The 262,361-nt window shown below is 49.3% G+C and overlaps 8 protein-coding genes across 11 annotated transcripts in view; 5 read left to right on the forward strand and 3 right to left on the reverse strand.

Moving 5' to 3' along the window:
* Positions 1-1,212, forward strand: part of SPECC1 (sperm antigen with calponin homology and coiled-coil domains 1) — a 125,467-nt gene extending 124,255 nt beyond the window's left edge. For both annotated transcript variants that reach the window (XM_063295768.1, XM_063295775.1), the window contains one exon: positions 825-1,212. In XM_063295768.1, the coding sequence (XP_063151838.1) occupies positions 825-914 (90 nt within the window). In that variant the 3' untranslated portion in view covers positions 915-1,212. The remainder of the gene's footprint in view (positions 1-824) is intronic.
* A 13,587-nt stretch (positions 1,213-14,799) lies between these two features.
* On the forward strand, positions 14,800-29,642 carry ADORA2B (adenosine A2b receptor). The gene is made up of 2 exons (XM_063295986.1): positions 14,800-15,125; positions 28,934-29,642. The coding sequence occupies exons 1-2, from the start codon at positions 14,806-14,808 to the stop codon at positions 29,631-29,633; spliced, it is 1,020 nt and encodes a 339-aa protein (XP_063152056.1). The 5' UTR covers positions 14,800-14,805; the 3' UTR covers positions 29,634-29,642.
* An 820-nt stretch (positions 29,643-30,462) lies between these two features.
* On the reverse strand, positions 30,463-46,068 carry ZSWIM7 (zinc finger SWIM-type containing 7). Its single transcript, XM_063296124.1, has 6 exons — positions 45,829-46,068; positions 41,245-41,349; positions 39,256-39,277; positions 35,634-35,736; positions 33,119-33,223; positions 30,463-31,799 (listed from the first exon to the last, which is right to left on the reverse strand). The coding sequence occupies exons 2-6, from the start codon at positions 41,318-41,320 to the stop codon at positions 31,692-31,694; spliced, it is 414 nt and encodes a 137-aa protein (XP_063152194.1). The 5' UTR covers positions 41,321-41,349; positions 45,829-46,068; the 3' UTR covers positions 30,463-31,691.
* An 817-nt stretch (positions 46,069-46,885) lies between these two features.
* Positions 46,886-56,397, forward strand: TTC19 (tetratricopeptide repeat domain 19). Its single transcript, XM_063296111.1, has 9 exons — positions 46,886-47,021; positions 48,205-48,315; positions 49,670-49,708; positions 49,845-49,901; positions 50,728-50,789; positions 52,509-52,603; positions 53,355-53,509; positions 54,134-54,296; positions 56,107-56,397. The coding sequence occupies exons 2-9, from the start codon at positions 48,214-48,216 to the stop codon at positions 56,301-56,303; spliced, it is 870 nt and encodes a 289-aa protein (XP_063152181.1). The 5' UTR covers positions 46,886-47,021; positions 48,205-48,213; the 3' UTR covers positions 56,304-56,397.
* A 3,422-nt stretch (positions 56,398-59,819) lies between these two features.
* Positions 59,820-176,206, reverse strand: NCOR1 (nuclear receptor corepressor 1). 3 transcript variants are annotated; one of them, XM_063295684.1, is made up of 47 exons: positions 176,127-176,206; positions 162,835-163,009; positions 161,411-161,538; positions 160,962-161,157; positions 158,688-158,870; positions 156,828-156,941; positions 145,605-145,661; positions 144,132-144,184; positions 142,277-142,343; positions 140,741-140,913; positions 138,243-138,333; positions 134,996-135,174; positions 133,982-134,036; positions 132,588-132,689; positions 120,620-120,750; positions 117,883-118,100; positions 112,981-113,043; positions 107,493-107,632; positions 107,016-107,142; positions 103,397-103,949; positions 100,105-100,234; positions 98,603-98,792; positions 94,381-94,554; positions 94,118-94,278; positions 90,994-91,108; positions 90,612-90,713; positions 89,384-89,481; positions 88,658-88,829; positions 88,355-88,495; positions 86,723-86,806; positions 85,104-85,357; positions 83,070-83,424; positions 81,849-82,073; positions 79,733-79,939; positions 77,805-77,954; positions 76,439-76,558; positions 76,035-76,200; positions 73,724-74,235; positions 72,168-72,302; positions 71,056-71,237; positions 70,469-70,692; positions 69,179-69,316; positions 67,509-67,651; positions 65,150-65,203; positions 63,925-64,146; positions 61,586-61,768; positions 59,820-60,287 (listed from the first exon to the last, which is right to left on the reverse strand). In XM_063295684.1, the coding sequence occupies exons 2-47, from the start codon at positions 162,940-162,942 to the stop codon at positions 60,100-60,102; spliced, it is 7,563 nt and encodes a 2,520-aa protein (XP_063151754.1). In that variant the 5' UTR covers positions 162,943-163,009; positions 176,127-176,206; the 3' UTR covers positions 59,820-60,099. The 3 variants fall into 3 exon arrangements, with proteins under 3 accessions (XP_063151754.1, XP_063151737.1, XP_063151746.1); XM_063295667.1 differs by lacking the exons at positions 161,411-161,538; positions 162,835-163,009; positions 176,127-176,206 and having other exon boundaries at positions 67,509-67,654; positions 140,741-140,907; positions 160,962-161,090; XM_063295676.1 differs by lacking the exons at positions 86,723-86,806; positions 161,411-161,538; positions 162,835-163,009; positions 176,127-176,206 and having other exon boundaries at positions 67,509-67,654; positions 160,962-161,090.
* Positions 176,207-188,315: 12,109 nt separating this feature from the next.
* On the forward strand, positions 188,316-221,912 carry PIGL (phosphatidylinositol glycan anchor biosynthesis class L). Its single transcript, XM_063296040.1, has 7 exons — positions 188,316-188,628; positions 190,132-190,231; positions 206,002-206,092; positions 211,139-211,206; positions 212,990-213,021; positions 219,558-219,691; positions 221,116-221,912. The coding sequence occupies exons 1-7, from the start codon at positions 188,352-188,354 to the stop codon at positions 221,212-221,214; spliced, it is 801 nt and encodes a 266-aa protein (XP_063152110.1). The 5' UTR covers positions 188,316-188,351; the 3' UTR covers positions 221,215-221,912.
* Positions 221,567-227,435, reverse strand: CENPV (centromere protein V). Its single transcript, XM_063296099.1, has 5 exons — positions 227,111-227,435; positions 225,666-225,764; positions 225,172-225,241; positions 224,348-224,462; positions 221,567-222,469 (listed from the first exon to the last, which is right to left on the reverse strand). The coding sequence occupies exons 1-5, from the start codon at positions 227,404-227,406 to the stop codon at positions 222,345-222,347; spliced, it is 705 nt and encodes a 234-aa protein (XP_063152169.1). The 5' UTR covers positions 227,407-227,435; the 3' UTR covers positions 221,567-222,344.
* A 14,202-nt stretch (positions 227,436-241,637) lies between these two features.
* On the forward strand, positions 241,638-244,815 carry UBB (ubiquitin B). The gene is made up of 2 exons (XM_063295523.1): positions 241,638-241,719; positions 243,290-244,815. Exon 2 carries the CDS (start codon positions 243,297-243,299, stop codon positions 244,668-244,670), a length of 1,374 nt encoding a protein of 457 aa, XP_063151593.1. The 5' UTR covers positions 241,638-241,719; positions 243,290-243,296; the 3' UTR covers positions 244,671-244,815.
* The last annotated feature ends 17,546 nt before the right edge of the window (positions 244,816-262,361 follow it).

Here is a 262,361-nt window from a genome sequence, read left to right on the forward strand (position 1 = left end):
AAATGGCTGCCATGCCTGCCTTCGGCTTTTGGGCGCTCCCGGAGTGGTGGGGGAGGGCAGCTGGCACGCTTGGCAGGGCTCAGAGGAGGAATATCCAGCCTGGGCCATTGGCCAAGATCAGAATGGCTCTCATCTCACACTTGGGCCTTCGCAGAAGTGTCAGGAAGCATCAGAAGACAGGAAGGAAACACCACCAGGGAAGAGGGCTTCCGATCAGTGTTGGCAGCCCTTGATCTGCGCCAAGTGATGCGGAGGCTCAGTAAAGCCCTGTTGGGGTTCTCTTTCAGCTTTTTTTCCAATCCAGCAGTTATTTTTGCTGAACGCCCTCCATTTATTTTCAAGTTCTTTCATATTCAGCTTTCTGGCCCTTGCTCTATGTGTCTATCGATCAATCAGCGGGGCGGCCATCCTTCTGTCAGACTAAATTCTGCCTTCCTGAAGTGTTGACTTTGGCTCCCAGAATTCCCCATGGGGCTGTTCTCGCTGGGAATTCTGGGAGTTGGAAGTCCACTCATCTGGAAAGGGACCAGAGAGGGAAAGATTAGCCCATGGAGTAAAGGGAAAGGTACCAATCGGAGAGAATATTTGCAGCTCAGGGTTGAACTGTGGCGTCCTGGGTGCTCTCTGGGCCTGGTTGTTTTCTTGCAGACGTTTCGTTGCCAGGCTAGGCCACATCTTGAGCGCCCACTCCCTCTTTGCACTGAAGACGTTGCCTAGCCTGGCAACGAAACGTCTGCAGGAGAACAATAAAGGGAAAGGCTCGGCTGGGTTCCCCTCCGCTGATCCTCTGCTCCCTTCTTATCCTGTCTCCTTCCCTCCCCCAGGAGCTGAGTGCAATCATGTACACCGATCGTCCGGACTGGCAAAGCGTCATGCAGTACGTGGCCCAGATCTACAAATACTTTGAGACTTGAGGCTGGCCGAGGAGGAGGAGGAGGAGGAGGGGCCCTTGAAGAAACACCACCCAAAGCACTCAATCACTTTAGAAGAACCCCTTCCTCAGTTGATTCCCACTCAGCAAAGGATGGCCCCTGCCAGTTGCCACGGTGCGCCAGGTGGCAGGGCGGGGGCCTTCTCCGCTGGAAACATTTACAAGGGCAAAACGCCCGACCGTGCCAAAAAGACACTCGAGGCCGAGGGCCCAACCGTGGGGCACAAGGGCTCCTGCAGATCACTCAGCATCAAAACCATTCCTGCTGTCTTCTTCTCCCCCACAAAACCATGTGCCCCGGCAGGCTCCTCTTTTGCCTTGTCCCTTGTGGGTCTCCCCCAGCATGGCCTCGTCCTCATTTTGAAAAAAGTTAACGGCCACCAGGAGCTGGAAACTCTGTAGAAGCGCAGGAGCGTCCATCCCAGCCATACGGAGACCGTCTCCGAATGCCAGCCGCCAGGGCCCAAGGCCACCTCCGCGTTGGATCGGGAGTGAGTCGTGGGCACGGCTTGTGGCAGGCTCCATCCTCACCTTGAGATGATTCATTGCCCCGATCTGGAGCCCCCCCTCAGCGGTGGCCTCTCTCCCTTGGGTGCCAAGAAAATGGAGCAGGGGATCTCAGACCCAGGCAAGGCCTGGGGTCACTTTCCGGCTGTGACAAATTCTCCTTGTTGTGCAATTGTTGAGTGGAGAGAGAGGCTTTGTAGATCTTGAGTCACGGGAAGACCGGTGGGGCGGGGGGGGCAGAGGGGCAGGGGTCTGAAACCCTACGGTTGCCACATTTTTTCACCAGCCGGGCTCCTCTGCTGTCCATGGCTGCATTCCACCAGACAGAAATTCGGCTGGCTGAGCTTGTCCTTTGCAGGCCACCGGTGAAGAGATGGGCCAATGCGTTGCACGCTGAACACCTACCAAGCGTGCAACTGGTAAGAGCCCGGGAGCAATTCCAAAGATGTTGCCAAGTCCTAAAGTCCCTGTAAATTAGGAGCGGAGGAGCCCGATGCCCTCCATCCGAGAGAACAGCGGCTCAGCCAACCTTCAGCCTTGTCAACAAGCATCTGGCTGATTTACGGCCGTGTCTGGCTGAGCGCACTGCGACTGTCTGAAGGGATTGAGGTGGTTGAGTCAACCAAGGGACCCTCGGCCACTTTTCAGCACCCTTCAGGGACGGCTGTGTGACATCGTCTCAACAGGAGCCTTAGACTCGAGCCGAGGCAGAGGGTCCCGCCCGTGGCCGCCACGACCGGCGTCTCCAAATGGGTGGGACCTCGAAATAGCCGGGGACTACCAAAGGTGGTCAAAGGTGGCGCGTGGGCTGAATGTAAATGCGTGGGGTGGCTTGGGTTCTCCACTCCCTGCCAAGTAAAACATGGCAGGGGGGGCCCAGGCCATAGACAGGCACAACCCTCTGGGGGACCCCTGGAAGCTCCTGGTGATGGGATGGGGGCCTTGCCCTGTTTGTGAGGAAATGTTAATGTGGGTCCTGCCACGCCAGCCGAGATCACCTGCAGAAGGGAACAGGAGCCCAAGCGAGGGATCCTGGCCATCCCAAGAAGGTGGTCTCAGCGAGGCCTTGCAATCACTCAGCCCCCTCCCCAACACCCCTGTTGCTGGCTTGGAAGAGAGCCAAAGGAGAAGCCGTGGTTGGAAACCCTGCTGCACCCACCAAGTTGGCATCCAATCCAGCCACACAGGCAGTTCCCGAACCGAGAACGGGGGGCTCCCCTCCATTGTTGAGGGAGGATCTGTGGGGCAGGCGAGGGATCTGTGCAGCAGATCTGCAGCCAGTGGGGGGGAGGGGCTCTGCACAGTGCCCATCCTGTGCCAGGGTCCCAAACGGCTTGTAATGGATGCTGAAGATGCGCACAGCAGGCAGGACTGAAGGGCTGACTGGGCGGAGGTCCTTGGGAAACGCCACTGGCGACACCGTTGGGGGAGCCGGCTTGTCTGAAATGAGGCAGAGCAAATCCCACGGGCCGGTTCTCCGGATGGCCACCATCCTCCCAAGTGGGCAGCTGCCATAGCAAACAATGGGCATTGCAAGTCAACGGGTGCAGCAGATCCCAGGAGTGGGAAGGCTAGCTCTGTGTGGCTGGCAAATGCTCCAGGATGTTGGGTGGCAGCAGGGTGCCAATGGGGCAGGGTTGACGCAGGAGCCAGCGGGGACTCAAGGAATGTGACTTCCCTCCCAGCCTTTGCGGGGGGCTTGTGCAGGGAGAGGATTGTAAGAGATGGAGGACGCAAGAGAGAACACGGTTGAAGTTGAGAGGGTTTGAGGATGACCGTCCATGGTTGGACGTGCCAGAAAGGCAAGCTTTGGCAACTCTGGGAAAGGAAGAGCTCAGAGAAGGGTCCGGTGAGCAGAGTAGCCACCCGGAGAGAAGCAAAGGAGGGAATTTGCACATGCCCTGAGGAAGGAGGAGCATGGCCCCCCAAGAAACGCCTGTCTGGTTGGGAAAGGTAGAGCCAGAGGGGTACGGGGACTGCGAAATTGCTCCACACTCACTTTTTCCAGGAGTGTCTGGTTGAGTTTCCCTCGCTTGTCCGAAAGAACCTCAGAATGGAAGAGTCCTCCAAAGTCATCTAGTCCACCCCTCCAAAGCATTTTGGATAGATGGCTCTCCAGCCTCAGTTGGAAGATCTCCAGGGAAGGGTCTTCGCTGGCAGCCTCGGGAAATGCCGTCTTGCCTTTCACTGGATGCCTTCACTTCCCAATTGAGGCCGGCTCTTCCTGCTCCCATCTGTTGAGGACTAGAACCTTAAGAGAATGCTATAAGACAAGTGCAGGATTCACATCCCCAGGGCTGGGCTAAACTGCCTCTCTGTGGCCCCCAGATTCCCGGGGTCACCATCCTGCAGGAGGGCTCAGCCTTTGCGCTCTCTCTGCCCCTCGTTCCTAGGCCACAGCAAGCCTCATCTTGTTCTGGGCAAGTGGGAAAATCAGGGAATGTTGGTTCTTCCAAGGAGACAAGAAGAAGCCATGGTTAATTTCCAGGGTTGTAGGCGCTAAACCACGGTTACACAAGCTGGCTGGTCCTGGGAGAGCTCCCCCCCCTCCTCCTCGGTCACTAAATTTATTATTATTTCATTTATTAGATTTTTATAGCTGCCCCTCCGAAAGGCTCGGGGCGGCTATAACAATAAATAGTTATTTTTGTCTTTTCACTACTACCTCCTCCCCAGTCTGAACTTAGGGTATGTGCTGTGTGTGTGTGTGCAAAACTTTCTTCAGGGATTGTGTGGGTGTTTAGCACACCCAGATCCAGAAGTGCATCGTGACGCTGTCAAGTTGGGATACGCTCACTCCTCACAACGCATCGGGGCATCCCTGGGGGGGCAAAAAAGTCAAGATGGCGACCCCACCCTGCAATTGAAGCCCTGCGCCTTTTTTACTTGCAGTGCAGTGCAAAACGGGGCAGGGGTCCAATTGCACGGTCATGGCTGCCATCTTGACTTTTTTGACCCCCAATGGCAGACACCCCTGCATTCAGCCATAGCTTCAGGCCTCTCCATTCTCCAATGGGTCACTAGTTCGATCCCTTGTCTGCATGGTTCTCATTGGGAGACCACAGGGTATGGTCAAAAAAGTCGAGATGGTGACAAAACAGCGCAATTGAAGCTCTGCCTTTTTTGTGTGCGCAGTGATCCCGTCTCGACTTCTTTGACCACACCCTCTGGATTCCACGGGTTCCCGTGGATTTTCCCAACAAAATGCATTCAGCAGCACACCAGTCCTGCGCAAGGCGCTCCCGAACTGCTCCTGGCGCACAATGAGCCCAGAAATGTTGGCGTCCCGGGTGTTAACGGCTTTTCTGAAGCGCCACTTGATTTCTACGCTGCGGCAACAAGCCACAGAGCCACCGGGTTGATTTTCATTGTTCTTTTCTTCGTGGTTTCTGAGTTTTTCTTCCTTTGCCCCCTTAAAAAAAAAAGAACTTGCGCATGTGCCAACTTTTGCCAGATGTGCTCTCTCTCCCCCCCCCCCCCTTTTCCTCAACCGGGTTTTTCTTGACACGGGCTGGAAGTTTGCCCTCAAGTACAAATTTGCATCTCCGAGAATTTGCATCTCTGTCCAGTAAAGGATGGAAACGGCAGATTTGAACCAAGAGCACACCAGAATGTATGGACTCTGTGCGGCAAGTCTGGTCAAGCCTGGGTGGCTACAACCAAGTTTTTATTTAAAGCAAAAACACACAAGAGATTAACATTATTGAAGCAGTTAGAGCAGGGTCTGCCTAATATTTCTAATAAAGACATTTTGTTTCCAAAGCTGGCTGGGCCTGGTGCGATTGTGTGAACTTGTTCTCATTCCTCCTGCCAGGCGGCTGGTGGGCACGTGAGAGTGGACTGTAAACCCACGGGGAGTGTTGAAACCATGCTGTGGGCACACTCACCTAATGGATGCCAGTCCTCAGCCCGATACAGTTTATTCTGTCACCTGCATCCCTGGTTTTCTTTTCACTTGATGGGGTTCAAATGCCTTTTTGGGACCAAAGACAGCACCCTGTTATCTTTTTTAACATATATATATTAAAATGATTTTTTTTTAATTTAAAAGAGCCCAGAAGATGCCAGAGTGGTGCAATGGGAGGGTGGGGTGAGGGAGAGGAAAGGAGAAATCAGGAAAAAAGGGTACATGTCTCCTGCCTTTGAGACGGGGTGGTGCGTTGGGGGTATTTCTCAAAAGTCTAGGCAGGGCTGGCCAACCTGTTAGTGTTGGGGTGGGAGGCCACTAGGAGATTTTTTTTTTTTTTAATTTCTACAGCCGCCCTTCTCAGCAAGTGACTCAGAGTGGCTTACACCAATAAAAACTATAAAAACAATTTAAATTAAAACAATTAAATTACAGAATAAATATACATGGCCACCAAGCAAGCAGTGCATAGTTGTTAATATAACCAAGAAACTGGACCATTCACATGTTCGGGGCCCCAGACCCGGGCACAGACTCCCGGGCTGTAGACTGACTGAGAAATTTAAAAAAAAAAAAAAACTACCCCAAAGACAGAAACATCAAGCCCTTGCTGGCTGGGGAATTCTGGGCGTTGAAGTCCGCCCATCTTAGAGTCGCCAAGGTTGAAAAACACTGCGCTTGTGAGAAATGCATCGTTCTAGCAAGGGTTTGGCACAGCTGCCCACCCAAGCATTTGGGCTTCTCCCTCGCCCTGCTGAAATTCCCCTGCCTGGGTGGGGTCCTGGGGCCCAGAGGCAAGCGTTCCAAAATGCCATCTTCCTACTCCCTACCCCCCCTTTTTTTTGCAAGAAGGCCGCTCCATGGAAGGTGTTGCACTGCAGTGGTGCTGGTGCCCCAAGCAGGACTTGCAAGAAGATCATGCAGTTCAGAGCCCGCTTTCAACATCCAGACGGCCAGTCTTGCCCTCCCCAGAGGAATGCCATTCCACCGCAGCTCCACAATCCCATTTCCTCCAAAGCAACTCCTGCAGGACGTGGGTCACCTTTGGCGGGCCTTAGTCCCCTGGCCAGGCCCATGTGCGGTCCCTGCCCCACCGCCCCCTGAAACATCCTCTTTGGTGCCCTTGATTTAGTCCCCTTAAGAAGTGATGGCCTTCGAGGCTGGACATCAGAAATAGACCGAACTGCACAAACAGTGGTGCTTCATTGCAGGAGAAACCTCCCATAAATTTCCCCAAGCGTTTGTTCAACCTGCAGACAGACACAACATTCAGCTGAAGCAGTCGGTTTATTGCAGCATGAGCAGCAGCAGGAGATAGCCTCCAATTATAAGCAATTTGTGCTCCGATGGAAGAGAGTGTCTGATCCCCGTTACTAAATTTCTCCCAGGTAATAAACTTGCTGTGTTACATTCACGCGGTCTTTTTACAGATATTAAGCCGAGGGCAGCTTATCGGAAATAAAAGAAGGATCACCTCCTGGAATCATGTAACAGGAACTTCCAGAAACCACCAGCAGTATTGAGAGCTGTGTTAAGCACACAGAAAGCTCTTGATTAATTGCATCCTTCTTGGATCCAGGATAAACTTGTTCAAAGTGCTGGTCCCTCTCTGGGGATATTTACATCCTGCTTGCTGTTCAGCAGGATGAAGCATCCAGCCAATCTCAAAAGTGCTGAGCAAGGATCGGACCTGTTCAGTCCCTGGATGGGACGCCACCAGGAAACCCCCAGGATAGTAGGCTAGACTGGGAAGTGCAAAAAACAAAACAACCCCCCTCAAAAAAAAAATCAGAAGAAGGCAGTGGTAAGCAAAGAACTCATTGCTATCAAGAAAAAAGTCGAGCTCAGCTCGAGGCCGTCTTTTTGCAAATACCACATTACATTCCAAAGTCCATCAAATCTCAGGAATGCTGCGGGTTTATGTCTTTCTACTGTAAGCTGCCCAGAGCCACTGGGGACTGTGGGGCATGTCCCTTTGTAAAATAAATTATTTTTAAATTGAAAAATGCAGGCACTGCCCTTCACCCAGCGGCTTAGAGATATTCAATTTCAACTTTAAAAATTATGAAAGGCTTGCTTTCCAGGAAGACACCTCCCTCCAAAAAAATCTGGCTTTTAAAGACAATCATGACTACCTCTCCCAGAATGCACATCCTTCCCAAAGCCTGAAGTCTGGTACCTGGAGTTACATGCTGGCTGGGGAATTCTGGGAGTTGAAGTCCACACTTCTTAGAGTTCCCAAGGTTGAGAAACACTGATCTGCAGTATCTGTGTGGTGGTGTACCCTTCCTCCTGAGACAGATCCAGCCAAATCTTCCCTCCAGGCAGGAGACTCTGCATTATTTTATGATACGATTTATTTTATGATTTCTAGGTCCCACCCTTCTGCCAAAAGGTCACTCAGATTTAAACTCCTTTTTCTGTTTTTATTTTTCCAACAATGTTCATCGTGTTATATTTTCTGAGCACACACCATCCTTGCAATGTTTGGACATTTTTTTTAAAAGATGGTTTTCCCTTCTGAGGTGGATTTTAAGGTTTGGTTATACGTTTTGCATTTTAAAGGTTTTTGCAAAATACTGGTATCTCCCTAGGATTTCTCTGGCTGCATTTTTCTCAGCACACACCACCGGAGTTTGCTAATAGAAGGGAAGTTCAGTCCCGCTGGCCCCTTCACAGTTCAGACCTGGTCATAGGATCCCGCGATGCTCAATACCACAAAAAGCTAATTAAATGTGTTGAATTCTTAAAATTTAGCATGCCAGTCATTAATCCAGCATCACAATAACCTGATAAATGTTTTCCTTTCATTTTCCTGTGGATTGCTATAGTTTTTGCAAAATGTCACTCCTTACTTAATTACAATTTTTTTCTGGTTGAATCTGTGCAATTTGCTTATCTGTTGAGGTTTATTTTAATCTGTGGTCCTTGAGTAAACTACATTGGGCTGGGTTTCTGCCCCACACTGAAGGTGAAATCCAACCAGGATGCTAGGTGGGTATTGTTCGCTCAGCTTAGCCTGCCTTGTAGGGTTTTCTGGCAAGAAGGGTCCTTCGCTATCTTGGAGATCCAGGCAGGAGAGAGCTAAACTAATGATGATTTATTAGTGGAGCTGCAAAGCTGCAGGGCAGGACCTTTTCCTCCCGCCCTCTCACCTTCACTTTTGCAGGAAACGGGGGAAAGGAAACGAGAACATCTTTGCATCTCCTGTTGCAAACGGTCAATGAGCATGCTGCAGAGGATGTTGTTCAGAGCTAGCGCATAATGTGCCTGATCCGAGGATGCCTCTGCACTTCTCTGAACCCACCCCCTACACCTAGCAGGGACCCACATCCTCTATTTGCTTTACATGTAATAACAATAAAGAACTGGGGAAATTGGAGAACACAGCGTGGGAGGGCAAAAGTAGAAAATAGAGGCTGGGGGAATGTGCTCTGCAGCCCTTGTGAGTTGCTCCATTTGAAAGAAGAAAATTGGCCTGGATAAGCTGGTGCTCTTCCATCTCCCAACGATCCTTGTTTGCCCAGAGCAAGCACCCCATGGCCCTGCTCAGATGCTTCAGAGAAACGGTTAGCCCTGCGAGGTAGTCCAGACAAGGAGTACAACCAGAAGTACTAGCTCAATTTAATTGTAAGGTTCCATTAACAGAATCTTGCAAGACCGAAAGTATTTCTCTCCTCCTCTCCTTTTACTCTCCGGAAAACCAGGGAGGGTCCCTCCTGAAACGCTTCCCACACCTTCCCTCCTTCTGTGGGCTGAGCTATCTTTTACACGCCAGTTGTCCCGTCTGCGGCTCTCCCTCCTGTCTCCCAAGGCCATTCCCGCACACCGTAACCCAAAACCGCAGGCAGGACTTTGAAGGCAGCAGCATTCTCTGTCGTGGCTGCTCTCTTCAAAACTTGGCGTCCAGGGTAGACTGCCTTGAGACAGTGAGGTTCTGGCTCAGCCGGTTTGCTTTCCAGATGTGTTTCACTACAGTTCTGATCCTCTCCTGCTGGATCAGAGCAGCATATAAACCCCGGTAAATAAAGGAATAAAATGAACACCCACACCAAGCTGGGTTTGTGTTACATGGCCCACCACAGAGTACTGCGCTGTACTAATATTTTGAAAAGGGAGAGAAATGCCTCTTGGTTCCCAGGGCGGTTTCCAGATCCACTCCTGTTGGTGCTAAATAGTTATTTCACTCCCCATCCATGGAACTGAATGGAGCATCCGTGGTTTTCCCCTTTTATCCTTACTATCACTGGTGGGGGTGAGGGGCAGCGATGTGGCTCGGCCAGAGGAGGGGGCATTGGCCAACATAGAGGGCTGACCCCACCCAGCCATCCAGAGGAGCTGGATCACAAGTTCCATCCTCTCTGGCCAGCAGCCACACTGCCTGGGGGTGATAGAACCCACACTCAAGCCTTCAGAGCTGAAACACACCCAGCTGAGAAAATCCGATTTAACTCCCAGCCCCCCTGCCTACCATTTCTCTGAAACCAAGAAGATGCCCCAGCCATCCATGCCCACCCATCAAACTCCAGGGGGGTTGTGCAGGCAGGTCAGAGTATCGGATCCGCTGAGACAGGTTAAATCTCAGCCGGAAGGCCGGCTGGAAGCGTGCCCAGATGGCATTTCGCTGCTTTGTTAAATTGGGCCTGTTAATCTGCCTTAAATTATCCCTGTGATTATCTCACCACGACGTGCCTTACGTTACCTGTACTGCGAATCGGAAAACAAAACATTTGCAGCCACTTGCAAGAGGGATGTCACGTTACGAATGACTTCTGGCTTGGATTTATTAGGGTACAGATGCAGCGGGCCCTTTCCTCGGGCCGCGAGGCTTTCTGTCCCCCCTCGGTAGAGAGGTGATTGTACCTACCTGCTGGGCAATAGCTGGCTGGGGAATTCTGGGAGTCGAAGTCCACACGTCTTCAAGTTGCCAAGGCTGAGAAACACTGGCTCAGAGACACAACAGGCACCTTCTTTTAACCCACTTTGGCTGGGAAACAGGTAATTAAGGCTGCACACCTAATTCCTCCCGTGGTAGAACAAAGCAGGACGAACCTCATTGCAAGGGAGGTGCCCGTCCGACCTCTGTGCGAGGCTCCCTTCCAACGAGGCGGGATTTCTGGCCCGGTGATTTATGCAGGAATACACGGACCAAGCTCCACACGATGGTGCCTGCTGCCAATCTGGAGTTTTCAAAAAAGCCAACAACGGTAGCAGGTAAGGATTAAGCCATTCCCAGAAACCTCCCATTAAAGCAAAGCGGATCGCAGACAGACCAGGAGATCAACTCGGCCTAAAGCAGGTCTTAAGAGGACCGCCACCACCCTGCTTAAAATACCCAGCTTTGGAGAAAACCAAATTTGGGGAAGGGGGCCTGGATGCCTGGCCCCGACAGTCCCCAAATCCCTGCACCATCACGGCAGGGGGACTTCCTGTAATAAATGGCTGCATGGATGGAAGTGTGAACTGTTCCAGGCTTCTGCGGCTGCTGTAAATCTGATTTTCTCCAAGTGGTTCTTCGGCTGGAAGAGATCATGGGCTTTGGCGTCCCCTTGCCAGCGTGGCAGCCTGGTAAAGAAGAGCGAAGGTGCCCCAGCCCCGTCTGCATTGACATTTGCTCGGCTTTGCTCTGCACCCAGCCCCCAGGAAAGCTTCTGGGCCTTCCCGCAAAATGGAAAAGCAACCGGTTTTCTAAACGCCACCCGCTGAAAAGGGCGAGGAGGATTGGTGGGTGAGCCCCACAGGAACAGGGTGCCTGAAAAGCATTAGCCCTGCTGGCCAGGGATTATGGGAGCTGTAGTCTCGCACCGATGTGGCAAAAAAGAAGGATTGAACGCATAAACAAAGATCAGTCACAAATACCCTGGTTTAATCGCCATTGCCAATCAGATCAAATCAAACCACTTACAATGGCAACAAGAATGAGAGGCTTTAGTTCTCAAATGCACTCAAAAATGGCATTTTGGTTTTTCTTTAATTTATTTACACCCACCTTTCCACCATCTTCAGAAAGGTGATGATGATCAAGAGCTAACCAAATCCATAGCCTGGTGTTTCTCAAACTTGGCCACTTTAAGACCTGTGGACTTCAACTCCCAGAATTCCCCAGCCAGCATGCCCTGGCTGGGGAATTCTGGGAGTTGAAGTCCACAGGTCTTAAAGTGGCCAAGTTTGAGAAACACTGCTATAGCCCAATCTTAAACACACATCGGTCGAAAAAGCAGCTCACAATTCTATTGCAAGCAGACCGGCTGAGAACTACCTACTTGCCCGCTTAATCAACGGCCACATTTTACCCATGGAATCAGCTTTTTTTACCCACTTGATTTTGCACCAACTTTATGCTTTAAAAAAAAGAAGTTAATCCTTCTTTCCTTGGCAAAGGATGGATCACAGGGAAATCTGCCAAAACCCCCCCCCCCTGATATTTTTGTAGAGTCAAGAAGCTTCTTTGTCATTAATTTCAAAGCTGCCCTCAAGGGCCGATGGCTAATGCCACCGTATTCTCATTAGGGTAGCCTCGGTCCTCATCAGGCTGACCCCAGCACTGGAGAACCACCTTGCACTAGCAACTGCCCTGCCAGGGAGGAAAAGATGAAAATCACTGCAGGTGGTACACCTTGCATCCTCGATCGGGTTTTCACACACGCGTTTTTTCTGGCACAAGAAATATCTTCCACAGGTCCGTTCTTTGGATGGGGCAACAGCTACCAGCTTGAACCACAAATGCTTTGGGTGGGCAGCTGGGCCTTTTCGGATTTGACGCCCAACACATCTGGATGGCACCAGGTCGGGGAAGAAGGCTGACTCAGGGGTGGAGTAGGTGTGCATGCTCAGCCATCGAGCGCCTGCCTGCCCTGAGCAGAAGTAGAACAACTTTTGCACATAATGCACGGGTACAGTGGTGCATATTTCACCACAGGGCAACTTGGGGGCAGCTCAGTGTGAAAACGACTTGATTGCGCCAGACCGGGGGTGGATCAAAGTGCAGGTGAGTCAGTTCAAATCACGAGCGGTTGGTGCACGACCATCCCGGCCTGCAGTGAGTGTTGAAGATTATCTCTCGCTCAATTTTTGTACTTTCACGTCAGGCAGGATCAGGCCAAAGTCCAGCCAAATCCCGGATCTGTGTCACATTTCTCAACTCCAGTGTCATCCTGCAAAGCATATGGCTAATAGGCTCTCCTTGTTCCTCCTCAGGGACGAATCATTCAGTGGTACACTGCTCCTGAACACGTAGGCTCCACCTAGGTGTCATTATGATAATTAGCAGACCTCTTCATCTGCTCTTTTATGCACATTAAGATGCAATTACTTGAATCTGGAGAGCCAGTTCGGTGTCGTGGCTAAGGCACTGGGCGAGAAACTAGGAGGTGGTGAGTTCCAGTCCCGCCTTAGGCACAAAGCCAGCTGGGGGACCTGGGGCCAGTCAGTTTCTCTCAGCCCTGGAAAGGAGACAATGGCAAACCACTTCCGAAAAACTTTGTCAAGAAAACTGCAGGGACTTGTCCAGGCAGTCTCCGAGAATCGGACAAGATTGAATGGATTAAAAAAAAAAATGAATTTGAGCTTACTCTGAGCCTCCCATCCTCTGCAGACATCTTAAGATTAAGAAGGGACGAGGTTGAGGTGAAATTTGGATCTACTCTCCCTGCTTCTGGGCACAAACCTGTTAGATTTGCCATGTTATAAATATTGCTTTCAATCTAACAAATGCTTTGCGCTGTGGTTTATTGTTCTGTTCTGGAGACCAAAAGCATCATGGCTTTTAAATAAATGTAAATATTGCTCCGGGGCGATAACAGGAAACAAGAGAAACAGGGAGGAACAACAACTCCAAGGTGCAAAGGCACCCGACTCTCAGCTTCACACAGATCCAGCTGGGTGCAGGCCCAGAATGGAGTTCTATGGAGGCGGCCCTGACGGATGGGTGGAGACATTGTGCGCTGCAACACTTTGTTGCAGCTGAAAGGTAACTTATTTATCCGGTTTTTATTATTTTATTGCTTCGATTTTGTAGCTGTAGGAAGAGGCTTGGCTAATAAGCAATTTAAGCTAAATGCAGAAATGCCTGGTTGTTTTGTTTTGTTTTGTTTGAGAGAGCTGCTGGCTGCCAAGGGTTTAATCTTCTTGATTGCCCTCGAGCGACTGCAGGCGTTTGCAAACAGCGCCGGCTTTCGGGTTTCACCAGACCGTGAGGGGAGAGAAGGCGAAGCGAAGCGGCTGCCCAGCCGAGCTGGCGCGTTTCAGCGCCAAGGCCGGCCGGCCGGCCGGCTTCGGTCGTCCTCGGCCCCGTGGGCACCGCGTCGTGCGGAGGCGTGCCGGGCGGGCAGCCTCGGGTTCGGCTTGCCGGCTGCTTTACCGGCGCGGCACGAGAGGCGCGCGCGGGCAAGACCGGCTGGGTCCGCGAGCCCCGATTAAAGCTGGGGCGGGCGGGCGGGAGGCTTGGCGGCCCCCTCGCCCTCCTGGCCGCTCGGCCCGCCGACGGGGCCCGGGGCACGCAGGCACTTGCCCACCCCGCGGCCAGGCGCCGGTGGGCAGGATGGGGAGCGTGGCTTCGCGGACCGGCCCTCGACGCGCGCCGTGCTGGCGGCTCCCCGGCAGGGAAACGGCGACTCCAGGGCCGAGCCGCGGGGAGCTCTGGGCGCGCTCCCTCTGAGCATGGGCAAAGCGCACCTCCCTCCGGAACGCCGGCGCGGGCGCCTCTTCCCTTTGCCGGAGAGGAGAAAGCGGCCGGGAAGGAGCGGGGGCGGGGCGGGGCGCGGCGGGGGGTCCCCGGCGCGCGTCCGCGGCCAGGCGCTCCTGGAGAAGCTCGGCGGAGAGGGGGGTCTCCTCTCCTCCGCCAGCCCCGCGAGGTGGGCCGGGCCGGGCCGGGCCGGGTCGGGCCGGGCGGGACCGCGCCGCCGAAGCCCGGCTCCCAGACCGGCGGCGCAGCCGGGGGCCGCGTGGCACCGCCCGCCTCGCCCTGCCCTGCCCTTCCGGGCGCAGCCGCGGGGCCGGGGCGGGAGAGGCGCCCAGCAAGGCTCGGGACTTACGGGAGTGGCGCCCGCAGCCAATCGCCGCCCGGCCCGGCCCCGCCCCGCCCGCGATATAGCCGGGCCGGTGACCCCTCCGCCGCCAGAGGCGAGCGGCCGCCGCGCGGAGTGCTTGCGTCCAGCCGGCCCGGCCGTGTCCGTCCCGTCCGGTCGCGGGAAAGCGCAGCGCGCCGGCCGGGCTCCGAGGGCGGGCCACGCCGGGCGGGCACCGCTTCTGCCCCGCGCGGGGCGGCGGCGGCTGGACCAGCCCCGGGCGCGCGCGGTCGCCCCTCCGCCCGCCTCTCCGCCCCGGGCCCCGCGGCTGCGCCCCGCCGGCGTCCGGCACATGGCCCCGGGCGCGGCCCCTCCGCGGGGATGCGCGCCCCGCCGCTGAGCCCCGCGCGGGGACCTGCCTCCTCCGGCGCGCGGCGGGCGGGCGGTCCCGGGCCATGGATTGGCTGTACATCGCGCTGGAGCTGCTGATCGCGCTGCTGGCCACGCTGGGCAACGTGCTGGTCTGCTGGGCGGTGGCCCTGAACAGCACGCTCAAGACGGCCACCAACTACTTTCTGGTCTCGCTGGCCGTGGCCGACATCGCCGTGGGGCTGCTGGCCATCCCCTTCGCCGTGACCATCAGCGTGGGCCTGGAGACGGACTTCCACTGCTGCCTCTTCCTGGCCTGCTTCGTGCTGGTCCTGACCCAGAGCTCCATCTTCAGCCTGCTGGCCGTGGCCGTCGACCGCTACGTGGCCATCAAGATCCCGCTTAGGTAGGGCGGCGCAGCCGGGCTCGCTGGCGTGAGCGACGTGTCTTGGTCGGGGTTGCTTGGGGTCCCTGGCGGAGGGTGCCCACCAGTTGCTCACGGAAGGCAGGGAGGGCATGTGGTGGGTGGAGGATGGGGGTGTGGGTTTCAGGGGGTTGCCTTTCTGGGGCAGCCTGAGATCTACCCCTCCCCTCCCCCAGGGGCCGGTAATTCCCTGGGTTTGAGCCTTGTGGCTCCCAAGCTGTCCTTATCCAAAGGTCAGACCCCTTGGACTGAGTTCGATTATGCGCCATGGCAGTCGGGTTGGTAAATTCTGGTGGGAGTGAGCTACGCAGCTTCCGAGCATAATGCCTGCCCTCCTGGCTGTGGTGTTCCCCTCCCTGACCTCATCTGCCAGGAAGCTTTGAAGGCTGCTCTGGATGGCCGGCCGCCTTTCCTCTGGCCTCAGTTCTCTTGCCTGGCGAATGGGCATTGGGCGGGGTTACCGAAGGCGGTGCTGGGGAGACTAAATTGGGCCCCCAAGCAGAGTCGGGCCCCTTCCAGCAGCCTGCACTCAAGAACATGAAAGCACCACCTTCTTTTCTTCAGATTTGATGCTTGTGGTTAATAATAGACGTTGACTAATTTATGGCCAAGAGGCCCGCCCATTTCTGTTTGCTATGATTCGCAGTCCTCCTTGAGAAGATGGTGGTCCTGCTGGTTCAGGAGCAGACTATCTTAGATTACAATTTTTTCAGCTTGGCATGGATGCCAGGTTTTCCCAAGAGCCTCTGCTAGGCTTTCCTTTAGCTGAAATGAACCGGGCGGTTTTTTTTAAAGAAAACCTTCACAACATCCCTGCCAGGTAGGTTAGGCTGAGAGCGGCCTAAAGGCAATCGGTGGCTTGGTTCGCACAAAAGACTAAACCCAGGTTCATGTAGCACGCAAGACCAAACCCACCCTCGGATGGGTTCCCATGAAGGCTGACTATGTAATAGTCACTCCAGAGACTTTATAATAATGGTTTTTATTTATTCACTGTTTTTATCTCATTGTTGTATGCCGTCCAGAGTTGCCTTGTGCAAGATGGGAGGCCATACAAATGTTATCAATCAGTCAATCAATGCATTCCCACAATCTTCTGATCCACAAGTGATCCAACCTCATTTTAGGCTTAATGGGTTGTGTGAACTCAGCCTGTGAGCTTTTTCCTTCCTAAAACACGCTTCCTCCCAGCCAGTAGCAGCCCCTTGCAGATTTCCCAAGACAGTTAACTTCTGTGAAGCCAAGTCCTGGAGCAGCCCAGGAGCGTGGGATGCGTTGTGCAACAGATGTGTTCAGATCTGACGTGAGACTGCAAGCTGAGATAAACTGCCCCTGAACCTGGAGGTTTCACGGGAGCTAGTGTGGGGAGTGAGGATGAAACACAAATTCAGCTGGTGCCCTCCGAATGTGGGGGCTCAGTCAGGGTCTCTTTGAAGCCAGAATGCTTTGGGAATCTTCCCCCGAAGGGCGAATGTGAGAAGAGGGCCACCTGGCTGCCGTGTTTAATGGCTGGCTGGCTTTCTATTTTCAATCATGACACGTGTGAAAAACAGGCGTAACGTCGATTGAACTGTCACAGCTGCCATCTTGACTTTTTTTGCCGTCCCGCAGACACCCCAGATGTGATGCTCCATCCTATCCCATTCACAAACTCAAATCCTAGAGTTGAAAGGAACCCTTGAGGTCATCCAGCCCACCCCTGCCAACCAAAGACTCCAGGATGGCTGGTGGTCCAGCCTCTCCTCAAACACATCCAACGAAAGGGAGCCCCCACCTCACCAGGCTGGGGGTTCCGTTTCCCAACTGCCGTCACCCTTCACCTGGGCATGGGATGAACCCCCTTTCCAAGTCCCCACAACCCGTTGGTGCATCAACTCGCCAAAGTTAAGTTCGCTCAAGGTTTGAAGGTTTGAATCCCAGCCTGCCTGTTGGCATGGGTGGACCTCCTCGCTCTTCACCTGCGGTGTGAACACGGACCCCGGCTGTTTCCCACTGATCCTGTGAGCGCGCCTCCCCTTCTCAGGGGCTTTGACTTTCCCTGCACCCCTTTCCCAGTGTCCACAGGCGTGGCTCGTCCCTGGGATTCCTCCTCGTTGTTTGAAGTGGCCGGTTTGGGTCGACATCCCAGGCGGTCTGCCAAGAGTTTGGATGGGAATGACTCGCCCCCCTCTTATTTTTAAAAAGCAAATTTGCATGAGCGTACCAGATGCAGCAGCTGCATTTTCGGTGTCTCTGGCTAAAGGCCTGGTGCTCCCTCTGTGTTGAAATCGTCTGAATGGGCGGGGTAGCCATTCCTCTTCCTTTCTGCAAGGCACCCCTTGCTTGTCTTCTGGGGGCGGGGGTTGATCCTGGAGCACAAGTTTTCCCAAATTATTATATTGGCAGAAGAATGAACCGTTTCCTGAAGGCGAATTGCTTCGGTTTAGTCACCGTTTACGGCAATCTTTACCAACTGGGCTTTTTTTTTTTTTTTTGGCAGCTGGGACTAGAACTCCCATTATCTCCAGCCAGCTGGGGATAATGGGGGTTGCAGTCTGAAAGGAGCGGTGAGTTGTCTTTCTACCCCTGGGCTGCTAAAAAGGCTGGAAAAGAGAACTGGGTGGGTACTCACTGCCGGCAAAGTATTGTACAACTGTGGACTTCTGGAAAAGGAACAAGACGGGGCTGTGGGCATGGGATCTGTGCATTGCAAACAATTGGACTTTTGCTGAGAGGAGGGTGGCAAAATGTTGATTTAAAATATTAATTTAAACTTACCCTCCCTTGTTTCCCTGTCCCTGGGCTCTTGAGCTAAAGGGTGCCAGAAAATGACGGCCCCCTCCAATGTAATCCTGGAGGATTATGGGCTGAAAAAAAACCTGCTGGGCCTCGGCCATTGATGCTCTGGAGGGAATGGGAATATGCATGATCCTGCATCATTTCCTTATTAACTTTTTCGGGGGAGGCAGCTTGGCTGTTCTGCCATGAGATTGCATCCTTGAGTAACAGAGCCTGCCTAAGTTAAATTCAATCAAACGCCGAGGAATGGGATCACTGGCCCGGGAGCATCATCCCTGCCGTTTCTGGCTGCGAGGGCTGATGCTCCCGTCGCCCGATGGCATCGCTCTCACATGGATGGGAGAGGGGCTTTGGGGAAAGTCAAGCATCTGTTGGTCTTAGTATTATTATTATTTAGATTTGTTTTCATGGAGGGGGATGAAAGACTTCCTGAAGGTGGAGAAAGGAGGGAGAGGAAGGGAATGGAGTCTTCTGGAAGAGGGCATGGCTGGCTGGCAGGCAGGCAGGCCGGCACCCCACTGTGCGTTTTTTTAATTGCCAAAGCCGCTTCTTTCCAGTGTAAACGGGTTAGTCTGCCCGGCTGTGTCTGGGCTGTGTGTTTCTGTGAGAACATGGCCACGGATGACGCCGTGGTTAAGCTGCTGTGGGGGAGACAAGATGGGGCATGAGCTGCACCCCCTCCCTTCCCTCCCCATGACTCCCAGCCCGGTGCTGATGGTCGGAAGCGACCGAAGGGTTTCCGCCCTTAAATCGGTGTGTCTTATGGAGAGCTGATTGCTGTTTTGATAGCTACAGAAAGCCGATGTCCTAGCCTGGGGCTTGGATTTAGGCAGGAGCTTGTAGGCATTGGGCCACTCCGTCATGTGGAGCAGCCAGCGGCGACTTGTATTCCCACATCTGGAAAGCATCAGCCGGAGAAGGCCGCCTTCGGGGTATGTTTCTCAATTCTGCGCCAGAAGGGGCAGCGCTGAAGCCCTGGCTGAGCCCAGCTTAGAGAAAAAGGCTCGGTGCTGGATGTTTGGCCCCCAGGGGGTCTCTGGTCGAGTCTACAGGATGTGCTATGTGCTGGCCCTTTATGGCCTTTCCTCCCTAGCAAGGTGCAGGGAGGAAATCCAGCTGATTCCAGATGAGGCGGCAAAAGCCATGATCTGCAGTTGAGGAAATCGGGCACTGGTGTTGCTTTTCCTAAAAAAGACCCCCGTGGTTGAGGGCCTGAACCTCAGCACAGCCCGTTCTTGGAAGGGCAGGTGGTAGCCCCAGGGGAGAAGTCGCTTTCCTTCCAGGCCAGATTCCTGAAGGGACGTCTTTTGGAGGGGAGTTGCCGCCTCTGGGGCTTCTGCCAAAACGCTCCCAGGACCTGGCCGGTCGGAGCTAGTGGTATCTCACCATTGGCTGGGTTCGCACAACCCTCTAGGCTGGGCGCACGTGATGCGGAGAGGTTGGGTTCAAAGGTTGGCAACCCAGACCTCATCGTAGCAGGTTGGGTGAAACCGGCCCTGGTGTTAAATCTCACTGGTTTAGGCTTCACATGTTCTGAGCCTGCGCCCGTTCCGCTTGGCTAACCCAGGTTTAGGCTGTTGTGTGAAGCCGGCCTGTGAATTTCCGATTTTGACCATGCAGACCCTCAAATGGGCTGGCAGGGGAGCGCCTTAAAAAGCATCTGCTTGCGGGCACCCCTGGAGCTCGGGGGCTGGGAAGGAAGTGGCCCCCAAACATGGAACCAGCTGGAAGAAAGATGTTCATCTCGGAGTCCTCGCCTGTTTTCAATTTATGCGCTTCTCTTAACCCCAGTTGACATTCAAGCATCACTTTGCTGTGGAGTCCCTGGTGCTCTCTGAGCTTGGCGGTTGGCTGGCAGACGTTTCGTTGCCCGACTAGTCTGCCAGCCAACCGCCAAGCTCAGAGAGCACCAAGGACTCTGCAGTTCAGCCCTGAGCTACAGAGATTGATATGTGGGGGGAAAGCCTTTTGGGCGTGACCGATGTTTCTGATGTCATCTCGCATGTGGTACCGAGGTCAGCCGTCTCTGAGCACATCAGTTCCCTTTAGCCCTCTTGCCTAAATCTTCTCCACAGCATCCTTTTTGCAAGAAGCTGTTTCAGCTAGGAGTCGTCACATCTTCAGGCAGTGAGTTCCACCGGCTGAGCTGCCCAGGGGCTGTTTCGCCCTGCACATTTAAACCTGGTGTGGGGCCAATGAAACAAAGGAAAGGGAAGGAGGCCTGACGCATACTGGAACTGTGTAGGGTGTAATCTGATTTGCACTGTTTACTTTAAGCAGGAGTGAAACCCTCATCTCCTGATTACGGAGGACAAAGCTCAGATTAGACACTTTCCTTTGCATCGAGATCTGTCCCAGCATGTTCAGCATGACCCTGATCTGCCTAATTTGAACTGAAAATTCACTGGAAAAATGTAGGCAGAGCGAGGCTGCAGGATCCTGGAAGTCTGGACGCATCTGCCCAAACGGCAGCCCTTCCTCCCCCACTCCCTCTTTCTCTTCCCCTTCCTTCCCTTCCTCCATCCCTCTCTCTCTCTGTCTCTCTCTCTCTCATGCTGCCGAATCTTCAACCCTCACAGTAGCTTGCAATTGTGCATTAAGGTGCAGTAAATCTGCAATCTATCTGTATGATTGCTAGGAATCAAAAACGACTTCCATCCATCCATCCATCAAAAGTTTCCCCCATATACTAAAAGGAATGCGACACGCAACAGGAATAATGATTTGATATTGGACAAGTTTCGCTCCTGGAGCCTGGAAAAGAATTGGTTTTTAAAAGCTTCTGGAGGACTTTTCCAAAGAGGGCAGGTCTGAAGTGGGGCGGGTTCCTGTTCCATAATGCAGTCCCAGGAGGGAAAATAGTGCTTTATGCCCTCAGCCCCCCACTCGCCAGAATGGGGGACCACAGCTAGCATCTTCCAGGAAGACTTCCTTGGACAGCTCAAATCCTGCAGGAGGAGGTGGTTGTGCAAACACCTTGATGACCAGCCATAAAGATTTTATTGAGCCAAAACGAGAGTCCGTGAGCTTGGATGCCAAGAGAAATCGGCTAGCTTGATTGAATTAGCAGCTGTCTTCGCTTATTATTATTATTGGCCAGGAAGTTATGCTCTTATTACTCCAGCTGTTGATTCTGCGATGCCCTAAAATGGCAAATGAGTTTGTATGACTTCCCCAGCCCCCAGGAATAAAATTAACAATTTCGTTGGGGTTAGGTGGGACAGGAAAAAAAAAGAAGAGATGGTTTGTTTTTAAGAATTAGGAAGGCATCTCTTTAGCAAACGAAAGCAATGATGGGTCTCGTGCAACTTTATAAGCTAAAATAAGATTGAGGTACTGAACTTCCCTGAGATTTGAAGCCACAGGGGTCTGGTAGGAGTTGCAATGATATTACATGCACATTGGTGTCAATTGCACAATCATGCTGTGATGCATGTGATGTTGTCACAGCTCCTACAAGTTCCCTGTGGTTGATAGAGAAGCGGGAGGCTGAACAACGTGAGCAAAACCCCTAAATTATAACACTGGCAGGGGTCCCAAGCAAAGAAATCTCTCTGAGAAAGGTCTTTGCTGGGGGTGGGGTTTAGGACCCCTGCCAGTGTTATAATTCAGGGGTTTTGCTCACGCTGTTCTGGATGTTTTCATTTCCTGCTCTGAACTTTCTGGAAAAAAGAAACCTTTTTTTTTTTTAATGGAGTTATTGCATGCCCCCTAACAAGCCATGATTCATGGCTAAGAACTTTAGGTCTGTTGCATCTTGTCTGTCCTTTTAGTTGTAGAGAGATCACGCCTGAGTGGGGTGGAAGAGATCATTTTCCAGAAATTGTTCACCTCCTACGTTTTCTACTCCCGAGTCTCTGAAAGCATCCAGTCCAAAAAATGGAATATTTTATACAATTAATGTGATACCTCATGCGAGTTATGTTGGCCAGCTTTAGAGCTGTAATTGACTTTTTCCCAAAGTCTAAGGCACCATTTGGGCTGTTCTACATTTTTGGTGCTTTGCTTTCTTCTTTTTTTAATGGAAAGCACATCTCTTTCAAAATATTTTAGAAATCTGAGTTAAATCTACTGCGTATACAGCTTATTCCCTACTGAACCTATTGAAGATTGGGACCTAAAGTATGAATGGCATTTCTTAGGATAATATTTTGATTTTGATATTGGCGGCTAAGAGAAAATAATAGTTGAGATAGTTGAGATATAATGTACAATTTATTGTCTTTTTTAAAAAATGTTTTTGTTAATCCTGAAATAGATCTTGAATTGATTCCCCCTGGGTTGGACTGCAAAATCTGCAGCGGTTACACAGTGGGAGCCTGGCCCTTTCTTACAAGCTCACGCAAAAAGGAGGCTGGGTTTCCACTGTGTGAGTGTGGATGTCACCTTGCCTTTTTTGACACCCTTCCTGCAGATACGCCAGAGAGTAATTCTACTTTTCCTGATCAGTTAGACTGACTGTGGCCAGATCTGGATGATTCAACGACTGCTTATGTGCCATCAAGTCGGTGTTGACTCTTAGTGACCACGCAGGTAGATCTTCACCATGATGATCTTTCCCCAACCTGGTCCTTCAGGTCTTCCAACAGGGCCTCCATCACTGCTGACACTGAGTCCCTCCACCTTGCTGCTGATCGTCCTCTTCTTCTCTTCCCTTCCACCTTTCCCACCATTATGGAGCTGGGTCTTCACATTGATTGCTTATGTTCTATCAAATCAGTTTCCACCCTTAGCGACCACAGAGATAGACCTTCTCCAGGAGGATGTGTGTCCAGCCTAGTCCCCCAGGGGTGCCCCCATCCCCACTGTAGCAGTCCATCTACCTTCTTGTTGGTTGTCCTCTTCTTCTCCTTCCTTCCACCTTTCCCAGCATCAGAGCCTTCTCCAGGGATTTGGGTCTTCACATCATGTGCCCCAAGTAGGATCATTTGACCTGGACATTGGTGCCTTGAGTGAGAACTCTTGAGTTGATTTATTCAAAGATCCATTGGTTTGTTTTCTTGGCTCTCTGTGGTCTTCTCAGGAGTCTTCTCCCACCCCAAAGATCCAAAGCATCTATTCTCTTTCTATCCTACTTGTTCAAAGTCCACCAGATCTGAATACCACCCTTTCAAAGGGACATGGAGTGGGTTCAGAGGTCTGGAAACTGTCCAGAGAGGAACACTTTGAGAGGCTGATCACGTTTCACTTACAAGGGGGAAGACTGATGGGAGACATGAAAGCAGTCTGTAAATATCTAAAAGTCTGTTACGTGCGGGGGAGTGAACACGCTCTGTTTTGAAGCAGAGAGCAGGACAACAAACAATAGGTAGGAACTCAAAGGAAGGGATTGTGGCTGGAGGCTTTCGAATGGGAGCTGATGGCACCTGTTGGATTGATTTAGGATATTGCTGCACTAAGTAAGGGTTGAGCTAGATGACCTTAGAGATCCCACCCAGCTTGTACTTTTTTTGATTATGAGAACCCCCCCACCCTCCTTCCTGGCCATTCAGTCATTTCTTGGGATAATTGAGACCTTAAATTCCAGATAATTTGAGGCAATAAGGCAAGCCGTCTACCACCTGGCCTTTGGAAAAAATTCAGTCCAGATGACAGCGTGCAATTCCATTGATCCTTCTGGCCAAAATTCAGGGCCTCCCAAGGGTTTCTCGAGGCTGCTCCTGGCGTCAGGCACCTGCTCCGAATGTGAGGGGTCCTGCATTCAATCTGGGATCAAAAGATCAGAGCTCGGGGGCAGAAAAGATGCTTCTCTGCCTGATACCCAGGGAGCTATAGGCAGCTAACCAGGGGCCGATGGCCCAGCTGAGCATGGTGGTGCCCTGTTAGGATTTATTTCAAAGTGACTCATCAGGAAGACAATCTCGATTAAAGATGACATTTTGGTCTGATGCTCCTTAATTCAGGAGCTTGTCAGGAGTGGGGTGGGGGGGTGTTTCATCAAAGAAAGGGGTCCTAAGATTTTCCAAGTGGGAACTGACCCTGTTTCCAATGTGGCAGCAGCATATTTCTTCGCCCCCAGTTTGGGTAGAGTTTCCAACAATAATAGTTAAAATGACAACAATAACCTTTCCAAATGTTGTGGGTTTTTTTTTTTCTCCCTTGAAAGTTTGCATTTGTTGCAAGTTCACAGTCAGGGTTACAAGTGCAGGCAGAACAAAACCACGCTCATACCCACTCACAAAGAGTCAAGTCATATTTTCCAAAATCTGTCCCTCCTCTCCCTACCACTCCAGATGAGCTGTATAAACAGCTCCAAATTTCTGAATGTTATTGAAAAAAAAAGTTGTTTGGATATAGCAGGAGAGATGGGCTTGGGATGAAAAACAAGCATGAAAAACATTACGTACTGCTACTGTTTCTTTTTAAAATATTCAAAACATGGAGGAGATCCCACCCATTAGATCTGCGCTTCTGGATTTGGTTTCAGCTGTCGCCGTCCTTAAGCTTTTCTGTTTTAATTTGTGAATTTATAGTGCCCTTCCTGTATGTAGGGATAGAAATGCAAGGTAAGAAATCAGAAATCAACCCAGGATGCTGAATTGGGCGCAGCTCAGCCGCTGAACTAGTTCCACAGGATGCTTTGATGGGAAAGGAGAAGGTGGCAAAGGAGAGGACATCAGGAAGCAGGATCCCAAATTTAGCAGGGGCAATTTCAGATGAAGAGCAGTCGACCTCAAGATGGCAAGAGAATGCTGTGGAAATGGGTTTGGGAAGACTATTCTGGCTGCAATTGTGGGAAACCTTATTCTCCCCTTTTTTTTTCCTTCTATGAATGAAATCTAACAAACAAAAATAAACGCGGTACAACAGTAACGATGCCATAAAAAACAGGATATGTAACAGGGATAAGAATGAGCTAAAAGTGAAAAAAGGAAAAAGGAGCTAGATCAGTCCTTTAACATATTATTAAACCAAGGCCAGAAGCAAACACCAAACTCCTCCTTTTATTTAGGTATGTATTTAATTTGTACGCTGTCCAACTCTCAGGGACTCTGGGCAGCTCACAAGTAAAAATGTTAAATAAAGAAACAATAAGAAACAAAAAGTCTCATTTCTACAGTGTGAAGATGCCCTGAAAATTGGCATTGAAGACACCTGTTGAATATCTGCCATGGCATTTGGGGTGTTCCTTCCTTCCTTTAATCCCTTTGCTGGTTTGGCAGAATATGTTAAAGCCAAAACAACCACACTTAGTGTGTTACACACTAAACCACAGACATCAATCCTAACCCAGTCTGTTGGGGGGCTGGTCAAGAAGGTCAAGACAGCAGCTGCAGCCATGTGACTGCATAGCTGCAGCTGCCATCTTGACTTTTTTGACCCCCAGTGCTTGGGACTCAGGTAAAAAATAAGCAAGCTTGGGATAGCCAGGTCTGTACTTGACCTGGCTAAGAGTTTGGGGCAAGACAGTCACATGTGAGTGATTCATGGGAAGACCCAACGTGTTGGAACCCTCTGCAGATCTTCCATTCCCCGTTTGCCGGCGAGGAACGTCTGCAGTTTCTTGGAGAACTGGCATGGAGCAGGGGTTGGGTTAGATGACCTCAGAGGCCCCTTCCAGCTGTATGACATTATTACTCTAAGAAGCTGAGGTGTTGACAGGAGCGTTAAGGAGAAGAGGAAATGTCTGGGTTTCCCTGGCCCACTGTCTGGGAACGAGGGGCGCCCGTGTTCTGACCCAACTTCGCCCTCCGGGTTCTTGCTGGTAGGGCTGAACAAAAGCTTGTGAAAAAGAGGCCTCCCTCAGACATGCATTATTCAGGGGCAGTGTCTGCAAACAGCCAGAGGAGGGTCGAGGCACATTTGCGCATTAATGGCAGAATCAATAATTGATCAATTAATTGATGCCAAGACAAATGAGATAAAAGAGCCAAAGAAGGCCTCTTTGGGGTATTAATAATTTATGAGCGTGTATAAAGTGCTTGGGGAAAGTTTTGTTTTGGGAGGAGCAACTGCACTTGCGTTCTGCCCACAGGAAAAGAGATGAAAAGAATAAGGAAAGGGGGGGTATCTTTGTCTCCCCAACGCCAGCTGTCTCCTCAGTCACCAAATTCCTGGGAATTAGCCGTGTTCCCAGATGGTCCAAGTGATCCACGTGCATCATTTCCTTTCTGGGCTTCACCCAGCCCTGTCTTGCATGTGTCGGATTCTTCTCATAGACCCCTCATGTGCCATTCCCTCCAAAGCGACTGACTACAAACGCCCAAATCTGTCTTGCCACATCCCGGAAACCTGCTTTTCCTGCAAATGTGGCTTCCATTTTTCTGCCTCCTGCTCAGGATGCTTGAGAATTTCTGCTGCGTTTCCCGGGGAGGGTTTTTGAGATTCCAGATCGCTGGAGCCCGTGCAGAACCTTAATGGCTGGTATGGCTGCTGTTTTATTTTGTGCATCTTTCCGTCTGCTGAATTCTCTTTGGGAGAAATTTCCTTCGTTAAGTCTTCTTTTGGGATCCAAAGGTGGGAAGCCAGGGAGTCTGCAAACCGCAGGACAGATGATAGTACAGGTAGTCCTCGACTTACGACCATTCGTTTAGCAACTGTTTGACATTATGACGGTGCTGGAAAAAGTGACTTACGGCTGGTCCTCGCACTTATGACTGTTGCAGTGTCTCTGCGGTCACATGATCAAAATTTGGGCACTTCAAAACTGGCATGTATGCACGACAGTTGCAGCGTCCCAGGGCCATGTGGCCACCATTTGCGACCTTCCCAGCCAGCTTTCGACAAGCACAGTCAATGGGGAAAGCCAGATTCGCTTAACGACCACATGATTAACTTAACGACCGTGGCAAAAAAGGTCATAAAATCAGGCGTGACTCACTTAACAGCCGCCTCACTTAGCAACAGAAGTTCCATCCCAATTATGGTTGTAAGTTGAGGACTACCTGTACAGTACCACCCCCACCCCCAGCAACTTCATAATGCAAGAAATGCAGGAACCCCCATTACTGAGAGAAAATGAGAAAGCCAGTCAATTCACTGAAAATTTAACCAGTGCAGCAAAATGGGTCTGCATCGCGCCAGAACTGCAGAAATGCCCCTGCAGTGATCACTTCTTGTAATGCAGAGCCTCTCTCTCCTTTCCAGCTGCCGTGAATGCAAACTTCAAAATGCGAGGATGCACCTCTTTCATACGACATCGGTGGTGTTTTTCCTAGTCAGGGCCAGTCGGCAACGATTTGATCGGTGTGGCTGGAAAATATTACTCTAAATTGAGCACATGCTTTCAGCTGGGCTGCGGAGGTTTTACAAAGTGGGCCTGACGTTGGCGGATTTGCTCAGGTCCTGCAAAGCTCACGGTGGACCTCTGGACAGTTTAGGTTCTCCGGTGGCTTAATGCAAGCTAGGAGACCCCCCCACCCCCTTGCAAGCAAATAAGGACCATGCCCTTACTGAGGGGCAAGGTGGGAAGGTAACAGGAAGCACCGAGTGAGAGAACGGGACCGTAAATTTTTCTTTCCAACTGCTCTCTGCGTTTGGCCCGGCTGCTTGCAACTTCGCCAGAGCGGCAGGGGCCGGTTCCCATGGAAGTTTGGGGGCAGGGAGGAAGCACGCTGCTGTTTTCAAATGCGGAGGGTGAGCTCAGCAGAGATGCTACGGGAAGAAGCCAAGAAGGGAGCCCAAAACGATCCTCCTCCCCTCTCCCCCACCCTCCAGGGAAGTGTTTGTAATGCAGCAGCTGCTTTTTTTCAGCTGCTGCTGCGGGAGCCCCCCCCTCCCCCCTCCCCCCCCTCAGGCACTTTACAGCACAAGGGTTGTTTGACAAAATCTGGGAGCTTGTACGGCAGCTGGGCAGTTGCATCCTTCTCTGGGAGACCCCGTTCTGTCCTTATTCCCCACCCCACCCCGCCGATCAGGCAGTCTTTGTGGCACTGCAAATGGCCTTTTTAATTTCTCTCTCCCCAAAGTTGTTTTTCACTCTAATGATATTTTGCTGGCTGGGCTCCATCCATAGTTGAAACAACGGATTCCTTTTGTTTTTTTAAGTTGCACTGAGTTGTGGCTCCATGGAAGCGCACGGGACTCCCTACCGACACATGCTAAGCCTCCGCCTCAAAAATTGAGCCATCTTGAGGGGGTGCTGACTCGGCAGACAGTACTCCTTTTTCTGCACCCGTGCCCATCCGGAGAGCAGACGCTCAGGCGCGCAACCAGCTCAAATCTGAAATGTCCTACGATGCGGGTTCAGACCCCTATCGGGTTCGGCCATTTGTTAAATGATTCGGGGCCAAATCCTCTCTGAGCCATGCCTACCTCGCAGGGATATTGGGAGGGAGAATTGCACAGGCCAAATCGCAGCTCTGGAAGGTCAAGCGGGATAGGAACATCAGCAGCCCCATCGCAGAGCAGGGATCCAGCATCCCATTCTTGGTCTGGCACATCTAAACCTTCGGTATTTGTGGAATTTCTGGGAGGGGAAGTGCCGTGCAGTTCAAACCCCTCCATCCTGCTGGTGCTGTCCCACTTCCTGCTGTTTCTCACATCCCCTTGTCGGTCTTGTCCGGCATCCAAGCGTGTCCTGTAGGTTTAGTTCCTCTTTTCTCGTGGCGGGAAACAAGCAGAAGAGAGTGTGAAGGTTGAACAGGTTGGCGGAAACCACTGCCTCTTGCAGGAGCCAACTGTTCCAGGCTAAAAATGGGTTGTGGGGCAACGCCTTGGGAATTTGGGGGGGCAGGGGGGAGGAATCTTCAGAGATGCTCAGTTGCCTGGATCCTCCAGGCTGAGGGGGGCTTTGAGGTGTGCAAAGGTTGGAGAAATGCTCAGGAGTTTGGACAGATCCACAGGACCAGCGTTTCTCAACCTCAGCAACTTTCAGATGTGTGGGCGTCAACTCCCAGAATTCCCCAGCCAGCCATGGAGGGAAGACCCCAAGGGGGCGTGCCCTCCATGTGGCCGGCTCCTTGCACACTCTCATACCTTCCCCTGCAACTGCTTAGCAATCCTACCCTGAGGGACCAAGGTGGGCTTGCTCCCCCTTCTGTGGATCTCACCCTGCTTGTCCCTTGTTGCAGGTACAAGAGCCTCGTGACGGGCAAGCGAGCCCGGGGGCTCATCGCGGTCCTCTGGATCCTCTCGTTCGGCATCGGCCTGACGCCACTGATGGGTTGGAACAGCTGGAAGGCGGGCAAGAACTGCGCCAACAAGACGGGGACCCCCGACGGGGGGAGGCGGGCCTACTGCCGGGTGGAATGCCTCTTTGAGAACGTGGTGCCCATGAGTTACATGGTCTACTTCAATTTCTTTGGCTGCGTCCTCCTCCCCCTCCTCATCATGCTGGGCATCTACGTCAAGATCTTCACAGTGGCCTGCAAACAGCTGCGGCAGATAGAGCTGGTGGGGAACTGCCGGGCGACCCTGCAGAGGGAGGTCAGCGCGGCCAAGTCCCTGGCCATCATCGTGGGCCTCTTTGCCCTCTGCTGGTTGCCCCTCCACATCCTCAACTGCCTCAACCTGTTTTACCCGGGGTTCACCGACAGCAGGCCCCCCTGGATCATGAACTTGACCATCATCCTGTCCCACACCAACTCGGTGGTCAATCCCGTCATTTACGCCTATCGCATCCAGGACTTCCGGTACACCTTCCGGAAGATCCTGTCCCGCTACGTCTTCTGCAAGGCCGAGGACTTCCCCAAGCACCCCAAAGGGAGCAAGGGAGGCGGCAGCCGCCACCTGGCCAGCAACCACCTTAGCGCTTCTCCCACCTGCGGTTGAGGCCGCCCCGGCGGCCAGGAGGACCTTTTCTCTCCCCTGCAAACCGGGGGAGAACCTGTGGCGGGGCACCACCGCTCGATGGGGAACAGCTGCCCGGGATTTTGCATATAAGTTCCTGCATTGCGCAGGGGTGTTTGAGCAAGGAGCCCTCAGTTTTGTTTTGCACAGAATGGTGTTGCTGGACTTCAGCAGCTTTAAGCGGGGTGGACTTCAATTCCCAGAATTCCCCAGCCAGCCATGCAGGCTGGCTGGGGAATTCTGGGAATTGAAGTCCACCCCGCTTAAAGCTGCTGAGGTTGAGCAGTGCCGCTGTGGAATAAAGGGCCTCTCGGCGAGTTCGGAAGTGAACCGCCCTCCTGTTGCCTGAGCCCTTTGTATGGAACGTGAGATTTAATTTACATTTAATTACTTTTAATTCTTGCCTCCGTTACAAGGGCAGGTGTTCAACCTGTGCTGCTGTTTTGGTCTGTGTGTGTGGGGGGGGAAGTATCATTTGTTAAATGTCTTGTTGTCCTTCCTTGCTCCCAAAAGTAAAGTATGGGGCAATGGAGTCGACATTTAATATATGTGATAATTTGGTGTTTTCTATGAAGCTATTACTCTCCCCTCAACCCTTTTTAGAATTAATTTAAGTTTGTCATCAGTTGTTTGATGCTGCTGGTATTCTCATATGGGAAATCATTTTTAAGTAGGCCAGTTATGGTAAAACGGATGTGTTTTTTATTGAAATATTGTGAGTGCAATGGACATAGTTAAGGGGAACTTTTTTTACTCTTAACTAACTTATTGGTTTAAATTGGCAAAGGGGAAGCCTGATTTAAACAATTTCTTTTCTTTTTTTAATAAAATACTTGCCAAAGCAAAACTTTGCTTCCCAATTTACCTGCGTCATTTTCATGCTCACAGACAGATGCCTGAAACTTTTTTGCTGTAGTAAATTTTTAGAGTTTGCCTTTCCTAACCTGATGTCCTGTATTTTGGACTACAACTCCCATCATTTCCATCAAAGATGACCAGTGATGAGCTCAAGGTAATCCACCAGACCTCATGCCATACAGGTAGTCCTCACTTAATGACCACAATTGGGACCAGAATTTTGGCTGGTAAGTGAATTGGTCATTAAACAAATCCAACTTGATCTTACGACCTTTTTGTGGTGGTCGCTAAGTTAATCACATTTCCTCATTGATTCTGCTCACCAGAAGCTGGCTGGGAAGGTTGAAGATGGTGATCCCATGACCACGGGATGCTGAGACAGTCATAAATGCTGTGGCAGTCGTAAATGTGAGGACTGCTTGCAAGTCGTTTTCCCCAGCACTGCTGTATGCCTGAACTGTCACTAAATGAATGGTTGTTAAGCAAGGACTACCTGTGCAGGCAGGGGAATTAGAAATGCAGTTAACAGCCTTGTCCAAGGGCAGGGGCAGAGTGGGCAAAAAAATTGTAACAGAGACCACAACTGCAATTGAAGCCCCACCTATTTTTTTTTACATGCCATGCATGTGTGATGTGCGTAACGAATGGGTGGGGCTTTGATCATGCAGCTGCGGGTGCCATCTGACCTTTTTTTGAACCTCCCTGCAGATGCCCCTGCTTGGCACTAAGCACCCAGGCTCTTCCTACTTTCATCATCTTGGATTTATTATGGTCAGAGCAAAAAGGACATCAAGAAAAAAGAAAGCAGGGTTTTTTTTCCAGCAGCTGAACGCTAAATCTCTGGCTCCCCCCTTTCCTCCTGCAGGCCCCTCTCTCTGCTATTTCAGCAAGGTTTGCGAACGGCATGGGGCCCAGCCTTGGTGACGTTCCAGGTTCCCACTGCCTGCCGGTAGAATTTGTACCCCACTGTCCCCAACAGGGTTGCTCCCATTACGCCGATTAGGAAATGAGATTTGCGTGGTCCGAGTTGCATAAAACTTCGCCGGAGCTGGGACCTCCGAACTGGGGCTTGGGGGTGGTGGAGAGAAGAGGCATTTGTTTGCCAGCCCAGCCCGACTGGGACTCAAGGTGGCGGCTCATGTTTCCTCACCGCCCGGCCTCTTCCGCCATCTCCTCCTGCCTTCATTTCTCTTCGGGGAGCAGCATGGCGGTCAGCTGCTGGTTGGAGATATTTTGCTCCTGGCAGGCCCCGACAGCTCGGCTCAGATACACGGCGAGTAAGTGCTTACACTACCAAAAAACAAAACGAAACAGAGAGGCCGTGTTAGCTGCATGGCGTGAAAGCTGCCCAGTTGGCACAGGAGGAGAAAACTCATCTCTCCAGTTTCCAGTTACCGTGACTTCAGCAAAAAGTCAGGAGGAGTCCGGCCTCCCCTTCTCTAACTAACACATTTTATTCCAAGGCAGAAGCTTTTGCGTTCACAAACTTCTGCCTTGGAATAAAATGTGTTAGTTAGAAAAGGGGCGGCCGGACTCCTCCTGACTTTTTGCCCCCGTAAACCAACACAGCCCTCCTCCTAGAACTTCGGAAGATGCCCAAGAATCGGTTCACCCACCCTGCTATTTTTCAGCTGGGGGGCCCAGGACGGAGCGTGGGAATCTCTGCCTGCAAGTGGCTACCCCCTCTGGCCCCTTTGGAGAGACCCTGCCCTGCCGGTCCCCGCTGTTTCACGCGCACAGGATGTGCTCCAGACTTCACTGTCTTTAGAGGAAATTTCAGGGGGGCTTCGCTCGACCACAATAAACACAACCCCCTTTGATTTCCTAGGGGAGTCCTGTAAGCCTCATTCCCATCAGATTTCTCATACTTAAGCCCTCTTCACCATCCCGCCCAGCCCGCGCTCGCAGGCCCTGCCCTGCCTAAGGACACGGGGTGAGGTTGGTCCTCAGAACCGGGAGGTTTTGACTTTTGACCTGGTTGTCCCCTGACAGTGTCTAGAAGGCAGAAGGCCTGGTCCGCATCTTCTCCCTCTAGCCAGGTGGCCCTAGCAGGGCCCTCTCCAGTAGACTCAGGACAGAAAGCCCCTTAGAAGCTACCTCTTCCACCTCACACTGCGCCCTCCCTCTCTCTCGCCTGCCCTGTTTTTGGCCCATCGAAGTCAACAGCCCAGAACGGCAGGAAGCGCAAGCAGAGACCCTTCGTGCCATGGCTTGGAGGGAAGCCCTGCCAATCATCCGCTTCTTTCGTAGACAGCCCTACATGGAAAAGCTGTGGCAACCCCTTTCCCCTCAGGCCTGGAATGGCCTTTCTCGTCCTGGGGGTGGGGGTGGCGGGGGGGTGGCGGAAATGAACTAAGATCTTCCCTATGCAAAATAGCTTTTCCCCCAGGTAACCAGACCCCACTTCCCCAGCTCTCCAGGACGTCATCTGCTTTCAACACAACTGTTTCCTCCCTTGCAAAAACTGGGCAAAAGACACACAGTGGGGAGAGTGAGTCACTGGCCACCATCGCCTATAGAAGCACATTGCTTCCCTAGCAAGCCCCTGCCTGCCGCCCCCACAGCCAGCCTCCTCCCTGGCAAAGGCCCTCCCCTTCCTGCAAACTCACCACAAGGCTATCTCTTTTCCGCAAAACCGAGAATGCAAAAGCTGGGCAACTGCAGAAGTGGCACGAGGAATAACAAGTGTAGAGTTTGCCCGAGCTGCCAGCCACCTGTGGGTGAAGGAAAATGCATTAATTCTAAAAAGTTTTTTTAAAACATCGGTTCAATCAGGGTTTTTTTAAAAATGGAAGATACACTTCTCTTAGCACAGTAACCTGGTTAATATTATAGGGTGCGTACACACGTTCCTTTATCTAGTTCCCCCCCAACCTGGCAGCCTCGAAGTGTGTTAGACTACAACTCCCATAATTCCCAGGAGAGCAGGTGGGGAGATCCTGCCCTAAGATGGATTTGGGCAGCATGCGCTGGTACCTTGAAAAAATAAATAACTAATAAACCAGGATTCCTCCCACCGTGGATAAATGGCATTCTGGCCTCAAATCAACATGATGGAACGGTCTGATCAATGCCACAGTTGAGGCAATATGCAAAGAAATACACTGCGTTTAGTGGGAAATACATGAATTAGCCCCTTTTTCATTGACTTAAAAGGCTCATGATTCACGTGAATCCGACTTTTTTCTGCCAAAGGAGGAGGGAAGGAGAGGAGCAAAATTATACGCCGCTTGCTGGAGATATAACAGGAGATTCACGGTGGAGAGAAAAAAGGGGGAACAGTTCAAATCTCCATCAGCCACAAAGCTTGCTAGATGCATGTCAGCAGCTGAGGTATTTCCACCCAAACCACCTCAAGGCGCAGGGCTGAAAATAATCCTGCCAACGGGCAGCGATCCACCAGCACTGCCCTCTGTGAGGGGGTGGCTGGGGTGGGGGAATAAATGCCCCCCAAAACAGATGCCTGGAAAACGGCATTCGCAGCCCCGGAATCCTACCCCCGGGGCCGCGGACCCGGTGGCTTCATTTTTTAAAAAGGATTTCCGACAACAGAAACGAGGAGGAATACATATTGACGGAAGCCGTGTCATCTCTTTGGAATTTGGAACCACCTGGGAAGAAAGCCGCCGCTTTGCTAGAACTGGGCACATATATTTTCTTATCTCTGGAGAGACAGGAGAATCCCAGACTGGGTACTGTATCTCTGCCTGCAACATGGCAACTTAGGAAGAAAAGGCCTGGTGACCCCAGCCCCCTTTACGCCAGTGGGGCCCTTCTCAAGCACATGTAGGGGCAGAGTCTTGGTTAGCTGCTGCCCAGACAGAGCCGCCAGCAGAAGGCCCGGCTGGTAATCGGAGACCGGCAGACCCCGTCCTCAAGTCTGTGTTTCCCGTCTCGTCTGCCGTGAAACGAATCCAGCCCTCTTGCCTCTGCGCTTCTCTTTGAGAGCGACAGCCAATATTTCAGCCTGGCAGATTTAATCCACTTATTTCTGCCCTGGGGCGGGCTGCCACAAACACAAGAGGTAATTAAGATGAAAGTCATCTTCAAAAACAAAGTGGAATAAAGGAGATAAATGGACAGAAGCAAAGCGGCAGACTAAAGAAGCCGGGGTGTGTGTGTGTGTTGGGGGGCACAGCTGCCAGGCTTGAAAGAGGAATGTTGCCCTCCCCCCACAAGCAGGGGGGAATGGAGTGGGTTCCCCATCCTTTGAACCACACGGATTTCTCCAGCAGAGCGAACAAGGCTGGGCCTCAGATACAAAAAATGGCTTTTTTTTGTCTGGGAGATTCATCGGCTCTGGTGGCAATCTACTCCTGCCAACAGGGGCATCTTGACTGGGGATGATGGAGGTTGCAGTCAAAAGCCACAGGAGAATTCGCTGATCCTGAACCTTGGACTGGCAGAGGCCCGGTGCTGCTTCCCCGCATCGTGCGGCAAGGGTGGAACAGCTGCCCGTCTGTTCCTGGAGCCACAGAGAATGGCCTTGCACCTGAGACTCCTTTCGCCTCGAGAATCTTCTCCAGACCAAACTATTCAAAACTCTTTCGATTCTCTCTTCTAGGGGTTGGTCTCTAGCTCCTGCCTCTAGGATGCCTCACGAAGCCGTCTATTGGGGGTCTTCCCACAGAGGTGGGAATGAATTCTAAAATGAGAGGCCAACCCTCTCTCTGCCCCAAGACTCTTGAGGACTAGAATCTTAAGAGAAGTTTTTAAGGCAGATTCAGGATTTGCTTTCCCAGGGCTGGGCGATTTGTTCTGCTTTTGTTTGTTTTGCTAGTTCTTATTAGCAGGAAATTGCTCTTAATATCTAACCCAGTGTTTCTCAACCTTGGCAACTTTAAGATGTGTGGACTTCAACTCCCAGAATCCCCCAGCCAGCAAAGCTGTTGAAGAGTTGAAGTCCACACGTCTTAAAGTTGCCAAGGTTGAGAAACAGATCTAACCAACTGCTGGCCAGTACCTCCTGCAAAAATCCCAGAAGTGGATCCTTCTTTTCCAGACTCAAAGCTTCCACATCATAAACTGCTACCAGATTCCTTCTGGTGTTTTGCTCCAAGGAAGTGCATGTTCATGTTCGTTGGTGGGGCTGGGGGGGGGTAGGGGTAGGGGAAGGGGCTGTACCTGGTATACCATCCTCCCGCTTGGAGACACCAACCGTGTGACCGACTGGCGATCCACCAAGTCCAGGGCAGGGACAACTGGCGCTCCGAAGACGAACCTCAGCCTAGGAAGAAGGGAGTGTGAAAAGGTCTAAAGTCCCCCTCCCCGCTGAACCAACTCCTCCTGTTCTGAAGATGCCTTTAAAACTTGGGGCAACCCTTCTTCAAAATGGACGTTCAGTATTTTTTATTTTTTAAGACAGTAGATAGAAGAAAAGGTTTCGGGGCCAGAGGGGAGCCTGGAGTTTTTTTTTTTTTATCTGCCTCCAGCAATGAATGAAGCCATCATCATCCCTGCTCCCTCGAGCAATCGTAGGGTTGCACAAGAGGGAAGTTATAAGCTCCCCAGGCAGAAAGACAGAGCAGAAGAAATCACAGTAATGTATTTAATTCATTTGATGGGCGTTATTCCCAGCCTCTTCTCCTGGGGTTCAAGCAGTCTGATGTGGGAGTCTCCTTTTAATCTCGATCCACTCCCACAAATACGGAGGTACGTCAGATTGGGAGCGTGTGATTACCCCACTGCATTTCCTTAATCGGGAGCCCATGAGTATGGTGTGGCAAGCAAGGTAGTGTGGCAAACAAAATTGACCCTAAAGAACTTACAGTAGCGCAGAGGAAGGAACAGGAAGGAAAGCAGGCTTGAGCTCAGCCGCTTTCCTGGTCACATGCAATGAGTAACCGCTTCGGCCAGGAAACCAGAGAGGGAAATGTGGAAGTTGGTCTGCTGCTCCTTGGGGCTTCTGTTTTCCTATCAAGCAAGGCCAGAGCAGGTGTCTGGCGGGCAAGGGACTTCGCCGGAATTGCTGGCTTGAGACGCGCTACGGCTTGGCAAAGTTGGGAAAACTGCCCATCACAGAACACCTGACTTGCTAGGGATGCCACTCCTTTGCGGCGTTGGTTCCACTTAGTAAGAGGATGCAACGAGTGAGCGTAACGGGTTAGGAAGCTTAGCCATTCTTTTAGGCTCGCAGGTTGCGTCAGCTTGGGACCGGACAGGAGGTATCGCGGCGTGCAAGGTGTGACTGGCAAGCCGCATCGAACGTGCCATGCTGCAGCGCTAAAAGCTGAAATGGAGGCGGCAGCCATGGGCAGCAATGGGGCCTGTTTAAAAACAGCATCCGATTTTCTATTCCAGGAAGGGGAGATCTAATTCCATCCCGGCCTCCAGGACAGGACTCAGAGGATTTGAAATGCGGAAAAGAACAGCTGACCCTAATCTGGACATCAGACCTGCTCAAGGCCTGGCAGATGGACCTGACCTCGAGAGCAGAGGAAGGTTAGCAGATAATCCTTTCCGTGGAGCAAGGGGACAGGAGACTGATGCGCAACGGCTGATTTTAAAAAGCGGCAGGATCCCTGGCCATCCTGAACGATGGCGCTTACGAAGCCAGGATCTGCTCCTTCGCCCTCTCCTTTCCAGCTGCGCTCCTGAAAAGGCCTTTTGTCTTTGCATCACCAGGAAGTTGGAACAGATGCTGGGAGGGAAACAGACCGGGGAGACGTGGGGAATGGAAGGAGGATGGACCATATGCTGGCTCTGGGGTCTGAGCTGCCTTTCAGCACATCAGCTAGCCTCCTATTTGGGCAAGCGGTGACAGGCGGGAGTGAGAACCATGCAGGCCCTTGACGCAGGTCTCTCTCTGCTTGGGAGGTGCCCATTCCCTGGGAATCCTCAAATCTTTCCCCCGCCCCACCAATCTTAATACAGCCTTTCCACCATGAGGTTTTGTCCCAAACTGCAGAAAACCGGGCACAGAATTTTACAGGAGCGTTAATCACCAGCTGCAAAAAGCAGCCTGCCCATTTTTAAAAATGAAAACAAACCTTTCCGATCGATAGCCCATGCCTTACTGACAAAGACTTTCCAAGTGGTTGAAAATAAAAAGACTCGGTGTTCTTTTTTAAAATGTAAAATATTCTGAAAGTATTGGCTACATGAGGACTAGAAACTTTATTTTTATTTAGGGAAGGCCGAACAACAACCAGCAGACAGCTGCTCAAGCGCTTGGTGTGCCTACATAATGTTATACTCAAAGGTGATGCCTGAAACTTTTTTTGCCCTCGGTGGCTTGGAACGGTAGGCAGTCCTCGGCAAGCAATTTCACATACGTATCTGCAGGGCATGGTCAAAAAAGTCAAGATGGTGGCCACGATGGTGCAATTGAAGCTCAACGGGTGGAGCTGCAATGCACACCGGTGTGGAGGCCATATTGACTTTTTTGGCCACACCCTGCAGGCGCCCCCCGTTTGTGTAATTAAGTTACGCAAGAAGAGATCTACAAGGAAGGAAATGGGGAGTCGGATCCACCAAGTAAAGCGATTCCTTGATGCACACCTTAAAACCCACATGCAGCTAATGTGCCAACCACAGACACTTCCCTGTTACGTGGGCCTTTGCAGCTAACTCTCGAAAAACGACATCCGAAGGGCTGAGAGCTGGCACGGCCGTTGCAAAAGCCGCGTGCAATGACCGAAGGCCGCCGTCCCTGAAGCAAACGCTGCCGAACGCAGCGGGGGCTTACTTCTGAGCAAACAAAAGGTTTAACTGCCTGGTAACACTGCCCCGTTGCAGCCCCACCTTCGCTTTCAAACCCTGGCTGCAGTTCTCGTGCAGAAGCCCACAATGGAGAGCAGCAGAATTTTTTTACCAGAATACAAACACAAGGCTCTGAATTAGGAGCCGCCCCAGCGCTGGGCCCTTCCTCTGGCCGGAAACACCTGCTCAAGCCCATCCCAGCCCACTTGTGCCTCTTTTCGGTGGCTGTTTGCAAAGCGATGGGGAGCTGCAACGGGAGGAGGAGGAGGGTGACAGAGGAAAAGAGAGAACATCAGGGCTGCGGGAATGCTGGACCAAGGGGGACTGTCACCTCTCCAGGGCTGATGATAAAATTTGGGCTGCCATAGCCAAAAGAGGCTGTTCTCTCGGCCAACTGTCACCCCCTTTCTGCAAAACGGGGTAATAACCATGGCTACTTCCCAGCCTTACTGCTCTTAATCAGAGTCCAGGAGGCAGCGGCAGGCTGTGAGAAATTTAGTCTGTCCAAGAAAACTCCAAAATTATGATCTGTCCTGCCTTGCCAAAGTTACTGCTCCCTCCAGATCAGCTTCCCCCCAAAACTTTCTCCTTTTGGCATCAGATGCAACTGGAGGGGGCAGGGATGAGCATCCCGTCACGTAGCTCTGGTTCTTAAATGGCCACCTTCTCTCAAAGGCGACTAGGTCATTCCCCCTTTTATTAGTTTATTCATTACACTTCCTTCCCGTTGCAGGCGTGCAGCATCCCCAGCTCCCAAAGGAATTGTGAGGCTTCAGGCTTCTTCTGTCTCAAAGGGCCAGCTGGGCAGACAAGCAGTGGGACCGTTTCAGACAGAAGGAAATTCTTCGCCTTCCGCAGTCAAAACCCAAACTGTGACGGGCTCAAGATGGAAGCACGCCTGCGGTTTTCCTTTAGGAGAGAAACGCGGCCTTCTGGGGCTCTTGGGAAAGCACTATAAGAGGGTGTTTTGTGTTTAGATGCTGGTCCTCATTTCAAAGCAAAAAGAGGGTGGATTAAAAAAAATAAAAGCAGTGAAAGTACTCACGCCAGGAGCTGGTCATCTGAAACTGGAAAAAAAAAGAAAAGAAAGAAAGCAATGTTAATTTCTGACCAAGGTCCTAGGCAGAGGTATCGTTTACAAGGTGGATCCTAATTGACTAAAATAGTGTTTCTCAACCTTGCAACTTGAAGATGTCTGGACTTCAACTCCCAGAATTCCCCAGCCAGCAGAAGTTGACAAGCAGACAGCACTGATTTGGATGGATTGACCTGTTCTGAAGGAGTTTTCTGGGTTCTTAGGGGCAGCTTAAGGCAAGCTATGTCATGGTTGGCTGGGGAATTCTGGGAGTTGAAGTCCACATGTCTTCAAGTTGCCAAGGTTGGGAAACACTGGACTAGAATAATCCAGACAATTTGAGTAAGTTGGCAAGCAACTTTGAAATCACACCGGTAAAATGAAGAAAGCTTCATTGGAAGGAAATCAGTTTTCTCACGAAAGGAACGAGCAACACTCTGTTCCTGAAAGCTATTTGAGAGTCATTTGGGGATTCTGCAGCCATTCACATCACTTGGCACTTGAATAGGCCACCCCGTGGCAGCCCTGATTAAAAAACAAAAACAAAAAACCCCAACTGGATTCCCTACAGCAGAGGAGAGCAACCGCAAGTCCTCCCCCAGGGCCCTGAGATTACATGGCTGAATTTCTGGAATCTGATTCCCCCATTCTTTGCCTTGAAAAATTTGGGCACACCACCCCAAAATCTGCAAAACGGGGCTGCTGAAATGGACAAGTGACTGCTGCAAAGTTCCAGAGTTGGGGGAGTGTTTGAGGGATTTAAGGGTGGCAGTAAGAGTGGGATGTCTAAGGAGCCACTCACTCCCATTCCTACTCCTTGCTTCCTCCTGAGTGCCCCCCCCCACAAAAAACAAGCAAACAAGGGGCTGAAAGAGGCCACCCAGCCCACCTGCCCTTGAGAGAGGCGTGAGATTTGAATACCGCGTGTATTCTTAGCTGGGATATGGCCCTCGTTCTGCCACAGAATTATTACTATCCTTAATATACTGTTTACAACAGATGTGGGCTAGGGAAGTGGCTTTCATTGGCCAGCTGATTGAAGAAGAGGATTTGCCTTTCGTATAACTTATGAACATCCAGAGCCAGAAAGTGCACTTGGTTTGTCCAGCCAAGGCATCTCTCAGAAGGTCAGTGCTACCTTGGCAGATTCCAAAAAGCTAAACCGAGTCTGGTTTGGTGAGTGCTTGGAGGTGAGGCCACTAGGTGATGCCACAGCTGTAGACTTGACTGGCAGGTCCAAAGACCCCCCCCAAGATGGTGGCAAACCCCTTCCAGATAGTTGCTGAAAAACCAGCATGTTGAGATGTGTCCAGCTCTGTCAAGGTCAGCTTGGAGACATTTCTCTCACTCATCAAGAACGGTAGTTTGATTTCAGCCCATTTTCTTTTCAATCCGTTCCGTCGTGTCCGATTCTCAGACGCTGCCTGGACAAGGCCCCTGCAGTTTCCTTCGCAGGATTTTCAGAAATGCTTTGCCCTTGCCTCTTTCCTAGGGCTGAGAGAGACTGACTGGCCCGAGGTCACCCAGCTGGCTTCGTGCCCAAGGCAGGACCAGAACTCACCGCCTCCCAGTTTCTAGCCTGATGCCTTCACCACGATGCCAAACGGGCTCTTTCAGCCCATTAGTTTTACTAATAAACCCGCCGGTTCAACAGGAACCACAGAGGATAAAGTACAGACACTTGGAGCACAGAATTTATTCTCTGAGGCTTATTGAAATAGTTTCCTAATCCATCATACAGAGCATAATATGTCCTCCTTGTCTGTTGAAAGCAGCAGCCAAGAGAAAAATCATTTGCGCCACTATGACCCTCTTACAGAGAATGATCCCACTTTCCCTAAAGCTTTGGCACTCTCTGCTGGTCACCAGCAGGGATTTTAAGTGTTCCCTTGTGGCTCTGTTTTACAGCCAGCTTCCAAAGGGACACCAGGGGGGAGTGGATAGATCTCAACCACATACCCTGGGAGGTCTCACGGAAAGCTCTCTGTATCTCCTGCAGCAATTCTTCTGCTACAGCAGGCAGGGCAGCATCCATCTCGAGAGCAGGGCATGGGTCTCTTTCCCCTGGCAGGGGAAAAAAAAAAGCACGGGATTGTAATGAAGGAAATAAGAAACCATTTATTTTAACTGAGCAAGAGAGACAGAGACAGAAAATCCCTCACCACCTATTTGTCCTTAATGAATCTCATGTTTTGTTTCTTTTTCATTAAAAGGGAAGAATTTTCAGACATCCTCCAAGTGCTGAGAGCATTTCTGGAACACCAAGAACCTCCCTTGTTTATTAAGTGTCATCCTTATTCCACAGCCTCTAAGGCCAGGTGGTTTTAATAATAATGATGATGATAGTAAGAATAAAAATTCCTCACCCCCATGAACCAGACATGGCCTGCAGATCAACTCTGCCTTCTCATTATCTGGGCCACAATGAAAAAAGATTAACAGGAAGGGACAACGTGCAGAGTCTGGTCTTGCAGGTTTTCTCCCTAATAGAGGGAGGAGGTGAAATCACTTTGGGAGCTGAAACCGATTTGACTGGGAGCCTAAACCCCGATACCTTTTGTCAGTTTCTGGCTGCTTGTTTTTGTCCACCAGATGACCTAAGTACTTTCAAAAGTGGAGAGGCGGCGATGTGAATCACCTGCTAAATATCTACATGCAGGGCTGTTGTTAAGAGCTGGGACAATGAGGAGGAGGCAAGGTAGAAATGGAGTAAAGTGATTCATTACAGATGCAGTCCACAGATGATCCACCTAATTATAGGTTCATAAAAATTGATCTTTTAATTACCGTATTTAGCTAAAAGGAAGACAGCCATGCATTTACGATAATCTTCAACCCCCAAAGCAAAGATTAAAAAGCAAAACTTTGCCTGCCCTTCTCCTGTCCTCTCAGCAAAATCCAAAATAACCCTCCCATTTGAGAGAGGGAGGGAGAGAGGCACCTAATCTTTATATATCATGTCATTATGTCAAACTAGGCTGGTTGCGAGAGAGTGTGAAACTGTCAAGAGTTCCTACGATTCCTCCCAAGGCAGATGCACCTCAAAATGTATGTGCTTCAACCCACATGAGTCTGGGTGGGCCCTGTTAATTTTCTTGTGAATGCCTCCCCTTGGGAGCCAGCTATTAAACTGCTGTTTTCTGGGACAACTTTGAGTGAACAAGGAAGGAAGCAAGGAGAGAAGAGGAAACAGGGAAAGGGGAAGGGAGGGAGGGGAGGAAAGGGAAGAGAATGTAAGAGGGGAGATTGGGCATCTGGCAGCACCTCATCACCAAACTCATTCCTAGGATTTTAGGAAGGGGCCAGGTATCAGCATCACCCACTTGTCTCCTCCCTCCCTCTCTCCCTCCCTTCCTGAAAAAATCCATTAAGGCAAAGAGAGAGTAACGCATAACGCCCAAAACATCCAAAGTTAATGCGGTTTTGCCTGTCTGCTCCTTAAAAAAAAAAAGGAAAGGGGAAGGGGGAAGGGGGAAGGGGAAGGGGAAGGGGAAGAGATCCAGTGCTTTGGTCAACTGCTGCCACCCCACTATCTGTCCCCCAAGAGAGAGGTCTTGATTATTTAAAGATGTTGCATGCTTGGCAAATGGACAGCTGTAATTCTGGCAGCAGCAGAAGCCGGAGATCCTGGGAGTGTGACCTCTGGGGATATTAATAATTGGGATGCACAGACAGAAGCCTGGCGCGAGCCTCCGTTTTCTTCTCCTACCAGCCAGCAAAACAGAGGCAGAGACGTATCCCTCAAAAACCATCAAGTTCTTGGAACAAACAAAAAATGCCCCTCAGGGGAGGCGACAAAATGGGGGACAATCTTTTCAAGACGAGGCAGGGAATAAATGACTTTTCTCATTGGGAGTTCTTTTTGCACTGGGTGTTTTGAGTTCAGGCCGAAGAAAAAAAGCTCTGAGATTGGCATCTGGCTAAAGAAACGGAAGCGAAATGATTATGTTAAGATGCAATCCTTTCGGTGTTGGTCTGAGAGTCACAACTGGCAGCACCTGGCTAAGCAGGGTGGGGATGAACTAGATGTGGACGGGAGACCACAAGGAAATCCTGGGACTATAAACTAGACTGGGGAGTTTAAAACAAAACACAGAGAAAGGCAGTGACAAATCACCTGTTGTTATTGCCAAGAAAATGGTATGTCCACAAAGTCACCAAGAGTTGAGCTCAACTCAAAGACTTTTTAAGGATGGTGAAATCATGAAACTCTTTTTCTAAGTATTACATCATATTAGACCAGTGTTTTTCAAACTCAGCAACTTTAAGAGGTGTGGATGTCAACTCCCAGAATTCCAGCATGCTGGCTGGGGAATTCTGGGAATTGACGTCCATGCATCTTATAAGCTGCCGAGTTGGGAAAACACTATATTAGACCAACTAACTGATAATAATCTATACAAGGGGCAAAAAAGGCCTAAAGAAAAAGGTAATTATGTTAATTGTGATTAACAACATTGTGATGGGTTGGATTATTTATTTATAACCCGCCTCTCCTCTACAATGGCTGCATCATCCAATCCATTAACCCTTCCTTGGTTTAACAGGGTTGCCTGGTTCAGATAACTACAGTAATGTTGGGTTCCTGTAATGCACTGAAGCCGAGACTTTTTAGCCTTTCAGCAAAAATTAGGAGCCCAAATTACTCACTGGTTTCGGCCAAGGAGACGCCCCTGCACTAAGCCATGTTTGGTTTACTTGGGTATTTGTGGAGTGAGGGGAGAGGAAGTTTGTGATCCCCCCAAATCATGACAGTGTTGCATTTAAAACTCAGCCCCCCAAGTTTGGTGTGGAGCTGATAAAAAAACCTTGGTCCCTGAATCTGGGAGAGAGACTAAATTTGCAAAGTGGCTTTTTCCACCCCTCCCGACTGCAAGAATCATGAGAACTTCAGGCAAAGAGAAAAGCATTTATTAAGGGGGGGCAGTCTTTTTATAGAGTACAGAAACAAATGATACATACATTCAGTATGTGTGATGCATCAGAAAGCAACAAACCAAACAATAAAAGACATTCATTAGACATGAGAATTAAACAATAGAAAATGTTGATCCTAGACAACATTCCACAAATGGCAAATTTATGGGTTTCGTCAAGTTTGTATCTTTCTTATACTTGCAACTGGATTCCAGGACTTCCAGAATACACTCCCTATTGTTTAGGTCAGTGTTTCTCAACCTTGGCAACTGTAGATGTGTAGAGTTCAACTCCCAGAATTCCCTAGCCAGCCCTGCTGGCTAGGGAATTCTGGGAGTTGAAGTTCACCCTCTTGCCATGCTAAAATGCTAATATCACCTTTATTAAAAAGCTAATAATTAAGCTTAAAATTCCAGGTAACAACCTCATCATGTAAAGGACCAAATGATGTTGTTTGCATCACTGGTGCAATGATGCCATGGTGTGTGTGAAATCATCGTGGCTCCTACATTTGCTTGAAACTGGTCTCTTGAATAAAGCAGAATTAGCCAAGTCTGCACGACTTGGAGTGGTGCAGCATATTATTTAATTTATTTATTTAATTTATTTATCAAATTTTTATCACCACCCATCTTCCCCCACAGGGAGGCACTCTGGGCAGTTTACAACAAAACAACATTTAAAATTCAATGTCTATATAAATACAATTATAAATATATAAATATAAATAGACAATAAAATATAATACGTAATAAATTATTACACTAATAAAATATTAGTTTAATAATAATAATAATAATAATGTGGTGTAATAAGGCCTCTAGGCTCAGTCCCCATAATCCCCTGCCAGCACTACATATATAAGTATTAAAAAAAGGGAACTAGACACTCCACCATTCTTATAATAAAAGGAGTGGCAGCAGCAGCCTCGAAAGTTTTGGCCTTTAATGACTCCAAAGGACAGTTTCTATTTTTACTATTTTGCTAACTCAAAAAGGAAGCCTTAAAGGCCCAAAGTGAGTCCATCCATCCACTAGCGTTTATACCCTGTAACCTTGTAGAGCAGTGTTTCCCAACTTTGGCAATTTAAAGATATCTGGACTTCAACTCCCAGAATTCCCCAGCCAGCAACTCCCAGAATTCCCCAGTCAGCTGGGGAATTCTGGGAGTTGCTGGCTGGGGAATTCTGGGAGTTGAAGTCCAGATATCTTTAAGTTGCCACGGTTGGGAAATACTGTTGTAGAACATGCAAGTTCCAAACGTGGAGATGGAAAGCAGCAGCGCCGACGTCAAGCGCGCGCGGGCGAAGTTAAAGGCATGTGACGCTCAATACGGCATATTCTGCGCATGTGCACAGTAGAATGAACCAAGAGATAGAAAAGAGTTAGAGTGAACTTCCAATATCTGAGGGCGCGACAACCAAGTTTCCGATATTTGGGAAGTAATTACTAAGCCTGCTTCTCTCTCAGACAGATAAATATGATCAGCCACAGCTAGCATTTTAATAGTTTTTGATATGCAGCGTTCAAACGTCCCGGAAGACCTCGATCCACAACCACTCTAAGGAAGTAGTCTATGGATTCGGCGCGGAACTCACGTGGCCGAACGTCCCCTGTTTTCGCTTACCTCTCCGATCACGTGCCGAGGGAGCGACGTCGCCGTCGTTGTCAAGGTCACCCTTCTTCTCCTCCTCTTCTTAAAGGGCCATGTCTCTCTTGCTGCGGCTGCCTCAGCGAGGCCTCGTCACGGCCGCCGTGGCGACTAGACACCGCCTGACGCAAGCGAGGCCCCGGCCGGGCAGAAACGGAGGCCACTGCCGAGGGACGCCCCGCCGAGCGGCAGCGGGAGGAGCGGTCACCGTTGGCAGCGGCCTTAGCCTATGGGGTAAAGGGGGTGTGTCTAGTTTCCACCGATGGGCGGGGGCTATCACCAAGGTGGGCGTGGTTTCGCTTTGTGGGCGGGGCCTCGCGGGCATAAGAGGAATGGCGGTCTTAACGTGCTTTGAATTAATTATTGCGACTGAGGCTTATAGTGTTTCTATTAATTATTATTCCATTAAATTATTAATTAAGACAACAGCACCCTGAAAAGGAATCCGTGTGTCAGAAAAGAAGCCACAGGCTTGCAAGTTCTGGTTCTAAAAAAAAAAGTCAGTTTTCTCCCAGCTGCCTTTGACTTCCACTCCCATTATCCCCAGCCAACATGGACTGTGGCTCATGGGCGTTGAGTACCAATACCTCTGGAAGCCCTAGGTGGAGAGAGGCTGCTTTAAAGACAGGCAAGATCTATATTGGTTTTTTTAAAAAAAAAATCTAGATCAGTGTTTTTCAAATTTGGCAACTTTAAGATGGGTGGACTTCAGCTCCCAGAATTCCCCAGCCAGCAGTTGAAGTCCACCCATCTTAAAGCAGGCTGGCTGGGGAATTCTGGGAGCTGAAGTCCACCCAGCTTAAAGTTGCTAAGTTTGAAAAACACTGTTCTAGATAAAGTGTAAAATAATCTCTGTTTTAACCTTGGCAGCCTTTCTGAATTTCTTACATTGCAGCCGGCCGTGGGGAGGGCGGTTACTGATAATGGTTGGAAGCCACTGGCAGAAAGGAGGGCCCCCCAAGGAAGCTCCGCCGTTGCCCGCTTGTCTCTGCCTCAAGGGGGCAAACCGGGACCTGCCTCTCTTATCCCAACCTCTGCTGCTTTGCTGGCTTCCAGCCTTCTTCCTTTTCTCTGAAGAAGCTGCGAAGAAAGACGAGGGGGGCACAGAGGAAGGGCAGGCAAAGGCAGACGCCGAGGACGCCATCATTCTTTTGCTGAAGAAAGCCAAGGTGAGCAGAGACCCCCCGGAAGGGGAGTCGGCCCACTGGAACGTCCTCTTTGCCTCCCCCCACCTCCCAAGCAAAAGGGGTGGAGAACGAAAGCAGCTGCTGCCCCCCAGCATCGGGCTGTTTCCCGCCTTGGAGAGATTGCATGCTAAGGATTGCCTTCTCACCATCCCTGGCGCCAGGGGTGTCCGCAGAGCACGGTCAAGAATGGCAAGGTGGTGTGGCCGCTCCCTTGAGCTTTATGCCCATGCGTTGCAGACCCCCCTGCTGGGGCTCTTCAGCTGGGGGAGCCAGGGTTCGAGGCTTCAGCCGGCTCCCTGCATTCAAGGAGGGCGTCCCAGCGAGTTCTGAGGCTCTCCCGGGTTTTGGCTCCCCTGCTGTGAAGGTGGCTGGGTGTGCTGCCTCTCTTTTTTTACCCCGCTACTGTTGACTGCAAATTACACACCTGGTGTGCACGACATGAACACCCAGGGTCTTTTACTTGCTGATTTGGCATTCAGAGTTCTTCCTCGGGTGCATGTGAGAATACAGGTAGTTCTCACTTAATGACCATTCATTTAGTGACAGTTCATTGAGTGATAGACTCTCCTTATACAGGTAGACCTTGCTTAACAACTGCCCCATTTAGTGACCGTTTGAAGCTACGACGGCACTGAAAAAGTAACTTTGTGACTGATCCTCGCACTTACGACTGTCACAGCTTCCTGGGGTCACATGATCACCATTTGAGCACTTCACAGTGGACTCCCAACAATGGCGAAGCTGGAAGTGAAATTGCAAGTTGTGGTTAAGCGATGTCTCCCTTAAGAACTGTTTTGCTTAGTTGTGGTTGTTAAGCGAGGACTACCTGTACAATAGTCTAATGTAAGAAGCTGCATCAGGATAATCAGGTGCTCTTTGGGGCAGCCCTTCCCCCATTTGCAAGGTGATCCTTGGGGAGACAGGGACTGAGGCTGGAGCGCTGCGGCTGAACGCGGCTGCTCTTTCCGGCGGCGCCCGTGAATCCCTGGCTTTGCTTGGCCACCTCCTTTCCCCTGTTAAGCAGCACTCAGCAATACACGCCCTGTGGAGTATGGTACAGTTGTGTTTCAAATCTCCTGGAGTTACCAGGCAGCCTCGGCTAATTTAATCCGGCTTTTCCTCCCTCCCTTCCTTCCATCCATCCACCCATCTCTCCCACTGCAAGCTCAACATCATGAAGGGAGAACTGGAAGAAGTGGAGCGCCTCCTGCACGAGGCTGCCCGGCTCTCTCAGCAATCGGACAACAAAGCGGCAATTATTTACACGTACGATATGGTGAGTCCGGCAGTCCTTTCGGACCCTGCAGATCCTCCCGGGGATGCTTCCTCAGAAGCCCTTCTCCCCTCGTGGTTCTTCTCTGGAGTCCCTCCAGAAAAGGCCCTCGCTGAGTCCAGATGCCTCCAGATGGCCTCCTTTCGCCTAGACTGAGTTGCAGTTTTGTCTGATTGTCCAGATTTTAGTGTGTCTTTGGCAATATTCCAGTTAGGACTTCAACCTAGCTAGGGGTGAAGAAATTGCAACCCATTGGGTCATGCCTGCTACCAGCGGCAGCCTGTCGTCCTTTTCTGCCTGGGCTGCAAATGATGTTTCTGAAGGCACTCGCGTGTGTTTCGGTGAGTTTATTTACAAGGGACGCAGTTGTAAGGATCAGAGCTGGCCACACCCTTCCCCATCAGGGATGCTGGAGCTGAAGTCCAGCAGTTCTGATTGGCCTAGTGTTAGGGCAGGCCTTCTGAGAAGAAACAGCATCTCTTACTTTGTATGTCAGCAGGAATGGATTACAGGTAGTCCTCGCTTAACAACCATTCAATTAGCGACGGTTCGGACTTCTGAGTGCACTAAAACCTGACTTACAACTGGTCCTCGCACTTACGACTGTCACAGTGGCCCCGCAGTCACCTGATTGCGATTCAGGCATTTGGTAGCCGGTTCACATTAAGATCGTCGCAGCATCCCACAGTCACGGGATCGCCATTTTCAACCTTCCCGGCTGGCTTCTGGCAAGCAAAATCAATGGGGAACCACGTGATTCACTTAACAACCCCGTGGTTTGCTTAACGACCACCACAAAAATGATCATAAAGTCAAGTTGGATTCACTTAACAACCGCATCACTTAGCGACCAAAATTCCAGTCCCAATTGTGGTCATTAACATACTTGTTTCGAAGGAGTGCTTGTTAGCTGCAGTTTCTAACATGAATTTAACGAGTTGATCTCGGCAGCTGTACATCTCAGTCACTTGGTGTTCCTCTCCGTTGTCCCCAGGCAGACCATCCTTTCCTCTCCCACCTCCTTGATTTTTCCCTTTTAGGACCCAGCATCAGTAGTTCAGCCTTCTCCTCTTCTTTTTTTTTTTTAAACCAAAAAGCATGTTTCTAGTCCTTATGGTTTCTTATGCTGGGTTAGCCCACACAGTGGCCCACCAGATGACCTCAGGAAGCTCGCCAGCAGGGAAGGAGTACAGTGGCAGCCTCTAGTTTGCGGGCCCCAGCAGTTGGCATTCAGAAATGCATCGGTAGCGACCAGCGCTGGAAGAAAATGAAAGCTGCTGGTCGCTACCGATGCATTTCTGCGAGAGGGCGGCCAGAGAGAGTAAGTGACACAGCCCTTTTCCTTGGTACGTTCCAGATGGCGAACTTGGCCTTCATGAGAGGGGAGCTGGAGCATGTAAGTACATGTTAGGAGACCCACCGCTGCTCTTGGGCGTGGGACGGGGACCAGGGAGACCCCCCTTTCCAGAACCTCCTGCGGTGAGCTCCAGGCACGTCGGCTCCAAGCCTCCTTTTCCGCCTTCTCATTTCAGGCTGAAAAGCTCTTCAAAGCCACGATGAGCTACCTGCTTGCCGGGGACATGAAGCAAGTAAGTGTTTTTCTTTGCCGGGAGCCTCATCGGGGCAGTCCCAGTTGTTTTGGGTATCCCACATCCGTGTTTCTCAGCCTTGGCCACTTCAAGGGGTGTGGACTTCAACTCCCAGAATTCCCCAGCCAACTCTGGGAGTTGGTCCACACCGCTTGAAGTGGCCAAGGCTGAGAAACACTGTCCTATATCTAGAAAGGGGGGATCATGCTACTACTTGGTGCTTGGAAGCAGCAGGAGATCTGGGGGTCCCCGGGAGGAAGGAGCAGGGCAGCAGCTCGGCTCAGCTCGGCTCACAGCGGCCTTTCAAGAAGATCCAAGCTCTCCTGGTGGCCCCGAGCGGTGGGGTAGCTCTCCCCTTTCCCCAATCACGTTGGGACTGGAGAGTCTGCAATTCGACTGTGGGCAGCTCCAGTTAAGCATGACAAATATTCCAAGGGGGGTGGACTTCTGGGGTTGAACAGAGGGGCACCCCCCAGAAGGAGAGGCAAAATCACGGAGTTGGGAGGGCGGGTGGGCAGAGGGATGGGACCCCCAGGCTCTCTGAGGGATAGCAGGAGACCCTCCAGCGGGGGACCACCCTCATAGCTGAAATATCGGGTCCTTCTGCAGTTGGGAGAATGGAAGGGGGGAGGAGGAGGAGGAGGGGGTTTCAGCTCATGGTTTTTTCAGCTAGTGAATAAAGCTTCTTCCAGACTTCAAAAAGTGGGGAATGGTGTTTTCTAAGGGTTTTGTTTGTTCGTTTTGCAGTGGGTGGGGGGCATCAAGCACGCTTCCAGTAGCTAGCTTATGCCTTACAAATCCCCCACCTTTTCCCCCTATCCCCCAGGATGACAACGCTATCCTTCAGATGTCCCTGAAGCTGGCCAGCATCTATGCTGCTCAAAATCAGTAAGTCTGGAAGCAGAACAGGGTGATGAATGCCCAGTCCAGATGGTTTACTCTCCGAGGCTTCAGTAGGTCTTCCTGGCCCTTCCAAGTATCTCATTGCGTTCTTGAGATCTAGTAACCTGCCTTAAAAGCAAATAAATACTGAGAGTTCTAGGAAATGGAATTGCATGCTTAAAACAGCTTGCTTAGGTTCACCTGTGCTACAGCTGCCTTCCCCCTCCCTGGTGCACTTCATCTGTGTGTTGAGACTGCCAGCTCCCAGAATCCCATGACAGCCCCTGCCCCCAAGACTTCTGCACATATTCCCACCTTTCTTTCGGCTTGTTCGTAGATTAGGAGAATCCTCTCCCACTCTAACTAGATTTCGGATACAGGTAGTCCTCACTTAACAATTGGGACTGGAATTTTGGTTGCTAAGTGATGAGGTTGTTAAGCGAATCTGACTCGACTTTACGACCATTTTTGTGGCAGTCATTAAGCAAATCACATGGGCATTTAGCAGATCATGTGATCATTAAGCAAATCGCATGGCTCCCCATTCATTTTGCTTGCTGGAAGCCAGCTGGGAAGGTTGAAAATGGTGGTAACATGACTGTGGGATGCTGCGACAGTTGTAAGTGCGAGGACTGGTCAGAAGTCGGGGTTTTAGTGCTGTTGTAAGTCTGAACTGTTGCTAAATGAATGGTCATTAAGTGAGGACTGCCTGTATTTTCAAATGGATCAAATTAATTTGGGCAATTTACTCCTTAAAGGGACATGGGGGAGCAGGTTGTTAATGGACTGTCCCCTGAGCTGATCAACCTGGGCCACATCACCATTTTCAGAGGCTCTCCAGTGCCTCCCTTCCAACAAGGCAAGGGGGCCTTTTCAGTGGTGGCCCCCTAACTTTGGAATGCTTTCCTTGGAGTGTTTTCATGGTCAGCAACATTTCTGTTTAATTCTCCAGGGCTTTTCTATATCAATGTTTTAAACTTTTTCTGTTTAGGATTGCTCAATTTACAAGTTATAGCTGTAGGACATGAGCCCTCTTCCTGAGAGCCTTTTTTTAGAGCGTTTGAGACGCTGCCCTTGGTCTCGTGGGCTGACTTGGCTTGGTTGAAGATGATTAACCCATTCTGCATTGAATTACCACAGAGGTTTTACTCAATCATCTACTCCAGATATTGTGCACATTGTGGTGAATTGTGGTGGGAATAAATAAGTAAACGCCCTGTGATGCGGCGGGATCGGAAGGTTGCAGAGCAAGAAACTTTTTTTTTTCTTTTTAAGCCGATGCTCAACTGAGAAGCGATGGTGGGAAATAAGACCTTTTGCCTCTTAACGTTTGGAATTTATGCAATAATTATAGAATGCGTGTGTACATGTACACACAGACACACACATTTTATAATTATGGCATCAATGTATATGTAGTCTATTTTATGTAGAGATATATTTATCTGTATCTATCATCTCTCATCTATCTACAGTATCATCTATCTCTCATCTCTATCCTCCATCACCTTTATCCTCCATCATCTCTATCCATCATCTCTATCATCCACCATCTCTATCATCTCATCTCTTATCTCTTATCATCTCTATCTATCATCATCATCTCTCTCTCTAGAGAGGGAGATAAAAGATATTTGAAAAAAAACCACATCTCTTTAGTTATAAAACTTGAACCCCCAAAGGAATCTTGAATAAAACTTTCCCTATTTTATTTTGGTTGGGCAGGGACAAACTAGCCCTGGCTGGCTATCAGTTCTGCATCCTGACGCTGGAGGAGAAGATTGCCAAGCAGAAGGAGCAGCCCGCGGACACCTTGCCAGGTGCAGGGCGCTGTGGGGCACTCAGACCCGCTTGCCTTCAGCCTGACACTCTTGAGTATTTGCTGATTTGGCTTGAGGTTGGGGTGGACCTTCTGGGGATTACCCTTAATGGTATTAGTGGCGGGGGGGGGGGGGGGGGGAGAGTGGCCCGAGGGCCGGGGGGAGGGAGGGAGGGGGAGAGACGGGCTGTGTGAACGGAGACAGGGCTTTCCATTCTTTGGGGGCGATCAGACTCCTTTCAACAAAAGCGTAGGCCCGCTCCAGATAGCCTCCTCCGAGCGGTCTCCTCACATCACAAAAAAACAGGTTTCAGGGCTGAGTATGTCTCTGGGGCTGCAGGTTGCCCACCCCACTCCCCCCTTTCAGGGCCTTTCTCAATCCATGTCACAGCAGCAAAACCATTTAAAACCATTTAAAATCCAACCGCGTCCGCATTGCCGGTGTGATTCTCATGGGCTTAAGCTTTTTTTTTTCTGTTCGATCCCACCTTTTTGAGGAGTTCCCCTATGGAGCAGGGGATTCAGCCACTCTTGCCCTGCTGGGCCAGCTAGATTTGACAGACTGAGGTGGCTCGGGGCCCCCCCTTGGCCATCTTGACTGAAGGCACCGAGGAACCCCCAACCGGGTACCCTCCAAACGTGCTGGACTTCGCGTGGGGCCACCTGGGCGCGGAGGGGCCGGGGGGAGGGCACTAGGCCTAATCCAGGCCGGGCCTGGGCTTGCGTCACGCTCCCTTCCCCTCTTGCTCCAGAGGAAGAGAGGGTCAACACCCACCTTCTGCTCGCAATGAGCTTTGACTCCTACGGCCGCTACCTGCTGGCACACAGTCAGGCGGCGCTGGCCCAGACGATGTACGAACGCGCCCTGCAGATCGCGGTGGAGGTTAATGGGGAGACGCACCCCCAGGTGAGCGCTGGGGGATCCGGGGGCTCGCAGGGTTCAGGGCGGGGGTGGGGGTTCGTTTGGCCTGGAATTCAACTTCCGGGCGGGCGTGTGTGCAGAAGGCGTTCCGTTCTTGCCTTTCCAGACAGAAAAGCAGCAGCAGCGAGGATGGTTTCCTCTCCCTTTTCTAGAGAGAGGCCAGCTTGGCGTCAGGGCAAAGGCGCTGCACTGGAAACCGGGCGGCTGGGTGCCACAGCCCTCTCTTTGGCACCGAAGGCGCCTGGGGGCTTTGGGCCCTTTGTTCTCTCTCGGGCCAGCCCACCTTGCAGGGTGGTGGTGGGGAAGATGGCGGGGCGGGATGGACATCTAATAAAATACATAAACGGCATGGCTAAGGCTGGACGGGCTCCTTCGCCTCAAGAAGCCTGGCCTTTTTCTGTTTCCTGAGCTGGCCTGGTAGAGAAGCGGGGGTCTCCCGTGACCACCTGTGCCACTCTCCCGCTGATCGAGAGCGGTGATGGGCAACCCCCTCACTAAGCCGCCTTCGGTGCTGCTTTCAACCCAGAATTGTCCCGTTCAGGAAACGGCTTTGGAGCTCCTTTGCTTACTGTTTTCCTTCCGGCCTGGTTTTCCTTCCTCCTGGCCCAGACCGTGGTGGTGATGAGCGACTTGGCAACGGCTTTGGACTCTCAAGGGCGCTACGACGAAGCCTACGCCCACGTGAGCCGGGCAGCAGAACTGGCCCAGCAGACCAAGCACCCGGATGCCCACGTGATCTCGAGTAACCTGGCTGGAATCCTGATACATAAAGGTAGAGGTGGCGGGGCAGGGAGGGGGACGCGGGGGGAACCGCACCCACCGAGCCACCCTCAGGAAAGCCCATGAGGATGCAGACAGACTGCCAAGACTCGTCCTTGCCACGTTCCCCCTTGGCATTTTATGCGGGGTACAGAGGCGTGTTCGTCAGGCCTATCAAGTGGAGAGAGTAGCTGCCAGCAGTTGGCATCTTGTTGTGCCCATGAGCCACACTTAATGTTATTGGGGAGTAGAGCAGAGGTGGCCATGTGGCCAAGGTTTGACTTCTTTCACTGTGAAATGTTTACAGGTAGTCCTCACTTAACAACATTCATTTAGTGATGGTTTGGACTTAACAACAGTGCTGACTTACAACCAATCCTCACACTTATGACCGTTGCAGCATACCCGCAGTCACGTGATCACGATTTGGGTGCTTGGCAACCAGTTTGCCTTTACAACTGTCACAGCATCCCGCGGTCGTGAGATCACCATTTTCGACCTTCCCAGCCAGCTTCCGGCAAGCAAAATCAATGGGGAACTGTGTGATTTGCTTAATGACCACATGATCCGCTTAATGACTGGTGCAAAAAAGGTCATAAAATCAGGTTAGATTTGCTTAATGACTGCTTCGCTTAGCAACTGAAATTCCAGTCCCAATTGTGGTCATTAAGTGAGGACTACCTGTACTTTGCCCAGCTGAGCAAAAACCACTAGCTGATTTTGTCTGATCTGGGGGGGTGGGACACTAAGCAGGGTTGAGCATCCAACATCCTTGGATGGGCCACCACCAGGAAATCCCAGAGTGGCTGGGAAGAGTGGAAAGTCAAAAAAACTCCCTGGGAGAAGGCGGTAGCGAACCGCTTGTGTGTGGTTGCCATGAAAACTGCAGACACGTGTCCAAGAGGCTACCAGGAGTCAAGGCGACAAGGGGAATGCAGGGAACTTTCCAAGAGATAAAATATGCCCTTCTGGGCTCTCACATGTAAACCCCGCCCCCATGTTGCTTGAGGGAGGGAGGGAGGGAGTCATCATGAAGTTGGAAGGGGCCAGTGAAGCCATCAAGCCCACCCCCTTCTCAGTCCAGAAATCCAGGTGAAATAATTCCGGGCAGATGGCTGTCTGGCCTGCGCTGGGATGCCTTCAGCGAATGGGAGCCCGCTGCTGCTCTGGGTCCCTGACCTCGAGGTGGAACCCGTGTTCCTGTAGCCCAAATCCCTTTTTGTGTCCTGCCCTCCGAACAAGGAGAGAATCCATCTTTTTCTCCGTACGGTCCGTCTGTTTACCTCCACCAATTTAGCTTAGGGATATACGCAGCTAAAATACCTGCCTACCCCTCTCCTGTTCATCCTGGCCTGTAGTTCCTGCTCCATCTTCTCCTGCCCGTTTCTCAATGTAAGTTTTTCCCTGGCTTGGAGAGGGGGGTCTTTTGGGGGGGATTGGTGTCCCCAAATCAATCTTGACTCCCTGGACAAGTCCCTGCATTTTTCTCGGTGACATTTTTGGAAGCGGTTTGCCCTTGTCGTCTCTTTCCTGGGGCTGGGAGGGAGGGACTGGCCCAAAGTCACCCAGCTGGCTTTGTGCCTAAGGCAGGATTAGAACTCGCATCTCCTGGTTTCTAGCCTGGTGCCTTTAACCCAGTGTTTCCCAAGGCTGGCCACTTTAAGATGGGTGGACTTCAACTCCCAGCAGGGCTGGCTGGGGAATTCTGGGAGTTGAAGTCCACCCATCTTAAAGTGGCCAGCCTTGGGAAACACTGCTTTAACCACTACACCAAATGGTCTCTCTCAGCCTCTTACTTTTTTCCCCTATTTCCACAAATGCAGGAGATTATTCACAGGCCAGGCAAGTGTTCAAAGCCGCCCTGGAACAGGCTGAGAAGTCTGGGGACGGCTTCTCCGTCAGATACATCGAGAAGGAACTGGCTCAGCTGGCCAAGAGGAAGAGGACGCAATCGAAAGCGAGTGCCAACGTGCAGGGGGTGGACGCGGGCAAGGCTGGCGCAGAAGGGGAGAGGGACTGACAGCGGCCGTTTCCTGCAGTTGCCTTGTCAGAACTGCAAGACGCTCTTCTTTCCGGCTGCAAGGGCGATGCACTGCGGACCGCGCGGGGCGGCCCACGAGCTGCACCATGCCCAAGAGAAAGGGGAAGGGCACGCATGGGACCCCAGCAGAGCTGGAGTGCAAAGTGTGAGAAGGGTGAACCTGGGTTCTAGAGCCCTTGGACTCCAGGGGAAAGCCCCAGTTTGGATCTCCGCCCCAAATAAAATAGGTATCTGCAGCTTAAGCCACAAAGCTCTCTTTATTTCCCACCCATCCGAGTGGCACTGATCGAGGCCTGCGAAAGGGCACCTGGCTGGTGCTAACTAGGACGAAACCTGCGGTAGGCAGAAAAGATAGGCAGGGACCGCCGGGGGAGAGGTTCGCCTGTGAATTCTTCCCTCCCTTTGCTGCCCAGAAGCTCCAATGCTGATCTCGGGAACTGGTCACTCCTGTGCGCGTTCCAGGCACCACTCAGCAGCAAATCACAGTTTGCAGAAAGAGGATCCAGGCTCGATCCCTGGGGTGGATGTATCCGAGAAGGGGGTCAAAGCTTGAGAGAGCAGCTGCGGCTGTGGGATCGAAGCCCTGCCCTGTGCATGATGCAAGGGAAAGGTCTGGGGCCAGGTCTGGGATGGTCTCCAAGCACAAAAATCCTGTAATGGCCCTGCTGGTGAGCAGACCACTCTTCCCAAACCTCCAGATGCTTAGAACTCTTTAAGGTAGTGTTTCTCAACCTCGGCGCCTTTAAGATGTGTGGACTTCAACTCCCAGAATCCCCTAGCCAGCATCGCTGGCTGGGGGATTCTGGGAGTTGAAGTCCACACATCTTAAAGGCGCCAAGGTTGAGAAACACTGCTTTAATGTGCAATTACCGTGCCTTTTTCTGCTGCCCATGAGAAAGGCAGGGCCTGGCCACACAGGGAAGAAACTTAAGATTTACTCAAGAGGCCCCCTTGCTTATTCTGGGCACAGCCATGATGGAATGGAACCCATCTTCCTTCTGCCCACACTGGCTTGCGGATTTCAAAGCCCCCCTTTCCAGCCTCCTCCCCTTTCCGCTCCCCTGAGAAAAGACGGGCTGCAGGAAGCACCACAAACCTCCCTTTTTTTTTATTTGATTGGTCTGAATCGTAGAAGTCACCATTTTACTCAAGGCATGGGCATCAACAGAACAGGAAGATACGGCAACACTCAGGACGCCTCGCCTCCCCTCCCCAAAATATTAAAATCTGCGGAACATACCAGGGTGGAAAACAGCAGGGATTGGAAATCGACAGAAAGCAGAATTAAGCCTTCCACCTCCCAAACCAGGACACGTTACCGGAGACACAGCGACCGACATTTTGCGGCGCAGAGCAGGCTGTTGAAAAACAACCACATGGCCTTCCCTGGAATCTTACGGAAAAATTCCACTGTGGTCTTGGGTGATGTTTTCCTACCAGGCTTCGCAAGGTCTGCAGTCTCCTGAATTTCACAGGAACAAAACCTCGTCCGCTGAGCAGCGACGGGAGAGTTTGCAAACGACAGGTTTGCAAGGAAAAGCAAGCACGCTTTTGCCTTCTGGCCTATGCAGGGGGCCGGAAAGAAGTCCCGTTGCCCATCTGCTGGCGTCTGGCCGTACCTTTTGTCTGCAGCGCCTTTCGAGGTCCCATTAACGGGGAAGCTGTTCAAGAGGGAACACAAGCTCTGCGTCCCATTTTTTCCCCCTACAGGACTGAAATCCTCAATGCTACTAACCAGGTACAGAGCCCAGTGGAATCTATGGAGGTTGTTCTTTTTTTCTTTTTTCTTTTTGTCCAGCCCTGGATGAAGGCTGGAAAGCATTTCTTACACAGGCAACACCGTATTGGGATGAAATGACAAACACCGGTGCAGTTGCTAAAAAGGAAGTGAATTCACAGCTTTGTATAACTCAAGGCAACTCCCCTCAACTCGGGAGGCGACTACAACTCCCATCCGCACAGCCGTGGGGGTGGGGATAAGGTTCCTGGTGGGCCCCAGACTGTGGGAGGCTGTGATTCCCTTTGCAGCTTTTCTTGTTTGAGCAAGAAGTCCCTAAGCCAATGTTTCCCAACCTCAACAGTATTTAAGAAGTGTGGACTTCGACCCCCAGAATTCCCTAGCCAGCATGCATGCTGGCTAGGGAATTCTGGGAGTTGAAGTCCACTCCTCTTAAAAGTTGCTGAGGTTGGGAGACACTGCCCTAAAAATTTGACACTGCTATCCCATGATGACGGATCACCGGAGGGCAATTTGAGCCTTTTCTCGTGGGGTGGGGGGAGGACAAGGAGCACATACAGCTTAGATTTATCCTTAAATTCAGCTTTTTTTGTTTGTTTGTTTGTTTAGATTCTCCAAAGACTGACCCGGTCCAAGATGCTAACGCTTTAACAAAGCTTTTCGCTGTTACACTAAATGGTTTCAAACAGAACATACTTGTAGCCTCAAATGCACGCCAGAGCCCACCCGTGTGGTGGTCACAGTGTCGTTTCAACCAAAAAGCAACAAAAATGTGGGAAATTCTCTTGGTGAGGCAAACCAAACTGGCGAAGCGAGAGCCACATTTGACAGAACCCGAAGCTTGTTTTTCCGGGAAGAAATGTTAGCAGTGATGCAGAGCCTTCTGTCCAAGGAATTACTTGGCATGGCTGCCGCTGAAGACCAAAAGCTGATTTCAAGTCAGCAAATAAGGTCCAAAGCAGGGGACGCTCTGGGAGAAAGACAGGAGGGGAGACGATAATCTATTGGCGGGGGAGTTGAAAAAGCAACTCAGTTGGGGCTGAGATCAAAGAGCAGGTGGGAGAAAGAGACCTCACCATTATAGATATATCCCCATGCAGTGGCATCTTCAGTTTTGCCAAACAAAACCCACTGTACTGGGGGGAAAAAAAGTTACAGCATGGCATAATCATTAAAAAGATCTCGTTATTCCAGCAGACCAGAGACTTAAAATATACAGAATTCATGAAGGGGTCAGTTTCAGAATAAAAATGCTTTCCACAAGGTTTTTAACAACCACAGAAAGGGGGCAAAGTGTTTAGAGTTGGGGGCGAAGCGCTGGAGAGCAAGAAGCAGGGTGCTACGTGCAGACAGACGGAGGGGAGGGAGGACGGCACAAACGGGCTGAGCATAATCGTCCCCTGAAAGGGAGGGGAGATGCACAAAGGTCTCTCTTTCTCCCCCCCCCCCATTTCTACAGGCAGATGCAAAAGATGCGTCCTCTTGGTTGTCCCGCAAAGGTTAGGCAGAGTCTAACTCTTGAGACAAGGCCTTTAAAAATATATATATAAAGTGACCCCAAAAGTTTACAACAATGATTTGAACACCAGAAATTCTAGCAAGGCGGGGGGGGGGGCAGAGGGGAAACACACGTCGAAAAAGTTACTCTATTTACATAAGAATGATTTTTTTTTTTCCTTTTCTTAGAGACATTATGTTACGGCTCTCTTTACAAATAAGGATGTTGCTCAGGAATACATCCTCTCTCTCTCTCTCTCTCTCTCTTTTTTTAAAAAAACCTCTTTACATATTTATCTTCAGGACGCTGACTCCCCTTGCAGCTCGCGCAGAAAGGAATCCTCCTCCGAGCGGATTGCTCCAATAAACAGATTCCTGCAACTTCTTCATCTCCCGAAAGCCCCCTTTGACAGTCTCTGGTGACTTGCTGCATTTAAAAAAGGCAGCGACACCCTAAACCCAACTGGCTTCCAACTTCCCTGCTGAATTAATGTCTGTCTGTCTGTCTGTCTGTCTGAAGAAAGCATGCCCTTTCCCGTTTCAGTCGTCGCTGTCCGAAAGAGTCTCGTACTGGGCGGAGAGCAGGGGCGCGGGCTCACGCTCCCACGTCCTGCTGGGCTGATGCGCCGCGGCCTGGCTGGCCGTCGGGGGGGCGCAGGCCATCGAGGTGGGGGGCGTGCTGCTCAGCATCCGCATCGTCAGTGGGTTGTACGGGAACTGCGTCGATCCTGGCGGGAGGCAGGGAGGGAAAGAGGAAAGGGACAGCGTTGAAAAGGCTCCCGTCCTCCCATCCCAGGCCGCAACGGGGCAGCCTGTAACGCCTCTTCCGCCGGAAGCTGGCCGAACCCAAGGCCGAACGAACTGGGCTTAGGACGTGCAAAGACCGGTGGTGGCAGGGCGCAGGATGCCAACGGGCTTTCTTCCCCCCTTTGAGACGGAAGGAGACTGCTGTCCTTGCACCCTACTTCTACTCTGCTTCCAGCCAGGGTTGCTGCCTGCATGGGACAGGGGTTGCCCCCGCTTACCCCTCAGTCCATTTCACCCTCTCCCCACTGCAAGAAGGGCCCTCCAGAGAGCATGCAATTCACCAGGCAATGTGGAGTGCTCTCCCCAAAGGGAAATCTCCCCCGACTTTGCGAAAGACCCGTGTTTGGTCTTCCACAAGATCAAGGTTCCCCCGACTGTACCGCCCGCCTGCCGAACCAGGAAAGGCCGCAGAGATGCTGAGCCCGCTGGTCGGAGGGGAAGGGACCTTCTGGGGGTCCAGACGGTTGCCAACTTCCGAAGACAATTTCCCTAGAGTGTCCGTGGGGGTTTCCTTCTGATTTCCCAGGGGAAATGCAACTTTTAAAGGAAGAACTTCGGGATGAGATGGAGACTGTAATGAGGACGCATCCTTGGGGAAAGAAGGAGGTCCCTGAGCTGGGGCAAGGAGAATGTGTGAATGAGCTCACAGTCTTCACTGTTATCCATTCAAACGCTTCTACGACAGTTCTCTGGGTGATGCCCTAGTTCAGCGTTTCTCAGCCTTGGCAACTTTAAGACGGGTGGACTTCAACTCCATGCTAGCTGGGGAATTCTGGGAGTTGAAGTCCACCCGTCTTAAAGTTGCCAAAGCTGAGAAACACTGCTGCGTTTTCTTTTAATCCATTCAATCGTGTCCGATTCTCGGAGACTGCCTGGACAAGTCCCTGCAGTTTTCTTGGCAAGGTTTTTCAGAAGGGGTTTGCCATTGCCTCCTTCCCAGGGCTGAAAGAAAGTGACTGGCCCAAGGTCACCCAGCTGGCTTTGTGCCCAAGGCAGGACTAGAACTCACATTCTCCCGGTTTCTAGCCCGGTGCCTTAACCACTAAACCAAACTGGCTCTCTATTTAATAGTCATTTTGTTCTGAAGATGGTATTCTTGTAATGTTAAGATGACCCAGCAAAGCCTCTTTAAAAATAGGGTTCTAAAAACCTGCACCACCCACTTTGGGCTGCCCACGCTCACACAGACACACACCAGACTTGTGACGGCTCAGCTCACCTGTCGAGGAGGGCCGGTCTTCCCATGACCATGCCGGGGTCTGCCGGTGATAGTCCCCTTCCGAATGCACCGAGGAGACCGAGGAAGGCCGCTCCGTTCCCAGGTAGCCTTGACCAGGAATCGGGGACTTGGACTTCCTGCTGCCGGATTTGCCCATCAGCTTCTGCTTGCTGACTCCCCCACCTAGAAAAGGAGGTGGAATCGAGCAGCGTTAATCTGTGGAACTTGCTGCCTCAAGACAGGGTGACGGTTGTGAACTTGGATTTCTTTGAGCGGTGAGATTGGGATGTTCGTGGAATCTGGAGTATGTTGGCCTCCAAATACCAGATGCAGGAGAACAGTGGTGGGAAAGCATCTCCTGCTTCTGGGCATCCCAGAGGCATCTGGCTGGCCCCTGGGAGAAACAGATGCTGGATTAACAGGAGCCTTGGCCAGTCCTGTGAGGCGGCTCCTCAGCTCTCCGCTGGGCTTTCATTCTAGGTGTACAGATGGGTCGGGTCGTAGCAAAGGAGGGAACAAAGGCATCAGGTCACCCAAGAGACGGGAACTTGGGAGTCCAGGGAGGTAGGCTTTGGGAGTCCCTTGAACGCAGGCTCCTCTTAGTAAACCAGGCATAGGTTTACCCGCCAGGGAAACTCAAGGGAGGCCCTTTGGACCAAGGGCTATCTCGGCTGAAGGGCCCTCAAGGGGGAAACTGGGTACATGCTGGAGAAAAAAGTAACGCATGTATTTGGCAAATATCCTTTTAATTTAATTTTATTTATTTATAAATTTATTCACCGCCCATCTCTGCCTCTCTAACACAGTGTTTTTCAATCTTGGGCACTTGAAGGTGTGTGGACTTCAACTCCCAGGATTCCTCAGCCAGCCTTGCTTGCTTTTCAAACTTGGCCAAGTTTGAAAAACACTGGTCTAAGCCAATGTGAAATATGAATGACAAATTGCTAGCCAGATGTCTGTGCTTGACTGCATCTAATTATCTGATATTACACAGTAATGATCAGCCACATCTTTTCAGCAGTATATTACAGGTGGTCCTCGACTTACGACCATTTTGTTTAATGACAGTCTGAAGTTAAAACAGTCTCAGAATGGGTGCTTTTCAGCCTGTAAAGCACTTCCAAGCATTACAAAATGTCACACACACACACACCCATGGTCACATGATGGCATTTCGGGCGCTTGGCAACCAGCTCACATTTATGACCAGTTGCAGTGTCCTATGGTCATGTGACCGCGCTGTGTGACTTTTTTGCCATTTTCTGGCAAAAAACACCCATTGGGGAAGCTGGATTTGCTTAACAACCCTGGTGATTTGCTTAACAACTGCCATGAAAATGGTCATAAAATCAGGTCCAATCACATGGTGACTCGACTTACAACCACAATGACTTATGAGGGGAATTCCAGTCCCAATTGTAATAGTAAGTTGAGGACTACCGGTGTTTACTACAGCAGGTCCCCGGTGTAAGAACGTCACTCTAGTTAAGAACGGACTGCCATAAAGACTAGTATATCAAAAATTCAAGTTAAGTACAATGTTTCAGATTAAATACACAATACTACTTTGTGTATTATTGTGTTTAAGATGTTTTAGTGTATTTGGAAGTGTTTCTTGAGTGTTTTTTATGCACAGAAAGGTAAAATATATACTACATACTAAGACAAACATTTGACTAACTGATGCTAAAAAACTGTTCCGACTTATGTACAAATTCGACTTAAGGACGGACTTAGGAATGGGACTCGTTCTTAAACCGGGGACCTGCTGTAATAACATTGTTTTGTCTGTTTAAATGTACTGGTTCTTATGACCCATGTTCAAAACAGTAATGGCTTTGTTCTTTCTTAGGGACTTCCTGGCCCACCACGTACTTTAGCACACCCACATGGTTTGCTATTATCCCACATGGTAGGAAGATCCAAGCCATCTGTGCATCCTTCTACACACCAAACAGGGTACGCTTTCTTGCTGCAATCTGCCTTCCCAATTTTGGGGAACTGGTGTGTGTGTGTGTGTGTGTGTGTGTGTGTGTGTGGAGAGAAATGCACCTCTTTTTTGTAGGACTTCTGTATCCGCGCAGACCAGCTGAATTCAGAAGCCACCAAGCCAAGCGCTACCAACAGACTTCTCCCTTCTCATCAGAAGCCATTCTGCAAGTTTTTAAGGACTGCAATTTGACCCCCATGAAAACACAGCAGGAAAGATAAGGCTGAATCTGCTAGGGGGGAATGATGGGAATTGTAGTCTGAGACCATGGAGGAACCCAGGTGGCGGGAGACTCATTTCAGCACCATCTTTACCCCAAAAGGACCCAAGCTGGACCTGAAATGCTCACCTGGATTGGGAGATGGGTTGGCTTCCTCCCTCCGGGTTTCGCTGTTTGCTGGCAATGAGGCGCTGGAGCCACTGGGCACCAGCCCCATGGGCTGTGCCATGACCAGACCGTGGTCCTCCCCTTTGTCATCAAAACTGCCCATCAGGGCTTTACGGATGATGTCCTCCAGACCCAGGTTGCTGGCAGGATCGGCTAAGGAAGGGCCTCTGGCACTCACCGCACCTGGGAGGAAGAGGGGGAAAGGTGAATCTAGGGGAAAGAGGGGCATGGGGGTGGGGGTGTGGGACTCAGGGAAACGTGGCAGCAGGAGGGCTCTTCAGCCGGAGAGAGAGAGAGGGCCAAAAGGGGAACACGTCTACCGAGAAGCTCCGAGGCTTTTGCCAGGTATCTCTGCAACAGTCGCCAAAAAAAGTCCATCAGCCATGGAAGCAACTGGCATTACAGGAGCAGAACTGTGGGGTTCTATCATGCACAGGAGAGCGTTAGTTTATTCATATCACATTTATATAGCCGCCCGCCGCAACAAAAAGTGGCCCTGGGCACCACACGGCCGTGAATTAAAAACAATATATAAAAACCGTCCCGAGCTGTTTGTTTCTTACTGGGAAAAAAACCCCCAGAAGTTAAGGAGTTCAAAAACCACATCCAAATATAACAGTCAGGAAACGTAATTCATGAAAACCTGTGAGTCTCTTATCAATAACAGCAACTAGGCAACCCGTGACCTGCCGGGTCATCGTTTCCTTACCAGATTCCTCAACGCCTTCAACAGTGGCAGAGATCCTGATGTGCTGGAAAAGTTCTTAAGGATTCAGGGAGATGCTCGGAGACGTACCTGCCTTGAAAGTAGCCCAGGCTGAACCGCACAGCCCAGTCAAACGGCAGGAGCAGACCACAGGACGGGTCTTATGACACGTTGCATTACGTCATAAAGTGTTTTAGGGCAATTTTTATGTCATAAAACGTTTTACAAAATCTGCCAAATTCCTATTCCACGGGAGTCGTGGGTCCCGGGTTTTGGATGCGCTCTGTAACTTAGCCCAGTTGAGGCACCTGGGTTCAAAAATGGTTGCGTGGCTGGCTGGGGGATTCTGGGAGTTGAAGTCCACACGTCTTAAAACAGCCAAGGCTGAGAAACTCTGCTCTAGACGTTCAAAGAGGGCGGTTTCCGGAGAGGGAGATGCTGCTGGGCCGTGAAACACGCGCTCGCTGCTGGAACCCTTACCTGAGGTCGTGACTGCTGGCAAGTTAAATATTTCTGTCCCAGGTTGAGCAGCTGCTGTTGGCAAAGAGAGGTGGAAGAGACAAGTGTTACCTTCAACACTCCTTTTTTTTCTAAATGGGATTGATTGATTGATTTTCTATCCTGCCTTTGTTATTTTCATAAATAACTCGAAGCGGTGAACATACCTAATACTCCTTCCTCCTCCTGTTTTCCCCACAACAACAACCCTGTGAGGTGGGTTGGGCTGAGAGAGAGGGGCTGGCCCAGGGTCACCCAGCCGGCTTTCATGCCTAAGGCGGGACTAGAACTCTCCCACCACGCCTGATTGGCTCTTGGGCTGAGAGAGAGGGGCTGGCCCAGGGTCACCCAGCCGGCTTTCAGGCCTAAGGCGGGACTAGAACTCTCATACCACACCTGATTGGCTCGTGGGCTGAGAGAGAGGGACTGGCCCAGGGTCACCCAGCCGGCTTTCGTGCCTAAGGCGGGACTAGAACTCTCCCACCACGCCTGATTGGCTCTTGGGCTGAGAGAGAGGGACTGGCCCAGGGTCACCCAGCCAGCTTTCAGGCCTAAGGCGGGACTAGAACTCTCATACCACACCTGATTGGCTCTTGGGCTGAGAGAGAGGGGCTGGCCCAGGATCACCCAGCCGGCTTTCAGGCCTAAGGCGGGACTAGAACTCTCATACCACACCTGATTGGCTCGTGGGCTGAGAGAGAGAGGAGCTGGCCCAGGGTCACCCAGCCGGCTTTCAGGCCTAAGGCGGGACTAGAACTCTCTTACCACGCCTGATTGGCTCGTGGGCTGAGAGAGAGGGACTGGCCCAGGGTCACCCAGCCGGCTTTCAGGCCTAAGGCGGGACTAGAACTCTCCCACCACGCCTGATTGGCTCTTGGGCTGAGAGAGAGGGACTGGCCCAGGGTCACCCAGCTGGCTTTCGTGCCTAAGGCGGGACTAGAACTCTCCTACCACGCCTGATTGGCTCGTGGGCTGAGAGAGAGGGACTGGCCCAGGGTCACCCAGCCGGCTTTCAGGCCTAAGGCGGGACTAGAACTCTCATACCACACCTGATTGGCTCTTGGGCTGAGAGAGAGGGGCTGGCCCAGGATCACCCAGCCGGCTTTCAGGCCTAAGGCGGGACTAGAACTCTCATACCACACCTGATTGGCTCGTGGGCTGAGAGAGAGAGGAGCTGGCCCAGGGTCACCCAGCCGGCTTTCAGGCCTAAGGCGGGACTAGAACTCTCTTACCACGCCTGATTGGCTCGTGGGCTGAGAGAGAGGGACTGGCCCAGGATCACCCAGCCGGCTTTCAGGCCTAAGGCGGGACTAGAACTCTCTTACCACGCCTGATTGGCTCTTGGGCTGAGCGGGAGAGACTGGCCCAGGGTCACCCAGCCGGCTTTCAGGCCTAAGGCAGGACTAGAACTCACGGCCTCCTGGTTGCTAGCCTGTTGCCTTCACCACTAGACCTCACAGCCCCTCTGCCAGCCTGAGCAACCTCAAATCTTTAACCACCACAAAGAGAGTAGATGAAAATACATGAAGTTTGCAAGACTGAAGGGGAACATAAGGACTTTGGAATCAACACTGACAAATTCTTTGGGGGAGAGGGGTCAGACAAATTTTCACATTCTCAGTTGGCTGATTTCTAACTAATAGTTCAGAATCACCCCCTGGAAGTCCTGCCTTCTTGAAGAGGAGGAGCCCGGGTGCCACACACACAGACACAAGACATCCCTCGCCCCCCCCCCAGGAAAGTCAGCTGGTAAGGAAAAAAAGGCAACTCATGCAGAGAGGCGCCAGGGAGGCCGTTCAACTGGGGAGTAATACAAGTAGTCCTCAACTTACAACCATTCGTTTAACAACGGTCCAAAATTACAACAGCCTTGAAATGGGTGCTTTATAGCCTGTAAAGCATTTCCGAGCATCACAAAATGTCACACACCCACCCCGCAGTCACATGATCACATTTTGGGCACTTGGCAACTGGCTTGCATTTACAATTGGTTGCAGCGTCCCACGGTCACATGATCACGTTTTGCAACTTTTTTGCCATTTTCCAGCAAAAAACGCCCATCAGGGAAGCTGGATTCGCTTAATGACTGCTGTGATCTGCTTAACGACCACCGTAAAAATGGTCGTAAATTGGATCTGGTCGCATGGTGACTCAACTTACGACCGCAACAAAAATTCTGGTCCCACTTGTGGTGGTAAGTCGAGGACTACCTGTAGAGGGAATGTAGGATTTTAACAAATGCATCAATTCTCGTGGCAGTTTCTCTGCAGCCCTACTCACATCTACCTCTGTAAAGGCAAGGGGGAAAAAAGAATGAAAACCCAAGGAGAAACAGCCGCACCCATTTCGGAGTCACTTCCACTGCATGAGTTCAGTTTGCGGAATATCTCCTGTTTCTTGGACTTCACCATCGGCGAGGTGTTCTCAAGTTTGGTGAAGAAGGAAGGCAGGTACGTTATGCTGCCTGGAGAGCGGGAGTCCGTCCTGCTGGGACAGGAGAGAATTAAACGCACGCTGAGCCAGGGGGAGAGCGCGCGCAGCCACGTTCCGCCTTTGCTTTCAAAATTCTTGTTTTTCAGAAACGACATCGAGCTACTTTTCCAACAAAGAAAGAAAGGTATTCAGTGTAGGACTCTATTTTTTTCTTTAAAAAAGTAAAGTCTCCTTTGTCAGATATATACAGGCGGTCCTCACTTAATGACCATTCGTTTAGTGATGGTTCAGACTTAAGAAGGTGCTGAAAAAAGCGATTTGCAACTGGTGCTCGCGCTTATGACCGCCGCAGCATCCCCACGGTCACGTGATCACAATTTGGGCACTTGGCAACCGGTTCGCATTTATGACCGTCGCAGTGTCCCGTGGTCACACGATCGCCATTTTTGACCATCCCGGCTGGCTTCTGGCAAGCAACATCAATGGGGAACCCCGTGATTCCCTTAATAACCACGGGTTCACTTAACCTGTGGCGATTCGCTTAACAACCGCAGCAAAAATAGTCGTAAAACCAGGTCAGTTTAGCTTAATGACTGCTTTGCTTAGCAACTGAAATTCTGGTCCCAATTGTGGTTGTTAAGTGAGGACTACCTGTAGACACATCCCTGTAGTTTTCTTTGCATCAGTGCAGAAGTGCAAAACACCTTCCTGGATTTTTTTTCTTCTACTTTCCCTCTCTAGCTCAGAGCTCTGGGATTCCCCAAAGATCTCCTGTCCAAGGGCTTCATATGTAAATACTAGTATTTTGAAAAACTAATTGTTATTTAACTATCAAAGAATCCCAGGGCTACAGACTACGCTTGGAAGTTTAAAAATATGGTATTTTTTAAAACCAACGCTGGAATCCGAAGAGAAGTATCTGTGAATGGAGCAGAGGGGCCGATTCCTGTCTACCTGCAGTCTGGAAGATCCCCTGATTTGGGGGCTGCAAGAATGGGAGAGAGAGAAGTGCGCCTGCATAACATCGAATTCCACCCTAATCCTTCTAGCACCTAACTTTAGCAGCAACATTTCTAACTTAGCCATCGTGATCAAACTGTCAACAACTCCCAATGACTTAGAAGAAAAATAGAAAGGGGGCAGGGGCGCGATATGAGTCCCCTTTTCGGGAGAGATGGGCGGTGATAGAAATTCGAACAAACCAACAAACCAACCAATAAATAAAATATGGTTCTAAGGGACAGGACTGGTGAAAGATCAGGACGAGCAGCTACAGTTTGTGCCCCCTTCCAGAACTCCTGCCCCTGACGGGAGACACAACCAAACCCTGCTCAGGATTTGTCCCTGGCTGCCCAGTTTCTCAAGCTGCCGAAACCTCTTGGATGACAAAGGCTGGCACAACAGGGAGGATCAGTTTGGGCCACATCTGTCCAGCTGAGGGAGAAATGAACCTCTGGATCTTTTCCCTCAGCTGCAGGATCTAGGGCTGCGCGTGCCCATTCCAAGCACCTTCTTGGCAACATCCCCGTGGAGCACGCAAGCTGGCCCAGAAACCCTTTCGCAACCCAGCTCGGGTACCTCTGTTCCGAAGGCTCTGATCTTTGGGACAGCATCAGGAAGTTGTCCTGCTTCTCGTGTGCCGCCGGAGGCTGGGGTGGGGAGATCGGCTCGTACGACTCCGAGGAAACGTGGCTTCTCTCGGGAGACTTCCCAAGCCTTGAGGTTGCAGCACAACAAAACAGACACTTTACCTACAATGCAAGTTTCACTGGGGCACAGCCCAACCACAAGGAAAACGATCAGTCAAGCAAAGGCCAAAAGTAAGAATTATACTATAAAATCAACACCTATCAGGAAACACAATGCCCATAGAAATAACACTTAGGCAGGCAGAAAATCCTACGCCTGACATTCTGACGCCTGACTGTACTAGGAGGATTTATAGCAAGTTAGCCCTCCCATGAAATGTTGTCAGCCTCCACTCTCACCATCTACTCCCAAGCACTTCCACCAACTGGTTAGGATTATTAAACAGGCAAGTTTTCAGATCTCTCTTAAACGCATCCCCAGATGGATGGGGCCAGAGTAGAGAAGGAAGAGAAATCCAGAATTGAGGGTCCAGAATTGAAACGCACAGAAGCCGAACAAGAGAGCGCGATGTAGGTGGCCCCCAACCCCGTCCCCCTCTCAAGGTTCTTTAAATGGCTGAGGGAGGGGGGGGGCTGGAATCAAGGAAAGGGCAGATTTTGGGTGGAAAAGGCCATGGGCAGTCATCCTTTGGTCAGAATGCAGGTCTGGCCCTAAATTCTAGAAGGGAGGGAGGGAAGGAGGGAGAGAGGGGAAACCGAAAGATGAGAAAAGGGAGGGAGGGAGGGAAGGAATAGGAAACTGGAAGATGAGAGAAAGAAGGAAGAAAGGAAGGAAAGAAAGAGATGATGGAGGGAGGGAGAAGGAGGGAGGGAAGAAGAGAATAGGAAGCCCAAGATTCATTCATTCATTCATTCATTCATTCATTCATTCATTCATTCATTCATTCATTCATTCTATCTATCTATCTATCTATCTATCTATCTATCTATCTATCTATCTATCTATCTATCTATCTATCTATCTATCTAATTTATCCCCGCCCATCTCCTCCTGTTGGAGGACTCTGGGCGGTTTACAACAATCGATTAAAACCATCACAATAAATACAAAAAGTAAAATACAGTAAAAAATAATATAAATAGAAATAAAAAATAAAGATGAGAAAAAGAAGGAAGGAATGAAAGAGAGAGACAAGGGAGGAAGGAAGGAAGAAGAGAATAGGAAACAGAAAGATGAGAGAAAGAAGGAAAGAGAGAGATGAAGGAAGGAAAAGGTTACCTTCCCCTGCTTTTGTCAGAGATTATTTCGGGGGACATTCGGGACCCCGGACGCTGGTGGGGAGAGGCCTGCACCTGGATTTCAGGGCTGTAGCGGTTCGAAGCCTTGACCCGGTTTGTCGGAGCGACGGACGTCAGCGCAGAGCTCTGGAACGTGCTGGTGGGAGTCGGCAGGGACGGCTGGGTGGAGGCTTGGCTACGCGCAAAGTCCTGCGTGATGATTTGCTGGGGCCAGGAAGGAGCAGAACCAAGCCAAAAGGGGGGAAAGAAAAAAAGTCACCCGTGAGTCAGCCGGCCTCTGTCTGCAGAGCAATTTGGATGCTTTACAAATACCGAGATCACCAAAGAGCCCTTCCAAATGGGGGCGCTTCCCAAACGTCAGAGCAACTGGCTTGGAACACCTGCAAATCTGCAAAGGGTCCCACTTTTTACCCTGAACTGCCCTCCCTCCACATGTCCCAGCAGGTATGGCAGGAGGAAGGCTGGGTTTCAGAGAAGGTCCCCCAGATGCTCTATTTTGCAGGGTGCCCAGAGAGGTTCAGCCCCTCCCAGGACCAAACCCAGGGAGGCCCCGAAGTGCAAACTCACACAGATGTGGTCGGCCAGGGTGATCAGGCGGTGGGTCTGGGGCACGGGCCCCATCCCTTTGCCCTGGGCAGGCGGGGGCGCTGGCTGTGGCGGCGGCTGGGACGGCTGCTGCTGGGGCGAAGGCGAATCTTGCGGTGGTCTGTAAGGGTGACCGAGCCCCTCGTACTGCCGGCTGCAGTCTCCTGTGTCCCCGGGGGGGGCGGGGGGGAGAGATTTGCATGAGGTGCAGGTGGCACAAGAAACGTTTTAGTCGGACCCAGTGCCCCCCAAACGGCACTGGGAAGGGCAGGGCCAGACCAAGGGCAATTCATCCCCTTCTTCAAACAAGCAACTCGATGGGACACGCTGCTCTTTCCCTGCTTAGCGTCCTGCAGAGGGGTTAGGATCACAATTCCCAGAATTCTCGGCCAGAAAACAAGCTGGGTTTTCCAGGAGTTGCAGTCTCGGGCCGTTTGGAAGGCACCAAGATGGATCAGACCCACAAGCAAGGCTGGTAGGTAACAGCCTCGCTTTCCAAAATTAGTCAATCTCATTGGAAGATCGCCCTTCCCCAAGCTACTGGTAGTCCTCGTTTAACGACCATTCGTTTAGTGACAGTTCGGATTTACAACAGTGCCGAAAAACCGACTTACAACTGGTTCTTGCACTTATGACTGCCACAGCACCCCCGTGGTCACATGATCACAATTCGGGCACTTGGCAACCGGCTTGCATTTACAACCGTCACAGAGTCCCACAGTCACATGATCACCATTTCCCACCCTCCCGGCTGGCTTCCAGCAAGCAAAATCAATGGGGAACTATGTGATTCGTTTAACGACCATGTGGTTCGCTTAACGGCTAAAGTGATCTGTTTAGTGACCACCGCGAAAAATTTCATAAAATCGGTTCGGATTCGCTTAATGACCTCTTCGCTTAGCAACTGAAATTCTGATCCCAATTGTGGTCGTTAGGCAAGGACCACCTGTAGTATCCTCCAGCTTCGTCATCCCTTGAGAGGGAACCAGGTAGGAGACAGGTCTTGGAATCAGGTTGGTCTCAACCTTAGACAAATCCGGGCAGCCCAATTTTATGTTCAAAAAAGCTAAGTTTCCCATCCTAGGAAAGCTTACTTTCTCCTTGATTCACTTTGGGTGGCTCCTGCTGGTAAGAGGGCATCTTTTCCTGAGAGGGGACAGGCGAGTTAGCGGGGCTGATCACCTCGATTGCGTCTCTAGATGGTTCGTATCGGTGGGAAGAGGAGGACACTGCGGAGGAAAAGGAGGATGGGAAGACGTGGCCTCTGCGGTAACTGAGAAGGATGTTTAGAAAGTCTGCAGCATTTTACAACATTATTCCAGAGTAGAGACTGTCCTTTCCCTAACACGGTGCTTCTCAATCTTGGGAACTTTTAAGGTGTGCGGACTTCAACTCCCAGAATTCCCCAGCCAGCATGGTCTAGTCCCACCTTAGGCACGAAAACCGGCTGGGTGACTTCAGGCCAGTCCCTCTCTTCCAACCCAGCTCACCTCACACAAGTGTTGCTGTGGGGAAAAGACCCCCCCCGAATTGTGGAAAATAAAGGTGCAACCCAAGTCCAACAATATATACACAAAAGCCAGCTTGCACGTTCACACGCCTCATTGTGAGGTTCAGAAAAGGGCTGCGTGATGAACGTCGGATCAGAAACAAGGAGAGAGCGAGGGAGGTGGGGACAGCTTCCTTGGGTATGCTAATGCCCGTTATCAGCTGAAAGAGCTCTGAGCCAGCTCTCTCTTCCTCTAGGGGCCAGGGCACAGATTTCAATCCCAGGAAGACAGATCCTGGCTGGAAGTCTGGAAAAAACTTCCTGAAAGTAAGAGCAGTTGGACAGGGGAACCCTGATGCCAAAAGGGGGTGGGCTCCCCTTTGCTGGGGGTGTTCGAGCAGCTCCTGGAAAGGCGCTGTCCAAAAGAGCTTTAATCTGGATTATAGCGCTGAGCAAGGCTTCCAACTCTGCAGCTATAGAGTGTAAGGAGGTCGATGTTGATGGAAATAGGCAAGAACCAGGCCCCTGGGCAAAAGGGGCTGAATCCAGAATGAAGTAACATTTGGAAGCGGCTCAGGCAGACACCTCCCTGATTCACATGAGTATAAGAAGGGGCAAGAGGCCCAGCACAATCAAATTTGCAAGATTCTGTTATCAGAGCCAACCTCAATAAAAGTAGTTTTAGCCTTCCACTGGGGTTGATTTCCTGCTCTGGTCTACCTCGTAGGGCTGAAAAGACCCCCTTCCCACTTTATGTTGCTATTCAGTTAACCCCTCTACAGCTGAAGTCTGCATTTCTCAACCTCAGGAACTTTAAGCCAGATGGACTTCAACTCCCAGAATTCCCCAGCCAGCATGCCGGCTGGGGAATTCTGGGAGTTGGAAGTCCATAAGGCTGAAAAGTTGCCGAGGCTGAGAAACACGGGCTTAGGCTGATGGTCTGGTTCACAAATCTGCTAATGCAAAGGCTGGGTTTCCTACCACACCCCGCATCGCAGAGGCCCGATCCCATTTTGGCCCAGTCCAGCATGCTGTGTGAGCTCAGCTACGGATCAGAGAAAACAAGCCGTGCCGCCATCGGTTACTCAACCCCCAAACTGCCCCACCGACCGACAACCCGGCTGGAAAAGCCTCCTGGCCTGACGGCAGAAAGCGACGTACGGTTGCTGGAGGAATCCGAGCTCTGAGAGCCGCGATCGCGGGCATCCTTGTCGGAGGCGATCTGCCGCGTGATGATCACGTCGATGAAGTTGGCCGCCGTGATGGTGGTCTTCCCACGGGTGCGCAGCTCCTCCTCGTACTTGGAGATGGAGGGCGGCTCTTTGTCCTTCCCGGCCTCGGAATAGATGGCCGAAGGCGGCGGGTTCTGGGATTTGCTGCTTGAAAAGGTCACCGACGTCGACGAGGTGTAGGGGCCCGGGGGGCCCCTCTTCTCCCCCTCCAGCACCTTCTGCTCCATTTGCTGCTGCTGCTGCTGCTCGCTCACCACGGACCGGCGCCCCAGGTTCTCCTCCATCCGCCCCCCGTCGTGTTTGCCCTCCTTGGACTTGGCCACTTCCATCTGCGGGGCGGACGCGGCGGCATCCACGAGAGCGGCCAGAGCATCGGCCGCGGTGCTGTAGCGTGAAGCCGGCAGCCCTTGGGTGATGGAGGGAGCGCCGGGGGGCAGCTGCCTGTTGGGGAAAGAGAAGAGGATCGAGAGAGAGGAAGGAGACAACGACATTTCCAGGATTATACTGTCTCACGTATCTGGCGTTTCTGTAGCTGTGCGGACGGGACCCTGAGCCAGCGGCCGAGAGGGCCTTGTATCAGCTCAGCTGGGACACCAATGAGGTCCCTTCCTGGGGCGAAAAATGCATCCCCTGGAAAGACCCAGGGCTGTAACAGGGAACTCATCTACATGGATCCTGTCTTTGAGGCTGGTCCAGAAGCATCAAGCAGTACAGAACTCAGCACCCAAGTTCTTCTCCAGGAGAACTCAAAGACGGTATTACTTTTGTGAGGAAAGCAGGCTGGCTTCCAGATTTTATTTTATTTTTTTCAGGTAAGGTACAGAATGCTGGTTAGGATCTTTAAAGCTCTGTGTAAAATGGAAGAGCAATAAAGATGGTGAATGGATGGGAGGCTAAATCCGATGGAGAACGGTTAAAAGACCTGGGTCTGTTTAGCCTAAGGAAGAGAAGGCGGAGGGGAGACAGGATGGCAATCTTCCAGTCCTTGAAGGGCTGGTCCAGAGAAGAGGATGTGGATTTATTTTTTGTAGCATGCGAGAGTAAGACAAGAATCAGCGGGTGGGAGGTTAACAGGGAGATCCAAACCTGAAATAAGGAGGGATTTGCTGGTTGTGAGTGCTATTAAGCCGTGGGACAGCCTGCCTCCTGGAGTCATGGGGGCACCATCACTGGAGGGTTTCAAGAAAAGGTTGGACAGCCATTTATTTGGGATGGTCTGAGGATTCCTGCCCTGGGCAGGGGGTTGAAGACCTCCAAGGTTCCTTCCAACCCCAGGCATTCCATTATTCTGCTTGAGCTAACAACATCATCTACCGCAATGGTTATCAACATGGCAACTTCCAGATGTTTGGACTTCAACCTTCTGAACAGCTGCTCCACTATCCCTATGAAGTTGAGGGACCAAAGTATTTCATCAGCTTTTTTGAAAAAAGGCCTTTGAAATGCAAATTCTTTAGACAGGATATTAATTATTCCAATTTTCATTTTAGTATCTCTGGTTTTAAAGCTGTTTTTACATTATTACTGAAAACTACTGAGAGGTTTCTCAGGAAGGAAAGGAAGGGAAGGAGGGAGGAAGGAAGGAAGAAAGGAAGGGAGGGAGGGAGGGAGGGAGTTTCCATCAAGTCACTTTGGGAATTGAAGAGCAGAGGAAAGCAGTTGAAGTAAATCAATGAACAAGCCAGCCAACATTGTAGGTCACAGGGAGAATCTTTCCTTTGAAGGATCAAGAATGTTCTTGAGAGCCATTCCAAATCCTCCTCTTCCTGAGCTAAGGATGGCTAAAATCACAGAAGGAATGCAACTGCATGTCTACCCAAGTACACTAAATCTCTCCAATTGGTGGAAGCTTTCACTGAAACCTTGCTTCTGGTGGGCACTGGCCCAAGGGCTCAGGATCACTATGACGATTTGTCTAAAGCAGCAACTCCAGCCATTGTTTTAAGCCCCACTGACTTCTGGATTCAACCCATCCCATCCCTCCAGGGCTCCTCTGGGTGCCAGGCCGGAGACCTGAGCTGAGCAACGTCTCCGTTAGTGGCTGCCCCCCTGGCCCTGGGCAGCCTAGGACCTTTCCCACCACGGCATCAGAGAACCAAGGGTAGGTTCCTCCACCTTCTGAAAGCCAACCAGATGTTCTCCGTTAAGGAGCTCCGGCCCAACCCCTTCAGGGGGTCCCAGAAACGTGGCCTGTTGCAAGGGAGACATCAGCAACCCAGACAGAAGACAAGAAGTCATACATGATGCGCAGCTGGGCAGCGGGGTCCAGAGGGGTGATGACGCTCGTCCCGTTGGAGCCCTGGAAAATGCTGGGCCGCTGCTGGAGGATGTTCTCCTGGTTCCGGACCGACGGCGATGGGGAGCGGACGTAGCCGTGGCTGCCGGGCCTCCCGGGCTGCTCGGTGCCTTGGGAACGTGCGGGGAAACTGAGTCAGTGGCTGGGAAAGGAGGGGTCTGACGGTCACCCATTGCCTCCCAAAGGTTACAGCAGGTTTTCACCACCCGGTACCCTCCGGGTTAATTGAACTACAACTCCCATCAGCCCTGGCAGCGTGGTCCAATTACGGTGGCCAATTCTGCCTGCAGATTCTCTTCTGCTGCTGAAAGGAGGTGACCGTGCCAAAAGAGGCCACAGGAGGCTTACCTGGGCGAAGGTAGAGGTCCGTGGGAGTGGACGAGATTCTCTCCCGGTCTCGCTCTCGCTCTTTCTCCCTCTCCCTCTCCACGTTGGCCACCACGGAGGCCGGCAGGTGGGAAGGGTGCCCTGGTAAGCAGAGCAGAGGAGGGGCTCTTGAGAAACAAGCAGACGGCTTACCCGCTGGTACAGCTAGTCCTCGACTTACGACCACAATTGGGACCGGAATTTCCATTGTAAATTGTTGTGGTCGTTAAGTCGAGCCACATGCAACCGGACCTGACCGTACGACTGTTTTACAGAGGCTGTTAAGTCAATCACAGTGGCCGCTAAGTGGATCCAGCTTCCCCAATGGGCGTTTTTTGCCAGGAAACAGCAAAAAAGTCGCAAAATGTGATCACGTGACCACCAAACTCTGAACCGGTCATAAACACGAGCCAGTTGCCAAGGGCCCGAAATGCAATCACATGACAGGGGGTGGGGTTGCAACGTTTTGTGACATTTGGAAGTGCTTTACAGGCTGTAAAGCACCCATTCTGCGGTCGCCCGTAACTTCAGACCATTGTTAAACGAATGGTCGTAAGTTGAGGACTACCTGTAACAGAAGAGACGCGTCAGTCATTTTTACAAATAGGGGCCGCGGTGGCTCAGTGGTTAAGACACTGAGTCAGAGGACCATTAAGGTCAGCAGCTCAGCAGTTCAAAACCTGAGAGTGTGAGCCACGTGAGGGCAGGCCCCACGGCAGAAAAGGCGCATCTCCTGGTCCCCACCAGCCGACATTCCTTGTCTGACGGGACCCAACCAAGCCCATTGTGCCGGACCAGATTGGACGGGTAGAAACAAGTGGGAGGAGACGGTCCCTCGGGTAACCTGGCCCCACACACCACTAATTTTTCATTATTGTTATCATTAATACTGTTATTAATCAGGGCTGTTTCATTCTGCCTGTTTTTAATTGTTTTTAATTAATATTAGATTCTGTAGCCCATCCAGAGTTTGCTGGAATGGGTGGCTATAATACATGCATGCGTACACACATATATACATACAGTTATTTAGTTATTCGTTCAATTTATATGGCTGCCCATATCAGATTCACGACTCTGGATGGCTAACAGTTAAAAAGACTGTAAGACAGTGTTTCTCGACCTTGGCAACTTTAAGCTGTGTGGACTTCAACTCCCAGAATTCCCCAGCCAGCATGGCTGGCTGCGGAATTCTGGGAGTTGAAGTCCACACAGCTTAAAGTTGCCAAGGTCGAGAAACACTGCCATATGATAACACATAACATGCCCCCCCGCCCCAAAGCCCCTTGGCCGCGTGGGATCTGAAGCCGGGCACATCCATCGTTCAATGCCGCCTGCCGACTCTTACCCGGAGACATGGAGGGAGGGTTGTAAGGCCTGGTCGGGAATGCCAGCTGAGTCCCAGGAATGTACGTGATTCTCTCCATTGGGGGCGTGCTTGGCCCTCCGGGGTGTGGCACCAAGATGGTAGGAGCCATGCTGTTCAGGTCGATGATGCCTTGTTAGAAGAGGAAGGAAGAAAAGCTAAGGCGGGAAGGCCAAAAGGAAAATAAGTAAGAAAGCCGACACAGACAGATCTACTCGGGGACCCAATCCTGCTGCCCCCGCACTTGCAAGCTCTCTGGAGCCGTCTTCCTTGACCCGGCATCGCCCCCAGCTATGTAGTACTACAACACTCATCACTCCAAGCCATCGAGTCTGTCATTACGAACGAGGACAGTAAGACAGATGGGATCCTGACGGTTTGGGGTCTCCATATCATGTCCCCTCGAATGAATGGCTTTGCTTCTCACCTTGAGAGAATCCAGAGCTCTCAAGGGTGGTCACTGGGGGGAGGCCAGCAAGAAGGCAGGGTGGTTAGGAGGAAGAGCCTTACAAAACTAAACTTAATCCTGTAATGGTATGTGGGAATGACCGTGCAATACAGGGGGAGGGGCCACAGCCAGGGGGAGGGGCCGTGGCAAGCCTCTTGGAAGGGACCTTGATATCAGCCTTGTGAGGTAGTCCAGACAGGAAGCACACCCAGATGAACTAATTCTACAGGTAGCCCTCGACTTATGACCATTTGTTTAGTGACTGAGGTTACGACAGCGCTGAAAAGGTGACTTGTGACCAGTCCTTGCACTTACGACCGTCGCAGCGTCCCTGCGGTCACGTGGGCAAAATTTGGGCACTTGGCAAACGGCATGTATTTACAATGTATTTTTGGGGGGGTGGGGGGAAGCAGTTGTTTGTGTGGACTCCCAGTTGGTAATAGTACCAGGTACTTGGGTGCTTCAATGAATCAGTTCTCAGCCCCGATCTGTCAAGTCTAATCATTGGCAGATAATAGTTGGCAGGCATGGGGAGGCAGGGTTGAGGGGGCTGAGGGGGCAAGTGAACATGAGGAGTCTGTGTTGGACAATCCGGTGGACTTCTCCAGATTTAGTTATTTAATAAATGTATATTAAAGGCAAAACTGAAGTACTTTGGCCACATAATGAGAAGACAGGACACCCTGGAGAAGATGCTGATGCTGGGGAGAGTGGAGGGCAAAAGGAAGAGGGGCTGACCAGGGGCAAGGTGGGTGGATGATATTCTAGAGGTGACGGACTCGTCCCTGGGGGAGCTGGGGGTGGTGACGACCGGCAGGAAGCTCTGGCGTGGGCTGGTCCACGAAGTCACGAAAAGTCGGAAGCGACTGAGCGAATAAACAACAACAACAAAATATAGCCACCCATCTACCTAACAACATTCTGGGCGAGATACGGGACTAAAAACATAACCAAACTCTATAAATCCATATAAAAGAAAACAGGGTCGAGGCCCCTAAAAAACCATGTTTGCAGCGTCGCAACAAAAGCACGGCCGCACCAGAGCTCCATCAACACTCTGGCTCCAATGTCTGGGGGAAGGAGGACTAGGCCCTCACAGCCTTCTGGAAGACCCACAGTATTGGGGCTGATTGTATCTCGGGGGGAGGCTGTTCCACAAGACGGGCACCATGGCAGAGAAGGCACACTTCTCGGGGCCCACCAGGTGACGGTGCTTCGCCAAGGGAACCTGGAGCATGCCTCCTCTACCAGATCTTATGGGATGGGCAGAAACCACTGGGATAGGCGGTCCCGTAAATAACCCTTTGAGAGCACCCTCTGAGATGGTCCCTGTCCTGGGGGAAAAAAGGTCCCTGCTGACAACGGACATCTGAGACAGAATTCCAGCAAGGGCCTTAACGGCACAGCCCTAGCTGGACTGCACTGGCTTCTCGAAAGCTGATCCTGAGCCACGGAGACCTACCTCTGGCTCCTGCGTAGGGAAGAGCCAAGGTCTGCTCTCGCGGGGACAGCCCCCGGGCAATGTCAGGGCGCAGGTTGACTTGCATCTGCTGGGAGGTGATGTAGTCGTTGAGGATGGTCTGCCGCGTGTTCTCCATGGCGTAGAGCTGGTATTGGCTGGGGTAGCCAGGAGTGGGCGAGAGTTGCCGTTGGAACATGTAGGCAGTCGCTGGGAGAGGGGAGGAAGAAAGAGGTCTGAAGGTGGAAACGCCATCTCTCTCAGCCTCATCTACCATGCCGGATTGTCATCAAACAAAAATGGAACAAAAATTAGAGCAGTGCTTCTCGACCTTGGCCGCTTTAAGATGGGTGGACTTCCACTCCCAGAATTCCCCAGCCAGCTTTGGCGGCCAAGGTCGAGAAACACTGAATTAGAGGAACAGAAAATGAATCCCCTCTTGGATTTTCTATTTATTTATTGCATTTTATAATAATTGTAATGTGTCTGGTTTTATGAGAGTTTAACGTTTATGATCGTAGTTTGATCTTATGGTAAACTGCCCAGAGTCCCTCTTTTGGGGGAGATGAGCGGTAATTGAATTTGAATAATAAATAAATAAAATAAAATAAATAAATCTGCCTCTGCCTCCTCTTCTCCGTCTTAGTATCTTTTCCAGTTCTGCTCACAAGATTCTACCCTTACAGGGGCCAGGCGGGGAACCCCCTCTCCTCTCAGGACCTTGCCTTGCTGGGTTCTCACTTCAACAAAAGCAGAAAAAGGTTTTAATCCTTGCAAGCTGCCCGGAGTCACTGTGTGAGAGTTGGGCGGCCGTATAAACCTGCTTAGTAAATAAATGAATACATAAATGAAATAAAAAGGTGCTTGCAGAAAACTTTGCAGCCCCCTCTAGGGGAGGGGGAGCAAGGGAGAATCTGGACAGACCAAAGGAAGTTGTGGTTGTTCTTTTTACACAACGTGCAATTCAGCTTTGGAATTCGCTACCCCGAGATGCGGTGCTGGGCTGGCTTCAAAGAAGGGTTGGAGCAATTCATGGAAGTCCTGGGGATCCAGGGCTGTTAGTGGGGCTGCTGTGAAGACCCTCTGCTGGGAGACCGGTGGGCTTCCCGGTGCAGTTGGGGGGCCCCCGGGCGAAGAGGCTCTGGAGGAGACGGGCCAGGGGCCCCATCCAGCAGGGTATGGCTTATATTCTTATGGAAGCCAAGCAGAGCTGAAAGAAGATGCTTCGGTGGCCACCTGTGGCTGATGCAAGGACGAGAGGGCCAACACTGCTAAGATGCGCTACAGCTCTGTGGCTCGCACACCTGTCTCTGTCTAAATGGTCAAATCTTGTTAGAGTCTCATCTCAGTATCTTCGGGCAATCTCAGGATTTTAACTTTTCCACAAATAAACAAACAGAAGAGGGTAGTTTCTGGAAGCATCTGGCTGGCCAGGGTTAAATACAGGTAGCCCTTGTTTAGTGACTGCCTCATTTAGCAACCGTTTGCAGTTACGACGGTGGTGAAAAAGTAACTTTGTAACCAATCCTCACATAGATGGGTGGTGGCAAAATTTGAAAATTAAATGAAATTTGAAAATTAAATTAAATTTGAAAATTAAATTAAATTAATAAATTAAATTAAATTACAACCTTCACAAGTCTGTAAAGCAAAGGAAAGCTGTTGTAAGATCGTAAGCACAGGTGCGGTTTCACTTAGCAACCGCTTCACTTGATGACTGAGCTTCTGGTCCCAATTGTGGTCACTAAACAAGGACACCCTGTATGGTAGTCTACTCTCAAGGGTGCGATTCCACCCTCTTGGAATTTTTGGCAACTGGTTCTGCTGACGGGTGAAGGGCCAGCGGGGATCCTCCTTAGCAGAGAAACCAACGTGGGTCAAAACCGATGCGCTCTAAAGCACTATTCCTCAACTTTCTCTGGATGTGTTTGGCCTCCATTGCTCAGCATGGCCTTTGCCCATGCTGACTCAGATCTCTGAGGGTTGTAGAAACTCCCAGAAACCTAAAGGGGACATGGGTGGGTGAGGAAGGCTGCTGAAAGGCAGGGAGAAAAATTCCACCCCCCGAACATGCTCCGCAAAATGTTTTTGACTGTAGAAAAGCAAACACTGTACATACTGGGATCCAAAGCTCTGTGGAACTGCATGGCTGGGTCCAGGTGAGGAGAAAGATGGCTCCTGTAAACCTCTGGAGCAGCCCCTCGGTGGTGGGGGTCAAATGGGCTGTGAGTCACAACAGGATCCACCCCTGGGACCGGAGACTTGGCGGGGACGCTCTCTCTCTGCGTTGGCGTCAACGTGGATTTCCTCTCGTGATTCAGGGGCTTTCCTGAACAAAGGCTCCCTGCAAAGGAGACCCAGGTTCAGGTTAAGAGTGGGCTTAGAGTTGTGGGAACGCAAGCGGCTTCTACACCCTGCTCTTGCCGCTCCAAAACCAAGGTCGACCGTAACTGCCGAAAAATGTTGGCTTAGTTTCCTGCTGGTTTGAGGCAGAAGGTTTCTCCATACATCCTAAGAACTGGCCTCACAAAAAAAGAGAGACCCCTCTCCCAAAGTAATAGAGCAGAGTTGCTCAACCGGGGCAACTTGAAGATGTCTGGACTTCAGCTCCCAGAATTCCCCAGCCAGCCATGCCTGTGACACGTGGAGGCAGGTTCACACTTCACAGCCCGATAAACCAGCTGCTGTTGGGCTCACACAACGTGAACCGAAAGAAGGGCATTACATTTTTGTTTACTGCAGCGTTGGAGCCCTACTAGGAAGGCCAACCGGACAGGGCTCTTTTGCGGCAACGACTGAGAGATTTGGGTTCAAACCCCCTTCGGCCAGGAAGCTCAGGATGATGCTGAGATGAGTCACCATCTTCCGGAGCCTAACCTATCGCACAGCATGACCATAACAATGTAGCGGGAGAAGCACGTGCACCCGTTTTGAAATACCTAAGAAAATATGAATATGACTAGTTAAAGCAGTGTTTCTCAACCGGGGCAACTTGAAGATGGGTGGACTTCAACTCCCAGAATTCCCCAGCCAGCCATGTTGGCTGGGGAATTCTGGGAGTTGAAGTCCACCCATCTTCAAGTTGGGTGGACTTCGCCCAACTTGGGGTTTTGGCTGTAGAAAAACAAAAACTGTACTGTACATTCCCCAACTGGGGAATTCTGGGAGTTGACGTCCACCCATTCTCAAGTTGCCACGGCTGAGAAACACTGAGTTAAAGGCTGCCTTAGATTCACAGAGTCACAGCTGGTCAGTGGTCAATATTGACTGGTCAACTGATCCATTTCCCCCTTGTCCCGCTGATGGTAACAGGGGCAGTGAAGCCCCCACGGCAACGTACCTTCAGCTGCCCGGTTCATCATGGGAGAACTTCTGGACATGGTCTGGTAGCTCACAGGCGTCCTCCTCGCGTTGGCGTCCTCGTAGATCCCGGGACTCACTTGGGACTTTGGAGCCTCGTGCAGCGTGGACCGCAGGACCGAGGGCCCCGAGCTGACCACTGAGGTGTGTCGAGAACGTATTTCCCCCGGCTTGGGGTCTTCGTGCTTCCCTCGCTCTGCCACCTTCACGTTCTCAGGCACCATCTCCATGGGCGGCATTCCCCGCGACAGCTTGCTTGGGCCGGTGATCAAGGACTTGACGTTGTGCTTGATGGCCGACTGGCAAGAGCTGCTTTCGTACTTGATGGGCGTGCCCTGGAGCGAGGAGGAGAACGTGGCAGGTGGCAGTGAAACCCCGCCCAGTCTTTGAGAGCAGGTGAAATAAGTTTCTGCATGCGGCCAGGCAGGTGCTAGGGGCCAGAGGGCCAGCCAGAGAGAGGGCATGCTACGGACCCCGTTGGTAAGGGAATTCCACCTGGCAGGATCCAGGAGGTGGGCCTTCTCTGCAGTGGTGCCCGCCCTCTGGAGCATCCTGACCCGGAGGTGAGGCAGGCCCCATCGCTCCTGGCCTTCCGGAGGAATCTGAAGACCCGGCTCTGCCACCTCACCTGGGTGGGAAGGGCAGTATTTCTTCCTGGGGGTAGCTGGCGCCATAGAGCCTTCCCTAATGAATGAGATCCTTCACCACTTGGATTTCTATCTATTTTATTCTCTATTTATATTGGTTGTTTTATTGTAATTTATGTTTTTAATTGTTCATTTTATTGTAAACCACCCAGAGTCCCCCTTTTGGGGGGAGATGGGCTGTGATAGAAATTTGAAAATAAATTAAAAAATAAGTAAAAATAAAATCAACCCAGGAGTCACCTTAAAAAGGGACCTGAGCTTCTGGGACAAAGTCTTCAAGAACTGGGTGTGAGCTGTTAAGCCTGCGGGGGCCGCTGTATAGCCTCCCACCTCTTTTCTAATTCTCCCAGGTTGTTCAGACAACATCTGGCACTTATACAGGCAGTCCTTGTTTAACAGCCATTCGTTTAGTAACGGTTCGGGCTTACAATGGTGCTGGAAAAAAAATGACTTATGACTGGTCCTCACACTTATGACCATCGCAGCATCCCCTTGGTCACATGATCACGATTTGGGTGCTTGGCAACCGGCTCACATTTATGACAGTTGCAGCATCCTGTGGTCATGCGATCGCCATTTTCCACCTCCCCAGTTGGCTTCTGGCACGCAAAATCAGTGGGGAACTGCATGATTTGCTTAACAACCGCGTGGTTCACTTAATGCCTGCAGTGATTCACTTAATGACTGCCGCAAAAAAAGGTAAAATTGGGTCAGATTCGCTTAATGACCGCTTCGCTTAGCAACTGAAATTCCAGTCCCAAATGTGGTCATTAAGCGTGGAGTAGCTGTATTTTGTTTACACAGGCTTCAAGGCATGGAAAGAAAACACGTTCTTTTTTAGAAGACAACAGCTGTCTGTTTCTTTCTGCTTTGGTCAGACCCCCACTTTGGGCGCAGTGTCCAATTCTGGGCAGCACAGTTTAAGGAGGATTCAGAGAAGACCAGCAAGGGAAACCAGGGACCTAGCAACAAAGTCCTAGGAGAAGAGGTGAAAGAGCTGGAGATGGTCCCTCTTGAAAAAAGAAGTTGGAAGTGGGGGATGAGGTGTCCCTCTGCAAATCCTGGAAGGGAAGTTTTTTCTTTTTTTCGAGTACAGGAATAATGGATTTAAGAAAGAGGTTAGAAAAACATTAGAAATGTTAGGAAAAGACTTCCTAAAAGAACAGCCGGACAACGGAACCAACGGCCCAGAGAGGAGACGGGCATCTCCTGTTGGGTGTGTTAGAGAACGGACAGCCGCCGGTCTGCGATGCTTTACTTGGGGGGTTTGCCCTGAGTAGGGGTGAGGCCCTGTGACCTCAACACCCTCTTCCAGCTCTAAAATTCTAGGCTTTGACCTTTCCCCAAAGGCGCCAATGTTTGCTCACCTGAGAGATGGAGCCCTCGATGATGGGCCGGACATTAGGGACCATTTCAGGGGTCTTCTGGCTTTCTTGGTTCAACAGGTCCTGCCGGGGGATTTCATGGATGGAGCGCCCCATCTCCTTGATAGTGGTGACCCCATCGTAGGGCTTGCCCTTGGTGATGGCCCCCTCAAAAGTCCGCATGGGAGGAGACTCCCTCTTGATCTTCGGATACTTGAGTCCTATTTCGTAGTTCTCGGCCGTAGCCCGTGGGGTGCCTTGGTGGGAAGTAGAGAATCAGAGGATTAATGGAGCTCTCGCAACTGGCCGGACACGTGTCAAGGACTCCACACAGGTCACTTGTTCAGTCTGGCCTGCTTTCTTTCATTTTGGTTTCATGGAAACGGTAAGGACAGCCACTCTGGCCTACATTTCAGCTCTGGGGACGGGAGGTCCATACTGGTGCACACTGGAGCACTTCTTCCGGTACAAATAGCTGAAGACAGACCCCAGTCCGGATTGGAATTAAAGCAGACAGACAGAGGTCAGTAATGTCTGAAACTCCACACTACAGGTAGTCCTCGACTTATGACCACAATTGGGACCAGAACTTCTGTCGCTAAGCAAGGCGCTTAAGTGAGTCATGCCCGATTTTACAACCTTTTTTGCTGCGGCCATTAAGTGAATCACTGTGGCTGTTAAGTGAATCACGTGGCTGTTAAGTGAATGCAGCTTAACCCATTGACTTTGCTTGTCAGAAGCCAGCTGGGGAGGTCGCAAATGGCAATCATTTGACCCTGGGACACTGCAACCGTCATAAATATATGTCAGTTGCCAAGCGCCTGAATTCTGCTCACATGACCGTAGGGGTACTGTGATGGTCGTAAGTGTGAGGACTGGTCATCACCTTTTTCGGTGCCGTTGTAACTTTGGTCACTAAATGAATGGCTGTAAGTCGAGGACTATCTGTAGTAGGACTTAATTTTAAGAAAAGTGAGCAACCTCATGAGAACCCACATCTCACAATATTTTAATAAGATGGCTAACACCTCAGATTTTGAAACTGTTTTTTATTTTTGGCCTGCGTCAGCTGACAGATTGCACAACGTTCCCCAAAGGTTGGAGACTCTCGGGGTAAAGAAGTCAAACCCCTCAGACCTCATCTGTTGGATCTAAAATTAAGTTAGGTCTCCTGTGCTTATCATTCTTTTTTTTTATCTTTTAAAGTGAAAAGCAAGTAACAGGTTTAAGAAGAGAGGCAGGCCGCCGTAGCAGCCGACATTTTTATTCACGGGAAGCAAACCCACCATGCCACAGCCCTCGCCCTCCACGCACTGGTTTTCGTTTATGTAGCTGTAAAAAAGACAAGCTGTTTGGTTCGTAATGTTCAGCAGGAGCTCTGGCAAAAGAACTTGCTGTTCCCTTGCTATTTCGGGCGAAGATTTTTTTTTAAAGAGGGAATACAAATGGGACAATTTTAGAAATTGCTCTTTTCCAGCATAATTTTGGTTATTGCAAACTCACCATTTAAGATGACAAGTCTCCCAAAGGACTCTGTGGGCATTTCCTGGTACACAGTTAGGAGAGAAGAGGGGGAAAAAATAACGGTGCGTGTGTGTGTGTGGAATTGATCTTTTCCCTACCTTGCATTATTGAGCCCGACAGCACGGTCCTCTCCTTCATATCGGAGTGGGGACTGCCCTGCGGCACAGCCCGGCAGATTAACCCTAAAGGACAGAAGGGAAGCTCCTGAAGACAGAGCTCTCTGTGTTTCAATTGCACCTATGATACTTTTTGCATTTTAACAAGTCTCCAGGGAAGAAAACACAGTACAGGCAGTCCTCAACTTATGACCATTCGTCTAGTGATTGTTCGAAGTCACAACAGCACTGAAAAAAGGGACTTACAACCGGTCCTCGCACTTACGACCATCGCAACATCCCTGCGGTCATGTGATCAAAATTCAGGCACTTGGCGACTGGCTCGCACTTACGACAGTCGCAGGGTCCCAGGGTCACGTGATTGCCATTTGCAACCTTCCCAGCTGGCTTCCGACAAGCAAAGTCAATGGGGGAAGCCGGATTCGCTTAAGGCCTGCATGGTTCGCTTAACAACCATGGTAAAAAAGGTCATAAAACTGGGCACGACTTGCTTAACAACCACCTCACTTAGTGACGGAAGTGTGGGTCCCAATTGTGGTCATAAGTCGAGGGCTACCTGTACATCTACACCTATCCTGCGAAGAGCCTTTGAAAGCTCGCTTCATCTTGAACCATCAGTAAACTTTCAGCCACAAAGGCTGGCCAGCCAAGATATTTCCCCAGAGCAGCCACTAACCTTGGGGGTGTGACTGGATTCTGGGATGCCCTGCAAGGCACAGGTCAAACAGGAATGCGGGAAACTTCCATGGACGGAGCCTAGATCAGCCCAGCTGGCATTGGCTTGGCCACCCCAGGAGGAGGCAACCTTGGCGTCTCCCAGATGGGTTGGACTTGGACTCTCTCTGCCTCCAGAGCCAGATCGACAAGGGATTGTGGGATTTGTAGTTTAAAATACCAGGAAGGCAACGTATGGACTACTTTTGGTCAACCCTGACTGCCACCATCGTTCCAGGGTCTGAGGCAGTGAGGGTTTTCCCCCTAACAGGAGATACCAAGACCACAGGCCAGACTTCTTGCACTCACGTAGGTAGTTTTCCAGTCCATATTTCTCTGCATAATCTAAGGGCTCCCTAGAATTTACTTATGATGGCCACGGAAGATGGGTTTTCAGCCATTTCTGAAAGTACAATACTTTCCAGAACACAATTTGGAATTCGGCACTTTAGAAGACCAGTCGAATAGGACATCTCTCTCTCACACACGTTAACTATTCAGAATGACAAAGGTTCTCTCAAAGATCCCCCAACCTGGTGTCTTCAGATGCGCTGGATTTCAAGTCCTGTCCTTCCAGCTAGCCTGGCTGATGGTCCTCCTAAGACCAAACTTTTGCACCTCTAAACTGTTACATACTCTTTCAGACAGCCACTGAAGAACTGTCTCCTGAAAAGCTGACATTCATCCCCTAAAGGCAACGGGTGGAAACTTTTTTTGGCAATACTGTAGGGTTCCCAACCCATCACAAAAAATCAGCCCGAATCTCATGATATTCCAGTCCTTTTTTTTTTTTAAGCTGCCTTTTTAGTTTGGGCTTTCTGGGAACACTATCTGGGGGGCTGTGTCCCCAACTCCCTGCCTGAAGAGACAAAAGAACAGAAACCCGCCAGCCGTGCTTACCTTCCAAGGGTGCCGAGACAGGAGATTCTCTCATTGACATTCCCTGCTTGATATTTCCTTCCATGGCTTCGTAGGTCCTCTTCAGGCCCATGTCGTGGGCGGTCCTGGGGCTCCGGGTTCCCTCCCGGACATTCTTAATGGCTGTTGAGAGACAGCAAGAGCGCCCGATGGAAAGAGCTTGCTTCGATTTGCCTCGGCAGGACGGCCCGGTGAAAATGGAGATAATCTTCCTTGCCCGGATTTGGGGGTTGATCTCACCCAAGTAGCCCGTGGGGGGGTTGAGCCTCCAAGCTCAGGACTCACCGTCGTAGGTGATGATGTGCCCGCTCTTGCCCTCGTAAATGACGTGGCCTTTGGCGGCTCCGGACTCCTCCCGGCCTTTCTCCGGGCTGCTGTCCTCGGTGGCCAGCCGGGTGATCGTTCCCTTTAGCAATACGTCAGCTGCAATCCCAGGCTGCGGCAGGGCCGGTGTTCCCTGCGGCGGAAACATGTTTTATGAAGCCTCCTTTAAAGGACTAATTGGGGGGGTGGGCATCGGTCCCTGAGGAAGTGCACTGAATCGGAGAGTAGGGTCTCAAGGGGATTCGTGCCACTTGCGTGATGACATCATAACACAAATGACATAAGATACAGTGGAAATCTGGCCCTCTGTGTGCAAATTCTGTGGCTTCCAAGGCTGGTAAAATGAAGTTGCCCTGTACAGGCAGTCCTCGCTTAACAACCGTTCATTTAGCAACTGTCCGGAGTTACAACAGCGCTGAAAAAGACTTATGACCGTTACTGAACTTATGACCGTCACAGTGTCCCCGTGGTCGCGATTTGGGCGCTTGGTAACCATCACACATTTATGATGGTCGCAGCATCCTGCGGTCACATGATCAAATCACAAATCAGCATGAGAAAGATGGAGCAGAATCCCTTCCTCTTTCTGCTGATAAACAGACACGTGCTCCAGAGAGCACAATCCAGGAAATCACCAAAGATGCTGAGCATCGGCATCAGAGCCCAGATGACACCAGGTGAGAATACCTGAGTGATGGAGCCTCGCAAGGCTGGCATCGCTTCCATGGAAACTTTGCTGGCGGGAGTCCCTCGGGTGATGCTCCCTTCCTGGATGGTGGCCGTACCTGGTGGGAAGCAGGAGAGAGAACGATGGTGACAAGGTACCTGCTGATGCAATGCAACCAGGTATGATTACACAGAAGCCAAGCACCGCCCCATTTCAGATCCTTCCTCTTTCTGAGGGACACAGCCTGCACAAAGAAAATGGTGCAGAGTGGACAGAGACGAAGAGATGCCCAGGAACTTACAGGAGGTGGAAGGACCCTGGGCATAATGACCGTTTTTAAAATGACAGCATAGGAAAACAGAACAAGGTTCACGTGTTTTCACATAGGCAAGGAGACACCATCGGAATTAATTTTAAAAATCATTAGCAAATCATCAGATAAATTTAAACTTAAGCCCGGGCAAAGCTGCCTTCCTGTCTCAGCTAACCTCAATACTGGGCTACTGTAATGTGCTCTAGGTCGGATGCCGAGATACCTAATCCAGAAAAGTCCACAAGTACAAAACTCAGCAAGCAGGATGGTCCCTGGGAGGACTTGGGAGACCATTGTCATTCCTGTTCTGCAGGAATCACACTGGCCCCCACTTTGTTTCTGGGCACAATATTAAGTACAGGCTATTATGATCTTAAAGCCTGACCTGGCTTGGGAGAGACGCTTTTTCTGTAACATCCTTTCCCAACCGGATGGCTGGACCTTAATTCCCAGAATTCTCAGCAGTGGCCATGCTGGCTGGAGAAGTTTGGCAGTCAACGTCCAGCCACCTTGCTCAGGAAGGTGAAAGCTGCTCTGTCGGATTTCTCCCCACCTTCCCCTGAGGCCATCTGAGTAAGTTGTCTTACAAGGTCATTTTACAAACCACTTAACGGTGGAGCCTTCCCTATAGCTGGCCGGAATCTCCCCACGGGATGGGATCTGCTTTGAACAGGGTTTTAATTGCTGAAGATTTTTGTTCAATTTTAATATACCCAGTTTTAATCTGGCTTTACAGTACTACTGTAACCTGCCAAGGGATACTGGGCAGTCCATGGTGATAAAATTATTTGAAATTGGGTCCCCGAAGGAAGGCCAAGGCATGATTGAATTCTGTGGAGGCAGAGCTGAAAAACTGGGGAGCAGGATGTATTTAAAGACCAGCTAATACAGTCTCAAGGACGCAGATCTGCTTGTTTAATTCGAGCTTTGCTTACCTCGAACGACTCCCTCGTGCTGAGCTCTTACCAACAGGCCTTCGGGCTGCGAATTCTGGCTCCGGGGAGAAAACTCTTCTTGCTTGATGTAAGGCAGGGAAGCTTCAGACAAGGCAAGGAGGAATGTTTAGGGAACACACAGCCCACTCCAAACCACTGCATCTCACACAGCCTCAGAGCAGCCAAGCATACCCGTGTCGGGTCTCGGCTAAGGGTCCGTTTTCCAAAACCCTGGGAACACAGCCCTGCCTGGAAACCACCTCTGAACCATCACCCACGCCGAGCCTGGCCTTTGAAGGCCAAGGAGTGTACCGGCCCCTGCTTTCTGCACAGCTGCATAGCAGCAAAGGCGGTGCCCATCCTCACATCCTCAATTATTTACCTGACTTGGAATCCTGCTGCCTCGGCAGGCCCAGAGAAATGGAGCCTCCAGATGGCTTGGCTGGTTCCTGGCTGTAAGAACTCTGACCGTGGGACAGGTAAGTGCCCGGTGTTCCCTACAAGTGGGAGGAAAGGACATTTTGGGAGGCAGTATAATTAGGTGAGAGTACAAGCCGAAGCTGGGATGAATGAGCCTGCAACGCTGGTGGTGGGTCGACAGAGAAGCCCCACGGATGGGTGGCCTACGGGAAGGGCTGCAAGTGACGCCCTACAAGCACACGTGTGACGCTCTTCGTTTCCGTCAACATGCGTGTGGGCGGCTGGTTGCATGGGCTGGGAATTCTGCTGCTTGAAATCCAGCTTCTCCTGAAGACACTGATTTGGGTACAGGCCATATATATTAAGAGCAATCCGGATTCTCCAAACGCTGGCTCTTCTGCAGCCAGGATGGCATCTGCCACACACAGACAGCCCAGGGGAAGTCCAAGGTTTTCTGGAGGAAAAGCCTACTCAGAGGGGGGGAAGCTGTTTCCAAGAAGAGCCAAAGAGGAATACAGGTAGTCCCCGCTTAACGACCATTCGTTTAACGATGGCCCAAAGTTACAACAGCCTTGGAACAAGCACTTATGACAGGTGCAAACCACCCCTGTGGTCACATGATCGCAATTCGGGCACTTGGCAACCAGCTCGCATTTACTATCAGTTGCAGCATCCTGCAGTCGTGTGATCGTGATTTGTGACCATTTTTGCCAGTTTCCAGCAAAAAAGTGCATTGGGGAAGCAAGATTCACTTAACGACCACAGTGATTTGCTTAATGACCTGTGATTTGCTTGACAACTGTCATAAAAATGGTCATAAAATCAGGTCTGGTCACATGGTGACTCACTTAATGAGTGCACTGCTTAACAACCAATTTTCCGGTCCCTATTGTGGTTGTTAAGTGAGGACTACCTGTAAGCATATTCAGGAGCCACAGAGTGGTGAAAGCCATGAGCAAAACAGGAAAAGAGAAACAGAATCTGACCCAACTGCCACTGTGGTACTTTCCAGCTGCGTTTGCACAACCCACTAAATCAGGTTTAGAGAGAGACAACTGCTATGTTCTCCTATCAGGAAATGCCCAAAAAGTGAGCCACAGGGGAGGGCAACCAGCAGCCCCTGGCACCCTGAGACTCCATGGGCAAAATTCAGCTGTAAAATAGCCCAATTCAGGGTTACAATTTTCGTCACGAGTTTGACTAAATTAGCCCAAACCCCTGAAATTGCAATTTAGGGCCCAATTTCAGCCTATTGCATAGGGGGGGACGGGTGGTAAAGGGCTCACTGTCACTCATGCCCTCCCGTCTGGACCACTGCGATGCGCTCTACGTGGGGCTGCCCTTGAAGGGCATTCAGAAGCCTCACCTCGTGCAGAATGCGCAGCACAGGTAATGGCGCTGGTTATTCGGCGCATGTAACACCTCTACTCTATGAGCTGCACTGCATGTGTTTCCGGGCACAACTCAAGGTGCTGGTTGGCACCTCTGAAGCCCTTCGTGGCATGGGGCCGGGTTACTTGAGGGACCGCCTCTCCCCAGCTGTTTCTACCCATCCGATCCGGTCAGGCAGGATGGGAGCGCTCCGGGTCCCACTGGCTAAGGAATGCCAGTCAGTGGGGCCTAGAAGACTCGCCTTTCCTGCTGTAGCACCCGCCCTATGGAACATCCTCCCTCCGGAGATCAGGATGGCCCGACCCTGCCGGCTTGCCGTCAGTCCGTACAGACCTAGCTCTGCGCGGGAGACTGTTCTTATATAAGATTCCTGCTGCAAGGCTATTATAGGAGCAAAAACGGGATGACTCTGAAATACCCACAGTGGAGGAATGGCTGGCGAAGATGGCAAAATTAACTTGTTTGCTTAGAGAAAGATCAACTGCGACATTTATTAGTGACAGGAAACCCCTTATTTTCTTTTTTTTTTTGGCTGGAAAAAAATGAAAAAATGAACTTGTGATTTTTGGATTTGATGATTAGAAAGGGCAGATTATGGAAAGAAGGATATTATGATGTAACCTTAGAGAGAGAGGGTAAAATATAAATATCACTTATAACTGCTCCGCTGTAACTTTTTCTTTTGTTTGTCTTTCATTTCTACTTCTCTCTTTTTCTTTTTCCACTTACTTTTTACTTATCTTTCTTCTTCTTACTTTCAACTTAAAAGGTGTACTGCTTTTGTTCTGTTAAAAACCACTTTAATAAAAATTATATATATAAAAAAATCCTAGCTCTGTCCCTGGGCCTGAGGCCCCAAGTGTGTGCAGGGACCAGTTTCTTGACTATATTAGTGATGATGATGTATGATTTATTCTCAGGCGCTATGTATTTTAATTTTTGTATTATTGTAATAGTTTTTGTTTTATTTTTGATTTTGTTCGCCGCCCAGAGTCACTTGTTTTGATGGGGGCCACATAAATTGAATTAAGAGAGATAATGGAAGCAGGTCTTTTTTGGGGGGTAAAACCTTCCAAATCCCGCTAAACAGCCTAAAATTGGACCCCAAAATGTTAATCTGGGGATGTTGTACAGGCGTGTGGGAAGCTTTAAGCACAGGAACGAAAGCCGTCTGCTTTCTAGAAACCTCCTGTCCCCCGCAACAAAATCAGGTAAACACCCCAAAGGGATAACACATCATCAGAGGCCACCTCTGATTCTTCGGAAGGTGAGGTCAGGAAGCTGAGCGGTGGCCTTCAGCTTCCCAAATACTGCTGCCCAACCGTGGCATAAGCACTGGCCTAGGGCATCCCACAATGCGCTGACCCACAACTACCCACCCCATTTTAGCCAGACTTCACGTGTCGTGTGGACCTGGCCAATCTAGACAAGGAGCAAAACATGCAGAGTTGGAACCACCACAGACGGTGTCCCCTCACGGAGCTTGTAGGTTCTCCGTCTCTGGAAGCTTTTAAGAAGAGCCCTCTTGGGGATGGTTGAGTTGGTTGTCCTGTCCATGGCAAAGGGTTAGACTAGACCAGTGTTTCTCAACCTTGGCAACTTTAAGATGGGTGGACGTCAACTCTCAGAATTCCTTCCATCCTCCCTTGAGCGTCTGTCCTGGGGTAGACCTACTGACACCAATAAAACCTTACTTGTGAAATGGAGCCTCCCATGATGAAGGACGGTTTCTCTGAAGGCACCACCGTCTTGGAGGACGGAATCAGAGGCGGGGGCGGCCTCGTTGGCCGTGTCGGTGGGGGCCGGACCCCTTCAGGGAGATTCGCGATGACTTGATGGGGAGCTGGCTGGAGGACTTGGGAGAGGGGAAAGCAGACACAGAATAAGTCGTGAGTCCCCGGCCACTGCCGCTGCGACACAGAAGCAGGCAAGCGAAGTGGGTGGGTGCGAGCATTACCTGGCGGGACGCTGTAGCGGGTGGCGTTCATGTCCGGCTGTGGAGAAGCCTTGTTCATCTCCCGTGGAGAGAGGCGATAGGGGGAGCCTGACCTGGCCACTGCGTTTTGCATCTGGGCTTCCTGATCCATGGCACGCTTTACTTCAGCGTAAGGCATATAGGCAACTGTCTTTGCTGTGGAGAGGAATGGCACAGCGTTGGTTGAGCGAGGGGAAGCGCACGGAAAGAGAACCAGGGTGTTGGGATGTCAGCAGGTCACTGATGGACCAGAAGTTTGGGGTTATGTGACTGCACAACGCATCACTGCGGCATGAAATGAGGACAGCAGAGATTCACTATGCAGGACCCATCTCTTAACTCCTAACCGTGGTGAAATGTACGTGGAGCCTCCGTATTCAGAGACGATACACATTTGTGTAGCAGGAATACAGAAGATAAACTCTTTAAAAAAAATCAGAGAATTTTGCTGCAAAATTTGGGGAAGCATGGATTGGAAGACTACGTTTCCATTCATGTCTTGATCTGAAAGCACCAGGTAAGGGAAATTCGCATTATAACATGGATCGTAGCTTATTTCTCCATCTACCCTAGTGTTTTTCAAGCTTGGCAGCTTTAAGATGTGCAACGCTGGGGAATTCTGGGAGTTGAAGTCCGCACAGCTTAGAGTTGCCAAGGTGGAGGAACCCTGCCCTACAAGATCTACTTGCAAGGCCAACACAAATGTAACGTGCATTCTTTCTCTCTCGTTTTCCCTCTCCCGCACAGATACACACACACACACAGACACGCAAACAAGTACAACATACAAACATACAAGTACACTTATTAAATAGTTCCATGCTATTCTGCAGCTTCCATAACAAGGAAGACCAGGTTGAGCAGGAGTCTAAATATCCAGTGTCAGAAACGAGAAGTAAAATCAATTCTAAACCCACCAACAGCTACGGTCCCGTGTCGTTTTTGTAAAAGGAAGGAAGAGGCTGCCAACCCGCCCCTCAGCCAGCCCCCTCACTTCCCGCTCTGTTGCAAAAGGGGAGGGTGGGGGAGAATTAACCCACAAGCCCAAGCCCTTTCTGGGCCCTTCACTTTGGCCACGGGCCCAAGGACACCAGGCAGCCCGCGCCCACCTGCCAAGAGGGAAGCGGCAAAGGCTGACACAGGACTTGGGTGGGCGGGCACGCTGGCAGTAGTGGGGTCTGCTTAACGGGCATGGCTCCTTGAGTTAACAGGACGGGCAGGGGCCTGGTGGGATGGGGCAGGCTGTCTTCAGCAAAACCGAAGGGAGATAAAAGGCAGCTGCCGTTTCAAGAAGGTGGCCCTGTTCCTCCTCGTCAGCTGGGCCCTCAAGGATCAGGACTGGCAGCCACTGAAGATATTTAAATCGGCAGCCATCCCCACATCCAGTGGCAGAGAGTTCCGCAGTTTAACCATATTTTGTGTAAAAGGCTCCTTCCTTTTATTGCTTTCGACTCTTCCTGCCTTTTATTCCAATGAATGACCTTGGGCTGTGAGCACGCAAAAATCTCTCTATCAGATAGCTTGCAGCATGTACTCATTTCACAGGTTCTAGAGGTAGTCCTCGCTTAACAATCATTCGTTTAGTGACAGTTCGAACTTACGATGGTGCTGAAAAAGACAACTTGCAACCAGTCCTCACTCAACCAATATTTTTATCTATACTATTAATAATCTGTAATTTTCTAATGTGTTTTATATATTTATTGTTTTATTGAGGATTTTGTTGTAAACCACCCAGAGTCCCTCCAGTGGGAGGAGATGGGCAGTGACAAATTTGATAAAGAAATAAACCATCGCAGCGGCCACGTGATCGCAATTTGGGCGCTTGGCAACCAGTTGGCATTTACAGCCATCGCAGCATCCCACGGTCACGTGATCCCCATTTTCGACCGTCCCGGCCGGCTTCTGGCAAGCAAAATCAATGGGGAACCGCGTGATTTGCTTAATGACCACGTGTTTCACTTAATGCCCGCAGCGATTCACTTAACAACTGCCGCAAAAAAGGTTGTAAAATCGGGTCAGATTTGCTTAATGACCACTTTGCTTAGCAACTGAAATTCTGGTCCCAACTGTGGTTGTTCAGCAAGGACTACCTGTATCAAGTCTGTCACCTTCTCTACCTATCTCGCTACACTTGGCAGGGGGATTCCAAGGATAAAACAAGGGGGTGGGGGTGTTGCTGTACAGACAAGCCTAGTGGTTCGGGGCAGGGCAGTTCCAGCTAGAAGCGAAATACTCAGGCAGCATTTGATGAGAAGGTCTGATTCATACTGGTTTATACTACACTCGGATTTTGTTAGTGTTCACTTCTGCTGTCCTTAGTGGATAAGCACACGCCAAATAAAAATGCTGCACACCTCAATTCTCCAACACATTACACAGAAATGGTGGTTTCTCTGCTGTCTTCAGAGCATTACCACTTGCTTGCAAGTGTTAGATCAACCAAAACCGGCTTTCTCTTTAGGTGACGATCTGGGTTTAAGCCAACAGATTAGCGTGTTTACTTCAAAAGGAAGTGACCCTGAATTAAGGCGATCCCCCACAAAAGAACAGCAGAGAGAAAAGAAAAGGTACAAAGCAACAGAAATCCTTCGTAATGGCCAGCCCACTACGTTTCATAAACGCCTGTACTGCTGCTGCATTTAATGATAAGTGCACAGTAAACAAAGCTACTCCCACTAATAATAAAATTCTAATTTACAGGCAAAAATGTGCTAAATGGGCAAAGAGAAAGGAGGGTGCCCCAGACTTACGCTGGGCGAGGAGGACACCTCTGCAGCAGCTCAGATGCCCGGCTCCAAACATGGTTTACGTGCCATGCTGGCATGGAGCAAGCCCCTGCACCAGGTGGCCCCCTTGCCCAGTTCTCTTCCTATTTTTAGAACAGCTTCTCGCTGTTCTCCCTGCTTTTGGCCACTGCACAACACCTGCTGGGCTTCGCTGGCACGTGCCCTCGGCATCCACATTTTTCCACGCTGCACCGGGAGACTGAAACTTCTGGCACGCCGCTCGAGCGGCATCAAACAACTGGGGCGGCTGCAAATCACAGCTCACGCTGGGTCCCCATCTCGCCTCAGAGGTGTGGCCGGTGCCTGGCCCAAGACCCAGCCGTGGGAAGGAAGCCCGTGGCACAAACTGGCTGGACCGAATGTTCCTGAGATCCCCCCACCTCCACAAAATCTCTCCTGTCTGCCCTTTCCCTCCTTCGTGGGGAGGGACAGAGCGGACGCTTTACAGAACCTCGCCATCAAAGCCATCTTCCCAATCTCTCCCCCCATCCAGACATTCAAGGTCCTTCCCTGGTTCCCCAAACACACCTCCGTATCTTCTTGACACATAAGAAAAAGTCTGCATCTTCTTCCCTTAGGAAGGAACGTTCGGATCCCAAGTTGAGCATCCTTGGGTTTCTCTAAGTCAGTGTTTCTCAACCATGGCCACTTTAAGAAGTGTGGGGAATTCAGCCAGCATGGGGAATTCTGGGAGTTGAAGTCCACACTTCTTAAAGTGGCCAAGGTTGAGAAACACTGACTTAGGTCCTCTGCTTCAATGAAAACAACTACAGAACTTGATTCCTAGAGCTGGAAAGCCCCTCAGCTCTTTCAACTTCCTCCTGAAAGTCTGTCTCACTCAGCCTATCTCCTTGATCAAGCCCAACTGAACCAAGCATCATCAGAGATCCCCAGTTCAATGCCCAGCACTTTCAATTCAGGGAGGATTACACAACCCACCACCTCTAAGCAGATTTTCATTCACCTCCTCACACCTTTCAGAGAAGCCACAAAGCTAGTGTGCTGAGCCTCTGATGGGTGTAATGCACGTATTTTTCCAAATTCTCCATGCAAAATAATAATGGGGGGGGGGAGTTAAAAAATTCATGCGCCACTCCATCAGCATGATCACCATCTAGGCAGGTGTTTCTCAACCTTGGCCACTTTAATGTGTGTGGACTTCAACTCCCAGAGTTCCCCAGCCAGCCATGCTGGCTGGGGAATTCTGGGAGTTGAAGTCCACACACCTTAAAGTGGCCAAGGTTGAGAAACACTGCTTTAGGCTAAGGACATAGCTGTTTTTTTATAAGCATCCCACCCCTGAATTAATAATGGATCCCGCAGCAGGAGACGGGAGACTGTTCCTGCTCGGGGACGCAGCCAGGGTCAGCCTAAAGCAGCTCCCCACAATGCCATGCTGGAGTTCCGTCACCTACCATCCCACTCGACATTTGGGCTCTTGGAAGAACCGCAGGGGCTGGACGACCTGCGGAAATCCACCTCCACCTGCTCTTGCCGCTGCCGCTGCTGCTCCTCGAGCACGCTGGACTTGTGCATGGCCTTGATGTGCTGGTGGAGGAGCGTGTAGCCGCTGGTGGGGAAGCCCGGCATCATGGGCAGTCGTTCCTGGATTAGGGCAGGGTGCGAATGCAATCAGTAAACGCTTAAGGATTTATTTTCACATTTCTATCGCCACCCATCTCTCCCAAAAAGGCCCTAACCCTAAGTATAAATAAATTAGTAAGATGCAAGGTGAAACAGTCCTGCCAACACAGCTGGGGTGGTGCGGAGAAGAGTGGGGACACCCCCAGCCTTGCCTGCCCCAGCGCCCTTCCCAGGTGCCAGCGTTACAAATCCCCATCTTCCCCAGCCACTGGGCAGAACCAGTGGGGAGAAGGCGCTCCCCACCACATCCAGCTCCTATGAAAGGTCCCTCAGGGTTTTCACTCTGCTCCTCCGGTCTCTCCTTCTGCTGGGCTACTCCCTGAGAGGCCTCCTCTTCTCCACGTCTGGCTTATTTGTTTCTTCCAGTGGCCATGACGGCTGGGGAACTCAGCCTGGGTGCGGTCCAAAAGCAGGGCTGGGCTCAACCCCGACACGTTATGTGTGGGGCCTGAAAAGTTCAATCCCAGCATGGTGGAACGTGAGGGGGACCTTGGAAGACGGGGGTGGGTGGGGGGAGAGATGCCGCCTAGGGAACGATCAGATCAACGAGAAGGGAGCCCGCAGCAAAGTAACGGCCAGAGAAAGAAACTTAGAAAGGGCCTGCCCTAGCTACTCAGGCGGTAAATAGGGAGGGTGGGAGAATTGTACTTCCAGACTTGCAAGATCCTGTTCATGTAGCCTTACAATAAAGTAGAATTAGCTCATCTGGTCTGTTTCCTGTCTGGTTTACCTGAGAGGGCTGGCATCAATCTTGCAAGTCTGAAAGTACAAATCTCCCACCCTCCCTATTTACCACTCGAGTAGTTTATTTTAATTTATTTTTATTTTTTCAATTTATATAGCCGCCCATCTCAAACCAGTGAATCTGTTAGGGCGTGTCCTTCCTAAGTTTCTTTCTCTGCTGTGGGCTCCTTTCCTCTGATCCAATCATTCCCTGGGCGGCACCTCTTCTCCCCATCTTTCAAGGTCACCCTCACATTCTGTCATACCCAGCGTTTGATCCCGAAATGCTGACTATACTCTCAGGCCAGGATTTCTCAATGTTGGCAACTTTAAGATGGGTGGACTTCAACTCCCAGAATTCCTCAGCCAGCATGGGTTGAAGTCCACCCATCTTAAAGCAGGCTGGCTGTGGAATTCTGGGAGTTGAAGTCCACCCATCTTAAAGTTGCCAAGGTTGGGAAAGAGTGCCTGAGGCAACACCTCTGGGTTTAAATCCTTTCCAGGCTGACGAGAAAGGAGAGAATACGTTCCAAGCCTGTCCAGAACATACCATTGGTGGTATGATGGCTGCCCGGTGCTGAAGCTGCTGGAGATCCATTGGCCCCTGTTTAATTGCAGATGATAATAGCAGTGGTCCGGTGGGATTTAACAGGGAAGGCTTTGCATCCATTGTAAAGATCCTGGAGGAGGAAAGACACACTCAGAAATATTCCATAGAGAGGAAAGGTCAACTAAAAGACAGACATAAAACTCAGTGGTCGACATTGCATTACATCAAATGAACTCACCAGTAGATACTAGGGAAAAGAGGGCATGCCAGGAATTCAGAGAAGATTAATATTCATATTTATGAAGTTCTGAGGTTGGAAGGGAACAGTTCAGTTCTCTGCCCAGGGAAAACACATGATAAACGAGGCAAGTGCAGCTGTCTTCCCTAACTTGGTCCCCACCAAGTAAATTGGCTTCCTGGTAGTTTCCATCCTTCTGAAAATGCAGGGTCCAAAGCTGTATTTGATCCAATGGCATGGACTAAAGTAGAACCTTTGCCTCCCACTTTCTTCAAACCCTTTTCAGCAGCTGCCCTGCACTGCTGAGTCCCAATCAGGTTATGATCAGTTTACTTACCCTCGACCCTTTCCTCGGGCAATGCTGCCAAGCCAGGTCTCTGAATTGCTCCTGATTTGAAATCAGTCAGCCAGATTGGCAGATTGTAGGCAGAAACTGATTTCAAAAAGGCAAAGGGACAAGCGGTCCAAGTGCCAAAGGAAGTCTTGTGTCTAAATGTTATTTTGAGGCAGGACCAGAATATTTCCCTAAATCGGGGAAATTGAGGAAAATTCCTAAGCAGCCTGTTTCATCATTCTGGGAGCTGCAATCATAGCACTAATCGAAAGTCTTGGGTTGGAGGGGAACACCTTTCTTAACAGCTGACCAACTCCGTTCTGGTTGGGAGCTATGGGAGTTGTAGTCCCAGACATATGGAGGGCCAGCAAGCTAGCAGGAAGTTGTCTGAGCTGAAGGATCTTGCCGTCTAGGTCACCCTCTTCTATCATTTATTTGTTATGGAAATTATTCTTGAAACGCTACATCTACTAAACGCTTTCAGACAGTGTTGGCACAGAGGGACCCTTCTCAGGAAAGGCCTCGGTCCAAAATGTAAGAAATCAGCTCAGTGCAGGAACAACCCAGGTCTTTAAAACTTAACGATGTAATGAATGGGGATCTGTAATTTCTAAAGGGAGCAGACTGACCTACATCAACAAGCATCAGCAATGATCCCTTAAAAAAGAAAAAAAAAATTAAAAATCTACAGGTAGTCCTCAGTTAATAGCCAGGTCAGATTCGCTTAATGACCACTTCACTTAGCAACCAAAATTCTGGTCCCAATTATGGTCATTAAGTGAGGAGTACCTGTAGCAGGACCACACTGACAGCAGGACTGCATCAACAGCCCTCTTCAAGGACCACTCGTGACCATGGTACTGCAACCAGGGTCAACACAGCAGGCATTTTCACCAAGCATCTGCACCTCAAAGTGGTCAATATTTGCAAATGGGCCAAGAAAGGAGGCGGCGGCTAGGAGATCCCCCCCGGGCATCCTCTGTTTTTTTTAAAAAACATGCATTTTGTGGGTCATGGAGTACACAACCGCACGTGCAAGCCGTCCCAGCGACACTGATCTCTCTGTTCTGGACAACTGAATGCAAACGGAGTGTGGCTCAGATCTTCCCAGGCAAGGGATCCTCCCCTTGCCGAGATAGAGAGTCGGTTCTTTGGAAGACCCTCTTCCAAAACACACACACACAGACACACAATTAAAAAAAGGTGGGGGGAAACTCAGTAACTCGATAGCTCTGACATTTAGCACCCGCTCCAGGGCAAGCCCAACTGTGACCGTCCATGGACCGCCTCCAAGGCCAGAGGAAACTTTCCATTACACGCCGTCCTCTTCGCACACTGCTGTTGCCACAGAACGTTTTCAAGCAAACAAGGGGAGGGGAATGAAAATGGGACAGGCAGATGGCCGCTCGTGCGTCCTACCAGGCCGGGGTGGTAAACGCATGCCGAGAATCTGGAGGATGGCCCCTGCAGGAGAACCCTTCGCATTGGACCCGAGCAACTTCTGCTCCATGACTCAGCCAGCCGCGCAGCTGAGTGGCCAGGCGGAAGGCGGCCAGGCGACTCTGCCCCAGCTTTGCCAGCTCGCTCAGTGCCATGTGGAGTGGGGGGGAGGTGGGCCCTTCCGTTTCTGAGTTCATTTATATGGCCAGTTAAACCAACATCCGGGGGAACTCACGGCTCCTTCTAAGGCGCCACCAGGAAGGGGGGCAGGTCTGGCTGCCCAGTCTAATGACTGGATTAGCTCCTGAGGCCACAGGCGTGGGATGCTTGGGGAAGCGATGATGTCACTGGAGGGGGCGTGGCCTATTCTTCATTCCTTGCTGCGGGGGGGTGTTGTTATTTATTTAATGAATTTCTATGGCTGCCCAACTCACACACAGTGACTCTGGGCGGCCCAAAAAATTAAAATGCACAATGTAAAAACCCAACACCAGCAAAGTCAGAGGGAAACGCGATCCTTGAACTTTATATTTAAAGGACCGCATCTCCCTCTGACTTTTGCTCACAAATGCAACAGGAAAAATGGCACCGGAAATGGTGTTTTTATGGAATGTGGCGTCCTGGGTGCCCTCTGAGCTTGGCGGGCTGCTTGCAGACGTTTCATTCCCCAACTGGGTAACATCGTCAGTGCATTACAGGCAGTCCTCGCTTAAGAACCATTTATTTAGTGATGGTTCGGACTTACGATGGTGCTGAAAAACCCAACTTGTGGCTGGTCCTCACACCTACGACCACTGTAGCATCCCCAGAGTCCCGTGATCACTATTTGGGCACTTGGCAACTGGTTCACATTTATGACCGTTGCAGTGTCCCGTGGTCCCGTGATCACCATTTTCAACCTTCCCAGCTGGCTTCTGCCAAGCAAAGTCAACGGGGAACTGCATGATTCGCTTAACAACCACCTGGTTTGCTTAACGCCCACAGTGATTCGCTTAATGACCACTGCAAAAAGGTCATAAAATTGGGTCAGATTTGCTTAGCGACCGAAATTCCAGTCCCAATTGTGGTCGTTAAGCAAGGACTACCTGTATCTAGTCCGATAATGAAACGTCTGCCAGCCAACCACCAAGCACCAAGGACTTTGCCGTTCAACCCTGAGCTGCAGAGATGCTCTTCTACTGGATTGTAGGGAATTTCAGGGGTGGAGTGGCCATCCCTAAGTCAGAAGACAGGTCGGTGGGTCTTCTGGAGTGGAGCGGGAGGAGAATCGTGGATCTCACCTCTGCCTCTCAGGTTCTCCATCCACCTCTTCATCGGCACTGCAAGTGGCGCTGGAATCGTCCGAGCCGGGCTCCATCCTCTGGGCACCGGCAGGGTGGCTCAAGCCAAAGTCCGCCCCCTCTGGCTCCAGCTTCTCTTTCGGCACATCCTCCTCCCTCTCCCTGACCTCGTTTTCCACCTTCACTTGGATGTCTCCAGGCGGCTTGGTGTCGACCTCCACGGGCTCCGCTTTGGCGCTGGCAGCAAGGTTGAGGACGGGCTTGGTGTCGGCCAGCGAGATCCTGCTCTCCGTCTCCATGAGCTCCTCCGCTTCGGACTTGGCCTCCTCCTTCACCCGCAGCTCGCCGATGTCGCTCTCGGCCGGCCTGGTGCTCCGGGCGGCCGAGGGAGGGGAGGCGCTGGGGGATGGCTTAAGGGCAGGGTCCTGCTCGGTGACCACATCGGCGGGGATCCGGGAAGAGCTGCTCTCCAGAGGGGCGTCCTCCAAAGGTCTGGCGGCCTCTGCCGGAGAAGGAGACGGCGCACTTTCCGTATCGGAGCTGTTTTCGGCACCTGGAAAGGCAACGAAGTGGAGCATCAGCACGGGAAAGGGAATTAAGGAGCGTCACCTGGATGATGAACCACTAATCCTTAGCACGGTGTTTCTCAACCTTAGCCACTGAAGATGGGTGGACTTCAACTCCCAGAATTCCCCAGCCAGCAAGGCTGGCTGGGGAATTCTGGGAGATGAAGTCCACCCATCTTCGAGCAGCCAAGGTTGAGAAACACTGCCTTAGCAGCTCAAGACACACAAGGATAGACCGAACGCCTCCAAGACCTCCTCTTCCTGGGGGTGAAGGATTCCAAACATCTGCAGCTGTCTCAGACCTGGTTCTGCTGCTGCCGTTCTGGCTAAGCCCCTCCAGGATTCTGACTCAGATGCTTTTACGATTCTACCTCCTTTGCACTCCACCTTCGCTTCGATTTAGAACTTGCCTGCTTGAATCAGCCCCCTCTGCCAAAGTCCTAGCCCTTGGAACTTCCTGAAGATGCCTCTCAGCATCCTTGCTTCCCCTGGATCCCTAATTTGCTACCTCCCATCCTCCAGCTGCAGCATCCGACCTCGCTTTCCAGCCTCCCACCCCTTGAAGACAGCTGCAGCCCTTTTCCTTACAAGCCATGGAAAGCAGAGGCTTCTCTGACCTCTGTTGCTTCCTCCAAGCTGTAAATTCTTTCAGCGCCTCCCCCTTGGACACCCCTCCCTGGTGAAACAGCCAAAGGAAGCTGCTGTCAAAGGTGGGCAATGTGGCTGTTGGAACCATCACTTCAACTTGGATTGTCAAGGCAGAAAAAGATCAGCCGACTCTGACTCTCTTCCAATTGTTGAATTGGAGTGAGTGAATCCTCACTCAATGACCACAAATGGGACCAGCATTTTGGTTGCTAAGCGAAGCAGTCACTAAGTGAGTCTGACCCGATTTTACGACCCTTTTTGCAGTGGGCATTAAGCAGTTTTTGCTTTCAGAAATACGGCCATGCAATGATGCTGCCAGGAGAGAGCACGGTTAAATAAAATGCCCAGGTATCTAAAATGCTCGACTTATGTTATCATGTGATCTTGAATTCTCCAGCTACGCCAACATTTCAGTCTTATTGTAGGTTTCCTTAGCAATTCTTGACTAGCGCCTCAAGTCTACTGCCTTTCACCGAGTTTTTATTGGTTTTTATTTTATGGTTCAGATGGGGATTGTGTGATTTTTACGGGGTGGTTGTTACAATATGGGCGGCTATATAAAAATAAATAAAATAAGTAAGTCGGTGTTTCAGACCCAGTCTTGTACATGAAAAAAGAACAGCATAATCTGCATATAACAAAGCACAAGTTTTCCTTTTGCTTAACAATGGGCAGTGGCCATCAGTGTGAAGTAATGTGGTCTCCAGATCACTGACACAGATATTGAATACTGTGGGAAGGTAAGCAGCTTTGATCTATATTCACAATAGGCTGCTCCTGCGCCATAAATATTGATTTGAAATATTTTTCCCAGATCTTAGATGGCACAGAATCTGGGACTGAGGAAGCAGTGAAAGCTCTGGAAATTACATTCCAAAAGATTTTAGGGTCTTTCTACAGAGATACGTGTATTAAAAACGGCCAGGAATCTCTGCTTTCTGTTTTTTTTATGGCATATTAGTGCTTTAGTATTTCTTCAGTTCATAATAATTTGAGGGGGGCTGCTGTAAATTAGACTTTCTGTAGGCTAGATATACAGCTGAGTACCACTTCCAGCTGGTTTGATGCAGATTGTGCCGCTATTAAGAAGAAATTTAATAGCGGCACAATCTGCATCAAACCAGCTGGAAGTGGTACTCAGCTGAGTATTTCTTTTATCTGAGGCTGTGGATGCTCCAGATTCTAAGGTTTAATTGCTTTAATTTAATTGATTAAATTACTTAGAATGTTAAAGGCATTTATTTTTTTCTGTAACCTCCCCGTCTTCATGACCTAAAATTTAAAGCTAGAGTAGAGTTTAAAACTGTAGCCAAGTAATTATTTAAGTGTTCTGCCCAAGTAATCCTCCATTTATAAATATCTTCATGAAGAACATCAGAAGAATAATGTTGGATCAGAAGAACATCCTTATCATTGGTTAGCAAAACTTAATTTTATAGGTGGAGGGTCGCTGTCTGATTTCAAGCTGACATTAAGTAATCTAACCAAGGGAAAGGAATTCAACTGTTGAATTAGCTTGGAAGTACATGATTCAGCTTGAAAAAATTGGTTTGGTTCTGAAAGCAGATTTGTTTTAGAATCTGCTCCTAATCAAATCTGTGAATCAGTTTTGCAGAGCCTTGATAGATCCCTCATTCACCCAGTTTTTATACTCCGCTACCTGTTTTCAAAAGTAAGAGACTGTAAATCCTTTTCTCATCATACAGGTAGTCCTCACTTAACAACCACAATTGGGACTGGAGTTTCAGTTGCTAAGCAAAGCGGTCATTAAGCGAGCCTGACCTGATTTTTCGACTTTTGCGGTGGCCGTTAAGTGAATCACTGCAGGTGTTAAGCAAACCACATGGCCATTAAGTGAGTCACGTGGTTCCCCATTGATTTTGCTTGCCAGAAGCCAGCTGGGAAGGTCAAAAATGGCGATCATGTGATCGTGGGATGCTGCAACGGTCATAAAGTAAACCGGTTGCCAAGCACCCAAACCATGATCATATGACTGCAGGGATGCTGCAAAGGTCGTAAGTGTGAGGACCAGTCGAAAGTCGGTTTTTCAGCACCGCTGTAAGTCCAAACCATCACTAAACGAATGGTTATTAAGCGAGGACTACCTGTACTGGAAAAATAGAGGGATGCTTCAACTGTGGAATTTGGCGTATAACAGGGTTTCATTTCTTTTAAACTACGGGAGACACAGAAGTTCCTTAAAATGTATGAAAACCCAGGAAGGACGGCTGTAATTTGGACCTCCCTGTCTCTTGTCCTGCTCGACCAGGCCAACCAAGTTGCCGACCCTCCCCTTAAAATTTATCCATCGCCAAGGCTTTCCAAGGCCACCGAGCACACTTACAAAGCAGGCCGCTCTGCCCGGAGGCCCAGTGTCTGAACCCACTCCTCCTTTCGGGACCCACCTTCGCTGTCTTCAGGATTCTCTTCCTCATTGGAGGCCTCGATGTCCTCATCCTCCTGCGCGGAGACGGTAGACGCCACGCTCTCGCACTGGGAAACTTCCCGCTCCTCCCGTGGCCTTCGAGATGACTAGAAAGGGAGGGAGGCCATGACGCTTCTGACTGCACCCACTGCTTCAGCCTGGGGGCCAGCTTGGGCTGCCTGACTCCACCAGTATCTTAAACCAGGGTTCCTCAACCTTGGCGACTCTAAGCTGTGTGGACTTCAACTCCCAGAATTCCCCAGCCAGCAAAGCTTAAACAGCAGCCTGGGGGTCTTCCGTGGGTGTTGGGACGACAATGCCCAGGATTCTCGGCGTGGGAAGCCCCCTCTGGATGACGATGGCTGAAAGAGCTCCAGCACCTCTTCTTCCAGGCAGCCCTTCCTCCCCCCCGACTCACACACCACACCTGCCTGCCCCACGCCCAGGCCCTGCTCACCTTTTGCTTGTACTGCTGGAGAAGGCTGTCAAGGTTGTGCCTCCGTTTGTAGTTGAAGTAGAAGTTCTTGCACTGGGCCTCGCTCTTTGTCCCCACCATCTTGGCGATGGCCGCCCAGTTGCGCCCGTGTTCCACCAGCCCTGCCGAAACAGAAGCCCAGCCAGGTGAGCCCTCGCTGCTGCTTCCCCGAAAGGCCTTCAGGGAGAACCGGCCTGTTCCTGGGGGAGGCTGTTGCTGCTTCCACGGCATTTATAATTTTGTAACTTTATAAAACCAGACCAGAGGTGATACTCCCACCCTCGTAACCCAGTCGCTTACGATTCATGTGGCTATGCTCTGAAAGCAGCACGCGGGATGGCTTGCTATGCAAGGGAGGAGCTCTTGAGGCCATCCATCCCAACCCGCTGCTCAGGGCAGGAATCCTAATCAAAGCATCCACGATGGATGGCTGCCAGCCTCTGCTTGGACACATCTAGCACAGGAAAGCCACTTCCCAGGGTCAACAGTTCCGTTGTCCAACTATTTTGACTCGAAAGACGGTTTTAAACATTCCACCGGAATACTTGAATCCAGTGTTTGGCATCCTATAGGTAAAGACTGCTATTGGGTATCCCTCTTAATGTTAAAACATACTCCGGTACTGAGTTACCGCGTGAGAAAAAAATGAGGGGTGCACCAGGTAACCTGACTTCAGCTCCTAAGATGAAAGTAGGTTATAAATGCAGGAATGGACTGGGTGATTTCTATGTTTGCTTCCAACTCTATTATTTGCTTGGGCGAGATGGGCGGTAAAGAAATGTGAGGAATGGATAAATAAATCATCCTACGCAATGCATAAATATACCCATGCGTGAAAGAAGTTGGAATGCGGCCAAAAAGTTAAATTTCATTTATATTTATTTCAGTGTCTTTCAAACACGGCAAGTTTAAGACCTGTGGGCTTCAACTCCCAGAATTCCCCAGGCAGCATGCTGGCTGGGGAATTCTGAGAATTGAAGCCCACAGGTCTTAAACTTGCCGTGTTTGAAAGACACTGGACTATATGATACACACTGATTTATTCATCAGTTTAGAAGCTATCAGACTCTCAACAACTCTAGGCAGTTTATAGCTTAAAAAGTAAGAACAATAGGTTAAAAGAAAAAGAATCCATAACCAGCCCGACGACAGTCTAATCAACAAAAAAACCATCCAACAGGGCTCAGTCACCGCCTTGCCCAAGGCCTGGGACAACAACCTGGTCTTCAGTAGCTTCTGAACAACACCAGGGTGGGGGCTCTCTGGATCCCTGGGGGAGATCATTCCAGAGGGCAGGAGCTGCAATAGAGAAGGCCCACACCCTGGGTCCCAAGGATGGCACTAATTGACTGACGTGACCCGGAGTGTGCCAACTCGTCCCAGCTGGGCAGAAACCATAGGAGATAGGCAATTAGGTTATCACCTTCAAAGCCCTACATGGCATGGGTCCAGGTTACCCGAGGGATCGTCTCACCCCCATTACATCGACCCATCCCACCCGGTCAGGCAGGGAGGGCATGCTGCGGACCCTGTCCATGAAGGAACATCTATTGGCAGGACCCAGGAGGAGAGCCTCCTCTGCCATGACCCCTGCCCTGTGGAACGCTCTTCCCCCAGAGGTGAGGCAGCTCCCCCCAGCCTTCCGGAAGGGGGCGCGGACCTCCCTCTGCCATCTCGCATGGGGCATGAGGAGGGACAATCGACACTGGGGCTGGTTGGCACCCCAAAGATGCTCCCGTAGATCAAGAACTTTTTAACATCTACACCTGGGACTATATTATTTATTTAAGAATGGTTTCATTGTATTTTTAACTAGCATTTATTCTTGTTTTTATTGTAAACCACCCAGAGTCGCTCTGTGATGAGATAGGTGGTGACTAAGTTTGAAAAATAAAGAAATTACACCCTATGCCACGCAGGGCTTTATAAGTGATCACCAGCGCCTTGAATTGCACCTGGAAGCCACTGGCACGGCTCACGGAGCGGTGGCATCACATGGGCATCACAAGGCATGTCCAATGCTGCCTTCGACAAACAAGGAAGCACAGCTAACAGATCTCTATGCCTGCCTTGCGCACCCTGAGCATGGAGACGTGCAGTTGAAGGCAAAGCCTCTCTTCTTAGCTGAGATCGCCAGATATCCTCAGCTGTAATTTCCATCCCTCTGTTGGCTTGAGGCTGGTCTAGGGGAAGCTACAAGCCTGGAAAGCCCATCGGATTCCCAACAGCGGTGGGTTATTTTGGAGAGTTGCAAAAATTGAACAAGGTGGGGTGGAGAAAAATGCTTTCCCCCCAGCCTCTGAGGGAAACAAGCGTGCTGATAGCACAAGGGAAAAGTCAACCTATTTATTGATTTATTATACGGATGTAGAGGGCCGCCCATCTTTATCAATTAACAAGCATAAATTCAGACGCCTACATATAAAAGTATAGAAAAGCAAAAACAAAAAAGGACATCAGGTAAAAAAATAAAACTCCACCATCAGCACAGGGGAAGCACACAAACTGGGCCCCACCAATATCCTGACGCTAAAGCCCAGTGTTTCTCAACCTTGGCAACTTGAAGAGGTGTGGACTTCAACTCCCAGAATTCCCCAGCCAGCAAAGCCTCTTCAAGTTGCCAAGGTTGAGAAACACTGCTCTACATTGATATTAGATGGTTTCTGGGTTACTTTGAGATGGGGGACTTCAGGGCTTTGAACCCCAAGCAAAAAAGGGGCTTTGAAGGACAGGCAGGCTGGCTGGGGAATTCTGGGAGCTGGAGTCCACGCCTCTTCAAGTTGCATGGTTGAGAAACGCTGCTAAAGCCTGCGGGATTTTTACTGCATCGTATGAACTTATGCTAGATTGACCCGTTTTTCAAAAGGACGCTCCCGTCAAGACAGCCTGCAGGAGGAGGAGAACATCTTGCCACCAAGGCGAAGGGAATAAAGAAAGAGGACTTGTGGAAGGCAGATGAATCAGAAAGGCAAGCAAGGGATCTTTCTGCTCTTTGGAAAATCCCGGGAGATTTGAGGAACCAGGAGGGAGGAAATTTCTCCGGAAAGCTCTCCACTGGCACGGCCCTCCTTCCATCTCGAGCCGGGCCTTCCCGTTTCCAGCGAGACGTGGAGCTGAACTCTCCCCAGGTCATCCCACGTCAGTGCCAAGAATTGTTTAAACCCAGCCCTCCTGACCCCGCAGCACCAAGGGCTTATCTGCTGGATCGCTGCGGTCTCCCCAGCTGACTTAACCTAATTCTCCCTGGGCCAGAGAGCTGCTGGTCTTCCCTTGCCTCCCGCCCCACCAGAGAGGAAAACAGTGGCGCTGGACAACAAGCTTCAACAACAGATACAAGAAGGCCCGGGCATCTTTCAGAGGGCCCCCGTGGCCATTTTTATCCCCTTGGCCAGCCACAGCAGCGCCAGCCCAGCCCAGCCCAGAGTAAGAACTAAACGGGTCCAACTGAGAAACAAGGAAGGAAATTTCTGCAGACTCCGGGGAACGCGGGGCCACGAGGAGAAGCCAAGCACGTGGGAGAGACCCCCAAACATCGCACAAATGCAAAACAAGCCAGCTGTCCGATGTTACTCAGGCACTGGAACATTGGGAGACCTGGCTGGAGTGGAAGAAAAGAGAAAAAGGGGGAACGCACAGCCTCTTTCAGGGCCACGAACCAGAAGCGGCCTCTCCCGACAGGCAGACTTCAGAAAGGTTGGCACTGCAACTTTTAGGGATCCCAGACAGGGTGAGGAAGTTGGGCTTCAAGGCTTGCGGAAGGAGGCGAGATCACTGGCTGAAAACTGGGATGGAAACCCTGCTCTGGTTTGGAAGAAGAATTTCAGTTTTATTGCAGGACCCGCTTGTCTAGAGAACAATGCCTTCTACCGCTTTGAAAACCGGTCATTGCAGGGAGAGGGGAGGTCTCACCCCACACGCTGACATATCCCACAGTACATCAACACGGAGGCTCACAGATAGAAAAGATGTGATATTATCAACTTATCAGCTACACCGACACTGATATGCACAGGACCCAGAGGAAGAAGCTGTTTTTCCAAGTGAGCCTTGAAGCTGAGCAAAACCAGATTTGGAAGAAAGCAACCCGCATTCCCCCCACCCCACCCCCCCAAAAAAGGCATGCTCTGGGAATTGAGCTCTTATTCCTTTCTGCTTTCCAGCAAGCTCAGAATATAAATCTTGGTATAAGAATATGAATCTGATCTTGGTTTGGACACAAAGGAAAAAGGGGCAAGCAAGTCACCAGCAGAAAAAGGATTCAACAAGGGAAAATAAATAAATAAAGGCGGAGGGGGGAGGGGGGAGAGAGAGTGAAATTGATGGCCTCGCCGGCAATGAGTCATAAGCAAAGAAAAAAAACTCAAAGTAGCTGGAACAGTTTTTATACATTTTTGGTTGTCTGGGCAACAGGAATCTGCTCCCTGGAAGTCCTGAGAAGATCCAGTTGTGCAGATCAAACACACATAATACGTTTGCAGCGTTTACATTTCCTGAAAGCTGAAAACCAGTTTCAAATGTGGTTATAGCCCCACATTTCGGTCGACCTGGGAGGGTCGCTTAGCCAGAACCAATTGCTCAACTCACCCCAGCGTGTTTTGTGATGAGACGCCTCAAACTAAGAGGATAGATATTTCCCTACATAAGCTGGTCCACCTTTGGCAAGGGGGTGCCTGTGAGGAACAAGGAAAGGAGGAGGGCTTTTCCTGGCCACAGTCCAGCGGGCACATCAAGCAGCTTTTCCAGAAGTGGGATAATGGGCTGCATAGCTTGGAATCAAAGTGCACCAGGACCACATTTCACCCAGCTGATCAGCCCACGTCAGCACTAGCCCAGGGCAAGAGCAGGGCGCCATTCAGAGGCTGTGTGACGGCCCTCCCTGGGCGATCGCTCCCCACCCCACTGGAGTTGCCTTCAAACCCCATGCTTTTGTAAAATTAAAAAGTCCTGTCTTGCTGGACAGGCCTTGCTTCTTTAAAGAACCCCCCAAATCCCATTTGTAGGAGACTACAGAGCGAAAGGAAGAATCTCATTTGCTCGGGGGATTATTTAAAAGTTACCTCCAGAAGGAAGAGAAGATGCAGCTACAGATGGTTCAAATCAACGTGAGTGGGTTGCGTGTCGGGAGACGAGGCCTTGAAGCCCAGAGAGACCCCATTTCTGCATGCAAAGGGCCTTGGCTCAACCCAGGGACCTCTAATTAGGCTTGACAAGACCTCCCACATGAGTCAGGCTGACCTAGTTGGGACCGGCAGCCGAGCCCACCGGGAGACCGTTCTCGGCACTGCTAGATCCCAGGAACGCTGCAGAAACACGCTTGACTCTCCAGGAAAGTCTGTCCAAAACATTTATCACATGCCCTCCTCCAATTCCAAAAAGGTTTTTTTTTAAAAAACAAAACAAAACAAAACAGACTGACACAAGCAAAGAGCAAAGAAGGAAGAAAAAGGGTTTTCTTCCTGCTTCATTTTACCTTTCTTTGCAACTTCCATCTCTTCTTCTGTCCAGCGAGAGGTCTCCACCGGCTCCGCGGAAGCTGAAACAAGGCGGAGGAAAGAAAGAGAGAGAGAGAGAGAGGGAGAGAGAGGGAGAGAGGAGAACCGGTCAGATGGTGAAAAGGGCCAGGACTTGTGCTTTCCGCATAATCTATTAATCTGTTTACAGGAAGGCCTGCTCAGGCCGCTTGGGAACGATGCCCACTGACAGCGGGAGGGCGTCAGTTCTTATTACATCAAAAAAAAAAAACAAGAGCGAAAGGAGGAGAGAGGGAGAGAGGTCCCCTTCGTGCACGGGCGGGCATGAGCTCATGCAAGGCAGGGCCATCGGGAGATGCTGTGTGGAAGATCTATCGTCGCTTCGCCAAAGGGCCCACACTTCGGCCGGAGAAAGTTCTCCGGCGCCTGTCCCATTTCTTTCCTGGGGAGAAACGCCCCACCTGCCACGGCGGAGCTGGACACACAGCGGAGATTGAAACTAAACAGGCAAAAAGCACGCCGCAAGGTGGTTAATCCCGCTGGGCCCGGATGTTACCTCGGAGTGGATTCCTCTCTCCGTCCCCCGGATTTGTGATTTCTGGGAAAGGCAGAACCCAGATCTGGGTGCAGGCATGGAAGGATGTCAGGTTGCAGCAGTATAGTTGTTTTGTTTTGTTTTGTTTTACGGAAGCTAAAAACACCCACCAAGCTGGAGGACAAATTTGTCTCTTATGTAACCGGCATCAGGTCCGACCCCATCTTTTATGACTCTTTCTCAAATCGGATGCCTCAAAAATGCCTCCAGCTGAGTCAGTGGAGCCTCTCTGGGGCAGCAAATGAACGGGAATCCCTCGTCCCCTGCCTTTGCTCACCCATCGAACCTGCTCCCTCCAAACTGGATTATTTAAGATCTGTCGGTCATTAATTGCTCATCCCTCATTGGTAATCAATCAATCAATCACATCTCTGACTTAACTCAAAAAATGGGGGAAGTCTAGGCGTGTCACTGCCCACCGAGGACCAAGACCAACGAGAGGAGGACAGCTCAGGGGCACACTTCTGCAAATCGGTGAGGTTTGCTTTACAAATAAAACATCAAGTTTCTAGTCCCTACCGCCTTCTCTAAAAAGTAACATGGGCAGGAAGTAGAAGTAGCGAGTTGGCCCAAGATGCAGGTGGGGAAGGGGTTGCTTTTGCACAAAAGGGGAACCTTTTCTGGACTACGAGCTCCAGTCACTTGCAAGTGGTGTCTTGGAGGTCACATCCAGCAATCAGGCAGGGGAAAAACAGCCACAGAAAGAAAAAAGGGGGGGGAAATGAAACCCAAACCACCCCAAATTAAATACTCCATTAGTCACTTGTTTCATTGAAAGGACAGGGAACCAGAGTCCAACCCTGCTCCTTGGCACATGACAAGACTGTTTTTAAATTTAGCATCCAGAGAACTGACTCGGTGGGGTGGGAGAAGCCAGCCTAAATTTACACAAGCCGATCAGAGAAAGTAAGCTGCTGGCTACGTTCGCAAAATTCACCGAGCCCCCACTTTACCAAATTAACCAAACTGGGTTCCCACACAACCCACCGAACCCCGAACAAGCCAACCCCATTTTCGCCTAACGTGTTGCCAGACCCAGCCAGAGCCTGCTGGATGTTTTCCCCTTCTGGCATTGATTCTGGGAGATGGTGAGAATGTGGCTTCTCTCATAACCCCTGACGTCCGATGGCAAGGAACGGGTGGGCTCCAGGCAACCCCACGGGGTTGGGAGAGGGCAGAGGCTTATAAGCTCTGGGCCGCTTCCAGGCTGGGCTTGAAAGACAGCGAAAATCCTGCCAGCGAGAACGTCTCCCCTCTGACGCCGCAAGCCAACGGCGGAGAACTTTGTCCTAGTTTGGGCTGGACCCCCCGCCCGTCAGTCAGAGCTCCAGCAACATCTGCCAGCAGGAACATAAGGAGCGTGTGCTGCGCCCCACTCCCCACCACTGCCCTAGATTTCCATTTCTCCTCTTCCCCTCACTCTAAAAATCCCACAGTTCCTGTTAATCACGGAGTACATTCAGTAACTGCACTGGTTTCACTTAAGTTTATTTTATTTATTTTATTTTATTTATTTTCTATCCTGCCTTTATTATTTTTATAAGTAACTCAAGGTGGCAAACGTATCTAATACTCCTTCCTCCTCCTGTTTTCCCCACAACAACCCTGTGAGGTGGGTTGGGCTGAGAGAGAGGGACCGGCCCACAGTCACCCAGCCGGCTTTCATGCCTGAGGCAGGACTAGAACTCACCACCTCCTGGTTTCTAGCCCGTTGCCTTAACCACTGGACTAAATTGGCTCGATAAACAATAGTTTACTGTTGATGCTTTTTTTTTACATTTACCTACTGTAAATGCTTTTTAAAAATATTTTTAACAGATATTCTGCATTTCTGCAAATCCTGAAGATCCCTTGAGTACAGGTAGTTCTCGACTTACAACCATTCGCTTAGTGACCATCCAAAGTTATGATGGTGCTGGGAAAAGTGACTTGCAACCGGTCCTCGCACTTACGACCATTGCAGCGTTCACCCCGTCATGTGATCAAAATTCGGGCACTTGGCAACTGGCATGTATTTATGACGGATACAGCGTCCTGGGGTCACGTGATCGCCATTTCTGACCTTTCCAGCCAGCTTGTGACGGGCAAAATCAGTGGGCAGCCACATAATTCACTCCACAACCACGTGATTCACTTAATGACCATGGTGATTCGCCTAACTACTGCTGCAAAAAATGTCATAAAATTGGGTGCGGTCATGTGATGCCTCATGACCTCACCTCAAAGCATCACTTAACAACAAATTTTCTGGTCCCTATTGTGGTCATAAGTCGAGGACTACCTATATGGCTTACAGTTCCCATTTTGCCAAAGACCCTGAGTGGGTCCCAATTCTATTCACACTTGCTATCCCAGTCTGTCCTTAACCAAACATCCCAGTCTGTCCTTAACTTGAGGAAGTTGTGATTTAGAGGCAGGCGATTTTTGGCAGAAGGAATGGAAGAGGGAGGCCTAGAGGTCGGGGGATTTTCTGACCCTCTTTCTCCTTTCCTTTGGGATTTTTGCATGTATAAATTTTTTTTTCTAGGAATGTAAAGCCTATCGAAGAGGGCTTTTTTTGTTTGTTTCCTGCTGCAAATCAGCAGGAAATATCCCTGCCAGTGTTTGGCATTTCACCGCCAAAATTTATTTGCATTGGGAATCACAAAAAGGGGGTCAGGGGCCAAATTTGCCTGTAGGTCATGGATTGCCCAGTTTCATACTGTGGCTGAAAAAAGCAATGCTTTATTTCCTAAGAAGCTGTTGGTGGGCAATGGATGTTTGAGAATTGTTACTTTTGTTCCTTTTTGAGCACCAAATTAGAAAAATAACTGCATGGATGGAGTGATTCAGCAGTGATTTATTTCTCAGGCAGCCGTTTTCAGACTTGGGGCTGGTAAAGGACAAGCAATTCATTCAGCTACCATCTGTGTGATGTTTCAGAAGATAAACTAACCTCCTTCGTGCATTTCTTTTATATGCTTCTTATTTTTAGAACAGGACAGCCAGTCCTCACAGGTGAAAATTTAGACACAATTGTATGGAAATCCTTTGGCTTTCACCAAAAGAAAAGATGGGAGGAGGGAGGGGAGGGGAGGGGAGGGGAGGGACAAAACAAATAACCAAGACGGGGCAATCTGTGTCCTAAAATTACAGTTTTCTTTGTTGCTATTTGAACATCTGTAAGCGGTTCTGCCTTCTTCGGTTGATGTTAACATCACACGGTTAATGTTAATTTCAGGCTGGATTAATCGTGCTTACAAGAAGCGGGGGGGCACAACTCAGGGGAAAGTAACTGCTTGGGAGAAGGAAGATTCTGATCTCTGCTGCCACCTGCTAAAAGGATCAGGCAGCAAAGGAGGAAGAACACCAAAGGCGACAATTACAGACGCTGGACCAGGTGGGCTACAGACTCTCAAGCGGGAGCTTGGTAATACATGGTCTCCCCGCAGCTCCCTCCCAACCGGAACGCGCGTCAGCACCACGGCATGCGAAACGTTACGATGTACAGTGAACATCGCAACGACGGACATGACAGCTACGAGTCCTTCCTCAGCCCCCCAAAGGACTCAGCCCTTAGTTGCATGCATAAGCCTACTTATGTTCTTTTTGCTGTTCCTCAGAGAAGGGATAGGCTTGTTTCAGTAAAGGCTGAGCTCAAACTTCTTGGGAGGGGCGGGGTGCGAGAGCTGCAGAGGATGGGACCATAATGCAAAGTCGGTGGGGCCACATCCCACCTGGAGAGGAGTAGAATTTCACTTTCTTTTTTGGGTCTCAGAAGATTGGGTGGTTTTTTTGTTTGTTTGTTTTACAACTGTGCCACATCTGTTTTAAGGCAGATATGATAGACTTCCCATACTCTGCCTCAAATTTGGGAGGGAACAGAATTCTTGATTTTTAGTAATCGCAGTGGGAATGGGAGATGGGACCCTCAGAAAGGAGGCTCTTGGGGGCTGCTTAATGCCTCTGGGCAACGGGAAATTCTGCAACCCATTGGGGAGGCACCAGAGTGGGAAACTTTTAAAAGCTCCAGCGAGGCCAAAAAAAGGGATCCCTGTCGCCTCCCTACCTGGGTCAGCGTTCTGGTTTTCCCAATCCCAATGAATCTTCAGCCAGGAGCAGGTGCCTCTGCAGCACCCGCCAATCAAGAGGAAACTGGGGTGTCCTGCTGCTTTCAAACCCCAAGCTGCTCGGCCCCACGGGCATGAGAAGTCAATCAAGGATCCCGGAAGGCAGGAGCCGGGCTGGCAGAACAAGCAGGGACAGCCCGAGATGGGCCACGGACCGTTTCCAGGCCCAGGGCCGCCTTTCTGTCGCCCTGACTTACATGGCTCTGGCGGGGGAGGCAGCGGAGGTGGGGGCTCTTCAGCCGCAGCGGCCGCAGCGGCGTTGGCCGCCGCCGCCTCGTTCGTCATCGACCGGGTGATCCGGCCTTTCCGACGGCCTTGGCTGTTGGCGGTCTTCCGCCCCCTTGGCACTGTGGGCTCCCGTTCCTCAGGCTCCTCAAGCTGCACTTCGACCTTCTCCTTCTCTTTGATATTTTCCCTGAGGGGAGACAGAGAAAGTCAAGGGTGGCCGGGAAGGGGTGGCCGGGACGGAGGGACGGCTTCGGTCCCAAAGGGCAAGAGCCACGAAGGCCGTCACGCTACCCCTCTCTTCCGGCAAGTCACAGCTATCTTTGGAAATAACAAGGCTCAGAGAGCATCAGGGACTCCACGGGGCACCCCTGCCCAGCAAAGGATTCTAGGTGCTTGGAAGTCACTTTGACCTCAAGACAGAATGGGAGTAGCCAACCCAAGTCACTTAAGAAGTCTTAAAAAGCTGCTTGTCATGCTGGAAACAACTGTGGGCGGGATATCCTGGGCTGCAAGCTCGGCCAAACCACCTGCAGCGCATTACGCTTTCTCGGTGTTGCTGTTTCTCCCACTGCTCCTAGATGGGGGTTCCCAGCACACCAGCAAATGGCCTTCAAACAGTTTAGCTCCTGGCCATGACCCTAAGGCAGCCTCCTCCGTTCAGCTTCCAGCAACAGGCTCTCGAAACAAGAGAGGCCCCAACAGCGTCCAGGTGAGCCTAACCTGGCATTTCCCAGGGGTGTCTGGCACAGAGCAGAAGGTGGCATCCTGATCCATCTAGAGGGTGCCAGGTTGGAGAAAGCCTGGGCTTAAACTTTCTTTGGGGACTGTAGCACGTGCTCCACCTCAGTCCGGATTTGGGAACCAGTGGGGCTGAACTGGACGGGAGGCCGTTCGGGTTGAAAAGCAGTCTGGGAAGTTGAAGGAACCCCGAAGAGCCCAGCGATAAAGCACAGCATGAATGTGCCCATGAAGAGATGGGGAGTTAAGCCTGGATCGCAGGAGACTTTTATCTTTTGTTTTTAAAAAGTTGCATACCACCCCCAGTTCAAAAAGTCCCGAAGTAATTGTAAAAGCATAAGGACAAAAGCAGAACTGAAACGTCTATTAGAAATAATTATGGAAGTCAAGGGCCAGGGGAAATGAACACAAAAAAAACACATTTCTGAAAGAGTCTGACAGACAGCGGGTGCTTCCAAAGCAGATTTATCACTGCAGAAATATCTGCAATCTGCAGGGCGGCCGGTGGGAAGGGGAAGGACCATGGGGCCCCTCCCCGAGAGGCAAAGTCTATTTTCCTGCATTCTTTAATTGACGCCTGCCTGGCCAACCACTCGCAAAAGTGGGAAGAGCTGGCATTCTGGAGTTTCATATTCACCCAAGCAGCGAAGGGCGGGAGCATCACAGCTTTTCAGTCAGTGAGAGAAAAGCTCTCTTTGGGTACCCAGGACAGAATTATACGCCCTCTGAGCATCTTCAGATGCAAAAACGGAGTCGAACTGAAATGCACCAACGTGCTTACATTCTGGCAGGGCCGCCCCAGTGTTGGAAGGGAATGAACTACACCTTCCGCACAAGGCCAAAATATGTAAAAACAAACCAAAAAAAAAAAAAAGGCAATTTATACAGCTGGTGGGCTTTTGTCCACTTCACCGGTGTTCAGCCATTTTTTCTTCTTTTCTGTTCAATTGTGTCTGATTCTCGGAGATTGCTGGACAAGTTCCTGCGGTTCTCTTGGCAAGGTTTTTCAGAAGTGGTTTGCTGTTGCCTCCTTCCCAGGGCTGTTCAGTTTAGTAGTTTAGTTTAGCAGTTCAGCCATCACCGTTTCGCTTTCATGAAGTCTTGTGTTATGAACAGAAGAGAGTCTCTGGAGCTCAGGGTCTGACTGTGGCGTCCTTGGTGCTCTCTGAGCTTGGCTGGCTGGCTTCTGAAGATGTCGCCTAGTCGCGCGATGGAACGTCTGCCAGCCAACCCCCAAGCTCAGACAGCACCAAGGTCTCCAAAGGATTTCACGTGGTGGGGAGAACTGTCTCTCAGGAGGAAGAGCCCCCGCGTAGCTGTGCTTGCTGACAGGGACCTCCAGCCGCCCCCCTTTGGAACGGGACTCCTTTCCTTTCGGGGCCGAATAAAACAGAAACTTTCTCGGCAAGCAGATAATGAATTCAGGTTGCTTTCTGCACGCATGGCCACATCCTGCTCACGGACAACTCTCACCTACGGCCTTAAAGGGGGAGGTAAACGCAACTATGGACGTTATTTAAGGCTTTCTGGACACAGAGAAAGGTCCAACAGAAGAGAATCGAAACTTTCAACAGAAGACGATCTCTGCAGCTCAGGGCTGAACGGTGGAGTCCTTGGTGCTCTCTGAGCTTGGCGGTTGGCTGGCAGACGTTTCGTTGCCCGACCAGGCCACCTCACAATGTTTTATGGTCTTACCTCCACGGCTTTGATTCGATTCCTCGTTAGAATATGTTATTGTAAACCGCCCAGAGTCCCCCTTTCAGGAGAGACGGGCGGTGATAGGCATTTGAAATATAAACAAACAAACAAATAAATAATGTACCATCCCAGTAATCAGCTAGGATTCTTTAAAAGACCTTTTATAGAAAACATTTTCTTGCGAACACTGAGCAAATACTAAAGACGCACGTGGACAGGCACCCCCCGCACCCCACCCCTGGGAGCTAAAAAAACACACAGTGGGCTTACTTGGACTCGTCTTTTTCATCTTTTTCCTCCTCATCTCTTTTTTCCTCCTCCTTTTTCTCAGTTTTCTCTGCCTTCTCCTCCTCTATTTTTTCTTCGACTTTTTCTTCTTGAGAAGGACGTGTGATTTGTTGCTGAAATGGAAGCCATTTGAATTACACACGGTGGCGGGCATCAGGGGAATATAGGGTCTGGGCTGGGAGGGAGATCAAAAGCTTAGAAACGGGAAATAGTTTAAGGAGGGGGGGGGAAAGCAGGGGGGAGGCTGCCCAGAAAAGGCTCCAACAAGAGGTGGACTTGCAGGTTAGGGTTAGAAACACGTGTACAAATCCCCAGAGCCTTTAGGGAATGCAGAAAGTGCGTGACGGTTTACAAAACTCTATTCACTTAGTCCCATTCATCCCCATAAATAACCGAGCCGGTGGAGCTTTCCGTTCCAGGGCTACGCTAAATGAAAAACCGGCTTCGACTGATAAGAGAAGACGCTGTGACTGGATTTGTTTCTACGTGGAAACCACGTCCAGACTTATTGATTTATTTATTTATATTTCAAATTTAGTCACCGCCCATCTCGCTCACAGAGCGACTCCGGGCGGTTCACAGTAAAACAAGAATAAATGCTAACTAAAATACAATAAAACAGTGTTCTTAAATAAGTAAGATATTCCAAGGTATGGATGGTAAATAAGTTCTTGATCTACGGGAGCATCTTCAGGGTGCCAACCAGCCCCAGGGTTGGTTATCCCCCCTCCCGCCCCACGCGAGACGGCAGAGCCAGGACTTTGCCCCCTTCCGGAAGGCCGGGGGGGCCCACCTCTCCTCTGGGGGAAGCGTGTCCCACAGGGCGGGGGCCACAGCAGAGAAGGCCCTCCTCGGCCCGGCCAACTGACAGTCTCTCACGGACGTGGTCCATAATGTGCCCTCCCTGCCTGACCGGGTGGGACGGGTCGATGTTATGGTGGCGAGATGGCCCCACGCCACGTAGGGCTTTGGAGGTGATGACCAACACCTCGGACTGGACCCGGAAGCAGACTGGCACCCAGTGCAGCTCCCGCAGCAAAGGTGGTACGTGTGCCCTCCTTGGGGCACCCAAAATTGCTCACGTGGCCGCATTTTGCTTGGGTTGTTCATTAAAGTTTGGTTTAGAGTGAGAGATTAAGGTACTATATATTTATCTTCATATCTGTGCTGGAGAAGACCGGAAGTCACTTCCTTTGTACTTCTAAGTATTTCTGCACTTTTTTAGCTTGTCTTTTTTCCTTTAGTTCTTTCCTCAGGCTTTTCTGTACTTTGTATTTTATCTGTATTTTGAAACTCTAATAAAGTTCTGTTCACACAAAAAAAAGGAGGAGGAAAAACTGGCTTCTGAATTTCATGGGAAAAAAAAGGTTATCATCTGCAAAGTGATAGGTGCCAAGTCTGCCAACAAGGCACATCCTCAGCACACCTCACTCCAAAACAGCAGGTGAAAGTTACAGATCAAAAGTGACTGAAACCCCTCGACGTTCTCACTGAACCTTGGGAAGCCCTGAGATTCTCAAGAAAAGAATAAAATCCTTATTTTAAAAAAAAAAAAAAGGGAAAGACACTCCACACTTGTGCTAAACTACAATTCCCATGCAAGTAGTCCTTGATTAATGACAATGGGTACCAGAATTTCAGTTGCTAAGCAAAGTGGTCATTAAGCGAATCTGACCCGATTTTACGACTTTTTGCGGCAGTCATTAAGCAAATCACTGCAGTCATTAAGCGAACCACGTGGTTGTTAAGCGAATCACACAGTTCCCCACTGATTTTGTTTGCTGGAAGCCACCTGGGGAGGTCGAAAATGCCAATGAAGTGACCACAGGACACTGCGATGGTTGTAAATGTGAACCAGATGCCAAGCACCCAAATCGTGATCGTGAGACGGGGACCCGCCGTGACGGTCGTAAGCGCGAGTGCTGGCTGTAAGTCGTCTTTTTCAGCACCCTTTTAAGTCTGAACTGTCACTAACAAAATGGTTGTTAAGCGAGGACTATCTGTAGTGCTCTGGGGAAAGGCTGCAACGTACCAAAAGCCCCTAGGACAAGTTCTTCCTTTGTAGGGCGCCTGCAGCATTCCTGAAAATTCAGCTGCGTTCAAGGGCTTTGCACAAGAGGTGCCACGTGGAGGAATCATGGGGCCTTTCTGACAACTCCTGGAAGTAGGGGCCGCAAAACTTTTTCGAGTCCGAAGCTTTCCGGCATCGAAACGCTGCCCCGCTAGCTCGAATAACTGCTGCAGCGCTGAGAGGTGCTGACCCGATTCTGCTGGAGGACTTCCAACGCTGTGCTGAGGATTCTGGGAGTGTCCCAAGTTCAAAACAGCCCGTTCTGGAACAGGATTGTTATGAGCTCAGGACACTCAAAGTCAGGGTATGATTCAGTTATTCTGAACGGGAAACGGGAGGTTATTAGCTCACTTCCAGTGGAACCTTTTACCTTCACGCACACCCTTTCAAGAAACACACTGCACCTGGTTTTTTCAAATTCCTGTCCCACACACCCACAGGATGGGCTCCAGAACTCCTCCTGCAGACAGTGACATCTGATGGGTCCTCCTCGGTGATGGGGCCTGCCCTTGGGAATGCTCTCCCCTGACCCCACCCCACCCAGATCCAGAGGACCCTGACTTTGTTAGCCTGCAGGAAAACTTAAAACCAGGACGATGGGTGAACTTGTCTTCTGGAGGGAGGGGGCAGGATTGGTGAGTCCCTGCTATTCATTGTTTGATGGTTTGGGTTATGGATTTGGGGAGACGATCTTTTGTTGATGGTGTATTCCCCCGCCCCATATTGGTGGTGGTGGGGGTATTTGACATATGCTGTTTGAAGTCACGATTGTGTGAGTTGGGAAGCCATAAAAATCTTCCAAATAATTAAACAAATGAATAAATAATTCCTGGACCACGCGGGCCACTTGCCATTCAAAAACCAGGCCTGGCCTCAGGCCAAGGAGCAGGTCCAGACTGGCTGTTGTCCCAGGCCATGCTAATGTGCCTTTCAACCTCTATACGCGGGTGGATGACATCTATCCAACCCATCCTCAACACGGCTTTGGGGAGGAAGGCAATGTTGACGGATGCACTTGGCCCAATGACTCTGTGGCAGACTGGAGGGCCCCGTGGCCGTGCCCGCTGGTCTCTCTGGAGGCAGGATGCTGCGGGATGTGATCGGAAGGCCACGCTGCCAGACTTGTGGGATTCCCACTGAAAGTTATCACTGCCCATTAGAGACATATGATGCTGTCCTAAATGAGTCTTTGCTTTGATCCTGAAAGTATGTCCTGAGTTCCTTATTTATTTATTTGTCATATTTATTACCACCCATCTCACCCACTCGGGGGACCGTGGGCGGTTTACAATAAAACTGTATAGTTCCTTGAACCCAATTAGCTCTCAGGCGCCCTTGCCCCCCTCCATCAGGAGCTCAGCATGGGCGGTGTGTAGAAGGCCGACTCAACCACACAACTTCCTTCTGCTTCTTCCAGGAAATGTGTGCACTCCAGTGTTTGAATTACTGCTCCCAGAGTTCATAGCAGGCCAGCTGGGAATTCTGGGCACTGCAGTCCAGCCTGTCCAGATGGTCCCCAACTAGGGAAAGGCGGGCTGCACCTGTTGGATTCCAACCAGAAAGACCCACAAAGGACACCTCAGTCCAGTCCCCGTCTCTCACCCAAAGTCACTTCACTCAGGTAGAAAGAGGAAAAGAAAAAAAGGAAAAAGAAAGAGAGAAAAATAAAGGGGCAACCAGTATTTGAAAGAAAGCTGGGAGGTAAAATAAAATCCATCCGTTGGTCATCAAAACCAATGTTTACTTGTTAAGAAATTAAGTACTTCTGTTCCTGAGCCAAACTCCAACTTTTTTCCTGAAACACACACACACACACACACACACACTCCTGCATGACAGCCTGTTACTCGATGTCAGCTGTTACAAGTCTAAAATACCCATGTAATATTTAGATTAATAGGTTGGAAAGCAGAGCTGGGAGGGGGCAGCTGGATTGTATTTCTGGCCAGGAAGCCCTCAGCAAATGTCCTTGCCTACTCGATTTATTTAGAAGAACCAAAGGGCTTGCCAACTCAAATAATCACATGTTGCTTCCAGATGGGCCAGAGAACATGTGTGTGTGTGTGTGTGTGTGTGTGTCTGTGTGTGTGTGTGTGTGTGAGTGAGAGAGAGAGAGAGAGAGAATTAGAATGTGTATGTGGAGGGTGGAGTCGTCTGGAAGGAGGAAAGAGTGTTTACTGCATTGAAGAGATAAGTTACGAGCCACAGTTCACCCTGGAAGACTAGAAAAGGGTGCAAGAAAAGTTTTGCAGGCCCAGAACAGAAATTCAAGGATTTCAGTTTCTAGACAGGTGTCTCTAAGATGCAGCAGTTGCCTCCTTGAGAGTAGCACCAGGGTGTGTGTCTGTGTCCCGAGGAACAAAATCTCCCAGGAACCCTTCCTATGCAAGGATGCGCGGGACCATCTGCCCATGTTATTCAGGGGGTGCGTGCGTGTGTAAAGGGGTGGCATCTGTGACTTTCATCATCCCAGAGTACTACAAAGCAGCCTTACACACGAGGGTTGGGGGGAAAAGGGTGGAAAGAAAGGGTCCTCTGCAAGTAGGATATACCTTTTAAAAGCAGGGTTTTTTTCTTTAACAATTTTTTTTCTTGCGTACCCAAAGAAACTGACTGTGTCTAATGTCCGAAAAGCCCTTTCTGTTCACCAACTGATGCCTTTATGATGAAAAACCCAGTAGCCACAACACAGACACACAGGGAGGAAAACACCAGGATTTTTTTCCCCTTGACGTGTGAAAAGGCACTTCCGGAAACACGCAAGAGACCTACATTGAAGCACCCTGTGCCCGAAGGCTGCCCTTACCTAGTTATCCCGAGAATTTCTTTAGTAAGATGCTGAGCGTGGCAGTGTTTGAAAAAAATGCAGGGGACATTCATCCCCCTTGCCCTTCTCCCCCAGGGCGTGTCGCGGGCAGGACGTCTGGGATGCAAAGAGTTAAATCTGCCAAGCAAAGAGGGGGCCACGGAGCCCAGTTAGGCTCAACCAATGACACAGGTCCAAAGTGGGATTCTCGCTCTCTCGCCCGCTTTCAAAAATAAGCTCTGAGCTCGTTATTCATTGATCCAGTGAACCGAACACGCAAATCCAAGTAGGATCCCCCCCGCAAAGAAGCAAACAAACCGAAAACACAAACCTTCCATTGGCTGAAGCCTTCTCGGATCGACGTACCTGAACGCTCATCGGCTGCTTAAAAGCTATCCACGGCCGGGAGGGGGTGATTGGAAACAGTCACAAGGGAAGGCAAAGTTTGGGGCTCCGACGGACAAGGCGACGGGGGAGGGAGATGCCCCCCTCCCAAGCCTCGTAGGAGGAAAGGACCACCTGACCCAGCCGAGCCGCGATTCCGGGGGGGGTGGGAAGGGGGGGAAAGGGGAAAAAAAACGACGGTGTCTTCCCGGCCACTTTAATCTTCCCAGTGAAGGGAGAAGGTCCCTCTCGCATGAGAGCATCTAATCCCGCCCGGGGTTACCCAAGGTGATGCCCCGCTGAGCGAGGGCTTGATTGGCTGTCACAGACTCGGCGTGTTTTTCTGTCTAGTCAGATGCCCCAGCCATGCCACCTGCCGCTGCTGTGATTCATGGGCGCTGACCAAATGGAGAGCACCCCCCCAGCCACCTCCCCGCAGGGAAACCGTCGACTCCGAGCTCCCTTTTTGATCCCCCAGTTGCAATGCTGCAAGCTGGGACTCCATCATCATCACCATAATAATAATAATTATTATTATTATTATTATATATATATATATATATATGTATGTATGTATGTGTATGTGTGTGTGTGTGTGTATATATATATATATATATATATATATAATTTCAGTACAGCCCGAGACAAGCTGAAGTCCAGGCGGAGCTGGGCTTGAGTCGGGGGCCTTCCAGATGGGTGGCACCACATCTGTGGCCAACGGGGCCCATTGCAGGGAGCAACAGGCGCCAGGGTGGGACCTGTCCTAACAGCCAGGAACCACGCTGAGACGAGGAGTAGGTCTCTAGTGTTTATTACTGCTACGTAAGACAGAAAATCCTAACAAACTGAAGAAGCGTGGGAAAAACCCAGACAGATAAACCCCAAAAATCAAGGCGGGTCTGATCTGTGTCTCTCTGAATGGCTGCTTAATTCCTCAGGACTACGCAGGCGTTTTCCCCCCTGGACTGGGGCCCCCTCCTGCTCGCCATCAGTACTCAAGACAGGACCCATCTGAGGGATGACGGGGTGCGGAAGGTTGCCCTAACCCCAGCCTTGGAGCTGTGCTGCTAGCAGAAGGAAGGCCTTTTCCTTCTGTTCATTCATTTGAACGCTGGACCAGTTTCTGCCCTCATCCCACCCCCCAGAACCCCCGGGGTTCTCTTCGTCTGTGCACGGCAAAGGAGAGGCACCAGCTCATTCCACTAGACCAGTCTTTCTCAACCTTGCACTAGGCCCCTGAGACCCACAGTCAGCGGTGTGCAAAGCGTTCGGAATCCGAAACGCCCCATTTCGGGTTCAAGAACACTGTTCCGGCCTTCCTGAAAGCGTTCCGACAGTGTTGTGGCCATTCCCCAATTGCTCTAAACGAGCAACAGCCCAGCTCAGCGTAAGATTGTTTCAAACTCAGAAAGCTTCCCAAGAGTTGGAAGACTTTGGGAATGAGGTCAGAATAACCCAATTTTGTTCCTAGACCAGCGGTTCTGCGCTCAACAGATCAGCAGTTCCGTTTTTACAACGGTTTGCTTTTAGTCCGAGCTCTTTAACTAACAGGCAAGCTTACAAGCGGAAGAATTCCAGATTTGTTCCCATGCCAGAAAGAAATGGAGTTCCTGGTTTTTCCAGATAAACAACCTACAGCATTCCAGATATCACAGCACACATTTCCAAGCCGGCGCCTCCGTAAAACTTTGAACTCCAAACCCCAAAATCCCCAGCCAGCAAGCTGGCCAATGCTTGAAATACTACGAGACCGTTGCAGCACTTCCCATCCAAAACAGCAATGTTTCAATCTGTCGTTCCACAATTCCTCACACCTTGTGACGGTGCGTGGGTAAAGAAGCACTGGCTCATTCCCTTAGCAGGTAAATGGGGCGGGGGGGAGGGAATTCCTCGGTCTTTCTAGACCAGTGTTTTTCTCCCTTGGCCACTTTAAGCTGTGTGGACTTCAACTCCCAGGGTTCCCTAGCCAGCATGGCTGGCTGGGGAATTCTGGGACTTGAAGTCCACACAACTTAAAGTGGCCATGTAAAGGCTGCCTATCTTAAAACACTCTCAGACTCACAAGCAAGAGCTTAATAAAATCTGGTTTATTTAAGAATAGTATGCAGGTTCACAAAGAAAGCTGAGAATGGGAAAAGCGCGCCAAATGCAAACTAAAAACCCCTCGGTGCAAACGAGATCCCTCCCCCCGTAGAACCTTCCCAGGCTCACAATCCCAGGTGCTCCTAACGGCTCCTGACGGTGCGGTGGAAAAGGCTTTGAGCCGAGCACATAACCCAAACACATTCCATTGAAACGAACGTAGATACAGAGCTTGGCACAAGGTTTCCCAGCAGCTCCCTCCCAACAGCAACGCGCGTCAGCGCCAAGGCATGTGAAACGTTACGATGTATAGTGCACATTGAAACAGCGAACATGACAGGCCAAGGGTGAAAAACACTGGTCTACATATATAGGGATGTCACCTCCAGAACTTTTTTTGGTGCTCAAAGAGTGCCAGGTTGAAGAAACACATCACATCATTTACAACCTTTTGGTCCCCAACCTTTCCTTCTGCCCACAGCCTCTAGACAAGACTGAAACAGTCTTAAGATAATGCTGACAGTAACAATAAGGACCACTGGCATACTGTATTAAAAAGTACAGATTTGTTGGGTGCTTTTTAGTGCTAATCAACTGAAAAAGCGACATTTTTGCATTCAAGGACCAGCAACCAAAACACGGAAAGGTAAATCCAGCTGAAACAACGAATAACAGATGCCTTTCAAGTTAAAATGTGACCCTCGGTAATTACGGTTGGTCACTGTTAATGAACCAGCTAAAGTTTTACTGGAACTCATCAAAGTCCGGTGCTCTAGCCATCCAGAGGCCACTAGGCTTTTGATGAGTTACAGTAAAACTTTAGCTGGTTAATTAACAATGACGAACCATAACGTTCTAAGTCCTGGGGAGCAAGATAATATTCAGAAGCAGCTCAGGCAGACAGCATTCTGATTCACTAAGGCAGTGTTCCTCAACCTTGGCAGCTTCAAGGAGGGTGGACTTCAACTCCCAGAATTCCCCAGCCAGCCTGGCTGGCTAGGGAATTCTGGGAGTTGAAGTCCACCCTCCTTGAAGCTGCCAAGGTTGAGGAACACTGCAGTAGGTTATAAGAGGAGGGATGGTGAAGCACCATCAGACTTGCAATATCCTGTTCTTATAAAGGCAGTCTCAGCAACAGCTTTGCAATCTTCCCGTGGAGTGGATCTTCTGCTCTGGTCTACCAAGTGGAGCTGACACTCGTGGCGAATGTGAAATCGCCTCCTGGCAGGGAAACCCAGGCATTGTTGGGGACAACCGCTGGTCCTCACCCGGCACAATTTTATCCGCACAGCCGATACAGCAAGATATAGATTTAGGACGACGGCAGCGTTTGGCCAACTGCCAGCAAAAGCCTTCACACCCCTTACAGCAGCCCTGTTCTCCAGATCCACAAGCTCCCCGAGCGAAAAGGAACCAGGAGACCTTCCAGCCCAGTTCCTTTCCAATAAAACCAGACAAGGGATGTGGTGGGGACCAACGGAAGCAGCACACACACCGACAAGGAGACACACACGAAAACAGAGGGAGCAAGGAGGCTGACAACCCTAAGTCCCAAAGCCAGAAGAGCCGTTTTTCAGGACTCTGACTTGATGCCATCTTCCTTCCTCCAGAATATTGTTCTATTTATTTACGTACGCCCTTAAAATACTTTTGCTACCTTTTCCAATCAACAGAAGTAGTGTATTTATTTATTTATTTTATTTAATATATTTTCTATCCCGCCTTTATTATTTTTATAAATAATTCAAGGCAGCGAACATCCCTAATATTCCTTCCTCCTCCTATTTTCCCCACCACAACAACCCTAATTGGCTCTTGGGCTGAGAGAGAGGGACTGGCCCACAGACGGCTTTCGTGCCTAAGGCGGGACCAGAACTCTCCTACCGTGCCTGATTGGCTCTTGGGCTGAGAGAGAGGGACTGGCCCAAGGTCACCCAGCCGGCTTTCGTGCCTAAGGTGGGACTAGAACTCTCCTACCGTGCCTGATTGGCTCTTGGGCTGAGAGAGAGCAACTGGCCCAAGGCCACCCAGCCGGCTTTCAGGCCTAAGGCGGGACTAGAACTCTCCTACCACGCCTGATTGGTTCTTGGGCTGAGAGAAGGGACTGGCCCAAGGTCACCCAGCCGGCTTTCATGCCTAAGGCGGGACTAGAACTCTCATACCACGCCTGATTGGCTCTTGGGCTGAGAGAGAGGGACTGGCCCAGGGTCACCCAGCCGGCTTTCAGGCCTAAGGCGGGACTAGAACTCTCCTACCACGCCTGATTGGCTCTTGGGCTGAGAGAAGGGACTGCCCCAAGGTCACCCAGCTGGCTTTCAGGCCTAAGGCGGGACTAGAACTCTCTTACCACACCTGATTGGCTCTTAGGCTGAGAGAAGGGACTGGCCCAAGGTCACCCAGCCGGCTTTCAGGCCTAAGGCGGGACTAGAACTCTCAGTCTCCTGGTTTCTAGCCCAGAACCTTAACCACATGTTTCTATACATAGAACTTGTAAGGCCACTTGACTGATAATTTAGGATTGTGTTGGCATGTATCAATAAATACCAAAAAAATCAAGACCCAATCATAGAACACCAGTATAACAAACCATGGCTGTCTGCACATAGGTGAGGCTGGAAATAATACTCCCTCACCCAACTCAATTACCATCCTGGCCCAATGCATGGAAGAAGAGCCAGGCCTTCTTGGCTCTACAAAGCCTAGTAGGGTAGGGGGCACCTTTGCCTGGGGTGTGGGTTTGTTCTAAAGGGTAGGTGTGGCAACATAGAAGGCACCTCCTGTTAAAGTCTCATAAGATGACACTCCCTCAGACAGGGGACCTGGAGGATGCCCACCCTATATGAGCAACTGGGATGGGTAGGCATAACCGAAGATGGACGATCCTGCAGTTAGCCAGCCCTTGCCATGTTGTAATGGTATGTGGGAAAGGCCTTGGGAGACCAGGCGAGGACAAGCTGCCTAGGGAACGGCCAGGTAAGAGACTTCATAGCCCGAAGCTGCACGATGGGTGGAGAAAGAGCCTCAGAAGGGACCCTTCCTGGTTTCTTGGGCTGTAAAGGAGACGGCGGGAGGATTGTACTTTCCGACTTGCAAGAATCTTGTAATGGTGTGTGGGAAAGACCTTGGGAGATGGGGCAAAGAGATGCTGCCCAGGGAATGGTCTGATAAGAGAGGGCATGGCCCACAGCTGCATAATTGGTGGACAAAGAGGCCCAGAAGGGACCCTCCCTAGCTTCTCGAGCTGTAAAGGAGACAGGGAGAGATGTACTTTCAGACTTGCCAGATTCTGTCAATGTAGCTTTCCAATAAAGTAGAATTAGCTCATCTGGTTGTGCTTCCTGCCTGGCCTACCTGGTAAGGCTGACACCTGTGAGCTTCATTACCAGCTCCTTGCATTGCACCAGAAGCCTACCAACAGCCAATACAGCAGCTCCTGGAATTACATGGGCTTACCAGGGCACGCCCCTTACTACCTACACGGGGCATTCTGGACCAGTGGCAGCTTCCAGATGGTCTTTAAGGGCAGCCCCACACAGAACTCACTGCAGAGGTCCAACTGGGAGGTGACCAAGGCATGAATGACTTTGCACAGGGCCTCTTTATCCAGAAATGGCTGCAGGAAAGGCCCTCTTGGTCACAGCTGCTACCTGCTCAAGCAGAGGTCAGGAGGACCCCCAAATTGCACAAAGTTCTGAATAGGGGAGGGCAACTCCACGCAGAGCCAAAGGCGGAAAATCCCTAGATCTGGATCCTGGAGGGTCCAAAACACACACAGACGCTGGGTCTTGCCTAGGTAAAGCGGAAGCCTGTTTTTCTCCATCCCAACCCACACCTCAACTGGAATGGAGGAATTGACTTAATATTTTCTGCCAAGAAGTCCTCCTGCTTTGGAGGAAGTAAGTGACTGAAAAGGGTGGGAGAGATCAAAAACGCAGAGCCTGCCAACGTCAGCTAGTGTTCCTTTCGATTAAAATAGCTATTCCCCCCGCCACAGGGCAAATAGAAAGAAGGATTTCTGCAGCCCAGGAGTCCTGCTGTAAATCGCTTTTTCCCCAGCTGTAACATCCAAATGTATCTTCTTTCCACCAAAAAAACAGGCCAGTCAATTTGGGGTTTGTTTGTGCTAAACCATGGCCTGCCCGAAACAGGCTGAAAGAACTCAGTCGCTCTCTGAGTGAGATGGGCAGTGAATAAATGTTATATCTATCTGTCTGTCTGTCTATCTATCTTCCAAAACACAATGTTTTGCTTTAAATGCAAAACAACAGCAACAACAACAACTAGGAAAAAGGGAACTGCAAGAGGTATGTCAGCCTATTGTGCTGAAACCCGATCAGCAATATAGAGAAGTGAAGCTATTTTGCAACAGGGGGGAGATGGGCAGTGATAAAAAAATTGATAAATAAAAATAAAATAAACAGGCCTCTAGTTTTAATCCAAAGCCAAAACCCTTCACTGAAGGTGTCAGAAAACAAGGGGAAAATAATGGCTTGAACAGCAATCTGCGAAACTTGGCATTTAAAGGGGAGTCCAAAAGGAAGACTAATTAAAAATACCTTTCTTCATCGTAAGAATACCAGGGACTAAAAACGTGAAAAGCAACGCACCTGGTTCCTTCCCCGCCGCTTGCCATAGTTCCGCCGCACCAGGGCCTTGTAGTTTTCGTTCTTCTTGGTCAAGTAATAATACAAGACGCAGTCTGGAACATTCTGAAAAGGGAAATGGTGTGCCTGTTTTTGACAGAAGCATGCAGCAACCGTGATGCGGAGTAATGGATTGAGAGACAGCACGGCCATTTCCAATTGGCTGTTAGGAAAAATCTCCTAGCGCTAAGAGCAGTTGGAATCACTGGGCCAAATACTTACTTACTTACTGATTAAAGAAATGTATATGGCCGCCCAACTCATGGTGATTCCAAGCGGCTTACAGGTAGTCCTCGCTTAATGACCATTCGTTTAGTGATGGTTCGGACTTATGACAGTGATGAAAAAATGACTTATGACCTGTCCTCACACTTACAACTGTTATGGCATCACCCCGGTCACATGATCACAATTTGGGCACTTGGCAACTAGTTCGCATTTATCACTGTTGCAGCGTCCCATGGTGACATGATCACCATTTTCAACCTTCCCAGCCAGTTTCTGGCAAGCAAAATCAACGGAGAACTGCAGGATCCGCTTAATGACCATGATTCGCTTAATTACCACCACAAAAGTCGTAAAATTGGGTCGGATTCACTTAATGACTGCTTTGCTTAGCAACCAAAATTCTGGTCCCAATTGTGGCAGTTAAGTAAGGACTACCTGTACAGAAATAAAACCCCAAATACAAAACCCAATACACTTACACACATGGCAACAATACATTCAAAGGAACCACCTGACGGACTCTGCATCAACCTGGGAGCCCCCAGCCCACTGGCAAAACCCACATCTTCAGGGCCTTTCGGAAGGGTATTAAGATGGGGGCCAGTCTTATCTCCGTTGGGAAGATGCTCCGCAGGGAGGAGCCAAATGCATCGGCTCTGCCCTCCCAGCGGAAACCGAAAGTCCTGCAAAGCCACGCCCATTTATCTGAAATGTCCATGCCCCCTTCAAATCCTCTCCCTGCCCACCCAGCTCTTGGTGCCAAAATCGGGTTCCCCTGCTGTGGTTTGACGAACAAAGGAAAGCCTGCGTGTCAGGCTAAACCACGGTGTCTTTTAATCCTCCCTTGAGGGACAAGCCACAGAGGGCCAAGTGACCCATCACGCAAAGCCATCAGTTGTGGCTGACAAAGCCGGAGGGCCGGTTTCAGGGATGGTTCAATGCCCCAAGCGAGGCACCCGCATCACGGCAGCGTGGGAACTCAGCCGCTGGGTGCCCTTCTGCTCAGCTCCCTGGCATGAGCCGGGAGACCCTTCTGTGGTATAAACCCAAGCAAAACCCAGAGAAGAACATGGCCGCGCTCAGCAGCTTATGGACCTGTGGTCTGCCATGCACACGAAGCACCGTCTCACCTTTCTTTCTAAATAGGAAGCGATGAGGCCAAAGTTCTTAGGATGCTGGACAAACCTGTATAAATACACAGAAAGCAGCCGGGCTTAACCACCTGCCTGATTGACAGACAGGCCTTCCTCTTCTCCCTTGATGACCAGGCCTGGCCTGGCTCTGTGCTACCTCTGCAACCTGCATAAGCCTAGTGAAAACATGAAACGGAGATACGCAAAATATCCAAAGCCACACCCTGGACTCCTCCTGGCACCAGCCAGGCCATCTCCTGGAGATCTTTGTGGCCATCTAACCTAGAAACCAACAGCCTGTGTTATTTCTTTTTTTTAAAGCACAGAGGAGCATTTCAAGGGATAATGAAATGTGGCCCCAGAATTATCCTTTTTTACGGAGGAAGATCACCTCTCTGCCTTGGATAGCAGCAGCCTAGGGGACCGACTTCACCTGAAGGGACCTTCGGATGATCAGAAGGCTTCCTGAGATTTTAAGTTCAGATTTTAAGTTAGGCTTAAAGCTTGCAAACTCAGCTGCCAGCTTGACATTCAAGGAGACTATCTCTGGCCACGGAGGTCCCACTTGGAGAGGTCTCAATCTCCAGTGTCCAAACTTCACCACAGCTCTTGACCGAGCCACTCTCCCTCCTCCAACCGATTATCCTCCTCCTGGACTTCCTGCATCTCTCTGGGGTTCAGGCAAGGAAGCTGCTGCACCTGAAGATGCCAGGGTTCAACCCGGGGCCTTCCACAAGCAGGATGCGTGTTCTCCAGCGGCCCATGCACGAGAACCCACCTTATCCTGAGTTAGTCCACTAGCTCTCCTAGGCAGAGGCTCTCAAGGATTCATAAGGAGATGGGTCTTTCCCATCACCTGCACCTGGGCCCTTTCCATTTTTTAAAAAAGGAAACACTTAATATCCGCCCACACGGCAGATGCTCTACCTGAGAGCACAGAGGCCGTGCAAGACTCGAGTTGCGCAACAGCTACTTCTCCCCAGAAAAGCAAATAAAGGGGAAAAAAATTACTTTTCTTTAAAGATCTCCTTCTCGTGATCGGTCCAGACATTCATGAACTGCCGATCCTTGTACACCTTCATGGGATCCTCCATCAGCCCGTTCATGTTGATAAACTTCACGCGCCTCTGTTCTGCATCGAACATCATGGGAGGAATGACCGAGAGTTGGCGCATTTGTTTCTCATTATTCTAGAAGTGCAGGGGCAAAGGGGGGAGAAGGGAGGAGAGACACACGTGGGCTGTTAGCACATCATTTCTGCCTCCGCTGAATGGCCCTACATCAGCCAACACCTTCTAAGAGTGGTGCTCATGGCTAACCAGCCAAAGGGCTCCCCAAAGCTGGGATCCTGTGGGGAAGAGCTTCTTCCCTGGGTCCCAAACCACTTCTGCAGCAGTGGGGCAGTGGCCGCCTCCCACAAACAGCTCCACTCTGCTGCAAAAACGGGAAGGATTTTGCCAAGTCTTTAAACATTCACATTGGGCCAAGAAAACAGGTTGTGCTAAACAAGGCATGGGACCAGCTGCAAAAACCCAAACAAACTCAAGGCTCTGGAGAGTGATGTCGGATAATGGATAGGAAACCAGACTTTCAGGATGCAGTTACACACGCACGCATGCACGCACAGGCTCATTAAACCACGAGGTTTACCGGGTCAGCCTCAGCCAATCCACCGCCTTGCCCTTGGCTGAAATTACCCCACAGGATTGTCTTGAAGGCAAACGCCTGCCCCCGACATTCTACCTTTGCTTCCCTGGGGGACCGATGCGGAACAAATGGGGCGAAGGGACTTAAAGAGAGAGAGTTAAAAGAGGACAGACGCCCACCCCATAAAAATAATCTGCTCTGTGGTCAGGCCTCACATTGGAATGATGCTGGGGGGGAAAGGTCCTCTGAGCACAAGCAGGGCGCTTCTGTGTCACTGATAAAAAACATGTCACAATGAGGAGAGGAAGAGGAAGAGGAAGAGGAAGGTTCCCCCCCCCCCCAGCAAAAGCTCCTGCCACTGGGAGCTCAGGCAGAGGTGGTAGAGGGAAGTCCACGTCACTCTCTTCTCTTTATGAAGCTTGTAATTAAAACCAAAAACCAGGAATGGCTCTTACTGCAGAGATAAAGGGCCCATGGCGCTCTGGAGACAGGATTCCCAACACAGCGATCCTGGCATCTATGTGCCTGCCGATCCTTCCCTTGATGCCTGCCAGACCCTCTGCCCCACTTTCAACACTTCTTTAAACATCCTGTTTTAATTCTAAACCAAATGAAAAAGGAAGTTCCCATGCTGAAAACTTCAGCCTCCTCCTTGTTTCCCAGGATGCCATTTTGTAAATGGACAAATCCCGCCAGGTTGCCACATTTTCTTGGAACGCCTCCCACAGGCTGTCAAGATGCCCTTGTGCCCGCCGATCCCAACAGGCTGTTTTGTGACGCTTGGAAGTGCTTTACAGGCCATAAAGCACCCATTCCGAGGCCGTCATAACTTCGGACCATCGTTAAACAAACGGTCGTAAGTTGAGGACTACCTGTATTTCAGTATGAACGGGCACGATTCCACCCACTACTACATTAACCTGCTGACTGGGAGCTAGTATCTGCTGACTTCCAAAAGCCTCTGCTATCTACAGCACCCCACTCAAGAGGTTTTTCTGAAAGCACAGCTTTTTCAAAGAGGGATTTCAGTGTGCCTTTCCTGCCCAGATCTCCTTTAACCTCGGATCAGTGTACAATTAGAATGGAAGGGAGTTAACAGTGAAAAGCACCTTTCTCCCCAGTCCTCCCCTTCCTTCTACTTGGAGAGGCCAAAAGGCAACATGGCTCAGGAGCCTTCCCCTGATAAGGTGAAGTCAGCTGCTTATGTTTTCACACATCCATCTCTCCCTTTCATCCCTCTGCATGAAGCATCCCACCCTGAGACCCGCGGTAAGGCCCTCAGATCAGGTGCACTTCCATTTCACCCGAGTATTTCGGCCAACTCTGCTATCGCCCATGATATAATTTATTTTATTTCTTTAATTAAATAAATTTATGTCACCGCCCATCTCCCCCAACGGGGGACTCTGGGCGGTTTACAATAAAATAATACTAAAAACATATCCACCTAATTTACCATTAGAAATATAAATAGAAAATAAATATATAAGCCTTTTGAAAGCTCTAGGAGAGTGTTTCTCAACCTTGGCCACTTGAAGACGTGTGGACCTCAACTCCCAGAATTCCCCAGCCAGCAAGGCTGGCTGGGGAATTCTGGGAGTTGAAGTCCACACGTCTTCAAGAGGCCATGGTTGAAGAACACTGGTCTAGGATGAGCTTCTTTAACAGGGTGCCCTTGCGAGGGTCACCTGTGGCAGGAATTATGAATGAAAAATTGAAAGGGCACAAGATGGAGAAAGGTGGATGTCTTTCTCTCTCTCCTATATGGAAATGAGGAGGGAGCCGCATTTAGAAGTTTTCAGCAGGAATGTGGGGTGGGGTGGGGTGGGGTGGGGGTGGGGGTGGGGGCGGGAGCTCAGATCGGAAGAAGCTAGATGCTCTTGCAATTAGGAACAACCTTTCAGAGGGACTACTCTGGACCTTGGGGGGAGATGGCAGCTGTCAGATTTCGTTTCGGAGTAATAGTAAAATGAGCCATTCCAGGGGGGAGGGGAGGGGAGGGGGATGGCAGAGAACCCTGGTCATTTCTGTTTAAAAGAAGAGGAAGAGGAGAAGGTGGGACACCAAGTGCCAGTATCCCAGGCCACAGAGCAGCCAATAGTCATCTTGCGCCTTTCCTCCCAACTCATAAAAAATGCCCCCACCTTGAATAACCCGGGCCTAGCATTACAGGAGAGCCAGTTTATTTTTAGTTTATCCCTCCTTTATTATTTTTACAAATAACTCAAGGTGGGGAGCATCCCTAATACTCCTTCCTCCTCCTATTTTCCCCACAACAGCAACCCTGTGAGGTGGGGGTCGGGGTGAGAGGGAGGGACTGGCCCAAGGTCACCCAGCCGGCTTTCGTGCCCAAGGCGGGACTAGAACTCACCGACTCCCAGTTTCTAGCCTGGGGCCTTAACCACTAGACCAAACAGACTCTCTGTTAGTCTACGGTGACCTTTTCCAAATACCAGACCCCTGATTTTTTGCTGAGCCTAGCAATGACTCACCACTTAAAAAAAAAAAAAAACCTTTCGTAAATACCTAGTATTGGTCTATACAGGGAAGTGTTCCACCCTCCCCTCCCCAAATCATCAGGAGGAATTTGGCCCAACAACCCCGCTCTCACCTCCTGCTCTGAGAGCCCGTCGATAATCTCCGAGATTTCGTGTTCGCTCCGAGCGATGGTCGCCGAAAGGCCGGTCCCTCTTTGACCAACCCTGGAGGTGCAACAAGGAAAGAAGTCTTTGATTAGAGGAGGACTAGGAGAATGGAAGAAGACCCCTGTGGCTGGGTCGGGCCGAGAGCTGGTAACAGGTCTGTGTCATGAGTGAGGATGGCGAGCAGGAAGGGGCTCCCATCCAGGCTGTCAAGCGCATGCGTAGCCCTGAGGAATTAGGTGGCCATTCTAAGAGGCACCGATCGGGCCCGCCTTAGTCTTTGGGGTTTATCTGTCTGGGTTTTTCCCACGCTTCTTCAGTTTGTTAGGATTCTCTGTTATGTAGCAGCAATAAAACACTAGAGACCTACTCCTTGTCTCAGCGTGGTTCCTGGCTGTTAGGACATCAATCCTAACAAACTCCTACTCCCATCGAAAGAGGGAGGAGCAAAGAATTTAAAGGGGAGACATTTGGAAATGTCTTCAGAAAACCAAGAATTTCGGCTCGCCATCCTCACTCGTGACAGTCTGGCCCCTCAGAGCAGCCTACCAGATTTATCCAGGCAGCCTGAAGCTGAGGACGGGAGGCCATCAGCCTTGACCCCTGGGGCCACCGGCAGCTGCATTTCAGGTGGTCATACACAGGGACCACAACTTGCGGCCAGTGGGAATCCAGTCCTGGATCTCATTCCATCAGTGCCTCTGGTGGTCACACGTTTGGGGGTGGCTAGTGCCCTAGCGCGCTCGTTCGCCCACAAGGGCCAGGTTAGAGCATCCGCCAGTGGATTTTATTATGTATATTTATTAGTTATTCGTAATTGCATTTTATATAGTGTATTTTTATATATTATAGTCATATTATATATCTATTGTTTTACTGATTACTTTGTTGTAAACGGGCCAGAGTCCCTCTGGTGGGAGGAGATGGGCAGTGAAAAATTTGATAAATACATAATAATTATCATCATTATTAAAATTTATACTGCCCAACTCCCAGCGACTCTGGGCAGTATCATCTTTCCACTGCCAATTCAGCAAAGAAAGAGATCAGCTTCCCTCACCTGGCACAGCCGTATCAGGGCTGGTGGGAGTTTTCCTCCAACGTGTAGGGGGACTGCAAATTACTGAAGGGTGAGCTTCCTGCACATGGTTCCATCTTCCCCAAACAGGAGCTCTAAAGATTTGGTCCAGCCATGGAAAAGACCCTGTCCCTGAATTCACGGTAACCTCATTGGTCCTTCCGAGACCAAAACCAGTTTGTCTTCAAGCCCAAAGAACGGCCACCAGACGGCTCGACAGAACAGAGCTTTGAAGCAGTGCTAAATGACTTTTAGGCAACAAGAATGTAGTGAAGAATGTAAGGTAAACAGGTGAAGGTTTCCCTCGACATGAAGTCCAGCCGTGTCCGACTCTAGGGGGCGGTGCTCATCTCCGTTTCAAAGCTGAAGAGCCGGCGTTTGTCCGAAGACACTTCCCTGGTCATGTGGCTGGCATGACTACACGGAACGCCGTTACCTTCCCGCCAAAGCGGTACCTATTAATCGACTCACATTTGCATGTTTTCGGAATGTAAACCAAAACATTATTCCCAGCGCAAAAGAGGACAACTGAACACTATTTTGGAAACACGGAACCAGTAAAAAGAGGATGGGGAAGGGCTGTCAAAAAAGTCAAGATGACAGCCTCAACTGCACAACGAAGCCCCACTCCATTTTCACACACATCACCACATGCTCCTAATGGGGTAGAATGGAGTCTCCAGAGGAAGCCTGGTTCATGTGCTAAACAGGAGCAAGTGGACCTCAAGCTGGCTAACCATTTATAACGCACAAAATTCCCATCAGTGAAATCACTTGCTGCCATGTGTTACAGGGAGAAACAGGAACCATCCAGAGTCCTAAAAAGGCATCTTGCTCCATCGTTGCCAGCAGCGAAGCAAAAGAAACATCCTCAGGAGAATTTCAAGAACAGGGAATTCCTCCCCCCCACCACTGACTCAGCAACACTTATTTTATTTAATAAATGTAGATGTGACTCTGGGTGGCGTCCAACCAACACTTAAAACGATATCCCAGCTGTTAAAAAAGGCTTAAAACTATAAATAAAAGCAAGATTGTGGGAGAAGAGCATTCACCTAAACAATATAACCATCAATTATGGTTATATTGATGGTTCAACATAACCATCGCGCAGGTGCCCCACGGGATCCCCAAGGGCCGCTGGAAAAGCCACGTTTTCAGGGCTTTCCAAAAGGCCAACAGGGACGGGGCTACCCTCACCTCAGGAGGATGATGCTCCGGAGGCCAGCAGCCACAGCAGAAAAGCCACGCCGCCTGGGTCCCATCAGAAGGAGCTCTTTAGCAGGCGGGACCTGCGACATGCCCCTCCTGCTGGATCTGGTGGGACGGGTAGATGTGATGGGGAAGAGGCGGTCCCTCAAACAGCCTGGTCCCCTGGTCCTACCTTACCTTTGAAACCGCTCCTGCTGTTCCCGCTGCTTCCGGATCTCAGGGAACTGCTTCTCGTAATATTCCCGTGTTTTGCTTTCCTTGGCCTTCCTGCGGGGGTTATTCTCAATCCGGTCCACCTTCTTCTCCCATGCTTCCATTAGTTGGTCGTAGCGCTGGCAGATCTTCTGCTCCTGGTTATTTCCCAAGGACCAGAGAGAGAGAGAGAGAGAGAGAAAGAAAGAAGGCTCAGGGGGTATAAACTCCCACCAGATTCAACACAACAATACAAACGGAAAGATGGAAGATTCTCGGCAACTTCTGAGAGGGACCAAAGCTTAGTGGTGGTGTGCCTGCTTTCCTCTGCATGCAGAAGACCATAGGTACAATCTTTGGCACCTCCAGATAGAAGAGGGATGGGGACCCATGGCCCACTAACCCTTTTCTACAATATTGGTATGTCCCCAGGTTCTCAGCTTTGAGACACATCAACCCTTTACAAGTAAAATGAATACGTGAAGCCTTCAGAAGGCGCCCATTTAACTTCTTCTGAAGACACCAACAAGTGTAAAAGAGTGGGCTATGAAGGTGGGGCACTAACAGAAGACCGAAGGTATGGAGAAGGCTCTTCGGTTGGAGACCCCAGAGACATGGGGTCAATGAGAACTCAAAATATTGACTGCAGTGGACACAGCAAGCAACACACAAGACTGCGCTTCCCAGACTGCTGAGCTTCTAACAAGGCTACTCAGGACTCTTGGTCCATCTTCTCAAGACAAGGGTAAGATGGAAGTCACCGTGTGTGAATTGGGTGGCCTTATAAATTTACCAGTGTACCTTTACAGGAGCTTTGTGGATTACAACCCACTTCATTTGTGAGATCTGCAGAAGCTCCCTTATTAAATCAGTTCATTCACAGTTAATCCTCCGAAAACTGTTCAAATTTTGAAAGTTCCCTACATTCCCTACATCTATTTATCAATCAATCATCCATGCAACGTTCATTGCTTGCTCTTTTCCTCTCTCCAGACAACAACAAAAACCTCTTAAGTATGCAAGCATTCTGGTTTTCTGCTCTTGAACTGTATTTTTTACAAGCTAGCTCTCATGTTTCCATTTTTGTTTTGTTTTTTTAACAGAGGGAGAAACATTCCTGTGCCCACATCCCATGCACAGCTTCAAGTATCAGGTGTCTTCTACTGAAAGGACCACTAAAATCTGGAGGGCTGGAAAGAGCATCCCAGAACGAGGGCAGTCAGGTGGTCAGGGAACCCAGAGAGCCCAAACTAATTTGCTCATCTACCTTAGCCTTCCCCAGATGCCATGACAGCTGGGAATTGAGGGTGCTGAAGCCCAAGACATCCGGAGGGCAGCAGGCTGGAGAAGACAGACCTAGACCAGAAACCAGCACTGTTTGCTCTGATTTACAGCAGCTCTGCCCACGATGGGGGCATATTTTGCTGGGTTTCTGGGACGTGTGCAGGGGCAAGAGGAGCGACCGCTTGCGCTTCCGTGATTGGCTGGCAATCCATGAGAAGTTACAAAACACAGCCATACCCTTTGCTTCCTGGCATGATTCCGTCTCTTGAAAAACAAGATGAGCTTTTTCCTCATAACTTGGTTCCTAAAAAGAAAGGGGGAAGACATGAGAGGTGAGACAAGGTTTCATCTGTTCTTTTTCTCTCTGCTTTTGACAAATTTCACATCAGAAGCCTTATCCTTCACTTGCAAGCAGTGGCACATTCTATTTTGGTACATGTGCTTTCATACCAAAAAAAAAAAAAAAAAAGACAAGCTGTGCTAATAAAAGTGTTCAGAAGGTTAGAGAGCACCAGGAAGGAGTTACAAGCAGTTAAAATCCTGCCTGCCAAAAGACTATTAATAATTAATCCCCCGTCCTTGGCATCAGCATTGCAGAGAAATAGTTCATATCCCTGAAAATGCTACTGATATAAACCCTAATTTAGGCATGCGAACCACAAGAAAAAAAAAATCTCACCGTGGAACAGCCAGAACGCACCCAAAACATGGGTGCCCCATGCTCAATGCATCTGACTTGGGTTGAAGGCCTCTACAGGAAGACTGTTCCATAAAAACACAAAAACTACCCCCCTGGATCAGACCTGTCTGTCCAGCACAAAAGCAGCTGGCCAGATGTCTGGGGAGGGTAGAACTAGGAACGCATGAAGACTATTCACTCCCAGACACTGGGCGTTCTTGAGGCAGAATGCAACTTTATAGGAAGTTTCTGGGGAGACCTCTCCTTTCTGAATCAAACGCTTTGCTTTTTAATTCAAATGCCACCCTGCAGCGTTGAATTTCATCAGGTGCTTGCGCCCTGCGTAAGAACAACTTCCTTTTCTCTGGCCTCTCAACTCACCTGCCCACTCAACAGACAATTCCTTGAAATCCATTCTTAAAAGAGTTATCCGGGTTTTTTCTCAAGCTGATTCTCCCGTTTCAAAGAGTGACTGCCTCACCATCACCGTGCAAAATTGTGCTACCCTTCTCAGGCTACGCCCAGTTCCTTGGAGGCTCACTGGGATGGGCATCATTGGGTATGCCAAAAAAGTTATTTATGGAAATCCATTGATGTTACTGATCGATATCAGTAACATAGCAAGTCTGTCCTGGTTTTACCTTGATCGGATGATCTTTTTGTATGATGGGGAATTATATTCCAGCATTACAGATGGCCAGGGACAGTGTCAGCAAGAGATTTTTTTTTTAATCCATGCAATCATATCCTACTCTCAGAGACCGCCTGGAAAAGTCCCCGCAGTTTTCTTGGCAAGGTTTTTCGGAGGTTTTGCCAAAAGGCTTTGCCATTGCCTCCTTCCTAGGGCTGAGAGAGAGTGGCTGGCCCAAGGTCACCCAGCTGGCTTCGTGCCCAAGGTGGGACCAGAACTCACCATCTCCCGGTTTCTAGCCTGGTGCCTTAACCACGACACCAAACTGGCTCTCAAGACATAATTAAACTAAGGCTCAGCTGGAGGAAGTTGGAGTGTACGTAAAGCCCTTCCCACCTGCCAGGAATCTTCATCTTTATTACAGTAATTAACCAACGCAAAGCAAATCATCTCTAACCATAGAGCTGTAGCCCGGCAGGATCAAAATGGATAAAAAATGGTACATATAATGTTAGCTAAAAAGAGTATAAGGAAGAAAAAACATTAGGACAAACAAGTCATAATAATAATAATAATAATAATATAAACTAAAAACAAAATTAAAAAATTGAGATAGATGCCATTAAACAGTAAAACTGAAAAGGATTTAAGCTTCTGAGCAACCCTGCAAGAATATAATAACTGAAAGGGTAAGTGTGAAACAAGGCACACATTCCATCTCCAGAAATGAGATCTTTCCCATCAAGATTTGGAGGAAACATTATACAGAGCAAGGCTCTTACGTTTTGATGTTTTCATGGTACACTTTTGTGTCTGAAGGCTGGTTGTAAAGAGGCTGCAGGAAAAGAGGAAGATATTTAGCTGTATTTATGTCTGAAGTAAGCTGAGTCAGCACCCGCCTCTCTCGCCTCACAGGAAACATGCTCGTGATCTGCCCACAAGGAGAGTTTTGCCCGTTTCTTGGCATATGCGCAGGATTTCCAATGTGTTGGAAAGAATGCGCATACCTTACGTACAAGTCGAACACAGAGGGTGGGATCAGTGGCAGGCCTTTTTCACAGCAGCCCCCACACACTGCCCTTTCTCCTTGCAATTTACAAGGCAGCAAAAACCAAATTCTTCCAATGTGCTTTGACCCCAGTGGGTTGAGAGTACTCACCTTGGGATATGTATGTTTTGTAGCTTTAATACTGTGATTATCGGTGTTTTTTGTTTTGTCCCTGCTTTGTTGTTCACTGCCCAAAGTCTTAAAAGAGCAGGCAAGGTCCAAATACAGGTAGTCCTCAAATTACGACCACAATTGGACCGGAACTTCCATCACTAAGTGAGGCAGTTGTTAAGCGAGTCACACCCAATTTTATGACCTTTTTTGCCATGGTCATTAAGGGAACCCGGCCTCTCCATTGACTTTGTCGGAAGCCAGCTGGGAAGGTTGCAAATGTCAATCATTTGACCCCAGAAAGCTGCAACCGTCGCAAGTGCAAGCCAGTTGCCAAGTGACCAAATGTTGATCACGTGACTGCAGGGACGCTGCGACGGTCGTAAGTCTGAGGACCGGTCGGAAGTAACTTTCTTCAGCACTGTCATAACTTCGAACAGTCGCTAATGAATGGTTGTAAGTCGAGGACTACTTGTACATACTACTGACTTCTGTGGCTCATCTTTCTACTCACACAGTTGATCAATAATCCAGAAGGAGCAGACCTGAAGCAAGAGTCGTTTTACCTGCAGCCCAGTCCACTTTTGTGTTCCTCCGCGCACAGCCCAGTTTCCCCCCAAAGTTCAACAGCACACGGAGGGGAGGAGGGAAAAGCGAAGGACTCTGATTCCTCTCTCCCAACATTCCCCTCCCTTGCTCGGATGGGCGTGGCTAAACCAACCAGAAATATACTCATTATTCTCGCAGGCTAGGGCTGCTGACCAGAAACTCCAGACAATGTCCCAAGCTTCATTATTTCTGTACATTCAGCTCCTTCCAGGATTGGAAGGAAAGAAACAAGAGGCAAAAAGACAGAGAGGTGAGAAATGCCGTATTTCCAAAATGCACCGTTCTCAGCTGAAAAGCGACTTGCAAGCAGCCGGTGCAAACTCTTTATTTTTATGATCGTCCCCTGTGAGCAGGCAAACCAGGGCAACCCAAGCAAGGTGGTGAGGCCAGAGACCTTTGACTCCCTTACTGCTTTCCAGGAAAGTTCACAGCCCAAAAGGAAGATAAAAGCAAACAAGACCATAAGAAGAAAAAGGAGGACACTCACCAGCTCCACCTTGGGGCCCAGCCCTTCGAAAATCTTATGAGCTTCCTCTGCTTTCTTCTGCAAGGGAAGATTTTTTAAAAAGACTGTTTATCCAGAAGATCAGATGAGTGCTTGTAAAGTCTCAGCAATTCAATGGAGAATATTCTTTTAGATCAGGGCTTCTCCACCAGGGCTCCCTGGCACCCTCACGAGAGGCCACTAGGGGTTCCCCGGGAAATCACAATTTATTTAAAAAACTATTTCAAATTCAGGCAACTTCCCATTAAAGAGGTAAGTTTCATTCTTTATTTTCAGTTTAAGAACACATAGGCCTAACGAATATAGTAATTTTGCAACTTCCAGCTTATATTTGAGCCTGGCTGTGCAGGTGGACCCTGAGGCCTGGAAAATATTTCAAGGGTTCCTCCAGGGTCAGAAGGTTGAGAAAGGCTGTTTTAGCTTTTGGGAACGGCTGGCTGGGGAATTCTGGGAGTTGAAGTCCCCACACCTTAAAGCTGTCATCCTCTCCACTGAATGCTCTAAGAGCAGGGGGAAGTATTTCATGCATTATTTGGATGGGGGAAGAAATAAAGATTTTGCCTGCCCCGCCCCCCATTTTTATTCCACTGGAGACTCTGTCTTTTCATCTGCCTCACCTCCACCTTCAAGATGCAACACTTTTTTCAGTGGCCTCCAGTTTCTACTGTAAACCAAAGTTGGAGGGAGAGAAGAGACAGCTCATGCATGGAAGACCACGGAATTGTTGGCAAACCGCATCAGGACGCAACGGTGTTGTCTGGTCTCTAAATTGCTCCAGGGCCTGAACTTTAAGTCCCTGCATGTCCAGCCAAACTATTCCTTCCCCCAAATCACCTGAGCTTTCGAACGAGCTAAACGACCCAGGCTGACCTCTCTTTCCACTCTGGCCACGCTGCTCTCCAGCAGAACTGCCCTCTTGCACAATGCCCAAGCACAGATCGCACGGTACATCCCCGCGGCGGGGAGACAGAAAGGTCACAATCCGTTCTGTGTACCTTTGATGTCGCCACAAGAGCCTTGTGAAAGCCGGGCGGCATAAACCGGTCACCAAAGAAAAAATTCCCCATCGATAAAGGCTAAGCCCACTCTCTCTGGTCGAGGGTTCTCTCCCTGTTTTGCTTCCAAACCCCTCAAGCTGGGCTGGTGGAGAATTCTGGGAACTGGAGTCTGTGAGTGTTTTGGGAAGCCAGCAGGCTGGTCCCATCAGGATCCCAGAGGTGGGCAGAGGGCTGGGGCCTTAGAAAGCTCCAGAGCCCTGGGCACCCTCTGCCTATGTCTAGCAAATGGAGGATCGGGCCCACCACCCTCCAGAACGCCAACCCGCAGAGAGCCAGTTACCTGTCTACTCCAGAGCCCGGCTCCAAGGCAAGCCCAGGGGTGCTCATCAGGGTGAGCACCTGAGTAGGCTGAAACGGCAGGGCCCTGAGCCTGGCAGGAGAAGGAAGAGCAGAGCTGGTGGCCCTGCTGCCAGGGAACGTGAGGCAGACTCCGCCCTTCACAACTTCTCCAGCCGGTTGTGGGTTCTTCTGAAACCACAATCCATCAGACTGACCCAGACTCAAGGCAGACACGGAGCACTGCAAGCGGAGACGGTTGGTTTCTTTTGAATCTCCCTGAAGGGGCTGGAGAAGACTGTTTATTTTACAAAAAGGGAGCTACATATTGAGGATGTCTTCAATGATTATGTAAACAAACATACTGCTGCCAGCATTCTCTCTATATCCATGCCCTATTCCTACTGTCCTTATCTAGCTGTCCTAATATCCTACTCCTACATCGATGCTCTTAGTGGTAAACTTATATTCTGTTATTTTCTCTTTTTTCTATACTCTCTGTGTCTACAGTAACCATATGCCACATTACTCCATTCTTTCTCTCTACCATATATTTCCCGTTGGTAGCCACTGTCTGTCTTTGATACCCAACTCTGTATTTCGTTAGTTCTGGTCTTCATATGCGCCTGTTGCTATTTTCTATACTCTTCTACAGAGTTCGGCCCATCTTATCTCACTGTGGGCGTCCTTCCACACAGCCAAGCAGATTCAGCACGTTGAGGGGGGCGGGCTGTCAGCAACTGTTCCTTGTGACAAGCAGGAGAGCCAATTATTTCAGCCCAGGGTGCGCCTGGTCAGGGTGCCAGAAAGCCATGGTCCCAGGCCAGGGGTTGATCCTTACGATTTGTTTAAGGCCCCTGTTTCGTCTCCTTGAGTTTGTGGTTTATTAGATTATTTTAGTCCGGGCTGTCTGTCTGATGTTTAGCTGTTTTTATGGTTTTTTTCTAATTTTGTACGCCGCCCAGAGTCCAACAGAGTTGGGCGGCCAATACGTTCGAACAAACAAAGAAACAAAACAACCAGCCGGGAGTTGGGCGGGCAATACATTTAAGAGTCCCCCTTTCTCGGAGGAGAGGGGTGGTAACAGACGTTTGAAGAATGAAGAAATAAATAAATAAAATTAAATAGATAAATAACAACAACCAGCCAGGTCGTTGGGCAGGACACTCTGTCCTAACAGCCAGGAACCACGCTGAGACGAGGAGTAGGTCTCTAGTGCTTTATTACTGCTACATAAGACAGAAAATCCTAACAAACTGAAGAAGCGTGGGAAAAACCCAGACAGATCAACCCCAAAAGTCAAGGCGGGTCTGGTCTGTGTCTCTCTGAATGGCTGCTTAATTCCTCAGGACTACGCAGGCGTTTTCCCCCCTGGATCGGGGCCCCCTCCTGCTCGCCGTCAGTGCTCATGACACACTCCATGGCTAGTGCTTGGCTTTCATCACTCTCCGAGTCCATTCAGAGCCCGGCTGTGGCCAGGCCACAAATAAGGGAAGAGTTCACGGGTCAAAGAGGAACAGCCAATCTTCAAATCACAGTCGCAGAGAAAACCGTTCCTAAGCAGAACTGCTCCCTAACCTGCAAGGGCAGCCACCGTCGTTCTGGGTTTAGGGCAGGGTTCCTCAACCTTGGCAACTCTAAGCTGTGCGGACTTCAACTCCCAGAATTCCCCAGCCAGCCACGCTGGGAGCTGAAGTCCCCAGGTCTTAAAGTGGCCATGGTTGAGAAACACTGATCTAAAAAGTCTTTGAACTCTGGCAGCCTGTACCGATAAAAACTCCTGGTCAGTTTTGCAAAGCTGGCTGGGGAATTCTGGGTGTTGAAGTCCGCACAGCTTAGAGTTGCCAAGGTCGAGGAACCCTGGTTTGGGGCATTCCTCGAGCTGTGCCCAGGGAGATGCAGGCCCCCCCGCTCGCCCTCCCCGCCAGTGTTTCCCACCACCTCAAAATGGCTCAGCCAAGATTGTGCAGCCATTGAACACGCTCGAGCCTGCACTGGGGTGTTCAGCAGTCTTTCCCCCCCTTTTAGAAGTTTTTTTCCTCTTGTTCTCCTCCCACCTCCATTTTTCCACCAGCCACAGGCTACCAGCGCAGAGCAGCCATTCCCATCCTGAATGAGCTGGACTGCAACTATCATCGTCCACAGCCAGCATGCTCATTGCTGGAAGGCACCCAGGCTGAGGAGAGTGGGGCAGATATAGGAAAGTAAAGCTTCCTCATTCAGTCACTGGATGTGTGAAGACCATTTGCTGGGGAAAACTACAGAGGAGACTTACTGCCTTCACAGTACAGGGAGTCCTCGACTTACGACCATTCGTTTAACGACAGTCTGAAGTTACGGCAGCTTCAGAATGGAAGCTTGACAGCCTGTAAAGCACTTCCGAGGGTCACAAAACGTTGCACCTCCCCCCACAGTCACATGACTGCATTTCGGGCACTTGGCAACCGGCTTGTATGTATGACCAGATCGGTCACACGATCACGTTTTGCAACATTTTTTTGCTATTTCCCAGCAAAAAGCGCCCGTTGGGAAAGCTGGATTCACTTAACAACCGCAGCAATTCGCTTGACGGCCACCATAAAAATGGTCATAAAATTGGGTCCAGTCACATGGCAACCTGACTTATGACCACAACAACTTGAGATGGAAATTCTGGTCCCAACTGTGGTCGTAAGTTGAGGACTACCGGTATACGGGGAGGAGCAACCCCTGTTTCGGGCACCTTTCTGCATATTAGAAAACACTACTAAGCAGCTCTGGCCAATACAACCGGGGCAGTATGCCCTCTGCTAAATAATTTGCCTTTTATTAACAGTGCTCATCAGCCCCAGGCTGGGGGTAGCTTTGCCCACTGCCCTGGAATTTCCACGGTCTTGTGGCATTTGCCATTTCACAGATTAAGCACCCAGAACCCAACGACACATGGAGAACCCCAAGACAGGCCGGAGGCTGGCATTACGATCTCCTCCCGAGCACAAGCTGGGCACCAGCTCCTGCAGAAAGAGCTGTAATTTGAGCCAAGGAGGCCACGTGTGAACAGCCTGCCACGCGAAAAGATACAGGCTGGGTCCCCCCCGCCCTGCCACGGCACAGCAGTCTCAACCAGCATCTGCTGGTTAACCCCTCCAACGGCTGGGCTGACCCATCTGGGTTCTCAACTGGAACGGGCAGGTCCCCAAGCCAGAGCCAAGCCACACATTGCAACGTGTAAATCAAGCCAGGGTTACAGCAACCCAATTTAACGGGGGAAAGCTCGCTTTTGCTAGGACAGCTGGACCAGTCTGAGGCTCAGCAACGCTGCAGCGAAGCTGACCCACAAGGGCGAAAGAGGGCTCGGAGCTTGTGGGGCGGCCCTGCTAGATGGCAGCCCCTGGCTGTTCTCAGAAGCTAAGCAGGGTCTGCTTGGGCAGGAGCTGGACAAGAGACCACCTGGGACGCCGTTCCGAGCCGCGGGCTAGACTGGGGAAGCCAAAAAAACATCCCAGACGAAGGCGGAAATGACTTTTGTAACTCTACCAAGAAAACTGTGAATACAGTCCCGAGGAGCTGAGTTCGACGCAAGGGCGTATTTGGTTTGCTTTGATCACAGGGTAACGCTGCCAACATTTTTTTCCATCCCTCGCTTACACGTCCCTCGTGTTAACTGTTTGTAGATAGGGAAACAGAGCCATTTCGGTTTCCACCCCCCACCCCCCTCCCACCCTGATATATCGCTCGGCTTGGTGTCCAGGGGATCTGCTTTTACCCTCTGCAGACAACCGGGGAGCCTCGGGATAAAGGAAGACACATGTTTGGAATTGGGCAAAAGTTTACACACCCCAGAAGCTTGTTTACGTTCAGCCACTCCAGGTTCAGTGTTCTCTCTGGATCGGTCTTCCCCAGCATCGCCGCCTCCTGATGGGCTGGGACAGCAGCCCCTGAAATTCTCAACCTGCAGGGCGGCTGGGAATTCTGGGTGCTGCAGTCCCAAATCTATGTATCTGGGGGATGCCAGGTTGGGGAAGGCTGGGCTAGGAGAGGCCCCTCTAACTTGCGGGAAGCAGCCGAGGTAGCGCCAGATTAGCTGGCAACGTTTCACCACTCATGACCTCCAGAAGAGTCAAACTTCCTGCTCGCCACAGCAAGAACCTGGCAGCATCTCCACCAGGATCCAACCCTCCTCCCTGGATGGTGCTGTGATAGGACATTTGCCCTTATTTGGGACCCTTTGCCCCTACATGGAACTACAAAAGAACTATACAGGTAGTCTTCGCTTAACGGCCATTCGTTTAGCAACTGCTCAAAGTTACGACGATGCCGGAAAAGTGACTTGTGACTGGTCCTCGTGCTTACGACTGTCAGTGTCTCCGTAGTCACATGATCAAAATTTGGGCACTTGGCAACCAGCAAGTATTTACAGCAGTTGCAGCTTCCTGGGGTCACATGATTGCCATTTGCAACCTTCCCAGACAGCTTCCGACAAGCAGAATCAATGGGGAAATCATGTGACTCACTTAATGACCACATGGTTCACTTAACAACTGTGGTGATTCAAAAAATGTTGTAAAATTGGGTGCAGTCATGTGATGCCTCACTTAACAACTGCACCGCTTAACCACTGATTTTTAATGGATGTTAAGTGAGGACTACCTGTATTGAACTTTGAAGGGTTTTCCTACGGGCTACTCAACAGAGCAAGGAACTCATTACACCCACATGCACAGTTCTTCTAACTAGAAGGTAAAGTTGTGACTTGCTGTGATGGTCGCAAGAGGCAAGATTACTGCAACTGTCACTATACAGGGCTGGTCTTGAAGCTGCAGCCACGACAGAAACCGGCCATTACGCTGCTCTTCAGAACAGCTTCTGGAAATCTGACCGCATTGCTTCTTCCAGGAAGTGCCACAGTTTCCCCCAAAACTTGTAAGTTGTAGCGACAGGTTAGTGATGTCTCAAGTCTGAGGATGAGCTGAAGAAGGCCCAGGACTGGAAGGAGCACCTCAAGCGATAATGCAAAAGGGGACCTTCCTCGTTGTGATCCTGCAGATCAGTGTTTCTCAACCGTGGCAACTTTAAGATGTGTGGACTTCAAGTCCCAGAATTCCCCAGCCAGCTATGCTGGCTGGGGAATTCTGGGACTTGAAGTCCACACATCTTAAAGTTGCCACGGTTGAGAAACACTGCTGCGGCTCTAGAATGCCTTTCTTTGGCTTTATGTTGCCACCAGATTAAACCCCACCACACAGTCAAGCCCCTGCACTTACAGGTTGGTGTTCACAAGTAGAGGGCAGAGGGAATGGCCTGGAAGGACAGGAGGAAGAGCTGCTACCAAGAGAACGGTCAGATAAAAGGGGCCTGAGCCGGGGCCAAAAATGCAATGTGGGTAAACGTCCCAGATAAGCCCCTCCCTAGTTCTCCCAAAGATAAAGGTGGGGGGGGGAGCACATCCAGACTCGCAAGGTTCTGTTACTATAGCCTTATATTAAAAGTCGTATTCGCAGCCATAATTTTGGTTTCCTAGTCTGGTCCCTTCAGCAAAGGATCGTTACCTTGTCGTGGTGCTGGAGCTTGAGCACCTCAATGATGCCATGAGCTAAACCGTGAAGGGCCACCCAAGACGGGAAGGTCATGACAGAGAGGTCAGACTAAATGCGATCCCTGGGGAAGGTAATGGCAACCCACCCCAGTATTCTTGCCGTGAAAACTAAATGGATCACTACAACCAGAGATATGTCGGTATACCATCGGAAGATGAGACCCCCAGGTGGGAAGATGGTCAAAATGCTACTGGGGAGGAACAGAGGATGAGCTCAACTAGCCCCAGACGTGATGACGCAGCTAGCTCAAAGCCGAAAGGACGGCTAGCGGCCGACGGTGCTGGTGGTGAACGGCGAATCCGATGTTCTAAGGATCAACACAGCATTGGAACCTGGAATGTAAGATCTATGAGCCAGGGCAAATTGGATGTGGTTATTGGTGAGATGTCAAGATTAAAGATAGACATTCTGGGCGTCAGTGAACTGAAATGGACTGGAATGGGCCACTTCACATCAAATGACCACCAGATCTACTACTGCGGACAAGAGGACCACAGAAGAAATGGAGTAGCCTTCATAATTAATAGTAAAGTGGCTAAAGCAGTGCTTGGATACAACCCAAAAAATGACAGAATGATCTCAATTCGAATTCAGGGCAAGCCATCTAACATCACAGTGATCCAAATATACGCCCCAACCACAAATGCTGAAGAAGCTGAAGTAGAGCAGTTCTATGAGGATCTGCAGCACCTACTGGACAACACGCCTAAAAGAGATGTTATTTTCATCACAGGAGACTGGAATGCTAAGGTGGGCAGTCAAAGGACACCTGGAATGACAGGTAAGCATGACCTGGGAGAACAAAATGGAGCAGGACACAGGCTGATAGGATTTTGCCAAGACAATTCACTCTGCATAACAAACACTCTCTTCCAACAACCTAAGAGACGGCTTTATACCAGATGGACAACACCGAAATCAGATTGACTACATCCTTTGCAGCCAAAGGTGGAGGACATCTGTACAGTCGGTAAAAACAAGACCTGGAGCTGACTGTAGTTCCGATCACGAACTTCTTCTTGCACAATTTAGGATCAGACTAAAGAGATTAGGGAAGACCCACAGATCAGCTAGATATGAGCTCACTAATATTCCTAAGGAATATGCAGTGGAGGTGAAGAATAGATTTAAGGGACTGGACTTAGTAGATAGGGTCCCGGAAGAACTCTGGACAGAAGTTGGCAGCACTGTTCAGGAGGCGGCAACAAAATACATCCCAAAGAAAGAGAAAACCAAGAAGGCAAAATGGCTGTCTGCTGAGACACTAGAAGTAGCCCAAGAAAGAAGGAAAGCAAAAGGCAACAGTGATAGGGGGAGATATGCCCAATTAAATGCAAAATTCCAGAGGTTAGCCAGAAGAGATAAGGAATTATTTTTAAACAAGCAATGCGCGGAAGTGGAAGAAGACAATAGAATAGGAAGGACAAGAGACCTCTTCCAGAAAATTAGAAACATTGGAGGTAAATTCCAGGCAAAAATGGGTATGATCAAAAACAAAGATGGCAAGGACCTAACAGAAGAAGAAGAGATCAAGAAAAGGTGGCAAGAATATACAGAAAACCTGTATAGGAAGGATAACAATATCGGGGATAGCTTTGACAGTGTGGTCGGTGAGCTAGAGCCAGACATCCTGAAGAGTGAGGTTGAATGGGCCTTAAGAAGCATTGCTAATAACAAGGCAGCAGGAGACGACGGCATCCCAGCTGAACTGTTCAAAATCTTGCGAGATGATGCTGTCAAGGTAATGCATGCTATATGCCAGCAAATTTGGAAAACACAAGAATGGCCATCAGACTGGAAAAAATCAACTTATATCCCCATACCAAAAAAAGGGAACACTAAAGAATCTTCAAACTATCGAACAGTGGCACTCATTTCACATGCCAGTAAGGTAATGCTCAAGATCCTGCAAGGTAGACTTCAGCAGTTCATGGAGCGAGAATTGCCAGACGTACAAGCTGGGTTTAGAAAAGGCAGAGGAACTAGAGACCAAATTGCCAATATCCGATGGATAATGGAAAAAGCCAGGGAGTTTCAGAAAAACATCTATTTCTGTTTTATTGACTATTCCAAAGCCTTTGACTGTGTGGACCATAACAAATTGTGGCAAGTTCTTAGTGGTATGGGGATACCAAGTCATCTTGTATGCCTCCTGAAGAATCTGTATAACGACCAAGTAGCAACAGTAAGAACAGACCATGGAACAACGGACTGGTTTAAGATTGGGAAAGGAGTACGGCAGGGCTGTATACTCTCACCCTACCTATTCAACTTGTATGCAGAACACATCATGCGACAAGCTGGCCTTGAGGAATCCAAGGCTGGAGTTAAAATCTCTGGAAGAAACATTAACAATCTCAGATATGCAGATGATACCACTTTGATGGCTGAAAGTGAAGAGGAACTGAGGAGCCTTATGATGAAGGTGAAAGAAGAAAGTGCAAAAGCTGGTTTGCAGCTAAACCTCAAAAAAACCAAGATTATGGCAACCAGCTTGATTGATAACTGGCAAATAGAGGGAGAAAATGTAGAAGCAGTGAAAGACTTTGTATTCCTAGGTGCAAAGATTACTGCAGATGCTGACTGCAGTCAGGAAATCAGAAGACGCTTAATCCTTGGAAGAAGAGCAATGACAAATCTCGATAAAATAGTTAAGAGCAGAGACATCACACTGACAACAAAGGCCCGCATAGTTAAAGCAATGGTGTTCCCTGTAGTAACATATGGCTGCGAGAGCTGGACCATAAGGAAGGCTGAGCGAAGGAAGATCGATGCTTTTGAACTGTGGTGTTGGAGGAAAATTCTGAGAGTGCCTCGGACTGCAAGAAGATCCAACCAGTCCATCCTCCAGGAAATAAAGCCAGACTGCTCACTTGAGGGAATGATATTAAAGGCAAAACTGAAATACTTTGGCCACATCATGAGAAGACAGGACACCCTGGAGAAGATGCTGATGCTAGGGAGAGTGGAAGGCAAAAGGAAGAGGGGCCGACCAAGGGCAAGATGGATGGATGATGTTCTAGAGGTGACGGACTCGTCCCTGGGGGAGCTGGGGGTGTTGACGACCGACAGGAAGCTCTGGCGTGGGCTAGTCCATGAAGTCACGAAGAGTCGGAAGCGACTAAACGAATAAACAACAAAGTCTGGTCCACCTGGAATGGCTGACACACGTCTTATTGCAGCTTTTAGTGCTTCTGATGGCAACAAAGGACTGCGGATTACAGAAATCTGAAGCTGGTTTGCTTCACAGGCTCTACCCCACCCTGAAGTATAACTTAAAAACGCAAAGGCGGCCTCGTTGCCCAAACCATGGAGCTAAGGCAGCAGGGGAGGAAGCCACCCCCAGCTTCCAGGTGGTGAGTCAAAGAATGCGGCCGTAATCCTAAACAAAGATAATTTAACAACAGGACTCATTTCCAAGTTAAATGGTACTGAATTAGGGTTTGAATCATGCTCTGAATTATGGGAGAGGGGAGGAGGAACCCCGTCATCATTTTGGGCTGGCCAAAGAGCGGCCTGCTTTGCAACCATGAGGGCTAGACACTTCAAAGCGGCAGTTTATAGCACTCCGAACACACACACCGCTCAGAGTGAAAGTTGGAGGAAAGACCGTACACCGATGCAAGGCATTCCAAAGCCCACCATGGTGCCCTAGCGCAGCACAAGAATCCATGCCAGACCAGCCCCCTGCTTAAAAGGCAGGGCACGCGCAGCCACCTCTCTCCCCCCTAGCCTGCCAATTAGCAACTGACACCACCAGCATTTTTTTTACTTTCACTTTGGAAAGCAAAGGGGTGGGGGAGCATCCCGCATCTGTGGCACATGGAGAGGAGATTGACTCCCAACTTCCTTGGTCAATTAAATCAGATTTTGTTTCTGCTCACGGACTCCAAAGATGTTCCCACGTACTGGGGCAGTCACGCCAGCCATAAGCCCAACTTGTTCTGGGCTGGGCCCCTCTAGGGTTCAAATCGGCCTTCCCCGTGCCTGGATCCCCCAGGCTGCAACTCCATTAGCTGCCCCCCGAAAGCGGCGAAGAATCCCACCCTCCCTGCCAGGGCCACCCACCAGAAAAGTCGGCACATCCCTAACCAACAGCTCCAGTAACTCCGAGAGCTTGAGAGAGGCTGGAAAAAGGAGGAAGGCCTGTTGTGTTGGCAGACCCCTAGCCCAGTCAGACATCCTCCATCCAGGGCAGGTCTCTCCCATGCAAGCGACCCCCCCCCCCGAAGCCTCAGCACTGCGTGGGCTGGCGGACAGTCTGCATCAGGAAGGGAGAAGGGAGAAAGCATTACCCGATTCTCATCGTAGATAATCTGGACGATGCTGCGATGCTTCTGCTCCACCGGAGGAGGGGAGACGGGCTTCTCCGGTTCAGGCGGTTTCGCTGCTTCCTCCTCCAACTGTTGCTAAGAGACAAGAGGGAGGGAGGGACGTCAGTCACCCGGAGCATGAGTCAGAGATAACACGAACATCTGGATCAACCAGATGTCGGCCAGGAACAAGAGGGATCTCAGAATGACCGGCTTTGCTGGTCCCAAGCAGAGCAGGATCTCTGTTGGCATGTCAGAAGGGACGAGGCAGATCCACAGACACTAGGAATTTTACTACACTGGCAATCTTGAGTGGATGTCTGCTGGGAGGGCGGGGGGTGGGGTTGTTCCAACTGAGAGCCTGTTGCTGCAGATACTGAATAAAATCCCAGGCTCACCTAGGATAACTTAGCAGTTGCCTCTCACCGTATCGAGGCGTTTAACCACCCGGTCCAGGATCGTTTCCTCTGAAAAGCATGGGTTTGGGCCAAGGGGCTCTGCAGGAAGGGGTCAAAAAAAGGCAAGATGGCAACGGGAGGCACGCCATCGAAGCCCCACCAGCTTTTGTCGCGGCAGATTTTGACTGGATGCTGTCGACCATCTTGACTTTTCTGACCCCTCCTGCGGATACCACTGTTTCAGGCAGAGACAGGCCTTTCAGCTCAACCGCTCCCTGATCCTTTCAGTCAATGAGCAAAACTGATCTTATTTTAACCATCTTATCCGCCATCAGTAGGCAGAAAGATTAGAGGTCAAGCACAGTAAAATCCCAGGGTGGGTTTTAGCCTGCGTGATTCTGCACTCATGGAGCGCTCCTGTAAAATGATTACACTCACTTCTCCTTCGCTGAAGATGCTGGAAACTAAACTTGGAAACTTCAGGGTGCCACTTTTGCCCACCGCCTCCTAGGAGCTGTGAGATTTGGACCCGGAGGTCTAGCGGGCACCAACTTTCTACTGCTTCTCCCACCAGGACCCTGGTGCCACCTTTCCAGGTAGATCCAAACACCTTAGTCCAGAACACTTCACTAGGCAGCTGATCCAGGACACGATCTACGCACCTGCTGGGCGTGGGAATAAGCTAGGCCCCCACTTGGCCAACGGACTGGACTTCTGCCTACGGACACGCTTGACAAAATTTTTGGTCTCCTGGGCACAAAGGAGTACAAACCGCCCAAGTCTGGTAACCTCAGCCTAAGATCTTGAGATATTTCAGGAGAAACCTCTGAGACAACTGCAACGTTTCAAGGGTTATTACTTGACTTCTGGAGTGGAGTGGGGTGGCCTGGTGGCCTGGACTCACTACTGCAGCATTGCCGATTGATGGTCTGCCAGGCCTCCCGTGCCAGAAGCAGGATGTTCCACAGCCAGAACTCCAAAATAACCACCCAGAGTCCCCCTTTTTGGGGGGAAATGGGCGGTAATAGAAATTTGAAAAATAAACAAACAAACAAAAACGTTCCATCCCCCTTTGGACTACGCCAGGCCCGTTTTCTGCAGAACATCACAAGCCACTTCCAGTTCTGGGGATTAACCTCCATAAAACTGCCAGGCAACCGCCGGCCTTCCAGAGTTCTGCAGAACATTCTGTTTCTGGAAGAGGAGATTTTGCACATAACACACCTTCCACCGATGTTAGTTCTAGCCAGACTGCTGGCTTGGCCAGTCTCTGCTGCCTCAGCCGGTTCCTTCATCCCCAGATACATCAGCCCGGCTTCCGGCTACCCCTTCATCCCCTTTAGCAGCCACAAGAGCTAAACTGGAGCATTCTGTCCGCTCGGCTACTCATTTCTCCTTTCCAAAAGACCGGCCAGCAATACTAATGCTCTCCCCAACGGCTGACCTGCTTTTTCCTCAGCTTGAGGATCTGCTGTTCCACTTTGGCGATCTCCCGGTCCACCCGATCCATGCTCTGGATCAGCTCTTCCTTCGACAGCTTGGACGGAGAAGCATTCTGATCCTCCCCGCACGGCTGGCTCGACATCGGCGACGGAGGGCCTTCATGCTTGCCTCCGAAAACCGGCTCCTGCCGTTTTAAAAGCGAAAGGAGGGGACGGAAGGAGGGAGGGGGGAATTAGGCACTCAAGCTGTAAACGGTTGTTTGCAAAAAGGCATAGGTGGGTTCAACAGCCCAGAGATGAATGTTCGGGTTTTTGTTTTGTTTTCTAACTGTGGATGGAGTCTTAGCCCAGGATGGAGGAGATCCAGGTTCTGAACCACAGCAAGCCATACATCATATTGAGAAACCTTGGGTTCATTATTGTCTCTTGGTCTAGTGCAGTGGGTCTCAACTCAGCAACTTTAAGATTGCTGGCTGGGGAATTCTGGGAGTTGGAGTCCACCCATCTTAAAGTGGCCAAGGTTGAGAAACACTGGTGTAGCATGGGCTCTTGTGAGTTAGAGCAGGTGGTGAGAACCACGACACAGCCTTGAATTCTGCATAATCCAGGTGAATTATAAAAAACGGAGAGACAAAAAAAAATACAGATTGAGGTGTTGTAAAAGAAAGCTACGAACTATCCTACTTCGGACACATTGTGCAAGTCTCTGGAGAAGATTCTGATGCTGAGAAAGGTGGCAGGAAAGGGCAGAGGACTGGTAGCAAGGTGGGTGAACTCGGTTACAGCGCTGATGGGGGCACCGATGGGAGACCTGAAGGAGCAGGTTGGGGACGGATCGTCAGGGAGAAAATGTGGCCGTGCGGTCGTTCGGAGTCAACAGCAACTTGATGGCGCATCATTAACCAAAAGGAAACACCTTGGGGAGTGAGGCACAGGCCTGCCAACATCACTGCTCCGAGCGCAGGATAACCAGCCCAGCTGCTCTTCAAAGGAATTAGGCCTTGTTTGCTCTGTCAAGAACAGCTGAAGGTTTGCGGGACCACCCTGAGATATTGCAAGACCCCCAATATGGGGCTCTGGATGCGTCCTGAGATTCCACCTCTGATGCCTGCAGGGACAGCTCTATTGTTATGATGCCCCTCCGTGGCTCGCTCCCAGCGCCCAGAGGGCTGGTTCACCGCAAGCAGCCACAGGAACAGATAAGAGCAGGAAGCAGGCCAAGCGGGCCGGCCAGGCGTTCAGCTCGCTTCCGAAGGTGAGCCAGGATGTCAATAAAGGAGAAAAGCCAGTCCCGCCAGCCTCTCAACCTTTGCTCCACTCAGAAAACACAAGTTAAACATTAGTCACCGGCTAGGACATTTAAACTTGGCCTGAACTCAGCCTCTGATCAGCCAGTAAATACTAAACAATGGGGTAGCCTTCTGCCGTCTCCGATCCAGGGGCCCCCTGCTCCCAGAATTTGCAGAAATGTTTGTTTTGGCCAGGGAATTCTGGGAGTTGAAGGCCACATGTAAAAAGGACAGGTAGTCCTCGCTTAATAAGCATTTGTTTAGTGATGGTGTCCTGACTCCCAGGAAACACTCTGAGACAGGGAACTGGTCTCTAATGTTTTATTGCTAATACATAACAGGAATCCTAACAAACTGAACAAGCGTGGGAAAAACCCAGCCATATAAACCCCACAGGTTAAGGCGGTCCCAATCTGTGCCTCTTGGAATGGCTCACCAATTCCTCAGTGCTACGCATGCGCTTAACAGTCTGGAAGGGAGCCCCCTGCTCGCCATCCTTACTCATGACAGATGGTTCGGACTTACAGCGCTGCTAAAAAGACCAACTTGTGACCGGTCCTCACACTTATGACCATTGCAGCGTCCCCTGCAGTCATGTGATCACAATTTGGGTGCTTGGTAACCAGTTCGCATTTATGACCACTGCAGTGTCCCGTGGTCACATGGTCACCATTTTTGACCTTCCCGGCTGGCTTCTCGCAAGCAAAATCAATGGGGAACCACGTGGTTTGCTTAATGACCATGTGGTTCGCTTAACACGGTGAATCGCTTAATGACTGCCGCAAAAAAGGTCGTAAAATTGGGTTGGATTCACTTAATGACTGCTTCGCTTAGCAACTGAAATTCCAGTCCCACTTGTGGTTGTTAAGTGAGGACTACCCGTAGGTGGAGCTTCGTTCACGCCACCGCAGCCACCATCTTGACTTTCTTTTTATCACAGCCTGCAGATGCTCCCGAGAAGCGCAAACCCACAAGGGTCAGCTTTACCTTCTTTAGGTCAGACGATCGCAGCCCCTCCTGGAGCTGGTGGGCCAAGGGCAGGACGGCAGCAGCGCTGACCCGCTGGTAATGAGGATCAGAAACTTGGTCCAGGCGCGGCCTCTTGGAATCCAGCGAGTCATGGTCACTTTGCGAAGGGCCAGGGTGGAACTGTGACTCGTACCCAGACCTCCTCTCCTGCGGCCTGGCGGAGGATGAGGGGGGAAGCGGGAGAGTGATGAAGCAGAGAAGCCTGACGCGGAAAAAGCAGCAGAGCTGCCCCCCAGTTGGAGGTCTCCACGTACCAGCCCCAAAAAAGTTAAACAGAAAGGTGGAACTAAGATGGGTCACCCAATGACCAATTCCCGCCCACAGCTTTACAAGAACTCACTCAGACCTCCTTTGAAGGGCTGCCTCAGAAAATTAAAAATCTTCACGGAGGAGACGCAAGCGCTTACCGGTCCGAGCCAGGGTGAAATTCGGACAGCAAAGAGGGGCGCCGACGGAGCTGCTGCTGCTGCTGCAAAAGCTGGGTGCCCTGGCTGACTTCCAGGTGCGAAGTGCGGAAGTCAGGGACCGCAAACTCCTGCGGAGGAAAGGAATTGGGGTTGGGGGGGCACTTTGTCAAGATGGACAGAATGAGAAGACCGTCTGTGTGTGGGCCCAGGCTACCCGAGGACCTCCGAGAACATCTGGAGGCCCTGCCCAGCCAGGAGTCTTCTAATGAACGGGGGAGATCATGCCTATGTTCCACCGGGGTTAGGGTTCCTATGTTGCTTATTCCGTTCGTTACTTATATTCACACCATCTTCCTGTTTGCATAAACACTGAAGGTGGCAGGCGCTAACGAAAGAAGGCAAAGCAACACACGACAGCCAGAACTCTACAATTAAAACTATTTTTTTTAAAAAACCCAATTAACAGTTAAGCGAGTGACAAAGGGTATGCATGTCTGCCATTTTCCTACATACTGGGAAAGCAGGGCCCTTTCCTGGGGGGAGAACTCCAGAGCCTGGGAAGCCAAACAAGGGATGGCTTCTTTTGCGCATCAGACAGCCGAGCTTCTGAGCTCAGGGTCACCTTCCGAAGGGCCTCTGGATGATCTTGGTAATTAGCCGGGTTCATATTTTCACTTTTTTTTTTTGAGTGACTCCTTAATCTGGGCCCGTGGTCTATTTCATCATCAACCAGAGCAGACAAAACATCTCCAAGCACTGCTATAAAACCCCACCGTTTTGATGGCCGAAACTTGGATTCAAGTGGCTGAAATCTCAGGAGATTGATGAAAACTTCCAGTATTTGGCAATCTCTTCCAAGAATCCCAAATTCTCACAAAATCTCAAACAGAAGCTTGCAGCAAAACGGCTCCTCCCTGATTTGATTTCACTGACAGCTGTCATGAGTATCCGTTGGGCAGAAAGGGGATATCCACATCGGAAAACTGAACAGTGGGTCAATGTCTCCAACTCATTTCAAATAATAGCTGTCTTAGCCTATGCCTGGCCATAATTCAATTCTTTGCTGCAACCCCAACATCTCTTTGAGGGCCTCTGGCTGTGAAAGATCTTTTCCCCATCATCTGCCATTTATTATTATTATTATTATTATTATTATTATTATTTTAAGGGAGGTAAGGGGATCTTCTGCTGGTCAAGTGGGGGGCCTTCTTCCCCAGCCATGGCCCCTCTAAACTGCTTATTATTCAATCTGACTGGCACATAGATCTTTCTTCAAATGGTCAGCTTCGCCCATGCTGACATTTCTGGCCACTGCCCTACCCCAGAGAAGAAGCAAAGCCTGGCTTGTGTATGTAGAAGCCTGGGATCCCAGAGGGGGCCCTGCAGGATTACCCAGAATCCCCATGGGGCCTGCTGCTACTTGCCTGCTGGTGCCGGCCACTGGGAAACGTATACTGGACTGAATGTGCCGGGTAACGGCTCTGTTCGGTGCTGAACGCTCCTTGGTTGGGAGGGTAGCTTGAGCTTGACATCCTGGAAGGAGTTTTCGCAAAGCCGGGTGATCAAGACGTCTGGGCGAGCGTGTTTCCAGGAAATGGCCTAGAAAGAACCAGATGACCATTAGGAAGCCACAAGATCCAGGGCAGTGCTTTACAACACAACGGTGATGGGCAGTGGACGCTGGCGGGTCAGTGTTATCTGCTGTCTTCAGCAAACTCTGGAACTTAGACTGCATGGTGCCCGTGCTCCGTGGGGCTTTGCCCATCTGCCAACACGGGAGACTGCCCTGTACAAGAACCGGGTCCACCAACCCTTGTCTCCTCTGCCAACCAACCACTCTCCTGGACTGTAAGCAGAGAGCGATCTTTCCCACCTGATCCTCTGGAAAGGGGATGCCAAGGGTTCAGCGGAGGACCTTCTCCATGCAAGGGTCTGCTGCTAAGCTACCTTTCCACCAGGCGGGGAGCAGAACCAGACGGAGAGGCAGACATTGCCCTCAGCTCTACCCTGATGGCTTCCAAACGATGTGTCAAGGAGCAGTAGGTTCAAACCAGCCGGAAGGAGGGCCTCTTCCACACCTGTGGTGGCACCCTCTCAGGGAGAGGGGAAGGAGGGTCAACAGGAATTGAGGTTGTTTCTAATTAGCAGCGGACAATCTGTGGCTTGCCGTGTTTTGGAGCACAAATGCTACCACACTGACCATTGATCACGCTGGTTGGGTTTTACAGGAAATGCAAGCAAAATTTGGGAGGAGAAGGTGTTCTGGGGCCTGCCCTGAGGTTTGGAGAAAGAGCGCCCCAGTTGGCAGGACATACGCCAGGAGGCCCACAACAAAGACACCGGGTTTCAGTAAAACAACAACGCTGCCAAAAAATGGGAGAGCAATCTTCCCTACTGGCATATAAAATGCTTTGAATTCGAAAGGTTTATATACTGGCATATAAAATGCTTTGAATTCGAAAGGTTTCAAGTTCAAAATCCTGTTTTTCAGTTCAAAACAGCTGCTCTGATCATGTGTCCTGAGTACGAAACCATTTCATTTCAAGCTCAAAACACCTGTTTCAAATTCAGAGTACTCCCAGTAAGCCTGGAACCCCCTTTTAAACAGGGGAGGAAAAAACCCTACTCAAAATTCAAAATGTTTTGCACACCCTACTGGTGGGCCAGCCAGCTGTGTTGCTAAGCAAAACCTCCCAATGCTGTGATTCTACCCCAACTTTAGTTTCCTTCACCAACACAACGCTGTTTTTGTGCTACCCAACCCCCAGCCATTGAATCGGAGAGGAAGAGGAGCATTTAAATATTAAAAGCAACCACAGCCACATTGGTCCATGAAACTACCAAATCCATAGCTGTGTAGCATCATCATCAGGATCAAACAAAAGGAATGTGTAAACTTCCAAGTTGCGCAGAATTCCTCCTTCGGCAAGAGGTTAATCCAGAAAAATGTTTGAGTGGTAATTGTTATTTCTGTTACTGTTTTAGTAAGTAATAGTTAGGACTTTCGGCTTGTACAGTTGAGCGTTGCTGGGCCATTAGTCTGAGTGTTTTTTTGTGATAGGTGAGACTGTGATTGGATATGTGGACCTAATTTATTTGACTTATATGGCCTGGGAGGGCAGAAGGAAGGGTGGGAGGGAGGGAGCTGAGAGGGCAGGCAGAAAAATCAGGGTGGTGACGGGCAGAGGAAGCTACGGCCCGAAATATGGGGCAGCCCATGCTTGGGGACATTGGGCCCACCCTAAGGGCCTGGCTACAAATCCTTGATGGTCTTGGGCTCCAGAAGTTGGTTTTGAACACCAGGTCGATGTGCAATATGGCTGCCCTTATTCATGATCTTATCATAGATGAGGTTGCCAGTCGCTAAACGAATGGTCGTAAATCGAGGACTACCTGTACTCAGCAGCTTATACTGGCCCCTGTACTATTTTGGTTCATCCTAACAGAAGCACTACAACTACTGATTTGGACTGAGAGAGAACACATTTAAATATGTTTTAAAACAGGAAGTTGGATTTCTTTTAAAAACATGCAAACTGAAACAGCAATGATAGGTAAAACGTGCAGGAATGCCATGGATTGAAAGGAAACAGATACGGGCGCCCAGAGCAGGCATAGATCTGGCCTGAAAGGTCTGAAACATGGCAAAACCCAGGGAAATTAGATTTCCCACTCCTCTCAATCTCAGGTTCAAAACTCAACAGCAGAGGATAAGGCAAAGACCAGCATTACACTGTCATGCGGCCACAAAACATACCTAGTCATACCCAGGCAAGTGAGATAAAATTTAGGTTGCAAGAGGGGTGTGCGAAGTGTTATTCCTTCAGAGTTCTTGTGGTTCTACCACCATTTTTGTAACATTCCTGAGGTCCCAAAGTATTCTAAAAGGAGATTCAAAGACCGTTCAGTGAGGAGGAACAAGACACGATAGGTGGGCTGGTTGGAGAACTGGCGCAAAGGGGTTCCGCGCATGAGCTCCACACTTTTCAGCTCTCTAGCTGAAGGCAGAGACTTTGCAGCCTCTATGAACATTCATTGTTCATATTCCAACCTTTTCAGGATTTAAGTCCCAGAAGGATAATGCAATAATGCGCTTAGGAGAAAAACAAACCCTGTAAAAAAGACAAGGGAAGCACACCCAGGGCTCTTCGATGCCTCAGGGGACCACCATCCGAGAGCCAGCGATAGGTTCAGCTCTCGAAGCACATGGCCAGGAGCATGCCAATCTAACCCTGCACAACATTATTCACCGGAGCTGAAAATGCTGAGAAAAAATGCAGTGCAGTTGCAGAACTCAGGGAGGCTTGCAAGTCAACAGATGAGCAACCAATTTGCTGAGTAGCTGGGAGAATGCAAAAATAAAAAATAAAAAAGAGGCAACTTCTTTATTGAAGCTTACCCAGACATATACCCTCCAAACAATCTGGATACAGGTAGTCCTCACTTAATGACCATTTGTTTAGTTCAGACTTACAGCAATGCTGAAAAAACCAACTTACAACTGGCGCTCACACTTACAACCGTCGCAGTGTCCCTGCAGTCATAGGATCACAATTTGGGTGCTTGGAAACCGGTTCGCATTTGTGACCATCACAGCATCCCATGGTCACGTGATTGCCATTTTCAACCTTCCCAGCTGGCTTCTGGCAAGCAAAATCAATGGCGAACTGCATGATTCGCTTAACAACCACGTGGTTTGCTTAACGACTGTGGTGATTCGCTTAACGGCCACTGCAAAAAGGTTGTAAAATTGGGTCAGGTTTGCTTAATAATCGCTTCACTTAGCAGCCAAAATTCTGGTCTCAATTGTAGTCATTAAGCAAGGACTACCAGTAATGCTTTCCATCATTGTGACTGGCTACCGGGCTGTAGGGAGCACCGTCAGAGCCCTCCTGATGGGGTTTGCTTAGATAAGCCTTTGCCACCACATAAGTGGTGGGTCTTGCAACCTGTCCCTTCTGTGCTACCGTGTCATTTGGAAATATTACTGTTTTAAACTCGCTGTTAACTTGTCCCAAGTTCAAAAGGCGACTCAGAAATCTAAGAAATAAAACACAGAGAAAGAACATCCAAGACTCGGGGGGGACGGGGAGAAGAAACACAGCTTGTGTCGAGATGAGCGGCAGGAGCTAAGTGCTGAAACCCGGTTACTGAAGCCTGGAAAGGTCTCTCTAGCTTGGAGGGGTCAAGGTGAGAGAGCCACAAATTCTATAGCAGCAGAGAAACGGCAACTACTGAGCCCTGGACATGTAATGCATTTCTAAACAACGTTGCCTGTCATTTAAAAAAGAGCAAAACCAATTTTAAATTGTTAATATTCGTGCTAGTATTTAAACCTGCATGCCACCCAACCCTCAGTGACTCTGGGCAGCTCGCAAGAACCAAACCAAGAAATTATAATAGAGGTTAAAGATGCTTGGACACTTGGCTTTAGCTTCTGGGAAAGCACCAGACTCCCGATGGGGAAGGGGCCCTGTAACTTTCAGGAGCCTGCAGAGGGTTGCACAACGGGGCACGGTTGTGCTGCAACCACCGCAGGAATCAACCACCACCCACTGTAAAACCTGTCTAGCCTCTTATAATTGTGGGGATTACTACTTTCCAACATCAGCCAATTAACACTAATGAAGTAGGCAGCAGAAAATCCCAGAGAAAGATGAGCGAGGCTGATAGTGTCCATGCCCAAGAGAAACAGTTAAAAGAAAGCCCAGGTGGGATTTTTAGAAGCATCGCTAAGTGCTAAACGCTACTGAGAACTTAATATTTAGTAATACCAAAGAGAGAGCCAGTTTGGTGTCGTGGTTAAAGCACCGGGCTAGAACCCCCAAGGCTGTGAGTTCTACTCCTGCCTTGGGCACAAAGCCAGCTGGGTGACCTGGGGCCAGCCACTCTCTCTCAGCCCCAGGAAGGAGCCAATGGCAAACCCCTTCTGAAAAACCTGCCAAGAAAACTGCATGGACTTGTCCAGGCAGTCTCTGAGAATCAGACACAGTTGAACAGACTGGAAAAAAAAAAAAACAAAGGAAGAAAAATGACAGTAAAATAAAGGAATATTGCTAAACCCGTGTCCCCAACCCCAGCTCTCCTGCCTTCCAGGGGACCAAGAAGAATTCCCCAAGGCTGTTGATGATGGCTTCAAGGTAAAACTCCTTGCAAAGGGTGAGGGTAGGAAGCGTGGACCCAGATTATTTCCCTCAAGGTGCGTCAGCTTCCTCTCGCATCCCCACAATGAGCCTTGGTTGGAAGCCCTGCGAAGGGTCCGTTCTCCAGCGGGGAGAGGGTGCAAGAGATGCCCACTTGACCCAACCAGCCATGTATTTCAAAAATAGCACTGCTTGCATTTGAGAGCGTTTCAACTGAGGTCGACAGCAACCTCCCAGAACACAAATCTCCCTCTGCTGCCACAAACAGCTGTTTGCGACTGTCACTCTTCACCAGGAACTGAGCTCCAAGTCAGCCTGGTTGTGCTGGGGGGTGGGGGGAGAAGAGGGGCAGATCCACCAGGCCTCCTCTTGTAGAGTGACGGACATGGGCTCAATGAGATTCAAAGGGGACCCCGACTTAGCTGAGCCCTCTGGAGCAATGAAAAGCAAAACTGACCAGGAGCTTTTATCGGTACAGGCTGCCAAAGTTCAAAGACTTTTTAGATCAGTGTTTCTCAACCACGGCCACTTTAAGACCTGGGGACTTCAACTCCCAGAATTCTGGGAGTTGAAGTCCCCAGGTCTTAAAGTGGCCAAGGTTGAGAAACACTGCTTTAGACAGCACAGATGTACAGTAGTTTGCCTTAAGCCGCCCCAGGAACCCAGAAAACTCCTTTAGAACAGGTCAATCTATCCAGATCAGTGTTATCTATCTGTCAACTTCTGCTGGCTGGGGAACTCTGGGAGGTGAAGTCCACGCATCTTCAAAGTTGACAAGTTTGAAGAACGCTGATCTGGAGGAGCACTCCCTCCTTTGGCAGGCAGAGCTGTAAAGCAGGGGCACCCAGCTTCTTGCGAAGTCAGACCTGCAAGGGCACTCTCCTGGAATGGTCTGGGCCAGGACAAAGAAAGGGGGGAGATTCCCACAAAAACCACATTTGAATTCGTTTTAACTGAAACTTTTTTTGAAATGCAGCTACTAGAACAGAATTCAGAAGAGCACAGCTTGTGCCCGCCACCCCAACAATTATTGGAGGGCTAGCAAGGGGAATTTTTTCTTCCCAGGTCTTTGGGTAGAGACAGAGCAAAAGCTGTCTCCCCAAAGTCCCCTACCACTTGCTTGCCTGGAAGATCTGAAGACGTTCGATTGCCTGTAAGGCCAGAAACAGCCAGCAGTCTTTTTTATAGGGCACCCTTGGGAGTGGTGCAAACTATACCCAGGTGTAATTTAAAAGCAGCAGATTGGGGTGGATTATCCACACCTGTATTTCCCCTCCTTGGTCCTCAGTGCCAGGACAGTGGAAATGAGACCTTATCCTTCGGCTGGGCTGGGCTGGGCTGGGCTGAGCTTCTGGCTTCCCCATTCCAACCAGCAACATCACAAAAACGCTATGTTGAGGTGAGTTTCCCTCTCAAACACGCTTTCAAGGGCTCCTTTAGTAAACAAAGCAGCCTGTCCTCAGGTTAGAACACAATTCTTAAACCAGATTTGCAACTACCTGGGTACTTTCCATGGGCCGGGACAATGGGCCATGCTAACCCGCCTTTGCAAATCATCGGGGTCGGGAAAGTTGGCGGTGGTCTTGCAAGGGGGGAGAGCGCCAAGGAACAAGCAGTACCTGGCTCTCTTGAGAACTGAATCAGGGTGGGAGAGAAGATGGCAGCTGGCGGGGTGTAATGGACCATGAATTACAACCATGAAGTTCCTGGTTAAAGGACCCCTCAGCCATGAGCATTTGCAGGGTGACCAGTCTCCCCAGACAGGGACTCACCCCTGCCAGAACTATACTGAATAATGAGTGGGGGACCTGTCACTAACGGCCCCAGTTCCTATGCTGGAGTTTCTAGCCCGGCTGGAACAGGAGCCTTTTGACACTCTAAGGCAGTGTTTTTCAAACTTGGCAACTTTAAGATGCGTGGACTTCAACTCCCAGCAAGGCTGGCGGGGGAATTCTGGGAGTTGAAGTCCACACACCTTACAGCTGCCACGGTTGAAAAAAACACTGCTCTAAGGCAATTCTTCCTCAAAGTCGCAGTTCCACTGTGTAGAGTTGTAAAAAGGTCACAAGAGCTACTGAACAGCACTTATAACATCAGCACTGACGCATGACAAGCCTTCTACCTCATTTTCTAGATTTTATGGCTCCTCTCATCTTCCCATGCTACGCCGCCACAGTACTGGAGAATCCATAAATGGTTCGTTTAAACTAATAAGAATACAGGAAGATATCTTGCACAAGGTCTTACTAACGTCCCGTACCAGAGCATCATTTCAAATATCTTTTAACCAGAAATGCTGGGAGCTTGCTCAAGAACGTTTATAAGCAATGCTTGTTTAACCTAAGCCACCTAGAATCTATTGAACAAGAGGCTCATATTTGTACATACAAATAAATAAATACAGGCGGTCCTTGCTTAATAAATGCAGTACAAAAAATAAATACAACTGGGACTGGCAACTCCACTGCTAAGCACTGCAGTCACTAAGCGGAAAATCGCATGACTGCAACGGACTTACGTCACTTCCCGTTCGGTTGTTAAGCGAATCGCAGCAGTCATTAAACAAGACATCACGTGACAGCAACTTGAGGTTTTACTTCCGTGTTTGTTTGTTTATTTTTATTTACATCCTGCCTTTATTATTTTTATAAATAGCTCAGGGCGGCGGACATACCCAATGCTCCTTCCTCCTCCTATTTTCCCCTCAACAACAACCCTGTGAGTTGAGTTGGTTCTGAGAGAGAGGGACTGGCCCAAGGTCTTTCCTTTCAGGGATGCTTCTGAAAAAGACACAGTTATGGTGCCGGCACCAATTGTTTTTCAAGAGGCTCCGCGATTATTGAACGAAAGAATTGCCTCTTTGAGGGAGGGAACTGGCTTCTCCTTCTCCAGACAGCTACCTTCTTAATTGACATCAATAAGCATATAAATTAAAGAATCAAAAATCCAGTGTACAGGTTGGAGATGATGAAACAGCATGCTGGCTGGTGAATTCTGGGAGGTGAAGTCCACCCATCTTAAAGTTGCCAAGGTTGAGAAACACTGCTATAGAGAACGAGGGAATGATAAAGCCCCCCTGACGAGTTTATTCTTTTTGCTGTTTCAACAGCATCAGAAGATGTTTGCCGTCAGCATGAAGGGCTATTTAAATAGGGATTCAGCGTCCTACTTATCTGAAAGTAACAGAACTTGCAAGGACTTACACCTGAATATGCAAAGCAACGCTCCCGTGGTTTGGCTTCCGTCCTCGCGTTTTGCATCCTGCAAGGGAAACAAGGTGAGCTTGGCCAAAGATTAGAGGCAGCTCCACGTAGGAGTTCGATTCTGATTAATTCTCAGAAACGAGGGAGCAGCCATTATTAATTGCCTTCCTTGTCTCAGCAGATCTGGGAGGGGGCAGGGAGAGCCCAGGGTGCAATCTGAAACCGTGGAACGGAGACCAGTTCAAATGTCTGCAGCCCAGTCCTACATTTCATTAGAACTGTAACTAAATGCAGCCTCATGGCTGGATTGTCAGCTCCATTCTCTTGTTCCACACCCTTCTTTATTTGTATTATTACTATTTTTTTTATCCCAGTATTTGGCTCTGACTATCTGATAAAGAACTCCAGCAAAGTTGAACCTCTGCATGCTATTTTGGGGTCTTAAACTTAGGTCTCTTCTTGATAGAGGCAGCGTACAACCAACCAATAAATAAATGGACTGCCTTAACATGGCATTTACTAAATTTGTGGTCCCTAATTACTTCCTATTTCCCAGACAGCGAAAAGAAAGGTGCGACTGCTTAGCAACGAGAGTACAGCTTTGAAATGGTCTCACTACTACTGTATATATTTGCAATAGATTTGCTTCACATTCATACTTTTGAGGCTGATCATATCCTTAAAAGTCTGCTGACCAAAAATTGCTCAGCGCTTCCATGTAAAGAGAGCCAGTTTAGTCTAGTGGTTAAGGCAACAGGCTAGAAACCAGGAGACTGTGAGTTCTAGTCCCGCCTGAGGCACGAAAGCCGGCTGGGAGACCTTGGGCCAGTCCCTCTCTCTCAGCCCAGCCCACCTCACAGGGTGGTTGTTGTGGTGGGGAAAATAGGAGGAGGAAGGAGTATTAGGCATGTTCGCTGCCTTGAGTTATTTATAAAAATAATAAAGGCGGGATAGAAAATAAATAATAAATGAAGTCATTTTCATAAGCCACCTTGAAAAAGGCTGGCATAAAAATATTTCATATATTCTTCTGTATGTTGAGCAGGACAGCTATACATGCTATGCATTTTATGTTATTAAGATAGCAAAAACAATAAATTTGGTTAGAAAGTGTATTTGCGTATTTTTCAACTTTTTCAGGCTTTTAGAGAACGGTTCTTTTCCCTCAAGTTCATTCACAACAGTGTCTGCAAAGAGAACATAAAGCCAAAGCATGCTCAGCATACACTAGAATAGAGATTACTGACAATAACCCCAAACTTTTCAAAGACTCCACAAGGCTTCATCTACATCATTTGAACAAACTCCACAACAATTTGCCAGCTGTACTTAAAATAATGACAGGTGCAATTTCAAGATATCCACATATATGTACCCACACAGGCGTCTCAAAGCAGTTTATCCTAAAAAATTTCACAACAACATGGGAGGTTAGCATTATCCCCATTTTGCAGACTGCAAGGCTGAGGCCAGACGCTTGCAGTGTCTCTAAAGCCACCTAAGAAAAAAGGATACATTTAAAGCTTTGTTTTCTACCAGTTTTCCAGCAAAGGCCTCCCCATCAATGATAAACTGATTTTTAACTGCACAGGGCAGGGCTGGACCTGGGACTCCAAAGCAGAGTTCTGTGCTCCAAACCAAATTTGCCTCTCACCACCAAGTTGCACTGGCTCAGGTTAATAAAACATAACTTGTACTCTCAAATGCTGATACGAAGATCAAATTTACCAAAGCAAGAAGAGATTTGTGAATCACTGAAACTTAAGAGACAATAATAGATATAGAGCAAAAAGCTATTTTTTTCCTAGATAAATAAGATACGGGCAGGCAGACCGTAATTTTCCTCAAACACGCGTGAGACGTTTATCAGCAGCCACAACTGGGGAGGGGGGCAGCGGCTTCCTTACAGACAAGGCGTCATCCCAGCACAGTCTGACAACAAAACCGGCTTCACTAACGCCAGGGTTACTCAACCTGGAAGAGGCCGAGTGCTTACAAAAGCCGCTCGTGAAGAAGCGAATTCAGCTCCGGCAATACGGGCACTTTGATGTGGGCAGCCAGCTACCCAACAACGGGGAAGGAGTGTGCTTTCCGAGCGACCATTCGGGAGGACTTGCAAGGTTCAAAGAACCGAGGCCGCCTCCAGACACGTACATGGTAAGCCCATAAAGTCGAGGAAGATGGGTGCCTGGGGCTTCCCCTTGTCGGACCCCGCCCATCTCTTTCCTGTCCCTCCCAGGCATCGTGGCCTGCTCTGGATCTTATTTACAGACTATATGTAATGTTGCCTCTTCTGTGTAATAGTGCCAAGCGCTAAACCAGTTTCCCCCACCCCAACCTAGTGCCTTTCATATGTACTGGATTATAACCCCCATCACTCTCAACTGCACCCTGGCTAGGATTGAATTATATCTCCTATCTCAACTCTGGCAATCCTATTTGGAGGCTGCCCCACTCTGAAAGTTAATGTTACACATGGGTCAGTCCAGGCCCAGCATTTTACCATGCAGCAGTCCAAGCATTCCAATTAAAGCACAAACTGTTGCTGCCCTAATCAGACACAATTGACTCCCACCCACCTAAAAGGCTTTAATTCTGCCCTAGGTGCTCTATAAACACAGCCACAGCCTGGCTGCGGCAGAGGAAAATGTTCACTGCTTTATAGCCCAGCCTCTCTTTCTGTAACAGCAGTGCAATTTTTCACTGATGTTTGGCTTAAAAATCAAGGAAAAGGGGGCCAGTGAGCATGGGATGGACCCCGTAACAAGCATTAAATTACATTCACATCTTAGAGTGAAAAAAAAAATGGGTTGGAAATCCTGGCTCTAGCCCACCAGCAACATCCTGGTATCACCACCTGACCCGCTGTGTGCCCTGAAGATTGAAAAAAATATTTCAATTTTTAAAAAATGCCTTCCCCCATGAGCCACAAGAAAGGACATCTGCCCAGCGTTCGGCTGCACTCCTTCCTTTCATGCTGTTTAAGCCCAACCAGACTAGAATAAGCTTCCTCAACATGGGGTCCTCCAGATGTTGGTCAGCTTAGACCAGGGTTTCTCAACCAGGGTTCCATGGACCCCTAGGGTTCTGCGAGAGGTCACTAAGGGCTCCCTGGGAGATCATGATTTATTTAAAACATTATTTCCAATTCGGGCAACTTCACATTCAAGAGGTAAGTTTCATTCTTTATTTTCAGTTAAAGAACACCATTATTGCATCTATAGGGGCCTACCCATGAGAAGAATGTACTAACTTTGTAACTTCTGGCCTCTATTTGAGCCTGGATGTGCAGGGGTTCCCCGAGGCCTGAACAATATTTCAAGGGTTCCTCCAGGGTTAAAAGGTTGAGAAAGGCTGGCTTAGAATATACGTACCCCAAATGCAACCTACATAAATAAGAGTTGTTTCATGTGCTCCCTCGAAACACAGAACATTCCTGATGACACATCCTCAATTTTCTCCCTTCCTCCAAGCACATAAGCAACGCAGGAGCACTCTTAAGATGCTGGCACCCATAAGCACTGCTGCACCTCTGGGGCCCAAGGGGAAGAAGGGGTCCATCTTCGTAGCGCCCCTCTGAGAAGCTTCTTATCCCAACACCCCGTTAGCAAGTGTTCAGTGGGATTTCAGGAATAAAGCAGCACAGTTCCCCATCATGTATTTGTCCTCTCTGAGCCCTAATCCACCACTTCCACTGGAAGGAATCCACTTCTCCTGGAGTTACACAACCTCCGACAAGTCTACTGTCTCCTGGCCTTCCACCCCGCCCACACGCCTGCTCTTCTCCCCCAGCCTTCATTCACGACCTTGGCCGGCCATCCCCACCTCCAAATCTGCCCCATCTTCAGCATTCCCCTGGCGAGCAGAGCTCAGCTTTCCTAACCCTCGTGAGCTTGAATGGGACATGGAAGGAGAAGGCAGGGAGGGAACGCGGGCTGCCTTGAGCCTCTTGGAAAGAGCAGGAAAAAGAGAAATGTAAAAGAAGTGGTACATACACTTAAAAAAAAGACAAGAAAGGAATCCTTTCCCCCATCAGTGCATGACTCCCCCTCCTCTTTTGGTTCCCAAGAATCAGCTCATTCCCCATCTTCTGCTTTCCCACTTTGCTTGCTGGATTTATATCCTGCTTTTTCATTCCAAGCGGTATATGCAGCACCCCCTCTGCCTGTTTCCCTCCCCATGAACCCTGTGGGGCAGATTCTGGACCCCTCCGTGGTTGAGAGGGACTTGAAGCTCTTCCCCTCCCAGTACAGCACCTTCCCCACTACCCCTCGCTGACCCTCGAGCTGAGAGGGAGGGGCTGGCCCAAAGTCCCCCAGGGAGCTGCTGAGGCTAAAGGGGGAATAAAGCTCAGATCCCCCTGCGCCTAGACCAGCCCATTGCAATATTCACTCCTCCTTCGGCAAATCTAATTCAGCCTGTCAGTCTAAACCAGTGCTTCTCAACCTTTGCTACTTGAAGATGTATGGGCTTCAACTCCCAGAATTCCCCAGCCAGCATTAGCTGATCTAAACACTTGCCGTTAAGACTCTAAGCTCCATCATCCCCAGCAAGCACGGCCGATGGGCAAGGCAGGCTGAGGCTGTGCAGCGCAGACGCACAAGAGAGCGGGTGCCAGGAGCAGACGCCGGGGCTGCCATCTGATACCACAGGCTGGAGAACGCGGCTGGCCGGGGATGATGGGAGCCGTAGCTGGTGACGTGTTCAGGCGGGGATGGGGGTTTGGGGGTGGAGGAGTGTCCCACCCGCGGAGGGCACAGGGCTGGAAAGCACGCTGGCGGGGACGATGGGGGCTGTCTCCAAACTACCCAAGGAGAAGGTAGGAGCGGGGGTTGGGGACGATGGGACCTGGCACCCCGACGCGCGTGGGCGGCCCAGGAATGGCGTGGCCCCGTAGCGACAGCCACTGAAGCAGCGGGGGAATCGGGCAGGGGAGCGGGGCTGCGACGCTGGGGATGATGGGAACTGCTACACCAACGCAGGAGCAGAGCCCAGGGCGGGGGAGTCCTGCTGTCCGGGAACGGCCGGACGGCGCTGGATGCTCGGCGGGTGAAGCGGCGCTAACGAAAGCGGAGAGCACCGGGCTGGACGGAGGGGCAGGGGACGATGGGAGGTGTGATCCCGGCGCACGTGGAGAGAACCACGCTGGCGGGGCAGCGGCGGGAGCCGGAGCCCGGCGCCTCCGCAGGGCTCGCCGGGGCGCCTCGAGCGGCCGGCCCGCCCGCCGCCCTCCCGCCGCCCCGATCTGTCAGATCACCGCCCCCCCGCCCCGGCTTCGCCGCCCGCTCTTCCGCCCCGGCTCCCTCCCCGGCCCCGCGCGAGGCCGGAAGTGCCCCGCCCCGGAGGGAGCCGCGCCGCGCCGCGCCTCACCTCATCCCGCGACTCCGCGGTGGCGGCGGCAGCAGCAGCGAGACCTCCTCCTCCGCCGCCGCCGCCATCTTGGCTCCCCCTGCCTCCGATCCCCCTCCCTCCGGCTTCCGCGAGGCTCCGCCCCCTCCCCCTCGCCCACCGCGAAACGGGTCCTGGCAGCACCACCACCGCCCCTTGACTCACCTGAGCCCTCAGCGCGGGAACGCCAGAAATAACCCCGTCCGTCCACCCGCCAAGCTCGCCGTGTCTTTTGCTTCTTCGGAGCAGGAAGGCAGACATTCAAGTCCCCAGGAAGCCGGGTAACCGACTCTGCGTAGGGGCATTCACTACACCCCTTCCATGACCCTGGAGCAGCACTTAGAGAACTCTACGGTGGGGACGCTGAGGATGGGAGAGTCCGATACTCGCCCTGGCCAATCGGGATGCAAGGGCGGAGGGGCGTGGCCCCGAGCAACCAGCCAATGGGAGGGAACAATTGAGGCGACCTCCGGGTGAATGCGATAAGGGGGCCTGTAGGGACGTTGTGGACTATAGACTTACGAAAAAGATAGAGACACACGAAAATATTGTACACGCGATTTTTCAGAAAACGTGCTTTCTCAAAAATCGCCCTATTTTCCAACTCATGCGAGTCCTAAATTAAAGAATCTTAGTATTTGTTTTTAAAAAAGGGCGCCTGCTATTATATTCAACTACCTCTGCAGTGAAAATAAACGGGTACTCTTTAAAAGTAATTTTAAAAATCCTCTTCGCTGCACAGGCGGCTAGAGCCAAGAGTATTCTTTCTGAAAAGTATTGCAACTCTCGCCTAACCTCTTTACACATATGGAGGCTCTCGCTTCTATTCCCTAGGGAAAAAAACAAAACAATGGCTTCCACTGTAAACTTGGCATCCATATCCCAGCAAGGGAGGAGCCCGTTTAATTTTCTAAATCTGTGGGCCGGATAGTTCCTGCTGTTGGACGTCCCGCCCAATCACAGGGCAGGACGGAAAAGCGGCCCTCCCCAACTCCATTCGAGGGCGGGAAATCAGCTGTCCTTCAACCAATGGGAATATAGTATCCAGCCTGAAGTTAATTAACAAATCAAGATGAGGAAAGGGGAAGGGGCGAAGCCTCCTGGAATTAAGTGGAGGGTTTTTAATTTGCCCATAATTGGAATTCACCGAAACCACTTTTGTAAAACGTTAATTAAATGGGTTGGTTGGGGTCAGAAACTGCAAATAACTTTGGCTTAAGCCCTGACCATATTGGCAAGTTAACAGACAAGATGTTGTTGTTTAATCGTTTAGTCGCTTCCGACTCTTCGTGACTTCGTGGACCAGCCCACGCCAGAGCTTCCTGTCGGTCGTCGCCACCCCCAGCTCCCCCAGGGATGAGTCCGTCACCTCCAGAATATCATTCATCCACCTTGCCCTTGGTCGGCCCCTCTTCCTTTTGCCCTCCACTCTCCCTAGCATCAGCACCTTCTCCAGGGTGTCCTGTCTTCTCATTATGTGGCTAAAGTATTTCAGTTTTGCCTTTAGTATCATTCCCTCAAGTGAGCAGTCTGGCTTTATTTCCTGGAGGATGGACTGGTTTGATCTTCTGGCAGTCCGAGGCACTCCCAGAATTTTCCTCCAACACCACAGTTCCAAAGCATCCATCTTCCTTCGCTCAGCCTTCCTTATGGTCCAGCTCTCACAGCCATATGTTACTACGGGGAACACCATTGCTTTAACTATGCGGACCTTTGTGGTCAGTGTGATGTCTCTGCTCTTAACTATTTTATCGAGATTTGTCATTGCTCTTCTCCCAAGGATTAAGCGTCTTCTGATTTCCTGACTACAGTCGGCATCTGCAGTAATCTTCGCACCAAGAAATACAAAGTCTTTCACTGCTTCTACATTTTCTCCCTCTATTTGCCAGTTGTCCATCAAGCTGGTTGCCAAAATCTTGGTTTTTTTCAGGTTTAGCTGCAAGCCAGCTTTTGCACTTTCTTCTTTCACCTTCGTCATAAGGCTCCTCAGTTCCTCTTCGCTTTCAGCCATCAAAGTGGTATCATCTGCATATCTGAGATTGTTAATGTTTCTTCCAGCGATTTTAACTCCAGCCTTGGATTCCTCAAGCTCAGCATGTCGCATGATGTGTTCTGCGTACAAGTTGAATAGGTAGGGTGAGAGTAGACAGCCCTGCCGTACTCCTTTCCCATCTTAAACCAGTCCGTTGTTCCGTGGTCTGTTCTTACTGTTGCTACTTGGTCGTTATACAGATTCTTCAGGAGGCAGACAAGATGACTTGGTATTCCCATACCACTAAGAACTTGCCACAATTTGTTATGGTCCACACAGTCAAAGGCTTTAGAATAGTCAATAAAACAGAAATAGATGTTTTTCTGAAACTCCCTGGCTTTTTCCATTATCCAGCGGATATTGGCAATTTGGTCCCTAGTTCCTCTGCCTTTTCTAAACCCAGCTTGTCCATCTGGCAATTCTCGCTCCATGAACTGCTGAAGTCTCCCTTGCAGGATCTTGAGCATTACCTTACTGGCATGTGAAATGAGTGCCACTGTTCGATAGTTTGAACATTCTTTAGTGTTTCCCTTTTTTGGTATGGGGATATAAGTTGATTTTTTCCAGTCTGATGGCCATTCTTGTGTTTTCCAAATTTGCTGGTATATAGCATGCATTACCTCGACAGCATCATCTTGCAAGATTTTGAACAGTTCAGCTGGGATGCCGTCATCTCCTGCTGCCTTGTTATTAGCAATGCTTCTTAAGGCCCACTCAACCTCACTCTTCAGGATGTCTGGCTCTAGCTCACTGACCACACCGTCAAAGCTATCCCCGATACTGTTATCCTTCCTATACAGGTCTTCCGTATATTCTTGCCACCTTTTCTTGATCTCTTCTTCTTCTGTTAGGTCCTTGCCATCTTTGTTTTAGATCATACCCATTTTGGCCTGGAATTTACCTCCGATGGTTCTAATTTTCTGGAAGAGGTCTCTTGTCCTTCCTATTCTATTGTCTTCTTCCACTTCCGCGCATTGCTTGTTTAAAAATAATTCCTTATCTCTTCTGGCTAACCTCTGGAATTTTGCATTTAATTGGGCATATCTCCCCCTATCACTGTTGCCTTTTGCTTTCCTTCTTTCTTGGGCTACTTCTAGTGTCTCAGCAGACAGCCATTTTGCCTTCTTGGTTTTCTCTTTCTTTGGGATGTATTTCATTGCCGCCTCCTGAACAATGTTGCTGACTTCTGTCCATAGTTTTTCCGGGACCCTATCTACTAAGTCCAGTCCCTTAAATCGATTCTTCACCTCCACTGCATATTCCTTAGGAATATTAGTGAGCTCATATCTAGCTGATCTGTGGGTCTTCCCTAATCTCTTTAGTCTGATCCTAATTTGTGCAAGAAGAAGTTCGTGATCGGAACTACAGTCAGCTCCAGGTCTTGTTTTTACCGACTGTATAGATGTCCGCCACCTTTGGCTGCAAAGGATGTAGTCAATCTGATTTCGGTGTTGTCCATCTGGTGAAGTCCATGTATAAAGCCGTCTCTTAGGTTGTTGGAAGAGAGTGTTTGTTATGCAGAGTGAGTTGTCTTGGCAAAATCCTATCAGCCTATGTCCTGCTTTGTTTTGTTCTCCCAGGCCATGCTTACCTGTAATTCCAGGTGTCATTTGACTGCCCACCTTAGCATTCCAGACTCCCGTGATGAAAATAACATCTCTTTTAGGCGTGTTGTCCAGCAGGTGCTGCAGATCCTCATAGAACTGCTCTACTTCAGCTTCTTCAGCCTCTGTGGTTGGGGCGTATATTTGGATCGCTGTGATGTTAGATGGCTTGCCCTGAATTCGAATTGAGATCATTCTATCGTTTTTTGGATTGTATCCGAGCACTGCTTTAGCCACTTTACTATGAATTATGAAGGCTACTCCATTTCTTCTGTGGTCCTCTTGTCCACAGTAGTAGATGGTGGTCATCTGATGTGAAGTGGCCCATTCCAGTCCATTTCAGTTCACTGACGCCCAAAATGTCTATCTTTAATCTTGACATCTCACCAATAACCACATCCAATTTGCCCTGGCTCATAGATCTTACATTCCAGGTTCCAATGGTGTGTTGATCCTTAGAACATCGGATTCGCCATTCACCACCAGCACCGTCGGCCGCTAGCCGTCCTTTCGGCTTTGAGCTAGCTGCGTCATCACGTCTGGGGCTAGTTGAACTCATCCTCGGTACCTCCCCAGTAGCATTTTGACCATCTTCTGACCTGGGGGTCTCATCTTCTGATGGCATACCGACATATCTCTGGTTGTGCTGATCCATTTAGTTTCCACGGCAAGAATATTGGGGTGGGTTGCCATTACCTTCCCCAGGGATCGCATTTAGTCTGACCTCTCTGTCATGACCTTCCCGTCTTGGGTGGCCCTTCACGGTTTAGCTCATGGCATCATTGAGGTGCTCAAGCTCCAGCACCACAGCAAGGTAACGATCCTTTGCTGAAGAACACACAAGATAGTGATCCACAAATCACACCACTCTGCAGCTGAACCAACTGTGATTGGCTGGGCATACATCACGCATTCAGACCAAAATGAGTGGGTTTATACCGGACGGGAAGCCAAAATAAACACATCATGGGATAGCTTTACAGACTTTGCAAACTCAGCCTAATAATAATAATAATAATAATAATAATAATAATAAATAAAATAAGAGCTGGGGTGGTTCAGAATTTGTTTTAGTCTTAGTTTTAATGGGATTTTATTAAAATTTTATATTATATTTATTCTGTATTGTAAACCACCCAGAGTCCCTCTGGTCGGAGGAGATGGGCAGGGACAAATTTGATAGATAGATAGATAGATAGATAGATAGATAGATAGATAGATAGTAATAATAGTAGGTTCATGCTTTATCTGATTAGCCATGATTTGAAGTTACCACTGGTTGATTCTGCAGAATATGCAAAGCCATAAACATTTTATTTGTTTATTTTTATTTATTTATCTAATTTATCCCCACCCATCTCCTCCTGTCGGGGCCTCTGGGCGGTTTACAACAAGTGATTAAAACCATCAGAATAATACAAAAAATAAAATACAGTAAAATACTATAAATAGAAGTAAAAAATAAAGAATAAAAAATCCAAGCGATGAAACATCTAAAACAGTCCAAGTGTGGAAGGAGTGGTCTATAGCAACCATCCCCATGTAGCTCTATTCCCCTCTCCACCCCAAGCAAAGCGGCAGAGCCAGGTCTTCAGACTCCTCCAAAAGGCCAGGAGCGATGGGGCCAATCTCACCTCTGGGGGCAGCATGTTCCACAGGGCGGGAGCTACTGCGGAGAAGGCCCGCTTCCTGGACCCCGCCAGATGAAATTCTCTTGCAGACGGGGTCCGCAGCATGCCCGCTCTGGTGGGACGGGTTGATGTAATGGGGAAGAGGCGGTCCCTCAGGTAACCTGGCCCCATGCCATGTAGGGCTTTAAAGGTGATAACCAACACCTTGAATTGGACCCGGAAGCAAACTGGTACCCAATGCAGCTTGTTCAGCAGTGGTGTTACATGTGCCCTTCTGGGGGCACTAAAAACAGCTCGCGCGGCCGCATTCTGGACCAGCTGAAGCTTCCGGATACTTTTCAAGGGTAGCCCCATGTAGAGCGCATTGCAATAGTCTATCTGAGAGATAACAAAGGCATGAGTGACTGTTCGAAGGGCCTCCTGGTCCAGGAAGGGGTGCAACTGGTGTACAGCACGTAGCTGCACAAAGGCTCTCCTGGCCACGGCTACCACCTGCTCTTCGAGGAGGAGCCCTGAGTCCAGGAGGACCCCCAAGTTACGCACCGGGTCTGTCTGGGGCAGTGCCACCCCATCGAGAACTAAAGATGGCAAATTCCTGGGAACCGAGGGGCCATTAACCATAAACATTCCTCTACCAACTCAGGGTACAAGCAACATACAAGCTGGAATGTGAAACTGCAGCTTGACATGGGTTACAAATTCCAGGTTCTAAAAATCCCCCAAAGTTGTGAGAACACAGCTTATTATGTTTTCAGAATACAATAATATTCTGTTACAGCAGTTCTCAAAATGTAGTCTGGGGAATCCAGGAGGTCCCCAAGACCCGTTCAGGGGATCCACAAAATCAAATAATTTTTTTATACATTTCCCAGTTTTAACAATACAATAAATATGGATAGATATAACCCACATAAACCAAAGCTCTTTGGGGTCCTCAATCTTTTTTAAGAATGTAAAGGGGTCCTGAGACCAAAATGTTTGAGAACAGCTGTTCTCATAGATTGATCTATTCAAAAATCCATTTTAATCTCACCTGCCAGTATTTTTTTTTAAGGCCACAACTGCAACCTAATTTGGATGTTAATTTTTTAAAAAAATGTTTGTAGCATTTCACTGCAGGCATGAAGCTACTTGCTTGTGAGTAACTCCCACTGGGTTCATCTGGGTTCTTTGCAGGCCTGTAGGTGCTCCATCCAAATGCATGTGGTTGAGGCTGAATTATCAGTTGATATTACTCATATACTTGCATTGAACAACACAAATGGTTGAAATGTCATTGTAGAAAAGCCTCACCACTTTTCCTTCCCAATTGTATGAAGAAAATAACTGAAGATTCATAGCCTTCAATAAGCATCTAGAGTCAGATTTCCCACCCCTGTAAACAACTATCACAAAGTAAAATTGATGTTTAATTATCAGGACTGTACATTTTAAAAATCCATTCTGAATAATACTTCTAGCCCTTAATTTTTTATTTTTAAGCATAGAGAACCAGAAATGGCAGAAAGAATTATTTGGGTTACTTATATCAACACATACAAATCTCTAGAGAAATGCTAATTTGTGTAAAAAAGAGACACATCCCAGATCAGCAATTTTGCATGCTGCAAGGAAGATTTACACCTTTACCCACCTGACTATGCCCTGCAGGAGAGGCACGCTTCTCATCTCATCTATTAAAGAATGCCATCTCAGAGGAGCCAGGATCCTTGCCTTTTCGGCTATGGCACCTGCGTTCTGGAATACTTACCACCTGAGATCAGATCGGCCCCAACCCTGCCGGCCTTCCACAAAGTGTGAAAAACCTGGTTATTTGCCCAGGCATGGGAGTTGTGAAGTGAGTGAGGCCCAGGTGGGTTAATATTACATTATAGTGCTTTTTATCTCAGCTGTCATTTTCGGTTTGAATTAGATGTTTTAAGGTTTGCTAAGCTGGTTTCCATTTAAAGTTTATTCACCTCCCACAGCCACTGGGCCTAGAGGGGCAGCTATATAAATCAAAATTAATAAATTTATTAAAATAAGATTAAGTTTTTTTTTTATTTTGACACTTGCAGGTAAAAAGAATGTGAATATCCTAACCTAAAAGCTCAAAAAATGAAGATACAAACATAAGCATCACTCCTTGAAATGGCCTTTGCTGTTAACCATGTCATCTTAACCCCAAACAATGCTATTTTGAGCTTCCAGGCCCCAAATCACAGATTGTTCAGATGACAACATGAGCTGCAAAGTTTGGTTAAAGGGCTGCGCACACAAGGAAAATACAGTAGTCACTTTTTTTTTTTAACTCAGAACGTCATGCAAACACAACCAAAGATTCAGGACATAAAATATATACCAGAGTTTCTCGACCAGGATTTCGTGGAACCCTGGGATTCTGTGAGAGGTCACTAGGGGTTCCCTGGAAGATCATGATTTATTTAAAAAATTATTTCAAATTTGGGCAACTTCATATTAAAGAGGTAAGTTCCATTCTTTTAGTTTAAGAACACTGTTAGTGCATTTAGACAGGCCTATCCATGAAGTGAATATAATAGTTTTGTAACTTCTGGCCTGTATTTGAGCCTGAATGTGCAGGGGTTCCCCAAAGCTTGAAAACTATTTCAAGGGTTGCTCCAGGATCAAAAGGTTGAGAAAGGCTGATATATACAGTGCATGAAACATATACCACACTTCTTCAGCATTCTGCAGCAGAAGGACATAAGGTGAGAATGGAATCAACTCCATTCAGTCCCTCCTCTCTCTGCTCTGCATCCAATTCACCATTATTTAAGATTATCTTGGGGCCAGGTTATTTGAAGGACTGCCTTTTCCCAGTTATATCTCCCCAACGCACCAGATTGGGGAGGCAGGGTATGTTATGGGTCCCCCCCATGAAGGAGATCCATCTAGTGGGACCAAGAAGAAGGGCCTCCTCGAGGGCGGCTCCCTCCCTGTGGAGCATCATCCCTGCAGAGATAAGATGGACCCTCACCTTAATACTCTTCCAAAAGGCCCTGAAGACTAGGCTGACCATACGTCCCATTTTGAACTGGACAGTCCCTTTTTTTAACATTTCCAGACCGTCCTGTCATTTTAATGTAAATGTCCATTTTGTCCCGTTTTCTTAAAAACCTCACTTAAAAATGTGAAAGTTCCCGTGAACCTGTCAGAAGGCAGTCTGACTGAGTGGAAGGAGGGGGAGCTCAGCAGAAACGGTCAGGAAAACAGCCGCAGAGCTCAACCCAGCGGGAAACCTAAAAAGAAAAAAACAGGATCAGCTGATAGGCAGTGATCAGAGGGCGAGCCGATTGGCTCCTGCCTTGAAACGGCAGGAAGAAAAGAATGTAAAAGCACAGCCAGAGGAGGAATGGCTTGTCAGGGACAACCGTTCACTAGACCAGACCAGCCTTGCCTCTTGCAAGCAAAGGAATCTGAAGATACCCAGCCCGAGAAAACCGGAGAAGTTCCTGCCTGCCGATCCAGCCCGTCGCCCGGCCCTGCCCCGTTTTGCCATCCAATGTCCCGTTTTTGTCTCAAGGAAATATGAGCAGCCTACTGAAGACACAGTTTTGCCAGCAGGCCTGGGGATCCCAGGTTGATGTGGAGCCCATCAGGTGGTTCCTTCGAATGTATTGTTGCCGTGTGTGTGTGTGTGTGTGTGTGTGTGTGTGTGTGTAAGTGTATTGGGTTTTGTATTTGGGGTTTTATTTCTGTAAGCCACCCAGTGACTGGGTTGGGCAGCCATATAAATCTCTTTAATAAATAAATAATAAATTAGTGTTTAAAACTTGGCATTCACTTTTTTATCCTCCCCAGCCTCTTTTTTCTTCCTGGCTATCATCCTTCCCCCCCCCCCCGACCTTTGGTTATAATCCTCAAACTTTTCTTTCTCAACGATTTGAGATCTATTCTAGAAGCACTTTCGGCTAGGGTGACCAGATATGGTATCTGAACAGGAAAAGGAGGACATGGACAATTGGAAAGGAGGACAAAAGCGGGGGAAGAGGACACATTAACTTTCATATTTGTATTTACATTCATTGGACAGGATTACAAGGAAGTAAAAAGGCACACAGTGGGGAATACAGATGGAAAGCAATGCACTGGCTGTTGGCCTAGCAAGCTTAGCTGCCAACCTCAGCATGTAACTGATTAAGGCAGCATTTCTCAACCATGGCAACTTGAAGGTGTGTGGACTTCAACTCCCAGAATTCCCCAGCTAGTGCTGGCTAGGGAATTCTGGGAGTTGAAGTCCACACACCTTCAAGTTAACACTGGATTAAGGTCTTGTCAATTTCAGGCAGCAGCCCAAGAGGGAGGGTACTAATCAACTAATTAAGATCACAGAGCTGAGCTTGTTAACCTGTGGTTAACACTTATTAGAGAAGCTGCTCAGGAAGAGAAACTCAGAAAGCTGGTCAATATTTGATTTTACGACTATGCCTGCCCCATGTCCTTCTTTTGTCAGATGTCTGGTAACCCTACTTTAGACTGACCAGCAGCATGTAAAAATGCTTCAAATAATTATATTATATTATATTATATTATATTATATTATATTATATTTATTGAATTTATACACACCCATCTCACTATAGAAGTGACTCTGGGTGGCTTATGTTTAAACAGATAAACAGCTATATCTCTAGCAAGCAAGCGGGAAAGAGCTTCAAAAGCATTTGGGGCTTTTAGATAGGTTTCCAATGGGAATAGTTTGGACTCTGTAAAATTCTGTGAGTAAGGCAGGATGATTGCAAAATAAGGACCTTTTCCTAAATTAATCACAAATGGAGAATTCCCTTCCTAGCACAGAACAGAAATCTCAGTGCCAAAATCCTTAATTCCTCTTCCCATTTGTTTGCAAGCCAGGCAGACAATTTGGCTCCAGAAAACACCATCCTGTAAATTCAAGGTCAGTCATGCATTCATTATATGAACTTTGGAAGTTTACCAGGGAGTGAGGTCGATCCTGTACATACTTAATACAAAATAAATCTTTGTAGGGTTTTAAATACATACATACATACATAGGATTGGGTGGTCAATTATTATTTAAAAAGTAATAATGCCCCACTGACTTAAAGGGCTTGATGAAAAGGCAAGCATAACACTTCTGGAAAAATCTCTAAATCACAGCTGCATTCCTAATAAGATGTTAATTAAGTTTGAATAATAAATAAAATAATGTTTACTTGAAAGGGGATGCTGTTAAAATCAACGGGCCTTCATTCTAAGTAAGCATACTTAAGACCAGACGGCAAAATACCTTTCCATTTGTGTTGAATAAATCCAGATGTCCTCTCCCGAAGAAGAATGTGAGAGTCTGTCAATGCTTAAACTGAAAAGATTAAAAGACTTTGAAAAATGCAGCAGCTTGCAGGTGCTATAAGGTATATATACGTAGAATACGTCAAATACATAGAATCCTAGTGAGAGTTAGATCTTGGAGATTATATAGTCCAGTGCTGGCTGGGGAATTCCAGGAGTTGAAGTCCACGCATCTTAAAGTTGCTAAGGTCAAGAAACACTGCTCTAAGAAATTCATCCACAGCTGGGAGAGAAGATGGTACAAAGGCAATCTGTTTCCTTATCCGTGGTTTGAATAAGTCCCAATGGTCATGTATTCCTACAGCGTTTATATTGACAAGCCACAATGAGGCTTACACAACATATGGAGCCACAGCAGAGAAACCACACTTTGCCATAACATTGTGGCATAAGGGTGTAATGCTTTTAAGGAGAGTTGTTAAATCAGCATATGCCTGTTGGGTGCCCCAAAAAAACTAATTTAGAGGGCCTTTTCTGCCATGGCCCCCATTTAATGAAACCTCATTTCACCTGAGATTAGGTTAGCCCCAACCCTGCCGGCCTTTGGTAAGGCACTAAAAACTTGGTTTTGTGCCCGGACCTTCGACAGTGTGATAGAGCCTGTCTCTTGGCTTTGTTGATGGTTATTTATGAAGCTCAGCTGCTTTTTTTTTTATATTAGGTATTTAATTCTTTTTATCTATTTTATTGCAAGCCACCCAGAGTCACTTATCTGAGATGGGTGGCTATATAAAACAAACAAACAATTTTATGTACAGTATATTGAGCATACACCATTCTCTGGAGTGCTTACTGTTGTTTTGTGTTCTGGTGGTGGATTTGGTTGCCCTCTGGAGTGACTATGGACCTTGGATCAAAGATAGAGCCATGGGGCAGTGCCAGGCCAGCAAATGTTACTAATATGATAGATGAACCTAGACAAGGGTCTTATTCCGGTATAAACAGAGCTTTACTCCTGAGCTAACTGTAAGCCCTTAAAAACTTTTGTATATGCATGTCATTTCACTTATGCAGCTGGATTTGGAATCCTGCCCCCATTCCCATCTAACCTACAGGGGGTTCCAAGGATCTTTTGCTATCTCCAGTAAATGCATGTTCCTGAATATATTTGCAATTTATCCATTGTTAACTTAAATAATTTATCCGGTTTTCTGGATTCAGCAACACCCAGAAACTAAGCAATGATTTGCAAAGGCGGTCACACACTAGAAGAGAGTCAAATATGGTTTAGTGTCTCCGGGGAGTTTCGTCATGTGTTTTCCTTCTGCGAATGGATTGGAGGGAAGCAAGACTGAGATAGGCAAAGGATGCGGGATGCTCCACTTGGGCTGCTGGTCCAGGAACAGAAGGCAGAGTCACTCTCTGGCAATACACAGGGGAGAGACCCAAAGGCATTCAGATGAAAAGATGGGCTGGGTGTCGTCCTAGATTAGGCAGCCTCTTGGTTTCCTGCAACGGTTTTACAGACCAGCCAACGGAGCCACCAGCTTGGGAAATACCAACCCCTCTTCTTTCTCTCATCCTCTGTAAAAGAATGGAAGCCGGAACCGTACTTCGCGGTGCAAGTTTCTAGCCGTACTTTCTTTGTACTTCCGGGTATATTTTTTTCCCCCTTTCCCGCGTTACGATGGCGGCGATGGCCCTGTTTCTTTTTCTTGTTTTTTTCCTATGGTTGCTTTCTTGTTGGTGGTTGCAGCGCTACCGCGGGCTGAGGAAGTGGCGGCGTCGAGACCGTCTGACGCTTTTCACCGATGGACCAGAGGCGTCAGCGTCGTGGCGACGGGACGTTCAGGCCAAACGCGTGCTGTTCGTGACGGCGCACCCTGATGACGAAGCGATGTTCTTCGCCCCCACCATCCTCGCCTTGAAATCAGCCAGTCTGTGGCTGCTCTGCGGGTCCACAGGTGAGAGAGGGGGAAGAGGGCGCTGCGGAGTTGCCTAGCAACCGCGGCCTCGGAACGCCCACCTCACGTAGATGGCGTCGCTGCGCGCGCGGGCTGAACAATCTCACGCCATTGCCGTATCTAGCGCACAGAGGCCGGAGTCGGTCTGACGTCATCTCGTCGACCTGAGGGCTTTCCAAAGAGCTCCGCCCACCTCTAGGTTGTACTATGGAAGCTAGTAAAGGTCCGCCACTGAGTGTGACGTCACTGGCGCCCTTGCCGCGCCTCCTGAGCCTCAGTTTGCCCCATCTACAAAATGGGCATAATAACCAAACAGAAGTTGGTTCATTGAGAGGCTTACAGCCTGAAAAGGCACGATGCAAAAGGAAAAAGGAGCATGTGGGGAAAAGAAAACAAAAGTCCCCAATAATCTGGTCATTAGTCTGTCCCAACAGCCGGTGTCATACAATAATGCTGGACTAGGACTGGGGAAATCCAGGTTTCCCCCCCTCCCCTGTGGAAACTCAGTGTGTAACCTTGGGCTAGTCTTTCTCTAACTCTTGCTGGCTGGGGAATTCTGGGAGTTGGAGTCCACACATCTTAAAGTTGCTGAGGTTGAGAAGCACTGCTAGAGCTTTTGAAAAAGATTGGGAAGACCTGCTCTGGATTTCTGAAAAACAGAGTACATCTCTACTCTTGGTTATAGGACCCCTTTTCTTCTGGGTGATCCCCCAAGAAAATTCAGCTCCTTTAAAAGCTGCCTTGCCTTTAATGAATGGATTTCCTAAAGGCCTGGCGGGTTTCGTGGGGCTCCCCCAGAACCCTGAAAAAAAAGACTCTTTTAACCGATAATGGTTATCTCCCATCTGAGTTGAGTACTAACCAGTGTTGTGTAGCTTTTTCAAAATCAGCCAGATTTTCTTGGAGCTGCCCCTGCTGTAATCACAGAATTTATTCTCCTACCTCCTTTCAGCTACCACTGTGTTGTTCTCGTCTTATTCTATTCTGTTGTTTCGGTTGGTTGGTTGGTTGGTTGGTTGGTTGGTTGGTTGGTTGGACTAGGCTGCTCTGGACTCACCCAGCTAGCCTTCTGAGATTTATTCAGCTCTTTATTAAGCATAAACCTCTGCCACTGCATTCAGAACAACTTACAGCTTACATGGCAGCTTACATGGGAAAAAATCTTTATAAAACATAGCCAGTAGACCAGTGTTTCTCAGCCTTGGCAACTTTAAGATGTGTGGACTTCAACTCCCAGAATTACCCAGCCAGCCCACTGGCTGGGGAATTCTGGGACTTGGAGTCCACTCATCTTAAAGTTGCCAAGGCTGAGAAACACTGCAGTAGACAAATGAAAACACATCAGGTTTTAAACTTTTCCAGATTCTATTACTTTGACACTTATAATGTTATCCATTAACTCTTCTGAGTCTTCGGTGGCTTTCATTTTTCCCAGGGGAAACTGTCTGTGCCATTTTAAATGGAGGCAGGAGAAATGACTGCTGTATCGTTTATCATTCACAGGGAATTATTATCAGCAGGGAGATATTCGTAAAGAGGAGCTCGTAGAGAGCTGTAAAGTGCTGGGGATCCCTCCTTCCAATGTGACCGTCCTGGACCACAGGTAATTTGCTAGACTTAAAAGTAGTGCTGTTGGGTGGTGGAAAAGGGGCTGTCTAGTCATAGAATCCTAGAGCTGAAAGACCTAAGAGGTCATCAAGTCCAACCCCCTGCATGCTGCAGGATTCACCACACCGTCCCCAATAGACGACTGACCATCCAGCCTTTGTTTGAAAATCTCCAGTGAAGAGGAAAGAAACTCCTCCCTGCAGTGGCCTGGTCCACCGATTGACAACTCTTCCTGTCCAGAAGTTCTTCCTAATTTCTCGTCTGTATCTACACCCTTGAAATTTTATCCCGTGAGTTCTAGTCTTATTCTCAAGTCCAAACCCTTCAGCCCTTCAGGCTCTTGAAGACAGCTGTTGTGTCCCCTCTCAACCTTTTCTGTTGCCCCCCTTGACTCACTGCCAGATGACTGCCATTTAAAATTTGACATGAGTAGCCCCGATGATGTGGTCTTGTGGGAATTGCCAGCTGGCTAGCCGTCACAAGGATGGCTCTGACGCTTGTCCAGTGGAGAATAATCTACAAATCTAGCTGGTCACAGTTTGCCCGTTTTGCCCGGAGCCAAACCAAGGAGTATTTGGATTGTTCACGGGGAGTTCCAGATTTGGCTTAATGGATTGTACGAAGACACATTACATGTGCCAAAAGAGCTTTCTCTGAGGGATACGTTCCAGGTGAGCTTGCAGAAGAGTTAGTTTTAGCATCTTTCTGGCAGGACCATCTTGGACGGTTGTGGAAAACTTTAAGGCTGTTGGTAACTTCTAAGGAAATTGCCCATCCCATTAGATCAGGCAGGGAAGGCCCGTTACGGGTTCCATCTGCCAGGGATTTGCATTTAGTGGGTCCCAGGCCTGGGAGTCTTTGGGAACGGGAAACATTCTCAGATGGCTCCACTGCAGTTGATGTTCTTGCTCTCCCCGTGGGGCTGGCGTATTTTTTATAGTGATTTTATCATTTGGTAGTAATTTTTTAAACAATCGTTTTATTTTTTTATAATGATGGTTCTTATTGATTCATTGTTTTTAATCTCAATGTTGTACGCTGCCCAGAGTCGCCTTGTGTGAGACGGGCAGCCGTATGAATGTGAACGACAAATAGATAAATAAATTCGAATTCTTTGGCTCGGCAGATGGGTGCATTGCTTAGCTTCGTATTCAGGGCTGAGACCAAAAGCATCACACCCAAGCAGGCTTCATTCACAAAGGCTGTCCTGCCACTTACGCTGTTGTGGTGCTCTCAGTCCTGTTACTCAACACCGTAACCCTAAATCTTCAATCCTTCCTCTGTCATCTCTTTTCTATTTAGATTTGTACCCCTCTTTGCATTATCCTGCACTTTGCAGTACTGATGGGAGAACTGGGGCTTTGTAATGCTAACATGAAAAGGGAGGATGCTTCAGAGCTCCCGTGTAGCTGCAGAGAAAGCTGAGGCCGAGTGCAGCGGGGGGGTGGGGGGTTATGAGCAGTGGGGATTTCATCCTAGAGAAGCTGAGCTGACTCAGGCCCCAGCCATCAAGGGCCTGAAAGGGAATTCCCTCCATGCAATATGGTATTTTACCCAGGCATGAATCCACACGCATTATTTATTTTATTTTTATTTATTTATCAAATTTGTCACCGCCCATCTCCTCCGAATGGAGGGACTCTGGATGGTTTACAGCATAAAACAATAACTATACAATAAAATTCCAATATAAAATATAGACTAAAACAATTTTAAAAACTACCAAATATAATAAAATCCCGATGGCTATAGTCTCATTCAATCCTTGCATAGGAGGGGCACTTCAAGGCACTAGCCAACCCCAGGCATGACTCTTCTCCTCCCTGCCCCAAACCCGATGGCAGAGCCAGGTCTTCAATTCCCTCTGGAAGACTAGGAGCGATGGGGCTAATCTCACCTCCGGGAGCAAGGTGTTCCAAAGGGCGGGGGCTACTGCAGAGAAGGCCCACCTCCTGGACCCCGCCAGATGGAGTTCTCTTGCAGACGGGGTCCGCAGCATGCCCTCTCTACACGATCGGGTGGGACGGGCTGATGAAGCGGGGAAGAGGCGGTCCCTCAGGTAACCTGGTCCCATGCCATGTAGGGCTTTAAAGGTGATAGCCAACACCTTGGACCTGGAAACAAACTGGTATCCAGTGCAATCCAGTGCAAACTGGTATCCATTATAGGTAGTCCTCGACTTACGACCGCAATTGGGACCAGCAGTCCTAAATCGTTGCAGTCTAAGTTGAGTCACCACATGACTGGACCTGATTTTACCATCATTTTACGGTGGCCATTAAGTGAATCTTGGGTTGTTAAGCAAATCACTGCCATTGTTAAGTGAATCCAGCTTCCCTGATGGACATTTTTTGCTGTTTTTTGCAAGAAACTGGCAAAAAAGATGGCAAATCGCAATCACAGGATGCTGCAACCAGTTGTAAATGTGAGCCAGTGGCCAAGTGCCCCATTTGCAATATTGTGACTGTGGGGGTGGTACGATGGTTGTAAGTGCGAGTACAGGTCATAAAGTACTTTTCCCAAGGCTGTCATACCTTTGAACCGTCGTTAAACGAATAAGTCGAGGACTACCTGTAAACCAATGGCGTATCTCCTAGATCTCCAGAAATGCTCTTTCCTTCCTGTAGTTCAGAATCTTCTTTGCCCAGCTTTGGAGCCAACACCTCTATCCATGAGTTTCTATTACTGAAGTGTCCAAAAGTGGCAGGCCAAGCCTCAAGGTCCTCCTTGTCCAGCCACACGGATCCCAGAACTGAAGGAAGTTCCCTTCTTGCCTCCTCTAGGGACCCCGCTGAGGCTGTTTCTGCTCCAAACAGTATCCCACTGTTGCCCCAAAGATCAGCAAATGGAGGGAAGCAGGTGTGGGGCGTAATGGCTCCATCACGTGCTGCAGAAGTGCTGAGGCACCCCTGATGACCCCTGGGGGAAAACACACCCTGGAGATCTGACAGCTCTTTGAGGGAGGCTAGGTCAGGAAACGGGCACAGTGGGGATGCCAGAAATGCTGCTGCCTGTTGTGGGGTCTACAGACAGGATCTTGAAGGCCTAGCCCAAACCTTCCCTGCCCCCCTTTGAAGGACCATCAAGGCTGTTCCAAGCCTCTTTCTCATACGGGGCTGAGCAACCCTTTCTTCCCTCCCTCCTCCTCCTCAAGGCCAGAGCTAAATTCTTTTGCAGGACTAGTCAGGATGCTAGAAGCAAGTTCTGACCATGGGGCTCTCCCGTCATGCCTGAAACCTCAGCCCAAGTCCTTTGCTCCTCATCCCCGCCAACTACACCTGTCTCCTGAGCTCTTATTGCGGTGTTTCCCTTCAATACGCAGGCCGGCTCTTGTTATTTGACCATCACTGTCTACTATGGGTTCTGACCTCGGTGAGCTAAGCCGTATCTCCTCCTCTTGGTGACTCTGAACCTGCTCCTGCCCGTTGCAGTGAGCCCACGTGTCTAAGGACCTGCGGAGGACTCGGTGGAGGTTGGGGATGAAGGATGGGCTGTTCTGAACATCTGCAGGCGAGAGAGAGTCCACCACAGTTGTGCAATCTGCATGGGGCAAGAGGCAGCAGTGACTTATCATCTGGGGAGGATGTGGCCCCAGTGAACCTGCTGACTTCCCTCTTTGTCTCGCTGTCCCCTTGACCTTCCTCTTCTGATACGCCAAGGCACAAATGGGGGAGAGCATGCTTTGTGCCTGTGGGCTTCAGTGGAGGTTGAAAGTGAAGGCTTCCCTACCTGTCAGCCTTCCCAGGTGGACCAGACAGGAAACACGGCCAGATGAGCTAATTCTACTTTACTGTTAAAGCTACATTGACAGAATCTGGCAAGTCTGAAAGTACAATCCTCCCCCACCCGTCTCCTTTACAGCCCGAGAAACCAGGGAGGGTCCCTCCTGAGCCTCTTGCCCTGTTCACTATCCAGCTGCAGGCTCTGCCCTCTCTTATCTGACTGTTCCCTTGGCAGCATCTCCTCGCCCATCTCCCAAGGTCTTTCCCACATACCATTACTGTACACTCCCTGGCCACACTGTAATTCGTATTACAGAATCTTGCATACTGTAACATGCAAGGATCTAAGTTCTGTTTCTTTTTCAGTCTCCTTGCTTCCTTGCCTCCTTCCTTGGTTCCTTCCTTTCTTCCTTGGTGTCATGTTTGACATCCCGGCACTTTTCTTGGCAAGATTTCAGCAGTGGTTTGCCCTTGCCTCCTCCTTCCTAGGACTGAGAGAGGGAATGGCCCAAGGTCACCCAGCTGTGCTTAAGGAAGGACTAGAACTCTCAATCTCCTGGTTTCTAGGCTGGTGCCATTAACTGCTACACCAAACTGGCTCCCTTATTTATCTTAGTAGACTCTATCTTTCCACCAAGAAAGTGGGCTCAGGTAGCATATGTTGGGAATTCCAAGTTCCAGATTTAGCTATCTTACTTCTAACTCTGTCCTAGGCTCATTATGATTCTTTTGCTTTATTTTAGAAACGGAGGGAGAGGGAGATAGAAATAGAGCTGAATGAACAGAGTATTTTTTAACAGAGCACAGAGATTAAACAATGAGGCGTCCCTAGCCATAAATCAGAAGGAATCTCATGGCACCTTTGCGGCTAACAAATTTGATTCGAAGGTAGAAGCTTTTGTGAGTTGTCGCTCACTTCATCAGATGCAATGCAGTGGCTAGACTGACGTAGAATTTAAATAATATTGTGTTGTTATCTTGCTACTATAGTTTGTCCGGTTTATTGACCTTTGGAAACAAGGGCTCCTGATGGTCGCAGAAGGACTCTGATAACTCCTTTACCGATTCGGGAAAGCTGATGCCTTTGAATGAAATTTAGTAATAAGGAAAAGTACTACCAGGCTCCCAATTGTCAGCTACTGTGGACTAACACAGCTCTCTCCCTAGCCATAAATTCGCACTCTTAGCAGCCGCAGTGACGTACGAGGGGAAAAGTCTGAGGAAGCAAGAAGGAAGCCAACGCCAGGCAACCCTGCTCTTTCTAGGGCTGATTGATGGATCTCTCCTTTGCTAGCAATTCCTCCAGCACGTGTTTAGCTGTTTAATGTCAGTATGCAGTTCAGCTAAGACAAATTAATTCCCTGTTCCAGGCACTGGGGTAACTGGCATCTACAGCTTATTTATATTTAAATACATTTTAAACAGATTGCCCTGCTCCCTGTGTTCTGGCTTCTCTCTCTTGATCCTTTGCCTCCACCCACTAACGAAGGGTTAAAATCCACAAAGACACGCTTCACGCTCTTAGCCCTTTTCTTCAACCTGGCCTCTTCCAAATGTAACAGGCACCGAGTCCCACTGCTTCTGGAGAGCACCGAAAGCTGCTCCGTCCTTCCTTATTTGACCCTCAAGGATTCGCACGGCTGCCCAGCTCAGCCACAGTGATTCTGGACAGCTTACAGAAAATTCAGCAGAACCTAACAGAAAGAATACAAAACCACAATGCATTGTTTTAAAAATTATTTTTTTTAAAATATTTATTTTTTTATTTATTTATTTATTTATTTATTTGAAGGACTCATACGGCTGACTGTTTTGGACATCGCAGCTCTGGGGGGGCTCACAAAACCTCCCCGAACAGTAAAACCAACAGACACAAAACAAAAGAAAAAAGCGAATTTCAGCACCCCCAACCAACACTCCCCAGTCAATCCACAGTTGCATTCCTTGGTCTCCAGCCTCACCTTATCCCAACACCTGATGGGATGATGATGATGATGATGATGATTTTTTTTAATCGTATGGCATAGCAGTTTTGGTGTTCATGCTGCTTTTTTTTTCTTGCTGGGAAATCCTTGTGAGGTCCAGCAGCCAGATGTGTGGACTATTTAGCCGTGACAAGTGACGTTGCCCGGGGTGCACCACGAGGAGGCTGGTCTGCATTGCACCGAGTTGGGCTGAGAGAGAGGGACTGGCCCAGGGTCACCCAGCCGGCTTTCGTGCCTAAGGCGGGACTAGAACTCTCCTACCACGCCTGATTGGCTCTTGGGCTGAGAGAGAGGGACTGGCCCAGGGTCACCCAGCTGGCTTTCGTGCCTAAGGCGGGACTAGAACTCTCCTACCACGCCTGATTGGCTCTTGGGCTGAGAGAGAGGGACTGGCCCAAGGTCACCCAGCTGGCTTTCGTGCCTAAGGCGGGACTAGAACTCACAGACTCCTGGTTTCTAGCCCAGCACCTTAACCGCTAGACCAAACTGGCTCTCATGTTGATGATGATGATAATGATGATGATGATGCTTACATGCCATCAAGTCGGTGTCAACTCCTAGCGGCCGCATAGATAGATTTTCTCCCTGACGATCTGTCCACAGCCTGGTCTTCCAGCCACGCCCCCATTGCCACTGAGTCCATCCCCCTTGCTGCTGGTCGTCCTTCTCTTTCCTTCCACCTTTCCCAGGATCAGAGCCTTCTCCAGAGAGTTGGGTCTTCACTGCTTGTGTCTGAAGTAGGATAATTTGAGCCTGGTCATTGGTGCCTTGAGTGAGGAGTCTGCGTTGATTTGTTCAATGATCAGTTTGTTTTCTTGGCTGTCCATGGTCATCTCAATCATCTTCTCCAACACCAGAGTTCAAAACCATCAATACTCTTCCTATCCTGCTTCTTCAAAGTCCAACTTTCACTTCATAGAGAGTCACAGGAAATACCATTCTGATCTCTGTAGGCAGAGACACATCCTGGCCTCTGACTGTCTTCTCCAGGCCTTCATGGCTGCTCCATCGAGTGCTCGTCTGCGGCGTATTTCTTGACCGCTGTTTCCTTGACTGTTGATGGCTGATCCCAAAAGGCAGAAGCTCCCCACCACTTCGATATCCTCACTGCCAGTTCTAAGGCTGGTTGTTGTACCTGTTGTCATTAGTTTGGTCTAGACAATAATAAAATAATAAAGCAGCTGCCCCCACCGAAACGACACCACCATCCAATCAGGTCTCCAACCCATCCTCACGCCAAAGGCGCAGGGAAAGAGCTGGCTGGGTTGGGGGACAATGGTATGTTGGGAGGAAGGGGGCAGATATTCTTGGGAGAAGGTGGTTGTGCAAGTAACCCAGTCTGTGCCACTCCTGTGCCACTCAGGGCTTCAAAGTTGATAACTGGCACCTTGAATTGCCCTCAGAAGCCAACTGGGAGCAAGTGCAACTTGCAGAGTATTGACAAAACAGCCACTTCTCCTTTTTGTGCGTTTGTGCAAAATAGGGTGAAACTGCGAAAGAGTTTCTGAGGAAACATTTGAAGGATCTGGCTGGGGAGGGAAAGGGCTGGGAGTGGTGGGGAAGAAACTTTCAAAAGAGGAAGCCCTGGTGAACGTTTGTCCCAGTTGACCCACGAAAACCTAAACAAATAGTGCTGACTCAATTTGTGTGGCCAGAAGCGTTCATTGCCCCGTGAGGTTACAGTTAAGGTAGCAGAAGGGTTAAACTTCCCAGAATTTGAGCAACTTTCCTTTTGTGCAAGTCCAGCTGCAGCTGAGCCTGGCCCAAGGCCGGGTTTATGAGTAGCTTGGTCACAAAATAGTTTAGTCCCCAACTTCTCCTGTTTGAACCTAGGATCTTAGACACGGGGCTGCAAGAGAGCTGGGATTGCCAGTACTGTATTTTTGTTCTGACTTGTTAAGCTACCCTGACGGGTCCATGTGTCTCATTCGCGTGGTGGCCTGGGGCGAGCGGAGATTCCCTCCAAGCGATCAGCAAGGTGTCTTCCTGAACTGGACGAGAGTTGGCTCTCCTCCTCCTCAGATGGCTGAAGCAGTGCCTGTCTGATCAGATTGTCGCAGGTATCGCTTTCATTTCGCCTCACAAAACTTTCAGAGGCAGAAAGCTTGAGCTGTACTCATATACGAATTGGCGAGGCAGCCAATGAGGTTGAATGGGTGGCTTTATGCCCTTGTGAGATTGGTGGTCTCTGACGCGGTTTGAATGGCATCCTTAACTTGTCAAGGGAGTCTGCACGGTGTTCAGATGCTCGAACCCAGTGGGTGTGCATGGAAGGAATAAATGTTAGTCCCAAGTAGGGTGCAAACTAATCCCCCCACACACACAATTAACAATGGTGGTGTAGAAAAGGGTTATGGAGATTTAACACTCTCTCAGCTGCCTCAGTAGGGACAAGTCCTAGAGAAGCCTATAAAAGCAGGGCTTCTCTAGGCATTCCATCTCTATCTCCATATGATTGAAGTGCCATAGAAGTATTTGTGATAGACAGATAGACAGACAGGCAGACAGACAGACTAACTGATGGATGATAGAGATAGATGATAGATAGATAGATAGATAGATAGATAGATAGATAGATAGATAGATAGATAGATAGATAGATAGATAGATAGATGATAGATAGATAGATAGATAGATAATAGATTGATGGACTGACGGATTGACGGATTGACTGACTGACTAATGGATGATTGATGGATTGTAGCCAGCTAGCTAGACCCCTGTTAAAACAGGTCACCTCACATTCTACCCCCCCACCCCCTGCACATTTGCAGGGGTGGGAGTGGGACCAGGGACCGTAAAGGAGGAGTGTGGGTAAATGTCTTGCCTTCCCCCACAGTGGCATTAATTGAACTTCTGCCAACATCTTTAAAATTTGTTATTTTTTTAAACCAGGGCAAAAAAAAGAGAGAGAAGGAAGTGACAGCCTCTTCTGCAGCAGCTGGACCGTTGCTGGAAACAGCTGTTCCCTGGTTGACCGGGTCATGGGTGACTCTGCACTATGGGTGCCCAGGGCAGGGGGGTGCAGGGGGGGAGTTAACCGAGGTGCAGCTGACTCAGTCGGCCTTCAGTAGAACAGAGCCTCTGCCTCGTTGCCCCCCCTTCTGGCTCGATTGTGCCTATCCGCTGTCTTTTTTCATCTCGGCAACAGCAGGGTTTCCTTTCATTCATGGTCCCTCTTGCCCAGAGCAGTTTGGCACCACTGCTCTTTTGCTTGGTTTATATCCTGCATTTTTTCCAGCACTTCCAAGAGGGTCTCAGTCAGTACACAGCCGCCCCTCCATTGTCACCTCCTGACAAGCCATTGAGGTGACTTAGGATGAGGGACAGCTCCTGGTCTGAAGGCAGACAGTGATCTTTGTGGTCAAGTGGGGGGCTTGAGGGTCAGACTTCACCATCCATCCATCCATCCATCCATCCATCCATCCATCCATCCATCCATCCATCCATTGCAGCCTTTCTCAACCTTTTGACCCTGGAGGAACCCTTGAATTATCTTTCAGGCCTCAGGGAACCCCTGCACAGCCAGGCTCAAATAGAGGCCAGAAGTTGCAAAATGATTATATTCGCTTCATGGGTAGGCCTGTATAGATGCATTCACAGTGCTCTTAAACTGAAATTAAAGAATGAAACTTGCCTCTTTAATGTGAAGTTTGAAATAATGTTTTAAATAAATCAAGATCTCCCAGGGAACCCCGAGTGAGCTCTTGCGGAACCCGAGGGTTCCATGGAACCTGGTTGAGAAACCCTGGTTGAGAAACCCCTGTCATATCTATTTATCATCTGTATATCTATCTACCTTGTTGTTGTTTATTCGTTTAGTTGCTTCCGACTCTTCGTGACTTCATGGACCAGCCCACGCCAGAGCGTCCTGTCGGTCGTCAACACCCCCAGCTCCCCCAGGGACGAGTCCGTCACCTCTAGAATGTCATCCGTCCACCTTGCCCTTGGTCGGCCCCTCTTTTGCCCTCCACTCTCCCTAGCATCAGCATCTTCTCCAGGGTGTCCTGTCTTCTCATTATGTGGCCAAAGTACTTCAGTTTTGCCTTTAATATCATTCCCTCAAGTGAGCAGTCTGGCTTTATTTCCTGGAGGATGGACTGGTTTGATCTTCTGGCAGTCCAAGGCACTCTCAGGATTTTCCTCCAACACCACAGTTCAAAAGCATCGATCTTCCTTTGCTCAGCCTTCCTTATGGTCCAGCTCTTGCAGCCATATGTTACTATGAGGAACACCGTTGCTTTAACTATGCAGACCTTTGTGGTCAGTGTGATGTCTCTGCTCTATCTAATCTCTGCTGAGAAGCCATCTGTCATTGATGCCCAGCTCTCACATGACCCACATCGTTCGGCAGAGAGATCAGGCATCCTTCCCGCCAGGTCAAAAAAGGAGGCTGAGATCCAGCAGGTGTCTGTGGTGGGAAGTCCACAATGTCTTTTATTGAACAATACATTAAGGCCAAACTCGTTGTCTTGGGCAACAGGGAGATGCCAGCATTTAAGGTGAGATCTACCTGCCACTGTTCTTTCTCTTTTGAAATTATGGGCACCTCTGAGCAAGTTGAAGATCAGTTGAGAAAAATCCGTTCCTTGACATTGTCTCCTCCGGCTTCTCTTCCTTCTTCTGCCTCTTTTTACACCCTCTTTCTGGAGGATGTGCCTCTGATTTGTGATCCCAGCAATGGAAGAAGGGCAAGCTGGAGTGGACCTGGGGGTGGCGTGGGGAGGAGGGTGCAGCTACCATCTTGACTTTTTTGGCCCTACCCTGCAGAATACCCTGGGGAGCTTTAATTTGAATTCTTGCACTAAACAGGGGGGGCAGTTGGTCTAGGGGACCTCAAGGGGACCCTCCAACTCTGTGATTCTAGGATTCTAAATGAGGCACAAATGACCAGGCTCAAATGATCATATTTTGGACCCTAACTCTCTGGAGAAGTCTACCAGGCTGGACAAAGTGGAAGAAAAGATAAGAAGAGGACCTCCAGCAGCAAGGTAGATGGACTTGATTTTGATGATGATGGGTACAGCTTTGGAAGGCCTGAAGGACCAGGCTGGAGGCAGATCGTCCTGGATGAGGCCTATCTCTGTGGTCACTAAGAGTTGGCACTGACCTGATAGCACACAAACAGCTTATGTATTTGGTCTTCTCCAGCCTAGTACCTTTCAGATGTCTTTCCAACCTTCTTCAGAAGTTAGGTCAAACCTGAGTTGACATACCCCTGGAGCAGATTTCCACCCCCTTTGGAAACGGGGCAGAGATAGGAACATATTTGAACTTCAGTGTGTTCTTGCATGCTCTGATTGGTCCCAATAAGGAGAGGGAATGACAGCTGCCTCTCCATCTTTCAGCCTGGGTCCGTGCTAGCTGTCAGTATGGAATTTTTCCCAATTTTCCTGGCTTCAGAACTTTATGGGACTTGATCCACGTTAGTTCCGAAAGAAGTAAAGATAACATGAATTGTATTGTAGGACAAGTTAGAGATACTGCTGGGAGACAAACAAGGTGCACCCCTTGGAACTGCTCCCAGGAATGTGTGAAAACTCATGTCATCCTTAATGAAGCCTTTATTTCAGCGTTGGCAACCTGAGCTCCCAGCTACCCAGCTGGTGCCAAGTTAACCCAGTACACACCAGATATTTCACAAGCTCCTGAGCTGGCTGGGCTGCATTGTTAGAAAGGGCGCCGTGAACTTTGCAGTCCTTCGCACAGAGAAAGCCTCTCTGGGCCACGTTTGGGCTGGGAAGCTAGCCACCGAGGCCAAGGAGTCAGCTATCTCCAGCCCCTTGAGTTGAACTTGGCTGTTCCACAGAACAAGCCAACTAAGGATTTTTGCAGTTCTCCTCTGATATTCGGATGGGAAGGGCAGTCGGCCATGCTCCAGATGGTGCCACTGAATCTGAGATGGCAGGAACGATGGGCACCCCATTTCCTGAATGCTGTAGTTGTGCCAGTTGGGTCTGATCTGGTCTGAACATGTAAGAAGTTTGTTGTTTATTCGTTTAGTCGCTTCCGACTCTTCGTGACTTCATGGACCAGCCCACGCCAGAGCTTCCTGTCGGTCGTCAACACCCCCAGCTCCCCCAGGGATGAGTCCGTCACCTCCAGAATATCATTCATCCACCTTGCCCTTGGTCGGCCCCTCTTCCTTTTGCCCTCCACTCTCCCCAGCATCAGCAGCTTCTCCAGGGTGTCCTGTCTTCTCATGATGTGGCCAAAGTATTTTAGTTTGGCCTTTAATACCGTTCCCTCAAGTGAGCAGTCTGGCTTGATTTCCTGGAGGATGGACTGGTTTGATCTCCTTGCAGTCCAAGGCACTCTCAGGATTTTCCTCCAACACCACAGTTCCAAAGCATCGATCTTCCTTCGCTCAGCCTTCCTTATGGTCCAGCTCTCGCAGCCATATGTTACTACGGGGAACACCATTGCTTTAACTATGCGGACCTTTGTTGTCAGTGTGATGTCTCTGCTCTTGACTATTTTATCGAGATTTGTCATTGCTCTTCTCCCAAGGATTAAGCATCTTCTGATTTCCTGACTGCAGTCAGCATCTGCAGTAATCTTCGCACCTAGGAATACAAAGTATTTCACTGCTTCTACATTTTCTCCCTCTATTTGCCAGTTATCAATCAAGCTGGTTGCCATAATCTTGGTTTTTTTGAGATTTAGCTGCAAGCCAGCTTTTGCACTTTCTTCTTTCACCTTCATCATAAGGCTCCTCAGTTCCTCTTCGCTTTCAGCCATCGAAGTGGTATCATCTGCATATCTGAGATTGTAAATGTTTCCCCCAGCGATTTTAACTCCAGCCTTGGATTCCTCAAGCCCAGCATGTCGCATGATGTGTTCTGCGTACAAGTTGAATAGGTAGGGTGAGAGTATACAGCCCTGCCATACTCCTTTCCCAATCTTAAACCAGTCCGTTGTTCCGTGGTCTGTTATTACCGTTGCTACTTGGTCGTTATACAGATTCTTCAGGAGGCAGACAAGATGACTTGGTATCCCCATACCACTAAGAACTTGCCACAATTTGTTATGGTCCACACAGTCAAAGGCTTTAGAAGAGTCAACAAAACAGAAATAGATGTTTTTCTGAAACTCCCTGGCTTTTTCCATTATCCAGCGGATATTGGCAATTTGGTCTCTAGTTCCTCTGCCTTTTCTAAACCCGGCTTGTACATCTGGCAATTCTCGCTCCATGAACTGCTGAAGTCTCCCTTGCAGGATCTTGAGCATTACCTTACTGTCACGTGAAATGAGTGCCACTGTTCGATCGTTTGAAGATTCTTTAGTGTTCCCCTTTTTTGGTATGGGGATATAAGTTGATTTTTTCCAGTCTGATGGCCATTCTTGTGTTTTCCAAATTTGCTGGCATATAGCATGCATTACCCTGACAGGATCATCTTGCAAGATTTTGAACAGTTCAGCTGGGATGCCGTCGTCTCCTGCTGCCTTCTTATTAGCAATGCTTCTTAAGGCCCACTCAACCTCACTCTTCAGGATGTCTGGCTCTAGCTCACTGACCACACCGTCAAAGCTATCCCCGATATTGTTATCCTTCCTATACAGGTCTTCTGTATATTCTTGCCACCTTTTCTTGATCTCTTCTTCTTCTGTTAGGTCCTTGCCATCTTTGTTTTTGATCATACCCATTTTGGCCTGGAATTTACCTCCGATGGTTCTAATTTTCTGGAAGAGGTCTCTTGTCCTTCCTATTCTATTGTCTTCTTCCACTTCCGCGCATTGCTTGTTTAAAAATAATTCCTTATCTCTTCTGGCTAACCTCTGGAATTTTGCATTTAATTGGGCATATCTCCCCCTATCACTGTTGCCTTTTGCTTTCCTTCTTTCTTGGGCTACTTCTAGTGTCTCAGCAGACAGCCACTTTGCCTTCTTGGTTTTCTCTTTCTTTGGGATGTATTTTGTTGCCGCCTCCTGAACAATGCTGTGAACTTCTGTCCATAGTTCTTCCGGGACCCTATCTACTAAGTCCAGTCCCTTAAATCTATTCTTCACCTGCACTGCATATTCCTCAGGAATACTAGTGAGCTCATATCTAGCTTATCTGTGGGTCTTCCCTAATCTCTTGAGTCTGATCCTAAATTGTGCAATAAGAAGTTCATGATCTGAACTACAGTCAGCTCCAGGCCTTGTTTTTACCGACTGTATAGATGTCCGCCACCTTTGGCTGCAAAGGATGTAGTCAGTCTGATTTCGGTGTTGTCCATCTGGGGAAGTCCATGTATAAAGCCGTCTCTTAGGTTGTTGGAAGAGAGTGTTTGTTATGCAGAGTGAGTTGTCTTGGCAAAATCCTATCAGCCTACGTCCTGCTTCATTTTGTTCTCCCAGGCCATGCTTACCTGTAATTCCAGGTGTCATTTGACTGCCCACCTTAGCATTCCAGTCTCCCATGATGAAAATAACATCTTTTAGGCGTGTTGTCCAGTAGGTGCTGCAGATCCTCATAGAACTGCTCTACTTCAGCTTCTTCAGCATTTGTGGTTGGGGCGTATATTTGGATCACTGTGATGTTCGATGGCTTGCCCTGAATTCGAATTGAGATCATTCTATCGTTTTTTGGGTTGTATCCAAGCACTGCTTTAGCCACTTGACTATTAATTATGAAGGCTACTCCATTTCTTCTGTGGTCCTCTTGTCCACAGTAGTAGATCTGGTGGTCATCTGATGTGAAGTGGCCCATTCCAGTCCATTTCAGTTCACTGAAAAAAACAAAAACAAGTTATTCACCACCATGATCTTCATTGTCAAAAATAAAATAGAGAATACATTTCATAATTTATATAGTGTCATTTTACAAAAAAAAAAATGTTTTAGCCCCTTTCAAAATCATAGGCACTTAGAAAAAGCATTTGCCCCTTCTGGTTGTGTTTTGTGAATGACTGGATAAAACGTTTGCACCCGATTAACCCAGTTTTCAGCACAGCGGGCGACTTGAGGCTGCCTTTTTGCGTGCTCTCTCTCTGTAAGCTTCTGGCGTTCATTTTGGCTCCTTGGTCACACTGTTGAGCTGAGAGGGATTTATTTGATCCTCTGCCTCCTGCTCTTGTTTCCACTGAACTCGAGTGACCTTCACCCATGCGGGCAACTGAAAGCTGCCCTGCTGCCCAGCAAAAAACATTGGCATGAAAGAGAGTCTGCCGGCTTTGCTTTTGATCCAGGGTCTGAGACCGCACATCAGCAGGATTTGGGGCTGTCAAAATGACACACTGTTATTCTGCCAAGGTCCAGTGGCCCCTGCTTGATTTCAAGAGATTTGTAGGCTGTTGTCACAAGGAACATCCCAGCCCCTAAACCAGTGTTTCTCAACCTTGGCAGCCTCCAACTCCCAGAATTCCCCAGCCAGAGGGGTGCTCCCTCTGGCAGACTAGGTCTTAAGTGGAGAGCGTGTTTCGCTCCTGGGACTGAAGCAGGGGCTGGGCTGGTGGGTGTGCAAAAGGGCCAGGATAAGAGATCCAGCTTTGCTCACGTTCTGTGAAGTTATCTGGAGCTGTAATGGTGTGTGGGAAAGACCTTGGGAGACTGGGTGAAGAGATGGTGCCAAGGAAATGGTCAGATAAGAGGGGGCATAGCCCGCAGCTGCACAATGGGTGGAGAAAGAGGCTCAGAAGGGACCCTCCCTAGTTTCTCAGGCTGTAAAGGAAATGGTGGGAGAATTGTATTTTCAGACTTGCAAGAATCTTGTAATGGTATGTGGGAAAGACCTTGAGAGATGGGGCAAAGAGATGCTGCCCAGGGAATGGTCTGATAAGAGAGGGCATGGCCCACAGCTGCATAATTGGTGGACAAAGAGGCTCAGAAGGGACCCTCCCTAGCTTCTCGAGCTGTAAAGGAAATGGTGGGAGAATTGTACTTTCAGACCTGCAAGATTCTGTCAATGTAGCTTTACAATAAAGTAGAATTAGCTCATCTGGTTGTGCTTCCTATCTGGTTTACCCCGCGAGGCTGACACTGATTGATTGATTGATTGATTGATTGATTGATTGATTGATTGATTCATTCATTCATTCATTCATTCATTCATTCATTCTCTCCTTCCTTCCTAGGAAACTTCCAGACCATCCGTCCGCTGAATGGGACGTTCCTCTGCTTGCGGAGTTGATCCTCTCACATATCAAAACCTATCGGATCAACTTGGTAATGCAATATTTTAAATATTTATTTCCTTTCAGGGATGCTTCTGAAAAAGACACAGTTATGGTGCCGGCACCAATTGTTTTTCAAGAGGCTCCGCGATTATTGAACGAAAGAATTGCCTCTTTGAGGGAGGGAACTGGCTTCTCCTTCTCCAGACAGCTACCTTCTTAATTGACATCAATAAGCATATAAATTAAAGAATCAAAAATCCAGTGTACAGGTTGGAGATGATGAAACAGCATGCTGGCTGGTGAATTCTGGGAGGTGAAGCCCCACACCTATTAAAGTTGCCAGGCTTATAGCCCTATTAAATGATATTGCGAGGGATAAACAGGGCATCCGCTCTACAAGTCGTCCTCGTTTAGTGATCACAGTTGGGACTGGCCACTCAGTCATTAAGTGGAGGGTCGCTAAGTGAAACCATGGCTGTGCTTATGATCTTCCTTCGGCTTGGCTTGGCTTTACAACCTGCAAAAATAAAAAATGCGAGGCTTGGTTGCAGTGTTACTTTTTCATCGCTGTTGTAACTGCAGACGGTCGCTAAACAAGACAATTGCTAAATGAGGACTACCTGTGCTGTTTTTGTTTCCAGGCCCGGTTCTAGACACATGCCTTCATTTAAACTTTAAACAGTTTGGGGTCCAAGATCCTGGGAGGACATGTGGCTCTCTGCAAACTTTTGTCCATCCCCTACCATCCTCAGAAGAAGCTTAGCTGTTTCGAACATCCCAGGATGACGGGGTGGCAGGAGCTCAAAGCAGGGCCGTCTTAGTGGTGGTGGCACCTGGGCTCCAGAGAGACCACCTTGTTCCTCTCCCCAGTTTCTCCATATGGAATATTTTACTTTGACTGGCATATTATGGCTTTTTTAAAAAAAAAAACACTATTATTTATGAATACTGGACACTAGTAAGACAAACCTCTTTTCCTTAATTCTTTCCTTTGATCGTATTTCTTTTCTATAGGCTGTATTTGAGTTTTGTCTTTAAAAAAAAACACAACCCTTCTGTGCGTGGCCCTCAAGGAGAAATTCAATGTGATTGTTGCAAGGGAAAATATGAGGAGGGAGCGTTATGTATGTGGCCTTTAGCCCCCAAAGGAGAAGTGGGATATACATCTAGCAAATAAATGCATAAAGTGGGGAGGGATGCATAAGCTGGCCAGGCCAGTGAGAATGTTTTTGCTTTTGTGATTAGGTGGCAGCATTAGCGTGGCTGCTACCACCAGCCCCAGGTGTTCCCTGGCTGCTGTTGCACCTCCCCAAAGTCTTCCAGCTTCTGTTCATGGCCACTGGGGTGCACAGGTGCACAAGGCCCACTTGTCCCCATCGGTACCTGGGGCTGGAGGTGTTCACTCCACGATGCTTGGTTGAAAAAACAGGTGCAAAAGTTGGCCCCTGCAGGGTGCTTTGTGAGTGCAACTGAGGAGCTGGGCCGGTGGACTTGATAACCGGGTTCAGGCACCTGCATTGACGAAACGCGTTAGCGCAACGGGTTAAATTGCTGCAATTTATTAGCACATGAAACGCACGTAAAAAACACCACGGAGCATCCATCTCGACTGCAGAGACCCCTGATGGGTCAGGTGAAGCCAAAATAGAGGGTGGAAGGGTGAGGCTGCTGTGTGACAAGTTGCACAGACAAAGTCCCTCTTTTTCTTGCACCTCTTTGCCCCCAGCTCAGCAGCAGCAAGAAGAGAGAGAATCAGAATCCTGGGGTCGGAAGGGACCTTAGAGGTCTTCCAGTCCAACCCCCTGCCCAGGGCAGGAACCCTCAGGCTGTTCTGGACAAATGGATGATCGGCCAGAGAAAAGGAAGCCGCTCGATGCCCCCTCCCCTCACCAGCCTTTTTGCCCTTCCTCCACGGTCTTTTCACACATCTTCTCGGCAGGCCTGGAACTTGGAGGCAAAACTCAGGCCTGGCCTTTGAAACTCAGCACATGGCTGAGTTTCGGCCAAGCTCTACCCCAGATCCTGCAAACCGGGGAGGCGTTGGGAGGCTGAGGAGTTAGGAAACACAGGGAATTTATTTTCTGCCTGGAATATTTACGCAGCAACCTCCAGCTCTCCGAGGGCGGAGAGGGAGGGCTGTCGGGGCACGATCCAATTAAAACATCTCTTGGCAGAGGCTGGCTTTGCCCTGGCCCCAAATGAACCGTATTGTTCAGCGCTCCCTATATTGCTGACGTGTTTGGGCAACTGGGATTCCTCCTGCGCTGCCAAACCGCCACACTAAGGCACACCAAAGTTGTAAAATCCTGGAAACTTTTTATGTTTGTCAAGACCTCCTGAGATGGCCTGAAAAAGTTTGTTGTACGTGAGTTCAGCCATCTCTTGTTCAGTGGTGCAGTTCGAGTCCCGTTTTTCCCAAAGGGTCATTTGAGGTTGGCCGCTGAGTGTCCTGGGAAGTCGAAACGCTCTGAGGTTGCCGTACTTTGTCCTTCTTTTGAGCCCTGATGTCAAACTTAGATGCGTTAGTTCTTTTGCGTGACTTTGGATGACTATCAGCTGTCTGATGCAAGGCTTCTCGACCTCAGCAACTTTAAGATGTGTGGACTTCAACGCCCAGAATCCCCCAGCTTGCTAAAGGGAGGCTGTTTGGTGTAGTGGTTAATGGCACTGGGTTGGAAACCAGGAGACGGTGAGTTCTGCTTTGGGCACCAAGCCAGCGGGGTGGCCTTGGGCCAGTCCCTCTCTCTCAGCCCTAGATGAAGAAGGCCAGGGCAAACCACTTCCAAAAAGTGGGTTGAGGTTGGCTGCCCCTTGGGTATTCACAGCATCATCTGATGACCATATTAAAGGAAGCAGTCAGCCTTACCGGGCGGACCAGACAGGAAACACAACCAGATGAGCTAATTCTACTTTATTGTAAGGCTACAGCGACAGAGTCTGGCAAGTCTGAAAGTACAATTCCCCCCACCGTCTCCTTTACAGCCCGAGAAACCAGGGAGGGTCCCTTCTGAGCCTCTTTCTCCACCCATTATGCAGCTGCGGGCTATGCTGTCTGTTATCTGACCGTTCCCTAGACCGTTCCCATTCACCCCGTCTTTCCCATTACAGAAGCACTCCCTTCTTTATTATCCATTTTTTAGATTTTGACCTAGGTTTTCCTCCAGCTCACCTTCTTCCTTTTTAATCCCCACAACAACCCTGTGAGGTAGGCTGGAGGGGGCACAAAGACCCCCAGGCCATTCCTATGGCTGAAAGTGAAGTCCAACCATCCCCGCCCTGCACCTTTTGCACTAGGAACCCCCAATGAAACCTCTGGTCGTTGCTTGCTGTGGCTGCAAGAATGGGTCAACACAGAGAGCCCCCCAAGATCAGGCTCTGGAGGAACAGAGGACTGGGGTGGCTGCCCCTCACGTACCCCGTGGGTGGCGCAAGGAGTTTAGCTGCTCTCCAAATGTGTGCGAGGGGGAGGGAAAGCTTCAGAAGACCTTTTTCCTTGCTTTTGCTCCACCTTGGTGCAAGCAGGCTGCAAAGGGTTCAGCCGCTGTTACTCATCAACTGAGAAGTAGAACCGGATCAGCAAGAAACCAGGGGGTGTTTTCTCCCTCCTGCCCCACAGAGCAGAGAAGAGGGCAGCGCCCCAAGACGCCATCAGGGGAGGTGCAACGCCCAGACCTCTGGAGGAGGCCCCAGAAGCCCATTTCAGAAGGATTTGCACCAGGGGTGACTGCGGGAAGGGGCCAAAAAAGTCAAAATCTCTTTTTTTTCTAATATGCCTAAATAACAACACATAACAATTCAGGGGAGACCTTAGTATTAAGTATGAAGATAGAAACCTTCATTGTATAACAAAATAATTTAATGCACTTTGCAGCTGTTTATCAATGCTGCACTCAGCTTCAGATGTCCAATTTAAGCAACCTTATGTTTATTAACATTAACAATTCAGAAAGCAGAGTTAATATCAATATAAACTTTTTTTCTCTTATCTCTAATGGTTTAAGTTACCTAAATCATCATACAGGTAGTTCTCACTTAACAACCATTCATTTAGTGATGGTTTGGATTTACAACAGTGCTGGAAGAACTGACTTACGACTGGTCCTCACACTTACGACTATTGCAGCATCCCCAGAGTCACGTGATTGCGATTTGGGTACTTGGCAGCTGGTTTGCATTTATGACCATCACAGCATCCTGTGGTCACATGATCTCCATTTTCAACCTTCCTGGCCAGCTTCTGGCAAGCAAAATCAATGGGGAACCATGTGATTCACTTAACAACCACATGGTTTGCTTAATGCCTGCAGAGATTCATTTTATGACCGCCACAAAAAATTGGGTCGGATTCGCTTAATGACTGGTTCGCTTAGCAACCAAAATTCTGGTCCCAATTGTGGTTGTTAAGTGAGGACTACCTGTAGTGTTGATAGTCTCTGGTTAATACTCTATAAATACCACTGTGCCCAAATAATATAATATAGTACTTGCGTCTTATAATGCAATAAAACAATATTAAAAAAAAAAGAGTCAAGATGGTGGCTGCAACCATGTGATCAAAGCCCTTCCCCTTTTGACATGCAATGTGTATAAAAAAGGGTGGGGCTTCGATTGTAGGGTTGCAGCCACCATCTTGACTTTTTTGACCCCCCGACACCCTGGGTTTTTTTTAGGGACAGCTTACTATATACTGCTACCCACTGAGGAGGTGGCTGCATTTTCCTGCCATTTTTCCATTTTTGCATGTTGGGACCAGACCCGGGGTCAGACAAGGTCAATTTGGCAAAACGAACCTGGAAGAAATGATGGGTCTCAGCCCCAGACCATCTCCTGCCCCAGTGCCCGTTCCTCCTGGGGTGCCCCCTTCTGACAAGTCGTTTTTTTTGTTTTGCTTGCTGCTTTTTTAGTATTTCAAGGCTGGGCTCCGTGCCTGAAGCAGCATCTCTTATCCTGTGGGAACAGAAATCTCTGGAAGCGGCTCTCGATTCATTCTGTGCCCTAGAAATCTCCATCCTGTCTTTCTGTGATGGGTGGAGGGCAGCTACCCCCTGCCCGGGTAAAAATCGCACAATCGCTTTTTGTGGTTCTTCCCCTCCAGGTTGTGACATTCGATGCAAGAGGAGCGAGCGGGCACCGGAACCACCGATCGGTTTACGCCGCCGTCAGGTACGGTCTGCATCCCGTCCAGGAAAGGAAGGTCGTGCCTCCCATCGGTTGTCCTGGGCTGGGGAACCGGCGGCCAGGTGCACTTTAAAAAAAACACGGCAAGAGTTGTATTAGAAAATGTTTGCATCCTGCCCGCACAAGGGAATCCTGGGCTGGAATTTTTGAAAAGAGGTAGCAGGAAACAGACGCACACTGTAGCCTAGCCTTACAAATTGGCAGAGGACTAAGAAAGTGCCTCGACTGGAAATTCCCAGATCCATCTGCAGGCACAATGTGTTGTTCATGCTTTGCCCTGTTCCCTTGGATTTGCCCTGTTGCTTTCCAAGAGGTTGAGTATGTGTTAGACGAGCAATTCCCAGAATTCCCCAGCTAACCCACTCAAGGAATTCTGGGAGTTGCAGTTCCCAGAGTTGCATCTGAAGATGGGCAGTCGTGCAAAATAAATAAATACACTTATCTCAATGGCACCAAGTTGAAGAGGCTGTGCTCTGCTCCAGAGATCTGGTCATGGAAGATCTTCAGAACTAGGAAGTTCCTTCTCCAAGTCCGTCTTCATGCTGCAAGTCCATCTTGCAAATTCGTACACGTTGGGACTTCTGGCGCTCAGAATTCCTAGCCCTCACAGTTATAGGGTCAAGATTTATTTCTTAGATGGCTAGCCTGGGGGCTATATATCCAAGATGATTTTCAGAGCCATGTTCTGGGCTGACAGAATGAGACCAGGCTGCTCCAAAGTTACCCAGGGAGCTGCTTTAGCTGCGCATGGACTTGAATTCAGACCTCCCCAATCCTGATCCAGCGCCTTGACTGCTAGTCCACCCCTTCTGTAAGCTGTCACGTTTCTGAAGGCTGCTTCTGTTGAGCCCTTGGCACAGGATGCAAGGCCCTGTCTCTTACCCACCCACCCGCACCTCTACCATCTTAGACAGATTATAGAGGATAAAAAGTGAATTATAATTTGATGTCAACGGGAAAGCCACACGCTCTTTATCCCTGTTCCCCAAAATTCAGTTGGTCGCGGGCAGCTGTGGCCACCTCTCTCTCTCTCTCTCTCTCTCACACACACACACACACCGTTGAGCTTCAGGGACATACCACTCCCCTAACCACTCGACTTGTCTCGATAATAATGCTACTTTGCACATCTCATGCCACACCTAAGGAGGTGGGTAACTTTGGGGGCACCCCATCTGCGCAGCATGCAGGCATTGTGTAACCGGAGGGCTTGGCAAGGAAAAAAACCTGTTTTGAAGAGGCGGCTGCCCCCTACAGGCCTCTCAGAGCAGCGAGGAGGCGCAGCGTGGGTTAACCAGCCAAAATGTTTTCCTTTTTCCCCACTGCACACTATTCTATCAGGAAGGCACAACAGGATTTCTACTGTTCAGCTTTCCCCTTGCTGCCCAGTTACGGGCAGTGGGAGTTGGAGCTCAGTCATTCCTTGTCTAACCCTCCCACCTGGTGGATGTGCCTGCTCTTTTGGTCCCCTCCAGGGCCAGACGCAGTGGCTGCCCATGCAGGACCAGCAGAGGAGGGCAGCACCCCACAGGGCTGTGCGCCTCCTCCCAAACTGTTGGGAGAAACTTTCTCCTAATGTTTAGCCTAAATCTGCTCCCTTGCAGTTGGATCAGATCCAGGGCCCACGGATGGTGTAGTATGGCCTGCAGGTTAAAAGCTTGCAAGTTAATGAGAGCACTTTTGACCAAATACACCTGTTGAACCACTGGGGTGAGGGGGGCAGCCCCGTAACACTTCTCCTTACCTCTGTCCTGTTTGCTCTTTACAGGTCCCTGCACTCAGAGAGGAAGGCTCTGGAAGGTGGGTGTGCTAATGAGTGAGCAAGGGGCCTCCTTTTCTGCTTCTTTACGTGCACCTGAAAACATTGCTTCACCAGCTGCTTTCTTGTTCATAAAAATATTTTATTAACAAAGCCGTTCGGTTAACAGGGAGAAGCCGTAAATGAAGCCATTAATCTCTAGCGCTCAGACAGACGTTTCTATTTCTCTTGCCAAAAACGTGGGCCAGAAATGGGGAAAAAAAAATAGATGAAGCAAAGAGCATTTACCTTTGAAATACTTACGTATGTCCAGGGATAAGAAGGAACATGGTAGCATTTTTTCAGGCAAACACGTTTTATTCCAAGGCAGAAGCTTTCGTGGGTTGTGGCCTCAAAGCTTCATTCAAAGCTTCTGCCTTGGAATAAAATGTGTTCGCCTGAAAAAATGCTACCACGCTTCTCCTGATTTTTGCCTACCATAAACTAAACACAGCCCCCTGCCTGCAATAGCTTTCCAGTGGAAGATGCTATTCTTTTGCTATTAAATATGCTATCCAAAATCATTCCAGTGAGGCCTTCGGAAAGTTGTGCAGACGCCAGCAATCTCCGCTGTTCTTTTACAAAGATCAGGCATGTCTGAATCCATAGTATGTCCCCTGATGTTGGCCAGTCAGTTTTCCCTGGAAAGTTCACCCCCATCTTTATGTTATAATGGAGCATGATACACTTATCTTCATCTTTCACTTCCTCCTGGTTAGGTCTGCTTGAAAAAGAGGGTGCGTTGACTACTTCAGACGATATTTGAGAAGTGCAACCCACTTTTCTAGGGTGATTGACCAAGATAATGGAGCAGAAGGTCTACGTAGGGGGCAGAATATTTGTGAAGATGAACAAAAGGTCTTCTTGAGATGTCTGGAGGACAGTTGACTGCCTCTTCTTGGAAAGAGGAACTAACGGATACAGGAAGATGGAAAAAATCATCAATAGGTCCTACTAAGTCAGGCCAGTAGGACCTATTGACCTATTTCAATCTTCTTTATTTAATAGTGGTAGATGGGGTTGACCTATTCATTGACCTATTTCAACCTTCTACATTCAATGGTGGTTAGATGGGGTTTTAAGGTGGTAAAGTAGCTTTCCCTGCAGCCACACAGGTATTGGAATAGATTCCTGTGAATGGAGAACCTCCTCTTTTAACTTTTTTAAAGCCCACTTCCCCATCTGGCTTCCCCTCCAGAGATCCATGTCCCTTTTTAGCTGGATATTCCTCCAAACCAGTGTTTCTCAACCTTGGCAACTGGAAGATGTGTGGACTTCAACTCCCAGAATTCCCCAGCCAGCATGGGGAATTCTGGGAATTGAAGTCCACACATCTTCCAGTTGCCAAGGTTGAGAGACACTGCTCTAAACATCGCTCTGCTCTGGCCTCTCCCTGCCACCCACAGCATCTGATGCCTCTTCAATCACAACACCTCTTCCCTGACCCACAGTCACCCCAGGAACACCCAACTCGCTGCTTAGGCTAAGCCGTCCCAAATATAGCTGCCATTCCTGGTGTGTCTTCTTTTGATCTGGCAGGCCAGAATAGTTATCGTATTAAAAGGGGATTTCGGCAAAGGGCTGGTGATGTCAAGGCTTGTGGAGGAGGGGAGCCGAAAGGGCACATCTGTCTGCAGCAGCCCCCTGCCACCTTGTCTGTGAAACGGGGAGATTTTGCAATGCCCAAGGCTGGCCTTGGGCACAGAAAAATCAGACATTCCGTGGCCTCTTTCCTTTCCCCTCCCAAAGTGGGGACAGCCAATGCTCTAATTCTCCCTCTCCTTTTCCAGTTCCAGTCCTTCTCGCTCACCCTGAAAGCCAACTTACAAACAAGCGAAGGGGAGCTTTGCTCCAAAGTATAGGATTGGGAAAAACACAGAGATCTCGCACTTCTACCTCAGTGGGGTGAATGTAGGGCAGCGTCTCCTATCTGGCACCTCTGGGTACGTTGATTATGGTGCCCGTCACAGCCGAGAGTCTGAGATATTTGAAGGGCACCCTGTTGGGAAAGGCAAATTTAGGTTAGTCGCTGCTGTGTGTCCTGACACGGGCAAGGTAAGACAAGTGGGTCAGCCAGAATTCACATGTTGCCCTAAAGCAGCTTGTGGTTGGTTTGGCTCTGATTTAGCGTAATAGGTGTTTGCAGCTGTTGCTGCTTGTAAAACCATGGCTTGTGGACAGCCTTATATGGGAACCCAGCGTAATGGGGTGTTAGAATGACCTTGGGAGACAGGAGGAAGAGCCACAGACTGGATAACCGGTGCATAAAAGGAATCTCAGCCCACAGAAGGAAAAGGGGTATGGAAGCATGTCAGAAGGGACCCTCCCTAGTTTTCGGGAGAGTAACAGGGAGGGGGGAAGCGCTTTCAGACTTGCAAGATTCTGTTACTGGAACCTTACAATAAAGGTAGTGTTAGTACTCAGTTTTGGTTTCCTGTCTGGACTACCTCGAAGGGCTGGCATCAATCTTGCAAGTTTGAATGCGCCTCCCCCCTCCTTGTCCCTGCTTTCATCCTCAAGGGAACTAGGGAGGGTCCAGTCTGAGTCGTTTTCTCAAATTCCATTCCTCCTCTGGACTCAGATTTTGTTTATCTGGCGGTTGCACTGTCTGCGGCTCTTCCTCCTGTCTCCGAAGGTTATCCTTACACCCAGCCAACTGTTTATCCAGTGAAACGTGATTAAACCAGCCATGGCTGGATGTAATGTGTGAGCCCAGCCAGAGTGGTTGCACAAAGCGGAGAACATTCTGAACTGGGCAAAATAGCAGCCTCCTGTAACTTGGTGCCCATAGAAATCTTGGGGTTGCAGGAATCCACTAATCCACTCCCAAGTGGCCACCCATGTCCGAAAGAGAATCCCCCGTTGTTCTAGGCAGGCGATTCCACTATTTAGCAGCTCTCACCATCAGGAAATTCATCCTGAGAATCAGCTGGAAGCTCATTTCTTTTTACTTCAACCCGTTCCCCTTGCTCTACCCCCTGGATCAACAGAGGAGAGGTCCACCCTCTTCCACGTAAAAAACGTTCAGCTATTTGGAGACAGCTTTCGTATCTCCTGTTACCGTTGCAAACTAAACAGACCCTTGCCCTGTTCCTGATACTGCTTGGTTTCCAGTCCTCTTACCAGTCTGGAAACTCCCCCTGCGCCAGCTCCAGATTACCCTTTCCAAGGGTTTCCAAGGGTTTCCAAGGGTTTCCAAGGACATGCCCCAACCCAGACACAGTTCTGCAAGAGCAGCCTAATTAATGATGTTTTCAAGCCTTCGTCTCAGTGGCACGGCTACTAAACTGAACCTGGGCTGTGCGGCTTATGGGGGTGCCCGCAGGGCATGGTGAAAAGAGTCAAGATGGGGGTGCGATGGAGCGATTGGAACGACGGCCTGATGTGCAATCGCTCCATTGCACCCCCCATCTTGACTGTTTGACCACGCCCTGCGGACATCCCTGTTGGCCCCACTAGGTGGACCAGATCAAGAAATCAACTCCATAGGAAGGCTAAAGCTACTTTCCTTGAGGATGGCTGCACAACAGAAGTGTGCAGGTCAGATTGTGCTGGACCCCCTTCCCCTTCTTATACTCCAGCAAATTGGGGAGGTGTCTGCCTGAGCCACTTCCAAATGTTGTCTGGATCTTCTGGACTTAAAAAACATTTCACCCCTTGTTGCCTTGGCAGTGGTGCTTGCCTATGTCCATCAAGGCCATCTTCCCTTGACTGCTTCATTCTGTGAAGGAAATGTAAACAATTAGAGCTACAGCTGAACCTCCCTCAGAGGTCACCTAGTCCACCCCCTCTCTATAAAGAAAAAAGCAACAAAGGCCATCCAATTTCAGCCTAACTATCTCACATCTGCCTTCCAACCCACTGTTAAATAATCATCTTTAGCCAAATCCAGGTTGAGGACAGTACCTCCTGGAGGAAGTCCACCTAGGTGGTTGCTAAGAACCAGCACTGACTTGAGGCACCTAGTTGATCACGTAGTCAAAATCCATTTCCCTGGTGTACCCACCCCTTTGAGGTTGTCCTCTGAAGCCAAAGACAGCTTCTATTCTATCTTCTGCCTGGCACCCCTTCAGAGCTGCAAAGGCTGTCATCTTCTCTGGAGGCAGCGGACTCATTTATTATTTATTTATTATTCCAATTTATATCACCGCCCATCTCCCCCTAAAAAGGGGGACTCTGGGCAGTTTCGATTGTCCTTGTCAGACGCGCACCTCCAAACCCCTTCTCTGCACAAGCTCCAGGCTGCAGGTCCAGACATTAGGAATAACATGGAGACGGGAGGAAGTCCAGCCCCTTCAAGGCAGGAATTCCCTGCAAATACTGAGAGGTCTCCCTGGGAGGGGGGAAATGCTTCTCTTCCCCTTTTTAGAAACAGTGCAAGCTTGCAAGGAAAGAAAGAGGAAAGGAAGGCCTGTTTGAAAGTCAGCATCCTGGGTGAGATGGTGCCATCTGTTGGCTTTTCCGCTGAGGACGTGGACTGCGTTACGGCAATTTTCCAGTGCCCGCCTGTCTCTCTGTTGGCTTTCTGCCACAGGGCAAAGTCCCTCCTTCTCAGCGAGGCTTTGTTACTGCTTGAGATAAAATTTTTGCTGGAACATTTGTCTCTTAGCTGCTTGTATTTCAACCATGTTAGGCTTACCCTTCAGCAGGGCTTGACTTCTGAGAGGAAGTAGGGCTGCTGTTAATTATTTGGTTTTCTGCTCAGAACATCCTGCGTGGAGAGGTGGATGCAAATGTTGTATTCACACCCTACACACAGTCACTCTCAAAGTAGGAATCAAGATAGAATATTGGATGGATGGATGGATGGATGGATGGATGGATGGATGGTGCTGCAGTCAAGTTGGAGCTGATGATGAGCAATCACACAGACAGATTTTCTCTGTGATGGTCTGTCCCTAACCTGGTCCTTCAGCTCTCCCAATGGCGCACCCATCGCCACCGTCACTGAGTCCCTCCATCTTGCTGCTGGTCGTCCTCTTCTTCTCTTTCCTTCCACCTTTCCCATGATTATGGACTTCTCCAGAGAGCCTTAGGGGTCTTTGCAAAATGTGTCCAAAGCAGGATAGTTTGAGCCTGGTGATTTGTGCCTTGAGGGAGAACCCTGGGTTGATGTGTTTGATGATCCATCGGTTTGTTTCCTTGGCTGTCCATGGTCTTCTCAGGAGTCTTCTCCAACCCCAAAGTCCAAAAGCATCAATGCTCTTCTTCTCTTCCTTCTTCAAACTCCAACTGTCACTTCCCTAAAGTGTCACAGGGAATATCGTTGCTTGCACGATTCTGATCTTTGTAGATATAAACCAGAGTTTCTCAGCCTTGGCAACTTTAAGATGGGTGGACTTCAGCTCCCAGAATCCCCCACCCAGCAAAGATGGGTGGACTTCAACTCCCAGAATCCCCCACCCAGCAAAGATGGGTGGACTTCAACTCCCAGAACTCCCCAGCTGGCTCACAGCATCTGAACAAGCTGTACAGTAAAACATAACACTCAGCTAGTAATACTGTTAGTAATCAGTACTTGAGGTGGTAAAACAAGCTGCTTCTCCAGGATTAGACCTTTGCTTTCCATACACGCTGAGCCTCCGATTCCCAGTCCTTCCAGCCCAGAGCCTCATGGGCAGGAAATGAGGTGGTCATACTCTGTTAAGTATGGAGGCCTGCAAGTCGAACACATGCGGAGAACACCACCTTTGAGAAGGTTTCTGAATGCATGTACCCGGGGAAAAGTGCAACTGATTATAGGGTTTCTGTGTTTTGCCCGGTGCTGCTGCTGGTGATTTTTAAATATGTTTTGGGGTTTTTTTTTGCTTTCTGTGGTCTTTATAAAAAAAATTGGCGTAGCAAGTAGCTTGTTAGTTATCATGCTGACATTAAAGATGTAGGAAAAGCGTAAAATTTCCAGTGAACAAATTTTATTGAAAGGCATCAGCTTTTCAGCAACAGTTATCATTGGAAAAGATGCTACCGGACTCCTTCTGATATTTGTAACGTCATTAGGCACCCTTGTTCCAAAAGGACGATAAGGTGAACAAAACGTAGTAAGAGAAAAAAAAAACCCACCCCAAAATATAAGAAAATATACCCAACAAAATGTAATGTAAATCCTATACCAGTCTAGCCACTTAATTGTAACCGGTGAAGTGCAGCTCGCCAAAGCTGGTGCCTTTTCATAAAACCTGTTTGTCAGAAAAGGGGCTGCCAGATTCCTTCTGATTTTTGGCTCAGTTGCACTAACACGGCTCTCCTACAGCCTCTAAAAGTGCGGGATGTTAATTCTTAGAAAGATACAGAAATCTTTTCATTAGCTCAGAGTAGACTTGCCTTGGAGCGCACAACAGAACCCCGCTGGATTAATATTTAGCCATGAATAAACATGTCTCCTACATCTAACCTGAAGTGGTAACCCTGGGCCAATTTCACCTTAGAAATCTCACTGGGCCAAGTGGGACTTGCTTTATAACTCGTTTCTCATTGTCTTCTCGGTGAGAAGACAAAGGTGTGTGTTGGATTTCCCCTGCTGTTCCTGTTTCTCACCCAGGCTGTCAGTTCCTTATCCTTGAGACAGTGAATGTTTTCCGGAAATATATGTCCCTCTTGGATGCCCCCCTCAGCTGCTACACAAACCAGGATGTCCTCTTTATATTGACGGAAAAAGAAACAGAACTGGCCAAGGTAAGAGCATCCCATGACATCTTCATTCCAATCCAGGAACATCCCCAGCAACTGGCTTCCACATGCAGGATGATTTGGAGGGCCAGGCTCAGCCTGTTTTAGTGCTGTAGGCTTTCACAGCCCACCACTGTTGAGCAGTGTTGAGATTCTGGGTTTAGCAACTGAGGTCTAGGCAGCAGATTTTGCTGGCAACTGTGGCTGGCATCTTCAGACGCCCTTGCCTCTGAAGATGCCAGCCACAGTTGCCAGCAAAACATCAGGAAATCTGCTGTCTAGACCAGTGTTTCTCAAGCTTGGCAACTTGAGGGTGTGTGGACTTCAACTCCCAGAATGGCTGGGGAATTCTGGGAGTTGAAGTCCACACATCTTCAGCTGCCAAAGTTGAGAAACACTGGTCTAGACCATGGTCGCTAATCCCCAAAGCTCAACACTGCCCAGCCTTTTTTAGGCTTGTGCTGAGCAAAGGCCCTTCACCCATCCTCACTTCAACCTTCTCTGCAAACCCTTGTTTGCCATGGGAGGAGGAAAACGAATGCCCAAGCAAAGTGTGCTGGCCAGCATCTGCATCTGGCCCAGCGAACCCAAACAGCAGAGGCTCAGTGTTCTAAATTGGCAGCTGGTGTGACTGTCTGCACAGGGATCCCCGGTGACGTGAGGTTGACTCAGATCCCAAAATCTGCTTTGTTTTATTTTTAAAACATATTCAGGAGAGGAGGGGAGTAACGAAACAAGCCATAAAGCAAGAAACTTGAGGTGATTGACCACGCATAGCCTCCAGAGCAAAGTCCCTCCATCCGGTGGCTGGAGAATTCCAGCCAGCAAGTAAAAAACTGATCGAAGTTTTTGTCTATCCAGGTCGTCACTTCCCCCTCTGCAGGAGGGGATCTCCCCAATCCTGTGCAGATACTCCACCCCCAGGCTAGTCATCCATCCAGAGGAGCAGATGCTCTGCCCGGAAGCCCCTTCCCCAATAGGAAAGGACAGTGTCTTCCACCAAGTTCCTTCCACCATGCCCAGTTTTGCTCTTGTCCTCTTGCCAGAGTTTCAGGATCAGCCCTTTCTTAGAGATGGCAGGAACTGACTCTGCTCCTTCTGCCCCGTAATGGAGCCCTGGGCCTTCAGACAGGCTTTCTGGAGTGGGAAAGCTTAGTCTGGCCTGGGGGTCCTCTGACCTCTGGGGAAACATCAAGACCCTACTTGCTTGCCAATCCCAGCAAGAAAACAACTATTCTGCTCTTAAGTTCTCACCGTAAGTCAAGTCACCCTTCAGGCGTGCCATTCGCTGAATTGGGGCGGGGGGGCTCTTGACGTACCCCTCAACTCAGCCACAATGACCTGTGGTTTCTCCGCCTCATCCAAAGCACCACCCCCTTGGGGTTCTCCTTGCGTACAAGGCCGGAGTCTGATGGCGTCTCTCTTTCCAGAGGGCGATGCAGTGCCACCACAGCCAACTCCTCTGGTTCCGCCGCCTGTATGTGATGTTCTCACGCTACATGGTGATCAATTCGCTGCTTTTCCTCTAACGGGGAAGAGATTTCAGATGAACTGGTGACACACACAGAGAGGGAGGAAGACTCGGCTCCCCGGGGCCCGGCCGCATGGGAAAATGGAACGGGACGTGCTCCGGACGGACCGGCCTTCTGCGTGGGAAGCCGTGCCCAGCCCGCTGCCAACGCGGCGTTCTTCCACAAGGCGTCACAAATTTCTCCTTCCAGCTGCCACTTACGATGTTCTTGTTGTGGCGATGGGCACGCAAGAAACCACTGGGGAGCGCCCCTCGACTCCTTCAACTTGGGCACGAGTGCAGTGTGTATTGTGCAGAAGGATGGGGGACGACACCCCTCCTTCGAAGGTATTGAAATACAGGACCAATGCTTTAAAAATATGTTTTTTTATTTTTTCCAAAACGAGTCAAGAGTTTCCTCAAAAGTGAGAAGTGTCCTTTGGGACAAGGCAACTCAAGGACTGCATTCATACCGAACCCTAAACCTGATTACTGAATTAATCCACATTTCTCAATTCACACAGTACACAAAGACATTCCCCCCGGCCCTCCAAGACAAACCAAGCTTCTTACGCTGTGCGGATCCAGGCACTAGGTCTGCAGCTGACCGAGTTAAGCCCGTCCTAAAAATAGGCTTCTAGAGCAGCTATTCTAAGCACCGTGATGGAGCAGCGCCTCCTCCGAAGGAAACGGACCTGCCAAAAAACGTGTTCCTTTCTTTTTTTTTTTTAAAAAAAAATGGAAATCATCTCCAAATCCCCAGGCTGTCTTGCCAAGGCAAGGCTCCTGGCTAGATGGAACCCAAGGCTGAAAATAGGACACCTCAAAGGAATTTCTCCTCTGGATCTTTGCACATTAGCAAGCACTTCAGTGTATTTTTGGGGCCTCACAGTGTTTTAATCTTTTTTTCCCCCTAAATGCTCCTTTTCTCAGTATAAGAAAGCTGCAATTCTCTTTGGGGGGAGGGTGCAGGATTGAGATAATCCTGTTTCTATACAGCTAGCCTATCGATGGGGAAAATGGGCAGTTAACTGTGGAGAAGTTCACCAAAATGGCACGGTTCTGTTTCCTAAATGAATCCAGGGTTAAGGGGAGGGGAGGGGAGAAGAGAGGACCCACTGAGTGTCTGTGTTTCCAGAACAGGGAAGGTCACGGTTTCGACATATTCCTGATGGTGGGATGGGCCTTCACCGCTTTCTCCCACTCTTTGCCATTAATGGGCTCCACTGTGATCTTGGTGATGGTCCCCTCGTCCAGGCAGTGCGGAGCGATTCCTGCAAAGAGACAGACAGCCGTAGCAGAGGAGGCAGGGCCGTCCTCTCCCCTGCACAAGGGTGCTCCCTCTGGCAGACTAGGTCTTAAGTGGAGAGCATGTTTCGCTCCTGGGATTGAAGCAGGCGCTGGGCTGGTGGGTGTGCAGAAGGGCCAGGATAAGAGATCCAGCTTTGCTCACGTTCTGTGAAGTTATCTGGAGCTGTAATGGTGTGTGGGAAAGACCTTGGGAGACTGGGTGAAGAGATGGTGCCAAAGAAATGGTCAGATAAGAGGGGGCATAGCCCGCAGCTGCATAATGGGTGGAGAAAGAGGCTCAGAAGGGACCCTCCCTAGTTTCTCAGGCTGTAAAGGAAATGGCGGGAGAATTGTACTTTCAGACCTGCAAGATTCTGTCAATGTAGCTTTACAATAAAGTAGAATTAGCTCATCTGGTTGTGCTACCTGTCTGGTTTACCCTGAGATGCCGACAGGAGCAGGGATGTTGGAAATGGGAGGGAGGGGGGAGCACTGAAACGTTTTCCTTCCACCCCATAGCTGTCCCCCAGAGTGCTGATGTCCTGCTGCTCTTCCCAGCAGGACATGAGCAATTGCTTTTGCAGCATTAAAAAAAAAAAAAGGTGAAATTCTGGGATGGTTCAATGGCAAAAACTGTTGCTGAAGTTCACTACACCCACAGATTGCTCTCCTAGAATACTTTGTTCAGTACCGGAATTCTGAAATTTCAGAAGGCTGCAAATGGCAATTTAATATTCGCCTGGAACAGCCTTTTTTCACTCTTGCATTCCGAAGAGAGAGATCTTTGACCCAAAGATGTGCAGAGGTGGAGATGCACCTGCATGTGTAACACACACAGACAGACACACTCCCTCATGACAACCCCGAGCCTAAAAAAGGTAAGGCACTGCTAAACTTGTGGCAGATAATGTCCAAATAAATGCTCTCTGGGGACAATTCTTTTGCACACCTGATCTGAAAGGGCCTGTTATTAAAGGTTTCACTGCCCGAGGCATCTTATTTCATTGTTACAAAACAAAAGACTAGTAAAAGGTGGGATCACCAAGGGCTATGGCATGGGGGAACCCTTTTGGAGTGATGATAGATAACAGCAGGCTAAGAAAAGTTCAGGGACCAAACAGGAAGGGGCGAGTTGCACGAGACAAGCTGAGATCCAAATACAGGCAGTCCTCACTTAACGATCACATTTGGGAGCGGAATTTTGGTTGCTAAGCAAAGTGGTCATTAAGTGAATCCGACCTGATTTCACCACCTCTTTGTGGCAGCCATTAAGCAAATCACCACAGGCATTAAGCGAACCACGTGGTCGTTAAGTGAATCACATGGTTCCCCGTTGATTTTGCATGCCAGAAGCCAGTCGGGAAGGTCGAAAATGGCAGTGACATGACCACGGGACGCTGCGACCGTCATAAATGCAAGGTTGCCAAGCGCCCAAATCGTGATCACGTGACTGCAGAGATGCTGTGGCAGTTGTGTGAAGACCAGTCGTAAGTTGGGTTTTTCAGCACCATTGTAAATCTGAACTGTCACTAAACAAATGGTGGTTAAGTCAGGACTACCTGTACACTCTTCATGATTTATCCATGGAATGAACAGGGTGTGGCTACAGGGTGTCTTTTCTTTGTCCGTTTTTTGCAATAAAACACTTTTAACAGGTACGAAATATGTGAGTGCCACGTTGCAATTCTGCAAAAATGGAATAGCTCTCACAGAATGTGGCTCTCACATCTGCCACAGCCTGAGAAAACTGAAGTGGAGAATAACTGGGGGTGTAGAAAGATTACGGATTCATTTCTGAGACGGAAGAGCAGCATTAGAGACACCTGACATCTGCCCACCCTTTGCCCCACATCATATCTTACCGTAGCCATCTGGATTGGAACGGGGGGTGTAAAAGCTCTGGACGCCGCACGTCTTGCAAAAAGTGTGCTGGGCACAGTGAGTGTTGAAGGTATACGTGGAGAGACTGTCAGCACCCTTGAGGGCAAGAAGACACATTATGCGGGTGTTTGGGGAAAAAGCTTCAAGAATTTTATGAGCGTCTTTACTGTGATTCTGGAGGATCTGTGCAATAGTGGGAGTATCTACCTATGGATGTGTCGGGTTCTCCATCTCCGGAGGTTTTTAAGAGGCTGGGCAGTCACCCTCCCTCCAGGATGGTTGAATTAAGTTTGCCTACACCTTGCAGGGAATTGGATTGGGATGGGGTTTTTCAACCTTGGCAACTTTAAGAAGTGTGGACTTCAACTCCCAGAATTCTGGGAGTTGAAGTCCACACATCTTAAAGTTGCCAAGTTTGGGAAACACTCAACTAGATGATCCTCATGGTTCCTTCAACTCTACAATTCTACGTTTCCAAACGAGATTGTATACATGGGCTCAGAAGATGGTATGTATAAATATGTGCCATGAAAGCTGCGGCAGGTTCGGATCCCGCCAGGGATGCCTGGATCCTGTCCCTTGCAATCTGATTCTCAGTAGATCCACCAGTAATGCTAACAGACCCTTTTCCCGTGCTGAGCCAGTGTAAGGTCCCCGAGTGTGGATCCCAACTAAACCTTTTGGTGAGCTGGTAAACAGGGTGGTGGTCTCTCCAGAAAGCCTCAGGTTTTCCAGCCCTCCAAAGGGAAACGGGGGAATAACCCTACCACGCTTTAGTCGACACCCCTACCCAGCCCCTTCTTACCTTCAGCAGCTTGAAGTGTGAGGCAGGCACAATGAAATGCCTGTTCTGCTTCTTAACGCAGATGCTGCAGCTGGAGGAGGGAAGGGGGAGAAGAGGAAGACATGTGAATTGGGAAGGACTCTCTCAACCAGATGCTTCGACCACAAGGGGAAGCCTGCAAGTGAAAAAAAAAGGGAGTCTGGTGGCCCCTTTTTCCACCTCACCAATTTTATTCAAAGGCAGAAGCGTTTGAGAGCTTTCGGAAAAAGGGGCTACCAGGCGCCTCCTGATTTTTGGCGAGCACAGACTAACACAGTGTTCCTCCCACAGGAGAAAGAAAAAAGAAAATGCTGGCCAGGGGCCTTCTTTGCATTCCATTTCACAACTCCCTAATTTCACCCTGGATGTAACCCCACAGCGGGAACCTCTGGAAAGACTCTGCTGGCCCAAACCGCTGTGAATCAACCTGCTTTTTTGCAGCCTCCTCAAGGGGCCGAGCATCTGCTGATACTTACTTGCAGTCAAAGACGTGGAGGTTATCGGAGGCCCAGACCTCAAACCGGACAGCCCCGCAGTGGCAGCCTCCCGTGTGTTTCACCAGCCCTTGGTACTCGCTGCAGAGAGAGAGATCCGTTACTGATTGTGGTTGGAGCCGATGAGTTCCAGTGACTACCTGGGGGCTTTGGTGAAAAGAACGCGGCCTGCTCTGGGACTGCTTTGGCTCCTGCAACCAATAATCCCGTTTCCTAATGGCAGAGGCACTCCAGAATTCAGGGAATTCTGGGAGCTGAAGTCCACACATCTGAAAGTTGCCAGGGTTGAGAAACACTGCACTACAGGTAGTCCTTGATTAACGACCACAATTGAGACTGGAATTTCGGTTGCTAAGCGAAGCAGTCATTAGGCGAATCCAACCCAATTTTACGACCTTTTTTGTGGTGGCCGTTAAGTGAATCACCATGGTCATTAAGCGAGCTGCATGGATGTTAAGCAAACCACGCGGTTCCCCGTTGATTTTGCTTGCCAGAAGCCAGTCGGGAAGGTTGAAAATGGCAATCACGCGACCACGGGATGTGGCAATGGTCATAAATGCAAACCCGTTGCCTAGCACCCAAATCGTGATCACGTGACCACAGGGACCACAGGGACGCTGCGGCGGTCGTGAGCACTGGTTGTAAGTTGTTTTTTTTGGCACCGTCGTAAGTCTGAACCATCACTAAACAAATGATCATTAAGTGAGGACAACCTGTAGTGTATGTGGACTCAAGCTGCTCATGGACCAGAATACAACCACTAGTGGTTGGAAGAATGGAATTAGGGAGAATTAGCGTTTTGCCCTGGAGCCACGGTTCCTCCTTGCACACAAGACAGCCCTTTCTCTCCAGCTCCCTGTCTTCTTGGCACAGCCCTCCAGGGCAGCGTCTCCCAGGTGCCCGGGCCTTCCCCTCCTCTGGTCCCCAGGGAGCAGGGCTGGTGGCTGCCCCGAGGGCATCCAGGCCAGGGGCCTCTTCCCGACCTCCAGAGGTTGCCAGCTGAGCCCAGGGCAGCGAGACCCACCGTGCGGGCTCCTCCGGGGCCAAGAGACGGGGACACCGTCTGGGGCTCTGGAGGCGGAGGGAGGCCGCCCGGTCCAGGGAAGCCCCCTCGCTCAGAGAGCCCCAGGCGCTGCTCCGGCGCGGGGGCGACGTTTCCTCCCCGAGGGTCCCTCTCGGGCAAAGCCTGCTGGCGGGCTGCTGCATTCGCCTCCGGGGGCCGCCCGGCTGTCCCTTCCCCGGGCCCTCTTGCTCCCCGGGGGGGCCCGCCAGCGGCGACGGGGCGGGGGGCCCCCGGCCGGCCCCCCTCCCGAGCGCCGAGAGCCCAGGCCAGCCGGGCGTCCGAGGCGCTTCCCCGGGCCGCTCCCGCAGCGGGGCGCGGGACGGGGGGCGGGGGCGTGGCCGGGCCCGCGCCCGCCGCTACTCACAAGGCGTCCAGCAGGAGCTTCGCCGCCTCCTCGCAGCTCACCCGCTGCCGCCGCTGGAACTGCAGCCAGCGCTCCCGCTGCGCGCCCAGCGCCAGCGCCAGGGCCGGCCCGCCCGGCTCGCCCCCCGCCGCCGCCGCCGCCGCCGGGCCCTGCGCCTTGGGCGGCTTCCTGGGCGGCGCCCGGGCCGCGCTCGGCGAGCCCCGCTCCCGGGCAGCGGGCGCCGGCGGCGTCCTCCGGCGGCCCGAGGGGGCCTTGGGCGCCGCCGACTCCGCCGGGGACCGCCGCGCCTTCCCCATCCTGCTCGCCGCTCCTGCTGCGCTGCCGGGCCGGCCGCTGGAGGGCGGGCCAGCCCCGCGCCCGGCGGAGGAAGCCCCGCGCGGCCGGGGAAGGCGAGGCGGGGCCGGGCCGGGCCGGGGCGCCGCGGACGGGGTCTCTCGGAAGGGAGGGAGGCGCGGAGGAGCCCCCGGAAAGCTCCGTCGGGGCCTCGCAAGGGCGGGGGGGCGCGGCTGGGCTCCCACCCGGCGCCCCCCGCGCACCATCCGCCGCGGCGGCCTCCCCGCGGGAGACCGAGCCAGTTCGGAGTGGCTTTCCTCGGGCTTGCGAACTAGAGGCAGCCCCGGCCGGTCTTGGCGTGATCGCAGCGGCTAACCAGAATTGGCCCTCGGACGGGAGGCCACCAGGAGCAGCCGGGGCTGCAGTAGGCCAGAGTGGGCAGCTGAAAAGCCATTCCCGAAGCAGGGGAGGAGAGACCGCTTTTGCGCTGTTCCGGAGTCTGGGGGAGCCTCTCTCCACCTGCCCACAGTACAGAGGGTGGTGGGCTAGGGGAAGGTCTCCATTGCTTGCTTGCATTGCCCCCACCCCCAGCCCCATCTTCCACAGCACGAAACAAAACGGGGGACTAGGATGAGCTTGGCCTGATAGAGCAGGGCTGCGCTTGGGCCCTTGTGAAAGGGGGCACAAAATGACAAAAGAAAAGGTGCAGCCCAGGCAGAGGCAAGCGGGTGGCCAGAGACCACATTCCACAGCAGGCCGTCTCAGGGGACGGCTGGTCCACCCAAGCTCTGACCGGCTCCTGGAGCTGAGCTTGACCCAGTGGGATGCGCAACTGTTCTCGTCCACACGGATGACTTTTTCTTACTCCGCATCTGCGCTCGCTCACCTCGAAGGGGAACCCAGCGATGATGAGGGAAGGAGGGATGATTCTAACAAGATTTATCCGAGGGCATCTGGGTACAGCATGTTTAGCTGGTTACCAAATTAACCCAGTTCTGGCTTGGTATAATAGGTTCTGCTCAAACCCAGTGGGATTTGCTTGCATAGGACACAGAAAGGTGAACCGAGGTTAAAACTAAACCAAGCTTAGCAAAGTTATGCATGCTTAGCCCCTCAGCCTTCGGCATGTTGCATGAACACAGCCCCTGTGAGGACATTTGGGGTGGGGAGCAGGGCAGGGATCTGACCAAAAGGCCAACCACAGAACCAGCCCAGTGCCAAAGCTTCCAGAAAGGGCCAGGCCCAGCCCTCAAGGTTCCCCACGCACAAGAAGAGGCAGGGAGGCCTCTGGGTGCACCAATGGGCCCGACAGCCTCAGGGTCTTGCCTTCGGCTCATCCCCGGCCCACAGCTTAAATTCATCTTTGACTCTTCCAGTTTTAAAGCTGAGCTGTCCCTCCCCTCCTAGCGCCAATCCGGCCCTGGGTGTGATCTGGCATGCTTCATTGGCAACATGTTCATAGCACACCCAAGTGGGGTCTGCCCGTTCCTGTTGGCCAGCCAAGGCTGCTGTGGGCACATCCCCCCTCGCCTCCAGTCACCTCCAGTCACCGGGCACCAGCTGGAGAAGAGGTTGGACGCTTGGCTTCTGACCAGCCCTTTCTAAAGAGCCTTATAAATGCAGAGTCCCTCTTTTGGGGGAGATGGGCGGTAGCAAAATTTGAATAATAAATACAAATAAAATTGTGCTTCTGTACAGAAGTCCATTTAAACTGGGAGTCAGGTTCCGCCAGGAGCCTGCTGTGTTTCTTTCAGCCGTGATGTGTTTTTGGCCATTTCTGCTGTCAAGGAATGTCTCATGGCCACACTTTATGCCTAATGACCTCTTGCAAAACCCTGGTTGAGAAACCCTGACTTGGGCTATGTCTGGGGGCTGCTAGCCTTGGCCACTCACTGCCAACAGGGCCATTCCTTTTAACACCAGTTGAAGACAGTCCTCCTGCTCCATTTCATATCCGCCTCCATGCCTATAAACCAGGGTTCCTCAACCTTGGCAACTCTGAGCTGTGCGGACTTCAACTCCCAGAATTCCCCAGCCAGCTTTTCTGGGAGTTGCAGTCCACACAGCTTAGAGTTGCCAAGGTTGAGGAACCCTGCTGTAAACTATCCGCTGGGCTTCTTTTTCCTAAATGCGTGTAGCATGATTTCAAAAGAGTCTCACAACAGCCTCACTTGCAACAAGGTTATAAGTCGAGCAGAGCTTGGTCCAACCAGCCACATATTCAGCCTCTAAATCAGGCCTGCCGGACTTGTAGTGGGGAAGGGGCCGCACGGATAAATTAAAAATAATTGTGGGCCACAAAGAATAGCTGGCGTGCCAATCAGCTGTTCAGTGGCTAACGGCCAGTGATGAAGCTGGTGGTGTTGATGAAGCTTGGAGGCACTCAGCAGTGTGCCTTTCAGGACAGCAACGACAGTTGGGAGCAATGGATTTATTGGGTTTTTTAAAAACCACATGATAAGGCTGCCCACGGTTTGCATGTTGTGCAGGCCTGCTCCGAACTAAAGCCGAACCAGTGATGTGGTTATTAGATCTCATGAGCATAAGATCGTTGGAAGAGCCCAACATCTCCACACACTGTGTCAGATACCTCCGATCAAAAGGTGGTGGTTCACATCAAGGCCGGTCAGCGGAGATACACCAGCAACACCACCTGGATGGGAAGGGGGGTGACGTACTTTTGTGGGAAAGGAAGGCAATCAAGGGAATGTAGTTTTAAATGTATGTTTTAGCGGGAATTCTCCATTCGCAGCTTTACCTCTGTCCTAGTCATTTCACTTCATTAAACAGTTAAAGGATCCCAGTCTCCTGACTGTTGTGTGAATGCTTGAATGGTCTAGTGCTGACATAGTGACTAACTGGTAAGTTGACCAGCTCAAGCTGCATGGTCAGGATTCCCATCATCAGCAGGTGCTAGGCAGACTTCCAAAAACTGGTCAGTAAGCCCACCTCCAGAATTACTAACCTCCTTGAAAAAAGAAGATTAACTAGGTCACTTCCTGCTTGAAGTTTCATGTTCTATAAACAGCAGGAGTGATTCAGTCATAAACTACAGGTGATGTGTGCCAATTTTTTAGGTAGAGAATCATTACACACACTTGCAAAGCACACTTCTTGTGCTGCATTTAATGTGCATTTAACGTGGGATGAGATCGTGTAATGGGAACTGGGTTTCATGATCCCCAAAACGGAAAAGGTAAAGATGCCCTTGAGTCACACTCAGCTCCTGAGGACATGGTCACATGAACAGGAAATCATAATTAAATCTCTGAGCTGCTCTTCCTGTTACAGTAAAAACAGATTTCCTTGAGGTCTGGAAGCCCCAGAATTGATTTTAATAGCAGAGCAAAGCCATGGCAGTCAAATGACACCTGGAATTACAGGTAAGCATGGCCTGGGAGAACAAAATGGAGCAGGACATAGGCTGATAGAATTTTGCCAAGACAACTCACTCTGCATAACAAACACTCTCTTCCAACAACCTAAGAGATGGCTTTATACATGGACTTCCCCAGATGGACAACACCGAAATCAGATTGACTACATCCTTTGCAGCCAAAGGTGGCGGACATCTGTACAGTCGGTAAAAACAAGGCCTGGAGCTGACTGTAGTTCCGATCACGAACTACTTCTTGCACAATTTAGGATCAGACTAAAGAGATTAGGGAAGACCCACAGATCAGCTAGATATGAGCTCACTAATATTCCTAAGGAATATGCAGTGGAGGTGAAGAATCGATTTAAGGGACTGGACTTAGTAGATAGGGTCCCGGAAGAACTCTGGACAGAAGTTGGCAGCATTGTTCAGGAGGCGGCAACAATACATCCCAAAGAAAGAGAAAACCAAGAAGGCAAAATGGCTGTCTGCTGAGACACTAGAAGTAGCCCAAGAAAGAAGGAAAGCAAAAGGCAACAGTGATAGGGGGAGATATGCCCAATGAAATGCAAAATTCCAGAGGTTAGCCAGAAGAGATAAGGAATTATTTTTAAACAAGCAATGTGCGGAAGTGGAAGAAGACAATAGAATAGGAAGGACAAGAGACCTCTTCCAGAAAATTAGAAACATTGGAGGTAAATTCCAGGCCAAAATGGGTATGATCAAAAACAAAGATGGCAAGGACCTAACAGAAGAAGAAGAGATCAAGAAAAAGTGGCAAGAATATACAGAAGACCTGTATAGGAAGGATAACAATATCGGGGATAGCTTTGACGGCGTGGTCAGTGAGCTAGAGCCAGACATCCTGAAGAGTGAGGTTGAATGGGCCTTAAGAAGCATTGCTAATAACAAGGCAGCAGGAGACGACGGCATCCCAGCTGAACTGTTCAAAATCTTGCAAGATGATGCTGTCGAGGTAATGCATGCTATATGCCAGCAAATTTGGAAAACACAAGAATGGCCATCAGATTGGAAAAAATCAACTTATATCCCCATACCAAAAAAGGGAAACACGAAAGAATGTTCAAACTATCGAACAGTGGCACTCATTTCACATGCCAGCAAGGTAATGCTCAAGATCCTGCAAGGGAGACTTCAGCAGTTCATGGAGCGAGAATTGCCAGATGGACAAGCTGGGTTTAGAAAAGGCAGAGGAACTAGGGACCAAATTGCCAATATCCGCTGGATAATGGAAAAAGCCAGGGAGTTTCAGAAAAACATCTATTTCTGTTTTATTGACTATTCTAAAGCCTTTGACTGTGTGGACCAGAACAAATTGTGGCAAGTTCTTAGTGGTACGGGGATACCAACTCATCTTGTATGCCTCCTGAAGACTCTGTATAACGACCAAGTAGCAACAGTAAGAACAGACCACGGAACAACGGACTGGTTTAAGATTGGGAAAGGAGTACGGCAGGGCTGTCTACTCTCACCCTACCTATTCAACTTGTATGCAGAACACATCATGCGACAAGCTGGGCTTGAGGAATCCAAGGCTGGAGTTAAAATCGCTGGAAGAAGCATTAACAATCTCAGATATGCAGATGATACCACTCTGATGGCTGAAAGCGAAGAGGAACTGAGGAGCCTTATGATGAAGGTGAAAGAAGAAAGTGCAAAAGCTGGCTTGCAGCTAAACCTCAAAAAACCAAGATTATGGCAACCAGCTTGATGGATAACTGGCAAATAGAGGGAGAAAACGTAGAGGCAGTGAAAGACTTTATATTTCTAGGTGCAAAGATTACTGCAGATGCTGACTGCAGTCAGGAAATCAGAAGATGTTTAACCCTTGGTTAAATCTCGATAAAATAGTCAAGAGCAGAGACATCACACTGACAACAAAGGTCCGCATAGTTAAAGCAATGGTGTTCCCCGTAGTAACATATGGCTGCGAGAGCTGGACCATAAGGAAGGCTGAGAGAAGGAAGATCGATGCTTTTGAACTGTGGTGTTGGAGGAAAATTCTGAGAGTGCCTTGGACTGCAAGGAGATCAAACCAGTCCATCCTCCAGGAAATCAAGCCAGACTGCTCACTTGAGGGGATGATACTAAAGGCAAAACTGAAATACTTTGGCCACATCATGAGAAGACAGGACACCCTGGAGAAGGTGCTGATGCTGGGGAGAGTGGAGGGCAAAAGGAAGAGGGGCCGACCAAGGGCAAGGTGGATGGATGATATTCTAGAGGTGACGGACTCGTCCCTGGGGGAGCTGGGGGTGTTGATGACTGACAGGAAACTCTGGCGTGGGCTGGTCCATGAAGTCACGAAGAGTCGGAAGCGACTGAGCGAATCAACAACAAGGCCATGGCAATAGCAGTAGAACCAATGAGCGTGACAGGACATTTTATGCTTTAATGTTCAATAGGGTTGGAGTGGGGCAGAACGGTATACTAAAGAGCAATAAAGTGATTGCAATCAAAACCAAAGCATGCATAACAAGGATTATGGGAGAAAGCTGGCAGGATCTAAAGCAAACTGTCCATTCTGGTACACGATAGGCATGTTGGATTACAAGGTCCATAGTTACAAGTTCCTCTGTTCCTTATATAGCCTGCTGGTGTTTTTTAAATACTCAGTAAATCCATTGTTCCCAAACGTCATTGCTGACCTGAAAGACACACTGCTGCGTGCCTCCAAGCTTCATCAACGCCACCAGCTTCATCGCTGGCCAGATGATTTCAGCTGTGAATCATCCCTTCTCCAAACTGCCAACTTTTTTCCTCTTCAAACTTTTTTTCTCTCTTGCCAACAAGGAGATTAATTTCTTAATGGCTCCACGTAATTGAGCGCGATGACCTACTTCTGTTCTCCAGCTGAGCATCTTTGTACAGTATGTGATTTGTGTGAAAACATCAGCAGAGCTAATTGGAATTTTTCTTCAGGAAAGGAAGGCAGAAACTGAAGCAAAGCAGCTCCTCAGTCGGAAGGTGAACGATGAGTTGCAAAAACAACCAGAGGGTTTTCTTGCTTGCACACTTAACTAGGTCTCCTTGTATAATACCCTTAAGCTTGGTTAGTATTTACCTTATATTTTTGTTTTTTGTTTTGGGGGGTTAGTGTGTTAGGGGAGTTCAGCCTGTTCGAATCTTAAATTAACCTATCCATTGTGCAAATCTGAAGAAATGTATGCGCAAGCCTTACTGGATCAAACCAAAGAGTCAATAAATACTCCAAGACTGTTTCCACTCATCTGTTGCTAGGAAGCCCAGAAACAAGGGGTTTTAATGGACAGTAGAAAAACAATCGGATACCCAGGAGGGAGGGTGCAGAGAGAGAATAAACTAGGAATTGCGACCTGCTTTCCAAAGACCCAGGGACGTTCAAAGTTCCCTCATAGCTTAGTTCAAAGTTCCCTTATAGCTTATGATGCAGGACTTCAAAATACATTTCTTCTTCCTCCACCCTCCAGCCTTGCTATCTTAACAGGAATGTTTCTGTGATCATGAGTCAGCAGTACAAAGTTTCTGGGAAGCCTGCCTGTTTTGTGATTCAGACAGAGGAACTGCAAAGGATACCTGTGCAACCAACTGCTTCCTGCCTGTGTCAGCTGCTTTTAAATCAGCTTCTGCAAGAACCCACCCACCACTTGTGCAACCCGCACTTATTTAGGTGAAAAGTTGCTCCCCAGTAGAAGTATCTGTCTCAAAATCAGTCACGCTCTGGTAACTAACTATAGAAGCCAGGAGGTTTGTTGACACTGATCTGTTCAACTCTCTGCTTAGCTTTTATTTTAAACCAAAGGCATCTTGCGACACACTTCTGGGAACATATTAGTCTACCGCCATTGGAGAGCCATCTGCCAATCTCCGTCTCATGGCTGTATTGGAGAAACAGTTGATCCAGAAGGAGAGGTCTTGTCATGAGTACTGATGGCGAGCAGGAGGGGGCCCCTATCCAGGGGGGGAAACGCATGCGTAGTACTGAGGAATTAAGCAGCCATTCAAAGAGACACAGATCAGACCCGCCCTAACTTTCGGGGTTTATCTGTCTGGGTTTTCCCACGCTTCTTCAGTTTGTTAGGATTCTGTTTAATGTAGCAGTAATAAACATTAGAGACCTACTCCTTGTCTCAGCGTGATTTCTGACTGTTAGGACAGGTCTTTTCATATTGACCTTTCTTAACGGGCCTTCCAGGAAGAATATTTAAATCTCGTATGAGAGTTTTAGACCCTAAGAAATCCTGAAGAAATTCTGATTGGCTCCAATCCAGTATTAAGCTTCTTAAAAGCAGGCAACATGAACAAAGGATTACCTGTTGGAGGGAGGAGGGAGGGAGAGGACTGAGAAAGGATTTTCAGAAAGCTACAGTTTCCAGGATATGTAGCAACGTAAGGGCCAAGTTTGCTTTAAATTTCTTGGTGTGAAACTCAAATCAAAGAACTAATTGCTCCCAAAACACACACACAGGGTATTTTAAAGACTTGAAGTTGAGCTATCCAGTTTCCAGGTTTAGCAGAAACATTCAGTATACCATGTGCTGAACTCTGTGAAGCTAGGATGTTGGTCTATCCTCACTTGATAAATTGGCCCTCTAATCCACTTAAAGTATATGTTCAGATTAATATTGTGGTTTAGGATGAATTCCATTTAAAAAGCAAGTTCTCAAATGTGATCTCTTTCTGCTTGATCTCACTGAATCCAACTCCATTTTTTTCCAGAATCTTCTACATTTTGCTTTTTAAAATTAGTACTGTAGACATTTCAACCGGTGATTCATTCTGACCTGTCCAAAGGGACTTTGTCTGGGCATGTCCAGCTCCCAGCTGTCATTTCCAGACCGTTAGATCATCTCAACTCACTTTCCATCAGAATTTCACAGCGCTGTGAGGTTTGCCAAAGTAGCAGGGGCAAAAGAGAGAACCATTTGCAACTCGGTTCTAAAAATTAAGCAGGGCTGCTTGCACTTGTTGAGGTTTGAAGAATTACAATAAATAAATCACCAACCAACAGTAATATTTTCCGAGAATAAGACATTTACAAAAGCATTATTGGGCACAGAAATGCACATTCCAGGCCAAAGGCTAAAACAGTGGTTTATGCTAAAAAGGTTTCCAAAAATGTATCCAGTCTAATTCTCATAGAGAGTGATGGTCTCCGTTTTATCCTTTTTCAACAGGCCAAGAGAGACACGTACAGATGTGGTGAAAAGTATTGGTACCCCTCCACTTGTCTGCAAAGAACCCCAGGAAGGAGCCCATCAAACCTAAGACAACTGGAACAGTTTGTGCAAGAGGAGTGGGGCAAATTGCCAGCTGAGAAGTGTAGAAGTCTTGTTCAGAATGACAGATGCAGTTATTGCCTCAAAAGGGCATACTACAAAAGGTTAAGTTAGGGGTACCAATGATTATCTCCAGGGCGCTTTATTGCTTACGAGAGTATGTCAAATCATACATCAAAAGCAAAGGCTCTGCTCTATGGACTATGGAATGAAAAATGGTGGATGCCATTTACTTGTGTCAGTTTCAGCTTATTTCAATGGCAAATTGGGATTCTTTGGGAAAAAGTGGAGGAGTACCAATACTTTTGGCTGCGTCCATACTTTGGGGAAACAACCTCCCATCCCCACTTGTAGCAAAAATGACTAGTTTTGTGTGGGAATAGAAGGAAACCAGCAATTTCCTATGCACTGGTTAACTCTTTCTTAGGAGACTGCATGGAAATGTTTTGGTGCAACCAAAGCAAGCATCTTCTGTAGTGCTGTACAGGTCTCTGCACAATCTCTCTTTTGTAAATACATGGAACCTTCTTTCCATACAGTAGGTTTTTTCACCCTGTTGCCAGGTGACCTGTTTTTTTTTTAAACCTCAAGCTGAGTTCCTGACTGACTTCAATTCTTCTGGGGACTCTAAACGCACCAACGTGATCAAGCTGGTCATAAGATTGGGATGTATGTTTGCTTGCCCAGCAACGTTCCTGGCAGCAACTGTTTGTCGGCCACTTAGTCATCCAGAATTATCAGGATAGCACAGAAATGTGTTTTAAAGGGGTTGCGGAACTAACCACAATTTTCCCATCTTTGCAACACAAAAATGCCCCTATACGGAGGTGATCAAACAATGCATTTACAACCCCACAGATTATTGCCAAACATTATGCATGGTTTTTATTGACACAGAATTCTTCTGATAGGTGGGTAGAAATGGTTTCAAAGGTACTGCAGTCTGTAAGAGTAGAAAGGTATGGAGACGGGTAGGGAATATGTTAGTGCAAACCAATCTTAGTTGTTTCTTTTATCTCATCTCCGGCCTTTCATTTCTTTGGCTGTTTCTTATCTTTTTCTGCACTCTGCGTATCCCAAAAGGAAAAGACACAAGGGATACCCTTTCTCAGAACTGTGCCCACCTGGGCCTTGCACCAGCTGAGGCACCAAGAGAGGAGGGGGCTGTTGCTATCCCCAGATCCCTGAAGGTTCTCAGAGGCTCTGCTCCGCAGATAACTGGATGTGAGTCCTGTGGTTACAGTTGGGCTCCAGGGAACAGCTGAGATTGCTGCTGGTATACTGCCCTCCCTGCTGCCCAGCGGCATCCCTGCCTGGGCTGCTGGATGCCATTGCCAGGCTGGTAACAGAGTCCCCGAGGCTACTGGTACTTGGGGATTTCAGTTTGCTACCCAGTGGCGTTGAGTCTGGGGAGGCTTAGGAGTTTGTGGCCTCCAGGTAACCGTGGACCTGCCCCAAGTCATAGATGACCTGACGCATACCAGCGGCTGCACATTAGATCTGGTTTGTGTCTCGGGGCAGTCGCGATATGATCTGATGGTGGAGGACATTAACATCAGTCTGTTGCCAGGGACAGATCGCTCTCCGATTACCTTTAGAGACGTCGGTGCCACCCTCCCTTGTTGGAAGACGGAGCCTGTTCAATCGGCCTGACTCAGGCACTTGATGGATCCTATGGGGTTCCAGACAGGGCCTGGAGTTCTCCCTGAGGATCTGGTGGGTGGCTTGACCAAGACCTTGGTCACCACCTGGAACTGGTGGGTGGCAGGGGCCTTGGACATCATCACCCCAATGCAGCCTCTCCCTGTGCACCATCCCAGGGCACAAATTGGTTTCCTGAGTAGCTCCAGGAGATGAAGCACCAGAAGGAAGACTCGTTGCGAAACTGATCGGATACGGGTAAGAGCGCATATTATGCATTGCCTCGTGGTGATAAGGGTGGTGAAACATCAATATTTCTCCACCTTTATTGTGTCTGTTGCTAACTGACCAGTGGCCCTCTTTACAGTGATCTGGTCCCTAGGTAGGGACAGGACACAGGACCACCTGCAGGGCCGCTGTGGGGAATATTCTGCCTTTTTGGTGGATAAAGTCACTCAGATTTGTGCCGAGTTGGCTCTGACTGGGTCGGGGTGCCAGAGGCAAGGTCTTGTGTGATCTGGGTTGAGTTTGAGGTGACTCTTGAGGAAGTGGACAGCATCCTTTCTGCCATTGGTTCAGCTACCTGTTTGTGGGATCCAAGCCCCTCTTGGATTAAGGCAGCCAGGGTGCGGCCTGTAGTTGGGTCCATGTGGTGGCGTCAGCCTCCCTGAGCGAGGCGGTGGTGCCTTCTGCCTTGGAGGAGGCTGTTGAGTGCCCCAGGCATTCCACAACCAGCAGGCGTTTACTGCCGTCCCAGCGTCACAATCACCATTTGGATGCTTCACAGCTGTCTTCTGACAAGCAGAGTCAATTGAGAAGCCAGCAGTAAAATTGCAAGTTGCGGTCACATGATGTCTTGCTTAATGACCACAGGTGATTTGCTTAACAACCACAGCAGAAGTGAGGTCATAAACCCATTGCAGTCATGTGATGTCTTGCTTAATGTCCGTGTTACTTAGTGATGGAGTTGCTGGTTCCAGTTGAGGTTGTTAAGCAAGGACTACATGTATTGTGATCCAGACTGCCTTTGTGTTATTTCCCTTACTGTTATTTTTATTTATGTCATTGTATTTATATTTAGTTTTATACTGTGAGCAGCCCAGAGTTGCTTTGGAGACAGACGGTGCCAAAATAAAATTTAAAAATGTGTAAAAATATTTTGAATGGGTGGTTCCTGAATTATTAAAGAGATTGCCCAACTAGTCTGCTTTCTTTAACAGTTTCTCTGTAGTTAGAAAAATATAAAAGCAGTGAGAAAGCTTGGGAGGTTTCCAAAGGGGAGATAATTATCTGCATTCACAGAAGGCCAATGAAATCTCCCCTAAAGGAGTTTCCACAAAACCATCCTATTCAGCTTGTGCAAATGATTACAGATTCAGCTTTATCACAAAAGGGTCTCTGAAACAGTTTGGGACAGAAAATACAATCTGTCCACCACATACTGTATGGAAGCCAAATGGTTAGATCTGTACAACAGCTCAGCTGTTACAGTCCTTTTTGTAGGCTTGTAAAACATGCTGAATCACAAACCATGGGCTGGATTTACACAACACAGTAAACTAAAAAGAAAATGGCCAAGATTAAAACAAATTAAGATGATCTTGTTATGCCATGGGCATCTATGGGGGAGGGAGGCAAGTGAAGTTGTGCACAGTTGTGCAAATGACAAAAACTATGTAATTTGCATGGGTCATGAACAGATAATCAAATTCCCATTCTTTGTACTGTGACATCAAGACACCTTCACAGCTTGGACCTGCTGCCTATATATTATGCATCCAGTTTTAACAGGCCTGGTTAAGCACATTATCTGAACACAAACAGCGCCTATAGCTGAAAACAACTCCATAATCCACACTGAGCATATCGTTATAAGGTTAGGACCCCCAACTATGCTGGGTTTCTGCATACACTAACTCAAAATATCTTCTGCTTGGTTTTGGTTAGCACTTTGTACAAAACCAGCAATTATGGTTCATAAATGATGGTCTGCAATTCATAAATGACGATTTGTAGCTTAACAGGTTGCATGGATCCCAGTCAGTTGAGCTTTGTTCAGGAAACTACAGCAAAGCAAACCAGTGTTGTACAAGCAGAGACCGAGGTTCAAAAGCATCCATGGTCACCTGCAGGAGACAAATGATGTCACAGGAGTTGTGATGTCATGGGGTAAACAATGCAACTTGTGTTCTTGTGCTACGAGCAAAACCATGCCATGACGCAAATATCATTTTGACATTGTCATGGCTTTTACTGGACGCCTAGGATTGTGGCTATGCTCGCTCACCATGCCAAACCGTGGCTTCCTAATCCATCCTTAAATAAAACAAAGCCCTTCTCAGTTACTCCAATCCTCTTCCTTCGTACTTTATGTGCACCACAGACACGTTTTGGAGGATTTCTCCTTTGGGGTTCCTCTTAGAGAAGGCTGTATAATAAAGAAGATGCCCAGGCCCTTCTGTAGCAAATTTCAGTCCATCAATGAAATCTTTCGTACAGTCATAAACCAGCATAACAGCAAACTTCAGATAGTCTTCTGTGAGGTGATTCTACTTATACATTGAAAAAAGAAAAAGAAACCAGCCAGAGTTATGCAACCCAGTTTTGTTCCCCACTCTTTTCCTCAGGCAGGGGGATGAATTTTCCTGCGAGATCTGAGGAGGAAACTCTTGCAGCCAACAGCATAAACAAAAGATTAGATTTCAGATGCCCATTTCACCTCTTGAAAAGTAATAAAACCCTCCAAGAAGCAAAACAAGCCTGGCTCTCTGACTTCCTGATTCCTGGAGGAGAGGCAAAAACAGGATTTTCCAGGAACAGGACTAGGGAGGTGGAGGAAAACAACTTTTCTCTGTTGCCTTCCATCTGTTTTTTGAAACCAAATCTGGGTGATAACAAGGCTCCCTCCTTTCAAAAGTATTTATCACATGAGGGCATTGGCGTCCTAGACAAAAGGCCATTTGGGTTTATTCTTGCATTTCATCTTCCTTTTTTTTTCTTTCCTTCCTTCCTTTCCTTTTCCTGTTTTTCTACATTTATGCCTTGTTAAAATATGTGGTTTTGGTGACCAAAAAAAGGAACCTGAAGTAGGAAAACAAACAAAAGAAAATCACGTTTGGACTCAAAGCAGTCAAACTTCCTCTTCAGGAAAAAAGTGACAGGAGAGGGGAAAGACACCCCGGACTAAAAATATGCTGAGTTCTAACACAGAAAAACCATTTTCATATACTTTTCTTTTTTCTTATCCTTTTTCACTCTCGATGTGGACATCAGTGATTAGCTCCCTCAGAGACACTTTCCCGCCCTTTGCCCCCCCTAAGAATCCCTCAAAACAGCCGCACCCCCACCCCATCGCCCGAGTTGGCTCTTCTACGCATGCGCAAGAGGGCCGCCTTCCTTCCTGCCCTTTCTCGAAATCTTCTTCTCTGAGACGGAGGGCCTTAGCAACAAGAATGACCTCACTCCGCACCAATCAGAGGCGGGCTTCTCTGGGGTATTTCCCCCCTCCCTCCCAGGCGCAGATTTCCCGATCCTTCCAGAGCTTTCCTATCCATTGCATCTTGCGGGAGCCAATCAGCGCCCGTTCTATCTTGTTTCTACCAATTGTCGCCAAGCAACGCTTTAGCCCTACCTCTTGACTTCGCAGAATTTTTCTCCCGACGACAGGGTGACTTTTTACCTCTATCTGCATATTCATCCGCGACTAACTACCCCCCCCCCTCCTGAGTTCCTTCGTGACGGTATTAACAGGGGACCATATACTATTTAGTTTATTGATTCGCTTTTTTATTTCGCGACGAGTTAAAGGAAATTGAGAAGCAGAACCCGCTCTTTAGGACGTTCTCCCGCTGGACTATTTTTTTTTAAGCGGAAGGATATTAAAGCGAATTTGAAAGGAGGAGCGACGAAACCTCAGCCCTATAAATAGCAGTGACGCGTTGCTGGGCAGGCAGTTGTGAAGAAAGCGAGTGGGGAGTTTGTTGTCTCTTGTCAGTGAGCTACAGTTTTCCTTATTTTCTTCTGGCGGCTGGAGTGAAGCGGTAAGATGGCGAAGAGCAATCCTTACTATTAGATTTTCGTCCCGTTTCTATTCATATATATTTAAAAAATAAATATTTCGTCCCCGCAATAAGGGCGTAAGAGTCGGACGGCTGCTCTGGTTCGGAGGGGGCGCGGGGTGGCGTCACTGATGCCCATTGTGGCGAGGCGCGGGCCCGTGGGGAGGGTCCTGGCTACCCCCCAGAAGGGGGAATAGGGTGGCTCCGTGGTGGGGGCGGCCGAAGGAGCTCGGAGGTGCCGCTTTCGGCGCCCGGGAGGTCAACGAAGGTTTAGAAAAAGGGTGCTGAAAGAAAAATACGGCAACCCGCCCTAAACCTAAGCCTCCCAACGCATTTCGAGAAGGGAGCGGCGCGCGGGACTCGGTCTCAGTTAGTTATGGGTTTCTTTGGCGTAATCCTCCGCGTACTACTTAAGGCTAAGCCCTACCACTCAGTAAGATTTCCTCCCAGGCGAATGTAAGCGATCCTCCCCCAGCCTGGCGCTCATTATTTGCGTTGGTAATGACCTGCCGCTGTGGGATAGTTGTAGGTGGAGGGAATAGGTTGCTGGTTTATCCTTCGAAAATAAACGTCGCACTAAAAAAATGAGGTGACCAATTACTAGCATGATTGTTTACGGGCAATTCAGTTGTACTGCTAGATGATAACGTTACAAAAGGTAATTGGACGACGATTGGTATAGTTTCGAATTTTTTTGTTACTATGGTTAAATGCAGTGTTTTCGTGCTGATAGGTGCGGCAGGGCAACCATCCTGATCTATAGTAGTTTGCTGGCCTTGTTCACAGATCTCAAGATAGCCTAGCTATTGACTGTTACGTATTGTACAGCGTTTATGGGGACTAAACGTCCAACATAGAAAGGTGGTGTCAGCTACTGAACTAAGGTAGTCCATCCTATAGCGTGGCTCATGTTCAGACAGAAAGAAAGGAAGTACACAAGAGATGTTCTCCCAGAACAATCCAATGCTAATTACGTATTGGCATTCTATGAGACAGCTTTGTAGGTGTGCATCTGTCACCATGGAACTATTGGAAGGATTGCCACAACTGTTTTGTAGCATTTTAATTACTAATTTGATGGTATTGGGAACATAATGGGTGATTTTGAGGTGCAGAGAACCTTACGCTGCAGGTTTCTTAATATGAGGGGAAACGTATGCTTAGTATGTTGCTTATAAATACTTAGCACATACTGCAATAAAAAATTCAGCAAATTATTTTAATTCACTATTGTGGAACTTTACACTTCTAAATGAACTGGACTGGTATTTCTGTTTTCATACAGAAATTATACTTCATTGCGAATATATTTTTATCTTGTTGCTATAACACCTCATAATATTTCATATGCATGATAGCACTTCTGTGTGTAACATGGAACAGCATTTTGTTACCTACCTTAGGGTAATTGATATTCGTGAAACAATGAGATGGATGTTTTTCAGCTCAAATTGTTTCCTAGTCTTTACGTAAATGTTATATTTCTCTTACTTAGAAATTTCTTCTACTCTATTGCAAGCAGCTCTGATGCTATCACGCTATGTCATTGCAGGTAAAAAATGCAGATCTTTGTGAAGACTCTGACCGGCAAGACCATCACCCTGGAGGTGGAGCCAAGTGACACCATTGAGAATGTGAAGGCCAAGATCCAGGACAAAGAAGGCATTCCTCCTGATCAGCAGAGGCTGATCTTTGCTGGCAAGCAGCTGGAAGATGGCCGTACCCTTTCTGACTACAACATCCAGAAGGAGTCCACCCTCCATCTTGTCCTGCGTCTGAGGGGTGGCATGCAGATCTTTGTGAAGACTCTGACCGGCAAGACCATCACCCTGGAGGTGGAGCCAAGTGACACCATTGAGAATGTGAAGGCCAAGATCCAGGACAAAGAAGGCATTCCTCCTGATCAGCAGAGGCTGATCTTTGCTGGCAAGCAGCTGGAAGATGGCCGTACCCTTTCTGACTACAACATCCAGAAGGAGTCCACCCTCCATCTTGTCCTGCGTCTGAGGGGTGGCATGCAGATCTTTGTGAAGACTCTGACCGGCAAGACCATCACCCTGGAGGTGGAGCCAAGTGACACCATTGAGAATGTGAAGGCCAAGATCCAGGACAAAGAAGGCATTCCTCCTGATCAGCAGAGGCTGATCTTTGCTGGCAAGCAGCTGGAAGATGGCCGCACCCTTTCTGACTACAACATCCAGAAGGAGTCCACCCTCCATCTTGTCCTGCGTCTGAGGGGTGGCATGCAGATCTTTGTGAAGACTCTGACCGGCAAGACCATCACCCTGGAGGTGGAGCCAAGTGACACCATTGAGAATGTGAAGGCCAAGATCCAGGACAAAGAAGGCATTCCTCCTGATCAGCAGAGGCTGATCTTTGCTGGCAAGCAGCTGGAAGATGGCCGCACCCTTTCTGACTACAACATCCAGAAGGAGTCCACCCTCCATCTTGTCCTGCGTCTGAGGGGTGGCATGCAGATCTTTGTGAAGACTCTGACCGGCAAGACCATCACCCTGGAGGTGGAGCCAAGTGACACCATTGAGAATGTGAAGGCCAAGATCCAGGACAAAGAAGGCATTCCTCCTGATCAGCAGAGGCTGATCTTTGCTGGCAAGCAGCTGGAAGATGGCCGTACCCTTTCTGACTACAACATCCAGAAGGAGTCCACCCTCCATCTTGTCCTGCGTCTGAGGGGTGGCATGCAGATCTTTGTGAAGACTCTGACCGGCAAGACCATCACCCTGGAGGTGGAGCCAAGTGACACCATTGAGAATGTGAAGGCCAAGATCCAGGACAAAGAAGGCATTCCTCCTGATCAGCAGAGGCTGATCTTTGCTGGCAAGCAGCTGGAAGATGGCCGTACCCTTTCTGACTACAACATCCAGAAGGAGTCCACCCTCCATCTTGTCCTGCGTCTGAGGGGTGGCATTTAGATGTTTTGAACAGTTTTCAAGTTGCCAGTAACATTTGTTTGCACTGTAGCAGTATAATGGCTTAATATTGTAAGGTTAATGCAAGTTTCAGTAACTGCTGTTTGTGTCAATGCTAATAAAGTTTTCTGTTGCACATTAGAAATAACTCCTTTGTTAATGTCTGTTTTTAGTTCTGTCATACGAAGATCAAAACTACAAAACACTCCGCATCAAGATAGGTAATATTTTGGAAGAAGCTTGTGGAAAATAATCTGTACCTTAGGCCAGATTTGCTCTGGTATAAATCATATGAGGTTGCATGTTACTCTGCATTTCTGGGTGGATCAGTTCTTTATATCACTGTTTAGTTTTACATAGAGGTATGCATGAAACAGCAGATCAATTTAGTTTCAAACTTCAGAAAAGTTGGGAGTTCTATTTAGGGTGTGTTGCTGTTAGACCAAAGCAAAATGCAAAATTACAGTTGAGTAATGAGTTAGCAAGCTGAATCTGGTAGCCTTAACTGGTATGTTCCTACAGGAAAGGAGCAAGTGTTGAAGAGTACATTGATGGAAGGACAAAAGGATGGTGCTTGTGTTGCAGCACCCATTTCATTTTGCTGTCATTATAGTTAGAAAATATAACCTGCGTTCAACCTAGTTCGGTTTGGTCTTAGAACGGCCCTTTTGAGAGGAAGGGAGTAGATCCTCTGAAAGGAATGTGAAGGGAGCTCTTAAAGCTGCTTTGTGTGTCAACATAATTTCAGTCATTTCCAGCACAGGACAATATTCTGGCAAATAATTTTAGTTCATTACTGGAAAAAACGACCTACAGTTTTTACATTGTCACTGTGTAAGCTTGCAGACAAAGGTTTCTTCCACTATTTAAAAGCTCACCTGGTGATTTTCCAGGTAGTTGCCAGAAACAGGATTTAACCTGGAAGAATAAGCATTAGTAAAAGAAAGCTGCTGCTTTTGGAGGGAGGAATTCTGCTAGCATTTATATCCTAAATGTAAATCGGATTTTACGTTGGTATGGAGCACAGGAAATGGGAATGAGTATAATCACCCTCACTTAACAAATTTCTTAAACTTGGTATTGAATGGACAAATGGAGCAGAAGGGGTCAAGCCACTAAACGCAAGCCTTTGCAGCAGTATGCACAGTGATCTGCAGCAACAGTGTACAAGAATTGAGGTAGAGCGCGCACAGCCCCATAAGTTTAGGAAGTCAGCAAAAAGGTTAAGTATTTTTAAATGCACTGAATTCACAAACGCAAGGGTAGAGGAGAAAAGTCAGCGAATCTGTAAATGATGCCAAAGTAAAAAATCTCACTAATTAAACTTGCCGTATGACCCCAACACTGAAAAGCCAACAAAACAAGCTCAGGCTGGAGCTTTTGGGGGACACAGACAATGGCTGTCTTGAGTTTAGCTATGCAGATGCGCTTTTCCACCACACGGTTTGTCCTGTTCATGGCACCTTTGAAGTTGGCACATCCTGAACTCCAACAGGAACACAGCTAGGCATCCCACTGTTAAAAGATAGGCAGCAATATAAGTTGAAAAGGCCAATTGGCCACGGTCAGAGCCTATTTGGAGTACTGTACAATTCGGGGCGTTACAGTTATAAGTGAAAAGGAGCAAGTTCAAAGGGTTGCCAAGACTGAAGGGTCTGGAAATCAGGCTCTATAGGGAACAGCTAAAAAAACTTGAGAGTATGCTTACTCTACAGAGAAGACTGATACCAATTTTCACGTATTTCAAGGGTTAACACAAAAGTGAACTCTACAGGTAGTCCTCACTTAACAACTATTCATTTCGTGATGGTTTGGACTTGGTGCTGAAAAAAACAACTTACGACCAGTCCTCACACTTAACGACTATTGCAGCATCCCTGCAGTCATATGATCATGATTTGGGCGCTTGGCAACCGGTACGCATTTACAACCGTTGCAGTGTCCTCTGGTCACATGATTGCCATTTTCAACCTTCCTGACCAGATGCAAGCAAAATCAGTGGGGAGCTGCATGATTTGCTTAACAACCATGTGGTTTGCTTAATGCCCATGGTGGTTTGCTTACCACTGCAGAAAAGGTGGTAAAATTGGGTTGTATTCACTTGATGGCTTTGCTTAGCAACCGAAATTCCATTCCCACTCATGGTCATTAAAACTGCCTGTATTGCACAGCGTAACAGCCGCGGGCTGCACACGGTTTACCAAGCAGCCTTATGCAGCCCAGTGGCATTTCTCTTCAATATATTCACCACCATGTGCTGCCAAATGCCTCCATGCCTCATCGCAGCCAGCGCCGGGGCTGCTCTTGCTCTGCTTGCCGCCAAACAGATAATTGGCATGCCAAGTACAGTATTTCTTGCTGCCCACAGTTTTTAGTTTAACACTGTGGCCCTTTCCTCTTTACAAGTCGCGCATGCCTGCCCTAAAGGGTCAGACCAGAACCACAGGATCAGAGAACGGTGGAATTGGAAGGGACTTTAGGAAGATGGTTGTACTGTTCAACAGATCCTACCATCAGGAAGTTTTTGTGTTTAAACGATACCTAGGTAGCTATCACTTATCCCCCACGGCAATGGAAAAGAGTTACTGTGTTCCCTATACAGGTAGTCCTTGCTTACTGACTGGTTGCTTAACAACTGTTCAAAGTTACGACAGCCTTGGAAAGGGTGTGGCCCGTAAAGCACTTCCAGCCTTTGTGAAACGTCGCACCACCTCCCTGCAGTTACATGACTGCATTTCAGGCACTCAGCAACCAGCTCGCATTTATGACCAGTTGCCAAGCGCCCTGCGATCATGTGATTGCCATTTGCAATCTTCTCTGCCGGTTTCCCCAGAGAGTAAATGGGGAAGCTGTCAGGGAAGGTTGCAAGCAGGGGGGCGGGGAGCAGAAACCTTTCACGGTGCTGCAGGAATGGAGCTCAAATCCTGAAGATTTCTGCTCAGTTCCTGCAGCCCCACTGATTACCCCTCCGTGCACAGAGGGGGGGGGGAACCCTTCGGCAGGCAGCTCTTTCACTCCACTTAATGACCAGGGAGATCACTTAATGGCCGCAACAGGGAGTACTGGGATTGTGGTCATTGAGCAAAGTAGTCACATGGGAGTCTCGCTCAACGACTCAGATTCCGGTCCCAATTGCGGTCGTTAATCAAGGACTACCTGTAGTATCCTTTTATGTCCCTGAATGCTCACAGCATGCTTTCCCAATGGGTTAAAATTACAAGGAAGGAGGTGTAGGCCCCAGGAGGAAGTTTAGGACAATGAACTGTCAGCCAGTGGAACAAACAGCAATGTGGAGTTTGGAGGCCTTCTTCAGTGGAGGTCTTCAACAGAGGATTGCTGGTAGTCTTCTAGTAATTCCAGGGGATTCTATATGGAGCAGGGGGCTGGACTGGATGGCCTCAATTGTCCCAACAGTGATTGAATCAAACCAACATGGACCGATACTGTTTGCATGTAAATCACGTGCAAAATACTTACATGCCTTTGATGTTATCTCGCATTCATCTGCTGTGCTTTTGAAGGGCATGTGTGTTATCCCACTGTAATGGTTGCCTATCCTAAAATACTCTCAGACTTCCAAGCAAGAGCTGAATAAAATCTGGTTTATTAAAGAATAGTATGCAAGTACAAAGAAAGCTGAGAATGAGAAAAGCGCGCCAATTACAAACTAAAAACCCTTCGGTACAAACGAGATCCCTCCCCCCGTAGAATCTTCCCAGGCTCACAATCCCAGGTGCTCCTAACAGTTCTTGATGTTGCGGTGGAAAAGTCCTTGAGCCGAGCACATAACCCAAACACATTCTATTAACATGAACATAGATACAGAGCTTGGCACAAGGTCAGCAACATGGCATGTGAAACGTTACGATGTACAGTGCACATTGGAACAGTGAACATGACATACTGCCCCCCGAAAACTAAGCAGAAGGCTTGAGAGGGTAAGCTAAGTGGAAACGGTTTACTAAATCAGAAGCATTAACGTGGCGAGCAGGGACCCACTCAGGGTGGGGAAAGTGTTTCCAGTGGACAAGATAGTGCAGAGTGCCCCGAATCCTGCGGGAGTCAACAACCTCCTTGACTTCAAAATGTTGCTGCCCATCAATCATGATAGGAGCAGGTGGAGGAGGTTGGGGATGCCAATGCGAAGATTGATGGGACAGGCTTGAGCAAGCTGCAATGAAAAACAGGGTGCAAGCGTTTCAAATTGTGAGGCAAATCCAATTTAACAGTAACCAGGTTCACAAGACCAACAATGGGGAAAGGGCCAATGAATTTGGAAGCCAGTTTTTTAGAGGGTTGTGGGGACTTTATGAACTTGGTAGAAAGGTAAACTGTATCTCCAATCTTAAAATTGTGCTGCACTGAACGGTGTTTATCTGCTTGGGACTTGTAAGCCTGGGCATCAGCCAAAGCCTGTTTAATCACCGGCCAGGAATCAGCAAGCCTAACAGCCCAGTCAGAGGCAGAACCAGACTGAGGAGGGGCATGTGGCAGCTGGGGAAGGGGAACAAAGTCATGGCCAGAAACTATACGGAAAGGGGTTTGACCTGTACTCTGATGAACAGCGTTGTTGTAAGCCACCTCAGCGAAAGGCAACAAATCAACTCAATTGTCCTGATGGTAACTGATATATGCTCTAAGGAATTGTTCAAGGGTAGAGTTTAAAACCTCTGTATTTCCATCAGTCTGGGGATGCGACGAAGTGGACAATGCCTGTTCGGTGCCAATCAATTTTAAGAATGACTTCCAGAACTGGGAAGTGAACTGTGTCCCGCGGTCGGTCACCAAACGGGAGGGGCAGCCGTGGGCACAGTAGATGTGGACTAGAAACAGGCGGGCCAATTGAGGGGCTGACGGGATGGAAGCACAGGGAATGAAATGTGCTTGCTTGGAGAAAAAATCTTTCACAACCCAGATGACAGTTTTTTTCTGACTGGGTGGCAAATCCATGATAAAATCCATAGAAACCTCCTCCCAGGGATGGGAGGGGCTGGTGACTGGCTGCAGAAGTCCCTGTGGTTTACCAATTTTCCGTTTTGACATGGCACAAACAGGACAGGAAGCCACATAGTCTTTAACGTCACGCCTTAAGGTTGGCCACCAAAATTGATGGCGAACCAAATGCAAGGTTTTGACAAAACCAAAGTGTCCAGCAAGTTTGTCATCATGGGAATGCTGCAAGACATCAGCCCTCAAAGTTTCAGGCACATAAAGGCGGTGTTCCACCCAAGCAAGACCGTCTTCAAAAGAAACATTGTCTCTATTGGCTAGCAACCAAGTGTCCGATTTCAGTGCCTGGAGAAAGTCTTTTTGTAATTGACAAGGAACTGTCATTTTCCGCGTCCCAGACGGAGCTGGGGGTGGGGTTGCCTGTGCACGGGTCTGGCTCCGAGTGACGGCAACCAAGCCAAGTTGTGGTTCCGTGAGAACAGTTCCCACGATATCGGACACGGGTTCCGAGTCCTGAGGCAGACGTGACAAAGCATCTGCCAGAAAGTTTTTCTTCCCTGGGATAAATTTCAATTGGAAGTCAAAGCGGCTGAAGAATTGAGCCCAGCGAATTTGCTTAGGACTGAGACACCAGGGGGTGCGGAGGGCTTCTAAATTCCTGTGATCTGTCCAAACCTCGAAAGGGCATTTAGCACCTTCCAGGAGGTGCCGCCAGGCTTCCAAAGTGGTTTTTACAGCAAAAGCCTCCTTTTCCCAAACATGCCACTGGCGCTCAGTTTCAGAAAATTTTCTAGAGAGATATGCACAGGGTTTTAGGTGATTTTCAGAGTCTCTTTGTAACAATATAGCCCCAATTGAAAAGTCAGAAGCATCCACTTGGACTACAAAGGGGAGCTCAGGATCCGGGTGTTGTAAAATGGGCTCAGCCATGAAGAGAGTTTTTAACCTCTCAAATGCTGTTTGGCATTCTGGTGTCCAATTCAGCACCGCCCCAGGGTTTTTTACTTTGCGCGTCTCCCCCAAGCCCTTTGTACGGAGTAGATCAGTGAGGCATGATAAAGCGGAAGAGCTGTTTTCTCTAGGCTGTAATGTCGCCTGTTGGCCAGAGCATCACTTCTGTGCTGCATCTGTGCATGCTATGCGGGGGAGTCTACAATGGGATCAAACGGGGCAAGATGGTCGCAACCCCTGTGCAACACCTGTAAAAAAGCACAGGGCTTCAATCATGTGGTCACGGCCACCACCTTGTCCTTTTTTGATCCCCTCCCTCTGGTGCAGAAGCCCCACTGACCTCTGTATTTTGGATCTTGTGGGTGGTCACCAACGGTGTCTCCCATGACTAATAGGTCAAGTGGACCAATTTCTGTTGGAGAAGGTGGCCCTGTAGGTACATCGGTGCAAGTCATGTTGGCCTTTTTATAGACCAGCACTGTGAATTGCATTCTGAAGACAGTTGCAAGCTGGAGTTTTGGAGTCATATCAGTTGGTCAGTTAGCTCAAGTAGCAGTCAATCTCATCTCACCATTGCCAAGAGCTGAGGGTAAATGGACAACCAAAGAAACCTAGAAAGGGCCCACCCTAACTACTCAGGTGGTAAATAGGGAGGGCAGGAGATTTGTACTTCCAGACTTGCAAGATCCTGTTAATGTAGCCTTACAGTAAAGTAGAATTAGCTCATCTGGCCATGTTTCCTGTCTGGTTTACCTGGGAAGGCTGACAATATCTGCCTACATAAATCAAATCTGAGATTACATAGGAGAAGCCCTTAATCTCCCTTGGAGCCCTGAACTCCGCAGCATGTCGGAACCTGGGATCCGGGGCATAGAGATTAAGGCCAAAAGTCTGAGTGAAAATCTTAATTTAAAGCACATTCAATCACATTGAAGAGGAACCTGGGAGAGGAAAATGCATTCACTCTTTGATCTGTTTGTAGGTTTGTGTGTCATCTACTATTGGAATAGGATACATTGAAAGTTCATTTTAATCAATTACTTTCAGGAAGTAGCTATTACTCCCCAAAGCCCTATGAATCAAAGAATGTGTCCCTGGTTTATAATGGCTTATGAGAGCTGATTGTTAAATTTTCAGGAATTTTGTGAGCTGGTTGAGACCAGAGCTGAGCCTCAGTGCTTGAACACTGATCAGCTGTTTCAGCTGGTGCAAAATGCAGTGGCATGGGCATTTATGTGCGCTCCTGGATGAAGGCAGCAGAGCCCCTTCTTAAACATTTACCAGCACAGCACTGCCTCAGGGCGTTGCACATGATAATATTTGCAGAATGTCATCACGCAAGCAACACAAATCCCAACAGATGTTTGTCTGTTGCGTGCAAAGTTAGTTCAATCAAGGTTATAAAACCAAGGTTTTGTTGGAATAGATTGTGAGGCAACTCGAGCTTGACAGTAACAGGGTTGATAAGAGCCACAATGGGGAATGGTCCGATGAATTTAGGGGCAAGCTTCTTTGAAGGTTGAGCGGATTTGATGAACTTAGTGGAGAGATAAACTTGATCCCCAATTTTGAAGGTGTGTTGGGGAGAACGGTGTTTATCAGCGTGGCGTTTGTAGGCAGCCTGGGCATCACTCAGAGCCTGCTGAATGACCGGCCAGGAGTCAGCCAGCTGCACAGCCCAATCAGAAGCCGAGCAGGAGGTAGATGGGGGTTGGGGCAATTCAGGGATGGGGACAAAGTCCTGGCCGAAAACAACCCGAAAAGGGGTCTGCCCAGTACTCTGGTGAACAGCGTTGTTGTAAGCCACTTCAGCAAAGGGCAGGAGCTCGACCCAATTGTCCTGATGGTAGTTGGTGTAGGAGCGAATAAATTGCTCCAGGGTGGAGTTAAGAATCTCAGTAGATCCGTCCGTCTCAGGATGCGAGGTGGTGGACAACGCCTGTTCCGTGCCAATCAGTTTCAAAAAAGACCGCCAAAATTGGGAGGTAAATTGTGTGCCGCGGTCGGTCACCAAACGGGAGGGGCAGCCGTGGAGATGGTAGATGTGGCATAGAAAGAGGCGAGCCAGCTGCTGAGCAGACGGCAAGGAGGTGCACGGAATAAAATGTGCTTGTTTGGAGAAGAAGTCCTTTACAACCCAAATGACAGTTTTCTTTTGACTGGGCGGGAGATCAACGATAAAGTCCATAGAGATCTCGGCCCAGGGACGAGATGGGTTAGCAACAGGTTGGAGAAGCCCTTGTGGTTTCCCCACTTTTCGTTTTGACATGGCACAGACAGGGCAAGAGGCAACATAGTCTTTGACATCCCGCTGCAGCGAGGGCCACCAAAATTGGCGGTGCACCAAATGCAGGGTCTTGACGAAACCGAAATGGCCTGCCAACTTATCGTCATGGGAGCGGTGCAACACCGAAGCACGTAAAGTTTCAGGCACATAAAGGCGGTGGCCAACCCATGCGAGATCATCCTTAAAGGGAACTTTGTCTCAGTTAAGTCCTTCTTTAAACCTCTCAATGAGTGTTGATTGGGACCAGTCAGGAACCTTGCCCGCCAAAGCTTTAAATTCTAGGGCATAGTCGGCTACCGACCTGGGTCCTTGGGTGAGTTCCTTGAGCGCCTCCTTAGCCCTGGCTTTGGCTAGGGGGTCCTCAAAAAACAGCTTCAAGGCGAACATGAACTCGTCGAACAACCTGAGTTCAGGAACGTCAGCTTCCGTCAGTTGGACATACCAGTCCGCTACTCTGCCTTTCAGCTTAGGGGTAATGGCTGATATCTTAGCCTCTTCAGAGGTGAAACACGACCCGTATTGCTTCATGTAGTTTTTCGCGTTGGTTATGAAAAAGGAAAGTTTGGTGGGGTCCCCATCGAATTTGACAGCAAAGTCCTTTGCCATCTTCCCGGTTGGAGGGGACCCAGCTGCGGGTTGAGTGGTGGGGCCCCAGGACACCCCAGAGGACCCTCTTCGTGGTGAGGCTCCATCGCAATGTCATCTCCGGCCTTGGACCAGCTGCGGTCCACTAGGAGGAGGGGGGGAGGGCTGCGGGGAGCGAGGACTCTTGTCGCGGCTTCCCTGGTCACCCATCGCGATCGACAGGGTTTTCAACAGGTCTTCCATCGACTCCACCTTTGCCTCCAACCTTCTCATCCTCTCAGGGGTCACCGATTCTTCCCCTTGTCGGGTGTCAGGTCGTTTCTCTGGGGCCACTTTGGTCGATTTCCCCTCAGGGGTCAAGGTGAACTGATACTTCCAGGAAGTCCCAGCCACCTCTTCCTTAGGTTCTCCCTCATCGCTGGATCCCCCCAGCTCAGGGCTTGAGCTGGAGCCCCTCGGGTAGAATGAAAGGTCGGGGGGAAGGGGGCTCTTCGGCGCTGGATCAGCTTGCGGTTCCAGCCCTCTGGATGTTGGTCTTGGTTTGGTCATCGTTAACTAATTTCCTCACAAGGAATATACTTGGAAGGAGTTAACGGGAGTCACAAAATTCTCAGCTTTATTTAATGGTTGCCTATCCTAAATTATACTCAGACTCCCAAGCAAGAGCTTGAATCAAATCTGGTTTATTTAAGAATAGTGTGCAAGTACAAAGAAAGCTGAGAATGAGCAAAAGCGCGCCAAATACAAACTAAAAACCCTCGGTGCAAATGTAAGCCCTCCCCCCGTACAACCGTTTCAAATTCCCCATCCCAGGTGCTCCTAACGAGTTCTGCTAATCAACAGGTAAAAAGACCTTGAACACAAACGATAACCCAAACACATTCCATCCCAGTGAAAAAAGATAGACAGCCTGGTACAAGGTCTCCCAGCAGCTCCCTCCCAACCGGAACGCGCGTCAGCACCATGGCATGCGAAACGTTACGATGTACATCGAACATTGCAACGGAGAACATGACAGCTTGGTTGGCACTGTATGCTAAGCCCTAACTTAATAAACTGGATTATGTGGTGCGTAAAGCCAACCATTACAATTTGTAGTAATTTATGGCTTAGGCGAATGCATGAACTCAATCTTATAATTCTTTGCTATTCCTCTGAAATGCAGCTGGGTGTCCTGGTGTAGCAATTCTGTCATACCCCTGCCCAGGGATTGCCATTTAAGGTAATCCATTCATTGCCCCACTTCATTCATTCATTCATTCATTCATTCATTCATTCATTCATTCATTCCCATTCATATGGCTGCCCATCTCCCAAATGTGACTCTGGGTGGTTAACAAAGATTTGAAACAACTTGACCTTGGCAGGATGGTGTTCCAGAGGGCAGGCACAGCTACAGAAAAGGCACACTCCCAGAATCCCACTAGATATTGTGTGCCATTTGCAGCCATTCCTGGATCAGGAGGTGGTACTCTCAGTCACTGGTTACCTCCTAAATGGATTACTGTAACACACTCTACATGGTGCTGCCCTTGAAGACCATCTGGAAGCTTCAGCTGGTGCAAAATGCAGTGGCATGGGCATTTATGTGCGCTCCTGGATCAGCGCATGCTATACCTCTACTCTGAGAGCTGCATCAGTTGCCAATGTGATTCTGGGTTCCATTGAAGGTGCTGATTATGACCTACAAGCCCATGTGATATGGGGCCAAGGGACCGCCTATCTCTGGTTATGTCTACCCCTCCCATCAGGTCCAGCAGAACAGTCCTGTTATGGATCCCATCTATTAAGAAGTGTCATCTGATGGGACCCAGAGGGAGAGCCTTTCCTGCCTGGTGCCCACCCTTTGGAAGAGATGGCTCTGTCAATGTGCCAGGGGATCTGGTTATGGTTTAGGGCCTGCTAGATGGTTGTACTGATTGAAGCACGCCTTGCACTTGCCAGCTTATTAAGTTTTATGGTTTCAATCTGGTTTTAAAAACGGGGTTATTGTTTTATTGACAGCTGCATTTTGTTCATTGTTTTTTTTGCGTGGTTGTTTTGATTATGTGAGCTGCCCAGAATCATGAGTGTGAGATGGCAGCTATAAAAATTGAGTTCATTAATAAATAATAAGTAAATAATAGACGACAATCCTTAATCAATGGGAACCAGAGCACGTCCTCCTGTTCAATCTAAACTGATAGATAGAAACAGTAGGAGTAAGGCGGTCCCTGAAATACCTGGCTCCATGCCATGTAGGGCTTTATAGGTAATATCCAGCATCCTGAATTGTACTCAAAGCGAATTGGAAACCAGTGCAGCTCTTGGAGCAAAGGTGTAACATGGGCAAAGCAGGGCACACCCCTAATTGCCCATGCCACTGCATTTTGGACCAATTGAAGCTTCCGAATATTCTTCAAAGGCAGCCCCAGACAGAGCACGTTGGATTACAGGTAGTCCTCAACTTACGACCATTCATTTAGCGACTGTTAAAAATTACAACGGTGCTGAAAAAAGTGACTTACAACTGGTCCTTGCACTTACGACCATCACAGCATCCCTGAAGTCACATGATCAAAATTCCAGCGCTTGGCAACTAGCATGTATTTATGATGGTTGCAGCATCCCAGAATCATGTGATCATCATTTGCAATTTTCCCAGCCAGCTTCTGACAAGCAAAGTCAATGGGGGAAGCTGGATTCACTTAATGACCACAGCAAAAAAGGTCACAAGATTGGGCAACCACCTTGCTTAGTGACGGAAGTTTGTTTACTTATTTATCATATTTTTATCACCACCCATCTCCTACATACGGGGGACTCTGGGTGGTTCACAATAAAACAGTTTAAAATTCAATAAAATCATAAATAATATTAATCCATAAATATCAATATCAATAAATAAATATAAAATGTAATGAGATCCAAGTAATGGCAGATCTAATACCACCCAAAGGGGAACAAGACCGGCCTCGGCAGAACTAGGAAGCCAACCAACCTCAAGAGTGGTTCTTCCTCTCCCCACTCCAGGCATGGTGACAAAACCAGGTCTTCAGCCATTTCCTGAAATCCAGAAGGGAGGAAGCCAACCTCACTTCCGGGGGAAGGATGTTCCAGAGGGCGGGAGCTGCTGCAGAGAAGGCCCACCTCCTGGACCCCGCTAGATGCAATTCCTTTGCTGACGGGGTCCGTAGCACGCCCTCCCTGCCTGACCGGGTGGGACGGGTCGACGTTATGGGGATGAGACGGTCCCTCAGGTACTCTGGCCCCATGCCATGTAGGGCTTTCAAGGTGATAACCAACACCTTGAATTGGACCCGGAAGCAGACTGGCACCCAGTGCAGCTCGCGGAGCAAGGGAGTAATGCGTGCTGATCTTGAGGCACCAAAAACTGCCTGCACGGCTGCATTTTGGACCAGCTGTAGCTTCCGGATACTCTTCAAGGGTAGCCCCATGTAGAGTGCATTACAGTAGCCTATATGGGAGATGACCAGGGCGTGAGTGACCGTTCAAAGGGCCTCTCGCTCCAGGAAGGGGCGTAACTGGCGCACAACACGCAGCTGTGCAAAGGCCCTTCTGGCCACGGCTGCCACCTGCTCTTCGAACAGGAGCCGTGAGTCCAGGAGGACCCCCAGATTGCGCACCGGGTCTGAATGGGGCAGTGCCACCCCATCCAAGACTAAAATTGTTCCACTCCCAATTGTGGTCGTAAGTTGAGGACTACCTGTAATCCATGAGGAGGTGACCAAAGCATGAGTGAGTGTGTGCAGTCTTCCTGATCCAGGAAGGGGCTATGCAGAGGTCTCTCTCTTCGAACAGGAGCTGTGAATCCAGGAGGGACCCCAACTGAACACCGGTTCTCTCTGCACAGCAATCGATCTCGGCCTCAGAGAGATCCCCAAAGTCCTGATGTGGCTCTTGGCCACCTGCTGCTGGACAGTATCCAACACAGTCTTGATAAAACCTTTCCATTCTGAAGAAAAGGGGGAAGATCCAGATGGTGAGCAGCGCTGGAAACAGTGAGCTTCACGTGTTGGGTTTCTGCCGGCGTGGCCAAAAGGTATCGGAAGGATGTGTGTGTCTGTCTGCTGAAAGGCAGAATAAAAGGAATGGGGCACCACGGGTGGCCAACATGCCCCTTTGGCTCCACTCCAGGGCCAGTGATAATTAAAACAGCCCGTTAAAAGGGCCACTGGTTGGCAAGGGCAGGAGAGCTGAGAGTCAGCCCTGCAGGGTGGGTCTCTTTGTTCTTCTCGAAGCCACCAGTTGAAATTCCTCTCAACATTCCTGTGTGTCTTGAATGATGCCTAAACTCTCTAAAGCCAAGCCCAAACTTTGACTGGCAGGAGACAAGAAACAGAATTGTAGAGTGGGAAGGGACCCCAAGGATCATCTAGCCCACCTCTCTGCAATGTACAGGAGAGCCATTTTAACCACCCCTGAGAGGTGGCTATCCTGTCTTGTTCTAAAAGCCTCCAGAGATGGAGAACCCACCACCTCCATAGCTAGACTCTTCTCCAATTGGACAGAACTTACTGTTGGGAAGATTTTCCTCTTATATTTAAATGAAATCTAGATCGCTGCAACTTACACCCATTATTTAATTTCTGTGGAGTTCCTGACCATCTTCCCTATGGCATGTTTTTAGGGAGCTGAACACTGATATCACGCTTCCCCCCTTCTTTTCTTTAGACTGAACATCCCACATTCTTTCAGCCTTCAGGTCAAGATAGATAGATGAGAGAGAGAGATGGATGGATGGATGGATGGATGGATGGATGGATGGAGTCCTTGGTGCTCTCTGAGCCTTGTGGTTTTCTTGCAGACGTTTCACTGCCAGACTAGGCAACATCTTCAGTGCAAAGAGGGAGTGGGCCTTGCTCTCAGTATTTTTTATATATATATATATATATATATATATATATATATATATAGAGAGAGAGAGAGAGAGAGAGAGAGAGAGAGAGAGAGAGAGAGAGAGTCAATTTGGTGTAGTGGTTAAGGCATGAGGCTAGAAACCGGGAGACCGTGAGTTCTAGTCCCGCCTTGGGCACGAAGCCAGCTGGGTGACCTTGGGCCAGCCACTTTCTTTCAGCCCTAGGAAGGAGGTAACGGCAAACCACTTCTGAAAAACCTTGCCAAGAAAACTGCAGGGACTTGTCCAGGCAGTCTCTGAGAATCAGACATGACTGAATGGATTAAAAAAAAAGATAGATGATAGATAGATAGATAGATAGATAGATAGATAGATAGATAGATAGATAGATAGATAGATAGATAGATATTTGTGAGTCAAAAAAGGGGCTACTGGACTCCTCCTGATTTTTTGGCCACTATAGACTAACTCAGCTCCCCTCCTACAGTGTCCTCATTACTGAATATCTAGGGTGATACACAGATTTTTCCTGAAATAAAGGAGGGAGTTGAGGTCAGCAGGAGTTGGTACTATGAAGACAGTACATGATAAGTGAGTTGTGGTAAGCCAAGGTTTTAGCCCTGATTGGGTTCCCCTGCTGGGCTAAGCCAAGCCACACACCACATTATGGTTGCATTCATGCATCTTGTTAAGGATTTTTTTTCTCTGGGAGAAGGAAGTGTTGCAGTCTGAATGAAGCAGAAAAAAGTGTTCCATCAGCCGGGAAGTAGATCTTCTCTGAATTTATCTGATTTCAGCCCTGCGCCATCATCTCTCTGTGCAAAACAGATGCCACTCATATTGCTGTGCTGGAGTGCAGCCCAGGAGAACAAGCCATTAATTCTGACTGCCCTGGATTTTCTCAGGAACCAGTCAGCTAATGGAGCTCTTGGCAAGAAGAACGGAGGGCACAAGTGATAATATTGGATATTACGGAAACAAAGATGGTGTGTGTGTGTGTGTGTGTGTGTCATGGCGGTGCGTCTTAAAGAAGGTACATTTGGTGATGCACTTTGCTAAATGCATTATGCAAAATAACCTCTGCACAGCAAGCAGGCTGTGGCTGAAAGAACTGCAGAGATGGTTGTTTTTCTATAGGGTCAGAATGACATCACCGGCCCTGTTTGACAATTGTTGGACCATGCTCCATTTTAGCAGAAACTGACTAAACTGCAGTTCAGTTTCGTTTTGCTGCTGCTGGTGGGAGTGATAAAAATGGGATATCCTGCCCTCAGAAGAATTAAGGCACACACTACATTCTCACTCCAGGAAACTGGCCCATCACATTTGCAAAGTTTCTCTGAGCCTGCAGTTAAAAGAGATGCGTCCCCATGGTAGGACCATGCAAACCCTTCCCGGAATCATTTTAACTTCCTTAAAAAGAGAAAATATAAGTCAGGGATGAAAATGTTCCCTCCTGTGCACTTAATTTTATTTTTTGTGGAAGTGGTTCCTTGTTCTCACAGTGCAATTTTCATCCCATTTTTGACCCTGACTCAGGAGACCAGTTCTAGGTCTCCTGATTCCTTCCCACAGGAATTCCACATTTGGGGGGGGGGGGGAATGGTCACCTTCTGCACCATGAGGACTAGACCCTTACATTGGATACTTGATCAATACATGCATAATGCATTGGGCAGCTGCCTGGACTCCCAAGTGCTGCAGCTGGCTGGAAGAGCACGGAAGAGGCTCTCTTGCCCTCAGAATCTTTCTGTTCCTCACCGGATCCCTTTTTTTCGCGCAAGGCGCTGCAGCTTTTGCCATCGTCCTCTTTCCTTTCAAAGAAAGCGCGCCTGGATTTTCAGCAAACACCGGCTTGACTGCCCAGGACCCTTCCCACTCAGCCTTGGGGGATTCCTCATGATAAGCATGAGACACCAACAAAGGGCTTCTTGAAAAGATCGAAAAGGAGAACAAAATCTTGCAAGCCTCGTGATCCTCTTCTTCCGCCTTAGACAGGCAGCGGTCAAACGGACAGATGCGAGCAATGTTCTCGGTGTCTCTGAGACAGCACTGAAATGGAGCAATGCCCACACCTATCAGCTGGGCCTCTGCCCTAATGTTTCTTCTCTCTGTGGGAACGCCGACCACTTCCTCTGCCGTGTTTTCAGGGCTGTCACGCTTACAACACTGCAACAGACACTCGCAGGCACTGGATGCTTCTCTGCACCGGGTGGAACCGCCGTTCCTCGGCGCCTCGAATCTTGCAGTGGATGGGTCGTGTGTTGCTGTGGTGGGTTTGCCAATGATCGCATTGATTTCTTGGATGTGCCAGCTGGACAGATCACTGGAGCTCCCTGGGTTTTTTTAAAACTCCAGGATTCTGGAGGTTTTGGCAATCAGGCAACGTGAAAGCCAGCTTTGCAGTGAGTACCTCCTTAATCATCTCCTCCACCCTAGAAAAAGAGCCTTCGGATCATTGATGAAAGGACTTCAGAGCATGTGCAGAAGGCGCTTCTCATGGTGCAGAAACTGAGTTGCAGGAACCTCATTTTAGATCAGAGTCAGTAACGCGGCTGTTCATTTTTGCTTTGCTGCTGTTGGGATGTGTTTCACAGGGGCATTTAGCTGGCAGTGCAGTTGGGGGTGGGGGGACTGAACCTGTTCAATTTCTGCCTGATGCAGAGCACCATCCTTTTCTTCTCTTTTCCATGGCCAGGTTGGTAAGCACTGCTTTATTTAGATCAGCGTTTCTTTATTTTTTTTTTCTCTCAGGACCCCTTTCCGGTGTTTAACATTATGGAGGACCCCCCCCCCCAAGATCTTTTGTTTGTATGGGTTGCATTATTGATATTTACTGAATTAAAAACTAAAGTTGATGCACTACTGTTTCTCACAATTGTCTGATGGGGTTTTAACATTGTATTATTCTGCAAACAGGCTGGCAAATAATTTTGAGTTTGTGAACCCCTGCGAGGGTCTTGGGGGACCCCTAAGGGTCCTAGGACCACATTTTAAGAAAGGTGTGTGTTTGTGATATTTTCAATCTTCCCAGTAATATGGTTTTTCTTTTTTAAGAGTTATTTGATGTTCTGTAACAATGTGGTGATGTCCCTGTTATATTTTGGGACATGGCTAGCTCACTGGGAAATATTTGCACCTTTTCTTTCCCTGGCCCTCTTATTCTGCAGGCACGATACAGATTTGGATCTAATCTAGTAGCAAGAGACGACTTCCACCCTCCGTGAGCCTATAAAATTAAGATTTGGGGGGGGCTGATTTTTACTAGTCTCTCTCTCTCTCAGCCCCAGGAAGAAGGCCAGGGCCAAACACCTCCCAAAACGTGGCCAGGAAAACTGCAGGGACTTGTCCATGTAGTCCTCAGGAGTCAAGACTGACTCAAAGGCAATAAGATCCAGTTTTAAGATCCAATAAGCCAGGAGACCATGCGTTCTAATCCTGCCTTAGGGACAAAAGCCGGCTGGGGGGCTTTGGGCCGGCCCCTCCCTCTCAGAAAGCACCAGGCGCTTATTCCGCTAGGCACCAGGGTTGACTCAATGGACCATAATCACTGTCATCGCCACCGCCACCACCACAATATTCTGGTGGGTAAGGGCCACAGTTAAAATTTGGGGGCAGGACCTGTGGGGTCTCAGGTTGGGCAAGACCACAAGAATTCCCCATCCTGTCTGGGGAATTCTGGGAGTTGAAGTCCACCCACCTTAAATTTGCCAAGTTTGAAAAACACTGTTAGAGGCAAATCAACACAGCTCCTTGAATGAATTTATTGAGGGAATGATTGTCACGAGGGCGGGATTTCTCTCTGATAAATAGCGGAGACGCCTTTTGCCTTTGCGGAGACCCCTTTTGCCTTTCCTCTGCCTGATCTGTCCACACCCACTCCCTGTTTACTTCTTCACCTTGCTTTCTTCCCTCCCTGCCTTATAAAGAAGTTCCCAGTGAATCCTTTGCTTTCACAGAGATAAAGCAATTTAGGAAAAAAATAATAAAGATTTTGAGCTGTGACGGTGCTTAGGTTCGCCCACCAGCTGGAAACATTTCCTGCCCATGGAAACGGGGTGGG

This window comes from Candoia aspera, chromosome 1, assembly GCF_035149785.1.
Source record: "Candoia aspera isolate rCanAsp1 chromosome 1, rCanAsp1.hap2, whole genome shotgun sequence".
In the NCBI taxonomy this organism is placed as follows: Eukaryota; Metazoa; Chordata; class Lepidosauria; order Squamata; family Boidae; genus Candoia; species Candoia aspera.

Excerpts from the sequence above, each read along its gene's own strand:
- CENPV (XM_063296099.1), bottom strand. The coding sequence starts at position 227,406 with ATGGGGAAGGCGCGGCGGTCCCCGGCGGAGTCGGCGGCGCCCAAGGCC. Across the intron at positions 225,765-227,110 it reads AAGCTCCTGCTGGACGCCTT|CGAGTACCAAGGGCTGGTGA; the intron begins GTGAGTAGCGGC and ends CTCTCTCTGCAG. Across the intron at positions 225,242-225,665 it reads CTCCACGTCTTTGACTGCAA|CTGCAGCATCTGCGTTAAGA; the intron begins GTAAGTATCAGC and ends TCCCTCCTCCAG.
- ZSWIM7 (XM_063296124.1), bottom strand. The coding sequence starts at position 41,320 with ATGGATGCTGCCCTGCCTGCTGTAGCAGAAGAATTGCTGCAGGAGATA. Across the intron at positions 35,737-39,255 it reads TCAGATGACCAGCTCCTGGC|GCTGAGGTTCGTCTTCGGAG; the intron begins GTGAGTACTTTC and ends CCTTCTTCCTAG. Across the intron at positions 33,224-35,633 it reads GCGGGAGGATGGTATACCAG|GTGGCTGGCAGCTCGGGCAA; the intron begins GTACAGCCCCTT and ends CTTCACCCACAG.
- ADORA2B (XM_063295986.1), top strand. The coding sequence starts at position 14,806 with ATGGATTGGCTGTACATCGCGCTGGAGCTGCTGATCGCGCTGCTGGCC. Across the intron at positions 15,126-28,933 it reads GCCATCAAGATCCCGCTTAG|GTACAAGAGCCTCGTGACGG; the intron begins GTAGGGCGGCGC and ends CCCTTGTTGCAG.
- PIGL (XM_063296040.1), top strand. The coding sequence starts at position 188,352 with ATGGCGGCGATGGCCCTGTTTCTTTTTCTTGTTTTTTTCCTATGGTTG. Across the intron at positions 211,207-212,989 it reads TCGGTTTACGCCGCCGTCAG|GTCCCTGCACTCAGAGAGGA; the intron begins GTACGGTCTGCA and ends TGCTCTTTACAG. Across the intron at positions 213,022-219,557 it reads AGAGAGGAAGGCTCTGGAAG|GCTGTCAGTTCCTTATCCTT; the intron begins GTGGGTGTGCTA and ends TTTCTCACCCAG.
- TTC19 (XM_063296111.1), top strand. The coding sequence starts at position 48,214 with ATGAAGGGAGAACTGGAAGAAGTGGAGCGCCTCCTGCACGAGGCTGCC. Across the intron at positions 49,902-50,727 it reads TTGCCGGGGACATGAAGCAA|GATGACAACGCTATCCTTCA; the intron begins GTAAGTGTTTTT and ends CCTATCCCCCAG. Across the intron at positions 52,604-53,354 it reads GCCCGCGGACACCTTGCCAG|AGGAAGAGAGGGTCAACACC; the intron begins GTGCAGGGCGCT and ends CTCTTGCTCCAG.
- UBB (XM_063295523.1), top strand. The coding sequence starts at position 243,297 with ATGCAGATCTTTGTGAAGACTCTGACCGGCAAGACCATCACCCTGGAG.
- NCOR1 (XM_063295684.1), bottom strand. The coding sequence starts at position 162,942 with ATGTCAAGCTCAAGCTACCCTCCCAACCAAGGAGCGTTCAGCACCGAA. Across the intron at positions 83,425-85,103 it reads TCGAGGGCTCCATCTCTCAG|GGCACGCCCATCAAGTACGA; the intron begins GTGAGCAAACAT and ends TCCTCGCTCCAG. Across the intron at positions 61,769-63,924 it reads CAACCCATCTCCCAATCCAG|GTGGGGGAGTCAGCAAGCAG; the intron begins GTGAGCATTTCA and ends CTCCTTTTCTAG.